We start from the raw sequence: 288,358 nt of genomic DNA, 5'->3' as shown, positions 1-288,358 counted from the left end.
TCAGGCATAAAGCAGGTTCTTTTATACACGATGAGCCTGATTTACAAAAGGAGTTGTACAGCTGTATCTGTAATACTCCTTCATCCAGTTAAAGATGAATCGAGTCTTCGCTGTCCTCCCCCATTCACACACAGCGCCAGCAGGAGTATGTTGTAATACATCAGGAAACTTGCACTTGCCACAGCTTTCCAATATCATGTGACATTGTTGGTCATTGCTACTCCCCCAATGCGAATTTGTTGCATTGCACAGCTATGCAAAGGGGCAAGGCAGCCCCAATGTGCAAATCCACCTTGCTTGATTTTTTTGTGTATTCGCCATTTGCAAAACATTTTTCCCATGGAGAAACCCTTTGATTTGCACACCTGACATCTTTGTGGGTATTCCATCGCTCTTTCAACATTATGTAGCCTGTGCAACAGGTTGCATTCCAGGCAGGCTAGTACTTAGGCACTCATGATCAAGAAGGAAGGACAGCAAAATAAAAAAACCATAGCTCAAATCGTGGCCTCAAAGATCTTTAAGAATGGACAATATCAGCCTCCCCTATTGACATGACCCAGAAGAAGTTCAGGGAGGTTCGGATACTCTAGCAAGAAGAACATGAGACAAGGCAGAAAGAAAACAGAAAGAGAACCATAAGATTGTGGGGACTGTGGAGGTGAGTACATGGGAACCTGGGACGTAGAGACAGGGGGCGGGTCTTCCAGGTCAGGTAGAAAACGACAGCCAATAGGATCTGCAGTATGACTGCATCCCAGGTAATTTAAGCAGGCTGGTGGCAGAAGCAGGTTACCTGCTTAGTTGTATGGTTCCCTCCAGCTTAGTTCACTCACCGTTGTAGCTTTTCTCTGTAGCTTTGTTTTGTTGTATCCTTTTCCCCAGTGTTTCAATCTTGTTGTGACTTTGTAGGCCTCTGAAGACCAGCCTATGAAGCGACTTGCCCCTGCTGTGTGATATTTGACGCAACCACCACTTCTCAGTGTCTCCTGGTGCTCCTCAGATCAGTGAAGCTTGCGGGGTACGTCCTTGGTTCAATATTGGCATTTGCTTACAGAACATCATGTAAGAGCAGAAGCGATGGGACTTGTTATGTAACTGGTATGTTGGCACCATGGATATTCCTCACCATCCACCTTTGTCTTTATAGTCTGGCTTGCTGTACCCGGGGTCTGTGCAATTCACGTAAGACCTCCAAGGGAGAGACTACAAGCCCGAGCTGTAAAGCATCTAAACACATACGAGATCCAATATCTACTCCAGCGTGTTTTGTCTCTTTTCCCAATCCCCATGTTCCCCTATTACAAACTAGTAGGTCAGAGAATCCTATTCCTCCGCTCATTGTTCTTACTTATTGGAGAGAGGTAGAATAGCATCAGAATGCCCCCTGCTGCACAGCTGCAAATGGGGTTGTGACAACTATCGAGGACGTTTAAAATCTCTAAAGCCCATGCATCGTTGTGTTGATCTGGCAGTGAGACCTTCAAGATGGCATTTCTAATTCAGTGGACAACTAAATGTTACCCCCAATATTCACATTGCGACACCTGTTCCAAGTTGTTAACTTTTTTGCACCACGAGATTCTTACTCTGTCTCTATCAAAAGACAGAATGTTTGCTTTTGGGAACTCATTACCAACTATTCTTTTGCATTGAGCTCTACAGAATCAGGCCATCTATGTATGCCATGAGGGAGATAAGTATGGCCCTTAACATGGGTGGGAAATATGTATCATTCAGAAGGCATAATGGCATGAAATGTAATGTCAACTGTATTTATCAATTAAAATGGGTTGATGCTTATATTCACCCTGTTTTAGGACATTTAATATGTGAACAATTTAGGTTAGCGAGCTATTGTTGTTACATGAGACCTATACCCAGCTTTCCATATGTAATACTCTTAGTAGATGAAACCGGATTGTCCCTATGATGTGCTTTATGTTTTCTCCAAAGCGTGTGTCGGTACATCATGTAAATGCTCATTCTATAATCAAAGAAACAACAATATGACTTTTGTTTTGCCTTGACAGGGAGGGTTAATCAAAAATACAATTTGGTGTTAATACCCGGAAACTTTTCTATCTCCTTTTTTTAATGTAGTTTCACCGTTACACTCCCCTTAAAAAAACTGTGCATTTTCAGTGCTCAATCCACCATTGTAATGAGTTTAATCAACATTTTAGCCCAAACGATAGGGTTAATTTTCAAAAGAGTGATAGAAATGTCATTTGGGCCTGGTTCTTTTGATGTTTTTGCAGATGTTATAATCTTCCACGTAGTATATTGACAATTCCCTCCTCCACGCCCCCGGGTTTTAAGATATACTTACCCCCTCCTCATTTTCTGTTCCATGTTGACTCTGTTCATAGTTTTAACAACTTCAAAGAGTTCCTTGGTGCCCTTCATACCTCCATTCAATGCAAAGCATCTTCATCACTAATAACTCTCTTAAGACTAAATAGTTTCATTCACTCTGACAAAATGCGAGACAAATAAAAGACACACATTTTCATCTTTCACTCTCTTGCAATTGTAATAATATAGCTCCACTGCCCTTTCAATGAACTCCACCTCTGCAATAAACCTTTTAGAATGCCAGGGTGGCATTAACTTGGAGCTTCATTTAACATTTGTTTGAGTGTATTAAATGTTTTTCAGCTACACCATCCCCAAAAAAACCTTTCTTTATGTTTCCTTTCTTTAAGACACAGGTGATGCCAAAACAAATGTGCAAATCCAAGCAAATGTTGGGTTTCTTTGACATTGGTAGAAGAAGGTCATTCAAAGATAGATTATACTTTCTTTGGCTCCACAAAAAAACTAGATGCATTCAGTCCGAATCCAAGGTACTCAATATCCTCTTTCGCAGATTCACATTTATCAGGCTTACAAGTTAATTGATATTGATAGAGCCTTCATAAAACTAAACTCATATGTTTGAGATTCTCATTAACGATTTTAGGAAAAAACTAAGTATTATCCAGATAAAGCAGTACAAATGAATCAAAACATCAAAAAAATTGAGTCCATGAAAAGTTGAGAAATAGCTAGAGCATTGCACAACCCAAAACGCCCAAATTGGGTGCTGAAAGCTAATGTCCACTTGCTGGCCTCACAAAAGATGATAAGCACCTCCAAAATCAAGTTTGGTAAATTTGTGTGCTCCTTGTACTGATTCCGAAATATCTTTAATAAGAGGTAGAGAATACTGATCATTGGAATTTGATTTAACCCTGTATAATCAATGTATGTTATGTTATGTTAAAAGTATTTGTAGAGCGCACTTACACCAGGCGGTTTCATGGCGCTGTGAGCAGGAGGCGGCAGTAGTATAATGACAGAGGCTTACTCATGTGCCTGAGAAAACAGAAGGGTCTTAAGGAGTGTTCTGAATTGGGCGTAAGAAGTTACTGATCTGAATTCCGTGGGGAGGGAGTTCCATAATTGAGGGGCCAAGAGAGAGTATCTAAGGCCACCGTGTTTTTTCCGTTTAAAGGTGGGGATGGTGAGCAGGTTCAGGTGGGAGGATCGAAGTTCACAAGAGGGGGCATAGCGATGGATCCTGGACGAGATGAATGCAGGGCCGTGACCGGCAAGGGCTTTGAAGATGGTACAGCCAGTTTGAATGCACAGCGTTTGGCCACCGGAAGCCAGTGGAGGCTCTTCATCAAGGGGCGAACGTGTTGGTGTCTGGGTTGATGGAAGATGAGCCTGGATGCTTGGTTTTGTACCAGTTGCAGACGATGGAGTTGTTAGGCCGGGATGTCAACATAGAGTGAGTTGGCATAGTCAATGCGAGAAATGACCAAGGACAGAAGAACTAGGGTCAAGGCCTCTGTGGTAAGGAATCTGCAGATCTTCCGGATTCTTCGTAGGTGGAAGAAGCAGGTTGATACCACCGCGCCAATCTGAGATTTCATAGACAGATCGTTGCTTATTATGACCCCTAGGCTTTATACGGATTCTGCTGGACGAGGAGGATTGCCTAGGAGAGGGGGCCAGAAGTTGGAGTTCCAAGGGTTGGAGGTACCTCCGGTCAGGATCAGCTCAGTCTTGTCGGGGTTGAGCTTGAGTTGATTGGCATACATCCAGTCGTTAATGAAGCTCATGGTGGATTGAAAGTTGGAAACTGAGATGTTAGAAGAATCAACTTCAAGCACCAACTGGAGGTCGTCGGCATAGTTAAAAGCAGAAACTTTACTATTGCGTAAGGACCGGATCAAGGGTAACATATATAGATTAAATAGAAGGGGCGAAAGAGAGGACCCCTGTGGGACCCTGCAGGTCAGCCTGACTTTCTCAGCTGAGAAGTTGGCGAGACGGACTGCCTGGAATCGATTGTGTAGGAAGGAGGAGATCGAACTCAGAGCCAGTTCCTGGATGCCAGCATTTCTCACATGATCGATCAGAAGGTCATGATCGACCGTGTCAAAAAAGCGGCTGACAGATCCAGAAGTACCAGGGCCTGAGTGATGTTTTGATCGGCCCCCTTCCTAAGCTCGTCCATGACTGCTAGGATGACTACCTTCGTAGAGTGTGCTGGTCTGAATCCTGCTTGCTGGGGGTCAAGGAACTGAGAGCGTTCAATGAATGAGCTAAGGCAGTTTGCTACATGGGCCTCTAGGATCTTACTAAGGTAAGGGAGTAATGAAATAGGGCGAAAGTTGCTCAGGGTCAAGGGATCAGCGTTGGGTTTCTTTAGGATTGGGACAATTTCGGCATGTTTAAAGGAGTCCGGGACAGTACCTTGTCTGAGAGAGTTATTGAGGAGCGCGAGGGGGGGTCTGGGCAGGTACGGAAAGCTTCTTGTAAGATGGGAGGGGGCAGCAATCTGTAGGGGAGCATGATCCAACTTTTTTTAGTAAGACAAGAAACTCTTCCCTGGAGATCAGGGGTATTTGATCCAACACATGGGGATTTTTGCATGTGGTGGGGGAGGCTATTGAGAGTGTGAGAGTGGGGATGCTGCTTTTGATGGTGGCAATTTTCTCCATGAAATACGAGTTCAGGGAATCACATAGTGATTGTGAGGGGACAGGTTTAGCTATCACTCTGTCGGGTTGTGACAGCTCGTTAACTATAGAAAAGATGTCCTTGGTCTTAGTGGCTGAATTCGTAATTTTCAAGGAGAAGTAGGTTGCCTTAGTCTGGAGGATGGAGTTTTTATAGTCTTTTAGCAGGGTGGTGTAGGTGTTTTGTTTTTATCTGGGGCATAATCTCGTCTCCAGCTGCGCTCGGCTTGCCTGAGTGCTAGCTTCTTTATTTTCAGCTCATCGGAAAACCAGCGTTGAGCATCATGGGGGCGTTTGAGTTTGGTTCTCTTAAAAGGAGCGACGATGTCGCTGGCCGATTCAAGCCAATGCTTGATGCTTGTTGCCTGATTGCTAAGGGAGTCCTGTTCGCTAGGTGATTAGGCTTTTAGTAGGGTACAGAAATCGCCAATATTGGCCCGATTCCAGTTTCTAGCCAGGTGGTTACCCATCACTGAAGGTTTAGTAAGGGGGGTGCAGGCCATAGAAAATGTGATAATGGAGTGGTCTCACCATGGACATGGGGAGATTAGTGGTTGTGTGATTTCCAAGTTGGAGGTCCAGGCTTGGTCCAGGATGTCCCTTAATATGGGTGGCAACATGCACATGCTGAGTGCAGTTCAAACCAGATAGGAGATCCGTGAATTCTATGGAGCTAGTACTCTCCTGTGCATCAGTGGGCCAGTAGTTGAAGTCTCCTATAATAATAATCTTAGCATGGTTAATAACTAGTTGGGCAATCATTTCACCTAGCAGTTGGGGAAAAGAGGGCATGTGATGTGGAGGTCGGTAAAAGAGAGCACAGATAAAAGGGGATTGGGGCAATGTAAATTTCAAAATGAGGCTGTCGACTGATGGTATGCCAGCGATTCCTAGAGGGGTAAACCTGAGTTTATGGTGGATGATAGCTGCGACCCCGCCTCCAGGCTTCCCCGAGGGCCTATTGGCCTGAAGTATGTAGTAGCCTGTGGGCACTGCTGCAAGAATATCAGGTCCAGACTCGGTAGTGAGCCAGGTTTCAGACAAGAGACGTATGTCTGGTTTGTCGGAGTCAAGGAGCTGGAAGATTTCTAGTTGGTGCTTGACCATCGAACGGGTGTTTAAGTAGCTGATTACCAGGGTCCTTTTTTCCTGAGGCTCGGGGGTGGTAGGTTTGGGTGAGTCTTTTATGGTGGCGGGAGAGCCCTGCTCAGCCGGTAGGGCAGAGAGCTCAGGAAAGGAGTTCCTGAGGTTGAGAATCCCTGTATTGTAGATATGAGCCTTGGCACTAGTGTTGATGGCCATTTACCGTGTAGGTGTCTTAGTTCAGATGCTGTATAATTATGAAAAATGGCATAGTGTTTGGCCCCTGGTCCCGGCCGGCCACGGACGGGCGCAGACGGGCTTGCCTTTGGCACGCTGGCGGCGCGCCCGCTGCACGCGTCAGCTGCGCGAGAGGAAAGGCATGCAAGCTAAATGTAATGTCTAATATCTCAATCATTCTTTTGAGCAAAAAAACTGAAGTGCCCCAGCTGGACAGGAGGAACGTACAATCAATCCATTTTCCAAATTCTCAGGTTTCAAGTATCTGCTTTTCATTTTCAAACATAATGCACTCAAATTAAAATGATTTGTACCAGGTTTAATGTGTATGGAGCAATCACAGTTCTTATATGGGGCAGGTCTAATGCTTGTCAAAGACTGTAGAATATGTATAATAATGAGGTGGCATAGAAGACAGATTAGCCAAGATTGAAAATAAGCTTGCTTGATATTGTTTAAAATTGTTTTGAAATGTTCCCTCTCTTTGATTGGTGACCTAAAATCTCCTGAAGCATAACAAAGCTCTTGACAAAACTGATGATAATGATATTGTTCTAGTAGCCCAACTGGCAATCGGATTGTGCATCTTTAGCCACAGGATTCCAAAATTCACAGCATAATTAGGAGGGCAATTAAATCAAAAGAAAGAACTTTCATATGAAACTTGAAATGTAAAAAAGACCGCTTTTAAAGGCTTTTAATGTTATGGCATACAGTCAACAGTCTGGACTGTCTTAGGCACTTTTACAGTTCTCTTAGAATATTATTTTTAAGAGCCCAATCACGATTAATGAACATTCCACATGTTCTACAATCCAGCAGTGCTGGAACATTAATAGTCATGCCTTCTTCAATTTTCAAGACTATATTCCAGACGATTAAATGGGTATCTGAATCACTGATGGAAGATCTATTATAAGCAAGCCACTATACAACTTCTCTTGTCAATTCCTTAGATATTAGATTTTTACTCAAATTCCTTTGTGAGTATACAGGACATGTACAAACGTATGCCTAGAATCATAACAATGTAAACACAGACCAGCCTATCTTTGGAGCTCTTTTTCATCCTGTCAATGGACTCCTGGTAGTTCCCTTTCTTGCAATGAAATACCCACATGTTCCTAGGAAAGGCTGGGTTTGGTCAAAAAGGAAAACCCAGCTCAAGACTTCATTCTTATATTAGATATTTTCTGAAGTCTGCATTTGATTAATAAAGTGATCAAATATGTTCATAGAATTAATTAAACAAGAAGAATGAAACAACTCACCCTCTTTCTGTTTTTGAATCTATGATGAAATAATGTTATTTAGATTCTCCCAACCCACCCAGTCTCAATTGCCTGTTAGAGAAAAGGAGTCACATAGGTCAATAAATTCACCCCACCTTGCTGCATCTCATATAACACTTCTTCATCAGAATGTTACAAATCAGAACATTCAAACATCTTTTTAAAAATTAATTTTAAAAAATGCCATAACTATTCAGAAAATGATCTGAGGCAGTGACTAAATAATAATATAAATATTATTATAAATAATAATATCCCCCTTTTCACAGTATAGAGTAAACTGTTTAGGGCAGAAAGGAAAATGGACCATTGGAGAATCTACAAATTCCCCTAACTTCACTGGATCACCATTAGATACTATGGGGAGTCCTTACCAGGTGACAAGGCGTCCAGACTAGATGGCCTAATCCACTACATTTTACAAAGAATTTGCATCTCTATTGGCATCTCATCTATAGGCCATATTCCAGGACTCTCTTGAGGCTGACTGCCTGCCCCCTTCCCTCAGAAAGGCTGTTATTGTCACTTTGCCTAAACCAGACAAAAACAGCCACCCAGTGTGACTCTTACAAACCTCCCTCACTTATAAATGTAGGCAAGATTCTTACTAAAAACCTAGCAAATCGTCTCCTACCTTCTACCTGACATCGTGTGACCTGGTCAACAGATTCATAGTGGTCCTTCTGTTGTGGTCAGTTAGTGGTACAGACTGCATCTAATACGTTTCAAATGTTTACACCTCCTCTACCGCACCCCCCATGCAACTGTTCAGAATGGGCCTATTAGCTGATTCCAGATGTATACGGTGCGCTTCACCTCAAGCCACCTTCTTTCACCTGACATGGCTGTGCCCTAGGGTGGCGATGTTCTGAGAGGAGATTTTCTTAACAATATACACAATAACTGGCCAACAGGCACCCTGGGTCCACATGATTAGAATACTGGGCTATGTGACAGATGTATCTGCTGAGAATCGCAGGCCCACAGCTGTTCTTCTTCTTCTGGTTAAACGTAGGGTGGCATGAACTGGGGCAGAAGACTGGCTCCCACAGCAGACACATGGCTGCAAGACGCAGCATATTGTCAGGAGCCATTGACCAATTTTTGGGAACTGATGCCTCCGCAATCCCACCCAAAAGATATATGGGAACCAATGACATCTTATTTACTCAGCAAAAACTCGCCCATCTCATCTCAAACTGAAACACTCTCTGTTAACACCCAAAAGCCTCATTATGTTTGACGCGAGCCTACTCTGCTGCCTACATTGACTTTCCATATTGAAAAAACCTGTGGCTCTTAGTAGAACTATGTAGTGACACATGAATGGTGCGCACTGCTAATGTAGTTTATCTGCATTCATGGGAAGTGCAGACTGTGTGTTGTGCAACAAACTTGTATAGTCATGTAGTGATTTCACTTCTCCATTTCTTCACCCCCCCCCTTCCTTTTCTCCCCTCCTTTCCCCATTTGAGTGTCTAGATCCCGTGTCTCCCTCTATCAGCTGCCTTTATCGTTTCTTCATGTTTTTGGAATGTTGCACATTTATGTAATTGTCTTAAATGCCAATAAAATCAACTTTAAAAAACATGCTAAAGGGATTTCAGCAGACCTTAATGCTCACGTCTTTTTTAAGGCCACATTTTCAAGGTGACATTTTTGTAATTCTTGCACCAGGTCCATAGATGGATCCCTGGCACAGACAAGTATATGGTATATGTATCATCACAATGTGTCAAGGAAGGAGCACTGTCACTTTCATGATTTCTCAATTTTTGTTCTCGATTGTCTGAAAAAAAGAATGACTCGTTCAGTAGCCATGTTTCCTCCCTGCACCTAACATACATGTGAAAGGTGCCATGTGTCTCCTTAAGCAGCAGGCTCCTTTTTAACGCGGGCGGCATTGAGTGCAAAAATCGCTGTTGATGCCTCCTTTCATAATACATCCTTCTCCATGAATTCCCTCACTACCACGCTGCACCAGTGCCCCTCATCTCTCCATAGCCTCTCTCTCTGGTGCATTTAATTTGTTTTATAGTGCTACTCATAACAGTTTAGGGTGTCAGAGCACTTTATATCACGCGCACATTATATAGAGCCAATGAATCATACGTGTGTAAATCTGTCTATAGGAAATGTTACATAAGACAATGAGGATAACAAGGTATAGGAGTCTGTTAAAACAAGGAAAGATGCGCAGGCAATGTCTTGTAAGTAAAGGTAGTAGATTTATTCTTCAAGTTACATCACATGTTCTGAGATACAGGAAGATGTTTTGATCCATAAAAGTGCCCCACCAGGAGCAGCCTCCTCGCTGCTCAGCCCTTCCACACCAACTGATTATCCCTTCCAATACAAACACACTCCACATTCTATATGACCTCGTCATAGGCTGAGCAGCAAGGCAGAGAACCACTGTAGGGAGAGTGCATTGGGTAATTAGTGCATCACATCACATCTCCCCCCTTATAATGATCGAAAACATTCAAAAGGACTGAAGGTGATAAGATACACATGTCAGCAAAGGAGGATGCATTAACAACAAAATATTACAACACATCCGTCCCCCTGATAACGATCATATACATTCAAAAGGACTGAAGGTGATACAACACACGTCAGCAAAGGAGGATGCATTAACAACAAAACATATAACACATCCTTCCCCCTGATAATGATCATAGACAACAAAGAATGCAAGATAAAGAGATACATTCTTAAAAACAGTGGATGCCATCCATCATAACCCACACTACAAACTGCGGGTACAATACCACCACACCACACGGAGTACCCTTTGCGACACAAACTAAAGCACAAGACAGCAGCAGAAGAGGGATCTACAACCCTCAACTGCACAAACAAATAGCAGGACAGGTCCACCTCAAAGAAGAGGAATAAGACTCCACCCATACCAAGACAGGGCAATTATAATCCCAAAACCCACTCTAGAAACAAATATGGGTATCTTTAAACCTAAAGTAAATCCAGGGTATAATTTAACCCATAGCAAATCCAGGGTATCTTTAAACCCAAAGTAAATCCAGGGTATCTTTAAGGCAAACAAATCCAGACTTTGTTTTAAACCCAAAGCAAATCCAGAGTTTCTTAAACCCAAAGCAAATCCAGGGTTTCTCAAACCCAAACAAATCCAGGGTATTCTTAACCCCAAAACACTCTCAAACACTCTATGTGTATTTTTAAACCCAAAACAAAGCAAATTCAGGGTAACCAAAAAAACTGTGAATTACAGCCAACACGCACAGGCCACAGCCTCCACACAACAGAGAACACACCTCCGAACAAACCTAAAACTGGGGCACTCACCACCCCACACCCTGCACTCACCACCCCACACCCTCCACATAGAAAGGACACAAGAACTCCCTAAAAACAAAAGTCACTACTCTGAATCCACCCCCACAAAACAGTATTACAGTACTAAAATGAACACAAAAAGAAAGTCTCTTACTCCGTTGAGCGATCACTCACCCGAAATTTCACAGTCATGAAGTCCTTGTTAATGGCACACCATCTGCTAGCAAAGTCCAGTGTCCAGGTTTTGCAGCAACGAAGACACAAACTCCCCACCATACGTTGAAATAGACCACTGCTGTGCTTACATGTAAAGTTTTGCAGCAAAAACTGTGAAGAGAGGAAACGATCATCCTGAGGCATCTTACGCGATCCACAAGTAGTCTGATGAACTTTATTGACAAATGCAGAGCGAGGCTTCCCTGGACGTTCAGGAACACCATATGGCTGCATCTTCCAACACTAAGATGAGGAAACGTCATGATCATTACCAAAGTCAAAGGAATTCTTCCCATAGAGCTAAAATGGCCGCCAGTGCATCGTTTAGCGTCACTTCCAAAGGAGATAGACCTTGAATCCAATGTGACGTCACTTTCAGTTTGCACAGATCGTCACGCGCTAAGAATGCACAGATGATCCCGCGTAAGAAATGAGAAGAAGAGCATCTTTCAAACACGGTAAGGCTCACGCACATTAACGCAACTGTGTATTTTCAACTGCGCAACACATCGGAAATGCACAGAAAAAAAATAATTACTCACAGTCAGTGACAAATATATTGCCAGCACTGTAGTTTTCTCTGAAGTCATCTCCAGTCACAACACAGGGTGAGACTGGCACCGAGACACAACTTTTCACCATTGTCTCCACCGCCTCAAATTACCAGTGTAGTCCAACAGCCACAGCTGTGAAAATGCTGCCAAATACTCCTCCGGGCTCGACTCACACCCCCGACTGCGAATGCATCCAGACAAGTTCTCGTACTGTTAACACTACAGTAAAAGTCCACAATGTTCATGCATGGCTAGCTTTGAAAACACACGCTGCCAGTTCACTGCATTTCCAAGGTTGTAGATTGATTTTAAAATCAATATTGACCAAACATTTACTTGCTTCCAGTTGCTGACACACTAACATTGCTGGTTTACTCCATGTGATAAGCAAGCTGCAATACGATCTATAGCGTGCCTCCCTTCAATATTTCCAGATGACTTCAGATAGTTGTCAGATAGCTTAAACACGCAAAGCTCAATTCTTTGTTGGTAGGCAGATTTCAAACATCAGTTGAAAGTATAAATCTTCTGGTGTTCAAGCATGTGGGATCACCTTAGTCAAGCGGATTACAAACTTCATAAGGTCCAACGGAAACTGGCAGGCCCAGGTTAGGGCTGAACGTTCACAGGACACCATCAAGAAGTCGTAGGAATGTCAGGAACTTCTGTTAGTCTAGTTACGCATCTGGGGAACACTCACCCAAGTTCAGCAGACACTGGCACGTCCACGATGGGGCCGACCGGTCTTTTGGTCACTGGTGGGGCTTCTGGACTGCCAGCTTGCTTCTTTTAAATGCGCCTCTTCAGTTTCTTAGGTATACAAGTCCATTAAAGGTAGCTCACGTAGGTTCTTTCGAGTCGTCGCCAGTGTTAAAACAGGAAAGATGCGCAGGCAAGACTTGCAGGGGAAAGGTAGTAGATTTATTCTTCAAGTTACATCACAGGTTCTGAGATACAGGAAGATGTTCTGATCCATAAAAGTGCCCCACCAGGAGCAGCCTCCTCGCTGCTCAGCCCTTCCACACCAACTGATTCTCCCTTCCAATACAAACACACTCCACATTCTATATGACCTCGTCATAGGCTGAGCAGCAAGGCAGAGAACCACTGTAGGGAGAGTGCATTAGGTAATTAGTACATCACAACACAGTCATATATCATTCATACTAGTAGGCAGTATACTTTGAGTGTCTGGTCTGTAGGAGAACAAATTCAGGATTTAAAAAGTACCACAGTGGTTGACTTTATAAATAATAATGTATTTCAACCCAAATAAATCCCTAACAACATTAGGATAACGGCTGGGGAAAAGCATAACGTTCTAGTCAATACCATTAATTTTGCATGCAGCTCTCTGATGACAGTTCATTGCTCCCTGTGCTAAATCAAGGTTGAAACTTATGAACCACAAGAAACAAAAGGATATTTGAGACAAAAGTAGTAGCCAACTGAGCTATCCACATAAAAAATAGTTTAGTGATTTGCGTAATAAGCAGATATAGTAACTCTCTGTCCTACTTTATCATGAGTGGAAACTACCTCTAGAGAAAACTCTGATATCTCTCTAGCAGAAACATTAATTACCAGAATTATCTTGACATTTTTATTGTTCCCTGAGAACTGCTGGACACACCACAAACTCTGCAGCAGGGGCTTTTTACACCTGGGTAATTTCTAAACAGGGTGCCCCCAGAGATCAGCGCCAGGTGCGGCTGCACCAACAGCACTGTCCTAGAGCTGGCCCTGTTAAGAAGATCCCATTTAAGAGGACAAAATCACAAAGGCAAAAAACCTACATAGCAATACTGGTGATTCTTGATTGTAGATGATACAAGGGTTGATAAGCAACACGCCCAAACCACCATGAGTTAGGACAAAAAGAACAGTATAGGTCCTCTGAACTAGCGAATCTAATAGCAATCCAGTTACAGAAAAAAAGAGCACAAATTCAGGTACAAAAAGGCAGAAAAAGACAAAACATTCTACAGGAAAATTGGGTTTTCCAGGGTTGACAGTGAGTCCTTGCTTGACATCCTTTCCTTTTTTCATGCTCCTGTACTCTGTCTGATGCCCTTCCATGGCGGTACTCCACACAGCCCAAAAAACAGAGTCCAACTAGCAATGGCTGCAGAGATGGCAACACTAACAGAACAGCGCAGGAGAAGACGCTGATCTTCAACCTATTGAGTTAAGTGTGGTCAAAAGTGAACACAGAACATTTTTGGTCCAATTAGTCAAACCTTCTGCTCACTATACCTCTGGTCAAAATCCTCTTTTCATCCTCTGCCTTGTTCCTACAAGCCCCCTCAGGTCCCAGCGTTGTGGGATAGTCCACCAATGGAGATGCCAGTTACTTTATATAAAGTTGGTGGAAGGTATCATTTGTGTCAACAAGCTTTATGACTATATTAGCTTGTTGTTGTGAGAAGTTGGCCTGGCATATGCTGTCCACTGGTAATAGTGGGCACCTTGCACCAGTCCAAACAGCCCTTATTGGTGATAGGTTTAAAGACAACCTTTATTGAATGCTATCCTATTGGTAGCTATGGAGAGCAGCCTTCAGGCTAAGACTTGAAGGAGTGTAAAGCAGCTTGGTTTACCAGATTATAACCTCTTGAATTACTAAATGAAAGGTGAACCACACAAGGTATATATAAAATATATGTAGTTATTTCTAAACACTCACTACTAATCTCTTTATGAGATTAGAGTCCAAGATACACAATAATACAGTTCTAAAACGACAGTAAATGGCACAATATACATTGGGCCCTAGGGGCGGACCAAACCATATATTAAGAAAGTGGTATAAGAACCACAACTTGACTAGACACAGTGCCTAGAGCATGTACAATCGCTGGGGCCCCAAGGAACCACCCAAGGTAGTGACACAGGAGACCCACGGGGGACATTTGCAGTGTGAGAATACTGCCGCGAGCCCCGTACTATTCTATGGGAAAGTAGCGGTTGGAATTTTAGAAGTTAAGGACACTTAGGAGAGGACTTTGAGCAAACCCCTTTAGACTTAGGGAGTTCTAGGGCCAGCACCCACTGGAGCACCGGAGTACTCGAGTTACCTCACCCAGGGAAGCCGGGTGCATAGGTGTCAAATGGTGTTGGTAATCGTCGTTGATTTCAATGGCGGTCTGCTGCAAAGTGCTGCTGCCGGGAAGGAGAAAAGTGTCTGGTGTGATTCAAGCCTGGATCAAAGATCAGAAGAACCGAAAGCAGAGGGGACAGAGTCTGGGTCACTTGCCAGTGACCAGGGGCACAATAGACGAATGCCCACCGATGTCGGGTGTTTCAGGTGCGTAGAGGTGAAGCTTGACTCTGCAGCCACGAGGACCAGGAGGCATCGAGGACAACCAGGAGCTGGATTCGAGCCATCCCACAAAGGATGTCGAGTGCTGCAGTGTCAGTGCCCGGATTGGACCCAACAAATCTAGGCACCAGCAGCCCACACAGGAAGAGAAAAGATGCTTCGGTGCGGACCAGCAAGGTCCTGGGGACTCCCCAAGTGATGGAGAGTCAGGGCATGTCTGGAGCAACCAGGTAAGCCCGATTAGAAGTAAAGTTGCCTTTACAGGGACCCACCAGTCGACGGACTAGGGATCGCGAAGAGACAGCAAGAGAAAACACAAAGGGACAGCTCACGGAACACTTGTGGAGTGTAGGCAGGCAATCTTTGGTGCAAATGCTGCTCGGGGTCAGGGCTACAAGTAAGCCAAAGCTCAGCTGCAGGAGTCGCTGGAAAGCTGATGCTTCTGCAAATGGTCGCGGTGTCCAGGGGTTCGGGTTGAACAGTCTTCCACGAGGGATACAGGCCTCAGAATTGCGGAGTGCACAGATCGACCTCTAAGACCATGGAAACCCACCTCCTGTGTTGCAAAATTCTTCGGAGTCCGGCGGGAGCTTCGGAGATGCAAACCGGTCAGATGCCTCTTTTGTGCCTGCCTTGCAGGGGAGTAACTCCTTTACTCCAAGGGAGATTCTTCAGTCAACTAGTTCAATGTAGATTGTCGAAGTTCCAGGATTCAGTATCAGAGTTTCGTCCAGGTGTAATCTAAAGTCCTGTAGCCAGGGGTTCCTTTCTTATACCCAAGGAAGGGGTTGGACAAACTCTAGGGACCCACCTATGAGAGGGTCAAGAAAGAGGGGTGGCTACACCCATTTTCTTTGTCCAGTTTCATGCCAGAGCAGGGGCTGGTAGCCCCTGCAACTGGTTTGAGCTGGACTATGCACAGGAACACCAAATATGCCCCCCGTGCAGACTTCAAAGCACTCTTGGAGTGCACCCACCCAGCCCCAATACACTAAAACCTGTCTGGGAAGTGGTGACACCTCCCTGTGACAGGAAACCTATTGTCCAGGCCTCCCCTGCCGGAGTATCGTCCAGTAGCAGGAGGGCAGACTCGTGTCTGTGGCTGGCAGCATCCATTTTGTGATGGCAGGGCTCTATTAGCTGGTGCCGGGTATACCGGTGCTGTCATGTCTCTCGCTCTAGAAGGGTGAATCATACTCCCACACCAGTTACTGGGGTGGGGGTATGATTTCAAGGTGTTTGACACAAACACAACATGTTTCCGTGCAGCCATCCCAAAGTTAGAATTTACCGTTTGGTTATAATGCACTTAAGAGTATATGGTTTGGCTGCCTCACAAACAACCCCGGAATAAAGGTTCCGAAGGCTGCAGAGGGGCTCTGCTCATGCATGGGCACCCTCTCACATAAAACCCAGCACCCTGCCTTCAGGATTAGTAAGGCCTGCCATAGGGGTGACTGATAGGTTTATATGTGCAGTGATATTGAGAGGTATAGTGAACCTATATCTCAGTAAGGGGTGCATGCACCACCTTACCCAGGCTGCAGTAGCAGTCCTGTGGTGTCATTTTGGAAGGCTTCTCAGCGGTGGCATAATACATGCTGCAGCCCCTGGTAGGCTTCTGGGATACCTATGCCCTGGGTACATATTATACCATATACTAAGGACTTATAAGGGTACCCCAGAATCCAATCTGGAGTGTACCTAAAGTACTGGTAATCAATTTAAGGGAGAAAGCAGATAGGCTGGGGTCCTGAATAGCAGGATCCCAGCAAGACTACGTCCAAAACCAGCAACACACCAGGAAAAAAGTAGGGGCAACCATGCAGTCAAATTCCACCTTCCTACAGTTGTTGAAAAGTATTCTAGTATGCTTCTTCTTAATTCCTGTAGGGGTTGGGAAAATCCTCTGTTTAATAATTCATACTCTACATAAGGGTATGACTTCAACAGCTTTTTTTAATGTCCCCCTGGAACATCACCTCATACTTTCTTGGAGTAATCTGGAGAGTGATAATGACGTTTATGTAATCTCTACACAGTACGAATAAATAAAGTGCCCCTTGGAATGTGTTTACCTCTTGTAGTTTGGGAATATTTTGCAGTTGGGACACTGAATTTGTGAGATAAAGTTTTATACCTATGCCATGTTGCCGACATCCTGGGATATTTTCACACCCCTTAATGAGTTCCAGACTGCCAAATAGGCAATGTGGGCACCGGCCTATGGGCCCCACTCCTTTAAGTGACTACATGACAAGGGGTCAAAATAATATTGATTTGATCTTGAAAGAAAATTACAATCACACTTTCTTAAATATTGTTTCCAAAAGATAGAAAAAAAGTTAATCAATTCAAAGAAACGGAAACTTTACATTAAAGACTCTATAGAGAAAATACTGTATTAATGGAATGTACCCATCAACAACTTGAAGTACATAAACCAGAGACATCAGATTCACATAACAGTTTGTTTCCTAAAGGCTCATCCTCTGGCAGCTGTCAGTTTGTAAAAATAGTCTAGTGCATTGGGTATTAGGAGATCATTTGTGAGGGGGGCCCGGTATTGCGACTGCCTAGGGACCCCACAAGGGTTTAGCCTGGCACTGCCCTTAATGTAGATCAGGTGTTCAAAGGCTCAAAAGACAGTTGGAAACACAGTCTATGCAGAGGTTTCCAGCTGTGTTCCTTCCCACTGTGTGATATTGTGAAGTGAACCAATATTGTGGTAGACATGGTGGCAATGTGTGAGTTGGCATGCCTGCAAATTTGAGCACAACTCAGAATATGAAATGAGGCGCAAAAAAGTGATTTCAGAATTACAGCAGGACTCAGAATGAGATTGCTAGAAAGGTGCATGCTGAATCAGCCTTTTACCGGTGGAAGAATGAGATAAAAGAAGCACTGACAAAGCGAATAGGTCTGCTGTGGGACCTGTGAGGGGAAAGAACACAGACTGGAGGGAGGCTGGGTGGAATAACAGAGGGCTGGGAAATCAACAGGAGGAGGGCTGAGTGAAGCAATTCAGGGGCGTGTGTAGGGGGAAGCAACACACAGGGCATAGTGGAGTGGACGCAACACACAGAGGGCGCAGATGGGAGAATGGAACATGGAGGGCACAGGTAGGGGGAAGCAAATGGAGAGAGAGGAACGTGGGGGCAAACAGATTAAAGAAAGTGCAGTGAGGAGCAGGGGAGAAGGTGACAGGTGAAAAAGAAACTTGGGGGATAAGCACATGACAGTATCACGAAAGAGTGCAGCGAAGATGCACACAGACATCAAACGAGCAACATAAGAAAGCGTGGGAGAGAAGTATACAAGGTGGACAGGTGTAACACACAAGCAATCTCGTAGAGTGCTTAAACAAAAGAAAAAAATAGCTCCTGTTAAGTGAGCCTTAGAAGGACACAAGTAATGTAACCATGATTCAGGGGAGGGACAAACAATAAGAGAAAGGAAAGCTCGCACATGCCAACGAATAAGAAGCAAACAATTGAGAGTGACAATGAAGCCAACCATTGGTAAACATCCAGGCCCAAAGCCACTAAGGCACTGTAAGCTAACAATAGTCTAGCAACGGGCACTACAAACTCTGTCTAGTAAATGAGACCTAGAAATACAGGATAGAAAGTGTCCAACTATCCAGATAGCCAGTGTCCAGTTATGTTACACAGTTTTGGAATTGCACTCCATTTGCCAAGTTCCGGGTACTTTTCTTACTTGGGCGGACTGCTCGGTGAGACTGAAGGTTTAGCTGACGGAGAACCTCTTTGAGTGGGACGGTAGAATGAGCTGTGTAAATGAGATAAAGTAGTTTACAGGACGAGCTGTCTCAATGGGGGTGCCCCCTTGGGTTGGTCATCTCCCGACGTGCAGTGTCGTGGGTTGTCTCTGCATGTGGAGCAGTGTTTTGTTCCTGCAACTCTTCGCCTAGCATGAAACAGTTATGGCACAGATTACTCGCTCTCTTAGTTCCAAATAACTGCTGAGTGTGCTCTTGAGTGCGCGTCATTCCTGGCAGGGTGCGGTTCCTGGCACAGATTGGTTGTGTGGGGAACAGTGTTGCCCCAATGTCCGCTGTTCACTTGTCAGTGCAGCAGATCTGTCATCTCTGTGGTCTATTTCTCCCGAATATTAGTCTCTCTTCCTTGTGTCTTCCACCTGGCATTTGTTAGCCTTCCATGAGTGGAACTCTATCAGAATCTCCCTAGCCCCGCAGTGTGGTCCCTCTCCTCGTGCACGTGTGTGCTCTCAGCACTCTAATGAGAGGGTTCAGGGGCTGGCCCTTCCTGGACCCGACCGCTGAGACACGCATGGACCTCTGAGTCCGGCCCTGGAGAAAGAACTGTGTGGAGTGCGGAGAAGGGACTGTTGGTTCATCATTCACGGAACTCGTTGCTTTTTAGGTCTCGACCTTGCTATCGCGTAAGCGATCGCAAAGCGAGACTATTGTAAGGGGGTAAAAAAGTGCTCCCAAAAAGCGGATTGCATGGCTAGCACGCGCACAATCACGTGCATCGTGCCGCCATGCAATCTGCTTTTTAGGAGCCCTTCAAAGGGTCCGCTCCCCCGCCTGGAATGCGCTCCCCCGCCCCCGCCAAGCGCGCGCGCCACGCTCCGCCGGGCTTGTCTTGTTCTTTCCTTCGCCTGAACTGACGGTTTGCTTTTATCCTATTTACATGCCTTTATAATTTCTCTTTTCATCACCTTATCTTACCGGTTTGATAAACATATAGTAACTCTTCTTTGTCCCCTTCGTATGTCATCACTCTGATGATACCAGCCGCTTCTCACGTTAGATTAGAGATAATTTATTCAAGCCCGGCTCTGAGTCGGAACTCAGTTTGTCCCGGGACTGCAGAGACCACGTTGCTTAGACTACTGGAAGGATGGATAGAAGGAAGGAAGTAATTAGACCTTGCACGGCCCATTACTAGTTTTGCATGCCGCTCACTTGTCACCTTGAGCCTTAATGGACCTCTGAGTCCGGCCCTGGAGAAAGAACTGTGTGGAGTGCGGAGAAGGGACTGTTGGTTCATCATTCACGGAACTCGTTGCTTTTTGAAAGATGGAAACATCAGAGTTCACCGCAGAAGCCTTTGCCTGCGAGACTGGTGGCAATCCTTAACACTCGGAGGAAGTTTACCTATTTATAACGCAAGGGGGCGCAGCAACCAAAGTTGCTTCGCTGCCCGTGAAGGAAAGATAGCAGGGCTTCTGCTGTCCTCTCCTGCTCTGGCACACTTTAAGCAGCTTTGCACGACAGACGCACCTGTGCACCATAGTGCTAATGTGTGTGCATGATATCTAGTGTAGGTTTTAGACAAAATACTATGCTTAGATTCACTTTAAAACATTCCTGATACTGGATGTGAGCTGGTCAGTGCAGCCAGTGCCGGTGGGGCCTACTGGCACCCATTTCTGGTTAACGCCACATATTTTTCCTCATCAGACTTGGACCCAGACTAATGAGAGAAAGGGGGAAAGAAGGAAGAGAAAGACGGAAAAACAGTGCCAAACGACGGAAGCCGAAATGATCTTTAGGGCCTAATTTGTCAGAGCTGCAGGACTGGCTCTAAACTTCTGTGGTGTCTGATGCAGGAAGGTCCCAGCTGCCTAAATCGACCCGGATCTTGGTCCGGCCAGAGTCTGTGGCCACGTTGAGAGCACATTAGGGACTAGGTCTATGGTGGGAAGCACTGAACCCTACCAGTTCCAGTTTAGGATTATCTGGAAGTCAGATCAAAAGGCTGTGCTAGGTAGCAACCTACCAGTTCCGTCGCCTAGGACCTCTCACATGAATTTGTGAACGAGGATCAACTATTGTGAGGAAACACAAAATGAACAAAATAAAATGAATAAAAGTGAAAATGAAGACTTTTTATTTTCAAAGATAATGAAAAAAATCATTTAATTGGCAGAAACATATTATTTTTTTCGTAAACGCTTTCAGCCTTGTAGAGTTATGGTTAGGATTATGGTTAGAGCTGTTTCATAAGGTTAGCATTAGAGGTGTGTTATGGCTAAGTTTAAAGTTGCAGTTATGCCAATAGTTAAAAATGGGGTTTGGTTTGTTCTTAACTAGGGGTTAGCATAACTTGCGTAATTCAATGTAGCGTAATCACGAAGAATTACTTTAGAATGCTGCGAGATTACCCATAACTATGCAAGAGGAGTAATTCTGCATTTAGCCCTATTTCTTAGCGGAAAATGGGCCAGAGAATGCAGTTTGCACTAAGAAATAGCACTAAATGTGCTCTTGGGGTGGGATTTTCCCCCAATTTACTCCCGGTATTTAGTGCTTTTTTTTAGCCCAAAATGCACACTTTCATCCAAAATGGATATGAGGATGCATTTTGCGCTAAGAAATTGTGTACAGTGCAGCAGAACACGTATAGCAAGTTTGCTAAATGTGCTCTCACTGTAGGATTGTTTTCCCCAAAATTACTCTTAATTATATGATCAGGAGTAATAGTTTTATTATTGGTAATTCTGCATCAAAGAGTAATGTGGAATTCCCAGAATTACTCCGATTACTCAGGCGTAATTGAAATTCTGCCCGGGCCTATTCTTAAGATGGTTGGGTGTTGGATAGGTTTCTGGTTGCTGTGAGGGTATGGGATGTGTTTATTGTTTGAGATATTTTTGGGGGAAGTGTAGATATTTGGTTTAGGCTTGCTGCCAGTGATTGTGTTTTTTATGATGCTTTCTTCATAAATGTCAAATTTATTTTTCTTTATAATGTTTTTTTCATATCCACATTTTCATAAATGCAGTCTTTCAAATATGTACTTTGCACTGAGACAAAGATACCCAACATGTGGAAACAAAACACTTACCTTGTGTTAGGACATTTCCCAGTGATGAGGTTCTTGGTACTTTAGCACAATGGGCCTCCGCCTGTCCTGCGAATAAAAGGAACACGATTTGGAGAGGTAAGCGAATGTGATAGATGTAGGGACACATAGGAGGAAGGTGTCATTTCCTGTGCGAAAGAGGAAGGAAGAGGGGAGTCTCAGACTCAGATGAATGGAAGATTGACATTGCAAGAAGGAATATGGTTAAAGGTGAAGGGGAGAAGAAGGGCAGAGACCATGTAATGAAATGAGTGACAGCAAGGGGTGAAGGGAGGCAAAAGGACAATGAGTGAAAAGATGAGATGATGAGAACAGACCCTGTAAAGAATGGAAGAACCAAGTAAAGAGACCAAAAACAGAGCCTATGATCAAAATAGGGTGAGACGACTAGAAAGATGATTTGCCTATTTTGTGACGAGGGACAGAAAGAGGTTCTCTGCTCTCCATGCCACTGGAGTCAAGCTAGCCTGGCTGATGAGGGGTGAAACCCCAAACCATTCTCAGGATTCTTTTTTCTGGTCCAGAAAGGACCTGGCCTGGCAGCTCAGGCTGGATTGTTCCCACGGGGAGCAGGGTCAAGGCTGATCTGCATATGGCTGGGATTCTGGGAACAAACTAGAATGGCATGGGGAGCAAAAAAATATGTATTTAGGGCCTGATCTCTGTACTGGGGGTGACATTATTTTTGACATTATTCAGAATTCTGTCCATTTGTAAGCAGGTGAGCAGGCACTAGAAACCCCGCCTACTGCGGGGAGCTCCTGAACCATCAGTCGCTGACTGAGGACCCACCATCCTCACCTGCTCTCTGAGGGAGCGTCCTGGTGTTGATGGTAGCAAAGGACAAGGCTTCTGAAAACAGTACAAAGAGCAGGGGTGGAATCCAAGATGGTGGGCTTTCTTTTACTAGTTATCTTCCCTTGTTTGCGAGCCTTGATTTCTTTCTGACAGATGATAGGCTTGGATATTGGGGAAGCAGAAGGGCCTTGACTTCCAAGGTCTTGCAGGCGTGAGTAGTGGCAAGCTAAATAGAAATTCTGTTCCACGTCGCCGGAGTCAGGTGCTTAAAGGGGGTCGTTTCCTAGAATTCCTGCCCTACGGGGTCTCCCTGCGGAGCTGTTCACATTTCTGTCACTGAGACAACGGGAGCCGGGAAACAGAAACGAGGCAATCCGTTAATTTCACAGTTCAATAGAAAGATATTAAAAAAAATAGATATGGTAATTGGGGCTAGTTTAATTAATAAAATACATTACATGAAAAATCACTGCTGAAGACCTGAGCCTGATAAGAGATGACAGGGTTTTATTGCAGATTAGTCATTTGTGGCAGGAACAAAGGCTGCTCTAAACGATGCAGCTAGCGGGGATTTCTTCTGCAGTCCCAGGGCTGGTCCATATCCCAGACTACTACAGGATTCAGAGAGAAGAGCCTTAACACAGGATACATCCAATCCTATGGGATTCAAAGAGTAGGGCCGCACCACAGACCACTATATGATTCACAGAGCAGGGCCAAACCATAGGCCACCGTAGGACTGCAAGGAGAGGTCTGTACCACAGAGTACATCGAATCCTATAGGATGCAAAGAGCTGGCCCTTACCACAGATCCATATACGATGCACAGAGCAGGGCCAAACATTAGACTACATTAACACCTAAACGATTTAGGGACTAGGGCTATACCTATACTAACCAGACTTTTATTGGATTCAAAGACCCTTTGAACCTCCAAAGTACATGGTCTCCTATTGGATTCACAAAGCATGATTGCACAGACTCTTCTTACAGGATTCGGAGAGCAGGAATTTACGGCTGACTACAAATACTCTTAGAGCTGACCGTGCACTACACAAGCTCCTTTTAAGATTCATTGAGGAGCCCCAAGCCCAAAGTCTCAGACTACAGACTCCTGTGGAATTCACCGGGCAGCGCCATATCCCAGGGACAGGGAGGTGCCTTCAAACTACACCGACTCCTGAAGAATTCACAGAGAATGGCCTTTCCTCAGACTACCAAGATCTCTATAGGATTCGTATAGCACGCCCATATCACAGACTAATCAGCCTCTCACAGGATTCATGGAGCAGCAATATATCCAGACTGAATAACATTCTACTGGATTCACAGAGCAAAGCCATGGCCAGACTATTTGAAAAGTTATAGGATCCAGAGATCAGGGCCATACACCAGAGATGACACAAGGCCCGTAGGATTCAGAGAGCACAGTCATACTCTAGGCTACTGTGGCCAGATTATGAGTTGCGTGAATCTGATGGGTTGTAATCTTTGCACCAGCAATTGCCAGCACTGTGTGGTAGCACCCTGCCAGTACCGTGCAATTACAAGTTAGACCCCTTGGATGGGGAAACAGCTTTGTGAGCACAGAATGACCATTCACAATTCCACACGGTGCTCTCTATTCTGAGGGTTCTGATGCTCTCATTCACAGCTCTGAGCAGGTGGTTGTAGTGAGCCACTCGGGCTCACCGTCACTGGCTGTGACGTATTGTATTGTATTGTAATTGCATTTATATAGTGCTTACTACCCCTGACGAGGCGCCGAAGCGCTTTTTCGGCGAGTAGTACGCTTCTCCGGAACCCATAAAGGATTAGTGTTAAATTAGTATAGTGAAATATGAAAGTATTTTGAGTGGTGGATAGGTTAGTCAGTTATTTGGATTGAGAAGGATAGCAGAGGGATAGAAGAGGGAAAAAAGGTTTGCATCTTTTTTGGCGAGTAGCACACTGCTCCATAACCCATATAGGATTAGTGTAGAATTAGTATAGTGAAATATGCAAGTAATTTGAGTGGTGGATGGGTTAGTCAGTTATTTGGATTCAGAAGGATAGCGGAAGGGTAGAAGAAGGAAAAAGGTTTTCATTTATATAGCGCTTGCTACCCCTAATGGGGTGTTGAGGCGCTTTTTTGGCGAGTAGCACGCTACTTCGGAACCCATAAAGGATTAGTGGTGAATAAGTATAGTGAAATATGAAAGCAATTTGAGTGGTGGATGTTAGATAGTTATTTGGATTGAGAAGGATAGCGAACGGATAAAAGAGGGAAAAAAGATTTGCATTTATATAGCGCTTGTTGCCCCTGATGGGGTGTTGAAGCGCTTTTTTGCTGAGTAGCACGCTACTGTGCAACTCATAAAGGATTAATGTTGAATTAGTATAGGAGATATGAAAGTAATTTGAGTGGTGGATAGATTAGTCAAGTATTTGGATTCAGAAGGATAGCGGAGGGGTAGAAGAGGGAATAAAGGTTTGTATTTATATAGTGCTTGTTGCCCCTGATGCAGGGCTGAAGCGATTTTTTGGCAAGTAGCACGCTACTCTGGAACCCATAAAGGATTAGTGTTGAATTAGTATGGTGAAATATGAAAGTAATTTGAATGATGGATATGTTAGTCAGTGTTTTTGATTGAGAAGGGTAGCGGAGGGATAGAAGAGGGGAAAGGTCTGCATTTATATAGTGCTTGTTACCCCTGATGGGGTGTTGAGGTGTTTTTCTGGTGAGTAGCACACTACTCGGGAACCCATAAAGGATTAGTGGTGAATTAGTATAATGAGATATGAAAGTAATATGAGTGGTGGATATTAGTCAGTTATTTGGATTGAGAAGGGTAGCGGATAGATAAAAGAGGGGAAAAGGTTTGCATTTATAAGCACTTTTTAGCGAGTAGCACGCTACTCCGGAACCCATAAAAGATTAGTGGTGAATTAGTATAGTGAAAATGAAAGTAATTTAAGTGGTGGATATGTTAGTCAGTTATTTAGATTGAGAAGGGTAGTGGAGGGATAGGAGAGGGAAAAAGTTATGCATTTATATAGTGCTTGTTACCCCTGATGAGGTGTTGAAGGGCTTTTTTGGCGCATAGCACGCTACCCTGGGGCCAATAGAGGATTAGTGGTGAATTAGTATAGTGAAATATGAAATTTGAGAATGGGACATGTTAGTCTGTTATTTTGATTGAAAGGATATTGGAGGGATAGAAGAGTGAAGGATTTAGATTATTTTTAGGTTTTTTTGGGAGGTCGTAGCAGTAGGAGGTGGTTTGGGATGAGTAAAACAGGATGTGGAGGGGAAGAGTCAGAAGGAAGAGTTTAGAAAGGCTTCTTTTGGGGAATTGGTATATTAAAGTGGTGTCCGATGATGCAAGGAGGGTTAGAGTAGGTTAGAGTCTAGAAAGAGTTATTTTGGGGATCATATGGGGTTTGGGATGAATGAGAGAGTGGATGTAGAGGATATATTGATAGAAGTATAGGGTTAGAAATAGGGTAGTGCATTGGAAAGAGTAGTAGAAAGAGGTTCGAGATGAGTCAGAGAGTTGAGGTAGAAGATATATTGAGAGAGGTATAGGGTGAGAATAGGGCAATGCATAGGATATGCTGAATTGGAATAAAGTAATAAATATATAGATCCATAAGTACATGGAAAGTAAATAGACGCATAAAGGAAGTAAGTATATGTAGATTAAAGATATTGATAGAGGTATAGGGTGAGAAAAAGGGTAGTGCATCGGAAAGAGTAGTAGGTATAGGTTTGAGATGAGTCAGAGGGTTGAGGTAGAGGATATATTGAGAGAGGTATAGTGTGAGAAATAGGGTATTGTATTGTATAATTTTTTTAGGAGAAAAGTAACAAATATATAGATCCAAAAACATGGAAGGTATATAGATGCATAAAGTAGGTAAGTGTATGTAGATTAAAGATGCATTAGATAAACTCTGGTTTTCAAGTGTTGTTGTACTTAACAAATTATTTATGTATTATTTTTTTAACATAATTATTCTACATGTTTATACAAAACAATACACATATATAGGTACATATCTATAATACAAATACATGCTTATATACAGAGTGATATTCTTTTTGCGTATGGTGCTTATGTGGGGAAGAGCCAATTCTTGAGTAGTTTTCTGAAGATAAGATGGTTGTCCATGGATCTTATGTTGGGGGGTAAATAGTTCCATAGTTTGACTGCTTGAACAGAGAAGGATGTGCCACCCATGGTTTTTTTCTTGTATCATGGGGTTTTGAGGCAAGGTATCACTCTAGAGCAGAGGTTCTTTTGTTGAATGTGTTTGGTGATTTTATTCCTGATTGAGAGTGGTCCCATTCCATGTATCACTTTGTGGGTGATACAAAGCAGCTTGAACATGGATCTTCAATGCAGGGCTTTCAAGGCAGGGGAGATGTGGTCTCACGGTTTGATATGCAAGAGTAGTCTGGCAGCCGAGTTCTGAATCCTTTGTCGTCTTTTCATGGTCGTTAAAGGTGATCCGTGGTAGAGGCTATTGGCGTAATCGAGTTTGGACAGAACAAGGGAGATGGTAGCTTGGACCTTGTGTGGAAATCCCAAATGGGGAAAGATTTGTCGCAGAGTTTTATAGTAACAAAGCTTGATCTTGCTAGTTTTTGCAGTTGGTCATTAATCGATAGCTTGGAGTCCATGGTCATTCCGAGGTTTCTTACTTCCTTCGATACTTTAGGCGGTGATCCCAGTTCATCAGACCAGGCGGCAAGTGGGTCATAATTTTTCCAATCGCCACACGTGAGTATCTCTGTTTTGGAAGCATTCAATTTGAGATGGCTCCAAGTCATCCATTGATACACAGCTCTGAGACAACTGATAATTGGTGAGTTTCCAGTTTCTTTGGGGCATTCCAGTTGAAGGAGTATTTGCATGTCATCTGCATAGTTATAGCACTTGAGGTGAAACTGATTGATCAGTACCGGTAATGACTTCATGTAGATGTTGAAAAGCATGGATGAGATGATAGAGCTTTGAGGGACCCCTGCTTTTGTGGAGTACGGTTTGGATGAGAAAGGTGAGGTATGGATGCCATTAGTTCTGTTTTGAAGGTAGGACGTGATCCAGCCTAGAGCAGTCCCCTCGATTCCGGCTTCGTAGAGTCTTTGTATCCGAGTGTCATGGTCAACCATGTCAAAGGTAGCCCAGAGGTCCAAAAGGAGCAGCGCAGCAACCCCGTTGCGGTCAACTGTGTTCTTCAGGTCATCCCAGATGGCAAGGAGGGCAGATTCTGTGCCTCTTCCTGGACAGAATCCTGTTTGGAAGTCTGAAAGTATGGCATTCTCTTCTATGAATTGTGGCATCTGGGTGAATGCTCCTCTTTCTATCAGTTTACCCAGGAAAGGTCCATTTGTAATGGGTATGTAGTTGTCAGGGTTCAGCGGCTCCAAGTTTGTTTTCTTCAGTAAAGGGCATATGTATGACTTTTTGAGTTCTTCTGGAAATATTCCAGTAGTTAAGGAATCATTAATGATTCTTCTTACTGGAGTGGCAGCAGAGGTTGTTAAAAGAATTGTCTTGAAAGTTTGCTGTGGACATGGGTCAAAAGGGATGCCGGCAGACCTGCTTGCTTTGACCAGGCCCATAATTTATTTGTGGGAAATGTGTTGGAAGGAACGGAGATGCTGGGTTAGAGTATTCTTGGATTGTTGTTTTGTAAAAGGGTTTGTGCTGGTACTTTGTCTCTGTTTTAAGTATGAGTCCAACATGTCTGCTTTGTCTGTGTAATAATTTGTCAGTTTGTCTATGAAATCTTGAGTAACAGGATGAGCTCCTTCTAGGTAATTTGGTTATTTGCACATTTAGCATTTTGAATTCTGTCTGAATAGTACCTTTTCTTTGCTTTTTTGATAGCTGACTTGTATAGTCTGTTACATTTCTGTAGGCGAAGTTTGTATCGTTTGGCGTTTGTTTTGAGCCAGGCACGTTGCAGTTTTCTAATTTGTTGTTTTATGGCTTTTATCTCAGTATTTCTCCAACCTTCTTGTTTTCTTTTGTTCTGTTGTGTGGTTTTGAGTGGTATCAGGATATCAAAAGCTTCCTCTAGCCACTCATATAGTTTTTGAACACAATTTATTGTTTCCAGATCTGTACTGGATGTTAGTTGTGTTTCTAAGTGTTCCAAATTAAGTTAGTTCCACGGTCGATAAGTGGATGCATGTAAGGTGGTTTTAGGTGAGTCGCTTAGTATTGTTTTATGTTGGATAGCAAGCAAGTGGTGGTCTGACCATGTGACTGGAGTTCTATTTTGAAAGGTAACTAGTTCGGTACTAGCAAAAATGACATCTAGGATGTGCCCAGCGATGTGCGTGGGTTTGTGGACGATCTGATGCAGGCTCAGTGCATCAAGGTCAGTGATTATTGTTTTCGGATGGGGCATATTGGGTTTGTCAAACCAAATGTTGAGGTCACCCAGAACACATAGGTTGGAGTTTATTGTTATGAGGTTTGAAGCTGTTTCTAAAAGTGTGTCTGGGAATGTCGCCTTGCTAGGATGTCAGTAAAGGAGCAGGAAGTTACAGGGGGAAGACGGCATAGGATTGCATCTGGTGAGAAGAGCCTCACAATTCTATATGGAGATGTCGTCAACCTTAGTGATATGTAATGTTTGCCTGAACACAATAGCTAGGCCACCTCCTTTTTTGCCTATACGATCTTGGGTGATCATTTGATAGCCTAGAGGAACGGCTTCATGCAGGACTGGAGCCGTATCATCTCCCAACCATGATTCAGTTATGAATAGTATGTCTGGTTTTGTGTCAGTGAGAAGGTCATATCTGTGATGTTTGTTTTTAGAGAGCGATCGAGCATTTATGAGTAGACAGTTTAGAGAATGTGCTTTGGTGACAGTGAGACTTTGTTTTGTAGAAGACTGATCATTATTGTGTGGGTTTGAAGCAGGTGAATTTTAGTGCTGGTGTTAGGTGTATTAGGATAGGAATTATGTAGCTGTTCTGTAAAGTGGTCCTCGTCCAGCAGGCTAAAAAGGCATTTTGATGGGTCTGCCTGCGTAGGTGGTGGAGACGGTGTTTGAGAGTGAGTTGGTGTGCTATGTTGTTTTTGTGGTGTAACTTTGTTGCGCAGTAGACATGGAGAAGCAAAGTTGTGATGTGTGACACGTTACTTATATTGTTGGCGTGTGTTTAGGGCAGAAGGTGTATGAGTTAGGGTGGTGGTGCAGCATGTGGGTCATGTAGTAAGGTTCTAAAGTAGGCACCCAACTGAACAGACAAATAAAAGGGTGGAGAGCCGCTCGTAGTTCAGTTCCGAGACCCAGAACGGTGGTAATTTATTGCAGCTGCTGGCGTTAGGCCTTTTCCCCATTACACCCTTCCACACCCTCGGTGCACTGTCCACATTACAGTGGTGAATGGGAGCAGGCTGGGGCTTCAGTATTCGGAGATCGAGTCCTGAGGCTGACAGCCGGATGTGCACATCTCAGCCTCTAGGGCTCTCGGAATCAGGTGTGTTTCCCTCCAATAGGCACGTGTCAGGAAACCTGCCCAGCCTTCATTTATTGGAAGAAGATAAATGCTGTAAGAATACTTGAAAAGCAGCTGGGTGCCATTAGTCATCATATAAAACCTCTTACAGGCTGACAATGGTTATTTATTTCTGCTGCCCAACTGAGTATTATAAATGTACAATTTTATTTAATAATGTTATTACCAGCGGTAGTTGTTTTGGTGTGGGCAGTAGTGATGTTTTACAATTCAAATGTCATGATCTGATTTTGTTTTAAAATAAATTAGGTCATATTAGTGGTAGTACTTAATTATTACGATGAAGAAAGAACAAAATGTTCACAACTACCAGACAGGGAAAGGGGTCAGAAGAGGGGTTGATTTAAGAATATGAGAGAGATTGACATAAGAGATTGGCTGGCGAATGCACCCTTTTCTCAATGTTCCATCTAAATTGCAGGCCTTTGTGTTTCCCGCAGAGATTGCCAAATTTTGAGTAAACAATATATGTTCTGATCTACTAATATCCCAGCTCAAAAAAGGGGGTTGGTCATTTTATTTCCAATCCTTCCTTGTTATACTCGTTGTTTTAGCTCTTTCCACAAAGATATTAATTCTTATACTGTCTGCGTGTGGAGCTCTTTCCACAAAGATTTTGGGGCATATGTATCAAGAAAGCGTTTTGCGAGTCCTTAATAGCGAATTTTAGTGATTCTTTAAGGCAATGTATGTATGATGTATGTAGGATTCGCAATATTAATTGCGATTCCTAAGTATTCCTTTATTGCTAATCGCAAATTGCGATTCGCAATTAAGGAATACCTTCCCGTTCATTCCTTTGGGCCTAGAGGCCCATAGGAATCAATGGGAAGACATTCGCAATTTGCTAATTACCATTAGGTACTCGCAAATTGCTAATGCAATTTCAAGGGTGAAAGGGTGTCAAAGAGACACCCTGTTGCACCCCTGAAATATGAATGAGTGCCCTAAGGGCATGTATGTGTGCCACATGGCACTTTGAAAAATGCTAAAAAGTGAATTTTTCTAGGAAATCGTAAATTACCACCAGCTTGAAGTTGGTGGTAATTTGAAATTTCTTAAGGCAAATTCGCACAACGTGGGTGCTTCCAGGATTGCATTTAAGGAATCGCAATTTGCGATGCCTTAAATGCATTCGCAAAATAGGGAATCACAAAATGTACCATTCCCTATTTTGCAATGGCCTTTTGGGATGATAAATCCCAAAAGGCTTTTTCCCGTTCGCAAACGGGCCAATTCTGAGAATTGGCCCATTTGCGAACGGGAAAAGGGCTTGATACATATGCCCCATTAATTCTTATAATGTCTGCCTGTGGAGCTCTTAGGTACTAAATATCTGTTTTACAAAGGGAGGCATTTGTTTTCAAATAGAACCACGTTTTTCCTCTGCCCTGATCAGAAGACATTCATTATGAGCTCACCTAGTAAAGAAAGCCTTTAAATGCGTACAGTTCGTACGCCACTGTCCGAAGCAGCACTAAGCAAGACGACTAGGCACTGTATTATAAGAGCGCGACTCCTGGTACCACTGATCTATGAGTTTTGCTCCGATTGGGCATATACTAGGGGTGGGGGGAATTTGCGTAGTCGCGCTACGCAAAGCTCTGCGAAACGGTAAAAAATCTCCTCGAGCACGCAAAAGTTCAGCGAAAATGCGGAATTGCTTGTTCCGCCCGTTTGCGATGCTTTTTTTTTGTCCGCGAACGCTGTTTGCTTCCTCGGGGAGAAATATATTGCGAACCCGCATTTTGAAAGAGCAAGCAAGCAATTGGTTAATATAATTTTTACTGCCATTAGGCTGCAACGGCTCTAAATATTTTAGTGTGACCACACCAGCAGGTTAGCCATTTTACCTTCTAACCATTTTCATTTTAGTATCGCTCACTCCGGAGTTGTTTTACATCGTCTTGTACTACTTCAGTGCTTTCTTGTTTGATATGTATTTATTGGGATTTTATTCTGATGCTATGTTTCACTGTGATTACCTTTGTACCAATTTTAAATAATTGACACAAATAAGCACAAACATTCATTGATCAATTCATAGGTGTTGAGGTCAATGGCCCTAATCAGTGTTTTTTTGGCCAATTAATAGGTGCTGAGCAGAGGTCAATGACCCATTCTTCTGCCACTGACCAATTTGTAGGTGCTTAGGTCAATGACCCTAGTTTGTAAACAGTTGACAAATTCCTACCTGTCAAGGTCAACGACCCTAGTTTTTAAGCCATTGACCAATTCATAGGTGCTGGGGTCAATGGCTTAACAACGAGGGTCAAGTGACAGCTGTGCTTAATTTGCAAAAATATTAGTGCAAGACCCCTTGTGAGGAGGCACCTGCAGCTTGCACCACCCATTGCCCCTGCCAGTGCTGCCAAATGACAGGATCAACACTACTAAACGAGAGGATGTGGCGCAGCCGCCAGAACGGCCGACTCAGAAGCTGGGGTTTCGGTTTCAAACATTGGCTTTGGCGCAATCTCCTGTGATTCTGGGCAAATCACTTACCCTCCTTGTGCCCATGGGCAGCGCCTGGATACTCTCATGGGTGATAATCTGTGCTATATAATATCTACAAATAAAACCATCACACTCTTACAAGCGTGACAATCCAAATTATTCCAGGCCCCTACAGCTATATTAATGGCTTTGGCGACATGTCTTAGGCATTTTTAATGTATATTGAATTATTGAATGTAGGAAAGTGCTCCTTTTTGAAATGGTCACCCCCACTTTTGCCTGCTAAATGATGCAATTTTGACAGGAGTGCACTGGGTTTCTGCTATCCAGGTCCCTAGTGCCAGATCTCTTTTCCTACAACTGTACAATTGTTCCCCCAATTGGCAATACCTTTAGCACCCCTGTAAATCCTTAGTAAATGGTACCCCTGGTACCTAGGGCATGGATTCTAAACAGGATCCCTAAAGGCTGCAGTATGTATTGTACCACCTTAAGGGACACCTCACCACACTCGTGCAAACTGATACTGCAAACTGCGTGACATGGTGCAGACAAAAGTGAAAACACAACATGGCACACCATATGAATGCAAGTCACCCTTACAGCTGGCCTTACAACCCTAAGGCAGGGTGCATTATATTACATGGGAGGACATATCTGTGTGAGCCGATATGCTCCTGTGATGTCCAAGAGGATTCTTGGACACTGCCAGTGAACAGGGAAGCCATCTTGAGTATGTTTAACAAGAGCAAAAGGTGCACCACTAAGAAATAAGCAATTACACAGCAAGTGATCAGATCCGTGTCCAAAGTTGTTTCTTCAAATCTTCATTTATTCAAAATATTAAATAGACAAAGTTGAAATGAACAGCTGTGAGAAGTTGGCCTGGCATATGCTGGTCACTAGTTATAGTGGCCACCTTGCACCAGTCCAATTCGACTCTTATGGTAGATAGGTTTACGACAACATTTTAAAGAAAGCTATCCTAGTGGTAGCTGTGGAGAGCAGCCTTCAGGCTAAGTCTCTGAGGAATGTAAAGCAGCTTGTTTTACCTTATAATCTCTTGAATTACCAAATGAAAAGGACACCACACAGGTATATATATCAAATATATATGTATTTATTCTTAGATACACTATACTAATCTCTTTATGAGATTAGAATCCAGATACACATTCAAATGTCAACACTTCTCAATAAATTAAGCACAAATATGGCTGTAGCCCAAGGGGCGTACCAGACCATATACTAAGAAAATGGTTTAACAAACTCGACTTGCAAAATGAAGAGGCCTAGAGCCTTGGCAATTGCTTGGGCTTCACTTCTGCAGTGTTAGCAGGTAAGTAATCAGCCCACGGGAGACGCGTGCAGTGTCTAAACACAGCCGCGGGTTTCCTATTAGTTTCAATGGCACAAGTCGCGGTTTGTAATTTAAAGTTTTAGGGCACTTCGGAGAAGTCAACAAGCAAGCCACTTACAGGGTAAGTATTTCGAGGGCCAACACACACTTGGGCACTGGAGTGCACGAGTTACCTCACCCACGGAAGCCGGGTGCATAGGTGTCTTTTGGTGTCGGGTCGCGATGCTGTTTTCAATGGAGATCACTGAAGACTTGCTGCTTGTGGCGACTGGAGAGGTGTCCGCTGGAATCCGAAGAGGGATTAACGTTGAAGAGGACCTGAAAATTGAGGGGACAGAGTTCAAAGTCACTTGCCAGTGACCGGTGGCCAGCGGGATGGATGACCACTGATTTCGCGTCGCTTCAGGTCGTCGATGGTGATTTGTCTCTTCGCTCACAAGGTCCAGGAGAGATCGACGATGACCAGCAGCTGGATTCGGAGGGTCCCACAACGTCTGCAGCTGATGACGGTGTCGGCAACTGGATTGGAGCCAACAAACCTTGGCAACTGCAAGTCTCGTGTGGAGTGAAGATTGAAGATGGTGCAGACCAGCAAGGTCTGATGGACTTACCCAGCGAGGGTAAGTGAGGGCAGGCCCGGAGCAACCAGGAGAGCCCTTGAAGTTGATGAGAAAGTCTTCGGGTGAGTCACTAGCCAACGGGCAAGCAACCGCGAAGACGCCTTTGCAGGAAACGTTCCACAGGAGCCCACGGTCACTCGGGATGGGGTAGGCAGCTGATTTTCGGTACCAGACCTGCTAGGGACTTGGACTACAGATGGTCCAAACCACAAGTTTGTAGAATGTCGTTTAGGGTCTGCACTCGAAATCAGAGCATGGTTCCTTGGTATTGCTGTTCCTAGTCACTCGTGGGGTCCAGATGCCACAGCTTCGCTGGGGACTCAAAATGGCCGTCGAGAGGTCAGGAAATCCGCTTCAGGGGACGCAGGAAGGAATGGAGATGCTGGGTTAGAGCATTCTTGGATTGTTGTTTTGTAAAAGGGTTAGTGCTGGTACTTTGTCTCTGTTTTAAGTATGAGTCCAACGTGTCTGCTTTGTCTGTGTAATGATTTGTCAGTTTGTCTATGAAATCTTGAGTAACAGGATGAGCTCCCTCTAGGTAATTTGGTTTACAAAATTCATAGAGTATTTTCTAGAATTCTTTATTTGCACATTTAGCATTTTGAATTCTGTCTGAATAGTACCTTTTCTTTGCTTTTTTGATAGCTGACTTGTATAGTCTGTTACATTTCTGTAGGCGAAGTTTGTATTGTTTGGCGTTTGTTTTGAGCCAGGCACGTTGCAGTTTTCTAATTTGTTGTTTTATGGCTTTTATCTCAGTATTTCTCCAAGCTGATTGTTTTCTTTTGTTCTGTTGTGTGGTTTTGAGTGGTATCAGGATATCAAAAGCCTCCTCTAGCCACTCATATAGTTTTTTAACACAATTTATTGTTTCAAGATCTTTACTGGATGTTAGTTGTGCTTCTAAGTGTTCCAAATTAATCTCGTTCCACGGTCGATAAGTGGATGCATGTAAGGTGGTTTTAGGTGAGTCGCTTAGTGTTGTTTTATGTGGGAAAGCAAGCAAGTGGTGGTCTGACCATGTGACTGGAGTTCTATTTTGAAAGGTAACTAGTTCGGTACTAGGAAAAATGACATCTAGGATGTGCCCAGCGATGTGCGTGGGTTTGTGGACGATCTGATGCAGGCTCAGTGCATCAAGGTCAGTGATTATTGTTTTCGGATGGGGCATATTGGGTTTGTCAAACCAAATGTTGAGGTCACCCAGAACACATAGGTTGGAGTGTATTGTTATGAGGTTTGAAACTGTTTCTAAAAGTGTGTCTGGGAATGTCGCCTTGCTAGGATGTCAGTAAAGGAGCAGGAAGTTACAGGGGGAAGACGGCATAGGATTGCATCTGGTGAGAAGAGCCTCACAAATCTGTATGGAGATGTCGTCAACTTTAGTGATATGTAATGTTTGCCTGAACACAATAGCTAGGCCACCTCCTTTTTTGCCTATACGATCTTGGGTGATCATTTGATAGCCTAGAGGAACTGCTTCATGCAGGACTGGAGCCGGATCATCTCCCAACCACGATTCAGTTATGAATAGTATGTCTGGTTTTGTGTCAGTGAGAAGGTCATATTTGTGATGTTTGATTTTAGAGAGCGATCGAGCATTTATGAGTAGACAGTTTAGAGAATGTGCTTTGGTGACAGTGAGACTTTGTTTTGTAGAAGACTGATCATTATTGTGTGGGTTTGTAGCAGGTGAATTTTAGTGCTGGTGTTAGCTGTATTAGGATAGGAATTATGTAGCTGTTCTGTAAAGTGGTCCTCGTCCAGCAGGCTAAAAAGGCATTTTGATGGGTCTGCCTGCGTAGGTGGTGGAGACGGTGTTTGAGAGTAAGTTGGTGTGCTATGTTGTTTTTGTGGTGTAACTTTGTTGCGCAGTAAACATGGAGAAGCAAAGTTGTGATGTGTGGGTAACAGGTTACTTATATTGTTGGCATGTGTTTAGGGCAGAAGGTGTATGAGTTAGGGTGGTGGTGCAGCATGTGGGTCATGTAGTAAGGTTCTAAAGTAGGCACCCAACTGAACAGACAAATAAAAGGGTGGAGAGCCGCTCGTAGTTCAGTCCCGAGACCCAGAACTGTGGTAATTTATTGCAGCTGCTGGCGTTAGGCCTTTTCCCCATTACACCCTTCCACACCCTCGGTGCACTGTCCACATTACAGTGGTGAATGGGAGCAGGCTGGGGCTTCAGTATTCGGAGATCGAGTCCTGAGGCTGACAGCCGGATGTGCACATCTCAGCCTCTAGGGCTCTCGGAATCAGGTGTGTTTCCCTCCAATAGGCACGTGTCAGGAAACCTGCCCAGCCTTCATTTATTGGAAGAAGATAAATGCTGTAAGAATACTTGAAAAGCAGCTGGGTGCCATTAGTCATCATATAAAACCTCTTACAGGCTGACAATGGTTATTTATTTCTGCTGCCCAACTGAGTATTATAAATGTACAATTTTATTTAATAATGTTATTACCAGCGGTAGTTGTTTTGGTGTGGGCAGTAGTGATGTTTTACAATTCAAATGTCATGATCTGATTTTGTTTTAAAATAAATTAGGTCATATTAGTGGTAGTACTTAATTATTACGATGAAGAAAGAACAAAATGTTCACAACTACCAGACAGGGAAAGGGGTCAGAAGAGGGGTTGATTTAAGAATATGAGAGAGATTGACATAAGAGATTGGCTGGCGAATGCACCCATTTCTCAATGTTCGATCTAAATTGCAGGCCTTTGTGTTTCCCGCAGAGATTGCCAAATTTTGAGTAAACAATATATGTTCTGATCTACTAATATCCCAGCTCAAAAAAGGGGGTTGGTAATTTTATTTCCAATCCTTCCTTGTTATACTCGTTGTTTTAGCTCTTTCCACAAAGATATTAATTCTTATACTGTCTGCGTGTGGAGCTCTTTCCACAAAGATTTTGGGGCATATGTATCAAGAAAGCGTTTTGCGAGTCCTTAATAGCGAATTTTAGTGATTCTCTAAGGCAATGTATGTATGATGTATGTAGGATTCGCAATATTAATTGCGATTCCTAAGTATTCCTTTATTGCTAATCGCAAATTGCGATTCGCAATTAAGGAATACCTTCCCGTTCATTCCTTTGGGCCTAGAGGCCCATAGGAATCAATGGGAAGACATTCGCAATTTGCTAATTACCATTAGGTACTCGCAAATTGCTAATGCAATTTCAAGGGTGAAAGGGTGTCAAAGAGACACCCTGTTGCACCCCTGAAATATGAATGAGTGCCCTAAGGGCATGTATGTGTGCCACATGGCACTTTGAAAAATGCTAAAAAGTGAATTTTTCTAGGAAATCGTAAATTACCACCAGCTTGAAGTTGGTGGTAATTTGAAATTTCTTAAGGCAAATTCGCACAACGTGGGTGCTTCCAGGATTGCATTTAAGGAATCGCAATTTGCGATGCCTTAAATGCATTCGCAAAATAGGGAATCACAAAATGTACCATTCCCTATTTTGCAATGGCCTTTTGGGATGATAAATCCCAAAAGGCTTTTTCCCGTTCGCAAACGGGCCAATTCTGAGAATTGGCCCATTTGCGAACGGGAAAAGGGCTTGATACATATGCCCCATTAATTCTTATAATGTCTGCCTGTGGAGCTCTTAGGTACTAAATATCTGTTTTACAAAGGGAGGCATTTGTTTTCAAATAGAACCACGTTTTTCCTCTGCCCTGATCAGAAGACATTCATTATGAGCTCACCTAGTAAAGAAAGCCTTTAAATGCGTACAGTTCGTACGCCACTGTCCGAAGCAGCACTAAGCAAGACGACTAGGCACTGTATTATAAGAGCGCGACTCCTGGTACCACTGATCTATGAGTTTTGCTCCGATTGGGCATATACTAGGGGTGGGGGGAATTTGCGTAGTCGCGCTACGCAAAGCTCTGCGAAACGGTAAAAAATCTCCTCGAGCACGCAAAAGTTCAGCGAAAATGCGGAATTGCTTGTTCCGCCCGTTCGCGATGCTTTTTTTTTGTCCGCGAACGCTGTTTGCTTCCTCGGGGAGAAATATATTGCGAACCCGCATTTTGAAAGAGCAAGCAAGCAATTGGTTAATATAATTTTTACTGCCATTAGGCTGCAACGGCTCTAAATATTTTAGTGTGACCACACCAGCAGGTTAGCCATTTTACCTTCTAACCATTTTCATTTTAGTATCGCTCACTCCGGAGTTGTTTTACATCGTCTTGTACTACTTCAGTGCATTCTTGTTTGTGTGTATTTATTGGGATTTTATTCTGATACTAGGTTTCACTGTGATTACCTTTGTACCAATTTTAAATAATTGACACAAATAAGCACAAACATTCATTGATCAATTCATAGGTGTTGAGGTCAATGGCCCTAATCAGTGTTTTTTTGGCCAATTAATAGGTGCTGAGCAGAGGTCAATGACCCATTCTTCTGCCACTGACCAATTTGTAGGTGCTTAGGTCAATGACCCTAGTTTGTAAACAGTTGACAAATTCCTACCTGTCAAGGTCAACGACCCTAGTTTTTAAGCCATTGACCAATTCATAGGTGCTGGGGTCAATGGCTTAACAACGAGGGTCAAGTGACAGCTGTGCTTAATTTGCAAAAATATTAGAGCAAGACCCCTTGTGAGGAGGCACCTGCAGCTTGCACCACCCATTGCCCCTGCCAGTGCTGCCAAATGACAGGATCAACACTACTAAACGAGAGGATGTGGCGCAGCCGCCAGAACGGCCGACTCAGAAGCTGGGGTTTCGGTTTCAAACATTGGCTTTGGCGCAATCTCCTGTGATTCTGGGCAAATCACTTACCCTCCTTGTGCCCATGGGCAGCGCCTGGATACTCTCATGGGTGATAATCTGTGCTATATAATATCTACAAATAAAACCATCACACTCTTACAAGTGTGACAATCCAAATTATTCCAGGCCCCTACAGCTATATTAATGGTTTAGGCGACATGTCTTAGGCATTTTTAATGTATATTGAATTATTGAATGTAGGAAAGTGCTCCTTTTTGAACTAGTCACCCCCACTTTTGCATGCTAAATGATGCAATTTTGACAGGAGTGCACTGGGTTTCTGCTATCCAGGTCCCTAGTGCCAGATCTCTTTTCCTACAACTGTACAATTGTTCCCCCAATTGGCAATACCTTTAGCACCCCTGTAAATCCTTAGTAAATGGTACCCCTGGTACCTAGGGCATGGATTCTAAACAGGGTCCCTAAAGGCTGCAGTATGTATTGTACCACCTTAAGGGACACCTCACCACACTCGTGCAAACTGATACTGCAGACTGCGTGACATGGTGCAGACAAAAGTGAAAACACAACATGGCACACCATATAAATACAAGTCACCCTTACAGCTGGCCTTACAACCCTAAGGCAGGGTGCATTATATTACATGGGAGGACATATCTGTGTGAGCCGATATGCTCCTGTGATGTCCAAGAGGATTCTTGGACACTGCCAGTGAACAGGGAAGCCATCTTGAGTATGTTTAACAAGAGCAAAAGGTGCACCACTAAGAAATAAGCAATTACACAGCAAGTGATCAGATCCGTGTCCAAAGTTGTTTCTTCAAATCTTCATTTATTCAAAATATATTGATCCTGCACGAGATCCTCAGTCTGCGCTATGAGATCGTGTTTGTGAATGAGAGCGGCAACCGATCGTGTGACTCCGAGGTTTCTGGCTGCCGTACCGCCGGAGAAATCTGCAGTTGAACTTTGCGGCCCGTGCAGCCCCGGAGCCGGGACCTCGAGTGGACGCCTTGGCCGGGTGGCAGTTTAACAACAGCGGCCTGTGGTGACTGGGTGGAGTCGGTCCACCGGAGCGGTACTGCCCTCGGCCTGCATTTTGATGTAGGCGCTCCCACTGCTAAGCGTAGCGGACCGAGGACATGCCCGGGGGTGCAACTCTCAGATTCTTCGGTGCTTGCCCCTGCCTTTGACGGTGAGCTGCCCGGACGCCGCCCCTAGCTCGCCCTGATCCTGGCGGGCTGCTCCCGGCTTTTCGCGGGAGCTGGTCCGTGGCGGGGACGACTGTTGCCCGTGACCACGCAACGGCTGAATTTGTGCCTGCCCCCGGCCCCCTGTCTTCAGCGACGTGGACCTCGAGGTGCTTGTCCCTGGGTCCCGGCTCCAATACGAGTCGGGCCTTCCCGGCGGCCATCTTGTTGCTATGCAGCCTACTATCCTGTCCACAGGGTCGCAGCAGGACTGGGAGTGTGTGACTTTTGGGAGTGTGGCGGAGCGATCGCAGAGAGCTGTGCTGGGGTATGGCGACCTCCTAGAGGCCCTTGGTGCCCTTCATTTCTCCTTGGCTCGTGGCGCCGGGGTCTTGGGGAGTAAGCTCGATGGTGTGGCATCAGCGTTGGGACAGTGGCGGCATGCTGGTCCACAGGTACACAGGGGCTTCCCACACTGCACACAGGAGGATAATGTCGCGGCCACCCCTGCGATTTGTGCACAGCCGGACACTCCGGACAGTATGCTACCGTGTGATCGGCTAACTGAGGGTTTGATCTGTTCCGGAGGTATTGGACCTGAGTGGAAGGTGGTGGCCTTGTCCCGTGCACGGCCTCCGGCGACCCAGGGACAACTCCAGCAACGTTTGCCTACTTTGGCTGATTCACCCTTCCTGGACCTTGTGTGCAGTGCGGATCCTGGGGCAGCACTGGGAAAGGCGTCCCTCCATGATGCGGACTGTGTTGGTACTCAGGGACTTCCACCCCACCTGTGTGCGTCGCTTCCCGGTTGTTTTTGGACACTCCTTTACCCTGGAACATCGGACATGGTGCTGGGTCGAGGGGTAGGCATGGGCAGAATTGCAAAGAGTGGTCAAGGATGAGGCTGATCCTTCGGGGGTGGTCATCCAGTAGACGGGCGGACTCATGGTTGCGTACTCTCACGGTTATTAGCATAGTTGGTGCATTATGCTCCTCATTCCCCCCCCCTTTTTTTTTTTTTTTGATATGGTCGATTTGGTGCTGCTTATTGTTTGCTGTGGGGAGACTTCACCGTGCGGGAGGGAGAAGCCGGGGGTATGTTTTGAAGGCCCTCCTCCAGTTTATTATACTTTCTCCACCCCCCCGTCTGGTGGGGTCCTTTCTCACTCCTTTTTCCCTGTTTCTTCTATATTTCGGGTCTAGTTCCAGGGCGACAGGCACACTGCTGGGGGGGGGGGGGCATACTCATTTGCAGAGGTGCAGGGTGGGGGTTTGGGGGAGGGGACTCTTTAGTCTTTATCTCTTTTTCCATGGCCTCCTTTTTCTTCTCCGCTTCTTCTTGTTTTTTCTTTTCTGGGATCAGCGCGGTACACCTCCTTTGTTGTGAATCGTCGCCTCTTCATGTGTGCCACAGTTTCCGGGGTGTTCTCTGGGCGTTAGGTACCGGGGCCTGCAGGCGCAACTGTTTTTGATATTCTTCCCCATCCGTAATTTCCCGTGTCTGCGCCATTGATCCAATAGATTGCTGCTTATTGCTTACGTCTATTATTCTTGCCCCTTATCGTTGTTGGGAAATTGTTTGGCACCTGATCCTACTGTCTTGTTTCATTATAAAATGAAAAACCCTTTTTCTCCTGGTGTCCTACCTGCGTGGCTCACTGGCCGGACTATATTGGAATGAAGATTCTGCTCTCCGAGGTGCCGCCTGTGTTTACATTGGCTCTTATTGCTTTGATTGCTTAGCGGCCGGCCCCGGGGGGTTGTAGGCCCATACTTGTTAATGATTGAAATGTCAATAAAGGTTTTTCAACAAAAAAAAAAAAAAAAAAAAAATTTATTCAAAATATTAAATAGACAAAGTTGAAATGAACAGCTGTGAGAAGTTGGCCTGGCATTTGCTGGTCACTAGTTATAGTGGCCACCTTGCACCAGTCCAATTCGACTCTTATGGTAGATAGGTTTAAGACAACCTTTTAAAGAAAGCTATCCTAGTGGTAGCTGTGGAGAGCAGCCTTCAGGCTAAGTCTCTGAGGAATGTAAAGCAGCTGGTTTTACCTTATAATCTCTTGAATTACCAAATGAAAAGGAAACCACACAGGTATATATATCAAATATATATGTATTTATTCTTAGATACACTCTACTAATCTCTTTATGAGATTAGAACCCAGATACATTCAAATGTCAACACCTCTCAATAAATTAAGCACAAATATGGCTGTAGCCCAAGGGGCGTACCAGACCATATACTACGAAAATGGTTTAACAAACTCGACTTGCAAAATGAAGAGGCCTAGGGCCTTGGGAATCGCTGGGGCTTCACTTCTGCAGTGTTAGCAGGTAAGTAATCAGCCCACGGGAGACGCGTGCAGTGTCTAAACACAGCCGCGGGTTTCCTATTGGTTTCAATGGCACAAGTCGCGGTTTGTAATTTAAAGTTTTAGGGCACTTCGGAGAAGTCAACAAGCAAGCCACTTACAGGGTAAGTATTTCGAGGGCCAACACACACTTGGGCACCGGAGTGCACGAGTTACCTCACCCACGGAACACGGGTGCATAGGTGTCTTTTGGTGTCGGGTCGCGATGCTGTTTTCAATGGAGATCACTGAAGACTTGCTGCTTGTGGTGACTGGAGAGGTGTCCGATGGAATCCGAAGAGGGATTGACGTTGAAGAGGACCTGAAAATTGAGGGGACAGAGTTCAAAGTCACTTGCCAGTGAGCGGTGGCCAGCAGGATGGATGACCACTGATTTCGCGTCGCTTCAGGTCGTCGATGGTGATTTGTCTCTTCGCTCACGAGGTCCAGGAGAGATCGACGATGACCAGCAGCTGGATTCGGAGGGTCCCACAACGTCTGCAGCTGATGACGGTGTCGGCAACCGGATTGGAGCCAACAAACCTTGGCAACTGCAAGTCTCGTGTGGAGTGAAGATTGAAGATGGTGCAGACCAGCAAGGTCTGATGGACTTACCCAGCGAGGGTAAGTGAGGGCAGGCCCGGAGCAACCAGGAGAGCCCTTGAAGTTGATGAGAAAGTCTTCGGGTGAGTCACTAGCCAACGGGCAAGCAACCGCGAAGACGCCTTTGCAGGAAAAGTTCCACAGGAGCCCACGGTCACTCGGGATGGGGTAGGCTGCTGATTTTCGGTACCAGACCTGCTAGGGACTTGTACTACAGATGGTCCAAACCACAAGTTCGTAGAACGTTGTTTAGGGTTTGCATTTGAAATCAGTGCATGGTTCCCTGGTATTGCTGTTCCTAGTCACTCATGGGGTCCAGATGCCACAGCTTCGCTGGGGACTCAAAATGGCCGTCGAGAGGTCAGGAAATCTGCTTCATGGGACGCAGGGACATCGGACTCCGGCGGGAGCAGTGAAGTTTGCAACCGTTGATCAAGTTACTGGTGCCTGCCAGGCAGGGGAGTCACTCCTTGACTCCAAGGGAGATTCTTCAGTCTTCCAGAGATAGTGGAACGTCGAAGGGCCAGGATTCTTCTTTGTAGAGCGTCGTCCAGGTGTAATCTGAATTGCATTAGCAATGCTTGGTATCTTATAGTGAAGATAGGGGAGGGACTAGCTCTATGACCACTCCTCTAGGAGGGTCAGGGTAGTGGGTGGTTACACCCACTTCCCTTTGTCCAGTCTCGTGCCAGAGCAGGGGCAGGTAGCCTCTGAACCGGTTTGAGCTGGCATATGCACAGAGGAGTCTACTGCTCCCCCAGTGCAGGACTTCAAAGGCACTCTAAGAGTGCACCCACCCAGCTCCAATACACTAAATCCTGTCTGGGAGGTGGTAACACCTCCCTGTGACAGGATACCCTTTGTTGGACTTCCTCCACTGCGAGTTTCGGTCAGCAGCAGGAGGGCAGCCCGGTGTCTGTGCTGGTGGCATCCATTTTGTGATGCCAGGGCTCTAGAAGATTTCTACCGTTTAGTTCAGTGGGTACATGTCGTCCCCTCTAGAAGGGTGGGATCATACTCCCACACCAGTTACTGGTGTGGGTGTATGATTCCAAGTTGTTTGACACCAAACACGACATGTTTTGATGCAGTCATTCCAAAGTTAGCATTTACCGCGAGGTTATAATGCACTTAAGAGTATATGGTTTAACCGCATCCACAAACAGCAGTAGAGAATAGACTCTGCTAGCTGCAGAGGGGTCCTGCTCAGGCAGAAGCACCCCCTCACATAGTAAACCGAGCACCCTGCCCTCAGGATTGTTAGAAAGAGGTCAACATATCAACCTGTTCGACAGACAAACGCATGTCAAAATCATCATTTTCAATTAATAAGGGTGTAAGTAAGGTGAAAAGTGCAACATAAATAGGGATAAGTGCAGACAATGTGAAGGGGAAGGTCGTGTGTTTAAGAACATCCAAAATCAATTTGAAGACCTAACCTGCCACTTGAATGGCAATGTACACAAATGCAATAACATGATTTTGACATGCGTTTGTCTGTCGAACAGGTTGATATGTTGACCTCTTTCTATGTTCAAACGATTAAATGCAGTCATTTGTGTATCTCAATAAGGTGTTGTCATAATTCTATTTAAGTTTACATTATAAACTTGTGTTCTAATTGAGCCAAATTGTTCCACTGTGACTGTCTTTTCATATACCAATATATACACCCGAGTCCAGTGGTCTATCGGGTTACCCCATTGATACATAACTCTCAGGATTGTTAGGGCCTGCTAGAGGGGTGACTGATAGGTCTATATGTGTGTGTATGGTGAGATATACGAACCTATACCTCAGTGAGGAGTGCTAACACTACCTCACACAGGCTGCAGTAGCAGGCCTGTGGTGTCAGATTGTGAATGCTTCCCAGGAGTGGCATAATACATGCTGCAGCCCCTGGTAGGCCTGTGAAGTACCAAGGCCCTAGGTACCTAAGGTACCATATACTAGGGGCTCATAAGGTACCACAGTATCCAATCACTAGTGCATCTAATATGCACACCAAGTTGTTTTAGAGAGATCAGTGAGACTGGGGCCCTGATTAGGAGGGACCCAGCCAGACTATAGTCAGAAACCAGTGTATACATCAGAAAAAAAGTGGGGGCAACATAAGTGCAGATCCTACTCTCCTACACAACCCCCCTCCCCCCAAACGTAGGGACATTAAACTAACCTTGACCAGTTGAGTCTTCATGTTCTATGTGGAAATACCTTGAGAGTCCATCTGCATTGGCATGTTGGGTCCCAGGTCTATGTTCCACTGTATAGTCCATCCCCTGTAGGGAAATGGACCACCTGAGCAGTTTAGGATTTTCACCTTTCACCTGTTTGAGCCATAGGAGGGGCTTATGGTCAGTCTGAACTATGAAGTGAGTGCCAAACAAGTATGGCCTCAGCTTCTTCAGGGCCCACACCACAGTAAAGGCCTCCCTCTCAATAGCTGACCAACGTTTCTCTCTAGGGGTCAGCCTTCTGCTTATGAAAGCTACTGGCTGGTCTTGACCTTCATCATTAAGTTGAGACAGTACAGCTCCCACACCCAGCTCTGAAGCATCTGTTTGAACAATGAACTTCTTTTTGTAATCTGGACTCTGTGAGATGGGGGCAGTGCACATTGCCTGCTTGAGGTCATCAAATGCCTTTTGACAGCTAGCTGTCCACTGAACCTTTTTTGGCATTTTCTTGGAGGTCAGATCATTTAAGGGGGTCACTATAGATCCATATCCCTTAACAAACCTCCTGTAATACCCAGTCAGGCCCAAGAAGGCTCTCACCTGTGTCTGGGTGGTTGGAGCTACCCAGTCCATTATGGTCTGGATCTTACTCTGCAATGGTTGAACCTAACCCCCACCTACAAGGTGGCCCAGGTACACAACCTGACTCTGCCCTATCTGGCACTTAGTGGCCTTGATAGTGAGGCCTGCTTTCTGCAGGGCCTCCAGTACATTCCTGAGGTGGACCAGGCGATCCTGCCAGGTGAAACTAAAGACAGCAATATCATCAAGATAAGCTGAGCAATAGGTTTCCATACCAGTCAGAACTTTATTCACTAGCCTCTGAAATGTGGCAGGTGCATTCTTCAAACCAAAGGGCATTACCACAAAGTGATAGGGCCCACCAGGGGTCGAAAATGCTGTTTTAGCCTTGGCATCATCAGCTAACTTGATTTGCCAATAGCCTGCTGTAAGGTCAAATGTACTGAGATACTTGGCTGAGGCCAAAGTGTCTATTAGTTCATCTGCCCTTGGTATTGGGTAGGCATCAGTCCTGGTGACTGCATTGAGGCCCCTGTAGTCAACACGAAACCTCATCTCTTTCTTACCACCCTGGGTGTGAGGTTTTGGGACAAGGACTACTGGGCTAGCCCAAGGGCTATCTGAGGGCTCAAAAACACCTAGCTCCAACATTTTCTGGACTTCAGTCCTGATACAGTCCCTGACATTGTCAGGTTGCCTGTAGATTTTACTCTTTACAGGCAGACTGTCTCCAGTGTCCACCTCATGGGTGCACCAGGAAGTCTGACTTGGGGTCAGGCTAAACATATGTCTAAACTGATGTAGCACTTGTCTACATTCAGTTTGTTGATGTTCAGTGAGGCTGCTTGCCAAAGCAACACCATCAACTGACCCATCATCAGGGTTCTGTGAGAGCAGGTCAGGGAGAGGGTCACTCTCCTCCTCCTGGTCCTCATCAGTTGCCATGAGCAAGCTCATGTCAGCCCTGTCCACATATTCCTTAAGTCTGTTGACATGGAGCACCCTAAGGGGGCTCCTTGGAGTGCCAAGATCTACCAAGTAGGTGACCTCTCCCTTCTTTTCAACAATTGTATGGGTTCCACTCCATTTGTCCTGGAGAGCTGCTGGGGCCACAGGCTCCAACACCCACACTTTCTGGCCTGGTTGGTAAACAGTCAGGACAGCCTTTTGGTCATGCCAAGCTTTTTGGAGTTCTTGGCTTGCCTCAATGTTTTTAGTGGCCTTCTTCATATACTCTGCCATCCTGGAGCGGAGACCAAGTACATAGTCCACTACATTTTGTTTGGGAGGTTTGAGAGGTAACTCCCATCCCTCCTTCACCAGACATAATGGTCCTCTAACATGGTGCCCAAACAGAAGTTCAAAAGGGCTGTAGCCAACCCCCTTCTGAGGAACCTCCCTGTATGCAAACAGAAGGCAGGGAAGTAAAAGGTCCCATTTTCGCCTAAGCTTCTCTGGGAGTCCTTTAATCATTCCCTTTAGGGTTTTGTTGAATCTCTCAACTAACCCATTGCATTGTGGGTGATAGGGAGTAGTGAATTTGTAGTTTACACCACACTCCTTCCACATTGCAGTTAGATATCCTGACATAAAGTTAGAACCTCTGTCAGAGATGACCTCCTTAGGGAAACCCACTCTGGAGAAGACTCCAATGAGGGCTCTTGCTACCACAGGAGCTGTGGTAGTCCTTAGGGGTATAGCTTCTGGATACCTGGTGGCATGATCCACTACCACCAGTATAAATCTGTGCCCAGATGCTGTTGGTGGGTCAAGGGGACCAACAATGTCAATCCCTACCCTTTCAAAGGGGACCCCACCACAGGTAGTGGTATCAGGGGGGCCTTTGTGGTGCCACCTGTCTTGCCACTAGCTTGACAAGTAACACAGGAGCGACAAAACTCCTTTGTGTCTTCAGACATGTGTGGCCAATGAAAATGTTGTACAAGCCTGTCCCAGGTCTTGTTTTGGCCCAAGTGTCCTGCCAATGGGATATCATGTGCTAGGGTCAAGAGGAACCCCCTAAACTTCTGAGGAATTACCAACCTCCTGGTGGCTCCAAGGGTAGGATCTCTAGCCTCAGAATATAGGAGCCCCTCATCCCAATAAACCTTATGGGACCCACTAGCACTCCCAGCAGCCTCAGCAGCAGCCAGCTGTCTGAGGGGTTCAAGAGTGGGGCAGCACTGTTGCTCTTTGCTCAGATCTTCCATGGAAGGTCCCCCTGCCCCCAAGAACTCAACCTGACCAGGCTCAAGTTCCTCTGGGGCAGTTCCTTCTCCAGGCTCTGCTTCTCCTCCCTCAGGAGGGGAATCTGAGATCTGAGACAGAGGGGAAGGCCCAGCCCTAACCCTACTGCTCCTCCTCTTGGGTAGCACCTGGTCCATAGTTTCAGGATCCAGAGCTGGTTCAGCTTTATGCATTTTGGCTTGTGACCTGGTCACAGCTAATACCTCTGCAGGTATGCCCAACATCTCAGCATGAGTCCATAATTCTACTTCAGACCAGGCTGAAGTCTCCAGATCATTGCCCAACAAACATTCGACAGGGAGGTCTGCACTGACTACTACCATTTTGAGGCCAGTTACCCCTCCCCAGGAGAAATTCACAACTGCCAGGCTATGGTTGGTCCTGGTGTTGCTTGCATTGGTTACCTGGTACATTTCACCCAGGATGATCTGTGTAGGGTCCACTAGGTCCTCTGCCACCATGGTGACACTAGCACCTGTGTCCCTAAATGCCAAAGCCTGTTTGCCATTTATGATAGGCTGCTATTTGTATTTGCCCAGATTACTGGGGCCCACTAGGAAGGACATATCAAGGTCTCCCTCACAAACTAGCAATGCCTGTGTTGGTACTCTGACTAGGCCAGAGTCCACATCAGAACCCAGGGTGAACCCTACTACACCCTTATTCTGAGTTTTACCTCCACCAATGACTGCACTAGGGGAAACAGTTGCCTTGGGGGCTGGAGTGGTGGTGGTTTGGTCTTTGGACTTTGTACAGTCTGAAGTCCAGTGCCCTTTCTGTTTACAGAATTTGCACCAGGGCTTCTTTTGGCATTTTCCCTTTGCAGATTGTGACTCCCCACCAGTTGCAGATTTTTGGGGCCCTTGTGAAGACTTCTGATCTTTAGATTTATCCCCACCTTTCTCTGAGCCTTTAGGATCTTGCTTCTTAGTGTCACCACCCTGGTTCTGGTTTTTCTGCCTCACCATGGTTCTGCCCCTTTGTCTGCCTTCTTTCCCAATTCTTGGGGAGAGGTCAGATCAGAGTCCACCAGGTACTGATGCAACAACTGGTTCTGGAAATTATTAAGGATCTGTTCTCTCATTATAAGATTATACAATCCCTTAAAGTCAGTTACTCTACTACCAACCAGCCAACCTTCTAGAGCCTTGGTTGCACAATCAACAAAGTCAGTCCAATCCTGAGTCTGTGCTTTCTGGGTGTCTCTGAACTTCAACCTGTACTGTTCAGTGGTTAAGCCAAACCCATCTATCAAAGCACTCTTCATGGCTTCATAATCATTAGCATCCTCTTCTCTAACAGTGAGAAGCTTGTCTCTACCTTTATCTGAAAAGGAGAGCCACAAGATTGCTGCCCACTGTGTCTGGGGGACCTGTTGATCTTTACAGGCCCTCTCCAATGCAGTTATCCATTTGTGGATATCATCCCCACTCTGGTAGGGAGGAACAACCTTGGACAGGTTCCTATGGTCTGGAATGTAATCTCTGCCTCTAGGGACACTGTTGCTGCCACCAGGGGTATCTAACCCCTCCTTCTTAGAAGCTCTTTGGAGCTCGAATGCTTCCCTATCTAAGGCCAATTGCTTGGTTCTGAGGGCAAGCCTAGCTTCCTCATACTGGAGCATCTTGAACCTTCTTTCAGAGGAGGACTCCCTGGGATAGGTGGAGTTCCTCTGGTGAACAGATTCTCTTCCAGAGTGGTATGAATGGTCAGAGTCCCTTGAGAGGGACCTAGGCCTTTCTCCCACTTTGTCAGTTCTCTTAGGGAGAATTCCTCTGTTCTTTTCAGACCCTTCTGAGCCTGGCTCTTCAATCACAGACTCCAGGTCATCTTGATTTTCATCATCAAACCCAGAGCCTATGGCTGACCCACTTCCTGATGCAGACCCACTTGCTCCTAGAGCTTGTTTCAGGTCATCTGCTACTGACAGATCTATCAGGTGTTGTGATGAGGGACTCCTGCCCACCCTCAGTTGTCTTTCAAAGCATAAGGCCTTCAGTTCAGTGTAGGCTATATCTTTGTACTGAGATAAGGTGGACCCACTGGCTCCACCTTGGTGAGACATACTAGTGTTGTGCAGTGTTGTACTACCTACACTAGTTGAGGCCTACTGGACCTAGCTTGAGCTGTAGCAAGGGTGTGCTTATCCCTTCACAAACAGCTCTAAGTTCAGTAGAACTTATTGATACTAGCTTGACTTTATATGTAGCTTGAGTACCTTTAGTGGTTTTCAGTTAGTAATTCAAATAGAGATTTTCTGGTAAAACAATGGCAAGCTGGAATCCCACACGCTGCCCACCAATGTGAGAAGTTGGCCTGGCATATGCTGGTCACTAGTTATAGTGGCCACCTTGCACCAGTCCAATTCGACTCTTATGGTAGATAGGTTTAAGACAACCTTTTAAAGAAAGCTATCCTAGTGGTAGCTGTGGAGAGCAGCCTTCAGGCTAAGTCTCTGAGGAATGTAAAGTAGCTTGTTTTACCTTATAATCTCTTGAATTACCAAATGAAAAGGACACCACACAGGTATATATATCAAATATATATGTATTTATTCTTAGATACACTCTACTAATCTCTTTATGAGATTAGAACCCAGATACACATTCAAATGTCAACACTTCTCAATAAATTAAGCACAAATATGGCTGTAGCCCTAGGGGCGTTCCAGACCATATACTAAGAAAATGGTTTAACAAACTCGACTTGCAAAATGAAGAGGCCTAGGGCCTTGGGAATCGCTGGGGCTTCACTTCTGCAGTGTTAGCAGGTAAGTAATCAGCCCACGGGAGAAGCGTGCAGTGTCTAAACACAGCCGCGGGTTTCCTATTGGTTTCAATGGCACAAGTCGCGGTTTGTAATTTAAAGTTTTAGGGCACTTTGGAGAAGTCAACAAGCAAGCCACTTACAGGGTAAGTATTTCGAGGGCCAACACACACTTGGGCACCGGAGTGCACGAGTTACCTCACCCAGGGAAGCCGGGTGCATAGGTGTCTTTTGGTGTCGGGTCGCGATGCTGTTTTCAATGGAGATCACTGAAGACTTGCTGCTTGTGACGACTGGAGAGGTGTCCGCTGGAATCCGAAGATGGATTGACGTTGAAGAGGACCTGAAAATTGAGGGGACATAGTTCAAAGTCACTTGCTAGTGACCGGTGGCCAGCAGGATGGATGACCACTGATGTCGCGTCGCTTCAGGTCGTCGATGGTGATTTGTCTCTTCACTCACAAGGTCCAGGAGAGATTGACGATGACCAGCAGCTGGATTCGGAGGGTCCCACGACGTCTGCAGCTGATGACGGTGTCGGCAACCGGATTGGAGCCAACAAACCTTGGCAACTGCAAGTCTTGTGTGGAGTGAAGAATGAAGATGGTGCAGACCAGCAAGGTCTGATGGACTTACCCAACGAGGGTAAGTGAGGGCAGGCCCGAAGCAACCAGGAGAGACCTTGAAGTCGATGAGAAAGTCTTTGGTGAGTCACTAGCCAACGGGCAAGCAACCGCGAAGACGCCTTTGCAGGAAACGTTCCACAGGAGCTCACGGTCACTCGGGACAAGGTAGGCTGCTGATTTTCGGTACCAGACCTGCTAGGGACATGGACTACAAATGGTCCAAAGCACAAGCTCGTAGAATGTTGTTTAGGGTTTGCACTCGAAATCAGTGCACGGGTTCCTGGTATTGCTGTTCCTCGTCACTCGTGGGGTCCAGATGCCACAGCTTCGCTGGAGACTCAAAAAGGCCGTCGAGAGGTCAGGAAATCTGCTTCAGGGGATGCAGGGACTTCAGACTCCGGCGGGAGCGGTGAAGTTTGCAACCGTTGATCAAGTTACTGGTGCCTGTCAAGCAGGGGAGTCACTCCTTGACTCCAAGGGAGATTCTTCAGTCTTCCAGAGATAGTGGAACGTCGAAGGGCCAGGATTCTTCTTTGTAGAGCGTCGTCCTGGTGTAATCGGAATTGCATTGGCAATGCTTGGTATCTTATAGTGAAGATAGGGGAGGGACTAGCTCTATGACCACTCCTCTAGGAGGGTCAGCGTAGTGGATGGTTACACCCACTTCCCTTTGTCCAGTTTCGCGCCAGAGCAGGGGCAGGTAGCCCCTGAACCGGTTTGAGCTGGCATATGCACAGAGGAGCCTACTGCTCCCCCAGTGCAGGACTTCAAAGGCACTCTAAGAGTGCACCCACCTAGCTCCAATACACTAAATCCTGTCTGGGAGGAGGTAACACCTCCCTGTGACAGGATACCCTTTGTTGGACTTCCTCCACTGCGAGTTTCGGTCAGCAGCAGGAGGGCAGCCCGGTGTCTGTGCTGGTGGCATCCATTTTGTGATGCCAGGGCTCTAGAAGATTTCTACCGTTTAGTACAGTGGGTACATGTCGTCCCCTCTAGAAGGGTGGGATCATACTCCCACACCAGTTACTGGTGTGGGTGTATGATTCCAAGTTGTTTGACACCAAACACGACATGTTTTGATGCAGTCATTCCAAAGTTAGCATTTACCGCGAGGTTATAATGCACTTATGAGTATATGGTTTAACCGCATCCACAAACAGCAGTAGAGAATAGACTCTGCTAGCTGCAGAGGGGTCCTGCTCAGGCAGAAGCACCCCCTCACATAGTAAACCAAGCACCCTGCCCTCAGGATTGTTAGGGCCTGCTAGAGGGGTGACTGATAGGTTTATATGTGTGTGTATGGTGAGATATAGGAACCTATGCCTCAGTGAGGAGTGCTAACACTACCTCACACAGGCTGCAGTAGCAGGCCTGTGGTGTCAGATTGTGAATGCTTCCCAGGGGTGGCATAATACATGCTGCAGCCCCTGGTAGGCCTGTGAAGTACCAAGGCCCTAGGTACCTAAGGTACCATATACTAGGGGCTCATAAGGTACCACAGTATCCAATCACTAGTGCATCTAATATGCACACCAAGTTGTTTTAGAGAGATCAGTGAGACTGGGGCCCTGATTAGCAGGGACCCAGCCAGACTATAGGCAGAAACCAGTGTATATATCAGAAAAAAAGTGGGGGCAACATAAGTGCAGATCCTACTCTCCTACAACAGCCGATGCATTTCGTCCAAACGGATGGACTTCTACAGGGCATCTGTGAGGCACTCCTAACATATAATGTCAGGGTGTCCGTGATGGATAAAAACAGCAGAAGGAAGTTGGCAAATCCCATCCACTCTATTTTATATAAGAGTAAAATATGCTTCACTTTAGTGAAAAAAACAGAGCCAAAGTTAGTTCAGGTAACAAAGGTCATTCAGTCACACACATGTGAGGTAGACCAAACAATGGGGGCAAACACAGGTTCCAAACCGTAATACGCTCGGAACCTGCGGCCCAGTCCTGCCTCCTTCCAAAGCCATCTTGAGTATATGTACTGGCCACTGATGATTACAAGTTTCCCAGCTACATGATGGCTTCACTGAAACCAAAGATCTTTGGTATCAAACATCTCATATTAATGAACACACACTGATTCCAGTGATTGATTTATTAATACATGCACCGAGAGGGTCCCTTAGAGGTACCCCCTGAAACCTATTAGTCCACTAGTGTGCTGGCTGACTGGTCCAGTCCAGCCCGCCCCCACAGATGTGTTTATGGCTCCCTAGGAAGTGGGAGCCCCGCTCTCAGAGGCCTGTGACAATGCCTGCTTTGACAGGAGGTGTTTTACACCTCCTCCTAACAGGCAGGACAACAATTAGCATATCAAGGCCGGAAGCTTCAGAACCTTGCCGCCTTTAATATGCGAGCCAGGCATCCCCTAGACCTGGGAGATGCCATCCCTTGACCTGAGGCCTGTTGGCACCAGGACATGTGAGAAATTAGTATGCAAAGTAGACGTGGAGCACACCCAGGAAAATTACACTAAGGTGAGCTGCCTAAAGTGCCCCACTCTAGGAAAATTCTGCCATCTTGGTGATGGCAGAATTTAGGAGACTGGGACAGGGTTATACCCACGTCCCACAGAAAGTGGCAATGTAAGGGGCGTAGTGAATTGCCCAAGGTTAGGTAGCCCATTGGCTACTACTCTCAACTCCCCTAACGCCCCTAAATTTAGTATCTAGAACGACAGATTCCACTGACTGAAAAGAAGAAGGGCCGACCGTGCAAAAACTGAAGAATGCTGTAGACTTTTGGCACCAGACCCTGCCTGCCGCACAGAGACTAGACAATTGCAAAGACCAGACTCGTCTTGCAACTGTGTATCGTCTACAAACACCAGAGGGTTGCCAGCACTTCGTCTATCAGCCAGGATCTCCCGTGGAGTAGAGGAGCTACTCCAGTGCAATTGGCAGGCACCGAACGCAACGTCCAGTTTAAAGGAGCTGCTGTCCACCGGGTCCACTGAGCAGTAGCCGCCCAGGAGAAGGTCAGCACAGTCAAGGTGGTCACCTCCATCTTCCTGCCAAGCCTGAAGATACCAGGACCTCCACAAGCCCTCCTGCACCAATACCTGTTATTTTTCCAAATTGGTGTGGATCTCCTTTTTGAGTGTTTGCATCAATTATTGACTCTGTGTGTCCAACAAATGTCTAACACTCCTCTCTGATAAGCCTACGGTTGCTCTTGGTGCAATATCAGGGCTTATCAGGGCTTTGCCTTAACCTGGGAAAGTCTAAATTCTTCAAAATGGGGTTAGTCTGAGGAACAAGGAGGAGGATGAGTTGCCCATGGTGCGGATGACCTGGGTTAGAGACACCGTTCGCTATCTTGTCAAGCTGGCGCACACTCAGGAAACCTACCTAGAACGCTATATAGGGAAATGTGTGGAGGGTACTCGCAAATGGATCGAGTTCTGGCGAGATTTGCCCTTGTCCCTGATAACAAATGGTGATTCTTCTGCGCTGCTAATATATTATGCAGAAGTCCCTCTACCGTATTCCATAGGTGTTTTTTCACTTGCTGGACCATCTACTGGTTGATCTATTATGGGGGTCCAAAAGGAAAAGGGTGCATCTGGATACAGTACAGAGGACGTGGGAACGGGGAGGACTGGAGGTCCCTAGGTTGGGTTTTTACTATATGGCGACACAGCTTCAACATGCTGTACAGTGGCTAGATGAGAACGACAACTGGGAGAAGCGACTGTTAGAGCGTACTCATGGGGGAACCCCTCTTCTGGACCTCCTTAGGATGGGATCTCGGGTGCCCGATGAACTCCCATATATTATCAGACATGTGGCTGCAATCTGGGAATCCGCGATAAGAACTCCAGTACAAGCGCCCTATGCCCCAGGGGCCCCACTGTGGGCAGTGGTACCATTTAATCGAATAAGTCAAACCATGTCCATTAACAGATGGACGGAGGGAGGCTGTCGCATGATGGGGGATTTGTATTCGGGACAAAAGTTCCTCACTAGTGAAGAGGCAGAATCAATAGTTGAATTAGGTAAGGGGCAATACCTCCAATACGCAAAGATCTCAGCGGTTGCCCGGGAGGTATGGCCAGCATTTACGGAAGAGCCGCCTATTACTGGCTCTCATGACCTTGGCGGGGGGCCTTAGACAGGTATCTCATATTTATAGGGCATTGAGCGGGGACATTGTCACCCACCCGCTCCCGATTCAAGCTAAGTGGGACGCAGTTCTGGAAGAGCCCCTAACGGACTCAGAATGTCAAAGGGTACATGAAGGGGTTAAGCAAATAAGTTCTAATACCAATTTACACTTACCCATTTCAATATTGTCCATCAAACCTATCTGACACCAAGTGTACTTCACAAAATATACCCGGATCGCCCTGCAAGCTGTCCCAAATGTGGTAGTGCCGAGGCCCAGTTCTTGCACATGATATGGGATTGTCCAGAGCTGCGCCTCTTCTGGGGATCGATTCTGGAGAGTTTACAACGGGTGACGGGCTGGACGCTACCCCAATCCATTAGGGAGGTGCTATTGGGTCTTCTCCCTAGGCCTAGACGGAAAAAGGGTACACTTAGGTTTCTTCGGTTGGGACTGGGGTTGGCCAAAAGAAGGATTGCAATTGGTTGGATGGATTTGGTGCCACCTACAATGAAAAAAATGGGCAGTGTACTTGCGGGAATGGGCAGAGTTAATTTGAATGAGGCATGTTCGTAGGGATGAAAAGTTAGAAGAAGATGCGAGGGCCTGGTATACCATGATCTCGGAGATCCCAAAAGGAGAGGGCATTGCCTCACAATTAGCAGGAGAACAACACAATGAAAGTGACAAAGTAAGACGAGAAGGTACAACCTCAGGGCACCCACAGTCTGAGTATAGTGTAGAGACGCCTGTTCACATGTATCATTTGACATGTGCTGTATAATTTGTAAATGTGTTTTTTCCTTGTGTGACTCTGTGGCGGGGGGGGGGAGGTGGGAGGGATCAGTTCCGAGTTATTATGTTATGATTTCCTTTCATGGGAACATACCTGCTTACGTTCAGATACAGTACTAAGTGTATTAGGGCAAGATTTTGGTTGTGGACAAATTTATCCTTTGTTTGGCAGGATTGTATTATTTCTTTGAGTGGTTTGCTCCTACCCGCAATTGTTTGAGAAATGTACACTTGCTCAGAATGTACTGTACTATGATTTTGAGCGTTTACAAATTACAATAAAAAATGTTTATAAATTTGTTTTTTAAAAGCCTAGGGCTGCTCGACCATATACTACCCTAAATAGAGCTACACTCATAAGGGATAACTGTACTCTTTACACAGCATATCTCTTTTTGGTATACTATATAAAGAGCCAGCTTCCTACATGGTGGTGCAGCGGTGGAATACAAGACTTGACTTTGCTGTACCACTCTGTTAGTAAGTGATTCCAATAAGGAATCCAAAATTGTCGTAATAGCTAAGAAAATATTTTTCGAATTTGATTTTTTTCTAAATTGTTTAAAATACCTGTTAGGGTCTTGTGTTAATTCCCCCAGTCCAAACTATACAGAATTTAAAAATATACAGACAGTTTGGCCTAATAGTCTGTTAGAATTGTTTTTGAAGCTTCTAATAAGTTTACAACTGTTTTAAAAACATGTCTGATACAGAGGGTCCTAGCCAGGAACTCAACCTGGCCCCCTACAAGAACCTTCACTTAGGACAACTTAATAACCTCTGTAGAGCATGTGAAATTGCTATGGGACCTAAACCCACTAGGACTCAATTCCCACAGTTGCTTGCTATACATGATAGAGCCCTGGTTATGTCAGAAAACCTTTCAGGGATGGAGCTGTCAGTAAGGATGATGAGGAGTCCTCCAATTCCCCTACTGATAGTACCCCCACTGGGAGATCCTCCAACAGTACCCCAGATGAAGCAGAAGATGAAGACCCTGATCGTCAGAAACTAGCTGGAAGAATAGTTATAAAGGCCAAAACCTTGACCACTGAAAAATGAGGGGTTGAAATGGGCTTAGGTCCCATCTCTGGTGGCAGCAAGATTTCCCTCAATATGAAGAAGGTGATGATATCGCCCAGTGGTGCACAGCCTATGAGAGGGATAGTATGATGAGGAAACTCAGTCAGAAGAATTGAGGAGCTCTACTCTGGGAGCTGTTCTCAGGAAAGTGTAGGGATAAACTCCTGACACTTCATGGGGCAGATGCTGAGTCCTATGACCTCATGAAGGATACCCCGATTGAAGACTTAGGACCCACCACTAAGGAGTACATGATTAGGTTCAGGGAGACTCACAAAACCTTGAGTCAGTTAGATTTTGTTGACTTCTCAGTTAAATAACTAGGGGGCATATGTATCAACATCTCCATTTGCGATTCTCAAATAGCGATTTTTTGAGAATCGCTATTTGAGAATTGCAAAACGGGATGTATCTAAAAATTCGCACAAATTTTGCGAATTCTTAAAATTCCTTAATTGCGATTAGCAAATTGCGAAATCGCAATTAAGGAATACCTTCCCATTCATTCCTATGGGCCAGGAGGCCCATAGCAATGAATGGGAAGTCCTTCTCAACTTGCGAATCGCTATTTGCTAATCGCAAATTGAGAATATTTTCAAAGGTGCAAGGGTGTCATGATGACACCCTGATGCACCCCTGAAATCAGCATGTGTGCGCATATGGCGCACATACATGCCCTAAGGGCATGTATGTGCGCCACATGGCACTTTGAAAAATGCAAAAAAGTGCATTATCAAAGAAATCGCAAATTACCACCAACTTGAAGTTGGTGGTAATTTGCGATTTCTTAAGGAGAAATCGCACAACTTGGGTGCGTGTTACATAGCATTTAAGAAATCACAATTTGCGATTTCTTGAATGCTTACGCGAACTTAAGAAATCGCAAAATTACCGATTCCTTAAGAATGCGAGGCTGAAATGCCTCATACATCTCATTTTGCGCTTTTGTATTCGCAAACGCTGTTTTTTTGCGATTCGCAGCGTTTGCGAATACAAAATCGTTTGATACATATGCCCCCAAGTCGCTGGTTGAAAGGTGATCAGGTGCAAGACTATGATGGGCTTTATAATCTTATTATGAAAGAGCATCTGTTAAGTAACTATGTTTCTGAAAAATTGCATCAGTACTAGTCTCTCCCCAAGAAGACTGACCATTGGGTCAAGACTACAGTGTTTCATGGAGGGGATGACCAAGAGAAAAGGGTTGCAATCCTCCACCACCCCTGTGCCCCCAAGGAAAAGAGAGTGTGCAGCCTAAAGATAAAAACAAAGAGTCATCTATAGGCCCCCAAAAACCTGTTCGGGAGGGTGGGATCAGAGACAATACACAGTCCATAGGAGGGTACCAGAGAAAGAAATGGTATCCCAAGAAGGCTTGGTGACATAATTGTAAAGCCAATGAGTTTCGAACTGTCCCACAAAGGTTACCTCTAGTGAACCTGAAGTTCCTGCTGCATTGGTGAATCTCCAGATAGGATCCTTGGTGTGTCCTGACCATGTCAGAGAGCAGACTGAAGCCACTTTCGTTTTAGATGGTGGGGTGGATGTAGCTGCCCTGGCTGTCTGGCCCAGTAACATGGAAAAATACAGAAAACAGACACATATTAATGGGGTTAGAGTGGAAACCTTAAAAGATAATGGTGACTGAATAACAGAACAGTACTTGACTGGAGAGACCTATCCAGTCACCAATGCTGACAACCCAACTATGGTCCATCCCATGGCAATGGTATCCTTAGAATGGGGAGGGGTTAGTGGCCAAAAGAAGATGGTCGTAGCGTCTGCAATTCTGGTAGCCTGTCTACTAGGAAATGATGTAGAGTCCTCAGCTTGGGCTGAGGTAGAACTGAAGATCCATGCAGTCATGCTGGGTATTCCTGAATGGGTGTGTGTGAAAACCAGTGCTCAAAGCAAAGCCCACGTTGAAAAAGAATAGTTGGAGCCAGGAATAATGGCCTAATCCTCCAAGAGAGAAGGCAGGAAGTTTGGGAAACCAACTTCAAATCAGACAGAAGCTCAGGTTCCCTCTCTTTAGGAAGAAGACCTGTCAGCCCCGAAGGGAACTTAGCCCCAAGAACTTGTGCAGAGCTCCTAGGCCCAGGGGGACACTCTAGGGAAGATCTATGTCAAGGAAAGAGGACCTGTCATACTCTTGAGAGCCTCATACAGCAGGATGCTGACCAGGAAGAGGGAGATGTAATTGGCTCCCACCGAACCTATTGAGAGGAGGGACTCCTGTACACAGAGGCCAGAAACCCTAAAGCTGGTACTACTAGTGGTAGAGTGGTAGTTTCTCAGCAGTACAGAGAGTTCTTACTCTTTTTTTAGCTCTTGGCATCCACTTAGCTGGGCATCTTGGCCAGCCAAAACTTTGAGTAGGTTGGTCATCTACTTTGTATAGCCAGGCATGTCCCAGAAGGTGAAGGAGTTTTGAAACTCCTGTGTTAACTGTCAAGCCAATGGAAACTCAGGTAAACACCCAAAGGCTCACTTCCATTGGTTGGGGTTCCCTGTGAAAGGTTAGGGGTGGACATTGTTGGCCCCCCGCCTTGACTCTCCAACAGGATCAGGAAACAGATTTATACTGGTGGTAGTTGATCATACCACCAGGTACCCTGAAGCTATTCTACTTAGGACTGTCACTGCTCCTGTAGTTGTTTTAGGGCCCTATTGAGAATGTTTACAAACATGGGGTTGCCTAAAGAAGTGGGATCAGACAGTGGTAGTAACTTCATGTCTGGCTACTGAAAAGCCATGTGGAATGAGTGTGGTGTGACTTGCCTGTTCACTACAAAAGTTAGTCAGAAGGTGCACAGCTGTAGGGTTCAAGTTTTCAAAACAAAGTTCAATAGTTCGGGTGCTCCCTCAGGAGGCGTGTCCGTCCAAACACGTCATCAAATCATGAATTGGTTGTGCATACATAAAGTATGAATGCATCCCTGCATGGGGCACACCATTGGTTCATCCAACAAAAGAAGACTCCTTATAAGTGTTCTTTGAATGTTACTTAGGTTTATTTTTACAGTCTCTTGATATTATTATCATATCTGAGTAAAGCTTCAATTGCAATTAGCCGTATTCATCATCATATATGTATATACAATCTCCTTACTGCTCCGATGCATTTCGGGCTTGCTAGCCCTTTCTCTAGGAGCTCTAAAAAAACCAAAAGGATATAGCTATAAACATTGCTATAATGTACTGAACATATCATCAAATACACAGGTTTCATGGCTTAGTGAGCCGTGATGGTGTTAAACTGCATGCAAAACGGATCAAAACCGGTATGTGAGTGGTAGTTAAAGTGCTCAGTGTAAACGAAACGGTCGATAAACAAACAGAACGGACTACTTACAGGTCAGTGTAACTGATCTGATCAAGTTTCCATTGCTGTAAACGAAAATCAAAGTATCGTTAATGTCTAGGGATCACAAGCGTGGAATCACCTTACAAAATAACGAGGCGGTGGTATACCGACTTACAGCAAATCAGGAGTGAAGGCTTAAAGAAAATGCCGGGTGTCCGCAAACACTGCTATCTGCGTTTTGATGGCCGCGGTGCGGGGTCAGGTGACGTGTGGGGTTAAATAAGAATCATGACTGGTTAAGACAATCAGGTGGGCTAAATAAACATAGATGACAGACTAAAACGACGGCCATATTAAGGTGGAAAAAAGTAAGGTTAATGGTGTTGTGTATAACGTACTACCGATGGTAAATAACATATTCGCTTGCATAGGCCACATATAAAAGAGGATACAGCATCAGTAAGCCACTAGAAACGTGATTAGAATAGATTATAAAAAGCAGCTAAATTTAATTCTATCATTCAGCCCAAAGGGCTTCATTGACTGTAGTCGATAAATCCATGACATTTCTCGCTGCAGTAATTGCTTGTTATTGTCTCTTCCCTCTCGTTTTTGGATAATTTCAAGTACCATGTATTTTAATTGCGCAATATTATGTTTTTGTTCGATAAAATGCACAGCAATGTTGGACTTCTCGTTTCTGGTTCTTATGTTGGACTTGTGTTCATTTATCCGCACTTTTATTTTCCTTTCAGTCTTCCCTATGTAGATTTTTCCACATGGGCATTTTAATAAATATATCAGTTTTGTCGAATCACAAATTGCGTTAACCCTTAGTTTAATGTCATTCCCTTTCATAGGGTGGGTGATGGTGTTGCCTTTGATGACGCTATTACAATTGTTGCAGTTCATACAGGGGCGTGTGCCTCTCGCATCACTTATTTCAAAGGGTTCTTTTGCTGGTATCTCCTTGATATTGCTATTTCGGGTATATGCGAAAATAGGAGGATCTTTGAACATTTCATTGAAATCAGGCTGCAGTTTTAGGATTGGCCAATGTTTCAGTATAATTTTCTTGTATGTAGTACTGAGGGTGGAGAATTTAGATACTAGTACCATCCTAGTGTCTTTTGGTTTGGTAATTTTCTTAAGTGCTTCTTCTCTACTAATCGAAGCCACTCGGGTTTCAGCCTCTTCTATGATAGCATCAGGATAACCCCTTTCATCAAAGGGGTTTAAAGTAAGTGGCTCGTTGGGAAATGTGGAGTACAAATTTTTTATGGCGCTTCTTAGTCTGTGATATGTACATTTAAAGAGCAACGTTTGATTGCTAATGTAATCCAGGTCCTCAATATTTATAAAGGTGCCGTCTTTATAAAGGTCTTCCATTTTATCTATTCCCACCCATTGTAATAACTCCATTCCAACTTTCCCTTGAGTGACTGACAAAGCTGGATGGTGTTGTAGTGGCAACGCTGGTGCATATAATGGTAGTCTATGTGCCAATTTTCCCATTCGTTGCCATGCCAAATTTGTGGTATGGAGTGTGTTAATTTCATGTTTGCTCACGTTTGCTTGGGTATGTGGTAGAATGTTGTGCAGCGGGTTTGGATAGGCGACCCCATCTTCAACCCCATCTTCAACCGTCATATGCAGCAAATATCGGATCGGGTGTTACCTGTAGCGCGCATATTGCGCTCGAGCACATAGATAATAAAGAAGAAAATCTGGCACTTTAAAGCTGCCTTTTGAATAGGGTACATTAGGGTACGTAATTCAATGCGTGCTTGTCTGCCGGCCCAGATAAGTCGGGTGACGTTAGACAGCAAGCTGCGGAACACCGCTGTCGGTGGTGTAATAGGGATGTTATTAAATAAGTAAAGAAATTTGGGTAATATGACCATTTTAATGATGGCCATTCTATCTGCTAGGGAGAGTGGTAATCTAATCCATCTCTCTACCTTCTCTTCTAATTTATTCACAGCGGTTCCATAATTAACTCGTATAACAGTTTCAGGGTCCCGGTGATACCAAATTTCAAGGTATTTAACCGGGTCGCTCTGCCATTCCAATGGGAATTCCACATGACATGGTTGGGTGGCGTCTGTTAACGGGATAATTGTGGACTTACTCCAATTTATTTGGAGTCCCGATTGACTTCCAAATTTAAAATATTCCCGTATTAGGGGGGATAGATTAGCACTGGGTTCATGTACATAGAGCACCATGTCATCTGCATATAGCGAAATATTTAAGGGACGTTGTGGGAATTGCAGGGCTGTGTTTTTGTGACATTGTCGTATTTTACATGCCAGCGGCTCCAGCGCAATGGCAAATAGAAGCGGCGAAAGGGGGCATCCCTGTCGCGTGCCTCGTGCAATTTGTATCGTATCTGAGACATATTGATTTACCCATATTCTTGCGACTGGTGCTTTATATATAATATTTTAATCCATTGCAGGAAGATTGGAGGGAGTCCCATTTTTTGTAAGACAGTGAACAAGTATGGCCATTCGACGGAGTCGAATGCTTTAGCTGCATCTAATAAGACAGCAGTCGCTTGCAGCTCCGGGTTTAATTGATGTGATAATGCAAATAGGGTTCTAATATTATGAGGGGTAGATCGTTGAGATATGAATCCCGACTGATCCAGCAATATAATATTAGTCATCAGTGGTTGTAATCGTTTGGCAACTAATTTGGCTAATATTTTAGTGTCCGTGTTTATTAGTGATAATGGTCTGTATGATTCACAGTATTCTGGATTTTTGTCCAGTTTCAAAAGTGCTATTATCATCACTTCTCCTAATGTGGGAGGTAATATCTGTCTGTCGCATTCGTTGCCATACATTTCTACCAAATGCGGGGCTATCAATCAACATACTCCTTATAAAATTCGCTAGTAAAGCCGTCTGGTCCTGGAGCTTTACCATTGGGCAACGTTTTAATCACGTCTGTGATCTCTTCAACCGTGATGGCTTGTGAGAGACATTCCCGTTGGGTATCTGAAAGCCATGCTATTGCTATGTCCTCGAGGTATGTTAATATTTCTTTTGAGTTAGCAGTTTCACGTAATGCGTATAGATCTCCAATAGTGTTCATAAAGGCTTTTAGTATCCCTTTTGTGTCATAGTGTATAGCGGCATGGTGATCTGTAATTTTAAGAACGGTCTATGAGGTATGTCTATTACAGATTTTGTTTGCAAGCACTCGCCCTGGTCTACCTCCCTCTCCATAAGTTCGAGCTATACTACGCTTAGAGACGTATTTAAGTTAATCTTCCGCCAAATCTTGATATTCAGACATTATGTTTCTGATATCACCTAGTATGGCCGTATTTTGAGTGCGTTCATATTCCTGCTCCAGGGCTTTAATCTTGGTTTCGCGTTGGGTAAGCTAATGGTGAATGTCTTTCAGAATGCCTGCATTTGTGCTAATACAGACTCCACGGATGGTTGCCTTAAAGGCTTCCCATATTAGACTTGGATCATCCACCGAAGGCTGATTAAATGTAAAATATTGATCAATGGCCCGCCTGATGGAGGTGTTATATGTAGTTTCCAATAGCGCTTTAGCAGTAAATCTCCATACATTTGGTGGTGGGACATATTGAGGGGGTTCAATGACCAGGAGGATAGGCTTATGGTCTGATAATGTTTTTGGCAAGTGTGTGATGTGTTTCGTCCATGTGGCTACTTTCTCAGTCGCAAACCAGTAATCAATGCGCGACCAGCTAATATGTGTTTTGTAGAGTGATGGGTAGCTTCCATATGTTGTGGATTGCACAGTTGCCAGATGTCTAGCATTTTAAGGTCTAACATGCCATCTTTTACGACCTGGACTGCTCGCTTGTGTGGTTCTTTAGTAGTCCCTGATCTGTCCAATTCGTCATTTAATGTCAAGTTTAGGTCACCTCCCCATAGTAATTCTATGTCAGGAAAATCTCTAAGTTTCTGCCATGTATTCTGGAAAAATTCTGGATCGTCTATGTTTGGACCGTATACATTAATCAGTCCAATATTGTATCCTTGAACGTGACCTGTAATAATGATATATCTACCCATATTATCTGTATGGTTTGCTCAATATGGAATTGTACGCCTTTTTTCAGTAGTATAATGACCCCTCGAGAATAGTTAGAGTATGAGGATACTGTTACTGTCTCAGCCCATTTACTTCCAAACGGACATTTAGTTGTTTTTGCAAGGTGGGATTCCTGCAGTAGTGCTATGTCAATTCAGTGTCTGTCTTGGTATGCAAATACTTGCCATATTTTCTTGGGGTTATTTAAACCTCTTATATTCCAGGATAGCAATCTAAGTTGTGAGGTTTTTAATCTAGTTTCGATATTCTTATAGAAAAATATCTTGCTGAAAGCCCATTTTCTCATACATCCACAATGTGAAATGTACATCTTTACCATGATTACGCCAAGTAATCTATTCTTGACCTCACTGTTGGTTACATACTTTGTTCGTAAGTGTCGGTAGGAAACAATAAACTTACCCTTAATCCCCCCACCCACTTTAGCATCCCAATCATGCCAAAGCCATACCCTTTTAAACAACAGTACTATCGTACTAACAATTACGGGGATCACCCTCGGGGGGGGGGGGCTGCTGAGTGCTCGCATCTCCACCTGTATGACTGTATGAAAGGGGTGTGGTCGGTGCGTCTCAAAGGTTTGGTATAATATTTATAACAGGAAAAGAAAATTGTAGGCAACATTTTAGTATAGTAGGTTCCATATCTTGATAGGTCCTTGCTAACATAGAATTGTTACTTACTTAGTATTATATGTCTAATTATGCTATGTCCCTCATTGTATCTTATTACAGATCTAGCGTTCTACCTAAACCCATACATAATATCCAGTTGTGCATTGTCAAACACAGGATTGTCCAATCCTTAATGCTTCACATCAAGTAAACTTACTATGTATGGCAAATATTTCAACAGTTGTATTTGTGATATTCCCTACTCAACCCATGATATCCCTTCAGTACAGTCAAAAGGATAAAACAATACGATCATTACTAACTCTATATATACCAAGACACCATCGGATGCAGGCTCTAAATGAGGCCATGGTTACATATTGTACCATAGACTTTACCAACAGTTCAGTTTGATCAGTCGGAGTCAGGATCTGAGTTCCCGCGTCTCTGTGTTTTGCGCTTGGAGAGAGTTTTTGGGATGTATTCCTGCGCTGCCTTTGGCTTTGATAATATCTTTGAGCGTCCATCTTGGGTTACTAGCAGCCTTGCAGGGTACAGCATCGCGTATTCAATGCCCATGTCTCTCAGTTTCTTTTTCGCCGTGGTGAAGTCTTTGCGTGCTGTTTGCACTGCCATCGCTGAAGAGGGCCGAAACCCCGAAACCGGTCCAGGGAAGACATGGCTTGGCAGTTCGGGCTGGACTGTTCCCATGAGGCACAGGGTCAAGACTGATTTGCATATGGCCATGTCTGAACTGGGGTGGCGTGGTGAGCAAAATAACGATGGATTAAACCCAGATCTGTGACTGGGGGTGAATGTTTTGCCAATGTGCAACATTCCGACCATCATCTTGTGTGTTTTGCTGTTCGTCCTATGTGGGAAGGGTATGCCCAGACATTGGTCCCGTGCTCACTACGCCACTGGAGTCAAGCTATCCTGGCTGAAGAGGGGTGAAACCCCGAAACCGGTCCTAGGATGCTTGATTCCGGTCCAGGGAAGACATGGCTTGGCAGTTCGGGCTGGACTGTTCCCATGAGGCACAGGGTCAAGACTGATTTGCATATGGCCATGTCTGAACTGAGGTGGCGTGGTGAGCAAAATAACGATGGATTAAACCCAGATCTGTGACTGGGGGTGAATTTTTCGCCAATGTGCAACATTCCGTCCATCATCTTGTGTGTTTTACTGTTCGCCCTATGTGGAAAGGGTATGCCCAGACTTGGGTCCCGTGCTCACTACGTCACTGGAGTCAAGCTATCCTGGCTGAAGAGGGGTGAAACCCCAAAACCAGTCCTAGGATGCTTGATTCCGGTCCAGGGAAGACATGGCTTGGCAGTTCGGGCTGGACTGTTCCCATGAGGCACAGGGTCAAGACTGATTTGCATATGGCCATGTCTGAACTGGGGTGGCATGGTGAGCAAAATAACGATGGATTAAACCCAGATCTGTGACTGGGGGTGAATGTTTTGCCAATGTGCAACATTCCATCCATCATCTTGTGTGTTTTGCTGTTCGCCCTATGTGGAAAGGGTATGCCCAGACGTGGGTCCCGTGCTCACTACGCCACTGGAGTCAAGCTATCCTGGCTGAAGAGGGGTGAAGCCCCGAAACCGGTCCTAGGATGCTTGATTCCGGTCCAGGGAAGACATGGCTTGGCAGTTCGGGCTGGACTGTTCCAATGAGGCACAGGGTCAAGACTGATTTGCATATGGCCATGTCTGAACTGGGGTGGCGTGGTTAACAAAATAACGATGGATTAAACCCCGATCTGTGACTGGGGGTGAATGTTTTGCCAATGTGCAACATTCCGTCCATCATCTTGTGTGTTTTGCTGTCAGGATAAAAAGACACCTTATTACCTTGGTATATTATTTGCTGCTTCTCTCCTGCCATCCTTGAATTCCATCACGATCTCTGTAATTAAGAATACGAGAAATGATGGGTCTGGGCGGGGTTCCTGGTGGAGGCGAGGGTGCCAAATAGCGGTGCGCTTGTTCAACAATAAGCACATTAGAGAAGCTCTCCGTTCCAAAGACATCTCGCAGCATGTCTTCCACGTACGCCTCTAATTGTCCCCTGTTGGTGCTTTCCAGGATACCCATTATACGCATGTTATTACGGTGTGAACACGCTTCTAAGTCTTTGTTCTTCTGCTTGATGACTTCCAGTATTTTTCCAACCTCTGCACATTGCTACGTTGTCGTGCTGGACTCGTCTTCGACCGCTAAGATCCGTACTTCTGCTGCAGTTATGCATTCATCTTGCTTATCAAGCTTAGCGGCCATATTATCTACTCTTTGTGTAAGGGAATCAATCTTACCATCTACAGCTTGGAAACTTAGCTGTATGGCATGCAAGGTGGCGTCCATATTGGATTGTTTCCCTTGCTCCGCGTCCAATTCCGTATCCGAGTGGGCCGTTGTTGTTCTACGCGTGCGGCGGTTTTTGAAGGTGAGTTTGGGCTGCTGTTTATCTGGTTTGCCCATCGCAAAGGTGCTTTTTATGATAATATGCGATAGTGATTCCCACTTTTTAAAAACATTTTTGCTGGTGCACAGGTGGTGTAACCTCAACCACGTCGTCTGGCTGTTCGCTGCCGGGTTTTTGGGGTCACAACAGAGGCAGTATTTTGTATAGGTCAGTGGTTTGGTTGCGTTTTCTAAGTCCCCAATAGTCGATGGTTGCGCCGGCTTGTTCTCAGCCCATCCAGTGCAGGCACGATTCACAACTCACACCGTGCACAGCGCGCGCCCTGTATAATGATAGAGAGGTACTCACTATTTCTTTACGACGTTTGCGGTATGCAAGGGTCGCTAGGTAGGTTACGTAGCTCACACAGCGTAATCTCAATAGTTTACCATCATAATCCTCTTATGGGTCACTGCAGAGTCAGCAGTTTTATGACCGTAGTAGATGTAAGGAGTAGGTAGCTTTATGGCCTTTAATTCAGTTTTCACAGCATTGTTAGACAGCTTTCCAGTTTGTAGCGTCTATTCTGAACTTTAAAGATATTTGTATAGCCATATAAGGGTGGGGCGTTATCATGCGTACCGACTGACATGTGTATTTTCGTATTTACTGTCTCCCGCATTCATCCGGTGTCATCCACTATTCGACTGCACTGCCCGAGATCGGGTCGCGCATATTGGGATGTCTCAAATACCACCTAAGAAATGATTATTAGCACATGGGGGCAGTGCAACAAACGTTGTGAGCCAGGGCGCTATTTACATCCAAGTTTCAGTGTCGTCTCTTCCTCGCTGCGTGATGCCCCCGCGACTCGAGGCAAAGCCACCGGGAGCAGTGACGCAGCAAGGTACAGGGCCCACTCCACCTCCTGCGATGTTTTCTGTTGTTCGCTAGCATGCAAGCTCTCACCTCGCACTTCAGCAGGGCAGGAATGTCAGGCTCAGTCTCGAGTCGTCCCTCGGTGTTACGAGGCGGCTCTCAGATATTTCACAGTATCACCGGCAGCTTACGATTTTGGAGCAGCGCTCTAGTTTCGGTTTTGTCTACGCTGCGGCGTACGCCCCGCCATCTTGTTTTGATATGAAGGGCCAGGAGTCTAACCTTCCGAGCTGGATTTCTCTGCCCAGGCACATTATTTCTTACAATCAACGCCGGTATCTGGTGATGCAGCTATTCCGATTCACTTTCCAGCGCTTATTATGTTTTGAGGTTACCAAATATGCTGCTTTTTTCACAGGATCGTGTCCCCGACCGGCGGAGCAGCACTAGTGTGCAGCCATTCCGCAGCGCGCCCTCTAGCGCCCCCCCCAAAATGCATAGCTTCTTCATCATTAAATTTATTGAACTTACAGTGTTTAATTAATATAGCGAGTCTCTCCACAAATTCATTAATGGTGTCACTCACTTTTCGGCGTTCTTGACTGGAAATGTATCTTTTGTAATCAACGTTTGGTACCTGATTGAATTTGAGATTCAACGTTTCTTTAATCTGACAGTATGTGATTTCTTCATCAGTTCGCAGCATTTCTTTATAACTTCTTTCACATGATCACCAGGAAGAATTTTGAGATACTTCATAACCTTTCTGTTAGCACTCTCTTCAGGTGCATCAATGAAATCATCATATGTCGCTATCCATGCAGTCCATCTATTTTATATTATATTTATTTTGCTGCGTGGCGGTATTGAATGCTGGTGGTTTCAAGAACGCAGCAGTGCAGTAGACCAGTGTGGAACTTACTGACACCGCTGGTGGATCAATGTAACTTGGTTTAGTAAACTAAACGTTGAGACCATGCGACTTGCTGGCCTCTGAATCATCTTTAATGATAGCTGGAAACGTGACTTTCTTTGCTGCTATCTGAAAAATCTCACTATTCCGAGAATCGTTCTCAGCTCTTTATTAGTCGAAGACTTGTGAAGTTGTTCTGAGCCCCACTCTGCAACTTTGTGAATGAACCACTGTGAGAACGGACAGGTCTGTAAGTATAACCCCGAGCACTTCTCCTTGAGACAACTTCACCAAGAGCTGTGGTACCATAACTCTCTTTAGTGTATTCAGTAAGTCATTTAATTCTGCTCTGCTAAATGTCAATTTGCATTTTCTAACATCTGGTTAATCTCCGCTTTGCAGCGATTCTGTTGGCAACATTATTTTTACAAGTTATGGTTATCAGCAGCTGTGCTTCATAAATGGGGTTGAAACCACCTTCAGCGTTAACAATCCATATAATGTACAACTTTATCTTGTGTGGTAGAGTGGTACCTATATGTATGGCCTGACCAACAGGTTCTCAGCCATCGATGTGTAGAATCTTTGCAATGCTACCGTTGTCTTCGCCTGCTTTACAGCGTCTGGAGCTGGACTTCGACTCCACATACATGAAGTGTTGATTCCGTATTTCGACAGTGGCACACGCGGCATGCACAAGCAGTTTGCTTGGGCCACTTATCTCCTATCTTTTCATCAGTTTTTGCATCCTCCCCAGCCTGGGTAACCGCCAATGACAACACCACACACAGAGCTTAATATTACACGTTATTTATTCATCTGCATGTAACTGCAAACTCAAAATTCTAAAACAACCGAGAAAGTTGCATATCAAAGCCGAGGCTGTCCCAAGAAGTGGGGTAAAGTGTGGGAAATGTGGGAGAAATACAGAGGATATTAGCGGGGTCGCCCTGGATGTCTGGAGGGACCCCACCGCTCACTGGCACATTCTCACAAACAGACGTGGATGGGGTACTCCTCTGGTGGGATCAGCCTTTTGGAGCCCTGGTTTTCAAGGTCCAACAAATGATAGTGTGTCTAGAACTGTATTCAATGCGAAATTGGTGAATATGTGTATTGCACCTGAGCAAAATGTTGAATAAACAGAACGTTTAAAAAAACAACACATTCTTAAACAACCTTTTACTGCATTCCGCTCTGAGACCTATGTCACAGCTTTACAGAGTCCGTTAAAAGCCAAAAGGGTTCCGTCATAAAACTCGCAAGACAGTAAAACGACGGGACCGAAACTTACAAACAAGGTGGAGGAAACCCTGAACTCCTTCTCAGAAGACTGAGGGTCTGGGCAAAACACAAGAAGAATTACCTCCTGTTGCAGATGAAACATGAACTTCACCTTTGGGACAAACTCCAAACCCAACCGCAGGACAATCCTTTCATCAAACACCCGGAAAAAAGGAGGGAGACAAGAAAGAGAACCCAACTCCCCCAGGCAGCAAGCAGAAGTGATTGCCACCAAGAACACCTTCAGAGTCAGAAGATGAATTTCCACAGAGGACGGAGGTTCAAAAGGGGGATGTTTTAGGGCCTGAAGCACCAACTGCAAGTCCCAGAAATGACACACTACATGCGAGACAGGACGCAGATTCAAGAATCCCTTAATAAGTCTGGAAACCAGCCCTAGATCGTTTGCGCCCCCCCCTCGAGAGTACCGAAAAGCCTTAATGGCTATCCACTGAACACTAAGAGTGGTAGGACTGAGTCCAAACTAAAACCCATCCTGAAGGAACTCGAGAACTTGAGGAAGAGACACAGCGAGGGGGAGCAGTTGCTTCTAAGCGCACCACAATTGAAAAGTCTTCCTATGGCGGGCATACAAACCCCTTGGAAGCCTGTATAGAAGAAGATACCTATTCCGAAAGACCTTGAGAGATCAATACCCCCCGCTCAACCTCCAAGTCGCCAGCTTGATCTTCGCAAGAGACTTGACATGGAGAACAGGAAAACTCAGAGGGAAAGAGACAAGGAAAGCCGCCACTCCTAACCCACCCTCATCGCTACTAGAAGGGGAAACCAAATAGAGCAGGCTATGCCGGAGTCTCCAGAATGACCCTGTGCGCGGAATGCAATGAGCAAGGGAAGAAATTCCAGAAAGGATGTTTGGAGGGCAAGTGAAGGTGAGAATGGGGATATGGAGGAGGTCGCAGAGTGAAAGGGGAGAAGTGAAACAGGTGAGATGGTTTGAGATTGGCTGGAGAGAATGAGCTGTGTGGTTATGATAAAAGTTATATTTGCATTTATGTATTGGTAATAAAGTTTAACTGTTGCAACCTTGTCCTAATAAAATGGCCATTTACGCTTCAAGTAACAGCGTGGAGTGTAGTTATTGCGCTAGGCGAGAGGGATGAAGAGGTAACTCATGTATCAAAAAGTGTGCGCACGTTGATACCGCTGTGCATTATAAGGAGTGAGCACACTGTGCTTTAAATGGGCCGATACTCTCTAGTAATAAGGACCAGACCTTTTCAATTTTTTCCTTCTTCAAGGACTGTACTGGCATAGGAATACGACTGCAGTATAAGTGGCATAAGTGTGTGAAGGTGCCGCTCTAGGGCATGTATCAGTATTGCTCTAAGCTAAAGCTGAGCTGCTGATAAATAATTCACCACCAGCCCATTTTTGCTGTATTAAGGCTGCCCAGGGATTTAGACAGCTGCATCGTGCAGGATCCATTGACCCTGCACAGTTAATCACATTGTAGGTGTGTGATGTAGGACATAGTCCCATGCAAAACAAGGGACAAACAAAATCCAAGCTGTGTAAAGTAATTGTTTTTTTTTTAGCAGAGCTCAGTTGTTAAGCGCTGCAGTTGAGTTTAGAAGGCTAGAGGCAGTGTGAATAAAACACTTAAGTTCAGTGTGGACACAATTTTACACAGACAAATAATTAAGCTACATTACCCTCAGTGCCCTACCAGAAAGGGAGACAAAAAGAAAGGAGAAAGAAACAGGTGAGAGAGGAGAACGAGAAGAGAAACAAAAAGAAAGCGGCTAGAAAGAAAGTGGGGAGAGTGAAGAGAGGGAAAGCGAGCAAGAGACAAAGATATAAGTAAAACACATTGACTATGCAATCAAACAATAAATATCTGACCATCAACATGGGACCAGGACCAACTTGCCAAGCCAATCCGAGGCGTGTGCATCACTGCTGTCATTGAGTTTGCTGCAGCCCCCGCTATGTTCTCCTCCAACCAGCATCTGAGGACATTGAGTCCTCTTCCGCCCTGGTCTGCAGGCTTGCCCAGTTGAAGAAATGCAAGTTCCAGAAAAGTTTTTATGTCTAAATGTAGAAAGTGAAGGTTTCACTGGACCAAACCACCACCTGTATCTAATCGACATCAAGTACTGTTTGGGTGCGAAGCCAGAACATTTCCCTCTCTGGGCTTTCCCACCTTCATTGGCAGCTTCACTGAGACCTCGGACTTTGGCTCTCTGTCGTTGACAAGCCCAGCTTCAGCCACAACCTGCTACCTTGCCCCGTTGGAAGCTTTTTGCCAGAAAACAGTCTAAGTGCAAAGGTGACTCTTTGACCAGAATGAACCATATCCTTGTATCTGACCTGTAGCCTTGCGGTTGGCCTTAACCATACCCTTGTCCCGGTCAAATGCAACCAGATTACCACAGTGGACTCTTCGCAAGTTTTGGCACTATTTTGACCCTTCGACTATAAAAATTCATAATTCCTCCTTCAAGTCAGTGTATTTCTGACATTTTGGTGTTGTTTTATTTATTAAAAATGTACTCTCCGATTTTTCTTGTAAATTCTTTTGACTTTATTACTATTTGAGTATTTTATAAATTCTTTAAACACTGCCTCTATGTTAAACCTGCCTGCTCTCTGCCATATCTGGCAGGGGGTTGAGCTCAAGTTAATTTAGTGACCTTAGTTGTTCATCCTGACAAGCAATGTGGTTATTATTTGAGGTGAGTATTCACCCCCTCAACTAATTACCCAACTACTTACAATATATATTGGTAAGCCAACGGACTGTGCCAGGAAACATTGTTATAAATGTCCATTAAAAGGATGCACTGTAGAACTTAGTTGGTAACAGCCTTATGTTAACTAATTGCACACATCTAAAAACATTTCAGGCAGTTCTTCCTTAGTTTTCTGTCACTCCCTCTGCTTCACTACACAAAAGCTACCCTCCCTTCACTTCCGGACAGCGACATCTCAAAGTTGCAATTAACCTCTCAGGTATGGTCGTGTTTGTTTTTGTAACAGGTTGATTCCAAACGACAGCAGTGCTGCATTTGGATGCAGAGGATGGAGCCTGGGGAACCCTGGGGCCTCTGAGTGATGGTCTAGGAGAAAGAGGGGGTGCCAGATCCTTGGAAGTGTGAAAGAGAGGACACGATGCGGGGCCTCATTATGTGTTTGCAAATGGACAGACATCCTCAGCCTTGCGGAAGGGGAGAAATATATGGTGCTCTTTCTTTTCTTCAAAAAGGGCCATTACTGCCATTAGGGCAGCAGGTGCTGTGGCACTGGGGTGAGTGACCCCTGCACCCCAATTACGTCTGTTGTACTGCCAAAAAAGGAGAGGGGGACAATTTTACTTGCTAGTGTTAGGGCCCAGGTCACCCTTGCTGTGCACGGAACAGGACCCGAACAATAGGGACTGAGTTGTGGGACTTTTTTCCCCCCAAAGCCTGCTTTGTGCCTAAGGCCTAGGAGTGTTGGCCCAGTGGAGGAAGCAGAGCAGACAAGCTACTTTGCAGAATAGCGTAGAGTATCATTGAGTGTTGCAGGTGCAGTGGTACTGGTCCCAGCAGTATGAAGGGCTAACTAAACCTCAGTTATACTAGCACACACAGCAGCATAGGGTTCCGGTGGGCCCACTACATTACTAGTTGTACATGCCCTACTCTCAAAGAGATCTACATGTTTCGTGCCATGGTAGCCATAAAGGTGAGGGCACTTCCTCAGGATCAGTGTTAGAACTATCTACAATGTGTGGGTACGTGAAAAATCTACATAGCTAACAGGCTTCAGCAAGGTAACCTATACCGCTAACAAGGAGATCTTGCAGCAGTGACCGGCGGGCGTGTGAGGACTCCAATTAGGGTCCAGCGTGTAAGGACGCTATGGCTCATAAACCTACCCCTGCCGCCGGACCGGGGATGGTCATTTGAGAGTAGGGCATGTACAACTAGTGTCGTAACCTCTAGTTCTAATACCCACCTCAATTCATTTTTACTTAGGCTGTTTACCATCATAATAAAATCTTGCTTATGGACTAACAGTACCTATTTCATATTTCACACACTTATCACTCACGTCTACACACGCTAGGGCCCCTTACCCCCACTGCACCCATCGGCAGGAACAAAAGAGCCCCAATATTGGGTGCCCGTCAGGTATTGCAGCGCCGACCTGACGAGGGGCAGGCTCATATGATGAAGCATGACACCTAGCTTGCTGGGTGTGTGAGAGCCCTAGTTCCAACAAGGGACTCCCCCACCCTTTTTTGTTTTGACCTGCTCCACTGACAGCCAGGCCCATGTGATCCCCTTGACACATGACAATACATTGTTTCTCCCCCTTCTCTTTCGTGTCTTCGTTAGAGGAACTCTGTACCTTTTTTGCATTACTACTTGACGGGGTATGTACATTGGACCTCGTTAAACTTACCCCTATGTCCCCATTTTGTTGATATATCCATTTTGTGATGCCAGGGCTCTTTCAGATTTCTACTGTGTTACCACAGTAGGTACATGTCATCCCCTCTAGAAGGGTGGGATCATACACCCACACCAGTTACTGGTTTGGGGGTATGATTCCAAGATGTTTGACACCAAACACGACAGGTTTCGATGCAGTCATTCCAAAGTTAGCATTAACCGGGAGGTTATAATGCACTTAAGAGTATATGGTTTAACCGCATCCACAAACAGCCACAGGGAATAGACCCTGCCAGCTGCAGAGGGGCCCTGCTCAGGCAGAGGCACCCCCTCACATTGTAAACCAAGTCCCTGTCCTCAGGATTGATAGGGCCTGCCATAGGGGTGGCTGATAGGTTTATATGTGTGTGTATGGTGAGATATAGGAACCTATACCTCTGTTAGGAGTGCTAACACTACCTCACCCAGGCTGCAGTATATGCAGTACCATATACTAGGGGCTCATAAGGCACCACAGTAACCAATCACTAGTGTATCTAATATGCACTTCAAGTCGTTTAGAGAGAACAGAGAGACTGGGGCCCTGATTAGCAGGGACCCAGCCCGACTATAGCCAGAAACCAGTGTATACATCAGAAAAAAAAGTGGGGGGAACATAAGTGCAGATCCTACTCTCCTGCACTGCCCATCATCATTTATTGCAGGCAAAAGCATGGCACAAATACTTCACAAAATAGCACCACAAAAAAGCCTTAGAGTATCAAAGGATAATTAAGTGTAGTTATCCACTAATCATCTGACCATTCTTGAGCTTCACCCACATTTCACTAACAGGTTTGCAGGGCCATTTCTGAGCATGGGAAAATTAGGAAGTGCTGCACTACAATTAGAAATCCTTGCACAGTGGCAAATACATTATATATTTTGTGTGTCCAGAATCACGCCAGCCATCTCTGCCACTAAACTTCCACCTATACTAGTGGGTGGTTCTCCCAAACAGGAGGTTAAAGAGGTACTTAATTTCCATATCTTCAGTGAACACTTGCAGAATCTAATGACCTGGAAGAGGTACAGTGTATGAGAAAGGTATTGGGAACCAGCAGACTTTGTGCATGCCCATAGATTAGTGAAGAGGTTTGACAGGCATCTTCCATTGAAACCTTGGCCCAACACTGTTTCCTGAATGGGCGGGTCTTGTATATTCGGGAAGGTACTGTCAGGATTCAAGGGAAACAGCAGGAGCAACAAGTCTGAAGACGCTGAAAAACCGGTCAGTGGAGATTACGATGGGCGGTGAGATTATACCACTTGCATTGGTAGTTACTCACTTATTGGGTTCGGGCAGTGGCTGCAAACAAGATTAGTAAGTGGGGAGGCAAGCAAACACTCACTGAGAGACACCAGCAATGCCTTTAGGCTCAGGACAAAAGTTCTCATTCGCGGCTTGTTATAAACAGTGCTTATAACGAGCCTAAACCGAGATCTCTGGACTTGAGGATGAAGGCAGTGCAGGTTTCTCGCAGTTCCTCCACATGCTTTCCTAATGCTGCTGATAATGTTAGCAGCATGAGAACAGTGCCACGATTGGTTGAAGTGGGCTGGCTTGATGCACCTTTAGGCACTGGGGACCTGTGCCTTCTCTTCACCCAGCTGTCTAGGCTCAGGTTGGAGTGGTTTAAAGTGCACGTCAGGCTGATCTTCTCAAAACAGCCGGCCAAAGTGAAATGCACACTTTAAACTGATGTCACCACTTCTCTCTGCTGCCAATTTGTATCATTTGCCCCGCCCTGCCCTCATTGGGGGTCACTTCTGGGTGAAGAAAGCAGCTCTTAACAACTCTATCCTCTGCTAGAACTAGTAAGTTTAGTTCTCTCTGTGCAATACTGCTGGTTCAGGGCTGGACTTTTGCTCACCATCTTCCTTCTGCCTTCCAACCATTGAAGGTCTACCTTTTCTGTAAAATCGAGAGAGCACTGCGGTGCCTTGTGAAAAACTCACCTCGAAGGGGTGTGGACACCTGTATGGAATTCTCTCTCATTCTCTTCCCTGTTTCTCCAATTTCTTCATCTGGTAGCGAGTCTTTCTTCACTCACCAGCCCAGGTATTCAGGGGCGGCAGGGTCTTTCAATGGGTATACAATCTCAAGGTCTGACAGTCAGGCTCAGGGATTACCATTCAGAGGACTAGCAGGCTAACTGTCCTTCCAACCATCCTGTTAACCCCTTTTCAGAATATGGACCTTCGTGGGATTCAAGGGGCAGGCATTAAATAGACTGTACACACTCTTGTAGTACTATAAATACAGCTTACTGTTATACCTGGAACAGGTGCGAAGCGTGCTTGAGCGAACTGCATGGCTGGGGGCTGTCAGACACTGTTCACTTCTGCCTCTTGTTAATATGAAACTGGCCTGTTTCTGCATAGTGCTTCGTGCAGTAGCTCAGCAGCTGCTTCTCACCAGTCTTGGTTGGTGTGGAAAGAAGAACTTAGTCACAAACTACGCTCTGTGGATGATCAGTCCCAGACCACTGCCTCTCCATTTGGAGGACTGTACCCTACCAATTGGAGAACACTGCAACACTCGGCCAGGACACTGACCCGTTTCTCATCTACAAAACAAGCAAGAGCTCAGAAATGGATACAAGGAAGATGTACTGTTCTATGCAATAGTCAAAATAAATTAGTGAATATATTTTTTTGACTTCAAGGAAAGCATGAATACGTAATGCGTGTTGCCACCGGCATAAAGAATAGGAAAAAAATGTTTCAGTCCTTCGAAGATGGTGACCACATTATGTCATACACTGTAGTGCTGCATCGTCATGTTGGCAGCAATTTTGCAAGTAAAGAAAAAATATTTTCTATCATTTTTAGACGGCTGCCACATTGTGTTATCATATAGCGTCACAAAACATAGTGGCCATCTTGAAGGTATAGAAATCAATGGCTTCCATAATTTTCAGCTGACTCCCCGGCTTTCTCCAAGCTCAGAATGGCTATTCACAGATATTGTCTTAGCCAAAGCTAACACACTGATAAAGAATCCTGCATTGGCAAAAAAATTGCAGTGGCCATTAAGACGGGGGAGATGCCCGAAAGGGACAGGGAGTCCAGTAGGAGGAGCGAGGGTGCAATAGAGGAGTGGGAGGGGGCTTTGGTAACGGGGAGAAGTGCAAGAAACATGAAGAGCTAAGAGCAAGAAGAAACAATGAATGTGGAGGGGATAACAGTGCATTGGGAAGTGAGAAATAAAACACATACATTTGCATGCCAGAATAAAAAGTAGTCTAATGAATGCCAGCAACTTCAGCAGTGGGAGGATAAAAGTTAACCAATCAGATCAATTTGCGACAAAAATGCTCCTGCGCAATCCAAAAACATTATTAGGGAGGAAAGTCATTGAATCAAGCCGAGACAATTGAGATAGACAATAATACCACCCAATCATGAGCAAGAGATTGACCCAAAGCCCATTCTATGTATGTTTTGGAAACAATAGGTCAAGCCAATAGACAGCTAAAGCCAACTGTTCCACAGACATAACAACCACCTGTTGCCAAGATTTTAAGACAGAAGGTTTAATACACATTGGCATGTTATAGTTACTCCACATTTTATCTTAAAACAGAATGAGGTCATGGAATACAGGGGGGAAATGTGTACATTGGAGAAGAGTGTGCAAGCATAATCTGAGGTTGCTTTAAAACCCATCTGGGAAAGTAAGGTTTCGGGACAAGAGGTAAGATAGTAAAACTGGGCAGAATAATAATGTCTATTGTGTGCAATAACAGCTGTGAAGTGTCCCTGAGACAGCACTTGCCGGCTCAAGACAGCCAATGCAATGATATGGCTCAGTGATATTTTTTGCTTAGTAGTGCAATTCTCTCCATAGAATACAGAGGTTTTAGCATTGGATAGACAATAGGTCTGTTTAGAATGTGCTAATGCACGCAGAGTACATTTGTGTGTGTCTGTCTTTGCATACATTACCACACTGCAAAATTGTTCCTAGTGAATATCAGAAAGTTATACTTCTTCAGTAAAGATAGCAATGGCGGTATATTTAGACGACAGTGTAACGGAATCACGTGGACCCCAGCTGTCCCTGGCTAATGAAGCCCGAAGAGGTTACGATAGAATATTGGAAAGATGTATAATTATTCATTGGTTCTGAGTAGATAATTAAACTTAATTAATGGTGACATGACAGACAATGCCAGTGAGGGCAGCTGTAATAGGCAGGGGGGAGGGAAGCTGCAATGTGCCTTGTTATTAGACTCGGTGTTGGGGGTAATAATTGTATTCTGCATTCTGCTATGCTCTTAAGAAATGGGGAGCTTTTTGTGAGTCCGCTAACTTGTAGTGCAGAAGGCTCCTTTAATGTGCCTTTATGAATAAGCTAACTCCGGAGACTGGACCACACTCACTCAACAAGCATTGGCGCCTACGTGACAGCTACTGGCTTTGCCAATGACTTTTAGCCATGTTGTACAGCAGCATGGCCAAAAGTTAGTGGTGTGGAGGAGAGTGGCGTAGATCAGTGACACAGAGTGAAGTAGTGTCAAGGAGTGGAGAGGCGTAAAGTAGAGTGGGCTTAGAGATCAGTGACAGACTAGCTTGGAGTGGTGCAGAGTGGCATGGAATAGAATGACAGAGTGCAGTGGCATTGACTAGATTGGCAGAGTGGAGGGGCGTAGAGTGGTGCAGAGTAGAGTGGCGTAGAGTCTAGTTCACATATTCCTTAAACCCACTGTAGCTTACAGCACAGGATGGTGGGGTCAGCCCACTTTAGCCATTAGCTAACTTCAATGCGAGTGATGCCATTCTGTTCAGCGCACACCTTTATCAGTCTGACATGTAATCTCCCAGCCTTGTTATTGTCACTGTGTCTAATGGTGAGAAGTACCCTATAGCTACGGGAGCTTGTGCTATCCATGACTTGTCTGTGTTCCTGTAGGGACTGCACCAACCGCAGCCTCGTTGCAGGGTTTGTGATGGCAGCCAGTTCCAACTTCTTCAGGTCATTTGTCTAGTTTACCAATGCAACGTTCCAAGTCTCTTACAGACTGAAGTAAAAGTTGACATCATCCGTTATCTAAGCAAGCTGGGTGGTACATGCTCCAAAGCTTTGGCAGACCTGGATTATGTGGCCCCATATACTACTGGTGTGCTTTAAGGTGAATAGACCCTGCAATCTTGCAACTGAATTTACAATTCTGTTGCAAGGCCGTAGATTGAATGAGGATTTCAATTCTCTTATCTATCTCATCTGAATTTTTGTTTGTGGATCAAGAACGCTTGAGCATGCTACTGAGGGCTATTCGCCATGGTGGTAGACATTTTCGTTCCATGGATTTGTGGCATGTGTGGACTGGTTAAGCCACAAGTAGAGGAGGTGATGTAGATGCAGAGAAGCGTAAACAGTTTGGGCGCTACCCTGACTGGAGAATGGAATGCTACTACGCTCCCTAAATCAGCATGTGTTCTTCAAAGGGACCTGCTCTTTTTGTGTTTTTTTTTTCTACTTTACGTGAAGCAAAAGAGGTGCGTTTAGCAATATACACCTTAGACGCTAAACCCCAACTTAAGCTATACATTGCTGGACACCTTTAAAAAAAATACTGATCAGTGACTGTTGAGACATGCTGGTCTTTAATTGTTAGACATGTATGAAAGGAACTGAGAACTGTGTGTATCTGTGAAAACAATGCTCTCCGACAGTACCACCCACTCGTAAGCCAACAAGGGCTCATGCTCACAAAAACTTCCAATTGTGCATCCACCGTGCTCTCCTGTACCACATAGTTAATTTAAATCCAGCATGTACTGTAACATCATTGTTCAATTCTGCATAAACACACACCACTCTACACCAACAGGCACTGCTGCAACATTAGGCACTCCTGCCCAAATAGATTTTTTAACACAAGGCACTCCTCCACAACATATGCTTCAATGCCAAAATACTGCGACATGCACCCGTTTAGTCAACCAATGTACACTCTGGCACACATGCAATAACTGCCTCACGCTGGGGACTCCATTATCAATAATCTGAAGTGATCAAACAGCAACATTAAAACCAGGTAAACATTATTCAAATGGTCTATCAAGCAAATTGTGTATGCCTTTTTAATTACCATTCACACGTGAACGCATGCGTCAAGACATGTTTGCATGCAAGACAATTCCGATTAAAGAAAACGTATTGCAAGATGGTTGCCAACGCATATACAATGGGCACTGCACTAAAGCATGTGTCACGAAGCATGCCCACATGTGCCATGATGCAGAGAAACAAGATTGGTGTGTGCAAGGAAACACACTATTGCATGAAGTGCTGAATGAACATAAGAACCCCTTCAAGTTAGCAGTGTAAGGATAAAACCCATCCAATCAGAACACCGATACCAAAATGCTCCTTAGGGGAGAAACGTATCAATACAGACAGAAGATACTGATCATGGCCTGTTCAGTCAGGTTTCAGATGTGCCCAGCACTGAGACAACCCTCTTTCGGCAGGCTAACAACATACTTAACTTCGACTCCTCCTAGGATAGTGCATTTGGTAACAGTGCACCATTTCCTAGGGTCACATCCACCAAGCCAACCCTGATTTTTTCCCTCGCAAAAAGCCCTTGAATCATGCGTCCACATGTAGGAAGTGGAATGGTGGCACTTCCTACATGTAACGCCCCAATTCTAAGGGGTCCCATAGGGGATCATCTTCCAGTACCCCAGCATTACTACAACCAGATATTAATGATGCACCCTCCACTCTTATGAGGGAATGCAGGTTCAAAGACACTTCTTTCTAAACCGCTTCTAAACAGTATCCTTTACCAGGTGACCCGGTGTATTTTTCATAAAGATATTAAAGTACGGTGTGAGACACATCTTCTAAAGTCAAGTCACCCATGGTGTAAACGGATGATAGGCGATAGCTGGTCAGAGGTAAGCACCTGCAGCCTTCAGGAGTGCCAGTCCTAAATTGGAAGCATTAAGCAGTGGCCCTCCCATTAGTACCAGGGCCATGGTTTTGCTCAGAAAACCACAACCAGCGCTACTGAATGTTGGTGTGCCGAATACCAGGCCCCATAGTCCCCATTCCAGCTCATGACTCTTTAATCCACAAGACACTATGTCACTTTATCGCACTCTCTCTTGTAGGCTCCTAATTTTTACCAGTCACTTTTTTGCACCTTTATCTTCCTTCTTTCGCCCTTGTGTGTTTCCCTCTTGCTCTGGATCAAAGTATGATGAGGAAAAAAGTGCCGGTTGCCAAAAGTACCGATGGGACCCACCTTCAACCATTGGCTTAAAGTAAGCAAGCACTGGGTAGCTCATTTGCCGAGGACTGTACAGAACTTACAAAAAAAGTCACATTGCTACACCTAAGAATTATGTTGGTACCAAAATGCAAGTCTTAAAATCAATGTAGTGAAACTGAATATGAGGGCCCATTCTCCATACTGCGAGAGCAAAGCCATTGGTAACACTGGCCACTGAGGAGGGTGGGGCATATTCTTCTGTTGGAAACTGAGCCTCTCACTTCTTGGAAAAGCAATGCTGGGTGCTCTCCAGCAAGCCCCCACCCCTCTAAATTCAATCAGCTCTGCGGTATTAAATGCAGATGTGTTCTAAGCACACCGAGATAATCTACATTATCCGTGAATTACGGAGCCAGGAACAGCTCTAAGTGGCTGCATTCCATGAAATGAATTCCACAATACCCCTCAGCATCTCATATAAGGCTGTCTGGGGCGAGGCCGGGTTACAAAGAAGGCGGGAGGAGGACAGCAATGGGAGTGAAAAGGTGAGCGGAAGCTGGAGAGAGCATAGGACCCGGACACCCCCCATCTCGCCCCTGCTCCCCCTAAGTACCCACAAAGGAACCTCACTCCTGATGCGGGAAAAACAGGCCATGTTTAATACAATAATTATTCACAAACATGACAATCAAATAACATTTGACAATTTAAGGTTATGAACTTAACACCACATGTATTTCAACTTTGTGTTCATACTTCACAACCTAAATATTCATCTATACCAGAGTACCCTCCAGCACCAAGGGGGCCACCAGGCTCGCGTCCCCGCAGTTTGAGAACCACGCAAGGCGCAACCCACCTGCGTCCATGAGTGGTGAGCCCCCAAACCCTAGATCCTTGTCCGTGTATTACCGGGGGCCCACCCCTCGCCACCAGGCTGTTCAAGGAGGCTCGTGTGTCCTGTCGCCCTTGCCTCCCCAACAGCCGGTGTCCCCATTCTCCCTGCGGAGAGCTTACCATCTCTCCCCTCAATGCTGGGTTCAGGAGTATGCCAACAGGCCTCCCGTTGTCTTCAATTACAACCCTGTGAGCTCTATTCCGCAACCCCCTCACCACAACTAACCAGATGAAGCCCTAAATTTAAGGGACGGGTGGGTGGGAGATTCGGAGTCGTCGTCGTCTTCGCAGTAAGAGAGGATGAGTGGAGGCGAGAACCGGGCCTAAAATAGCCCCTACGCCCCACCTCCACCCATCCTGACCGGAAGCGTGCGCTCGCCCAACGTCGCTTTGCCCCGGAAGAACAACCGCTGCCCGGCAGCCAATCGGCTGCTGGCCGAGCCACCGAGAAGGGGGGTGTGTCGCACGGGCGGGGGGAGCCGGGTCCTAAGGGCGCGCTTCCGGATGGTCGCGCTTGGCAGAACAGGAGGGGAGAAAAGCGAAACGGAATAGTGAGGATGCAGAGAGATAGTGACCGGGACAGAAACTGGATGGGAATAGACAACGGCTAGAACAAGGTCAACAGGGTGCAACAGTAGACGGGGGCAAAAGGGAGCACCCCTGTTCACACGGGCAGAACTAGTATAAAAAGCAAAAGACCCGACCAGTTTGGAAAACAAGGATGAACCAGTGTTAGAAGTGGGGGGGGGGACGGACGGAAGGGCACGGCGTGCCCCTACTTTTAAAAATTATGGTAGTCCGTTCCCCTACTTCTTGATTTAAAAAAAGCGTCCCGGGACTGCCCTAATTCCCGGTTCTAGTAAGGGCTTGAAGGCAGGCGCGAAACGCCATGGGGCTCAAACTGCTTCAAAGCCCCCCCCCCCCCCACCTCCCCCGTCGTGTGTCACAGACAGTTTTTGAGATTATCGCAGCCGTACCTGAGTACTTCACAGGTCTTTAAAAGACCATTTACATGTTCGAGGCCTTGTTTATTTTTTCACCCCTTCATGGCGAAAGGCGACAAGTCCTTTCTTTGGCCGCGGTAACCTTTGCCGACTGTCCTGCTGCGTGGATATTCTTTTTCTATGCAGCGCAGGAGAAAAGAAGTTTGTTTATTTTGATTCACCTTTCCCAACCCCTGCAGCTGCATATCAGATCAGGCTGCGACACTAAGATTGACTAATGGAGTAGGTAGGAGAATGTGTCACTATTTGTTTTTCTTTTTAAATTCTGCACAGGCCCAGCAGGACATGTACTTTGTGTGCGCTTCATTTAATCAGTTTTTATCATTATCATGGCCGATGCAGGACAACAATGAGACGAAAAAAATGCCCAGATAACGCTGGCTATTAATGATCCTGCTGCAGAGCAATCATTTCTCTGTTAGTAGTTAAGTGCAGATGAACTGTATTTTATGTGGAAGCTCAGTGGGTTACTGTCATTGTGACAGAGATCCCTGTGTTACTTGCAGTTCAGAAGTTACAATCCTAACATAGGACAGTGACCAATGAACTGTCATCAAAGAGCTGTTTGCAAACCTGAATGGTATAGTTAGAACTTCGCGTTTTTTTGTTTTGTGATATAGTTAGAACTTCCCCAGTCTTTCATTATTCTAATGTAGAAAAAACAGTTTTTGAGAGTGATAATATTTAGAAAGAGATTTTGAAAAGAGTGCGATTTACTGGGACTTGTAAGACTTTCACTCATGCTCAGTTACATTCAGGCACTCAATCATTCACACCCACATTTACTTACTCGCACTCATTCTTCTTTGCAGGACACTTGAATACATATGTGCTATACTATGTTTGAGCAGCTAGCTGGCTGACATGAATAAGAATTATTTATTTATTTATCTCACTTGTAAAGCGCACTCTCACCTAACAGGCATCCTGGCGCTGACAATCAAGAGTGCACAATTTGTGGATAAGAAGGAGCCCTTGTGGGTTTCCGTGAGTCAGATCAGATTCTCTTGAAGAGTTCCTTTGTCTCTGAGCCCTGCTTAACACATGTGTACAGGAGGAGCCCTATATTCATGTCCTCAATGTTTGAGACAAAAAATACTCATTGATTTCTGAACGAGAGTAAAAGCGTTAAGGTAACATGTCGTTCCTGCTTATATTTTGCATGCTTTACATAATCCTGCATTCCCTATCAGTATTTGCTTTTCCCAGAATGTTGTTACTTTTTTTCAGGCACTGCATAATTTGAAATGAGTCACATCCAGGTGCTTATAATGGGGCAGAATTGGGTTGTAGGTGAAGACAGTGCGAGTTTCACTCAGTGGGGCAGAAGGGTGTTCGGATGTGGCATTATGGCCAGAGCTACCAAATTTGGAACTGGGGAACCTGGTTCAGCCTTCATGCCTTGTCCATCAGACCACTCCTGAGGGAGCACCCATGATAGACTTTAGAAGGCCCCACTAGACCTTAGAAGCCCTGGTCTCTTAGCACCAGCAGGTGAACCCTACCGGTGGCCAGTTGGGTAAACTTGAAACCCTGTCCACCACAATTCATACCCAGGTTCACCACCAGTCTTGCGGGAAGGTCTACAAAGCAGCACACCCTAGAGCAGCAGTGGCTTTGTCACACAGTAGTTTTCCTGCAATAATAAAAAGTCTCCCACACAACCCCCACGGTTTTTGACGCATTCATAGATTTACAAGGACTTGTAATCCTGGGAATGCGGCAAAATCTTGCGCTGACCCAGAGGAGGCATAACTAGGAGAAATATCTTTATTTCTCCTTGCTTTTTCCTCTTTCAAACTGTGCTTTATTCTGCAGCCCACATAGAAAGATGAAAAAGCCTCTCAAGATTGTTTTTGTACAGGAAGGTGCCCCTTCCTGCACAAAAACAATCCTGCATGCAAAGGAGGCACCCTTGCACCATGGGGCAAGTGTGCCTGCGTTGAAGCTAGGCTGTCGAAATGGCGCCAGTGCAGGGGGAAAAGACCGGAATGCACCATATTGGATAAATACGGCACATTCCCGCCCTTTCCCTGTGACGCAGGGCAGCGCAGCAAAGTAACTTGCTGTGCTGCCCTGCGCCACCATTCCCATAAATATGTCCCTAAGCTCACAAATAGTAAATTGACCACACTAATTATCTGTGTAAGAGCATGTATTGATAAACATAATGAGCCACTGACCTTTTTCTTGGACCTTGTTGAGTTGCCAAGCACAGCAGCAAATCTAATCTTAGATACCTTACTTGCATGCTTAGAGAGACACGGTTTTACTGATGAGTATTTAAAAAGTCATTTGGTTCAGCTTGTAACAGATGGTGCTTCCAATATGATAGGTAGGAAATCCGGTGTGGCAACTCTTCTGAAACTGAAATATCCAGTTGAGTGTATGGCACTGTGCTAACCACAAGCTGGAGCTTGTTGTGGGTGATGTTTGTAAAGAAGTCGCAGGCATTAATCAGCTAAAATTTATTTTTGATAAACTATATACCACCTACCATGCCTCTCCGAAAAATCAGAGAGAGCTTGGGGAATGTGCTCTGGAGGTAGAAGTAAGACTTCTGGCAATTGGAAAGGTGCTAGATGTACGTTGGGTGTCCTCAAGTGAAAGATCTGTGAGAGCTGTTTGGAATAACTACAAGGGACTTATTAAACATTTTAAGGAATCTTCCGAAGACTCAACGAGGAGTGACATTGAGCAGAGGAAATATGCTGGTTTAAACCGTTTATTAACCTCCCTGGTGTTTGTTGAAAATATGGGCATTTTATATGATGCTCTCACAGAATTGGGTGACCTATCCAGAAGGCTGCAGCGGCATGATATGACCATATATGAGGCCGATCGTTCAATACAGATGCAGATTTTAGTGTTTGAATTAATGGCTGATGCACCTGGGCCCTTTGTTTGCTACAACTGCATTAGATGCTGCTGAACGGATGCAGTTTGCTGGTGTAGGACTGCAACAGGACAAAGGCTGTGTTAGCATCAATAGGGCACAGTTCTTTAGGAGCTTATCAAATAACCTGCGAAAAAGGATGAAAATGTCTAATGCATCAAATGTTTCTAGATGCACAACCACAAACAATGATGAAATAGAATACAAAGAGTTAGTACATAGAATGAAACTCCTACAACCAGTTTATTGGCCAGATCCAGTAGACATCTTATACGGTGAGGGAGAATTACAAAACCTTTGTAGCAGGTTGCATGTATTTGATACCAGGCAGTACATCCTTGGTTTCAGAGAGTACAAACAAAATAAAAATTGCATCTCTGAAAGCCTGAAACCATTAATGCACATTATAAACACCTTTTGTACCTCAACTGCTGAATGTGAAAGGGGCTTTAGTGTAATGAATGATGTGCTCACACCACTGCGGAACAGAATATCAATCAATCGTCTGTCTTCTACAATGTTCATAAATATCGTGGGGCCACCTGTCATAGAATTTAAACCTGAATTTTATGTTCAGAAATGATTAGAAAAAGGGAGGAGAAGTGCAGATGAAAGAAACTGCATGGCTCGGAGACAAATGGCTTATGATTCCACTTATAAGCGTATTTGGAATATTCTGTGATTGGAAACATGTCCCACATTGTAAATGAATAAATATAAACAACTTATATATTAAACCTCAAATAAACATGTTTATTGATTCTTTGAATTAAATAACGTTATAAGCTGTAACTGGTCAGTGAAATGCCAAACGTTCAAAAATTGGTATGTTTTGCTATTTCTAGCCACACCTCTGACTCCGCCCACTAATCCAATCCTTGGGTTATTCCCGCCCCCTGAGTCTCCGCCCACAGTTCCCCTACTTTTTTTTCCCCACTTCGACCACTGGGATGAACACATTTATTATAATACACTAGTAAGAAAATGAACCAATGACGTGTATATTACATTTTGGGGGGCATGAACCAGTCTTGTATAGAGGCCGCAAGCGCAAATGATGGTATGCTGCCCTCGCGAGTCCGTAGCACTGAATTTAATAAACCAGAGTATCGTTTCTTAGCCGAAGTGCACCCACGGGCCGCCATTACTAATGAGCCAACATACAGTCAGATGAAGAGTGGCTCGTAAAGTGCCTAAGGCGAATCCTGCTCACCGGCCTACCGATAGCACGCACCGATTCCGGGGGTGAGAAGGCAATCCGCAGTAGGAGCACGCGTGTCTAAATTTGCAGTTAACCTCTCCTCTGGTACACCTGTCGTCGTTGTAGGCCCAGCATACGCCATTTCTCTTCCGTTTTACCCCACAGCCAGGAAGGCTCTCGTTTTCCGGCCGTCGGGCCCCAGTAAAGCAACGCAACCAGCAGTTAACATCCTTCTGGTCCCAGCGCACGTCGGGATCGCTTTCTTTCAACAGTCGAAACTCGGTGTCATACTCTAACCAAGCCCCAGGGACATAATTCTCGAATGCATGGATTATTGTGTGCTGGTAGCAAATCAACTGGGGGCCTAGTTCGACGAACTTTTCCAAAAGCACCGCGGAGTAAACTGCGAACCCTTTTGTCCAGTTTATCAAGGATCTCTCCTCCGCCGCCTCTCCATCACTGAACAACAACCGCTTTTTGATCAAGCCAAACATACTCACAAACTCTCCCTTCCATATCTGTTCCTTCACCTCCTGCGCCACATGGCGTGCCAACATCGAGGGCTGGCACAACATCGCCTCTCGGCCCGCATGCATGTACGATGTGTGTTCCTCACCAGCACATCCCGTTGAAGGGGGTGCGGCTGCTCCCTCCTGCACTCCAGACCTTGGATCTCCGTCCGACCGGCCGGAAGGAGCCGCAGAAAACGCGGGAAGAGTCGAGTAGGCGGCCTGCCCTCCCGTGCCCGCTGCCGAAGTACCTTCCGGGGACAGGCAGCTACCGGGACAGTCTGCGGCTGGTGGTGGCTGGGAGGGGGCACTGAAGAGAGCTCGAGGCGGAGGGACGCACGCAGCCGCGAGGGGCCTTGGAGCGGGCTCGACGCCAGCGGCGGCGCCCGAGGTGAGCACACTGCACATTTCTTGGCAACATTCGTAAATGGCCTGCAAGAAGGGTTGCAGAGAGCTCCAATTCATCTGGTCAGAAGTCCCTAAATCGGGCTGGTTTAAGACGGCTCCCTGAGGGGCCACCGCTGGGGTGGACTCGGCATGGGAGGGTGCATGCAGCTCCCCGGGATCCATCTCCTGCTCCTTCACCGCCCTCGGGGCCCCTGCTGCTCCCCTCGGTGCTCGCGCTGCCCTGGCCCGCTTCTTGGGTGGCATTCTTGGCCAAAATACGTACAGCTGGTGTTAAACGTCCAGTTCCGCTGCAGGCGGTGGCGGTAGGTCCACGATGCCCTCGGAAAGCGGCAGGCGGTTCTGTAGGAGGAACAGATCCCACGGGCGGGTCGCAGATCAGGTTCGGTACCGGTAGTGGAAGGCCTGGCATGCAGATGCCCCAGGTGGCTGAGGGCTCACCGTAAGCAGAATGCAAATAAGGGGGTATGGTGCCGACCGTTGGCTTTTATTTCAGACTAAGGGCCACCGCTTAACGCGAGATTCTCCGAGGTATCTCTTCCGGTCTTGTGAACACGCCCCATCACCCATCGTACCCCAGCACACACCTTAAATGAAAAATACATGTAATTTAAATGAAAAATACATGTAACTTTAATTTATCTTTGAGAACATTCATTTTTTGGGATAGGAAAGCTAGGTTGGTTAATATAATTACGTCAGCTGTCTGTGAGTGGAACCGAACGATCACTGATTAGAATCGTGATCGGTGCCCTGTGAAAATAGTGAATTTTTTGTGCTACGAGGTCTAAACCTGGGACAGAACGCACTCCCAATATGTGTCATTATTAAAAAAAAGTATAAATAGGCTGCCACAAAATGTGCAAAAATATTGTTTAGATGTTTGTAGTGCATTCAAGAGTTATGTTTTAGTAAGCTGCGAACTTTACGTATTGTAAACGTTTGTTTATAGGTTTCCATTCAAAATTCACCCAGTCACAGATCTGGGTTAAATTCCTCGTTTTTTTGCTAACGAGGTAATTCCAGTTTGGACCCAGCCATATGCAAATAAGCCTTGACCCTGCTCCCCATGTGACCAGTTCAGCCCAAATTGCCAGGCCACCTCCTCCCTGGACCGTAAACAAGGATCCTGGGACTGGTTTCGGGGTGGCTTGGTGAGCAAAAAAAACCAATGGATTAAACAAAGATCTGTGAATGTTTGATGTGTTCAGCCTTCCATCCATCTGTTCTTTTTGCTCTTGTTGTCCTAAGTGGGAAGGGTATGCTCAAACGTGGGTCACCTGCTCACTGTGCCACTAGATTCAAGCTAGACTGGCTTATATGGGGTGATACTCAAAAACCTGTCCCAGGATGCTTGTTTCTGGTCCAGGAAGGACCTGGCCTGGCAGTACGGGCTGGATTGTTCCCATGGGAGCAGGGTCAAGACTGATTTGCATATGACCGGGTTCAATCTGGGGTGGTGTGGAGAGCAAAAAAACGATGGATTAAACCCAGTGCTTTAAATGGGCTGGTACTCACCGGTACTGAGTACCAGCACTTCTCAGTTTTCTCCCCCTGAGTACCGGAACTTATTTTTGGGCAAGGTGAGTACTGGTACTCCCAGAAGCAGCAGGGCTCATGCCCTGAAGTACGGGTAGGTGCAATGCAAAAACTACAGAAAATGAACTTTTCAGATGGAGCGTGTTTATGTGCAGCTCTGGCAGCCAACAGCCAGTGTACCTGCGCTGGGTTGCTCCTGGAGTGTTAGGTTCTAATTGGCATCGCAACGAGAATGATGATGTGGTCTGAGCTGCCGACAGTGGACTTGTAGAACCAGGTTCGAATCCCGACGTCGGCTCATCATCCTGTGATTCTGGACAACTCCCTTAACCAGTGGTACTTAAAAAATGTAAGCTTTAATGCAAATATTCGGATTGTCATGTAAAGCGCTTAAATGCCAAACGCAAATTCGCCCAATATCAAACTGCCAACAATTAGGCCCTGCAGCTATGACATAGAAGCGGATGCTTACCATGTCTTCTATGTAAGGAGGCAGTTTGATATTGCGCGAATTTGGCCCATGGGTATTTAAGCGCTTTACATGAAAATCAGAACAATTGAATTAAAGCTTACTTATGTGGCTATTGTTAAATTCCTGGCTCACAGCCACACCCCCAGACACTCCCCTAACTGCCCTCCCTGTCTAATTAGTGAGTACCGGCACTTCTAATTTTCCAATTAAAGCACTGATTTAACCCAGATATGTGACTGGGGATAAATGTTCGATTTGTTCAGCATTCCATCCATCATCTGTCCTTTTTGCCTCTGGTGCTACAGCAGCATTGTGCCTTGCGCTTGCCATGATCTTGAACAATTCATACCCGTTTTTTTGGTATTCGTCTATTTTCTGAGTACAGTAAGTACTTTGACTCAGTCTCTTGGATGCGGTCAGCCCACTATCCACCGGCACTGACACGCGGGCTGCACTGTTCGCGTTCTCTCCTGTTCAGTGGTTATAGATTTATTCAAATTTGGTCCATTCTTCTAATTTTTTGGGTTGCTTCCCCGGGGCCTTTCTGTTTGTGAATAACTCTATTTTTGAGTGAGATCAGTTGTTCGGCACTCGTGCAGGTAGATTTTGAATTTCTGGTCCTCCATCTTTCTTCCCCTCCATCCTGCCACCCTTTTACAGATTTCCACTCTTGCTTCGCTTCTCTCCTGTCAGTCCTCACAAGTCAAAACGCCATCAGCACTTTAGGCTATCAGAACAATATCAACGGGTTGCAGTGGTGTCTTATTGTTAGGGCCCCACTCTTTGTGAAAACGTATATACATTTGAATGTACATTGCTGTATTGTCACCTTGTATCATACACACTGTACACAAGCTTTGGCCTTTCACAGTGTGGTCACTTGAGCACAAAGCACTGAGCACTTATTTATGGAAGCTGTACCTTTGTGTGAATTGAACACAAGTTTTGTATGCTGACCAGGTTTTGTTTCCTGCTTCTTTAATCATTCGTTGCTTTCTCAGTATTTGTTATTCTTCTATACAGACCAGTCTGGAACCCTTATATCCATTAATTATTCAGATGCCCCTGGTTGTAGGTGGGTATTAGGCTGCCCCTGTTTATGACTGCCATGGTCTTCCAGCATCATTGCACCATAGGCCTGGTTGTTCTTCCAACAGCAGTGCACCCTCTGCAATCTCTGCTGCTAGGTCATCTGCACACCATGTGGATGCCCCTGATGCCTCAAAGAGCAGATCCCACTTCAGAGAGGCAGGTCAATCTGTCAGTGTCCTGTTTAGAGAGACAACAACACACAGGAAGGGGGCGCCGACCCGGGGCTTTGATTCCATAAATATTGTAAGTAGGATTGCCATCATTTTAAGGAAAGAAATGTATCCTGGGACAGCCAAGAGTTGCTATTTGTGAAAAATGACATTATTCTTTTGTAACATCCTGGGCTAAATAATACAGCCTTGGCTGATAAAACAAGCATTTACAATGCAATGGTCTCGGCATTAGTAAAGTTAGAGCTATTGGCATTGCTCATGACATTTTTTTTGTTTATGTTTTTAAAACATTTAAAGAAACGGCATTGTTATTTACAATGTCAATAGCTTAATCACTCTCAAATGCGAGACCTATTGCATTTGCACCCACACACAGATTAAGCTATTGACATTGTAAATAACAATGCCGTTTCTTTACATGTTTTAAAAACATAAACAAAAATAATGTCATGAGCAATGCCAATAGCTCTAACTTTAACAATGCCGAGACCGTTGCATTGTAAATGCTTGTTCTTTCTTTCTAATAAACGACAGGAGTCCTTTCGGTTTTGTCCCACCCCACATTGGCAAGCAGGTTGAGGATATATAACGAGCCGGAGACTACTAACCTTGTTATATGTAAGCTTGATACGTTCCCGAACGCCCGAACCGGACCTTGAGTCTCCACCGCTGACACAGACTTGTTCTTCACACAGGCCTGCCCCCCCCCCCTTTTTTTTGCTAATTGGCCATGCATGATTGACTTTTAAAAATGTCAGTGTTTGTTTACCCCAAAAAACGCCCACCGCGCCGTTTTCGCACCTTCGTGAAATAAACTGTTTAACAAACACTAGAAAAAGGCACCACAGATAAATCGTAACACATATAAAACCCGCATTGGTGCCGAATATGATGAGCTTTCCAAATATTGCGACGGTGGCGTGCGTAAAGTGAAAGCTGATTCAGGGACACCCGGACGCCTGTAAAACATTAGAGTCCATAACTGCGGTTTTGTAAATTTCAGAAGTTCGTTTTGTAACGTGTTTGCTGCGCGCTGCTGGTAGTATTCATCATTTTTTGAGACGGTCTGTTAATTTGCCTACCCTTGGAACGCGCTTTTGTACGTGGGATAAATACAAAAAGACACATTTTTATTTTCCTTAAGATGCATTGTTTATTCGATAGGAAACCTATCGAATAGGCTGGGGGCGAGGTACCCCTGAGTGCGTGTATGTTTTGGGAACACGTTCGTCAGAGCTCCGGCCCCTCGCCAGGGCTTTCCATGCTGCCCGCACCAAGCACTATAACATAAATAACACAAGGGTTGGAACGGAGTCAGCCGCACCCAAAGCTTTGAAACAGCCGCTCCAACTTTTAACTGTACCTGCTACGCAGTTTTGCGGTATTGTAGTGTTATAAAGAGCCAGCTTTCTGGTGCTTAATTTCTGCCGGCGGTTGCAGGTGGTGGGCACCGGGAATGTTTTTTTGGAACCGAGACTTTTTTTGCATCGTCAGACTTTGCCTCGAAGCAAGAGAAAGAAACACAGCAATGGGAGGTGGAAGAGAACCACGGGAACGCGAAGACAAAGGAAGAGCATTATGATTGAGACGAGAGCCCCTGCAAGGATGAGCTAGAGGCCGGAAGTGTGAGGTGCCGGAAGAAAGAGACATGGGGTGGAATCAGGACTATGCACAAGGCACAGTCTTTCAGACAAAACCCGGGGCACTTATTTATTTCTAAACTGGTTCTCAATACAACTAAACGTCTTTGGAGTCAATGTATTTTATTGTTTTGTAAAGTGTTTTGTATGGTGCTTCGTAGTTTTAAAGGTGCGACCATGCAAGATTTGAAAAGGACAGGCGATGACTCTGGTTGCTCATTCCTTCATGAAGCCATTGGCAGTGCTCAGAGCGCCTCGAAGCTCCAACCCATGCTGTACACTTGTCTGTGGGCAGGAGTGAGGAAGGGGACAGTTTTGGAGGTTTTAAGAGTCAGTGAAAAGTTGTGAGATAGGTAGGACCCTCCCTGGGGAGAGCAGCGGACTGAGAGCTCGCAGACACAGCTGTTCCCAGTAGAGGCAGCCGCTGTGTTTTAAAGGCGCCGTTCTCTGCCGGCTTGCTGTTAAAGCAACAGTACTCCCAACAAGGCAGAGCAAAAGGCACACCACCGCCTTTCTCGCTACAGATTGGCACAGAGCGCACGGATATAACGTATTTACTCCTTCAATAAAATTGTAATCGCCCAGCCCCGGTTTACCGAACAAACTTCCCCTTGAACTTTTACCATGTTGGGCAAGAGCTTGAAGCTGGCCTCGAAAACGAAGGACCTTCCCTGGGTTTTCAGAGCAGCGGACTGAGAGCTCGCAGACACAGCTGTTCCCAGTAGAGGCAGCCGCTGTGTTTTAAAGGCGCCGTTCTCTGCCGGCTTGCTGTTAAAGCAACAGTACTCCCAACAAGGCAGAGCAAAAGGCACACCACCGCCTTTCTCCGAGGCCAAGAAGAAATGCCTCGGAGAAAGGCAGGGGCATTTTCGGATTCGGGGGCGTGTTTGTCTTTTCTCTCCTCCAGCCATTGGCTGGAGGAGAGAATGAGAAAAGTTGCAAAAAACACGCCCCCCGATCCGAAAAGGACGGGGCATGATTGGAGTGACGGGACCTCTTCTCCAATGGCTGGCCAGCATTTAAGAGGCCAGCCAATGGAGAACAGGAGAGAAGAGGGGCGGGTGCAAGCCCCTCTTCTCAAAGACATTAAATCTCCGGACTTCCGGTCTGCCGACCGGATGGTCCCGAGACCTAAAAAGGGTGATTTTAACCTCTTCAGCCAGCGCCCTCAACCGACGTGAGTTTGTGTTAGCTAATCACTTCCGGTCATGGCAAGTCATGGCAAATCATACTGTGATCTAACCACTTTAGCCACATTCACGCGCTCATTATTTACAGTTCTCTGCACTAGCTTTAACTTCACTTAAACTGGTATCAGTGTGTATCTTGCTGCTCAAGGAGCCCTCATGTGCCACTTCACTCTGTGCATTGGCAGCGCGCAGTACATCCACTCCCACTCTCATAGCTGCAGTGCTCCCAGACACCACTTGCAGCACAGTAGACAGTAAAAGCATAGTCCTGTCCATTCTTTTATCATTCCCTGTTCTAACCTAATTTCACTGACGCTTACATAAGTGCATATGTTGCAGCTCCTGCCTTTGCGGCAGTTGTGCATTGTTCCAGTCCTGGTCGTACACATTATGCCTGCCCAATAAATACCTCATCCACAGACAGGAAGGAAAATGGAAGAAAAACAGAACTCCTGATGTCCTCATTGTACTGAAGTCTCAACCGCACAACACACAGTCAGCTCATCACATCAGCCAAAGAAAATGACAACTCCAACACCATCAATGAAGCTACCAACAGAAGCAGAACACTTTTGAAGACATTGAAGCACACATCAGTCCCGTCTTACCCACCTTTCCCTTACTCCACAGACAAGTGCAATGCCACCACCTCTTTTTTCAGGGGAAAAAATAAAGCAGATCAGATAGCACGTTGACAACTCCAAGCTGCTTCTTCTCTTACTCTCACTCTTGCTTCTTGTAGATTCCTATAATTTAAAGCCTTGTCCCTCACATATTCTACTGACATACTCAACTCATTCAAAGCTACTTTCTGTGAAGATGATGTCTTATCCTTGTCCTTCATCAGAGCTCTTTCTGGGGAAGCTACCTCACTCTTCACCATTGCCAAAGCCTCCCTCATTTAATGCATCTTTCCAGAAGCTCTCAAGACAGGCCAGATCCTCCAACTTCTAACAAAACCTACAAAAGACTCCGATGACATCGCCTGCTACTGGCCCACCACTCACCTACTCTTCATTCACAAGATCATTGAAAAAGCAACGTATTCTCAACTCCAAGTTCACATCCATGCTAAGCACCCCTGCATGGCTACCCATGTGCCTTCAGATCACACTGCTGCACAGAGAATGCTACCTTGCACATCATAGACAGCATCTTGAACACAGATGAAGTTGACTCCTGCCTCCTGATATTGCTGGACCTCGTAGCTGCCTTCAACATAGTCAACCACCTGACCCTTATTCACACCCTTTCCAATCAACTCCAGTTTCTTCACATGGGCACTTGCAGGTTTCGAAAGATCTTCATCATTTGCCGAGTCAACCAGGATTCCATAATTACATACTGTTTCTTGTCACCTTCAACCTCTACATGGAGCCCCTTGGGGCTCTACTCACAGATAACCGCATCAAGATTCATCAGTATACCAACAACACATATCTACCTGAAAGATTACCCTGCTCCAGACATCAGATGCCTCAAGCACTGTCTTCACCTCATTCAGACCTCAATGCTCATCGCCTACATGAAGTTGAACCTAACCAAGACAGAATTCCTGTTATTTACCAAGAACAAGCAACTAATAGTCCAAACCTAGCCCAATGACCGAAACCTTGACAGTTTCGAGCCCCAACTTTGATGAATGACAAGTCACCTGGATATACCTTGGACACAAACCTCACCCTCAAGGAACAAATGGCTAAAAAGCAAATACAATGTGGTACCAGCGGCCCCTTCTACAGAAAATTGAACTTTTCTTGCCAGAAAACAACATCAGCCCTGCTGTGCAAGGCTTTGTGCTCTCACATCTGGATAGGGTAATGCCAGCTCCATGGCTGGCCAGACTCCACACTGGAACCCATTAAGGGCATCCTACATGCCACAGCATGTCTCATCCAGGGTCAGAAGAAATATGTAACAACAGTCACATCTGATGATACTGCAATGGTTCTCCTTGCTCGCCCACAAAACCAACTGCTTCATTTACAAAGCCACCATGAACACTACCTCTGTTTATCTTGCAAACAAGCAGACCATCTCTGGTAGTTCTCGGCATACCCGCAGCCAGGCCACCATCAGAACGAAGACATAGGGCCTGAATATGAGTGTAGGTGCTATTTATTCCACCTGATAAATAACAATTTCACTGGGTATGTTATTTATCGGTGCAATTAATAATACCTATTACGGGTTTGTGGGGAATAACATGCAGATTGTGGTGTTTAATGCACTAAAATCTGCATGGTACGGTAAATAATGTACATATATTCCCTGTTAATTTTGGCAGGTTTGACCTGCCAAAATGTAATGATGCTGGGGGTATTTAACGCATCTGCTAGCTATCAGATACATTAAATACCATTTACCTTGTAATTCCAACCCATACGTAAATAACTGGCGCACTCGTACTCAGCCAATAAGAAGTGTAAAAAAACAAAAAAAAATAAGGTAACATGCATTTTCCATCTGTCCAATGAGGATGTGGAAAAACAACCCCATATTCATAAAGAGAGCCCCAAAGCTGGACGAGGGCGCTGGAATTGTAGGAGCACGCCAGGTAAGGGTGAAGCTACGTTTACATCAGGAGGATGGAATGAGAGAATAGTACTTAAGCTGTGCGGTCTTCTGTTGTAGTCACTCTTCTAAAGTGATACGAGTACAAGTTTGGTTGTGGAGTGAGGAGCCTGTATTTTGGATCGTTTCACGGCTTTAATGAGATACCGGGTCAATCTAAAATGGTGACAAGAATCTCACCAGATATATTGAACATAGATATTTGAGATTAAGCGTTTTAAACATAACCTACGAAGATTTTACACATTTTTGTAGTTTTGCCTGTGGTGGAACTATTGGAGCAACTAGCTTTGTTTATTGGGTACGGGGGTAAAGGGCGAAGACCCCGTTTTCAGCTACGGACTTGAGTGTAGTCTTGAGCAATACGGTTTATACTACAGTTTTTCTTGATCTTGACACGTATATCTCTTCTCTTCATAGAGAAGTGTCGAACACGAACACCTCTCTGGCAGATTTGTGGAATCCCTCTTTCCCATCATTGAACATAGACCCCCATGTGGGCCGGAATTACAACCACATTTAAAGTAGGTCCTAGTCAAATTTTACCTTAAGACTTGGTTGCCAAACGTACGGTTCGAGGTCTTTCTGATACTAGTCTATTCTTATTTGTTTTCCTTATTTAAACAGAATTTTCCAAGAATACAAAGAGAGGTAAATATTCCACCTCAGCACTTTGGTGTAATTTATTCAGTCACGTTTGGTTAGCAATGGCATGACGCTTACTTCCCACGACGGCAATAATGTTATCATTATTTCACCAAATTAGAAGTTTCACTAAACAATCACGTCGTATCACAATCGGGCCTTTTCTCTCTCATTCGTTTGGTTTGCTTTCAAGACTTTTGTCATCATTCCCCTTTGGGTTCCTAATTTTCTTTTTTGAAATCAATCTTCCAGCACGCAATTATTCACTTTGTTAGTGCTTGCAATTCAAAACGTAATGTTGATTACTGTGGATTTCAATTACTGTATTGACCTTCACGGTATGAGTTGGCATTTATCTATTTGTTTGCACAGCCTTGAGGAAGTCGTGGGAGTACACTCCCATTGCGACGAAACACGTGTTGGCTGTGAATGGCTGTAACCCTGATACCTCACCTGAACCCGTCTTAATAAAGAAGACAAGAAGAAGACTGTATTCTGTCGTATGATTTGCCTTTTATGTATTCATATTCACATGTATGAAATTGACAACGAGAAATATATCATTTACGTGTGCTGAGGCTTCAGTAATAAGTGACGTTAAGCTTTGGCTTACATCTGTAGAGTGTGTGGTTTCTCTACACCTTTCAGCACCGTCATATTAGAGACTTGGAAATTTTGTGCACTTTCTCTGAAGCGCCATACACCTATGACACATACCACAGACCTGCCAAATAAGAGCCCCAAAGCTGCTCCAGTTTAGTAAAGAGTTGAAGACACACCTCTTTACAGAACACTGCGTCACAAAGCAGTTAACAGTCTAATACCTTACCTCTCCTATCACTTGATTATTGACTTACCTTTGAGTCTGTATAGCACTCTGCTGCCTTTCCGGCTCGGTTTGCCCTATACAAATACCACAAGCATACATACTACTGTTCTGACAGCAGCAGTGCTCCCAGGCACCTGCAGCACTCTACACACTGCTAGCACAGTTCTGCTTTTACAGCAGGAGTGCAGACTGCCAACCCTTCTCTTGTGGTAGCCCTGCACTCTGTACTAGTACAATCCTGTTCTTAAATCAGCAGTATTCTTGTGCCTACTCCGCCTCATGCCGCAGCAATGTATCACGTGCCAGTCCTACTTTTACAGCAGCAGTGCACTATCTGCTAGGCTTACCCTTACAACAGTAGGGCACCATATGCCACTCTTACAACAGCTGTGCACCTGTGCCTTCGGAGTGTCTTGCAGCAGCAGTGCACTCTGCCAGTCTTGCAGAAGTGCAATCCATGCCAGAACCACTCTTGGTGCACCATCTACCAGTCTTACTCTTAGAGCAGCAGTGCACCATGTGCTAGTCTTACTCTTGCAGCAGTAGTGTGCCAAGTACTAATCTTACTCTTGAAGCAGTGGTGAACCATGTGCCAGTCTTACACTTGCAGCAGAAGTGCATCATTTACCAATCTTACTATTGCAGCAGCAGTGCAGCATGTGCTAGTCTTACTCTTACAGCAGTAGTGCACCATGTGCTAGTCTTATTCTTGCAGCAGTAGTGCACCATGTGCTAGTCTTACTCTTGCAGCAGTAGTGCACCATTTAAACATCTTACTCTTGCAGCAGCAGTGTACCATGTGCTAGTCTTACACTTGCAGCAGCAGTGCACCATGTCCCAGTCTTACTCTTGCCGCAGTGGTGCACCATGTGCTAGTCTTACTCTTACAGCAGTAGTGCACCATGTGCGAGTCTTATTCTTGCAGCAGCAGTGTACCATGTGCTAGTCTTACTCTTGCCATTACAAAAATGGGGTTACCCTAATACGGTACTGGACCTGGGTATAGTGCAATACAAAAAACAGTGGTCCTAGACCTACTTTGAAAGAGCATAAGTCAATTCTCTTTTGGTTTCCAGCAATTAACAATTTTCATGAGCGTTCTCAAGTGCAGCCGCACCCACTCAGAGTATTAGATACATTATTCAGACGACATATGTAAACAATAAAAGTGCAATAACCAATGTTTACTCAACCATGCATTTAATTCTTCATGCCAATGGTATACAGTTCTAATATATTCGTTTTCAGAGAACAAAGCAATTTAATCATTAGTCATTAATTATAGAAGGTTGCTCCAGAAGGAACGTGCGTAAAGAAAGGTGCTCAAGTGAAGAAGAATTGTGAAAAGACTTCAAAGTAGTGGCATAAGAGAGATAGAGATTGATATTTTCTGAACAGAAGGACCGGTTGTAATTCACCGTCCTATCGGAACTGGCCACATGTATGGTAAATAATCCACAATTTTCAATTTGAATTAACACAGAAATACATTCTTGTGTTGCACGTTTAAAGAAGCGTGTGTGGTCCAGATCAAGTTATAGGGGCGTCGACGTTTCGATCCGTCTTGTGGCCACGAGGGTAATTTAGAGCCTCGGCCTTGCGGATCTTCCTCAGGACGGAAATGGGGCAACCAACTCCTATATTGATCTAGGTCATGAGCTTAAGGGGCGAATTAAAAGGGGATGAGTCAGGTATTGCACTGGGGATTATAAACAATTTAATTTAATTTAAAAGGGTAGAGAGGGCAAACGGGTTGAGGCTTACCCGTCAAGGTCAATGAGATACGGGTCCTAATGAATAGGGGTCCGTCGCATTTTAGGCCCGGCAATCGCTAGATAAATGTGCATCAGTGTAGAGGCCTACGATTAAAAGCGATAGATTAATTAAACAGTCCCCCAAGAGTGCGGGAGTTCAAAAACAATGCCCTCTAAAGTGGAAGGAGGTGAATATATGGTTACCTTGCTGATGTAGAAAGGTAAACAGTCTCTCAATGTAGTCGACCGTGTCGTGGGCATTAAAGGCCAAGTTCATCCCTGCAAGGAGCAGAAGAGTTAAAAAGGGGGGAGTTAATTAAATCAGGAGCGATGGTGGGGCAGAAGCCTCCAACACATCCCAGTGGGTGTAATTACCTTGTGTACGGGCGCGAACGATTTCCAAGAGGTGTGGCTAGAAGGGAGATAGCGGCCGCCACTCCGAGGTTTAAACCGTGCGCTACGTCATTCGCACGGAGATGACGCCGCCGGTATGGAACAGACAGAGATGAAAGACTGTCCCAACCGGGACATTGTTTGGCTTTACGTGCGAAGGGGAGGAATAGGTTCTAATTGCCCGAAGGGGATACATTAATTAACCGCGTGAAGGTGGTTCCTATAAATGCATCATTATACAAGACATGCGGGGTGTATGAAAATTTATAGGGGCTATGATCCCTAATTACGAACACCGCTGGCATTCTACAACCCAGGAGTGGTAATGCCAAAGTATTTGCATAGAATATACGCTAGTCAGAGAGACAATTTAAAAAGATGTTAACCATGTGACACATTAAATGAAAAAACAGCATATAATGTTACACATGTTTGCTTCAAAAGAAACGATAACAGTGATTCAATTATACAAAGATCCATTAGGTCACGTTGGAGGAAATGTAAACTCTTCTTAAAAACAATATATACAAAACACAATTAAGGGGTATTATGTACAGTGTATCTGCATATTAGGACCAGGGATGGATGCTAATATGGTCCATATAGTGTAGATTAGGAGGATCCCTAAGGTTCAAAAGGGGTTTCAATTCATACATTACCCAGTATTGAGACCTGTCTACCTATCTCCTCAAATTCATTCAAGCCTCGTGTGATCGTATCAAGTGAATGTATCCATCTACATTCACGTTTACTGAGAATGTTACCAAAATCTCCTCCTCTTGGATTGGGTTTCACCTTCTCAATGACCCACCATTTCAGACTTTCTGCTGTATGTTCAAACATCCTGAAGTGTTCTACTAAAGGTGCGCCTTGTACCTTACAGCGAATGCGACTGCAATGTTGTAGGATGCGGCATTTTACTTTCTGGATGGTCTGTCCTACATACATAAAACCACACGGGCACATGATCACATAAATTACCCCGGTGGTGTTACAGTTACTATGTTCCTGCAATGTATAGTTTTGGCCGTTGTGTGTGAATTCAGTAATTTCCTCAGTCATGGCACAGGCTTTACAATGGCCACATTTGCGGTGCCCTTTGATCGGTGGAATTCCCCACAGAGTAGTTTGGCCCTGTGGAAGTTGTGTCGGAAGTAATGATTTGACCACATAGTCCCTTACGTTTTTGCCCTTTCTGAAAGCGTGTAATGGAGGCGGCATATTGCCTAACTCATCCGCCACTAAATGCCAATGTTGGTTAATTGTTTTTTTGATGGCACTGCTTTTTGTATTGAAGGTAGTCACACAAACGATCCTATCTTCACTTGTATTGGCTTTAGGTTTCGGGACCAATAAAAACTCCCTATGATTGTGCCAAGCACGTTTGCGTGCTTTCTTAAGGAGTCTAATTGGGTAGCCACGTTCAATTAGTCTGGTAAGAAGGCCTGCTGACTCTGCAAAGAAATCCTCTTTCTTGGAACAATTCCTACGCACCCTCAGGAATTGGCCAAAAGGCAAATTGTCCCTGAGGTTGCGTGGATGGTGGCTGGTGTATTTCAGAAGTGTGTTCCGCTCACTACTCTTCCTATATAGGCTCGTGTGTAATTCGCCGGACTCTGCTTTTATTAGAATGTCAAGGAAATTAATTTGATCTCTACTGAGCTCAAGTGTAAATTGAATGTCCCTAGAACATGTGTTAAGCCAAAGATGAAAGGATGTAAGTTGTTCTTCCTCACCCTCCCAAATCATTAGAACATCGTCTATATAACGACGCCAAAAGACTATATGATTCCTGTAGAGGTTGTGTTCATTCATGATGAATTGTTGTTCGTATTCACTCATGTAGATGATTGCTAAATTTGGAGCAAAGCTTGCTCCCATCGCCACACCTTTGGTTTGCACATAGTATTGACCCTGGAAGTTGAAATAGTTCTTAGTCATTGCCACATCAAGAAGTTCAATAATGAATTCAGTTGGGACCTTAGATGGTGCAGGTCTTTTATTGAGTACTGACTCAATGCAAGAAAGGGCAGCTGCTTGGGGGATGTTGGTGTATAAAGAAGTAATGTCCATGGTGGCTAGTATATTAGCACTGCGATCATATGGACGCTCATCCACCAATTGAATGGTCTGCATGGTATCCCTAAGATAGGTAGGGGTGTTCTCCGCAATGGGTCGGAGAAACACATCGATATATTTACAAAGCGGTTCTAATATAGAGCCACATCCAGATATTATCGGTCTCCCTGGAGGGTCCTGCATACGCTTGTGTATTTTTGGCAAAGTGTATATAGTGGGCATCCTAGGGTATTTATTATTGAGATAATCATGTTCTAGTTTACTCAGATAGCCAACTGCTAGTGCCTTGCCAGTCAAACGTGCTATGATGTTACCAATCTCTTTTGTGGGATCACGATTCAATTTTTCATAATTACCTTCAACAGACAACTGTGTTAGAATTTCCTTTCTGTAGTCCTCCACGTTCTGTACCACAATGGCCCCGCCTTTATCGGCGGGTTTAATGACTATGTTGGTATTTGTTTTTAAGGTTTCAAGAGCTAGCCGCTCCTGTTTGCTCATGTTGTACTTCACGTACTGCCGTTTGGCCAGAATGTTGTCAATGTCCCTCATCACCACCTGCTCATACGCCAGAAGTTTGTGAGGCATTAGATGAGTGGGAGGATTAAATTTAGAGGGGGGTCTCAGTCCACTACCAGAGAAGGTAGGGTTCGGAGGGATTTTGAGAAAGTAGTGTTTCAACCTGATTTTGCGGAAGAATTGATGTAATTCTACTTTAAGATGGAAGTTGTTGGGCATCGAGGTAGGGACAAACGACAGACCTTTACTTAGTATTGCTTGTTCATTGGGTTCAAGTATGTAGTCCGACAGATTGACTACTGGATTAACAGGCGTGTACGTTACCATCTGTAGTGTTGTCGGCGTGTTTGAATATCTCCATGGGTTTCCTGTTGGAAATGTGTCTGTCTCCTCATTCTGCCTCTGCCCTGATTCCATGTTGGTGTTCTGGGTCCCCTGGGGCAGACCCAGGGGACCCAGAACACTGAGACCCCCCTCTAAATTCAATCCTCCCACTCATCTAATGCCTCACAAACTTCTGGCGTATGAGCAGGTGGTGATGAGGGACATTGACAACATTCTGGCCAAACGGCAGTACGTGAAGTACAACGTGAGCAAACAGGAGCGGCTAGCTCTTGAAACCTTAAAAACAAATACCAACATAGTCATTAAACCCGCCGATAAAGGCGGGGCCATTGTGGTACAGAACGTGGAGGACTACAGAAAGGAAATTCTAACACAGTTGTCTGTTGAAGGTAATTATGAAAAATTGAATCGTGATCCCACAAAAGAGATTGGTAACATCATAGCACGTTTGACTGGCAAGGCACTAGCAGTTGGCTATCTGAGTAAACTAGAACATGATTATCTCAATAATAAATACCCTAGGATGCCCACTATATACACTTTGCCAAAAATACACAAGCGTATGCAGGACCCTCCAGGGAGACCGATAATATCTGGATGTGGCTCTATATTAGAACCGCTTTGTAAATATATCGATGTGTTTCTCCGACCCATTGCGGAGAACACCCCTACCTATCTTAGGGATACCATGCAGACCATCCAATTGGTGGATGAGCGTCCATATGATCGCAGTGCTAATATACTAGCCACCATGGACATTACTTCTTTATACACCAACATCCCCCAAGCAGCTGCCCTTTCTTGCATTGAGTCAGTACTCAATAAAAGACCTGCACCATCTAAGGTCCCAACTGAATTCATTATTGAACTTCTTGATGTGGCAATGACTAAGAACTATTTCAACTTCCAGGGTCAATACTATGTGCAAACCAAAGGTGTGGCGATGGGAGCAAGCTTTGCTCCAAATTTAGCAATCCTCTACATGAGTGAATACGAACAACAATTCATCATGAATGAACACAACCTCTACAGGAATCATATAGTCTTGTGGCGTCGTTATATAGACGATGTTCTAATGATTTGGGAGGGTGAGGAAGAACAACTTACATCCTTTCATCTTTGGCTTAACACATGTTCTAGGGACATTCAATTTACACTTGAGCTCAGTAGAGATCAAATTAATTTCCTTGACATTCTAATAAAAGCAGAGTCCGGCGAATTACACACGAGCCTATATAGGAAGAGTAGTGAGCGGAACACACTTCTGAAATACACCAGCCACCATCCACGCAACCTCAGGGACAATTTGCCTTTTGGCCAATTCCTGAGGGTGCGTAGGAATTGTTCCAAGAAAGAGGATTTCTTTGCAGAGTCAGCAGGCCTTCTTACCAGACTAATTGAACTTGGCTACCCAATTAGATTCCTTAAGAAAGCACGCAAACGTGCTTGGCACAATCATAGGGAGTTTTTATTGGTCCCGAAACCTAAAGCCAATACAAGTGAAGATAGGATCGTTTGTGTGACTACCTTCAATACAAAAAGCAGTGCCATCAAAAAAACAATTAACCAACATTGGCATTTAGTGGCGGATGAGTTAGGCAATATGCCGCCTCCATTACACGCTTTCAGAAAGGGCAAAAACGTAAGGGACTATGTGGTCAAATCATTACTTCCGACGCAACTTCCACAGGGCCAAACTACTCCGTGGGGAATTCCACCGATCAAAGGGCACCGCAAATGTGGCCATTGTAAAGCCTGTGCCATGACTGAGGAAATTACTGAATTCACACACAACGGCCAAAACTATACATTGCAGGAACATAGTAACTGTAACACCACCGGGGTAATTTATGTGATCATGTGCCCGTGTGGTTTTATGTATGTAGGACAGACCATCCAGAAAGTAAAATGCCGCATCCTACAACATTGCAGTCGCATTCGCTGTAAGGTACAAGGCGCACCTTTAGTAGAACACTTCAGGATGTTTGAACATACAGCAGAAAGTCTGAAATGGTGGGTCATTGAGAAGGTGAAACCCAATCCAAGAGGAGGAGATTTTGGTAACATTCTCAGTAAACGTGAATGTAGATGGATACATTCACTTGATACGATCACACGAGGCTTGAATGAATTTGAGGAGATAGGTAGACAGGTCTCAATACTGGGTAATGTATGAATTGAAACCCCTTTTGAACCTTAGGGATCCTCCTAATCTACACTATATGGACCATATTAGCATCCATCCCTGGTCCTAATATGCAGATACACTGTACATAATACCCCTTAATTGTGTGTTGTATATATTGTTTTTAAGAAGAGTTTACATTTCCTCCAAAGTGACCTAATGGATCTTTGTATAATTGAATCACTGTTATCGTTTCTTTTGAAGCAAACATGTGTAACATTATATGCTGTTTTTTCATTTAATGTGTCACTTTGTTAACATCTTTTTAAATTGTCTCTCTGACTAGCGTATATTCTATGCAAATACTTTGGCATTACCACTCCTGGGTTGTAGAATGCCAGCGGTGTTCGTAATTAGGGATCATAGCCCCTATAAATTTTCATACACCCCGCATGTCTTGTATAATGATGCATTTATAGGAACCACCTTCACGCGGTTAATTAATGTATCCCCTTCGGGCAATTAGAACCTATTCCTCCCCTTCGCACGTAAAGCCAAACAATGTCCCGGTTGGGACAGTCTTTCATCTCTGTCTGTTCCATACCGGCGGCGTCATCTCCGTGCGAATGACGTAGCGCACGGTTTAAACCTCGGAGTGGCGGCCGCTATCTCCCTTCTAGCCACACCTCTTGGAAATCGTTCGCGCCCGTACACAAGGTAATTACACCCACTGGGATGTGTTGGAGGCTTCTGCCCCACCATCGCTCCTGATTTAATTAACTCCCCCCTTTTTAACTCTTCTGCTCCTTGCAGGGATGAACTTGGCCTTTAATGCCCACGACACGGTCGACTACATTGAGAGACTGTTTACCTTTCTACATCAGCAAGGTAACCATATATTCACCTCCTTCCACTTTAGAGGGCATTGTTTTTGAACTCCCGCACTCTTGGGGGACTGTTTAATTAATCTATCGCTTTTAATCATAGGCCTCTACACTGATGCACATTTATCTAGCGATTGCCGGGCCTAAAATGCGACGGACCCCTATTCATTAGGACCCGTATCTCATTGACCTTGACGGGTAAGCCTCAACCCGTTTGCCCTCTCTTCCCTTTTAAATTAAATTAAATTGTTTATAATCCCCAGTGCAATACCTGACTCATCCCCTTTTAATTCGCCCCTTAGGCTCATGACCTAGATCAATATAGGAGTTGGTTGCCCCATTTCCGTCCTGAGGAAGATCCGCAAGGCCGAGGCTCTAAATTACCCTCGTGGCCACAAGACGGATCGAAACGTCGACGCCCCTATAACTTGATCTGGACCACACACGCTTCTTTAAACGTGCAACACAAGAATGTATTTCTGTGTTAATTCAAATTGAAAATTGTGGATTATTTACCATACATGTGGCCAGTTCCGATAGGACGGTGAATTACAACCGGTCCTTCTGTTCAGAAAATATCAATCTCTATCTCTCTTATGCCACTACTTTGAAGTCTTTTCACAATTCTTCTTCACTTGAGCACCTTTCTTTACGAACGTTCCTTCTGGAGCAACCTTCTATAATTAATGACTAATGATTAAATTGCTTTGTTCTCTGAAAACGAATATATTAGAACTGTATACCATTGGCATGAAGAATTAAATGCATGGTTGAGTAAACATTGGTTATTGCACTTTTATTGTTTACATATGTTGTCTGAATAATGTATCTAATACTCTGAGCGGGTGCGGCTGCACTTGAGAACGCTCATGAAAATTGTTAATTGCTGGAAACCAAAAGAGAATTGACTTATGCTCTTTCAAAGTAGGTCTAGGACCACTGTTATTAGTCTTACTCTTGCAGCAGTAGTGCACCATTTACCAATCTTACTCTTGCAGCAGCAGTGCACCATGTGCTAGTCTTACACTTGCAGCAGCAGTGCTCCATGGACCAGTCCTACGCTTGCAGCTGTAGTGCACCATGTCCCAGTCTTACTCATGCAACAGTAGTGCACCATATGACAGGCTTACACCACGTGCCCCCACTGCACCGGGCATAGTCCTTTCCTCGATCCCATGAGCAATTTTCGTTCCGCGGCACTTTTTTACTTGGCATGAGTTACCAACCAGAATACACCCTCACTATTGGCTTCCTTCAGCCACAGAAGCATGATCCTGCGACTTTTGTTACTTCCCAATCGCCCTCACCTAACCATGTTTCTTTTTGTTTTTCCCTGTTCCTTTTTCCTGTTACTTCCCTCCTTCTTTCTTTGCCAACCAGGTACTCTCAGGCATCTAAAATACCCTTTGTCCTGATGATGATTCCCCCTACCTTTTTTAGGAGGGATCGAAACATCGTCGACACCCTCACCGTGACTCAGAATGTATGACAAATTATGTGGAGCACGAGTTGTCCTTTCTCACTGTGACTGCCTTGAAAATGTATTGCTGATGTCACTTTTATAAATGAATGCCTGAGTTCTGGAAATCTGCTGCTACCCACTAGATTGTTAATGTATTTGTTAATGTTCTTTTTTATGTTTGTTGAATAAACACAATTTCTTCCATTTGGATAAATCAACACAGCACTGATTGGTGGTTCTGTGCTCATGCCTCTTATACTCTTTGGTAGGGACCTATGTCTCTAGTAGTAGGCTTAAACCTACAGCAGCAGTACACCACGAGCTAGTCTTATTTTCACAGCAGTAGTGCACTATGTGCTAGTCTTACTCTTGCAGCAGTAGTGCACCATGTGCCAGACTTACTTTTACTTGCAGCAGCAGTGCACACCGTGCTCATCTTGCCACAACAGATGCATTGTCTACTGTGTCTGCCACTGCTCTTGCCGTGATACACACCGTGCTAGTCTTGCACTTACAGATGCAGCGCTGACTGTGCCTCCTTCTTCTCAGACTTCGACAGTGCAATTGTGCTGTTACAGATGCAGTGCAGCCTGTGCCACTTTTTGCTCTTGCATAAGCAGTGCACAGCTTTGCCTGTCTGGCTCTTACAGGTACAGTGCGACCTGGCCAGCTACTGCTCTGACAGCAGAGCAGCGGTGCACTCATTCTTCTTCAGATGCAGTACATACCATGCCTGCCATAACTCTTGTGGCAGCAGTGCACCCATGCCAGTCCTGCGCTTCCATCAGCAGTGTACTTCTGCCTTCCCCTGCTCTTGCAGCAGTGCACACTGCCAGGAATGTTCTCACAGATGCAGTGCAGCCTGTGCTTTCAGCTGATCGTGCAGCAGCAGTTAATTCGGCCAGTCTTGCATCCTACAGATACAGTGCAGCTTGCGCCTTCATTGCTCTCGCAGCAGCAATACATAACATGTCAGTCTTGCTCTCAGATAGAAGCAGTCATGTATGTGCGTCCTGGGCCTCCCTATGCTTTTGCAGAGCAGTGTACCCTTGCCAGACTCGGTCTGACACATACAGTGCAGCCTGCACCTCCCCAGGCTCTTGCAGCAGCTGTGTGCCCATGCCAGACTTGAAGGTACAGATGCAGTACAGCCTGCCCCTCCCCATGCTCTTGCAGCAGCAGTATACCCTTGCCAGACTCGGTGTGACAGATACAATGCAGCCTGTGCCTCCCCATGCTCTTGCAGCAACGTTGTGCCCATGCCAGACTTGGTGTGACAGATGCAGTGCAGCCTGCACCTCCCCATGCTCTTGCAGCAGCAGTGTGCCCTTGCCAGACTCGGTCTGACACATACAGTGCAGCCTCCCCAGGCTCTTGCAGCAGCAGTGTACCCTTGCCAGACTTGGTGTGACAGATACAATGCAGCCTGTGCCTCCCCAGGCTCTTGCAGCAGCAGTGTACCCTTGCCAGACTCGGTGTGACAGATACAATGCAGCCTGCACCTCCCGATGCTCTTGCAGAAGCAGTGTACCTCCTCCAAGACTTGGTGTGACAGATACAATGCAGTTTGTGCCTCCCCATGCTCTTGCAGCAGCAGTGTGCCCTTGCCAGCCTTGGTCTGACAGATACAGTGCAGCCTGTGCCTCCGCATGTACTTGCAGTAGCAGTGTGCCCTTGCCAGACTTGGTGTGATGGATACAGTGCAGCCTGCGACCCCCTATGCTCTTGCAGCAGCAGTGTACCCATGCCAGACTTGATGTGACAGATACAGTGCAGCCTGCGTCAGCTCCTGGTCTTGCAGCTGCAGTGTACCCTTTCCAGACTTGGTATGATAGATACAGTGCAGCCTGCATCTCCCCAGACTCTTGCAGCAGCAGTGTACCCTTGCCAGACTTGGTGTGATACATACAGTGCAGCCTGTTCCTCCCCATGCACGTGCAGCAGCAGTGTGCCCTTGCCAGTCTTGGTGTGACAGATATAGTGCAGCCTGGTTCTCCCCATGCTCTTGCAACTGAAGTGTGCCCTTGCCAGACGTGGTGGTAGATACAGTGCAGTTTGCCCCTCCCCATGCTCTTGCAGCAGCAGTGTACCCTTGCCAGGCTTGGTGTGACAGATGCAGTGTAGCCTGCGCTTCACCATGCTCTTACAGCTGAAGTGTACCCTTGCCACACTTGGTGTGACAGATACAGTGCAGCCTGCGCCTACCCATGCTCATGCAGCAGCAGTGTGCCCTTGCCAGACTTGGTGTGGCACACACACTGCAGCCTGAGCCTCCCCATGCTCTTGCAGCAGCAGTGTACCTGTGCCAGACTTGGTGTGACAGATACAGTGCAGCCTGTGCCTCTGCATGCTCTTGCAGTAGCAGTGTGCCCTTGCCCGACTTGATGTGACAGATACAGTGCAGCCTGCGTCTGCCCCTGGTCTTGCAGCTGCAGTGTACCCTTTCCAGACTTGGTATGACAGATACAGTGCAGCCTGCACCTCCCCAGACTCTTGCAGCAGCAGTGTACCTTTGCCAGGCTTGGTGTGACAGATGCAGTGTAGCCTGCGCTTCCCCATGCTCTTACAGCTGAAGTGTACCATTGCCACTGTGCAGCCTGCGCATCCCCATGCTCATGCAGAAGCAGTGTGCCCTTGCCAGACTTGCTGTGACACATACACTGCAGCCTGTGCCTCCCCATGCTCTTGCAGCAGCAGTGTACCCGTGCCAGACTTGGTGTGACAGATTCAGTGCAGCTAGTGCCTACCCATGCTCTTGCAGCAGCAGTGTACCCTTGCCAGACTTGGTGTGCCAGATACAATGCAGCCTGCACCTCCCGATGCTCTTGCAGAAGCAGTGTACCTCCTCCTAGACTTGGTGTGACAGATACAATGCAGCCTGTGCCTCCCATTGCTCTTGCAGCAGCAGTGTACCCATGCCAGACTCGGTGTGACAGATACACTGCAGCCTGTGCCTCCGCATGCACTTGCAGTAGCAATGTGCCCTTGCCAGACTTGGTGTGACGGATACAGTGCAGCCTGTTCCTCCCCATGCTCTTGCAGCTGAAGTGTGCTCTTGCCAGACATGGTGTGAGATACAATGCAGCTTGCCCCTCCCCATGCTCTTGCAGCAGCAGTGTGCCCTTGCTAGACTTGGTCTGACACATACAGTGCAGCCTGGGCCTCCCCATGCTCTTGCAGCAGCAGTGTACCGTTGCCAGGCTTGGTGTGACAGATGAAGTGTAGCCTGCGCTTCCCCATGCTCTTACAGCTGAAGTGTACCCTTGCCACACTTGGTGTGACAGATACAGTGTAGCCTGCGCCTCCCCATGCTCATGCAGCAGCAGTGTGCCCTTGCCAGACTTGGTGTGACACATACACTGCAGCCTGTGCCTCCCCATGCTCTTGCAGCAGCAGTGTACCCGTGCCAGACTTGGTGTGACAGATGCAGTGCAGCCTGCGCCTCCCGATGCTCTTGCAGCAGCAGTGTACCCGTGCCAGACTTGGTGTGACAGATGCAGTGCAGCCTGTGCCTACCCATGCTCTTGCAGCAGCAGTGTACCCTTTCCAGACTTGGTATGACAGATACAGTGCAGCCTGCACCTCCCCAGACTCTTGCAGCAGCAGTGTACCTTTGCCAGGCTTGGTGTGACAGATGCAGTGTAGCCTGCGCTTCCCCATGCTCTTACAGCTGAAGTGTACCATTGCCACCGTGCAGCCTGCACATCCCCATGCTCATGCAGCAGCAGTGTGCCCTTGCCAGACTTGCTGTGACACATACACTGCAGCCTGTGCCTCCCCATGCTCTTGCAGCAGCAGTGTACCCGTGCCAGACTTGGTGTGACAGATTCAGTGCAGCTAGTGCCTACCCATGCTCTTGCAGCAGCAGTGTACCCTTGCCAGACTTGGTGTGCCAGATACAATGCAGCCTGCACCTCCCGATGCTCTTGCAGAAGCAGTGTACCTCCTCCTAGACTTGGTGTGACAGATACAATGCAGCCTGTGCCTCCCATTGCTCTTGCAGCAGCAGTGTACACATGCCAGACTCGGTGTGACAGATACACTGCAGCCTGTGCCTCCGCATGCACTTGCAGTAGCAATGTGCCCTTGCCAGACTTGGTGTGACGGATACAGTGCAGCCTGTTCCTCCCCATGCTCTTGCAGCTGAAGTGTGCTCTTGCCAGACATGGTGTGAGATACAATGCAGCTTGCCCCTCCCCATGCTCTTGCAGCAGCAGTGTGCCCTTGCCAGACTTGGTCTGACACATACAGTGCAGCCTGGGCCTCCCCATGCTCTTGCAGCAGCAGTGTACCTTTGCCAGGCTTGGTGTGACAGATGAAGTGTAGCCTGCGCTTCCCCATGCTCTTACAGCTGAAGTGTACCCTTGCCACACTTGGTGTGACAGATACAGTGTAGCCTGCGCCTCCCCATGCTCATGCAGCAGCAGTGTGCCCTTGCCAGACTTGGTGTGACACATACACTGCAGCCTGTGCCTCCCCATGCTCTTGCAGCAGCAGTGTACCCGTGCCAGACTTGGTGTGACAGATGCAGTGCAGCCTGTGCCTACCCATGCTCTTGCAGCAGCAGTGTACCCGTGCCAGACTTGAAGGTACAGATGCAGTACAGCCTGCCCCTCCCCATGCTCTTGCAGCAGCAGTGTACCCTTGCCAGACTCGATGTGACAGATACAGTGCAGCTTGCCCCTCCTCATGCTCCTACAGCTGAAGTGTACCCTTGCCACACTTGGTCTGACAGATACAATGCAGCCTGTGTTTCCCCATGCTCTTGCAGCAGCAGTGTGCCCTTGCCAGACTCGGTGTGACAGATACAATGCACCCTGTGCCTCCCCATGCTCTTGCAGCAGCAGTGCACCCTTGCCAGACTTGGTGTGACAGATACAGTGCAGGCTGCGACTACCCATACTCTTGCAGCAGCAGTGTACCCTTGCCAGACTCAGTGTGACACATACAATGCAGCCAGTGCCTCCCCATGCTCTTGCAACAGCAGTGTAGCCTTGCCAGACTTGAAGGTACAGATGCAGTATAGCCTGCCCCTCCCCATGCTCTTGCAGAAGCAGTGTACCCTTGCCAGACTCGGTGTGACAGATACAATGCAGCCTGTGCCTCCCCATGCTCTTGCAGCAACGTTGTGCCCTTGCCAGACTTGGTGTGACAGATGCAGTGCAGCCTGTGCCTCCCCATACTCTTGCAGCAGCAGTGTACCCTTGCCAGACTCGGTGTGACAGATACACTGCAGCCAGTGCCTCCCCATGCTCTTGCAGCAGCAGTGTACCCTTGCCAGACTTGGTGTGACAGATACAGTGCAGCCAGTGCCTCCCCATGCTCTTGCAGCAGCAGTGTACCCTTGCCAGACTTGGTCTGACACATACAGTGCAGCCATTGCCTCCCCATGCTCTTGCAGCAGCAGTGTACCCTTGCCAGACTTGGTGTGACTCATACAGTGCAGCCAGTGCCTCCCCATACTCTTGCAGCAGCAGTGTACCCATGCCAGACTCGGTGTGACAGATACACTGCAGCCTGTGCCTCCCCATGCTCTTGCAACAGCAGTGTACCCGTGCCAGACTTTGGGTGACAGATACAATGCAGCCTGTGCCTCCCCATGCTCTTGCAGCAGCAGTGTGCACTTGCCAGACTTGGTGTGATACATACAGTGCAGCCTGTGCCTCCCCATGCTCTTACAGCTGAAGTGTACCCTTGCCACACTTGGTCTGACAGATACAATGCAGCCTGTGCCTCCCCATGCTCTTGCAGCAGCAGTGTACCCGTGCCAGACTTGGTGTGACAGATACAATGCAGCCTGTGCCTCCCCATGCTCTTGCAGCAGCAGTGTGCCCTTGCCAGACTCGGTCTGACACATACAGTGCAGCCTCCCCATGCTCTTGCAGCAGCAGTGTACCCGTGCCAGACTTGGTGTGACAGATGCAGTGCAGCCTGCCCCTCCCCATGCTCTTGCAGCAGCAGTGTACCCTTGCCAGACTTGGTCTGACAGATACAGTGCAGCCTGCCCCTCCCCATGCTCTTGCAGCAGCAGTGCACCCTTGCCACACTCGGTGTGACAGATACAATGCAGCCTGTGCCTCCCCATGCTCTTGCAGCAGCAGTGTACCCTTGCCAGACTTGGTGTGACAGATACAGTGCAGGCTGCGACTACCCATACTCTTGCAGCAGCAGTGTACCCTTGCCAGACTCGGTGTGACACATACAATGCAGCCAGTGCCTCCCCATGCTCTTGCAGCAGCAGTGTACCCTTGCCAGACTCGGTGTGACAGATACAATGCAGCCTGTGCCTCCCCATGCTCTTGCAGCAACGTTGTGCCCTTGCCAGACTTGGTGTGACAGATGCAGTGCAGCCTGTGCCTCCCCATACTCTTGCAGCAGCAGTGTACCCTTGCCAGACTTGGTGTGACAGATACAGTGCAGCCAGTGCCTCCCCATGCTCTTGCAGCAGCAGTGTACCCGTGCCAGACTTGGTCTGACACATACCGTGCAGCCAGTGCCTCCCCATGCTCTTGCAGCAGCAGTGTACCCTTGCCAGACTTGGTCTGACACATACAGTGCAGCCATTGCCTCCCCATGCTCTTGCAGCAGCAGTGTACCCTTGCCAGACTTGGTCTGACACATACAGTGCAGCCAGTGCCTCGCCATGCTCTTGCAGCAGCAGTGTACCCATGCCAGACTCGGTGTGGCAGATACACTGCAGCCTGTGCCTCCCCATGCTCTTGCAGCAGCAGTGTACCCTTGCCAGACTTGGTGTGACAGATACAGTGCAGCTGTGGTGGTCAACCTCCCCTCTTACATTAGGGATACAAACCATATTCTGAGTACTTTAGCTGATTTTACCTGGGAAGATGGGATGATCATGGTAACTTTAGATGTCACAGCGCTGTACACCAGCATCAGGAGAGAGGCAGGGATGATGGCGGTAAGAAGAATGCTATACAACAGATCAGCTACCACTTGGGAACACACTGAAATGCTTATGGAAATGCTTATGGAAATGGTGACATTATTGTTAGACAACAACGTTTTCCTATTTCAGGGTGACTGGTACAGACAGAAACAGGGTGTTGCTATGGGCTCCAGATTTTCACCTTCGTATGCCAATCTCTTCATGGGATGGTTCGAAGCGATGATGATCTGGGGCCCACTGGGCACTAGCTGGAATGACTCAATATTATACTGGGGAAGGTATATTGACGATTGTTTCATGATTTGGACGGGGTCTCAAACACGGCTCACCGAATTCATAGAACATCTTAATGCCAACGACCAAAATATTCACTTCACCTCTGAGCAGAGCATGAACAGAATTTCATTCCTAGATGTAGAATTTTATGTGGAGGGCGGATGCTTGCAAAGCAGGTTATTTAGGAAAGCAACATCATGCAATTCGGTACTCCATGCATCCAGTTCACATCCACCACACCAGATTCGGTCAATCCCTTATGGAGAACTCGTCAGGGTGAGACGCAACTGCAGCACCGACACAGATTTTGAAACATACAAAGGAGCACCCTCAAGAGATTTAAGAATCGGGGGTACACTCAGGAGGTTCTAAGGAGGGCCGAACGGAGAATTGACTCAGTCAATAGGGTGGATACTCTGAAAGACAAAACAGTACCTAACAAAAAAGATGATAAGATAAGACTAATTACCAACTACAATGACTGGTCTGGGATTCTGAGACGAAGCCTGGCAAAACATTGGCACTTACTTAAGGCGGATAGAGTACTTAATGACTATATCAGCAACAAACCAGACATAACTTTCAAAAGGGGGTTCTCACTTAGGAATATTTTGAGCCCGAGCTACCCCACACCCAGGAACACAGACAACTGGCTGACCACATACTCACGTGGTTTTTCCGGTTGTGGCAAATGCGCGGCCTGTAAATGGGCACATACTAGAATCACTGAATTTCGAGGCCCTGGTGGCAGAACTTACAAAATTATGACCAACATCACTTGCCTCACCAAATTCACGGTTTATGTTATTGTATGTAAATGTGAACGGAAATACATTGGTAGCACCATCAGACCACTGCGCGAAAGAATTGGAGAACACATGAGAGCAGTTAAGAATGGGGACATGAGATACCCCATAGCTGCCCACATGTCTATCTGCCCTAAGCAAACAATAACCAAACGCTTCGAGTACTATGGCATTGACCATATACCGAGACACCCCCGTGGTGGCAATCGGGAACTGACACTGAGACGTAAAGAGGCACTCTGGATTCTGAAATTGAGGAGTACTGAGCATGGGATGAACATTGACCATGAGCTCCATTACTTCCTGGGCAGATAGACTCAACTGATAAATCATACAGATTAGCTTAAACATGATACAGGAACATACTGCAAGTGTTCTATGTACATCAAACTTTGAGAGAGGGAAATGAATGTGGCGCAGGAGGTACCGCCTTAGAGAACATAGCTTAAAGCAAGATACATGAACACACTACTAATGTTGTTGCATATATTGAAGTTTTGAGAGATAAAAATGAATGTGGCACACAAGGTTACCGCTTTTCTTCACCCTAATGTTGAACAGTCACTTATATATGTATATCACGTAGAATTGAATGATGTGCTGTTTCTACTATTAGAATAAGTAGATCTGACCTATTTACGCAAAGGTTAGACCAACCATTACTAAACTAGGATTCCGAATGTTTATGTTCGCTGTGTTTGTGTATTTCCGAACACAGGTATTTGTTAATACCTACAGCGTATACTGTATTTATGTGTAAATTTGGAATCTGTTAGAACGTGTTAGAGCCTGGACTGCTCTTTAACTGAACAATTTGTTAACCGTATCTATGGAGAGATCGGAGGGCACCTAACTGAAGGCAACTCACAAATAGGCACAAAATCGGCCTACTCGTGCACACATCACGATTGTAACTGACCTAAGGATAAAACTACGATTCGAATTCCCGTTTAATTTTAGGCAACGATGGGCCTCACAGATTGTCAATCGAGATCTGTTGAGGTTTATTATTCACGAACATATTGAAGCTCCGATTGAGGGAGCATGATCTTTGAGACATCAACGGATCGGAATTTTACTTAATAAATAAAATTCCCCCAGCAGCCCATGTGTTAATCACATTAGTAATGTCCAACTGGATTGAAATATGTAACGTAAGGACTATTAGTAACCGGCTTGAGTCCCCATTCATGGGATGCAAGACGATTTATTTACTTGTAGTCTTTTTACTTTGTCAGTCTGTCTGACGAACGTGCTAAACACGTAAACCCGGATATATTCCCGGTTTAGCTTCCTGTCACATGACATTAACACACGGAGGACGGGTTGCCATACTCGGCGGACCTACGTCTCGCACTAAGAAGAAACGAGGGCACGATATTTGGGATAACGACAGGTAGGACGAATACGCTTACTGAGACCCGGGGACTGATTGAGGTTTTGGAAATGATACGAGGCTTCCACGAATTGTATTGATCACGTGCCGCTTTTGGGATATTGTGAGTGCTTTTCTTTAGCCACAATCAAGAACATATTTCACGATACTATAAAGGTATTGTTGCCGTTTTTACAGGCATACAGATAATATTTACAATGTTACCTGAATATACCTGGGGCAATGTGGTCCCAGCAATATATAGACCTTGGTTTGTATTTTGCTTATTTACAACAAATGTACGATGAGAAGCTAGGGATAGCCGGCACGGGTTGTCAAACAGAGACTTAGATTCTTATTGATGTAATGTGGTATCTTTGGATTGCCACAAACACGCTACAATAAACCTGGACCGTGATACTCTATTCTATTATATTATATCTTTTTCCTTAGAGAAGTGTTTGTACACGAACACCTCCTTGTTGTTGCTGTGTTACTCCTCGTTTCCACGTACCGAATACAGAACCCCTTGTGGGCCGGAATTATAACCACAATCAAAGTAGGTTCAACTTAGATTAAGCACGTGTATTTGCACAAAGAGACGACGGTTTGATCTTTATCTGATGTCTTTCATTATCTTTTAATCCCCGTGTTTAAACAGAGATTTCACGGATACCAAGAAAGGTAACCAACCCACTTCGGTACTTTGGGTGTTATTCATTTAGTCTCGGTTTTTCCTAACGATGACATGGCATTTTCATCTCACGACGGCGATATGGTTACCGATAATGAGCACATTAAGTAGTTCACGTAGTAACCACGTAATTTCACGATCGGGCCTTTTCTCTCTCCATATATTTGGTTGCTTCCAAGACTTTTTGCTCATCATTCCCCTTATGGGTTCCTATCTTTTGGAAAGACGACTTTCCTCCACGCAACTACTCACTATGTTTGGAATCACTATACCAAACTGTTTGTTGATTACTGTGGATTGCATTTACTGTATGTACTTTCACGGTATGAGGTGGTATATTTTCTTTGTTTATTTGTACAGCCTTGAGGAAGTCGCGGGTTCACATTCCCGATGCGACGAAACACGTGTTGGCTGTAATCTCGACACTTCACCTGGAATCGTCTCATTAAAGAAGACAAGAAAGAAATTGTACTCTGTTTTTTCAAAAATCAAAAAGAAAATATGTTTTATGTACTCATATTTCATATGTATATATACTTAAACATCTATATTTGTTACGTGTGCTGAGGCTTCAGCAAGAAGTTTTGTTAAGCTCCGGCTTACACTTGTAGAGTGTGTGGTGTCTCTACGCCTTTCAGCACCGTCCTATTAGAGAACGGATGAATTTTGTGCACTTTCTCTGTAGCGCCGGTTACCTATGACACATACCACGCACCTCTAAGCTTATATTATCAATAGGTGGCTGCACGGAGAACACCATGCCCAACAACATGGGAGATAGACCGAATAGGGATAAGGAAGCAGAGGAATTATTTAACAACATTGCTAGCAATACACCCCTGAGCACACTGTCTCAGGGTACTTCAACTACCAAGAAAGAAGGCCTAAGGGAGAAATTTGTTAGGCTAGAGAAATTAAAGAAGAATGAACTCTCACGGTGGTGGGATGCCGCCACCTTGAAACAATATATAAAACTCAAAAGGATCCCTAGGGGTCTGAGGTCACAAATCCTGCCTACCTATGAGGATTTGGAAGTAGACTTAATGAATGAATGGGAAAAGGAACTGTGTAACAACTCTAACAAACTGATGAACATATTGATAGAAAACTGTGAGAGGAAGGTCACACAACTGCAGAAAGACATAGACACGCTGGAGTCCGAAATTAAGGAGCTCAATATACCTGAGGGCACCTTTAAGAACTACGCTATACTCAATGACATCATAGAACGCCACGTAGCCGAAATAAAGATCCGTAAGGCTCGTAAACTAAGGAGAGACGAGCGGGACTATTGCGAGGGACGTATTTTCACCTTCGCCAAGAAATATGATCACCTTATACCCAGGGATATACAAAAAACTAGAACTGAGGGTGGCTCATTGGGATCTAGCTCCACCTCCCTCAACACGACACACACAAGTGGCAGTGAGGCAGAGGATCTGGGTAATATCACTAATACTGGGAGCAATTTTTTAGCGGAGGTAGCAAGAGTCAAGAGGGGGAACAAGGAATACAGACGGGCACCTCAAGGAGAAAAACCAGGAGGGGGAAGAGAGGAAGAAAGAAAGGAGGACACACCAGGAGTCAGGACCAGGTCCTGGAATCAGAGGAGGTAGACAATGTGAGTATTATCAACCTGAGTGACACACAACTCTCACAAGATGCTATATCAGTTCTGACCAGAGGCATGAATTTTTGTCCGAAAGTTACGGGTGATATTTGTGATGTAAAGATAGATCTGTTTAAATTTGTCAGACGCATTAAACTCAAGAAACATTTTGAATCTACGAGTATTGTTACTAAACGTGTGGATAAACATTTGGGCATGTCTACACTCAGTGAAAACTCTATACAAGACATCATAGACACCAGACTTCTCCTGTCATTAACAGAATGCGAGGACGAAGCTACAACTACAGATGCCATCTTGAGAGATCTAAACATCACTACAGATATCAACATCTCTAGTAATCTTAGAGAGAAGTCCAAATGGACTCCAACACTGACCGCTGGCAATAATGTCGACATATTCCACAGACTGGTATTAGCAGACTTAGATAAACACGAAGATAGAAAAACGGCCAATCGCCTGAAACAAGACAACTTAACGAGAGAGGAACGCAAGGCACTAAAAGACTTGAGCAATAACTGTGACTTAACTATTCGTGAGGCAGACAAAGGGGGTAACATGGTGGTTATGCGTAGCCTAGATTACAACAAAGAAATCAGATCTCAACTTGCTGATCCTTCATGCTATGAACCACTCAGTACGAATCCAATTTGGGGTCTTACAGACTACATAAACACGCAACTTAGACGTTGGCATGGGCTAGGTCTAATTGATGATGATGAACTGATATTCTTGAAAGTGGATAGACCAAGGTTCCCGTGCCTATACACCTTACCCAAAGTCCATAAGACTTGTTCATTTCCCCCTGGCAGACCTATTATATCGGGCATTGGAGGCCCGACAGAAAGAATCTCGGAATATGTCGACACATTTCTGAAACCCATGGTGGTCAACCTCCCCTCTTACATTAGGGATACAAAACATATTCTGAGTACTTTAGCTGATTTTACCTGGGAAGATGGGATGATCATGGTAACTTTAGATGTCACAGCGCTGTACACCAGCATCAGGAGAGAGGCAGGGATGATGGCGGTAAGAAGAATGCTATACAACAGATCAGCTACCACTTGGGAACACACTGAAATGCTTATGGAAATGGTGACATTATTGTTAGACAACAACGTTTTCCTATTTCAGGGTGACTGGTACAGACAGAAACAGGGTGTTGCTATGGGCTCCAGATTTTCACCTTCGTATGCCAATCTCTTCATGGGATGGTTCGAAGCGATGATGATCTGGGGCCCACTGGGCACTAGCTGGAATGACTCAATATTATACTGGGGAAGGTATATTGACGATTGTTTCATGATTTGGACGGGGTCTCAGACACGGCTCACCGAATTCATAGAACATCTTAATGCCAACGACCAAAATATTCACTTCACCTCTGAGCAGAGCATGAACAGAATTTCATTCCTAGATGTAGAATTTTATGTGGAGGGCGGATGCTTGCAAAGCAGGTTATTTAGGAAAGCAACATCATGCAATTCGGTACTCCATGCATCCAGTTCACATCCACCACACCAGATTCGGTCAATCCCTTATGGAGAACTCGTCAGGGTGAGACGCAACTGCAGCACCGACACAGATTTTGAAACATACAAAAGGAGCACCCTCAAGAGATTTAAGAATCGGGGGTACACTCAGGAGGTTCTAAGGAGGGCCGAACGGAGAATTGACTCAGTCAATAGGGTGGATACTCTGAAAGACAAAACAGTACCTAACAAAAAAGATGATAAGATAAGACTAATTACCAACTACAATGACTGGTCTGGGATTCTGAGACGAAGCCTGGCAAAACATTGGCACTTACTTAAGGCGGATAGAGTACTTAATGACTATATCAGCAACAAACCAGACATAACTTTCAAAAGGGGGTTCTCACTTAGGAATATTTTGAGCCCGAGCTACCCCACACCCAGGAACACAGACAACTGGCTGACCACATACTCACGTGGTTTTTCCGGTTTTGGCAAATGCGCGGCCTGTAAATGGGCACATACTAGAATCACTGAATTTCGAGGCCCTGGTGGCAGAACTTACAAAATTATGACCAACATCACTTGCCTCACCAAATTCACGGTTTATGTTATTGTATGTAAATGTGAACGGAAATACATTGGTAGCACCATCAGACCACTGCGCGAAAGAATTGGAGAACACATGAGAGCAGTTAAGAATGGGGACATGAGATACCCCATAGCTGCCCACATGTCTATCTGCCCTAAGCAAACAATAACCAAACGCTTCGAGTACTATGGCATTGACCATATACCGAGACACCCCCGTGGTGGCAATCGGGAACTGACACTGAGACGTAAAGAGGCACTCTGGATTCTGGAATTGAGGAGTACTGAGCATGGGATGAACATTGACCATGAGCTCCATTACTTCCTGGGCAGATAGACTCAACTGATAAATCATACAGATTAGCTTAAACATGATACAGGAACATACTGCAAGTGTTCTATGTACATCAAACTTTGAGAGAGGGAAATGAATGTGGCGCAGGAGGTACCGCCTTAGAGAACATAGCTTAAAGCAAGATACATGAACACACTACTAATGTTGTTGCATATATTGAAGTTTTGAGAGATAAAAATGAATGTGGCACACAAGGTTACCGCTTTTCTTCACCCTAATGTTGAACAGTCACTTATATATGTATATCACGTAGAATTGAGTGATGTGCTGTTTCTACTATTAGAATAAGTAGATCTGACCTATTTACGCAAAGGTTAGACCAACCATTACTAAACTAGGACTCCGAATGTTTATGTTCGCTGTGTTTGTGTATTTCCGAACACAGGTATTTGTTAATACCTACAGCGTATACTGTATTTATGTGTAAATTTGGAATCTGTTAGAACGTGTTAGAGCCTGGACTGCTCTTTAACTGAACAATTTGTTAACCGTATCTATGGAGAGATCGGAGGGCACCTAACTGAAGGCAACTCACAAATAGGCACAAAATCGGCCTACTCGTGCACACATCACGATTGTAATTGACCTAAGGATAAAACTACGATTCGAATTCCCGTTTAATTTTAGGCAACGATGGGCCTCACAGATTGTCAATCGAGATCTGTTGAGGTTTATTATTCACGAACATATTGAAGCTCCGATTGAGGGAGCATGATCTTTGAGACATCAACGGAACGGAATTTTACTTAATAAATAAAATTCCCCCAGCAGCCCATGTGTTAATCACATTAGTAATGTCCAACTGGATTGAAATATGTAACGTAAGGACTATTAGTAACCGGCTTGAGTCCCCATTCATGGGATGCAAGACGATTTATTTACTTGTAGTCTTTTTACTTTGTCAGTCTGTCTGACGAACGTGCTAAACACGTAAACCCGGATATATTCCCGGTTTAGCTTCCTGTCACATGACATTAACACACGGAGGACGGGTTGCCATACTCGGCGGACCTACGTCTCGCACTAAGAAGAAACGAGGGCACGATATTTGGGATAACGACAGGTAGGACGAATACGCTTACTGAGACCCGGGGACTGATTGAGGTTTTGGAAATGATACGAGGCTTCCACGAATTGTATTGATCACGTGCCGCTTTTGGGATATTGTGAGTGCTTTTCTTTAGCCACAATCAAGAACATATTTCACAATACTATAAAGGTATTGTTGCCGTTTTTACAGGCATACAGATAATATTTACAATGTTACCTGAATATACCTGGGGCAATGTGGTCCCAGCAATATATAGACCTTGGTTTGTATTTTGCTTATTTACAACAAATGTACGATGAGAAGCTAGGGATAGCCGGCACTGGTTGTCAAACAGAGACTTAGATTCTTATTGATGTAATGTGGTATCTTTGGATTGCCACAAACACGCTACAATAAACCTGGACCGTGATACTCTATTCTATTATATTATATCTTTTTCCTTAGAGAAGTGTTTGTACACGAACACCTCCTTGTTGTTGCTGTGTTACTCCTCGTTTCCACGTACCGAATACAGAACCCCTTGTGGGCCGGAATTATAACCACAATCAAAGTAGGTTCAACTTAGATTAAGCACGTGTATTTGCACAAAGAGACGACGGTTTGATCTTTATCTGATGTCTTTCATTATCTTTTAATCCCCGTGTTTAAACAGAGATTTCACGGATACCAAGAAAGGTAACCAACCCACTTCGGTACTTTGGGTGTTATTCATTTAGTCTCGGTTTTTCCTAACGATGACATGGCATTTTCATCTCACGACGGCGATATGGTTACCGATAATGAGCACATTAAGTAGTTCACGTAGTAACCACGTAATTTCACGATCGGGCCTTTTCTCTCTCCATATATTTGGTTGCTTCCAAGACTTTTTGCTCATCATTCCCCTTATGGGTTCCTATCTTTTGGAAAGACGACTTTCCTCCACGCAACTACTCACTATGTTTGGAATCACTATACCAAACTGTTTGTTGATTACTGTGGATTGCATTTACTGTATGTACTTTCACGTATGAGGTGGTATATTTTCTTTGTTTATTTGTACAGCCTTGAGGAAGTCGCGGGTTCACATTCCCGATGCGACGAAACACGTGTTGGCTGTAATCTCGACACTTCACCTGGAATCGTCTCATTAAAGAAGACAAGAAAGAAATTGTACTCTGTTTTTTCAAAAATCAAAAAGAAAATATGTTTTATGTACTCATATTTCATATGTATATATACTTAAACATCTATATTTGTTACGTGTGCTGAGGCTTCAGCAAGAAGATACAGTGCAGCCAGTGCCTCCCCATGCTCTTGCAGCAGCAGTGTACCCGTGCCAGACTTGGTCTGACACATACCGTGCAGCCAGTGCCTCCCCATGCTCTTGCAGCAGCAGTGTACCCTTGCCAGACTTGGTCTGACACATACAGTGCAGCCATTGCCTCCCCATGCTCTTGCAGCAGCAGTGTACCCTTGCCAGACTTGGTCTGACACATACAGTGCAGCCAGTGCCTCGCCATGCTCTTGCAGCAGCAGTGTACCCATGCCAGACTCGGTGTGGCAGATACACTGCAGCCTGTGCCTCCCCATGCTCTTGCAACAGCAGTGTACCCGTGCCAGACGTTGGGTGACAGATACAATGCAGCCTGTGCCTCCCCATGCTCTTGCAGCAGCAGTGTGCACTTGCCAGACTTGGTGTGATACATACAGTGCAGCCTGTGCCTCCCCATGCTCTTACAGCTGAAGTGTACCCTTGCCACACTTGGTCTGACAGATACAATGCAGCCTGTGCCTCCCCATGCTCTTGCAGCAGCAGTGTACCCGTGCCAGACTTGGTGTGACAGATACAATGCAGCTAGTGCCTCCCCATGCTCTTGCAGCAGCAGTGTACCCGTGCCAGACTTGGTGTGACAGATGCAGTGCAGCCTGCCCCTCCCCATGCTCTTGCAGCAGCAGTGTACCCTTGCCAGACTTGGTCTGACAGATACAGTGCAGCCTGCCCCTCCCCATGCTCTTGCAGCAGCAGTGCACCCTTGCCACACTCGGTGTGACAGATACAATGCAGCCAGTGCCTCCCCATGCTCTTGCAGCAGCAGTGTACCCTTGCCAGACTTGGTGTGACAGATACAGTGCAGGCTGCGACTACCCATACTCTTGCAGCAGCAGTGTACCCTTGCCAGACTCGGTGTGACACATACAATGCAGCCAGTGCCTCCCCATGCTCTTGCAGCAGCAGTGTACCCTTGCCAGACTCGGTGTGACAGATACAGTGCAGCCTGTGCCTCCCCATGCTCTTGCAGCAGCAGTGTGCCCTTGCCAGACTTGGTGTGACAGATACAGTGCAGCCTGTGCCTCCCCATGCTCTTGCAGCAGCAGTGTGCCCTTGCCAGACTTGGTGTGACAGATGCAGTGCAGCCTGTGCCTCCCCATACTCTTGCAGCAGCAGTGTACCCTTGCCAGACTTGGTGTGACAGATACAGTGCAGCCAGTGCCTCCCCATGCTCTTGCAGCAGCAGTGTACCCGTGCCAGACTTGGTCTGACACATACCGTGCAGCCAGTGCCTCCCCATGCTCTTGCAGCAGCAGTGTACCCTTGCCAGACTTGGTCTGACACATACAGTGCAGCCATTGCCTCCCCATGCTCTTGCAGCAGCAGTGTACCCTTGCCAGACTTGGTCTGACACATACAGTGCAGCCAGTGCCTCGCCATGCTCTTGCAGCAGCAGTGTACCCATGCCAGACTCGGTGTGGCAGATACACTGCAGCCTGTGCCTCCCCATGCTCTTGCAACAGCAGTGTACCCGTGCCAGACGTTGGGTGACAGATACAATGCAGCCTGTGCCTCCCCATGCTCTTGCAGCAGCAGTGTGCACTTGCCAGACTTGGTGTGATACATACAGTGCAGCCTGTGCCTCCCCATGCTCTTACAGCTGAAGTGTACCCTTGCCACACTTGGTCTGACAGATACAATGCAGCCTGTGCCTCCCCATGCTCTTGCAGCAGCAGTGTACCCGTGCCAGACTTGGTGTGACAGATACAATGCAGCCTGTGCCTCCCCATGCTCTTGCAGCAGCAGTGTGCCCTTGCCAGACTCGGTCTGACACATACAGTGCAGCCTCCCCATGCTCTTGCAGCAGCAGTGTACCCGTGCCAGACTTGGTGTGACAGATACAATGCAGCTAGTGCCTCCCCATGCTCTTGCAGCAGCAGTGTACCCGTGCCAGACTTGGTGTGACAGATGCAGTGCAGCCTGCCCCTCCCCATGCTCTTGCAGCAGCAGTGTACCCTTGCCAGACTTGGTCTGACAGATACAATGTAGCCAGTGCCTCCCCATGCTCTTGCAGCAGCAGTGTGCCCTTGCCAGACTTGGTATGACAGATGCAATGCAGCCTGCGCCTACCCATGCTCTTGCAGCAGCAGTGTGCCCTTGCCAGACTTGGTGTTACAGATACAATGCAGCCAGTGCCTCCCCATGGTCTTGCAGCAGCAGTGTACCCTTGCCAGACACGGTGTGACAGATACAATGGAGCCAGTGCCTCCCCATGCTCTTGCAGCAGCAGTGTACCCTTGCCAGACTTGGTGTGACAGATACAATGCAGCCTGTGCCTCCCCATGCTCTTGCAGCAGCAGTGTACCCTTGCCAGACTCGGTGTGACAGATGCTGTGCAGCCTGCGCCTCTCCATGCTCTTGCAGCAGCAGTGTGCCCTTGCCAGACTCGGTGTGACCGGTACAGTGCAGCCTGTGCCTCCCCATGCTCTTGCAGCAGCAGTGTGCCCTTACCAGACTTGGTGTGACAGATACAGTGCAGCCTGTGCCTCCCCATGCTCTTGCAGCAGCAGTGTGCCCTTGCCAGACTTGGTATGACAGATACAATGCAGCCTGTGCCTCCCCATGCTCTTGCAGCAGCAGTGTGCCTTTGCCAGACTTGGTGTGACAGATACAGTGCAGCCAGTGCCTCCCCATACTCTTGCAGCAGCAGTGTACCCTTGCCAGACTTGGTGTGACAGATACAGTGCAGCCAGTGCCTCCCCATGCTCTTGCAGCAGCAGGGTACCCTTGCCAGACTTGCTGTGACAGATACAATGCAGCCTGTGCCTCCCCATGCTCTTGCAGCAGCAGTGTACCCGTGCCAGACTCGGTGTGACCGTACAGTGCAGCCTGTGCCTCCCCATGCTCTTGCAGCAGCAGTGTACCCTTGACAGACTCGGTGTGACAGATGCAGTGCAGCCTGCGCCTCTCCATGCTCTTACAGCAGCAGTGTGGCCTTGCCAGACTCGGTGTGACCGGTACAGTGCAGCCTGTGCCTCCCCATGCTCTTGCAGCAGCAGTGTGCCCTTACCAGACTTGGTGTGACAGATACAGTGCAGCCTGTGCCTCCCCATGCTCTTGCAGCAGCAGTGTACCCTTGCCAGACTTGGTGTGACAGATACAATGCAGCCAGTGCCTCCCCATGCTCTTGCAGCATCAGTGTACCCGAGCCAAACTCGGTGTGACCGTACAGTGCAGCCTGTGCCCCCCCATGCTCTTGCAGCAGCAGTGTGCCTGTGACCATCTTCTTGCTCTTATAAGTCCAGTCCAGCTGTCCCTGCCCGTTCCCCTTGTCTCCTTGCTTTGCTCTCCTTCACACCTCTCCCTCTTCTATCTGCAGTGCACTGGTATTGATGCTCTCAGTGTAATGAAGAGATAATGCTGTAATGGCTGTATACGTTATGCTCGGTTGAAGCTTAATCCCTTATAATAATCACCAGTCACTTTGTGAGCTGTCGGCAGTTGTCCTGATCTGGGCAGCTGCTACTGCAGCCACAAGAACACGAGTGACTCTAAAATAGCACAGCATGGATGGGGAATACAATAGAATGTGAGACCTGGGACCAGGCCTCTGGGATGGTTACTATCTGGGCCACCAAAACTTAAAACGATAAGCCGACTTCCCATCTAGCACCCTTGCTTTTCCAAAACCCCCGATATGAGCTTGCCTTGTCAAAGCTCTGTAGTCTCATTGTTTTAGGTCTGTGCAAAAATCGTACTTGTCATAGAGGCCTAGTCCACCGCTGGGCTCACGGCCTAGTTCACGGTTCTCTTTGCCTCAATGGAAGAGTTAGGGCCTCTCTGATTCCATCAAAGTTTTAACACCCATATACAGAAGTCAGTATTTGCAAAGGGCCGCCCACTGCACGACAACACGTGTAACAATATTTTAAGTAACTTTTGATCTGTTTGAGATAGAATTTTTGTTTTTGTTCAAGTCTTCAATTTATGCAGCAGAAGATTGCTTATTTTGCAATGAATCCACATCCTGCCTTTCACCTTCTACTCTAGCTCGGGTGGCACCTCTAGTCTTCCACAGCAAGTATCTACAGGTAGCTCTCTCTTTCCATCCAATGAAGCCTAGAACTAGCCTCCCAACTTCCACCCAAAAGTATCGCTCAGTTTCAAACAATGGCGCCCCTGACTGTCCCTCACCACTGCAAAGTGTTCTGCATCAACATTTTAACGATGGAGGGTCAGCCCAGAAGGAACTTTCAACGCCAATTACTACGGTTAAGAAGGTGCTATCTTCACGGACTCGCAGTAGGATGGGGGGTGACACGGGGGTGGGGAGGGGGTGTGGGAAGGAAGATCTTGTTGACAGTAACTACTTGATGTCATTGATACCTTATGTGCTATTATTGTCGGACTCTGCTATGCTTGTACTGAAAACAGAAATGAGATGTTTTGAATACCTGATGTGGTTTTGTAATGTACTTAAGAAAATGCAAATAAATACATCCCCCCCCCCCCCAAAAAAATGTGCTATCTTGGTCGCTGGCATGAGACTTGATTGCGTGTGCTGAGCACTGCAGCTCACGCCCCCCTTGGGAAAGAGGAACATTTGACTCCTTTTGTTGATCCATTAACTGTGACTGTGGAACTACTGATTACTATGAGGGTGTTCCCATTGTCTGGGCCAGTCTCCCTGATTCAGGGAAGTATAATCCCATTTTACTGACCCTAACCATTAAGAGATTTCACAGCAAGGTGTTGTCCATCAGTATTTTAAGATTAAATAGCCAACCCAGTCATGCGACTGATAACTTCATAGAAAAATACACAGGACTTATGTCCAGTATTGGAACCAGAGTACAGCGTAGAACGATACACGGGCTCCGAGGGTCTCATTCACATATCTCCATGAAGTGATCCTGCAATAAATTCTTTCTCACTATGAACAATCCCGTTGTATATTTATTCTACAAATAGGTGCTTTTAACACAAACATTGTTTTCAGGGCTGCAGACGGCGCAGTGCTGACTGGTGCAGTGATGTGAAAAGGTTGAATATGATACATTCATACAAAGGGGATGTCACCAACTTTAAGCAGATACATAGTACAGTTTGTATGCTGATCACTGTATTCAACATATGGACATTAGACAATCCTTGTTTTTCAGTGTTGAAGTTTCAACCAACTCTCAATTTTCATGCGTCTTATCAGGACAAACACAGGCCGTCTGGCAAAACACCTATAGGGTAAAATGGAGAGAGAGGCTATTCACATCAAGGGTCAGACCCAAATGTCTGATGTTGACAATTATGAAAACATAGTAAGGTACCTCCAAGCTGTGCTTGTTCTTCACATGCTGGGTTGTATCTAGTCATGATGCACCGAAGTCGGATTCCTCAGTGTTTGCAAACAACTTAGGCGGGTAAATGCTTGTGAAACACAAGTCACAACATTGGCACTCTATTTTATTTATAGTGTTTTATAAAGCACGAACATGACCATCACGGTTTCAGAGTGCTGTACAAAGAGAGCTTATGCAGTGGTCGAAGTGGGGGAAAAAAGTAGGGGAACTGTGGGCAGAGAAGTAGAGGGCGGGAATAACCCATGGATTGGGTCAGTGGGCAGAGTCATAGGTGTGGCCAGAAAGAGCCAATCATTCTAATTTTAGTATTTGTTTGGCATTTCACTACCCAGTTAGAGCTTATTAAGCTATTTAATTCAACCAATGGATACAATATATATATATAATATGAGTTATTGACATTCAGAAAGTGGGATATGTTTCCAATCACAAAATGCCCCAAATACGCTTAAAAGTGGAATCACAAGCCATTTGCCTCCAAGCCATGCAGTTTCTGTCTTCTGCACTTCTCCCTTTTTCTACAAGAGCAGTTCAAACATGAATGGCAAAATATCCTGGTTTGCAAATGTTTACTATCAAATTACAGCTATGCAATATTTGCCACATAATGCATTCATCTGCTGCATAATTTGACGACTTTAACCATTAAATTATTTGTAGCTCAAACGGATCAAAAGTTACTAAAAGGTGTGACTTGTGTTTCTGAGAAGTGGAGGGTCCTTTGCAAAGGTTGACTGGTCACCTTTCTCCCTGCTCACATCTTCGCAGAGACTGTTAGCATGTGTAAAAATGTCAAAATAATAAATTATCTCAAAATATACTGCATTATGCTGTAGCCTTTCTTTTGCTGCATAATTTAGTCAACACTGTAGCATAATTTTTCCCCCCATTGCTGTATAATTCCAGTTCCCCAAAGCAGGCAGCACATGTTATAAATGCTTGTGAATGAAGCAGAGAGACCATGAAGTTTGTGAACTTAGTTTGGTGTGCGTGCACATCCTGCATTGACCATCCCTGGTGAGTTGCAGCTACTGCTGAAACAAGGCCAATGGAAGTACCAGTGGGTGAGGCGTACTGGCCTAAAGGGCAGGGCCGACTTTATTACTGGTGGAGCCCTGTGCAACAATGTTTGTGGGTGCCCCGCAATGACTCCTTTCGCCACAGATTCCCTCACTACCACCCTTTAACTGTGCTCCTCAAGTCTCCATAACCACACTCTCTCTCTCAGATGCATTTAATTTGATCTACAGCGCCACTGAAACCAGTGTAGGTTGTCAGAACACTTTACATCACATACATTACACAGAGACAATCAATCATACATGTGTAAATCACTGTATAGGAAATATTACATAAGACAAAGGACTACAAGGTGTCGGAGTCACATAACATTCATACTAGTAGTAGGCAGTATAATTTAATAGTGATTGGTCTGGAGAAATACAAACTCTGAATTTAGAACGTAATACCATGGTTGGGGTTTCTCTTTAATAACCAGAATTGATTTTTATCCAAATGAACCCTTTTTGCAACATTAGGATAATCAAAGACTGGGGAAAAGAACATAACGCTCTCATTTATACCTTGCAGTTCGCATGCAGCTCTTAAATGACAGTTAATAGCTCACTGTTCTATGTTAGGATTTTAACTTATAAACTGCAAGTACCAAAAGGATCTCTCTGACAAAAGCAGTAACCCACTGCACTATTTATATTATGTGCAGTTTATGATCTGCATGGTACATGTTCTCTGCAGCAGGCACATTAACCCTCTATGCTACCTTTCCACGAGTCAAAACTTCCACTTGGCAAAAATCCATCTCTCTCTACGAAGAACATTATTCACCAGAATTATCATGGCATTTTTACTGTAGCCGAAAATTTCTGGAGGCCAGGAAGGAGGCAGCACGTGCTTTTAGAAACATAATATATTTGCAAACATTACGCCCCCAACCGAAGACAGCGCACGGTGCGATCACACCGGTTGCACCACCCTAGAGCTGCCCTGATCAAGGGTCCTGTGACCTGAGTGACAGAGTCACAGTCGCTCTATGGTGTGCTGCTTCAAAGGCCTGATTGCAAGACTGGAGGTGAACTTCAGCATGGATTTTGGTGGACAGATCTTCAAGGTTAACCCACACCTGCCCCCACTAGTGTCCACCTGCTGGTGCTAAGAAACCAGGGCTTCTAAGGTCCTGCGGAGCCTTCTAAGGTCTAGCATGGGAATGTGCTCCCTCAGGAGAGTGGTCTGGTGGACTGGTCAAGAAGGCTGAACCTGGTTCCCCAATTCCATTTTCAGCAGTTCTGACCATAGTGCCACATCCTCCCCCCCACTGAATACCATACTGCGCCACTGAGAGAAACTTGCACTGCCTTCAACTACAACCCAGTTGTGCCCAGCTATAAACACCTGGATGAGACTCAATTCAAATTACGCACTAGACAAGAGCAACATGCTGCCTAAAAAAAAGTAACAACATCCTGGAAAAAGCAAACACTCAAGGGAATGCAAGATTAAGTAAAGCATGTGAAATGTAAGCTGGAACATGGTTACCTTCACGCTTTTACATTCATTATTCAGAAATCAATGAGTGTTTATGCATGAAAAGTTAAGGACATGACTTTGGGGCCTGGAAGGGAACGTTTTCAATGTCCATTGCTTATATCCTTACAACACATAAGCAGTGTGGTTTAAAAAGACTACATCTGTGAACACAGAGCCTGTACACAATTTGTTTTCCACTCCACCCATCAACCATGCATTGCTGTACCTCCATGACTGGTGCACTTCCCCACCAGGGGAACACAATGTTGTTCAAAGAAAGACGAGAAAACAAAAGTAGCGCTTCAGTGACAAACACTGTAAAGTGGCGCTAATGTGTTTGGATGTGAATAAAATCAATCTAGCCACTTTGCGGCCAATGGCTACCTTAATACCATATTTGTTCTACAAATGATAAATAGCCTTTCCAAACCTGATCCCAGCAACTCCTTGCTGAAGCAATGCAGTTCCCTTTGAGTGCTAATCCAAATGGATGACTCCTTATGGAAATAGAAGAAAGATGCACGGAGCCCATAATCCTGTGAGTTTGCAATCCTGTAGATGCCCCCTTGTGAAAATAAAAAAATACAAGTCTTTATCCTTAAACAAGTTTTATATGGGAATACTTCTCTGATTTCAGATATGTATTTTGATGACTTCTCAGACTAACCGGCTACAAGAATTCTAAATTCCAAACATCTGCACGGCTGCAGCAACTATGGATCACAATTGCCTCAGCAAGGATGCTATGGACCACAAGGAACGTACTCCAGGGGTTTACAGTGGCGGCCCCCCTTTAAAGTCTTGGGAGAGTCTTGTGACTTCTTAGGGCTTGTAATCCTTGTTTTCATTCAGCTGTTTAGTGTAGCGCCTCACTCTGAGATGTGAGGCTTGTCTTCAAGTGGTGCCCACACACTGAGCACCCCCCATCTTCTTCCAATCCTGAAAGCATGCATGTTTGGGAGATCAGGTGTTGCACGGCGCACAGAGGTGAGAGCGTCATACGCAATGTCCCAACAATAATCCTATGTATTTCATCAGCACACTTTAGGGTCACACTTGGATTTTTTTGTTATAGTCATAATCATTATTGTAATTATTGCTGCTATTGTTATTTTTTTTTTATTTTTATCTCTGACTAAGCCAGTGTTTCACCTGTTTACGTTAGGGGTCTCGCTGAGAACTTCATTAACAGAGAGTAGCAACTGTAACGCAAGGAGAAAGTGGAAAGGAGCTGGCCTATGTAACTCCCGACCCCGTCAAGAGGTGAACTGAGTCCTAACCGTTGCCAGAAGTCACTCAGAGCTCTCCCTGCAGCAGTGGTGCACCGACCAGGCTCCAAGTCTAGCTTTCTGGCCAGTGCTTCATTTTCCATTTTGGTTCTCTTAGGGGGAGGGTCTAAAAAAAGTATTGCAACGCAGCGCAAACGTTCCCCTCCCCCCTCCCCGTGGCTGCGCCGTGTTGCACGACAGTGAGGGAGCAGGAGAGCGCCATATCTTCAGAGATATGGCTCTCCCCTTTCCCTTGCGCCGGCACTGATTTCAGCTGCCATGCGCCATGCACACACCGTAGCGCCGCAGTGCTAGGGTGTGTGCATGAGTGTAGCATAGGTTTTGAACAGGAAGGGTAGCCTTTCTGTACAAAACACAATGCAAGGCGTGATGCAAAGCTGTTCCCACTTTGCATACGTATTGCAGAGTGCAGCCCGCATGGAAAGTCGGAAAAGCATGGAGAAAGGAAAGCATTTCTCCTGCTAGCGCCTCCTTTGAAGGGGCGTTAACTTTTGGCACAAAACGATGTTTACAAATCTTTGTAAATATGGCTTTGCGTCAAAAGGCATGGGTGGTTGCATGGGAACGCCCATGTACCACCCATGTCACACCCCCTCGGCGCAAAGTAACGCAAAGCAGTGCTTGGCGCTGCTGTGCGCTACTTACAGGGAACTTTGCAGCACAAAACAAGTTTTGCGCTGGAAAGAAAATAGCAAAACACAAATTTGCGCTGGTTAGCGTCACAAAAGCTGCACTTTTGTGACCCTAAACCAGCGCAAAAGTTTTGAAAATCTGCCCTTCAGTCTCTTAGATCTCTTTGAAGCGTCTATAAAATAAAGCAATATTTTTTTCTTTACTTTTTCACATTTTGAACCATTTATTTCTCTACGTCCCAAGGCTGCACTTTGGAATAGAAAATGTCCGAAAAATACATTTCCAGCTAAAGTGTTTTTCTTCTTTGGATCCATTTCACGGAGGAACGAATAAACCAAAGGGTGAGAAACCGCTTCTTGAAGTCACGGTTTCCAGTAAGTGAGGTGAAGCAAGACAGAAAGAGAGGGAGGATGAGTGAGAAAGAGGAGGGGGGGCGTAGGGAGGTGGGGTTGAGCAGGAGAAGTGGACACTGTCCTTGTCTTCCCTGAGGAGGAAGGAAGAGACGTTACCGTTCCTTCTCTGCCCGCCCCACCCTTCCCTGGACGTGTGTTTAAAATATTAAAGTGGGGGAACGGAATTTATCAAATTTAAGAAGTAGGGGCACGCCGTGCCCTGCCGATCCCTCCCACTGAGCTTATGAGAGTTGCAGTACAGTAATGACACCTGACACTAAGATACGCTGTACATAGATTTCGAAGAGCAAGGTATAAAACAATCATATACAATATCGAATAGGTTGAATCACAGTTTCAAAAGTGTTTTCATATGTACAATTCAAAGAGCAAGGCAAAAAAAATAGAATCCAATGTCGAATAAGGTGCAAGGCAGATTAAAAATACATGTTTTTCTAGAAGTAATGACTTAACTTTGTTCTTAAAAATAGTCTGAAGGTGGTAATTTCTCTCGTTGAAGGTGGTAGAGAGTTCTATGTTTTTGGGGCAGATCCAGTCAAAGTGTGGCCCTGTATTTTGCCTTTTTTTAATCTGGCTGGTTCTAGTGTGAGGGATTTAGCACTGCTAGAAACCCTTCCACCTCCTGGTAGCTTGATCCTGTTCGCCATATATTTAGGACCAGAATTGTGTAGAGCTTTGTGAGTTATGCATGCAACCTTCAGTTGAATCCTAGCTTCACCTGGGAGCCAGTTGAGGGCTCTGAGTGATGGGGAAATGTGATCAAAATGATGTGTGCCTGTTATACATCTTGCTGCTGCATTTATTGTCGCTTTCAATGGGGCTAGACTGGCTTTCGAAAGACCTATGAGTGTGATGTTCCCATAGTCCAGTCTTGAGAGCACTAGAGCTTGCACTGCTGTTTTGAGGTCTCCTAGTGGTATGAAGGTTTTAGTTTTCTTAGAATATGCAGCTGTAGGTTGGCGCTTCTGGATGCTGCTTGTATGTGCGCTCTCATGTTAAGCTTTGGGTCTAGTGTGATACCTGGAGATGTAGTCGCAAATGGTTGGGATGCAATTTAGACAGTTGAGGTTCTGAGGCCCTAGTTGAGGTTGTTGGGACCTGCGGGGTGGGGAGAAAAGAATACATTTCTTTTTCTGCAGATTTAATTTCAGATGGTTGTGCTAGCCAGTCTTGCGCTTTCCTCAGGGTATCATCTAGTCTCTGGATGTCCTCTTGATAAGATAGTCTGATGTAGATTTACATATTATCCACATACATGTGGTACGAGATTTCTGATTGTTTTAGGATTTCAATGAGTAGTTCCATGTATACATTGAAGAGCAATGGTGAAATTGTAGGTCCATGTGGGACGCTCCTGTCAATGTCTGCTACATCTGATAGGTTATTGGTGATTTTGACTGTTGCGCTAGGAAGTTTGTGTTGGCACTCAATGGATGGTATAAAATGAGTGTTTTTGCTATCTTCTTATCAAGCTTGATTTCAGCTCCCAAGAGTTAAAACAATGATGTATACTCTAGAAAGGTTAAGTTTAATGTTAGGAAGTTTCTGTAGATTCTAGCGAGCTCTCCCCATGCTTCAAAGTGCGGTCTAGACATAAGCTGGAAAAATCCGGGCGGAGGAGAAGGTCCATTATTAGAGCTGACATTGGGTTGAGCTAGGTTTCTGTTCGGAAGAGAATGTCCAGTTCTTGCCATAAGATCACATCTGCTATATCCGTTGCATTTTTAGCTGCTGATCTACTGTTGTGCAGCATGCATTTAAGGTCTGTTATTGTTTTATTGGTTACTGTGAAGAGCATTGAGTTTGTTGCTATCAGGATCAGGTTGTTGTGATTGTCTTGTAGAGGTTTGACTCTCCTGTTTTTGTGGTTGGATATCTTGACGATTGGTATGTTGGATGTTTTGTCAGTATAGTAGGTTAGCAGAGCGGTTACCTGTTCCTCTGAGAGGTGATTATTAGTGCTTCTCGGCCAGTGAAGCTTGTTGTCTCTGGGAGTAGTGTTTGTGCCATTGTAGATAAGTGTTCTGCTGCCAGTGGAGTCATATCACTTGGTAGTGGGCGTATACAGCTTCTCCAGGGTGAGTAGATTTGTGATTACTTTTTTTCATTACCTACTCTATGTCCTCACTAAGTAATTGCAGTTTGGCATTAGTTTAGTTTACGAGAGGTTTGTGTGTTGGGCAGTGACAGATTGCATCATTGATCGGTGCAAATGTTCCAGAGTTTTCGTGATCTGTCTTCCTTTTTGTATCAAGGCAAATACAAGGAGATGATGTTCGGAGCGCTGAAACTTTTCAGACACCCCCAGTCACAGATTTAGGTTGACTCCATCATCATTCTTTATCTCACTTCACCCCCCAGTTCAGCAAAGTTTCGGCGCTCCGTCCATCATCTCCTTGTGTTTGCTTTGTTCGCCCTAAGTTGGCAGGGTATGCCCAGACTTGGGTCCTTTGCTCACTTTGCCACTGGATTCAAGCTGCCTGGCTGATGAGGGGTGAAACCCCAAAACCGGTCTTAGGATGCTTGTTTCCGGTCCAGGGAAGTCCTGGCTTGGCACTTCGGGCTGGACTGTTCCGGAGAGGAACAGGGTCAAGACTGATTTGCATATAGCTGGGTCTGAACTGGGGTGGCGAAATGAGCTAAAGAATGATGATGGATTAAACCCAGATCTGGGACTGGGGTGAGCTTCTGAAAAGTTTCAGTGTTCCATCCATCATATCCTTCTGTTTGCTTTGCATTTTTGTATCAGTTACCAGCTCTTTGTCAATGGGGTGTGTCTAGGGTGCTGACCCACTTCCTATTGTTGAGTAGTTGCATCTCGGGCTGCGAGGGCTGTTTGTAGTAGGGTGTAGATGGAGACAAATTGCATTATCGGTCAGTGCTAATGTTTGCTGGTTTTCTTGAGCTGACTGTTTTTTTATCAGTCTACGGCTCTATGTCTATGGGGTCTTTCTTGGGCGCTGACCCACTTACTATTGTTGAGTTGTTGCATCTTGGGCTGAGAGGGCTGGTTGTAGGAGGGTCTAGTTGGAGACTGTGAGTTTGTGTAAACTTCTGGGCTACGCTTACTAATGGGTGTGGTTCTTTGGATGGCGGAAGTGGGTTTAGTATTAAGTATAGCGTTTGGAGTATGAGACGGGTAGGTAGGAGGTTCAGTTGTGGTTGCTACTTGCCTTTTCAGGTCACTAAAAAGTGAGATGAATGATTGTAGGTCATTGTCCGCTGCTTGGACAAGGGTGTTGCCATGTTTTAAAATTGAGATGGTAGCTTTCGCTTTGAGGGAGGAGGAGGGTGCAATTAATAAGTTTAAGACGATGGGGGATGTTCTCTGTGGAGTTGACTGCCTTGATGGAGTAAAATGCTTTCCGCCATTTAGCTGTGCGTCTCATGTGGAAGGTCAGATCGTTCTTAATGTCTTCTTTTGATAATCAAAAATAGGAGTCAGATATGAGAGTTTTGGGGTTGCTCCTTAGGATATTGTGTTTGAATTTCTTCCCCCCATATGTGGATAAATCAGGTGGGTAGTTGATTCTGAGAGATTTAATTCCTGAAAGAGACAAGATGAGAGCATTTGCATTGTTGTATCCACCCATCTTTCTATGGTTAGTGGGGCTAATATTAGTTCCACTCTGTTAGGAGACAGGACCAGACCTTTGCCGTTACTAAGCGGTAAACAGGAACGAGGGCAGTGGTGCTACTATCCTAGGAAGGTTTTTATCTTTTCTTTTTTTTTTCTTCCTCTTGTCTGCAGATAACTGTTTGTAGAGTTCTTTTACTTCCTGAAGGTTGTGTTTATTTTTTACCAGAAGGCTCCGACTTCCTCTCAAACGGTTAATATAACAGTCCATGAAACCAGCAGGTTTGTTAGTTTTCCTCTTGCAATATGGCCCCCATCGGTTAGCAGAACTGACTTGGTAGGATGAGAGAGCCTAGTTCTCTCTAAGTTTTTTTGCTGCTGGGGGCAAGCCAGGGAACACCACTCAAATATGGTCGCCCCATTTGTGTGTGTTCTTTCAGTCCTCTTTGGCCACTTTGGAAGCCAGGGCTAAATGCTTGTGTGCAGGACAGAAGGAGAGCCTCGAAGATGGCCCCTGAATCTCTCACCTTTAATATCTTGTGCTGGGGGTGGGTCAACTTTCCTTCGTCGTACTGGAGCAGGAATCCTCCACCGCAATTTAGAGTCGTTCACTCTTTTTCCTCAGCTCCCGCTGCACATGGGAGTCTCCTGAGCCCTTCCGGGCTCTCCTCAGCCATGATCGGGCAAGGAAACTTTTCCCTTCAATTAACAATTGCGACCGCACTGAGAACATTGTTTAGGGTGCCTTGCACTACCGTCCTCTCCACCTTCCCCGACCATCAGGGGTGTTCCCAGCTCATCGGCACTCTCCTGCTCCATGCCGGCATCTGATACTCGAGCATGTTGATCTCCGGTAAGCCTCGATCTGATTTGGGAAGACGATGTCCCGGGCTATTTTTGGACATACCAGGCTCTCTTTTGCGAGTACACCGAGTCCCTGGAGCACTCAGTGACTTGCGTCCCATGTTTCTATTTGAGCCTTCCCTAATTGTCTTCACTCTCCATGAGCCGTTGTTAGGGAGACTTTACTCGTTGCTTCATTTTGTTGATTGTCGTTGATGTAGTGTTACAGCCTTGAAGATTTGTTAATGGATGAGGACTACTCTGGTATTTCCACAAAAATTGCAATCCCTGGCCCTGGAGCTTTAAGAGGAGCTCCTGCTCGTCGGCCATCTTGCAACCGGCATGTTAGGTACTGCTCAAGTCACCCAAATTTCAGGCCACTGTGCCACCCCAACGTGTAGATCACTGGCCCAAATCCATGTTTCATTCACGCGTCTGATGAGCGTAACACTGCCTGAAGTACCCAAGATCTCCACTGCGCTTCACAGAGCAATGCTAGAGGGGTCTCAAATTGTTTTCAACAAGAACATTTCTAGACTGTCCATGTACCCAGAATAAATAGCTTTATTAATACTCCAGTGTCCAGTGTCTGCTGTATCCAAGAACCGTAAGTGTTTGTGAAAAGTTCTAGTAATCCTTGACTCAAACCAAGCATATCTCTCTGTAAACCAGGGTTTTATGTATATCAATAACAACAACCATAACAGTCTCGTGCACCACTGGTCCATCTCTTAAAACCTCTGTTGTCCCCACATCAAAAATACTTAAAATGGAGAACTACCATTAAACAGATTCTCTCATCTTTATAGAGAAGCCTTCATGAACAAATTCAGTTATGCCAAGGCAGCACAGTACACAATCTTGTCTACACATCTGTGTCAGCGATGGAGACTGCGTGAGGAACAGCTATGCTCTTATCTCCTATGTTCTAACACGAAAACTAGACTGCTTAACACGACGGCCATCTTGGGTGTAATTCATCCCAGTAAAGCCCAAATTAACACAGCCTGGGCTGGAGAGTAGAAAGTTCTGGTGTAAAAAGGAGGGAAAAAGGGAACCAGGGGGCTGCAAGGGGAGGGAAGGAGGGACTGAAGGAAACAAATGTCTGTTCAGGATTGAGTTCTGGGAGCAGTGAGAACTCTGGGAGTTGGCACATTACCTATAGATAGAGTGGAACTTTTGCCTGTGCACTCCAAGTAATCACTACTGCCACTCTTGTGAAAACCACTCCTGCAAGTATTAATATTATTGTGGAAAACACTTCGAGACCCTTCTAGCATTGCTCTGTGAAGGACAGTAGAGACTCGCAGTGAGTTTCGCTCAACTGACCCACGCATGAAAGATGAGTTTGGGGCTGTGACCTATCCGTTGGGGGTGCCACTATGGCCTTTTGATAGCCTGAAAGCTGAGTGACTTGAGAATTGTTGAAGATAGAGTGCCAGTGTTGGAACTTGTGCTTCACAAGAATTTACCTGCCTATAGTTAGGAATACGTTGTTTGCTTACACCGTGGAATCAGTATCAGTAAGCTGTACTTGCATTGATAAACTATGTCTGTTCTCCTCATTTGAGCTTGAGAATCCAACTTTTGAAGCATCATGATTAGATACACCCCAGCATGTGAAGAACAAACACACCTTGGAGGTATGGTACTATGTTTTCATAATTGTCAAAATCAGACTGTTGGGTCTGATCCATGAAGCAAATAGCCTCTTCTTAGACCTGCCAGCATTATAGTGGTCTTTCCCCAAACTTCTTGCTTACCTCCTCCATTTTTACTGACCTCGTTTTCGCTGGCCTTAGCACTTTGTGCACTTTACCACTGCTAACCAATGCTACAATGCATGTGCCCACTCCTTAAAACAGGGTAAATTGGCATTTACTTATAAGTCCCCAGTAAATTGGTACTACATGTACCCAGGGCCTGTAAATGCTGCAACACTTATTGTGCTACACACTTAAGTAGCCCCATAAAAATATCTCCGGTATGCCATTGCAGCCTTTGTGTGTAGTTTTAAACTGCTGTTTCGTCCTGGAAAAATAAACCTTTTCCCAGGCCCAAGTCTTCCTTTTTAATACCTTTAAGTCACCCCTAATGTATGCACTGGACAGCCCAGAGGGCAGGGTGAGGTATAAAAAATCTTAAATACATTTTTCATTAATGCATGACCTGCCTGTCTCATAGGATAACATTGGATTTGCCTTATTACATTTACTAAACTGTAACTCCCAAATGGAAATAGGTAACCAGTTCATGTTTGGTGTCTCTGGAATTGTAATGAAAAATCCTCTTTTATGGTGAAGTCAGATTTTTTATTACAATTTTGAAAATGCCACTTATAAAAAGTTGGTATTTTCCTAGCTTAGCCATTGAGTGCCTGCAACCTGTCTCTGGGTCACATGACTGAGTGTCACTGACAGTTGGGCTTTGTGTGTTCCTCCTAGACAGACACACACAATAGATAGCTCAGGTGTGCCGGATGGGTCACCACTGGCAGGGTGGGAGGGTGGAGCTGGTCACTGTCCTACTTACACTTGAATAGGCTGTGTCCTGCCTCCACATAAAAGGCTGCATACCCGCAGCGCAAGGGAGGCAGGAAAACTGTATACTTTAAAGGGAGCTGTGGAAGATTCTGCCAGGAAGAAGGAAAGAAGGAATGCTGTGCTGTTGAAAGCACTGCTGCCTCCTGTGCTGAGCTGCTACCCTCTTGCCTGGATGACAAGGACTGGACCTGCATCCTGTACGCAGGACCACAAGAGGACTCCTAGGGCTAGTCTCTCGTAACCAGACCTGGACTCTGCAACTGTGAGTTCTACCCTGTCAAGTGGTGCCATCATAGGTGGGCATGAAGGTGCTCTGCCAGCCCATTTGTGGATCCAGCTGAACTGACACATCACCTCTGCTGATCAACGCAAACTCGAACAGAACACTTCTGTGAGGATCCCTCCAGTGCAAGGACTCTGCATTGACCTTGGAGTCCACCGCTGCAGCCGAACCACCACTGTGTAACTCATACCCAATACAGACCCTCACATTGCAGACCTTTCGGCGACAACAGCCTCGACGAGGCTGGACCTCCCCTTGCAAGTCCCGTAGTCTCTTTGGATCCAACCAGTGTGCAATGCATCCTTTCACACAGAATTTCACATCGCAAGCTTCCCTCATTGAGTGCCTCTTGATGATGACTCAGGACCTTGCATCGTAGCCTTGCAGCTCCCCGAACCCAAAGCATTGCCTCAGGTGCGCAACACATCCTCGACCCGGGACCTGGGACCACTCCATCACCAGGATTTAAGGTTGCCGGCCCGTGCTCCATCATGGTCGGCTTGAACTTGTGACTTTGTCCCTGTGTGGCACGACCAGATACCCACAGGTGGTGCTTTGTGCTTTTTTACTTAAATCTTTAAACTTGCATATCTCTGGTTCTACTGATTGGATTTTTGTTGTTTTGGTCTTATTTTACCTATTAAAAATCACACTATTTTTTTATGTGGGTTTGTATCTTTTGTGTGGTGTGATTTTACTGTATTACTGTTTGAAGTGTTGCACAAATACTTGACACATTGCGTCTGAGTTAAGCTTGACTGCTCTGTGCGAAGATACTCAAGGGTTGAACACAGGCTAATGTAAGATTTGCTTGTGACTTCACCTTGACAAGGATTGTGGTTCCTGCTTGAGTAGGACTCTTACATTAGTGATAGACCATCTGCATAGACTCGGGGCCAGTACTGATTTAACTATTCTTAACTCCACTTCTTACATACCTTGACTATATATATATATATATATATATATATATATATATATATATATATATATATATATATATATATATATATATATATATATATATATATTACCTACTGGCGGTCGCCAGTAGGTAGTTATAGTTAGGACCCTGTTTCCATAGGAAAACCGCAACATTCTATTTTGAATACCTTTGGCGCCGGTCGACGAATCCTCGCGAAATTTTCAAAACTAATGGGGCGCTACGCTCCGCTCCTACCCTGAAAGTCTCGGGGGGATTCGTCAAGCGGGGGCTGAGATAAAAGGGGGGTCCCAAAACGCGTTTTTCCCATGCATTTTTCCATAGGACCTTTAGACACAGCTACAGCCCGAACGGCTGAACAGAGTTCCTTGAAATTTGGCAGAGAGGTAGTCTACAGGTCAAGGAAGTGCCTTTTGTAGGTTTGGTGTAAATCTGTTCAGTAGATTCTGAGAAAATAGCCTTTAAATCAATATATATATCTGAGCCAGCTTACGGTGCGCTTACGGTAAGCTTACCGTACGCGTACGGTGACGTGCGCGAGCGCGATTCTGATTGGCTGTTAGATCTTAGTAAACATTCGAATCGTTCGAAACCAGGAAGCGGCGACCGCCATTTTCTCTCTCGCACTCTTAAGGGATGAGGAAAAACAAAGGCAAAAAACATGTAATGGGACTGTTTAGACAGCTCCTTACCACCTAGCCTTGATTAATGGGTCCCCACAATTCCCCCATTGGCAAAAATCCATTTTTTTTTCTCGAAAAATCGCCGATTATGCTTACCGTACGCGTACGAAAAAAAAAAATATATATATTATCCCTACTCTCCCCACCCCGTGTCCAAATTGTTGTAGAAAATGTAAAAGCTTACCTTTCACAGCGAAGCGCATAATATGTCCTCCATGTGCGCACGGTGCGCGAAGCGCATCGTGCGTACATGGCCCATCCACGGCACTAACTGCGTAAAGTGGGCTTCCTTGAACTTCCCTGCTGGGTCTCTGCTCTTTCGCAAGGATGAGATTCGTTTGATATATATATATATATATATATATATATATATATATATATATAACGACCACTGCCTTCTTTCAGGTAAGGTAAAGGCTTGACACACTCCGGGGTCTTTCAAAAGGCTTTATTTAAAAATTACACTTGCGTGCTTCTGGCAGTCCCTGAAACGCTTAGGCAGACGCGTTTCAGCCATTCTTGGCTTTCCTCAGTGCCGGTCTCACGGACTCCATTGTCTCTCTGGGGTTCAGGCAGAATGCAGTTGACCACTCCCAGTCAGGTGGTATTCGACCCCTCCTCCAATTAAAGGTGTACCTGCATCACGCGAACATCCTCCCAGGCAGATGCATGCTGGGTAACGTAGTCCAGATGGATGTCTGCACAGTGGCAGGGTCCCTCCAAACACCATGTGATGCCCCAAACTCGTTGGACCTGAGCTACAGTCCAGCTTGAGTGCCCAGTTGGATGAAACAAAGCCTCCTGCCGTCCCCTTGTTCAGGCATTAGATGCTGCCTCCTCTCTCCCCATTGCAGCAAATGCGACCAAGTGGTGTTACCAGCTGCTGGGGGGGCTCCGCGTATTTGCATTCCAGTGTATAATATATATATATTATCTACTGGCGGTCGCCAGTAGATAGTTATAGTTAGGACTGTGTTTCCATAGGAAATCCGCAACATTCTATTTGGAATAACTTTGGCGCCGGTTGACGAATCCTCGCGAAATTTTCAAAATAGGTGGGGCGCTCCGCTCCGCTCCGCTCCGCTCCGCTCCTACCCTGAAAGTCTCGGGGGGATTCGTCAAGCGGGGGCTGAGAAAAAAGGGGGGTCCCAAAACGCGTTTTCCCCATGCAATTTTCCATGGGGACCTTTAGTCCAAGGTACAGCCCGAACGGCTGAACAGAATTACTTGAAATTTGGCAGAGAGGTAGTCCTCAGCTCAGGGAAGTGCCTTTTGCAGGTCTGGTGTCAATCTGTTCAGTAGTTCCTGAGAAAATCAAAAGTAAAATCATATATATATGTGGGCGGAGCCTAACCACACATCTCATCCTGAGATCTGATTGGCTGTCAGCACTTCATCCAAGAAGTGTTGGCAGCCATCTTGGGACCAATATACATGATAGCACCTCATTAAAAAGCATTGCAGTTAATAGAAGGTTTTAAGACTTTAGTTACATTATAAATCATTTGCTGATGGTACCATACTCATTTTAGGAATTGTGGTATGTTCTAAGGTGATTTCACCATGTGAAAAAGCCTTCTGCTGGGATATCATGATTGAGAGAAAAATATTTTCTCATGCTTTTCCCACAGAGGTTTGGAAGGTGATCTATAAGCTAAACTGAGAGCTTATTTTCTGTAAATTCACATTATCTTTCTCAGTCATGTGAGAATGAAGTCTGACATTCTCAGTAAAACATGTACATCCATCAAGGGCAGAGACTGTCAGTTGATTCCTTTGTGTTCTACTGCAGCTTCCCAGAGTGTTCCAAAGAACAACTAGAGCGCTAACAGTCCTACTTATGATAAACGTATGGCACACCTGAAGCCATCTTGCTTGGATTAAAGTGGTAACTCTTAAAACATTTAATTTAAAAAGGAACAAAATGAGGGGGTTCATTTTTCCATAACAAGTATGATTAGTGCTGCAGAAAGAAAAACTAGGGCACATTTTGACTTCTGAAATCCTCTTTTATTTCATTAAAAAATTCTGACATACAGACTGAAACATGCACTTTCAATACCAGCTGCAGTTTCCCCTGGTGAGCAGTAGCTTTACTACAGTGATCTAATGAGCAAAAAGAGTGCTAACATTCTGAATTTATGGCAAATGTGTGACACATCTGAATGCCTTCTTGATGAAATCAAAGTAAAAAACTGAAAGTATTTCCTCCTGAGGAGACTGCAGTAAATGAGGAAATTAGGAAACTTCATAACAAATAAGTCTCCCAAGATGGCCACCAGAGACAAAAGAGCCCAAATGTAGCCCAAATATCACCCAGATGTAGCCCAAGTATAGACCAATGACAGAATGTCCGAGAGTGTTCTTAAAAACAACTAGAGCGCTTACTGTCTTCATTATGACAAAAGTATGGCACACCTGAAGCCATCTTGATTGGAATAAACTGGTAACATTTAAAACATTTAATTTAGAAAGGAACACAATGAGGGGGTTCATTTTGCCATAGAAATTATGATTTATGCTGAAGAAAGAAAATGAGGGCACATTTTGAGTGACTTCTCAAATCCTCTTCTATTTCATTAAAAAATTCTGACATGCAGACTGAAACATGCACTTTTAATACCAGGAGCAGACTTCCATGGTGAACAGTAGTTTAATTACAGTGATCTAATGAGCAACTAGAGTGCTAACTTTCAGAATTTATGGCAAATGTGTGATATATCTGAATACCTTCATGGTGGAATCAAAGTAAAAAAACTGAAAGCATTTCCTACTGAGGAGACTGCAGTATACGAGGAAATTAGGAAACTTCATAACAAATAAATATCCCAAGATGGCCACCGGAGACAAAAGAGCCCAAATGTAGCCCAAAATCACCCAGATGTAGCCCAAATATAGCCCAATGACAGAAGTGTGCAAAACACTTATTATTTTGTGTTTTTGCAGTGTTATATAGTGCAGACTTGTCAGGTATTGGAGTGCTTTACATGAGCATTGGTTACATCACACAAGAACAAATTAATTTTGGTTGTAGACATGGGGAGACTAAGTGATTTGACCAGAATCACAGAATGTCGAGCTGAAGCAGAAACTCCAACCTGGTTCCCCAGTTGCAAAGTCTGCAGTTCTGGAAGTAACACCACATCCTCTCCCCTAAGTGCAACATTTAATCAAGTGGTCAACTGGATAAAAAAACATAAAGATAACAAATAATTTAAAAGTGCTTTGTCGCTATTTGAAAACTCAGAAAATATGTCCTTATTTTAGTCTTTTAGAGCACTAACCATAATTTTGATGCCAATAAGACCCTCTCATATATGTAATTTCTAAAGGAAATGCTCTAGGTATTACAGTTTTGATTACATCAAGATGACGTCAGGCGTTCCACACTTTTGTAATAAATATAGAATGTTAGCAATCTAGTTGTTCATTAGGATACTGTTGAGAGGCAGAGGCCAGGGGCACGGACTCTGAAAATTGAAGGCAGGTAGGAGGGTGCAAAGGCAACAATTTAACCACACTGAGCAGGCAGGAAGGGCCGTGGCAGCACAACAGACTATGGAGGGCAGTGGAAAGGGGGGCAGGGGCAACAAACCAACAATACAGGACTTGCAAGAGAGGCTGTGACAATGTAATAGACCATTGTGGGCAGAAGGAAGAGGCAATGGTAGTACAGCCATACATGCCAACAGACCCGATTCAGCCAGGAAACGTCCAATGTTTTTCAGCTCAAATGGGCTTTATTTGATCTGTCTCCTGTCTACAATCTCCTCTTTTTCAATGTAACTCAAAGGGGAAAATCTCCCTCTTACCAAGTTCAAAATGTTCGCAAGTAGGGTACATTGGATCATGGAAGGAAATGGGGTAGGGACATGGACTTGGATAACAGAGGACAGGAGGGACATGGAGAGGTGCACCAAACTGACCCTGCAGGGCAGGCATCAGGGTTTGCAGCAGCACAATACACCACACAGGGCATGCGGGACGGGAGTGCAGCACAACAATCCATAGAAAGCAAGACGGAGGGGACAGGACCATGCACATGGACAACAGAGAACAAAGGGGCAAGAGGCAATGGTAGCTAGCTGACCATAATGGACAGACAGGAGAGAAAGCTGCAGCATAACAGACCATAAAGGGCAGGAGGGACGGATCAGGGGCATTACAATGGAACAGACAAGCCAGGAGGGAGGGAGTAGGGGTCTGCACATGTAAACAGAGGGCTGGGGCCATGGGGGCAGGGCAGGAGCAGCAAGATAGCCATGGAGGTCAGGCAGGATGGGCACTAGAAGCAAGACACACCATGAAGAGCAACAGTGAGACTGTGATGGCATACACACAGACCATGGAGGGAAGGTGGGAGGGTGTCAGGGGCAGCTAACTGACCACACAGGGAAGGTGGGAGGGCCATGGCAGCACAGAAGACCATGCATGGCAAGTGGGAGGGTTAGTGGCAGCACAATGGCTATGATGGGCAAGAAGGAGGGTGCAGGGGCATGCACAAAGGACGATGGAGGATAGAAGGGAGGGTCAGGACCTGCGCACAGACAAGAAAGTTCAGGGGAAGGGGCCTCACAACAGACCGCACGGGGCAGGCAGGAGGAGCAGTTGCAGCACAACAGACCAGGGAGGGCAGAAGGGTGTGGCAGTACAATGGACCATGTAGGACAGGAGGAAGCGTATAGGGGCATGGCATGTGGACAGGCAGGGTGGAGGTGGCAGGGACAGGTTACAGTCATCTGACAATGCTAGGCAGGTGGGAGGGGAGTGGCAGCTCAACAGAACACTCAGAGTAGATAGGAGTGGCAGGTCCATGGAACATGGTGGGCAAAACGGATGGAGCAGGGGCATGCACAAAGACATCGGAGGGCAGGGGGAAGGAGAATAGGGGCAGCAAGCTAAGCACAGAGTTTAAGCAGGAGGTCAATGATGGGGCATAGAATTGGGCAATGGAGGGCAGGAGGAGGGGACTGGTACATCATACTAAATTGAGGGCAGTGGCAGCACATCAGACCATGCATGGCAGGAGGGAGGAGGCTAGTCTATGGATTCACACAACAGAGGATAGGGAGGAGGGGGATGGGGCAGCAAGCTAACTGTTCAGAGAAGGCGGGTATTGGGAACTTTATTGTTTTTAAAACGTGTGTCTGTGCAAACTACTTAAAATATGAACAAGTATGCAGCATAATCTCACTTTTATTCAGGAAGAAGAGGACGTTTGTGACTGTGACTCCGGGCTCACTTGGCAGAAACACCCCCTGACCCTCCACCCCCTATCGCAAAATGTAATGCCCGTGAAAAGGGTAGGTGAACACAGTGTTATATAGAACATAGTCCTGAGAGCACGATTGAAAATGAAAACTAGATATAGTGTATGGTATAAACTATGCACCAAAAAGTGTGATATAAGATGAACCGGGCGTGAAATATAATATGCAATACATTGTGCGCAATGACAGATTCATTGGAGAGCGCGAGATAGCACAGGCACTAGCGCGTGCTATCCGATGTGCACCTTGGAGTGTAATATGCACAGGGCAGTGTTGTGTAACCTAACTAGTCTCTAAAGTTGTAATATAAAATATGTGCTGGGGAGTGTAACGTTGCATATGCACTGTGACAAAGATATGGATCCCAGATTGTAATATGTATGGCATAGCACTGTGCGTTATAACTAGGGCTCCCGGTTTTATGGTATTTATTTTTTTGCCATTTCCGTCTGTATTTATCCATATTTATTTTTTGGGCTTTTTTTCTGTATTTATCCATATTTATTTTTGCCACAAGCAAAAGGCGACGCTACAGCTAGTATTTTTACACATTTATTTACACCATACTGCCCCACTGAGAGAAACTCGCACTGCCTTCAGCACAACTCAATTGTGCTGCGACTAAATTCAAATTATGCACTAGACAACAGTAAAATGCTGTCTGAAAAAAAATGAATAACACCCTGGAAAAAGCAAACACTCATAGGGAATGCAAGAATAAGCAAAGCATGTGAACTGTAATCAGAAAAAAACATGGTTACCTTAACGGTTTAAAACTAATTATTCAGAAATCAGTAAGTGATTTTGCCTGAAAAGTTCAAGACATGGCTACAGGACCAGGAAGGGACCCCTTTCAATGTCCATTGCTTATATCCTTTCAAAATGTATGCAGTTTGGTTTAAAAAAGACCACATCCCCAAACACAGAGCCGCATTTTATAAGCTAAAATAATTAAAAAGTTGAAAACGATCATATTAAACGTTTCCACTTTACCCATCAACCAGGTATTGCAGTCCCTTTAGGAATGGCGCACTTACCCACCCTGGGAAAACATTGTTGTTCAAAGAAAGAAGATAAAAAGAAAGTAGCGCTTTCACTGGCAAACTCTGTAAAGTGGCGCTAATGTGTGTGGGTGTAAATAACAGTCTGGCCTGTCTGCTGTCCACTCTGTATTGCTTTATTTAGGTATTTAACTATTTTTTCTCTCCATTCCGAGGTTTTTCTTTTCAATAGAAAACGGTCAGAAAATGAGGACATTTACAGCCAAAGTGTTCAGCCTTTTTTGGATCAATTTCACAGGGGAGCAATAAAGAAAAGGAGAGGCAAGAGAGAGTACCTTAAGAGCTGCCTCTTGAAATCGGCACGTAAGCAGGAGCGAGACAGAGACAGAAAGAGATGGAGGCATAAAGAGAGGAGGGCAGCCGCCAGAGGCAGATCAGGAGTAGTGGACACGGTCCTTGCCATGAAGGAAAAGAGACAGCGTTTATTTTTTCTCCGTTCTCTGCCCTTCCCAGAACGGCTGAGCCTTCCTGCAGCATAACAAAAGGCAGAGGGCGGGTGGCCTCTGACTCCAGGCAGGTCAAGTGCAGGGCCATTAGGTAGCGCTTTCGCGTGCTAATGGCCCGCCAAACTTCACTGTGTCGGAATAATGGAAATCCGAGCGCTGCGCTACTGGTGAGAAGCTCGAGGCGCTACAAAAAAAATCTGAAACTTCCACCCACCATTGAGCCCGGTTTATAGTGCCAGCAAATAAAACGGAACTGCGAAACGCTCTAGATGACGCTTTCAGACCCCAGGTGATTGCATTTGATTCTTATAAACAGGAAGTTTGAAAAACAATGTTTGTCTTCGCATGCCCCCGCGAGACCCGTGCCCCCCCACCGTAAAACAAGGGGCCTCTGTCAAATCAAAGGGCACACACACAGCCGCCCCCCCCCCCCAGCACTTCACAGGTCTTTAAAGGACCATTCGCTTGTTAATGGGGCTTTGTTGGTTGTTCGTTGTTCACCCCTTCTAGAGCCCCTGCATCGCCACTCCGACTATTGCTGGAAGAATTAGCACGTTACACAATACTGCCCTGTCAGCTGAAACCCAGAGGCATCGGGTTTTTGCTTGCAGGAATCGGGAGGCGGGAGACTAGCGCGGCAACATTTACTCGTATTTTACCGTTTATAAATATAAATACAGACAAAGGAAATATCGATTTCCGTCTGTATTTATATGTATAAATCCGTAAATACGGAAAACCGGGAGCCCTAGTTATAACATAGGCATCGAGGAAGGCACGTTAGATGGGGCAATATAACCCGTGCGAAGACAAGTGTGGCATGACATATTCACGGGGTGGTGTTACAGTGCACATGGGCTAGAGAGTGTCATAGCATATGCACTAGCTGGTGGAATACAACACAGAGGTGTGTGGCACTCGGCAGGCAATGGTGGGTGTAACACAGCATTGGGCTCTGCCAGGAGCGCGCTGTGACTCTCAAGTGATGTTCGTCCCCTTTCCAGAGAGTAAAATAAAAAGTATTACACATCCCGCAGTGGATGTGTGTTTTATTAACCGTGAGGGGGGTCTCTTACATAGTTTTGGTCGAATTTTTGTCGAATCCCCTTTGAATGGCTTGGTGTGAATGTGTATTAAATGTGCCCGTCAATAGCTACCCATGTTTGTATAAATAAACGACAAGGGTGTCTACCGGGATTAGGCACGGTAGGGCATCAGACATGTCAGAGCTTCACTAGTGGTGTACATACATTCCACGTGGATTCATTGTATGCATAGTCGCCTTTTAATGAATATCACTCAAATCGTCATGGTGATAGGTACGTACGGTTTGTCCAGCATGTCCTAGATGTGTCTATAAATATATATTTTTTTAAAATAATAAAAAACAGTGGCCGGCCCTGGGGATTGGGGTCAAAAAAATATAATTAGGAGACAGGCCCTGGGGGATGGGGTCATCAGGGCCAATAAATTAGAATAAGAAGAGGAACCACACAGCCCCCCTTCTTAAAAAATTAAAATAAATAAAAGACTGGCATCATGCCGGAGGCCACGCCCCCTCCTTGCAGCACTCTGCAAACGCGCCCCCTGGTGAGTTGTAAGTTGGGGAATTAATTCCTCTTCAATACTGAGGGTCCCTGAGGGCCAACTAGCCCAACAGGCATCTCCAGTATGCGCCAGGGAGCTGCGCTGCAGACAGGTGTTCTGAGGCCAAGCCCCTTTTTACACCTCTCTGCAACGCAGCTCTGTGGCGCTTACTGGAGGTACCTAGTGGTCTAGTTTGACCCTAGGGACCCTTAGGATTCAAGGGGACTTAATCTCTCAACTTAGGACAGCCACAGGGCGCGTTTACACAGTGGTGAAGGGAGGGGACGGGGCCTGAGGTGACGTGTGCAAACACGCATTATGGGACGTTTTAAATTGGGGATATAATTTCCCTTCAATACTGAGGGCCCCTGGGGGCTAACTAGCCCACCAAGTGCTTCCAGTAAGCGCCACTGAGCTGCATTGCAGAGAGGTGGTCCAGGCTGTGCCACTTTTTACACCTCTCTGCAACTAAGCTCTGTGGCACTTACTGGAGGTACCTAGTGGGCTAGTTGGACCCTAGGGACCCTCAGGATTCAAATGAACTTAATCTCCCAACTAAAAACGGACAGGGAGGGGACGGGGCCTGAGTTAACATGTGCAAAAACGCCCTGTGGCCTGTTTTAAGAGGTAGTTTTAATCCCCCTGCCCTATTATATACTAGGGGCTTACAGAGGAGGTCATGCTAATCACAGGGGGACCCCAACGCATAATGTTCCCTAGTGTATGTAGGTGTTTTCACTGTATTCTAAGTGTCTTTTAACATAGCACTGGCTCTAGGACTGGTTAGTCAGACTCAGTTACCACCAGTATCCGTCTGAAAAAGTTGAGGGTACAGGATGATTTTGCAACAAGGATTCTTTCTGCTCTTCTTTTTGTTCTTTCTGCACGTTATCCTTCTTCCTGCACTTTTCTTCGTCTTTGAGGACTTCTGTTGCTTCTTTCTGCACTTCTTTTTTTTCTTTCTGTGCATTTTTTCTTCTTTCTTCACATGTCCTATCTCTGTAGGCATAGTTAGAAATTAGCATTTAAAAAACCTTTGAAATTCACAGAAAAAAACATAGGTTTCAGGCACGTTATAGTTAGGAATTAGCATTTAAAAAACCTCAGAAATTCACTGAAAAAACCAAAAGTTTCAGGGGTGTTATAGTTAGCTGGACTTTTCACTTGTACAAAACCATTGAAATTCCCCCGTTATAGTTAGTTCAGCTAACTATAACTCGCACGCCCGCAATGCACTGCTGATGACGTCACATATTACATCACTCATGACATGGTCAGTGACATCACTCATGACATCACTGATGACATCTCAAATGACAGCACTGATTTTTTTCTGTGAATATATATATATATATATATACACACACACATTTTAGATAAAATATACACACATTATATATATAATATATATATATATCAAAGTAAACAATCCTGCTCCAAACCGAAGAGGCACGTACTCAAGGTATGTAGATATAAGACTTCTTTATTGTTAGCTCAGGTCTCCCACAGCCCCTGCATACAAAGAGACGCGTTTCGCCTGCCCAGCAGGCTTTGTCAATCTAATTGGCGCCATGAAAGTTTTTGAAATATATAGCCCTCCTCCCTCCATCAGGCTTACAATGGACATAGAGAGCAGACTGTGTGATCGGAAATGTGGCTAGTACAACATACTGGTTTTAACAAGTGCACAAAAGCAAAGTGTAAATGATTTCATTAACAAATATGAAAACTACATCCGGCGCAAATGTGCAAGTAATGTCAACTGTTAAACTTAATTAAATTCCTTATGTATACACAGCGCATGTATAATTATGTCTCATAGGTCTGAGTTTAAGCAAGTCATAATGGCGTGCCGAGGTGCTTTATGGAAATTTAAAAGAGTGGCGTCATTTGAGATGTCATCAGTGATGTCATGAGTGATGTCACTGACCATGTCATGAGTGATGTAATATATGACGTCATCAGCAGTGCATTGCGGGCGCGCGAGTTATAGTTAGCTGAACTAACTATAACGGGGGAATTTCAATGGTTTTGTACAAGTGAAAAGTCCAGCTAACTATAACACCCCTGAAACCTATGGTTTTTTCAGTGAATTTCTGAGGTTTTTTAAATGCTAATTCCTAACTATAACGTGCCTGAAACCTATGTTTTTTTCTGTGAATATATATATATATATATATTTTTTTTTTTTGTGATGGTACAAAGATTGGAAGTTAAGTAAAGTAAATCTATACTTACCTACTTACCTAGATAAACATACCTCATATTCTGGTAGCAGGGTATTCTGCAGTCGATATTAAGGTAGAATACTCCTGGTGGAAAGTAGCCCTTTGCACACTATGTTCATCCAAGAACTCTAACTTGGTGAAATCCTTGGGACTTCAGGGGAACAACCTAAACTACCCCGTACTACTTTGATGGGTGATCCCATTGTCTCAGGCTAGCATCCCCGGTCCCATACTGCTGATTCATACCATTACAAAAATATATTTTACATCAGCATATTAAGGTAAAAGGCTCTGCCCTGCTGATTAAGAATTTTAAACACCTTTACTGTTGACAGCAATGCCGATATATGCACTGGGATATGAGAATTTGTGCTGCTGAAACCTGCAATCGTATTTTATTAAAGCATTTGTATTTCACTTAATACCTTGATAAGGCAGCAAATCAAAGCAAATTGCAGCCTTATCAGGGGTATGATTTAATATACAAATGCTACTAGTGCTCTGATTTACATCTTCCAGGACACTGTTTCAGAGTCTATGTTTGTAGGGATATTACATGCAATGTGATCTATAAGGGAGATCCTGGGTGAGGCACATAAGATTGAAAGTGATGTTTCAAACTTGGTACAATGCACATTGCTTCACATAAGCACAAAGTGTTGCTTCGAGTCAGAATAAGTGCATTCATGCATACCTACGTTGCAGCTTGCATAAATCAACATCCGCATCTTGTAAATATTTGGCTGGGAAGAGACAGGTTTTTAGTGCTATGCCGATTTTTAGGTGTTTCACAATTATTTGTATTCGTGTTGGGAACAAGTTCCAAAGTTTTGCAGTCCAGGTGGAGAACTGACTTCTGCCATTTTGTGATTATTTAAAGGCGGGATAGTCTATAAACGTGCCATGCTGGGACACAGAGGGCTTGTTTTCGTGACAGATATGGAGTTGCTGTTGAAGAAAGAATGCTCCAAGCCGATGGATTGCGCAATGAGCAAAACGTAGGAAAATTTGGCAGCGGCATCTCATCATGTAGAAGTTTCATTTGGCGACTTAATTTCTTTGTGGTGCAAGGAAGAGACTGGCTCCCATAATCACCCCTCTCTTGAGCTGAGTGGGTTACAGGACACCAGATGGATGAAAGATGATAGTTGACCCATTTGGCCCTTGCTAATATCTCCATGATAAAATTACTTAGATTAAGGTGATTGGCTAATATCCAGCGGTCAATGGATTTTCAAGCATGAAAGGATGAAAGGTGATGTGTGTGTCAGTAGCTTTGTTAGTAGAGATTAAGGGCCATATGTAGGAAGCCTAATACCGGTCGGTAACGGACGATTTTCGGTAAATAACCCGTTACCGACCGGTATTTAGGCTTTTGGTATGTAGGGGGCACATTTCAGGATTCGGTAATTTACCAAATCGGTAAAATTGCCGATTCGGTAATTTTACCGATTCGGTAAATACCGAATCCTGAAATGAGATGTAGGGGGAGTGTGTCGTTGGTGTGGGGATTCGGTATTTACCACCAACTAAAAGTTGATGGTAAATGACGAATAGCTGTAAAAAAGCATTTTTGTGCACTTTGAAGTGTGCAATGTGGCAGACATACATGCCCTTAGGGCATGTATGTGCGCCACATGTGCACACATGCACGAATCAGGGGTGCAACAGGGTGTCAATGTGACACCCTGCCACCCATGATGATGCCTCCCCCATTACCGATTCGGTATTTACCGATTCGGTAATGGCAACTGGCTTCCCATTCATTCCTATACCGATTCTAAAATACCGACATTTACCGATTCGGTAATATTTTACCTACATTACATTTACCGATTCATAAATACCGAATCGGTAAAATTCGGTATTTAAGAATCGGTAAATGTAATTTACCTACATATGGCCTAGAGTGAGGAGATGAGCCTTAACTAAACTAAACTAAACAAAAGAGAATAAAGAAACAGTATAAAGCAGCGAGGCATAGCAACAATTCCGCACCTCCCTCTTTGTCCCACTATTCCTAGCAGATATATCTTGTCGCGTGCACAAACACATATATTTCCATTATATATTAGTGTGCCGTTGTGTCACATGTACACTGTTATTTACGTGGTAATTCTCTGTTCTATGCTTATGAAGCAGAAGAGGGATTGGAATGTAGAGGGAGAGATGGGACTGGTGCTGGAGCTGGTGTTGAGCCGCTGAAGACCAGTGTGGATAGGTTCTTCCAAATAGGACTTTGTTACCACTACATTTGCAGATTCGTCATTACAGAGCCTTAATGGAAGATGTTCCAATTGACATTTCTGGATGATCAAGTCTATTCAAATTGAATGAATGAGAAGTATGTATAGGGATGGCTTTACTGTTGGAAAATCTGCATGGTTAGTACCTCATGAAAGAGCTTCCTGGTGGCATGTGGTAGATTCCAACAGGGGTCCGCTTAGGGGTAAAATACAGTCTCGAACAAGGACGAGCTAGTATAATTTAGCCTTGTCAGCAATAAATCTTTTTGGGAGAAGGTTTGTTGGGGAAGGGATCTAAACATGGTGAGAAACTCATAGAAACCTAGAGGAGTAACAGGACCAATTACGCTTGAAGATTTATAAACACCCCCTGTGCCCCCACAGGCGGTCGCTCCCTCCACGCTGCTCTGGCCGCTCGCCTGCCTGCTGCCTTACCTGCTTCTTGACCGCTTCCTGACCGCGTCCTGACCGCGTCCTGACCGCTGCAGATCACCGCTCACCTCTTCTCCGCCGCTGCCCTCCGCATCTTCCTCAGGTCCGCCTTCCGCCCGCAGCCTGCCGCCTCTGCCCCGCTCCTCACCTGTTCACCGGCCCCGCTGCCCCGGTCACCTCCGTGCTTTCCCGCCGCCGCTGCCCCGTAGCCCCGCCTCCCCTCCTCACCCATTGGTCCTCCCGTCTCCCGCCTCCCGGCTGACCCTCCCTCCCGGCTCCTACTTATGACGCCCCCTGAGCGACCGCGCAGCGGACGCGCGCAGCGGGAGCGCCGATTGAGCGCCAAAGGTAGGCCCGTCTGCGCCCGTCCGCGCCTGGACCGCGCCCAGCGCCAGACCCCCTGGTCCCCGCGCCCTTCAGCCCCCCCACAGGACCTACGATGCCGCCACAATCATCGCACTCAACACCGCCCGAGCCCCCGGGTGCTACCGAGCATCCCCGCGATGCACCCATGGACCCTTCGCCTGCCGATCCTGCAACTTCTCCTGCCTCCGAACCGGCTCCGCGCCCACCAAGACGGACAACACCAACCACCTCAAGTGCATCATGCTCAACACCCGCTCCGTCCACCGACACGCCGTGGAACTCTGGAACCTCCTCGACACCGCATCTCCTGACGTTGCCTTCCTCACGGAAACCTGGATGAACGCCTCCTCAGCACCCGACATCGCCATAGCCATCCCAGACGGCTACAAGATCATCAGGAAGGATCGCGTCAACCAGACCGGAGGGGGCATCGCCATCGTTCACAAAAGCACCATCCGCATCTCGACTGACTCCATCGACACATTCAACGCCGCCGAATACCTGCACTTCCTGATTCACACCGACCCCAAGACTACCCTCAGAGGCACCCTCATCTACAGACCCCCTGGACCACGCACACAGTTCTGCGAAGACATCACAGACTTCATCAGCCCTCACGCCCTCCCCTCCGCCGACTACATCCTACTCGGGGACCTCAACTTCCACTTGGAGAACAACAACGACCACAACACCACTGCCCTGCTGGACAACCTCGCCAACCTCGGACTCCAGCAACTGGTCAACACCCCCACCCACTACGCCGGCCACACGCTCGACCCCCTCTTCTCATCCAGCAAGCACGTCACCTTCAGCCAGTCCACCGGACTTCACTGGACTGACCACAGCTGCGTCCACTTCAGCTTCAAAAAGAACACGATCCACCACCACCTGAAGCAGGTTCACCACAGAAACTGGAGCAAGATCACCGTCGACCAGCTCACCACCTCCCTCAGCCAGAACCCACCAGTCAGGACAACGGACCCTAACACAGCTGCCCTCAACCTCACGCAGTGGCTGACCTCCTGTGCCGACGACCTCGCCCCAATGAAGAACCCACTCACCAGACCCAGAAGCTAGAAGGCCCCCTGGTTCACCGACGAACTCAAGGACTCCAAGAAGGCCTGCCGCACCCTCGAGAAGGCCTGGCTCCTCGACAAGACCGCCGACAACATGACTGCCCTCAAACTCGCTACCCGCAAACACCACCAGCTCATCCGCACCACCAAGAAGAAATCCCTGAAGGAACGACTGGACAAGGACACCCATGACAGCAAGGAGCTCTTCAACATCGTCAAAGAGTTCTCCAACCCCAGCACCGGCTACAACAACATCACTCCCACGCAGGACCTCTGCGACTCCCTCGCCTCGTACTTCCAATGCAAGATCGCCGACATCCACAACAGCTTCGGCGTTCCACCCCCGCACCCATCGGTCGAACCTACACACCCCGCCGCCACTCTCCAGACATGGACCGAGGTGACCCCCGAAGACACGACACGCATGATGAACACCATCCACTCCGGATCTCCGACCGACCCGTGCCCCCACCATGTCTTCAACAAGGCCGCCTCTACCATCGCACCCCACCTCCGAGACATCATCAACACCTCCTTCGACACAGCCACCTTCCCGGAGAGCTGGAAGCACGCCGAGCTCAGCGCACTACTGAAGAAACCTACAGCTGACCCGACCGACCTCAAGAACTTCCGCCCCATCTCGCTCCTTCCCTTCCCTGCCAAGGTCATCGAGAAGATCGTCAACAAGCAACTGGCCGCCTTCCTCGAGACGAACGGATCCCTCGACCATTCGCAGTCCGGATTCAGAGCCAACCACAGCACCGAGACCGCCCTCATCGCAGCCACCGACGACATCCGAGCCCTGCTCGACAACGGCGAAACAGCGGCACTCATCCTCCTAGACCTCTCCGCAGCATTTGACACTGTCTGCCACCGCACCCTAGTCCAACGCCTCAACAACACAGGCATCCAAGGGAAGGCCCTGGAATGGATCATCTCCTACCTCTCCGGCAGAACACAGAGAGTACGCCTCCCTCCGTTCCGCTCTGAGGCCACCGAAGTCATCTGCGGCGTCCCGCAAGGATCATCGCTCAGCCCCACTCTCTTCAACATCTACATGAAACCCCTCGCTGCCATCGCACGCCAACACAACCTCAACATCATTTCCTACGCCGATGACACCCAGCTGATCCTCTCCCTCACCAGAGACCCCGACACCGCCAAAGCCAGCCTACACGAAGGGATGAAAGTCGTCGCCGAATGGATGAACATCAGCCGCCTGAAGTTGAACACGGACAAGACAGAAGTCCTCATCCTGGGACCGTCGCCCTCCGCATGGGACGACTCCTGGTGGCCCCCGGCACTAGGCACCGCACCCAAACCAACAGACCACGCACGCAACTTGGGCGTCATCCTGGACTCCTCCCTATCGATGACCAGACAAGTCAACGCCGTCTCCTCAGCTTGCTTCCACAACCTTCGCATGCTCCGCAAGATCTTCCGATGGATCCCGACCGAGACCAGGAAGACGGCCACCCAGGCCCTCGTCACCAGCAGACTTGACTACGGAAACACCCTCTACGCCGGTACAACAGCCAAGCTTCAGAAAAGACTTCAACGTATCCAGAACGTATCCAGAACGCCTCCGCCCGACTCATCCTGGACGTCCCCCGACGCAGCCACATCTCGAGCCACCTAAGAGACCTGCACTGGCTCCCTGTCAACAAGAGGATCACGTTCAGACTCCTCACCCACGCACACAAATCCCTCCACGACCTGGGCCCAAGATACCTCAACGACCGACTGACCTTCTACACGCCCACCCGCCAGCTACGATCCGCGAACCTCGCCCTCGCCGTCGTCCCCCGCATCCAGAGGACCACCGCCGGAGGAAGATCCTTCTCCTACCTGGCAGCTAAGACATGGAACTCCCTGCCCGTCCACCTGCGACTGACCCAGGACCACCTCGCCTTCAGGAGACAGCTCAAGACCTGGCTGTTCGAGCAGTAGCAGCCCCCCTCCCCCAAGCGCCTTGAGACCCTTCCGGGTGAGTAGTGCGCGATATAAATTTCATGATTGATTGATTGATTACATTCCAATAGTTATGGAGGTCTTCCATATGACATGGCCCCTCACCATGAGATGTGTTGACTGTTACTGCACTTTAACCATATGAAGCTGAGAATCAATACTTGTGACTTTATATTACCCTTGTATATTGTGAGACTGATATCTCAAAGTCAGAATCCATTTCTGTACCAACATGTTGTATTTTAAGTGATTTCTAATTATTTTGTTTTGTTAAGGTTCTCGGTATATCGTCATCAAAAGCAGCATGTTTTATATTTCTATTGTGCCCTGTTGGCACGTAACAAAAACATAAAGTCGCACCTCACAGTCAAATACTAGTTCACTCAAAACACATGGTTGACAGCACTTTGGAGCGTTGGAACCTCATACAGAACTTACTATCACAAAAAGTGAAACGTATATTGTGTGTCACGTACGGTGAGTCATCGAACAAATCCATGGCATGTGCACTTTGAAGTTAGGTTCTTCTTAAAACTATTTATATTCAGTTAGTCAATTTCAGAGCACCTTCTTCCAGCCCTCGAAATGTATCCATGCTTTCAGATTGTAAATAACACCTAAAATCTAAATCCCATATTTGTAAAGCGCGACTCATCACCCCTAAGGGTATCCGGGCGCCGTCGGGGAGATTAAGTGAGCTTTTGTCCCGAGTCACATGATGCTGAGCTGCCGCCGACTCCGGGGATCGAACGGTGAGCCCCACGATCCAGAGTCAGCCACTCTGGCCGCTGCGCCACAGCTCTCCCATATTCCATGCTGCATTCCACCAGAGGAACCGGTCACGAAAGTTGGGGATGTCTCCAGCAATTTCTTAGCTCTATGACTGAAGTACACTCTTCACTGTCTCATAAAAAGAGACTTAAACCAAATTATTGACAGATGCAAAGATTGTTTCTTGGGAAGTGCCAAAGGCATATACTGCTACTCCAGACCATGCTACTGCCATTGTACCTTCCATTTTTAAAGTGGCCACTCCCCATCATCCTGCAACGGAGATTGGACGAATGGGTGAAACAAAGTACTTAAAAACATGAGGCCCATGGCTGTGACAAAGGTTGTTGGCAACCCCCAGCCAGTACACCCAGATAGGACATAAACTACTAAGACTGTGAGGTTAATCTTCTGGGAGACAGTGTCTTGGGGGTTGGGGGGGCAGGAGTGTTGCGTATTGATTGGTGCCATCATGGTCCCCTGATCTAGTCGAAAAGGATGGAGCTTTGTGGGTGACAGGCCTGCGCAACAATATATAGCTGAAAGAATGGGTTCAATACCAGTCTGATCCCAACTAGATTCAATGCCACTCTCTCTCGATGGGACAGTCACAGCTGGAATATTGGTAGAGAAACATACAAACATGAGGTTTGTTACAATAGTAACAAGCATTTACAATGCAATGGTCTCGGCATTGTTAAAGTTAGAGCTATTGGCATTGCTCATGACATTATTTTTGTTTATGTTTTTAAAACATTTAAAGAAACGGCATTGTTATTTACAATGTCAATAGCTTAATCACTCTCAAATGTGAGACCTATTGCATTTGCACCCACACACAGAGCCACACACCCAAAGCCACCCACTCACACAGAGCCACCCACACAGAGCCACTCACATAGAGCAACCAACACACAAATAGAGCCACCCATAGAGCCACCCACAGAGCCACCTACACACACACAGTTACCCACACCGCGATTGGCCTTTGCGTGAGTCTTTTCATTGAAGACTGCATGCAATTGGCCAAAGGCGGGCGCATTGCTCTGCCCATGGCCTATTGGGGTCTATAACGCGCTTGGTGCACGTAATAGACACCAATAGGCCATGTGGTTTCAATTATCGTGCCCAGACACGGGCATGATAATTGAAACCACGTGTGTGGCTGTGGCAGGCGCGCCACTTGTTTGAGCTGTTTTTGTACCTGCAGAGGGAGTTACAGGTATAAGATCTGCAAAAAAATTTCCAAAATCTACTCAAAATGGAGACATCTGCATTTCTGCAGGTACATCTTGCTGCGTATTTAGATTGTCTCTGTGAGTGTGGTTCCCTAGAGAGGAAGGTATCTGGTTTGCCCTCTTTCCGATGTAAACGTGGAGCCCCTGAGCCCTGGCTGGGCCCCCTCAGACAGGCTTGTGGCCCGCGCACCGCTGGGACTTGTAGGTCTTCACATTTGAAAGTTGTAAATGTTTGATGCCCAACGTGACAAACGCCGCTGCTTCCGGTGCCAGGCCGCGATAAAGGCGCCCTGTTGGCAGGGGGCCTGCTGGAAGCTCACATCCAGCTCTGCCCCCTCGAGCTGTACATTCCTTTCTGTAGAACACGCATACCTCGTGGCATTGAACATTACAAGGTGCTCTCCCGCAGAGGGGCGCCAGGCCTCTCAAGGCGGCTTCTTAGAGTAAGAGAGGGTGGAGCTCCATGTAGTGGGTGTGTTATTCAGCGACCCCTTCAGAGCGCAGGAGTGGGACCAATGCCGGTTTCACAAACTCAGCCGTCCTTGGATCTCCTCCACCCCGCTCTCACAACCCGAAAACGAAGAGTTGTGCGGTTGTGTGCACAAGGTGCGAAGGATGGGGGAGTGGGGTGATATGGGAGATACCTGGAAGAGTCCAGACATCCCAGGATGGGAAAGGAGCTTGAATGGAGGTAAAACAGGAAGAGGGTGTGGCCTAACGGCTAGTGCGGCCGCCCTCGTAGCTGGAGAACCTGACTCGAGTCCCGGCAACTACGCTCAACATCCTGCGGCTGTGACTCTGGGCAAATCACTTCACCTACTCGTGCCTAATAAAAATGAACGTGTCCGTCTGCAATGCAACTGTTCATGTAAAGCGCGCAGATTCCTTCGGGTGGTCGATTTCTACTAGTGCTTTAAATAGACAGGTACACAGTAACTGCGCTTCTTTTATTTGGAAGGGGTAGTACCGGCACTGCTCCAGTGCTTTTAATGGAAGAATAGAACTTAGCAGCAGACGGATGCTCTGGGATAAGGAGTACCTGCACTTACATATTTCCACGTCAAGTACGGGCACCGATGCATCTATTAAGGATATTTATTAAATGCAAACTAAGAACGCTACAGAATGTTTAGAAATAGTGTTTAGATCACCTTCCATAAACTCTTAGATCGCCCAAAGTTTACACTCAAACACAGGCGATTGGGAGTAAAGGGAGCCGATTATACAGAGGCGTTTTGCCCCCTCATAAACAGCGGAGGTCTGCCCGGCCATCCCCGTCCCAGCATTCGGAGGCGGAGGGAGCGACAATCAAAACATTCTTTTATTTTTTTTTTGCAGGCTGCGTCGCCTGGAGCGCAGTTTTTACTTTAACATGGTTTACGTGAAGACGAAGGTGTGTAACAAAGTCAAGCGACTTCGATGGTTATCATATGAAACAGTCCGAACTGCTTTAAATGTAAGGCTTCCGTGTCGAAGTGCAAAGATTACTGTGTGACATGCGAGCCGTTGGAAATATACCACACAACTCCACTGGCAACTAGTAGCTATTGCGCGGGCAAAGTAGTTCAGTGGGTTAAGCACCTGCTGCAAGGTCCATGCTGAACTTGCTTCCAGGGGGAGAGGACGCCATTAACACCACCGCCTTTCTCCGAGGTCAAGCAGAAATGCCTCGGAGAAACGCAGTGGCGTTTTCGGATACGAGGGCGTGTTTTTCTTTCTCTCCTCTTGCCATTGGCTGGAATGTTTACATTCCAAAGGAGAGAAAGAATTGAAAAAACACGCCCCGAATCCGAAAAGGACGGGGCTTGTTTGGAGAGACAAACCTCTTCTCCAATGGCTGACCAGCATTTAAGAAGCCAGCCAATGGAGAAGAGGTAAAAAAAAGGGGCGGGTTAAAGCCCCACTCCTAAACATTAAATCTCGGAGCGAGACTGCGCAAGCGCAGCCTTCGAGCCGAGACCTAAAAATGTGGCGTTGATGAGGGGGTGCAGCAGGGGTCGCTGTGTCGGGCATGCATCCCTTGACCCAAGAGGGCAGGAGTGCCCATTCAAAGCGTGTTTATTTATTTTTTTGTTGCATATTTATATAGCGCGAACTCGACCCTAAGGTATTGGAGCGCTTTACATGAGCACCGTATTTACATTACACATTCAGGCACGGGGAGATTACGTGATTTGCCCAGAATCACAGGATGTGGACGCGACCCCGAGGCTCGAACCCTGGTTTCCAGCACCAAAGTCGGCAGTCTAGCCAACGGACCACATCCTTAGAGATTTGTGCTGCTCAGGGGCAAGATTGTAAAGCAGCTCAGTGGGTTGTGCGCCTCAGCCGCCGTAGACTCGTGTGTACCCTGCCTTTCCGCCTCCTCTGGGAGTAGCAGAAGAGATGGGGGTGCATTACTTAGGGGCGAGCAGGTCATTTCTGGGTCATTGTGCTTGTGTGTTACTTTCAACACTAACATAGCACCTTCTGGCTGCTTCTTGGCGCTTTGACTGCTAACGTCAGCAGCCACGGATTTGAATCTTGATCGTGCCAACTAGGTCGCTACACCGAGTGTCATTAAATAGGGTGCTAGTTACACCTATTCTTAACAGCGCTGTAGAATGGCACACAGGGAGTAGGCGCTATACTCCGAGACTCATTACTATCAAGACAATGCTGAGGTTTAGTGGACACCCCACGAGTGACACAGCAGAGAGGGGGGCGCGTCATTGGAGAAACCCGGGACCGAGAATAAAATATATGAAGCTGAGAATCAATACTTGTGACTTTCTATTATCATTATATATTGTGAGACCGATTTCTCAGAGTCAGAATCTATTTTTGTATCCACATGTGTTTTAAGTGATTGCTAATTATTATTTATTTTTTTTATGGGTCACGATTCTATATCTTCGCCATGCTACTAGTTTCTACTGTGATTTGAGACAAAATCAAAAAAAGTCTTCATGGTGCTAACGTGAAAACGAGAGAAAAATATACAATTGCATTCAAAAATGTTGTTTGGGCTGTATCCACTTTTATGTGCATTTGTCAAATTAATCTATATGTGTACGTAAGCATTCTATATGTATTTCCCATCATATTATGATGTTCCAATACGTACACCACGAGTGGTAAGTCAGAATGCCAAACCACAGATGTTTGCTAGTCCTAAGAAAAGTTAAAAACTACTTGTTTGGTCTTTGGAAAGAAAATGGGACCTCTGTGTTAGGATTCACTGTTCTGGGCTGAAACGTTTGCAACTATTTATTTTTTAGTGTATTTCAGTGTGAAAGAGGGGACATCAAACTGCGCGGATTTTGGTACCATCAAGCCTTACTATGATCACCCATAAAAGACGTTCTAGACTCCTCTCTCTTCCATCCCTCCATGATCCTTTTCAATCCAACTAACAGACTCCCATGTCCACCACTCAAATGTACTCATAATTTCCTATACTAATGCAACACTATCCTTTTTGGGTTCCAAATAGTGTGCTACTTGCCGAAAAGCACTTCAATGCCTCGTATGGGGTAGTAAGCACTATATGAATACAAATAGAATTTAGAACCTGGTGGAAGTGCGGCAAGCCCCTTCTGCTACAAAACGCAGCCACCATCAATCTCCCCATCGAAAGGGTCCAAGGTACTTGTCAACCTAGATGGCAGTTCTGGTGCTGACTACCAGCAAAAAAAGAGTTTAAAGCTGCATCTAGATTCTACCAACTTAGTGCAAACCATTATATGCCTGACCCATGGCGCCACTTTCAGTAGCACTTACGAGCGGGGTGAAATCGTCCCAAAACACAAGTGCCAGCGTGTAGCATAGTTCTGTGAATCCCCAGGATGTGCACCGTCGGCCTGATGCTCTTTCTGAGTATTGGCAGCATTCGTCGCACTTGGGGGCTCTTGATAACTGACTGATCTCAAGCCACTCTCACCTGGCAAGATCTTAACACGCTCAAGGCCCCATGGTGACACTGGCAAGTTTAAAGACAAGATCTGCGCCAAGATTGTCTACCCTTTTATTTTAAACAGTTCGGAAACTGCCTTGGTGTGTTTTTTATTCTCGATGGATGCTTTGTGGTTCTGTTGTGGATAGTTATTTGGTGGTAACTCGCTTGTAGCGAAACATACTGAAGGGTTGTGACGCCTCCAAAGGCTGGATTTCCTTGCATTATGATTGTATGATTGTTCTGGAACTTATTAGGGATTCCAATCCTCACAGTTTTAATGCCCAACACATTGCTCCTTTAAACTCCCTCCCAGGATGCCGCCGCCAAAGAAAGGACCAATCGGCTAAAGGAGGACATTTGTGCTTCTTGTATTAGGCCCTTGAGGACATTAACCCCAGCACCAAGCCCCTCCTTGTAGCCCACCATTTACATGTCGCCCAGAGGCAGCTAGGATCTAAGGCACTGGGGGCTCTGGATTTTGGAAGAGCAGGGATCTGGGGCATCTCCTGCCTATGGTCTTTCTTTGTGTTCACACCTGCTTATCACCCGAGTGCACTATTTCACTGCTGCATGAATGGGGCGAGGAACATGTAACACCACAATACCTCATTGATTGGCACCTACACAGAGGACCAAAGACACCCAACAGGAACTTAGGGCCTCCTGAATGAGGGATGTATTAGGTAAAAGGGTTGTGTAATTTGTGCTTCGATTTTTACCAAATGCGTTGTTATTTTGAGAAGCAATCTTTGTATTAATAGGTAGATTCACAAAATACAGAATCCTAGTGACTCATACTTCGATCTTCCTCATAAATATTGAGGAAGGGCGCAAATTGCGACCCACTACAAATGGCTACAATCACACGCATGGTGGCCTGCTTGGGTCCGCGGACCACCGTGTCCGTGCTTTCTTTTAAATAAAGCAATCTTTTTTTAAATGCAGCCCGTTTTCCTATAAGGAAAACAGGATGTGTTTAAAAAAGGAAAATGTTTACAAAGTTTTTTTTACGATTAGGCAATGTTCCATGCAACCATTGCCTACTCTTAAAACATTTTTCTTACCAATCAAAGCAAGAAACAAGGGACGGAGATTAGAGGTCGCAGACACTACATGAGCCGCAGACAGGCATGAGCACACCAATATGAGGCAGGAGAACACACACACAGGGAAGGGAGAGAAAAAGACACTGGAAGGGGAGGTAAAGACGGAGAACTGAAAGCCCATGGGCTGGATAATTGAACACAGACATGTTAGCAGCAGAACGTAGACACGGCACAATGTATCTAGACACAGGGAACTACCCATGCAACAGGAGTGGTCAAGTATCAGAACAGGAGGGCGTAGGTATAGGGACAGCAGACCAAGGAACAATAGGACATGCACACTCCCAGTAAACAGCCACAGAGGGGAAGGGGGCATAAAGGGAACCGTAACAAGCATTGGCATAGCCAATAGGTCTCGCCTTTGGGACCTTATAAGTGTTTAGCCATGCAACAGTTGCACAGCTAAATACTTATAACGTCCCAAAAGCGAGACCTATTGGCTATGCAAAGCGGCCCTGCGGCCGCGAAAGTGAAAGTAATCGCAGTAAAGCGCGGCACGCGCACCCGTGCACATGCACTGTAGCTCTAGGCTGGTCTGGTAGCACTTTTTGGAGCCCTCTCAATAAATCTCGCCAGACCAGCGCATGCGCTGGGTCAGGCGAGACCTAAAAAGGGACACAAACGCATGCATTTTTTTACATATAGCTCCACAAACACAAAGACTGAGGTCTCTTAAAAACAAGAAAGGAAATCACACTGAATTACACCATACCACAGTATACAATACCACGAAAATGACACAACCTTCAACAGTGAACTGAACCTACGTGGAGAGCAACAAATGCTGCACATTAATGGAAAGAGGTGTTGGCAGACAATACAAGGTCGCCTATTTGAGGTGGCAATTCACACATATTGAATTTTACAGTTACATTACTCTTCACTTTACTTTTCACATGCTTACAAAGCTTATTCCAATGGTCTGATGGAGTGCTTGCTACCAGCGTAAGGCCACATACAAATCAAAGCAAGGGGTCCCCTATGAGTCCAGTCCATCTGTGCACCACCGGCATGGGACTTTTAGGTTGCACTTACCGATATTTCAAGGGATCCTTGCAGTAAATAGTTAAAAGACTGCCTGAGGCATACCTGCAATAAATGTTATTATCAGAATATTTGCCTTTGCAGTGATAAAAACAAATGCGGATACTGTGTGATGTCTAATTACCCACATATCCTTCTTTGCGGTCTATATGTTTCAAACTTCCTAGAAGATACCGAGGCTTTCGTCAAGACCAGTATTTTAAGGATCCCTTTGGATTGCCTAATCCTTTCTAGGTCAAACAAGTGGGAATACCCCTACCCGCACATCATACTTCCATTCATACAGTGCATAGACTTCATGCTTGCGTCCCGACCGGCTAAATCATTGGTGGGTATCTGTAGAGAGATAAGAAAAATCAACACACCATTGTATGCTATTTAACTTAGTATATTATAATTCACTATATCTATGTCATCTGACATATTTTATACCAGCCTCTGAATAACCCACTCTCTGTGGTGACTAACAACTCTATGACTCCCTAGCGCCTCCAGGGATTAGAAATATTTTTAAATAAATGCACAGCAGAATTTGAACCGTAATGTGCGTTCTTAGACCTATAACTACCTTCAGCAAGTTAGAAAGCAAGCACGTGATTTGAATAGTTGTTATTACACTTAGTTCATATTCTGTAACATAGGGCGTTCTCAGTACTGTTAGGCTTTTACACCTGGAAATATGCCTTAGCTTCTCCGCCACTGGCAATACCTTAATACATATACATGTGTCAAGATATAAACTAAGTCTGTACACACAGAGGATTCACTAGATCCCCTCACCCAGCTGCCATTGCCTGGGGGGACTGCTTCCTCCTGGCCAGTGACCATAGAAGATGAGGGCGTTGTCCAGGAATGAAGGTTATTTCCTGGCTTCCCTCCAATGGGATAAAGACTTTTATGATGCAGCAGATACCTCGATCTCTAGGGTGGTGGAGGAGGTTATGACCCCCTTGGAGCAGCGCATGGTGCAGCAAATTGCACATGAATGCGCAAAGATGTCTAGGTCCCAGGGGCAGGTTGCCCGGTTTCCCCACCACCTCCAGCCCAGCCATCGGATACCGACCCAGTCGTGGCCAAATGTCCCCATGAAGCAGGGGTTGATTAGAACGCCTTTGCACACCTTGGGCTGGCGTTCCTAGCCCAAGCTGAGTCTTCTGCACCCATGGACTCACCTGACCCGACAAAAGGGTCTCCAGACCCGGCCTTGTCTATCCTCCCCAGATGATGATGCCCATAGGGACACTGATGATGATGCCGGCCTTTCCAGGCCTTGGCGCCCCTCTCCCACACCGCCTGCCACTTGCCCCAATGCTCCTGATGATGTGTCACACATGCTTGTCCTAGAGGAACTCCTCCATCTCTGTTCGTCTAAGCTGGCCCCCTTCATGAAGGTGGAAAACTACATGGCGGGCCAGATCAGAGCCTCGTTGGGGAAGGACGCCCATAATTTATTTATTTATTTATTTATTTATTTAAGCTTGTACCGCGCACAGCTACCCACAATGGGTTTCCCGGCGCCAGGGATAGACTGTAGAAGAAAAGAGAATGTCACCTTGACTTAAGGCCTCTGCCGACTATTGGTCACGCTTAGTAAAGAGCAGGGTCTTCAAAGCCTTACGGAAGCGGAGTAAGTTGGTCTCAGATTTTAATGCCAATGGGAGGGAGTTCCAGTATTTAGGACCAAGAGTGGAAAAGGAGCGGCCTCCCATTTTTGCCAGCTTCCATCTTGGTACTGTGAAATTGCCAGTGTCCGATGACCTTAATGAGCGCAGGGGTCTATAGGGTTTTACCAGCCCCTGAACATATACTGGGGCGCTACCCTGCTTAGCCTTGAACATATAGCAGAGTGCCTTGAATTTAACGCGTTCTGGGATGCTCAACCAATGGAGGTCACGCAAAGCGGCAGTAGCTGAGATGCGTCTGGGGACATTCTTTAGCAGGCGCGCGGCCGCATTTTGCACCACCTGCAGCACATGTATAGTAGCTTTATCTGCGCCCAAGTAGAGAATGTTGCCATAGTCCAGGCGTGATGTTACAAGTGCCTGGACTACAGTTCTGCGAGAGGAGAGGGGGAGCATCCACAAAATCTTGTGAAGCCATCGCAAGGTTGAAAAGCAGATGGCTGAGACCTTAGTAGCCTGTTGTCTCATAGTTAGCCTGTCGTCAATAATGACGCCCAGGTTGCGAACTGCAGTAGATGGTGTAGGCGCATTTCCCAGTTCGATGGGCCAATGGCGAGGACCCCAAAGATGTTTGTTCTGTCCCAGAATTACCACCTCGGTCTTCTCCCCATTCAGCTTGAGACAATTTCTCCGCATAAAGTCGGCCACAAGAGTGAGGCCCGACTTGAGTGCGGAGATGTTGTTTACGTCTCTCCCTGACAAGGAGAAGACAATCTGGGTGTCATCTGCGTAGGAAAACAGGGTTAGCCCAGCTTGTTCGACTATGGTTGCCAAGGGTTTAACATAAATATTAAATAATAAAGGGCTAAGAATTGAGCCCTGGGGGACGCCGCGGGTGGATGGACAAATGGCGGAGGCAGCTTTAGAAGAAAACACTTGGAAGCTTCGGTCACTAAGGAAAGACGCCAGCCAGGCCAAGGCCTGGCCTGCCACACCTAGAGATTTCAGAGAGTCAATGAGGATGGAATGTGACACGGTGTCGAAAGCTGCGCTCAAATCCAGCAGGATGAGCGCCATGGTGTTTCCCTGATCGACACCGTGCCTAAGACTCTCTGTCACCCCCAGGAGGGCTGTCTCGGTTGAGTGCCTAGGCCGAAAGCCCGACTGAGAAGGATGGAGAAATCCAGTGTTTTCAACCAGTTTGGAGAGCTGAGAATTTATATGTCTCTCCAATATCTTTGAGAAAATTGGCAGCAAAGATATAGGGCGAAAGTTAGCAGGATTTGAAGGATCTGCACCCTGTTTTTTTAATAACGGTACAACCATGGCGTGTTTCCAAGGTTGTGGGACATGGGCCTCGCTCAGAGAAGCGTTGAGTAATTTAATGATGGGGGGATGAGTGAGGGGGTCTAATTGTTTTAATATTTTGGCCGGGAGAGCGTCCTGTGGGGAGCCCGATCTCACACTATTTAAACAGGAGAGGAAAGAAATGGCGTCTAAGGGCTGCCAAGTAGTGACTACTGCATCAGTGTCATTGTTTTCCAATTTTTGGACTATGTCAAGGGCAGTGTACATAGTACCTAGAGGTGTAGTGAAATTTTCATAGATAAGGTCAACTTTATCTATGAAGTAATCCGCTAAGGACTGACACTGAGTGCCATCAAGTGCCGGGGGAGGAGGGATCGAGTTAGCACCAGTCAATTTTTTGACAACAGAAAATAGCACCTTTGGGCAGTTTTGTGCATCAGTCACAGTTTTCCTTGTGTAGTCTGCTTTAGCAGTTTTACAACTGTAGTGGTATTTTTTTAAGGCTTCTTTATATGTGGCTTTACGTGAAGGAGAATAGCCTTGTCTCCATTTACGCTCCAAGGTCTTACAATGTGAGCGGAGGCTTTTAAGTTGTTCCGAATACCATGGAGCAGGAGGGTGGTGTGAAAATGCGGGCTTTGATGTCATTGGAAGCGCTGTATTGACTGCAGTGGTTAGCCAGAGTTCAGTGGCGCAATTGAGAGCGGCAGTTGGTAGTTCAACACATGGAAGTGTTTTGATCAGTAGTTTATTGAGTTCTGGCAAGTTAATCTTCCCCCAATTCCGAACTGGCCGCGTAGTTTCCACCTCAGGTCTTATTACTGTATCAGCCATGTCATAAGAGAAGGGGACAGCTAAGTGGTCGGACCAGGTGATTTGTAGGGCTTCACGAGAACAATCTAGGGACAGGTTAGATAGGATCGGGTCCAGTAAGTGACCGGCACAATGAGTGGGACCTGTGTTTAGAAGTTGAAGGTTAAAAGCTTCCAGAATAGGGAGAAGCTGATTCCTATTAGGGCACTCATGGTCGTCTAAATGTATGTTTAGGTCCCCTAAGATTGTGAAATTAGGCGCTTTAAGCAGTACTGGGGCTAGGAAGTCCGGTAACGATGTTATCCAAGGGCTCGCTGTCCCAGGGGGACGGTATACCAGTAGCCCTGACAGCGTAAATTGGGGGGTAATGGATAATTTAAAAAGGGCTGATTCACAATCTTTTTGAGTGGTGTCTACCAATTTACAAGTGTATACATTTTTGTAAATAATTGCAATTCCTCCACCCCTACCGGAAACTCTATCCTGACGAAGAATGGCGTAGTTAGAGGGAATGGCGTCTGCCACATCCGGGCCCGAGCAGTCTCTGAGCCACGTCTCGGTCAGGAATATAGCATCAGGTTGATTTTGATCTAGAAAATACCTTAAGGCTGAGTGCCCTCACCCCTCGTTGGAAGGGAAGGTAGCCCTTATTCCAGAGTTGGACCCCAGAATGGCCACTTTCTTGGCCAAGTTCATAAAAGAACACAAAAAGGGCATAGTCAGGTCCTGGCGGACATGCCAGGATAAGCTCCTGGATGCCCTTGGCTTCTTAATTAAGTTCCTTGACGTGGCAGAGAATGCCAAGGCTTCGGGACACCGTATCTCCACAGAGGTCTTATCTGGATGGGCACAGCATGCAGTCATCTTCATGGGAAATGCTAATTGTGTACTCTCCACCGAATGTAGATTCTCCTAAACTTGGAGACCTCGCTGACCCCAAGGGGGGAGCTGTGGCACAAGGGGGGCTTTTCAGTGAGCCTTTTATTAAGGAACTTGGAAAGTTTGTGAATACCTTCACTGCAATGGTCAAAGCCCAGTCCTCTATTAAAAGATTTTTTTTCTCCTGGGTTTTCTGTGGGGCTGGTCAAGGCAGGGGCTGTTCGGCCAGCCAGTCCATCTCCCAGTACCCTCCTAGAGGACAAGGCTCCAGGCGCGGGCAATATCAAGACCAAGCACACTTTGAAAACTTCTACCCGACAAGAGGACGGCACTTCAGAGGCAGAGGACACAAGGGATTCAACGCTACCTTAACTTCCAGGGAGTGTTCACCCTTCTTCCCTCATAAGAGTAGGAGGCCTTCTGGTGAATGTTTCCCATGTTTGGCAGTCAATCACAAGCGATGCGTGGGTCCTGCACACTGTTCAAGAGTTTCACATGGGTTTGTGTGTCCCTGTGTCAGGTTACAAGCCCCAGACCGCTGCTCCAGTTGTCACGAAAGGAGGTAGAATTAGTCGACGCAGAAGTTACCTCACTCCTCGAAAAAGGGGCTATTTGCCCTACCACCCCCGTGGTTTCATAGGAAACCTGTTCCTAGTGGACAAAGCCGACGGGGTTCAGAGACCAGTAATAAACGTATGTGAGTTCAACGAGTGGCTGGTGTACCGCCGTTTCAAAATGGAGGGGATCCGCCTCCTTCAGGACGTTTTGCGTCCTGCTGACTGGATGGTCCGCCTGGACCTCAAAGATGCCTATTTGGTCATACTGATTTCCCTCCTCACAGGAGGTTCCTTCAGTTCATCTGGCGACGACACACACTTCAATTTACAACCCTACTTTTCTGTCTCTCCTGCGCCCCTTGCTGCTTCACGAAGATCCTCAAACCAGTCATGGAATACCTCTGGGCGCAGCGGATTCACTTCATTATTTACCTAAACTATATGCTCCTCCCGGCACAGGACCCCCAGCAGTTGTCGGCCCAATTGCAGATAGCAGTCAACCTAATCGAAAGGTTCGGCTTTGTGATAAACAAAAAGAAATCCCTCCTGATCCCTTCTCAAAAGGTGGTTTTTCTGGGGTTCGTCATAGACTCCATCGAGGCTACCCTAAGTCTTCCTTCTCGGAAAGTTCCAAGATCCGACACGAGCTTCAGAGAACATTAGCCTGACACAGAGTGTCCTTGAGACAGATTGCTTGCCTGGTGGATCTCTTGTTGTCATCCATCCAGGCCATATTTCAGGGACCCCTGCACTATCTGGCCCTTCAGTGTCAAAAGATGGCATTCCTACGAAGGGGCCTCACTTACTCCCAGTCGGTCACTCTCTTGGACGAACCACGGAAGGAGATTCTTTGGTTGCTTTCATCACATAGAAGCAAAGAACGGGAGAGCAATTTTCGGCTCTGCTCCGGACCTCATCATAGAGTCAGAGGCCAGCAGGTCAGGCTAGGGCGTTGGTGGGAATACTTCTCCACAGGAAGGTTGTAGTCTCCTCAAGAACAGAGATTACACATCAACTGTTTGGAACTTTTTTGCTGGGTCCTTTGCGGACCGGTGTTAGACCAGATACAAGATCCAGTCCTGTGCCCTGCTAAAAATGGACAACATTTCGGCCATCAGGAATATTAATAACCTGGGAGGCATTCAATTTAAGGTACTCTCAGATCTGGTGACCAAATTCTGGCAGTTCCGCCTGGATTATCAGATCTCAGTCACTGCAAAATTTCTTCCTAGTCAGGAGAACTGGGTAGCAGACTGGCAGTCCCTTCACTTCCGGGATGCCAGCCTTTGTAACCTTTATCCGAAAGTCTTTGCCAGTATACAGAACCGGTGGGGTCCATTTTTGGTGGACTTGTTTGCGTCCAGACCGGATCAGCTGCCTTGTTTCTTCAGTTGGAAACTGGATCTTCTGGTTGCGGACACTGATGTGTCTCTACAGAACTGAGAGCTGGAGACATGGTATGCATTTCCCCCCATTCGGATTGATTACAAGAGCATCAGCCCAGATCAGATGCCAGCTGGCAGTAGTAGCGCTGGTCACCCCGATTTGTAAATCTCTAGTCTGGTTTCCGGTTCTTCTGGAACTCTATTGGGATTTTCCAATCCGTCTTCTCCTGTTTCTTACTCTTCTTCGCAATCTGGATTGGATTCTGCACCAGATGGTGCTGGAGGGGTCCCTCTGCTTAATGGCGTGTGAAAGGCCTGGTCTGATAGCACCATCAAGTGATACCAGTCTGCCTTGACGAGATGGTGTTGTTGGTGTGTGCATCTGGGTTGTGATCCTGTGGGCGCTGACATAGTCTCAGTATTGAATTTCCTAGTCAGTTTAGCACAGAAGGGTATGGCATACCCCTTGATAAACACCTTCCGCTCAGTTATCTCTGCAGGACATGTACCTTTCGAAGGGTCCCCATTGGGGGAACATCCCTTTCTATTTCGCCTTTTACGTTGCATCCGGTTATCACTTCCCCCAGAACCACGTTATTCGGCTCTGTGAGATGTTAACAAGCTGCTTAACCTTGTCCTATCCTGGCACCCCAATAGGTTCCCATTGAGGAAGGAGCTCTCTGAAAAGCTGGTAATGTTGCTCTGCATGGTATCATGCAGAAGGGTCTCCGATGTTTGGGCAATAGACATTACCAGAAGGACTTTTCCCCCCTCAGGGGTGTCTTACGCTTAGCAGGTGCACCAAATCCAATACTAGGGTCACAGAATACCCAACCTTTTTTGATTATGTGTAGTTCAGTGCCTTAAGGCCTATGAGTAGATGTCTGCGGACTTCAGGCCCCTGGGTGACAGACCACTCTAACTCGCCCTTAGAATGCCGCACAAGGCAGTGTCCTCCCCAACCATAGCTCGCTCGTTGGGTATGATGGGTTATGCAGGAGGCTGGAGTGGATCTAAAAATCTATTGTACAAATTCCACTTGAGGAGCCATGGCCTCCAAGGCATTCAGTCTGGGTGCCCGCCTGGAAGATAGTATGAGCGTGGCCGATAGTCCTCTGATTTTTCTACCTTTAAAAGGTTCTATTTTAAGCAGTGCTGGATATGGCTCATTTAGTGGTGAGTAAGCTTTAAACTAGCACAATCCTTGCCTCCGGCCCAGACATAGAATTAAAGATTTCCTAGCTATCACAATGGAAAGTTTCAATTCTATTAAGGACTTGGAGGCAAGGATCATGCCACCCATGGATTGCTGATCCAGGAGACCCTTCCCATGACTGGTAAGCATTGAGTTATTTTCTCATTGTCATGACTGTTGTAAGTTTATGCGGATTGATGGAAATTGGTAATTTTATCTCTTTTTCCAGGAACGGAAAATGGGAAGCAAGATTCGGGAAAAAAGGGCTATGGCATGACTCGCATGACGCAAGAGGAGCTAAGAACAGTGACAATGGACTATGGGGCAGACGCTGTCACCTGATTGGACACTGATGAACTGTTGGACCTGTCCGTTGTTTGTTTTTACCAATTCCCAGTGTTTAATGGGAAATGTGGTTTCTGCTTAAAATGCATTAAATTGACTGCTGATAAAGTGAAGAAAGCGAAAGCATAATCCTCCCCTCTGAGTCCTTATTAGAATTGAAACTTTCCATTACGATAGCTAGGACATTTTTCATTATTCAGACTTGTCTATCACTGAACTTAGCACAGAATAGGAGGCTGTGAGTGAAGAATGTTGGACACCATTACTGATTGCACCCAACTGGGCTCTAAAACTCTGTACCAGTCTTCAAGCTGCATTTTATTTTCTCGCTGTCATCACTCAGAAGTAATCAAAAGGCGACATGTAACACTTTACAAAACTCCTAAACAAATAAATGCCACATTACTTGCCTGGCTTGCAAACTTCAGCAACATCATTGAAATTGTGTTTCACTACATAATAACATCACTTCTTGATTTCCACCCAGCCACAATTCAAAATGCCTTTCTTCTACCCAAAGATACCCAAATCTCTCATCTCACATCCAACCAAACATGGAGTCCCATCTAACAAGATACAGAACAACCGCTTGCCTTACACCCACCACCCAGAGATGGCACTCTTCCACCCAACCCTGCCAAGAGCCACTGCTAGTCTTTCTCACAGCGATGCTTGGCTCTGCGTCTCACCTTCTACCCAATAGTGCCCATTGGCTGTCTTTGGACTTCCATCCACTGATACCCTGGGTCACCTCTCATGCTTCAGTCCTGTGCATCTTCCACTCAACCACAATCGGAGTAGGTCTTCACCTGCCACGCAGTGATGACTAGCGTCACCCCTCAGCATCCACCAGACAATGGGGCATATATACAAGCACCTATCGCCACCACAACGCTAGTTTTACGGACGTTGTGGTCGTGATTGGGGCTGCGCCTTATGTACAAGGCAGCGTTAAGCCACTTAACGTGGCTTAACGCTGCCTTGTACATAAGGCCCCCTTTCACGCTATGGTTAGCGTGAAAGGGGCGTGCAGTGGGTGTTGTGGAGGGCATTCCACCGCAACACCCATTGTATTTGACGTTGCCCCTTATGTACAAGAGTGGCGTACATAGGAGGCAGGGCCAAAATTAAGACCAGCAAAATCCTGGTCTTAAGTTGGCCAAACGAGGAGAAATGCTTTGTGTCTACTCGTTTTTGCTTTTTCCATGTGTGCTGCCTTGTGCAGCACACATGGAAAAAGCAAAATGCCATGGTTTGTTTATGTACAGGAAGGTGTCCCTTCCTGTACATAATCAAACCTTTAAAAAAATCATTTTGTAACTTTCATGTGTGCTGCATGAAGCAGCACACATGAAAGTTACAAAATGGCATTTTAGGATTGTTTATGTGCAGGAAGGGACACGTTCCTACACATAACCAATCCTCCCCTGCACACAGACACCCTACTTAGCCCCATCAAAGGGGAAAATGCAAGGCTGCACTACAGTCTTGTAAATATGGTGCAGCATTGCGTTTCAGAAGTGGCGGAGCGTGCTGTTAAGTGATGGAGGCTAACGCCAGGCTTCACCATTTCCTAGTACATATCCCCCAATGTTCGGAGCCACAGCGCGCCTTCCTTTACTGTGAACTCTTTCTAAAGTAATTCACTTGTTCAATTGTCTCGTCGTTTCCTGTTACAATATATGTTGAATTCCAATTTTCTCTCTTTCATGTTTTTGTCCTTGAATTCCCTTATGGTGTACGGGGGAGGGAGGAAAGCGAAGAGATTGGAATCTACAAAGAGACCCTTTAATGGCGGTAGAGAAAGCTTTGTGATGCACTCACGCGCACACACACAGGCACAGACACACACCATGGGACACGATGAAATAACCCTTTTCTGTGGCATTTTGAGCGCGTATTAGTCCACCCCCGCTGCTGCATTACCCCGTCCATTCAACTTTCTCTGTAAAGCGACCTATTGTGTACAGGCGTCGTCCGCATCTATTCAGCTCAGAAGCAGAATGAAGGCGGCAAGGACGTTCGCCGGCGCGGGGTACTTCCGTGCTACGGGGCACGGCTGGACTGTAGAGTCACAAGAAAAAAGGAAAAAAATATGAAATAAAAAACGACCGGATAGAAGTCACAGAAAGGACAAGGTGGCCACGCACCTCAGAGGGAATCTGACGTTGCCCCGAAGCCGGACTTAGACAGTGTCAGGGGCATGTTATAATGAGACCTCCAAGGAGGGCGTACCCATGGAGAAGACATGAGACAGGTGCTAATGAGGCTTGCTAGGTGGTACTTGCATAGAGACAGCTCACATCACCCGAGAGTGCCAAGCGATAGCGAGACCTCCAATGGTCGCTCGCACTTATAGACCACCTGAGAACCCAGGCATCAGGTGATAACGAGACCTTCCGGAATTGCAAGTTTTTAGAAACCACTGTCCCCACCCAAGAGTGCTAAGCTCAGGCAATAACAAGACTTTCAAGGATGAGGCACACGTGGAAACCACTTGGGAGCACCATCATCAGGTGATAAGGAGGCCTTCAAGGAAGACAAAATTCCAGAAACCAAAATCGTCATCTGAGAGCGCTAGGGTCAGTAAAAAACAAGACCTTCAAGGATTAGGCACACTTGGATTCCACCCATGAGTACCAACATCCGATTGTGACGAGGCTTCCAAAGATGGTGCACCCATTGAGACCACTCTCAACACCTGATACTACTGGGGCCAGGTGTTAACACAACTTCCTAGGATGGCAAGCATTTGGAAACCACTGCCACCAGTTGAGGGCACCATGCTCAAGGTAGAACAAGACCCCCAAGCTGTTGTGCAGTTGGAGACCACAAGCTAGAGCTAGCATCTGGAGGCCTTCAGGGAAGGGGCACTCTTACAGACTACACTTACTACTTGATAGTGACATGGTCAGGTGATATTTGTATTTTCTAATAGTATTTTATAGTGCTTCCTTGAGGCATGCCCCCTGAATATCAAAACAGCAATGTCGATGGGACTTTTCACACGCACAAGAGACAGGAGAGGGGAGCTGAGGTCACGGAAAGCGGGCAATGACGAGAACATTGATTCTACAGTTGTACCGTGCCTGAATTCCGGGGTAACTGTGATGGTCTAGGTGCATGTTATGACAGGTTGTTGTTAATATATATGCTGTTATGTATAAAACAATAAAAAATATTTAAAAAATAAAACAATGTTGATGGTACACAATATCGAGGACAGAATATTAAAAATAAAATATCAACAGGTAAGAGTAAGTCTAGATTTTCTATACCTAACCCTACATATGAGTACCTACACAATACATATATCCTCAAAGTTCATAGATGTGGAGTAAGGAATAGTAAATCTATAGTTCCCTACACGCGCTTTCCGTTCAATATTTTTCCTTTGATATTTAGTCGTCAATATTAGTATGCCACAACATTGTTGGTGTTGATATTCAGCAGTACAATCCCTTCTTAACACTAAAGAGGGTCCACAACACGTTGTACATGATCGAGTAAGTGGCTACTCCATTTGCTGTGCTTAATTCAAAGAGTTTTGGATAAGGTGCTCTCCCGTCATGTCTTTACGCACGTGCAGCAGCACCTTTTGCTTGAGTTGTGTAAAATGTAGTGTCTGAGATAAGATCACAATTTACATATACCTTCCATACCTAGCTGAATAATTTTTCTTTAGTCTTGTATTGCTTTTTTAAAATCTGGGTGATTGATGACTTAGTGGGAGTGTGTTTTATAGCTGGCATGTCTGTAGAGAGAAAGAGCTCACACCAATGCAGTTTTTTAATTAAGGGAATGATCAAGGGATGCTTGTGTCTCTTAGCCTTCGGAGTAGTAGTTGGTGGTCTACAATGTAAAGGCTGATGAGAGATCAAGAAGGATGAGGATGGCGACTCTATTTAAGTCAATGATGTTCTAGAGATTCTCACAGATAATAAAAAGCAGATTCCGCCATGGAGCTGAAGTGCGCTCTCTGTGTGCGCTGCAAGCCACCTAGTGGTTGGGGGATCACACTGCATCAGCCGCTCCCATCCTCGTGATGCCACACTGCGGTGCAAGGAGCATGAGAGTGTTCCCGGGCTAAAGCGGAAATCCTGAAAAGGAATAATAAACAGCACAAAATGCTACAGACTAAAGAAAAATCATGCCACATATGATGGCAAATATTAAAAATACACAGTACAAATGTCTCTATAGCAAGAGAAGGGAGAAACACTTAGCTGCAGCTGCTGAGCAGTAAAGAAAAGAGGCAGTGGGGAAATTGAAGATGGCCTTAATTGGGACTGCCTTGATATGATTGGCTGTCAAGCCCACAGCGGCTGGTAAACTTCGCTGCGTCTCTCCCCTCGGCAACTGCATGGGAGAGTACGGCCCGGGCCTCCTCCGGGCACTGAGGCAGCACCTGCGCCACCGTATCCACCGAGTGAGTGTAATGGCCCAACAGACATGCGGTGTTTACCGACCGCAGTCCCAAGCTGGCGAAAGAAAACATTTTCTTCCCAAGGTGGTCCAGCTTTTTGGATTCCGTATCCGGTGGTGCAGTAGGGAAGGCGCCTTGAGAAGTGGAGGCTTCAACCACCAATCTCTCAGGGGTGGGGTGTTGGCAGAGGAAAGTGGGGTCACCTGGGCCGGGCGATGGCGTTGGGCAATCATCCTGTCCACAGGAGCCCCTGTGTTGGGCCTGGACCACGTGCCCAAACGATGTCCGTGAGGGCTTCATTAAACGGCAGCAGGGGCTCTGAAGAGCTCGCTGCCGGTTGAAGGACCTCTGTCAGGAGGTTAGTCCTGACTGCCACCGTAGGTAGCTCGAGGTGGAGAGCCTCGGCCGCGCTACTCAACACCATTGCGTATGACGCTCCCTCCTCCTTAGCCACGGTAGGAGGAGACAACATGCCATGGTCTGGTGAGGTATCCAGACCACTGGCTTCCCCCATTTCCTCTCGCCAGTCCTGTTCGTACACCAACTGGTCAGTTAAAGGGTCCCCAGATCCCTCCCAGTCCTCCTCACCCTCCTCTGGCCGCCAATCTGGTCTCACACAGATGCCGGTGGCGGACGCGGAGCCAGTGGAATCGGTGCTGATCTGGATCCAGGCCTGGATCCAAGGGGACCCTGCGGCGCTGAGGCCGAAGCCGCCGACGCCAAAGGCCCAGGGTCCCCAGCCGAGTCCGTGGGGACCGAAGGCGCACCGTGGGAGTCGGGTTGCCCAAAGGTGGCGTGCATCACTTCGTAGAACTGACATGGTTGGGCAGGGTTCACTCCCGGGAAGGAGCCGACCCTAAGGGCTTCGCACGCGGAGCCGTGGGAGGGGCACCACCCGCATCCCTCACTGCATCAGCCGACGGACGGGGAGAAGTCGAAGAGCGACAATGCTTCTTTGACTTCTTTTTGTGCTTTGACTTACCTGACCCCGAGTGCGAAGACTTAGAGATAGAATGGTGTTGGCTCTTCGACCGGTCCCTTGAACTCCTCCGGGACCTCGAACAACACAGAGCCGACTGCCGGGCCTCGAGTAGCTTTCGGGACCGCTCCCGCAAAGACTTCGGTGCCATGGTCCGGCAGTCGGAGCACGACTTGGGGTCGTGGTTCCGCTCCAGGCAGTAGAGGCACACATGGTGCGGATCCGTCACCATCAGTCGGTTACAGGAACTGCAAGCCTTAAAGCCAGACAAAGGGGCCATCTGCATGGCTGCACCACACCCCAATTGATTCATCAGCAGCCTTTTCCTGGTCGACAAGCGCAATGGGCAGTCAAAGACCAGTAATAAACCTCAAAGAGCTCAACAAATGGCTGGTTTACCGCCATTTCAAGATGGAAGGGATTCATCTTCTATGGGATGTACTCCAGCCATTCAATTGGATAGTGCATCTGTATCTGAACTACGCTTACTTGACCGTTCCGATTTTCCCTCCACATTGGTGGTTTCTTCAGTTGCTCTGGGGAGACTAGGCATTTGAGTTCCCCACTCACCCCTTCGGTCTGTCTTCACCGCCTTGGTACTTCATGAAGGTTCTCAGACCCATGGTGGAGCATCTGCACACGCAGGGAATGAAGATTATCATTTATCTGGATAACATGCTCATCATGAGCCCATGCCACAAGAAATTGTCCCTGCAACTGCAGGTGACAGTGACCCTCTAAGAAAGCCTAGGCTTTGTGATCAACAAGAGTAATTCTCTCTTAATACCCCCTCATTGATAGACTCAACCACGACCACCTTGAGTCTTCTTTCCAGAAAGGTGTTAAAGATTCGGCTCGAACTGCGCCAGGCGCTCTCTAGGCAGTACACCTCTGTCCGGCAACTACCACGTCTAGTGGGACTGCTGTCGTCCTCCATTCAGCCGATTTTCCGAGGGCCATTTCACTAATGAGCTCTGCTATTTCTCCACCCCACCAGGGACTTACATATTCTCAGATGATGCTCATGTCAGAGGGGGCCAAGATGGAGATTCAATGGTGGCCAACCCACATGGAGGCCTGGAACGGCAGGGCGGTCTTCAGGACTAGCCCAGATCTAGTTATATAATCTGATGCCAGCAGATCAGGCTGGGGTGCCTGTTGTGTGGAACTCTCCACTGGGGGATGCTGGTCACAAGACAAACAACAATTGCACATCAACTGCTTGGAGCTCCTGCGGGACCTTTGTGGTCCAGTGCTAGACCAAGGACAGAATCCCGTATTGCATCCTCCCCAAGATGGACAGCATGTCAGCAATAGGGTGCAACAACCATCTGGGGGAGACGAGATCGTAAACGTTGTTGAACATGGCAAAAGACTTCTGGCAATATTGCCTGGATAATTACACTTAGGCCATGGCCGAATAGTTTTCCGGTCCGGCAAATCAAGTGGCAGATTGGCACTCCCGCCATCTCCACAATACAAGCCTTTGGAAACTGGACCTGGTTCTCTTCTCCTTGATACGGACATGTGGGCCCCCTTCTCAGTGGACCTGTTCACCTCATATATGGACCATCAGGTGGACCAGTTCTTCAGTTGGAGGCTGGACCCACTGGCAGTGGCGACCAACACGTACCTTCAGGATTGCACACAGGAGCCTTTTGCCCATTTTCGATGATCACGAGGGCTTTGGCCCAAGTGCGGAGGCAACAGGCAAAATCGGTCTGGGTGACTCCGGTTTGGAAGTCACAAGTTTGGTTCTCACTTCTGATGGAACTTTCTTGGGATTCGCCAATCCTTCTCTCCCTCTTTTAGTCTCTCCGCCTCGATCCAAATCACTTGGCTCATAACAGAATGGTCCCTCCGCCTCATAGTATGGCGGATTACAGGCAATGGTGAAAAATCATATGATTTTCGAACCATGCTGAGGTCCTCTTTTCCAAGGCCTAGGTGGACAGCACGACCTAACGGTGTCGATCGACCTGGACAAGATGGATGTGTTGATGTGTACGACGGGGCTTGGATACCGTGGATCCAAATTGTCATCTGAAGATTTGGCCTATCACTCCATTAATGCCTTTTGCTCCTTCATTTCTGCAGGTCATGTTCCTATAGACGGGTCCCCTGTGGGTGAACATCCATTTGTGCAGAGGTTGCTATGGGGTGTACGTCACTCCTTGCCTCCAGAACCTCTTTAGTAGGACGTGAATCAAGTTCTCAATCTTTTTCTCTCCTGGCAGTCTAATAGGTTCTTGTCTTGGAAGGAGATTTTCGCCAAGTTGGCTATGTTACTGTGTCTGGTGTCATGTAGACGGGTCTCAGAGGTTCAAGCCCTCTACATTACAGGTGGAGTTTTATCCCCGAATGGGGTTTCTTTTACAGTCAGCAACCTACTAAATCTAACACTCCCATCATTTCAGATTTGCAGATTCCTCAAAGTTGTGTGTAGTGCTATGCATGAAAGCATATCAAGAAATGACTGAGGAACTGAGTACACTCTGCGAGGGGGGCGATGGCCTCCAAAGCATTCTATTTAGGTGCCTTTTTGAAGGATATAAATGCGGCTTACTGGTCCTCCAACTCCACCTTTAAGAGGTTTTACTTCAAGCCGGTGATGGATGTGGCACAGCTTGTGATCAGCAAGCATTGAGCTAGCATAATCCTCTCCTCCGGTCCTGACAGAGAACGAACATTTTTCTAGCAGACGTGAAGGAAAGTTTCAATTCTATTAATGACTCGGAGGCGAGGATTATCCCACCCAACGAGAAGATCTTGAGCTGTTCCCTCCCCATTATCAGTAAGTAACTGAATATTTTGAAGTGCCTTCTGATTGACTGTGCGGGTTACTGCTCATAAATAATTAACTACTTGGAAATTTATTTGAATGATCGTGTTATTATTACCCATAACAGTTGTGTTTTTTTCCACAAGTGTGTTGTCTAGTTGATTTCAATCAACATACCTTTGGTTCTTGCCTTCATAGGACATGATGTGTCCAAACAGGATTTGTGAGCAATGGATGATAGTGTGATTCGCATGAAAAAAAGAGGCAGCATGGAAATTGAAGATGGACTTTATTGGGATTGCCTTGATATGATTGGTTGTCATGTTGTGATATCCCAAGGACTTTTGAGAATGTTAGTTTTTTTGTACAAAACTAATGGTAAAATGGCTGCTGTTCAATTTTATAATCAGCGAAGTAAAGATTATAAAGCATCATCCTTGCCTCCGAGTCATTAATAGAATTTTTACTTTCCTGTACATCTACTAGGAAAATTTTCATTCATGGTTGTTAGCTTTCTTAATTAAATGTTCTACAGTGGAGTTGCAGAGCTCTTGAGTGTGGCTCATAATTGTTGAGTTACAGTCTGGATTTATCTCTTCCTTTTTAAGGCTTCTACTTTCTATTTTTCTGACTGTATATTTGAATTGAACCAGGTGGCCTTGTAGTGATGCTCTTGGCAGTGTGAGTCTGAGAGCAACAACGTTGTCATAGGCCTCAGACAGCCAAAGGTGGAATTGACTCTTACTTATCACTGTGTCCAAAGGCAGAATAACTGAGTTCTGAATCAAAGGAGTCTAGATTGAAATTGTTGCATGTTATAATAAGCGTACTTGCGTTGGAGGCAACTGGTGAGTTTGGCGCAGTGGGGAGTTAGCAATTGAAATTGAAAGCGTGACAACTCCATGTATGGGTATTTTCTCATTTAACATACAAATTTCCTCTTAGACAAAGAATGCAACAAGATTGTGACCAGTGGAGTGCTTAGTCATAGAAATAATTGGATTGAACTCAAATGCTTAAAGCTGGTGAAGCTCAGACTTGTTGAGCTAGATGCAGAGGTCTCAAATGTAATATCCAATATTGTGTTCAGAAATGCATCTTGGAAGGCTGAGTTATGTGGGATGGTCAATAAATGAGGATAAATGAGGAAGCAAATGTTGGGGAGGATGAGCAATAATCTAGTAAGTGTCTACAATCCAAAGGCCAAAATCACAAAGGTAAATTTGCATGTGCAGATTTACTCGTGTGTAAATCTAATCCTTCACTTAGGTGTAAGTCTACACCTTGTTTTGCTATTCACCATTTGCGAGTGTTGATCTCCATCCCCTCAAGTCAGGGGCTGGGCTGTCTGCAAGAGGCTTTACAAATGTAAAGTTACTACTAATAACTTTTGACAAGTAGGTGGAGATCTGTTGGGAAGATCTCCCTAAAGGAAAATAAAGGGAAAATGTTAAAGTTTATTATTGTCAAAAGTTAACAAAATATTCTAATATATAATACAAAAGGAAATATTTTTTTTAAATGTATTATTAACCTAGTTCTGTCACTGCCCTGTGCAGGTAGGTGTTTGAGGCCCTCCTCAACCCACAGGCTCCTGCCTGCACCTCATCCCTGTTGGGACTTACTCTTCTGCTAGTCCGCTGCTGTCTGTCTTGTGTCTGTGCCCGTTTTCTATCTTTTGTCTGTCTTTTTCCTGTAATTTTGTGTCTATGTTTATTTTGCCTGTTTGTATTTTGCCTGTTTTTTGTGCCCTTGTCTGTGTCCTCTGTGCCTGATGTTTTCGCCGTCCTCTTACCCGCTGCTGCTGCCCCCGTGGCAACTCCCCCTGCCGATTCCCGCCTCCCTGCTGCGCTTCCCTCTCCCCTTCCCTATTTTATGGCGAATGCACACCAAAGGCAAGCCCGTCTGTGCCCAACCGTGACCTGACAGCGACCAGCTCCAGGGACCCTGGTTCTCCTACCACCCACTGCTACAACTCTGCTGCCCTCCTTGCACTCAACCCCAGAAGGAACAACAACTGCCAGCTGCCTACACCAGCCACCACCCATGGCCAGTTCTGCTGCCGACACTCCTGACAAACCTTCACCACCCTCCGCACCGTCACGGCCGACGTCCTCACGCCAGACGCCAGCATCCCTGAAGCCCTGAGATGCATCCTCCTGAACTTTTGCTCCCTGCACAGACATGCAGTAGAGATCTGGGACATCCTCGGCAGCGTCTCGCCAGATGTCACCTTCTTCACGGAAACATGGACCAACCCCACCTCCGCCCGACATCGCAACCGCTATCCCCGACGGATTCAAGATCCAGAGGAAGGACCGCCCCAACCGCCCAGGAAGAGGACTCGTCATCGCACACAAGAGCTCCCTCTGACTCACCACCTCCAGCACAAGCGACTCCCCATCCACCACCGAACACCTCCATTTCCAGATCCAGACCAACCCCCAGAACGACCTTATGAGGCATCCTCGCCTACAGACCTCCCGGACCTCGAGCCGCGTTCCTACCATCGCCGACCTCATTGCACCCCACACCATCGCCTCCATGGACTACATACTCATCGGAGACCTCAACTTCCACCTCGATAACTTCAGCCACCCCAACTCCGCCACCCTCCTGGCCAACCACGCCAACCTCGGACTGAAACAACTTGTCACCACCCCTACTGACAATGCAGGACACACCCTCTACCCCATCTTCGCAGGAGGTGACAACATCCACTTCAGCCACACTGCACAACTCATCTGGATGGCCAACTATTGCATTCACTTTGCGTCAAAAAACCTACCGCACCCAAACCGACACCCCACTCACTGCAAAGGAACTGGGGCAAGATCACCGAGGAGCACCGCAACGCCACCCTCAGTCGCGAAGCCCCCCTCCATGACCGATGCCAACTCTGCAGCCAAAGAACTTCACAGATGGACCTCCACCAGCGCATACGAGCTCGGCCCCCTCTGCAACCCCCACAGACAGCGACCCAGGAAGGCCTCCTGTTTCACCACTGACCTCCGAGAAGCCAGACACACCTGCAAACATCTCGAAAAGAACTGGAGAAATAGCAAAACTTCGGAAGACCACTCCACTTACAAGAACGCCATGACAGAATACCACAAACTCATTAGATTCACAAAGAGTACCTTCATCCGTAATGAAATCCACGCCAAGACCAGCAACTCCAAGGAACACTTCAACATCATCCATGAATTTACAACAAAAGACAGAAGGTCAAGGCACTCTAGACCTGCACCAGTCAGTCTAGTATATGGAAGTTAGAGCAAGGTTGTGGTGCAAAGAGCCGGGAACGTGACCCTCCTACATCCCTACTTATAGGGGTAACCAAAATCACAAGAAACAGGCTGGCTCAGCACACTAATATAATCAAGTATGGATTCAAAAGTATACAATGATACATAAGAGTCAATAATTGAACATCAACACAGCGTCTCCCAATTGAATCAAATAGGACTTCAGTTTACTAAAAACATATCCTTCCTTTATTCTTTTGTTCAAAGTTCGTTTAAAAACACAACATAGAATTCATAGCCGACAAGGCTATAAAAATACATACAGCACAAACATTAATATTAACAGTTAGAAATACAATATTTACATAACACAAAGTTTGAACTCAACTGACAGTCTAGTCATCAGAAAAATAGTAAACCGACAAACACAGGTATCAAAACGTATACAACTTTTTCATAGGGAGACATTTCTAAATAAGTTTGGCATAGGGAGAAACTTGCTAAACAGAGGAATAGGTCACAATAATTTATTATGAGATGTACATAGCACCATTATGCTATGGTGTGGGTGATAACGTGTGTCAATATTAAAGAGAGGTGAAACCTATACACCCAATAACATCGTCATCATTATGATATAAAAGCAGATGCATCATATATGATCTTATTATCTTGTTGTAACTATCATTTCATTCCAATAAGTGCATATCATCCAATTTGTGATTATTCTATAGCACAGAGTGGCCTATATTTTAACCCCTTGCGTGCTCATGACCGTCATAACTGCGGCCGTTGCGGCCGCTCCGCCCACGCGGCACTGATTCCCCGCCTGTGCGGGCGAACAATGCAAGTGGGCGGAGTCGTGACGGAACCACGCCGTCATGAGCACAGCTCGCCCGTGACTCATGATGGCGTGGTTCCGTCATGAGCATGGCGGCGCTGCGCTCACCCCGCACCCCCCCAGCGCTGCGGCGGAATTCGCTCCGCAGCGAAGGGGTTAAAGAAAGCAATTCTATTGTTGTCTACAGAAATTGTAAAAGGTCTAGCATACCTGTAATGTTTTTAAGTGGTCTGCACAAGGGGTGCACAATAAAATTTCATGTCAAAACGAGGTACCTTAGTGAAGAATATCTGTAAAAGAGTTTATTTAGGTGTTTTAAATAAAGAAGCAAATTTGATATTCTGAAATCAATTCAACGCATAACCGAGTGATATTATTTCCAAAAACTAACAAAGTTTATCAAGAAGTGTCTGGCATACCTTAATGTTAGAGGAGAAGAAAGGGCACTCATGACTAATATTTGTCGTGGTTACTGAAGTACATGAGGGTATTTAGTAACCCAAAATCTGTAACAAAGATAAAAATTGATTAACTCCTAGTCTTTACTATTTGTATATACATATCACATAAACATCCCTAAAGACGTATGCCATTTTGTACATATTGACACACACTATTGTTACTCTTATTCTAAATAATGTCATCAAGGTGGAGAGTATTCTAAGACGGCATATATTTAGGCCTTCCTGTAGAAGCCTATGCTCAGCCCACAATAATCAACATCTCCTTGAAGGGGAACCCAAACCCCATCCAACTTTTTGTTGTGTTGGCAAAGTTAAGTTAAATTAGGAAAAAACGAGAAAAGAAAATAGTAAAGGAAATTAGTAAGCCGCAAGATTATTCATCCATTGTTTTATAGGGCTGCATCTTAATACTAGAATGTGTCACTATCATTTGCAAAAAAGCCGATCACAGAAACCCGAAGTTTCGATTTCGATAATGATTCGAGTCGCATTATGTTGTACAAACGGACACCATTTTGAAAAGTGCATCCTGATATATTGGACTAAGTGTTATCTGACCTTAAAATTATTTTAGATGTTATTCATGTCATGTTATATTGTACAAACGGACATCATTTTGAAAAGTGCATCCTAATATATTGGACCCACCGTTTCCTAATTTTAAAATTATTTTAAATGTTATGACCAACACAAAAATCAGGAAAATAGAATCAGAGAACAATAAAATGCAGCAAAGTTATGCATACATTAGGGCTACACAAAAAGGAATATAACACGGGCGCATCATTAATCTATAGCAACTTACACGTAAGGTGTCGCTTAGCGGCGTGGACCGAGGTCAGGATATGGAAGGTTTTGTCAGAACCGAGCCCCAAATGAAGCTTGTATATATACTAAAGTTAAAGCACATGCACCTGTGTGATAACAATGTGCTACCAACAGCGACAAGGGTGAATATCGAGCCTCCCAATCAAAGACTACTGATAAAAAGTCAGCGATTTTGTAGTGTGTTCATAGTCCCGATGATAATCATAGTCAGGATCATCCAGGAATTCACTAAGCCGCCCAGTGAAGCCACGAACGTCACACCCTCCCAGAACATTTGCAACAAACTCAGCTCTTAGTTCCACCTGAAAATAAGATCCCTCTACGACAACTTCGACAAACAGACACAGGACACCAAACCCACTCTGCCCTCCAGCAACAAAAGCCAGCCTTCAATCTCTTCCTGGACCCCAGTCACCACCGAAGACAACGCATCGACCACGAAAGGCATTCACTCAGGAGCCCCCATGGACCCCTGCCCTCCGCACATCTTCCACAGAGCTGCTGCCTCCATCGCACTGGAGCTACGAAGCACCATCAATGCCTCCCTCGAAGCCGGCACATTCCCAGACGACTGGAAAAGTGCAGAAATCAAGCCCCTCCTCAAGAAGCCCTCAGCAGATCCAACAGACCTCAAGAACTACTGACCCATCTCCCTCCTCCCCTTTCCTGCCAAAGACACAGAAAAGATCGTCAACGTCCAACTAACGAAATTCATAGAAGAGAACTCCATCCTCGACCCATTCCCAATCTGGATTCCGCAGCAACCACAGCACTGAGACCGCCCTACTTGCTGTCACAGACCACATCAGCATGCTCCTTGACCAAGGACACACCAAGGCCCTGATCCTGCTCGACCTCTCTGCAGCCTTCGACACCATCTCCCACCGCACTCTCACCAGCAGACTCCACGACACTGGCATATAGGAAACTGCCCTCGACTGGCTCCGCTCCTTCCTCACCGGCAGAACCCAAAGAGTCAGACTTCCCCCCTTTCTCTCCAAACCCACAGAGATCAGCTGTGGAGTACCCCAGGGATCATTGCTCAGCCCCACGCTCTTCAACAGCTACATGGACCCCCCCCCCCCGCCGACCATCGGCAGATAGCATGGACTCAGTATAATATCCTACGTCGACAACACCCAACTCATCCTCTCCCTCACCAAGGGGCCCCCTCACCTCCAGACTCAGCTTGCAGGAAGGAATGAAGGATGTCGCAACTTGGAAGAGCAGCAGCTGCCTGAAGCTCAACTCGTAGAAGGCAGAAGTCCTTGTCCTCGGATCCTCCCCTTCTGCATGGGAAAACACCTGGTGGCCTACCACCCTTGGCAGCCCTCCCACACACACGGACCACGCCCGGAACCTCAGCATCATACTCAACTCCTCCCTCTCCATGACCCAACAGATCAACGCTGTTACTTTCACCTGCTTTAACATTCTCCACATCCTCCACAAGACCTTCAAATGGATTCCCCCAAATCAAGAAAGGCTGTCACCCACATACTCATAACCAGCAGATTAGACTACGGAAACACCCTCTACGCCCGGATCAACTAATCCCTGCTCTGCAAGCTCCAGACCATACAGAACACCGCAGCCAGACCGTTCCTCTGTGTTCCCCGACACAAACACATCACCCCACACCTGCGAGACGTCCACTGGCTCCCCGTAGAGAAGAGAGTAGCTTTCAAAATACTAACCCACACATACAAATGCCTCCACAACATTGGAACCCAATATCTCCACGAGAGAATCGTCTTCCCTGTACCCAAGAGAAACCTCAGAACTGCCGACCTCACCCTCGCCTAAATCCTGTGCATCTGCAGAGCCAGAACAGGTGGAAGAGCCTTCTCCTACGTCCCAGCAAAGACCAGGAACGAGCTCTCGATCAACATCAGACACGCACCCACTCTGCACATCTTCAGGAAGACCCTCAAGACCTGGTTCTTCGACTGACCGGAGCTGCTCCCCCCCCCCCCCCCCCCCAGCGCCTTGGGACCCTCACGGGTGAGTAGCGCACTTCACAATTCCCTGATTGATTGATTGAGTTCTAACAACATCAAATATTACAGCAAATTAACGCCTCCAATCAAATGTTTTTTGAATGATTAATTATTTTAAATATATTTGTATAATTTAGTGACAAATTAAAGAATGTGAACGCTCCGGGGATCCAACTGAGAGTGAAAGTAACCCAGTTAGGCTCTCTCCCTCTCTCCTGCTCTCTGATACAGAGAACAGGAGGGAGAGCAACCGATTGAACATCCTAAGGGGTCACTTAAGAGCGAAAAGAGATCAGCCCAATGAATGCTCTACAGGGTCCACCAAGGAACAAAAGGAGAGCAACCCAGTGGGTTTCTAGGGGAGTACATTCAGGTCTTAAAAAAAGAGAGTGAATACTCTGATGGGCTCACAAAGGAGCGAGGGGAGGAGTCTAGCAGGATGCCCATAAACCTATGGATTTGAGACTGTGGATTTAAGGCACTTAGGGTCCATCCTGGCATACAATGGCAGCCCATTGGTCCTGCTGGCGAGTTCCACTCTGTGGTGAACCCAGAATTAAGTTATCAGGTACTAGTATTTGCTGCACCCTTAGGCTGCTGAGATTGACATTAATTTGAGATTATGATTGTGAATTGGGCAGCAGGGGCTCGGGCTCTGGTAGACTCAGACCGGGAAGGTTCGATAGAAAGACATCATTAGCCTCTGCTCACTTTAGCTGGATGCCTGGGCTCGGCGCCCTGGGAGGGTAGGTTGCATACCCGAGTGTAGACAGTCCATGACCGATAGGGGTGAGCTGGCCTGTGCACGTTCCATAAGTCAGGTCAAGTCAAGTAGAAGCCCAGTCACAGGGATCAGGCAGGGGCCAGGAACTGAGAAGGAAACAAAAGGAGAAAAAGCCTCCAAAAGGCACAAAACAGGAAGGGCTAAATAGTAAAGAAAAGAAACTTCCCGGTCAGAACATAATCTAGCTATTATGTGTATAACATTTATTAACTATGGAACAGTCTCTATAGCATTTTAGGCAAGACCTCTGTGATGACTCAGATAATGCTGCTGGGGCACAAGATGTCATATTTAGGGCAGCCCATGTAGGGGACAATGGTCCAAAGGCATCACTCACCCGCTGGTGGTCGTGGGGAGAGAGAGGTCAGGACTAAGCAGGGTCCCAGGACAGATGACCCACTCTGCCCAATTGGAACAAGCCTACTCTCTAGGATCAGGTAGGCAGGCATGAGGGGGCGGGACCAAGGGTAGACAACATGGAAGAAACCTCCTTAGAGAAACGGAGGGTACAATTGGTTACCATTCTCACCACACAGGAATACCAGCATTAGGTGACATCGATACCTCCAAGAATGTAACACATTTGATGCCAGCTGAGAGCACCAGTGTCTAGTGATAGCAAGGTTTCTAGGACTGCAAGCTCTCAGAGATCTCTATCCCATCTGAGAACCTCTGGGACAAGTGACACAGACATCCAAGGAGGAAGAGTTCAAACAGACGACTGTCACCCCTCGAGAGCACCATGGGCAGGTGATAGCAAAGCCGCCAACGTGGTCACGTGATGCCAAGACTTCCATTCTGAAGAGATGATCCTCACTCTCCTCCAAGGATGGAGAATGGTACCAGACCACTCTCACCAGGAAAAAGTGCCAGGCTTGGGGATGATAAGTCCTCTAGGATGCCTATAGCTTCACATTGATTTCTTATTAACACGTTTATTTTTCCCTAAATATGAATAAAGATGAATTAGTATGTTGGTTTTCTCATTAGTAGCAGACGGCTGTCTGTAAGACACCAACATGCGTCCACTCACAACAGCACTAGGATTAGATGATAACAAAGCCTCCGACGACCTAAACTGACTAGAGACCTCCTGCATGATACCAAGAGATCCAATGATGTCCTAAAGATTACTGAACCCCACAGAGCATGTAAAGATCAGGGTAAAAGTGTGGTCCAAACATTGATATTATCCTTGCCTGTGAGCACCAGGAACAGCTGATCATAAGGTCTAAAAGAAGGAGTGTGTTTAGATCCTGCTGCCCCCACGCGCGGTGCACCGCTGCTGGGTGATAATGAGGCCTTCTTGCATGGAGACCTGTTATAGGCCTCCATTACCACGTGAATGTATCAGTTTCACGTAATTATGAGGTGTGCAAGGGTGGCAAGCTTTTAGGGACTGGCACGCCCTCCAAATCCCCCACTTGGAGGGTCAGGGTGAGGTGAAAATGAGAACTCCAAAGATGGCAAGGTTTTAGAGACTGACAGCACCACCACCTCTCAATACCCCTCAGCCCCCTCGACCCCCGATCTCCCCACTCCCACTGAGAGGGTTAGGATGAGGTGAGAATGAGTAGTGTAGGGATGGCAAGCTTTTAGAGACAGGCGCCCCCCCACCCTCCTCCATTCCCATGCAGCCCACTCCCCTTCATCTCCACCCATCCTCACCACCCCTAGCGAAAGGGCCAGGATGAGTGATAATGAGAACTCTAACGATGCTAAGTTTTTAGCGACTCCCGAACTTCCCCTCCCCGAGAGTACCAGGGTAAGGTGTTCAATAAGCCTCTGAGGCAGGGCCGGCCTTTGGCATGGGCCTGTTGGTCCCATGCCCAGGGTGCCAACCTTCAGAGTGGCCCACAATCTGTCCCCGTTAAGGTCATGCATGCAGGCTCACGTGTTATGCACTCCCTCACCCCATCCTTCTCTTCCCCATCCCCCTCTCACCCATAAACCTCCAAACACTTGGCACCAGCATGAAGCAGCTGGGCTGTGGGTAATTCAGGTGAGGTGGAGAAGGAGGAGTGGAGATGTTTGTTTTCAGAAGCCAGTCACTGTGACATAACCAGCCAGGGACTGACCTGTGAACCCAAAGAGGGCCCCAGTGGCCTTATTTTACACACCATCAGCATAGAGGACGTCAAATTGGTTCTGCCCAGGGCAGTCCCTGAGTGAAGGCCGGCCGTGCTCAGAGGATGCAGAGCCAGCGTCTTCCTCATAATAGTGCCAGAGTGACATGATGACAAGACTTCCAAGTAGCTGCAAACATTTAAGACCACCAATCCTACTGGTGAGTGCCAGGGGCAGGCAGTCACTGGCTCTCAAAGGGTGGATTGCTCTAAGAGACTACCATTCCTGCCTGCCTGCACAAGAGTGAATTGGTCACACTCCCTTCTAGGAGGGCAGTAGCCACAGGATGGTTGGGGGTTGGTGTGGATTTTAGGGCCGGGCCAGCCCATATGAATCTTTGGCCTCGCCCAAATGACCCAGGCAGCTGCCCCAACATTTGTCGAAAAATCGGTTTATCTAAAAGTGTATTCACATTTCAATGAACTAAATGTAAATCGAAAAAAATACATAGGTAATGGAAGTAGAGGTGCGATGGGTGGGTGGGGGCTGGAGCATCTCCAAAAATAACCATGCTGGAGTTCAGAAGGTGAATGAGCAATAAAAGGCCTTTAAAGTGTGTGCTTCTCATGTCACATTTACTCTGTGTTCAAAGACAAAGGTCAAATGTCAGGGTGTTCAAAGACAAAGGTCAAATGTCAGGGTATGTCTTCTGAGAAATTGCTGCTTATTTTTGTAACATGGAGATTGGTGTTTACTCTCCTTTCTCTGACTGCAAAGTTAAAGAATTTTGTAAAGTGAACTATTTGACAATCTCACTAGAGTTCAGGGAATGCAAAAAAGTAAGACTGTAGGATGTCAGTTTTTTCAAATACACAACAAAATGTAAATACCTATAAATGAACTGCACAAATATTGCAAAGTTTATCAGCAACTATGAAAAAGTGCAAATGAAGTACATTTTTTTCTTGTAATTCTGAAGTGTGATGGAGACAAAGATTTTAATAGGCTCAGATCAAAGCTTGATGCACAATTTATAAAGCTTGTATTATCCCTAAGTCGGGCACTGAAGAACTTACGTTCATGGGCTGCAAGCTATGCCATATAGGATGTGTGGTTGGAAGGGTGTTGTCTTTGTTTTGTGGTCCTATGTGGGAAGTGTTTCCCTATTGCGTGGGACGACCACAGGGGTGCGGTTATTGTGTTATGGGACACAGCGCGTAGCAGTGTGGTGGATGATGAGGTGTAAGATACACAGATGCTCAGTATATGTTTTTTCATTACACTGGCAGCTTTGAACAGCTCTGCACATCCCTGGTATTTCTTATTTAGTCTGCCTAGCTGGTACTATGTTATCCAATCAGACATTTTGAGGCCCATTAGGATGTAGGGCGGATCGCCACCGCCCGCATGGCGGAGGCGATCCGCCCTACATCCTTCCCCACCCGCCACCCATTTACCCCCCACCATACTGGTATGGCGGGGGGTACCGCGGCGGACAGGAAGACCGTCCGCCGCTTTTCCGCCCGGTCGACAAGTCGACCGGGCGGGAAAGGGTTTAATATGGTGGCGGTGTCTGCTAGACACCGCCATCCATATTAGCATGGGGGCGGAAACATGCCTTTCCGTGGTGGCAACGAAGGCATGTGGAATTCTCTTCTGGGAGCCCGTTGCGGGCCCCCAGGGTATTGGGGGGATAGGTACCCCCCTGCATTGTCATGGACATGGTGGCAGGCACCTTGCGGTGCCTGTCACCTTTTGCATGACAATGCACGCAGTGCATTCCCAGCATTGTGGCGGGCGGTGCTGTGAGCACCACCCGCCGCAATGCTGGGAATGGAGGTTGCCACCGCCACGGTGGTGGTGGCATCCTAATCACCGGTGTGGGACCGCCGCACCACTGGCGGCCGGTCCCAGCACTGCTAGGGTGGCGGGCGGACAGAAGTCCGCCCGCCATCTTAATGGGCCTCTAAGTGTGTAGTTGTGGGCCTGAGCTGGCATAGTTGTAGATAGAGGGAAGTGGGGCGATCTGCTGGGTTGGGCATTCTTACTGTCATCCCATATTTGAATGTCATTGTACGATGAAAAGAAGCATCCATGGTGTATTGATATTTAGGACATGCAGTGGAGGACTAGATTAAAGTCCTCTGATAGACCTGCAGTGTGTGTAAGATCTCCTCAAATATGCCTGTTCCTTTGGTGAAGACTGGTTTATTGGATGCAGAGCACTGGTGATGCAGAAACCCATGCACCAGATGCATCTAAAGTGATTGTAAGGTGTGTAATCTACAGTTGGCTGCCAACCACAGACTGCCATTGTATAAGTGTTAGTATGGACCATAAATGATATATTTGTAGTTACATAACTATATAATAAATAGGATTCTGTAATCCTTGTATAAACGGCTGTCTCTAATTTATAATCAGTGACTTGTGGGGAACCCAGTCATGATTATTAAGAAAATACGTCACATTTGAATATTCTACGTTATTACAGTTGAGATCTGACATCACAAGGCCTAGTGTCAGAGCCAGCAGTTGAGGTAAAAGGTAGGGCAGGTCACGGAACATAATTGAACCAGCTGTTTAAAACAATGCTAACAGAACATTGCCTTCCTTTCTTTTGTTCTATTTTAATAGCTTACAATGACAAGCAGGGAGAATATGTTTATTTTTTGCACTCCTTAGATAGAGAAGTATTTCTGCATCTTTCCACACACTCCAAGATACTGCAGATTTTTGTTTAACTGACTTATATTGACCTGCTTCTAATATCTGTTAGCAACAAATATCTAACAGGTTTTTGATATCTTTAATTTTGCAATCGAGGTTTTATTTTTATTCTTCATGTTTGCAAGCATGCCCACTCTTTTATATGAAAGAGCTATGCACCAATGATTTAAGTGGTCTATGGGGAAAGGTGATGGTGTCACCATGTATTATATGGGATAAAATACTCCCCGACATTCAAGATAAGGATATTCCACTATATGGTTAGGGAACTCCTCTGTGACTTGCAAGATCCTTATAATGCACGGCAAGGGGTACTTTATCTCTTATATAATACCCCAGCAAACCATAGATCACTCCTCCTTAACTGACCTGTCTATCGAAAGCAGTTGCTGGTTGAGTTGTTTCCCATCTGTGGATTGTAAGCTGAAGATTGAGGCTGAGGGTTCTGTTGCTGGGATTTGGGATGGTGTAGTTGTCTAAGAAACAGCAACGTTGTCAACTGTCTTCTGAAGTGTTTATGCTCCTGGGTGCTTCACATGCTGGCTGGTAGTGAGTTCTATACCTTTTCGGCTTGTACTAAGAAAACAGTGCTTCCTACAGATTTCATATCGTAAGGTGGTATAGTGATAAGTGGTGCTACGATAATGCTATGACACAGCGGATATGCTTTTCTAAACTTATGACTCCAACCTACCCGACAAATCATGTGTTCATTGGATATTATTTTTAATAATATATACTGCTGATTCATGAACTGTATATTGGCTTTGAAGAATTATTTTTTGCAAATCTAATTTGAATTATTGGATCAATGACTGTAGTCAAAGAATTATCTTCAATCAATTTTTATCTAAAGATGTATGATGATTAATTTACTTCCTTTCAGGTTCATTACCATGTATAAGAAATAAATATTTTGTATTTTTCTATATATTAGTGTCACTATTTTTTACTTGTGTATTGATCAGCAATTACTGAGCTTATTGTTATTTTGTTTGAAGTTGCCCTAGCCCATTTACAGTATGTATTTCCCTGTCTAGGTGAACTTCACTATAGTTTTACAGGGGGCCCCTTGTCTTTGCATTCTCCAACCTAGATGGGAACATTGGATTGTGACTTAAGTCAAGTTTAAGCGGTCTTTTTTGTTTGCCCGTTTAGTCATATATACTTGTACTTTACATTATACGGGGTGCTACCGGGTGATTTTAGCACTTCGGGCCGTTTTTTCCCTTGTTTTGACCAATCTTTGTGCCTGTTTCGCTGTATTCCGTTTCCCCGTGTTTTGCCTCCTTCCCTGGTTGCCCGCCGCCCTCCGCCCTCCCTTCCCGCCAAACGCCGCTTTTCCCCGCCCTTTCTTGTATTCTGTACCCTCCCCGCTCCCGCCTCCCAGCTGCTCCGCCCACCCGCGCACTTGGCCTCAAAAGGCGACCGTGCGACGCAGGTGAGTGTGACCCACTTGTGGGACACCCCCGCGCCGCACGGCCACCTGCTGCTGCGTGTGCCCCTTGCTTCCTTGTGCCTCGCTGCTGCCTCGTTCCGGACTGCCGCCGCTGCGGTTGTTTTGACCTTTGTTTAACGCGAATTTGTGCCTGATTGTCTTTAACCCGTTTTTTCCCTTGTTTTGACCAATCTTTGTGCCTGTTTCGCTGTATTCCGTTTCCCCGTGTTTTGCCTCCTTCCCTGGTTGCCCGCCGCCCTCCGCCCTCCCTTCCCGCCAAACGCCGCTTTTCCCCGCCCTTTCTTGTATTCTGTACCCTCCCCGCTCCCGCCTCCCAGCTGCTCCGCCCACCCGCGCACTTGGCCTCAAAAGGCGACCGTGCGACGCAGGTGAGTGTGACCCACTTGTGGGACACCCCCGCGCCGCACGGCCACCTGCTGCTGCGTGTGCCCCTTGCTTCCTTGTGCCTCGCTGCTGCCTCGTTCCGGACTGCCGCCGCTGCGGTTGTTTTGACCTTTGTTTAACGCGAATTTGTGCCTGATTGTCTTTAACCCGTTTTTTCCCTTGTTTTGACCAATCTTTGTGCCTGTTTCGCTGTATTCCGTTTCCCCGTGTTTTGCCTCCTTCCCTGGTTGCCCGCCGCCCTCCGCCCTCCCTTCCCGCCAAACGCCGCTTTTCCCCGCCCTTTCTTGTATTCTGTACCCTCCCCGCTCCCGCCTCCCAGCTGCTCCGCCCACCCGCGCACTTCGCCTCAAATGGCGACCGTGCGAACGCGCAGCGGTCACGCGCAGCGGGCGCGCCGATTGTGCGCCGAAGGCGCGCCAAAGGTAAGCCCGTCTGCGCCCGTCCGCGACCGGATCGCGACCAGCGCCAGGACCCCTGGCCCACGAGGACCCCGACCGACCCGCCTGACGTACTCCGCCGCCACCCTCACCGCACTCAACACCGGCCGACTCCCTGATTGCCACCAAGCCACTCCAGAACGCACCCACGGACCCTTCAGCTGCCACGCCTGCAAGTTCTCCAGCACCCGGACCAGCCCCGTACCAGCACCCGCCAAGTCGAATACCAGCAGCACCCACCTCAAGTGCATCCTGCTCAACACCCGCTCCGTCCACAGACACGCCATCGAACTCTGGAACCTCCTAGACGCCACAGCCCCTGACGTTGCCTTCCTCACGGAGACCTGGATGAACGCCTCTTCAGCTCCCGACATCGCCATCGCTATCCCAGAGGGCTACAAGATCGTCCGGAGGGACCGAAACGCCAACCAGATGGGAGGAGGCATCGCCATCATCCACAGGAACACCATCCGTCTCACGACCAGCACCGACAACACCCTGACCACCGCCGAACACCTGCATTTCCAGATCCACACCGACCCGAAGACCACCCTCAGAGGCACCCTGATCTACCGACCCCCTGGACCACGCACGCAATTCAGCGAGGACATCGCCGACTTCGTCAGCCCGCATGCCCTCCCCTCCGCTGACTACATCCTCCTGGGAGACCTCAACTTCCATCTGGAGAACAACAACGACCACAACACCAGCGCCCTGCTCGACAACCTCGCCAACCTGGGACTCAAGCAACTGGTGTCCACCCCCACCCACCTCGCCGGACACACACTCGACGCCGTCTTCTCATCCAGCACAGACATCGACTTCAGCCACGCCACAGAGCTTCATTGGACGGACCACAGCTGCGTCCACTTCACCTTCAAGAGAACGACGACCCACCAACACCAGCAACACACCGCCCGCAGAAGCTGGAACAAGATCACAGCAGACCAGCTCGCAACCTCCCTGAGCCAACACCCTCCGGCCAGCTCAGCGAACCCCAGCCAGGCCGCCGATAACATCACGAAGTGGATCAGCAACTGCGCGGACGAGCTCGCCCCGCTGAGGACCCCGCCCAACAGACCCGGCAGCAAGAAGGCCCCATGGTTCACCGACGAACTCAAGAGCTCCAAGAAGAACTGCCGAGCCCTCGAGAAAGTCTGGAAAAGGGACCCGACACCGGACAACAGGACCTCCTACAAACTGGCCACCCGGAAACACCACCAGCTGATCCGCGCCGCCAAAAGAACAGCATTCAAGGACCGGCTGGACAACAACGCACACAACAGCAAGGAACTCTTCAACATCGTGAAAGAGCTCTCCAACCCCAACGCAGGAAACAACGACATCACCCCATCACAAGACCTCTGCAACTCCCTCGCCTCATACTTCCACAACAAGATCACGGACATACACAGCAGTTTCAACAACCAACCAACGCACACCACGGCCGACCAGCCACCCCCCCCCACCACCACCCTCCACGCCTGGACCCCGATCAGCACAGAAGACACCATCCGCACGATGAACTCCATCCACTCCGGATCACCAACCGACCCCTGCCCTCACCACGTCTTCAACAAGGCCGACGCTGTCATCGCACCCCACCTGAGAGACATCATCAACACATCCTTCGACACCGCCATCTTCCCTGAAAGCTGGAAACACGCCGAACTCAGCGCTCTACTCAAGAAACCAACAGCGGACCCCACCGACCTCAAGAACTACCGCCCCATCTCGCTTCTCCCGTTTCCAGCCAAAGTCATCGAGAAGACCGTCAACAAGCAGATGGCCGCCTTCCTCGAGACGAACGGATCCCTCGACCCCTCACAGTCCGGCTTCCGAGCCAAACACAGCACCGAGACCGCCCTCATCGCCGCCACAGATGACATCCGAGCCCTGATGGACAACGGAGAAACAGCGGCCCTCATCCTCCTAGACCTCTCCGCGGCATTCGACACGGTCTGCCACCGCACCCTAATACGGCGCCTCAGCAACATCGGAATCCAGGACAAGGCGCTGGAATGGATCATCTCCTTCCTCAACGGAAGAACACAGCGAGTCCGCCTACCACCGTACAAGTCAGAGGCCTCCGAAGTCATCTGCGGCGTCCCCCAAGGATCATCCCTGAGCCCCACCCTCTTCAACGTCTACATGAGCCCCCTCGCGGCCATCGTACGCAAACACCACCTCAGCATCATCTCCTACGCCGACGACACACAGCTGATCCTCTCCCTGACCAACGACCCCGCCGCCGCCAGAGCCAACCTGCACGAAGGGATGAAAGAGGTAGCCGAGTGGATGACGACCAGCCGCCTGAAACTGAACTCGGACAAGACGGAAGTCCTCATCCTGGGCCCTTCACCCTCCGCCTGGGACGACTCCTGGTGGCCCCCCGCCCTGGGCACCGCACCCAAACCAACTGACCATGCACGAAACCTGGGCTTCATCCTGGACTCCTCCCTCTCCATGACCAGACAAGTCAACAGCGTCTCCTCGGCGTGCTTCAACATCCTACGCATGCTACGGAAGATCTTCTGGTGGATCCCCACAGAGACCAGGAAGACCGTCACCCAGGCCCTCGTCACCAGCCGACTGGACTACGGCAACGCCCTCTACGCCGGGACCACCGCCAAGCTCCAGAAGAGACTCCAGCGGATCCAAAACGCCTCAGCCAGACTCATCCTCGACATCCCACGATCCAGCCACATCTCCGGACATCTGAGAGGCCTTCACTGGCTCCCCGTCAACAAGAGAATCACATTCCGCCTCCTCACCCACGCACACAAAGCCCTACACGACCAAGGCCCGAGCTACCTCAACAGCCGAGTCAACTTCTACGCTCCCAAACGCCACCTCCGATCAGCCAACCACGCCCTCGCCGCTGTCCCCCGCATCCGAAGAGCGACTACAGGAGGAAGATCCTTCTCCTACCTGGCCGCCAAGACCTGGAACTCCCTCCCGTCCGACCTGCGCCTGACCCAAGACCACCTCTCCTTCAGGAAGAAGCTGAAGACCTGGCTGTTCGAGCAGTAGCGGCACCACCCCTCCCCAGCGCCTTGAGACCCTACGGGTATGTAGCGCGCTCTATAAGTGTCACTGATTGATTGATTGATTGAGAGTATATACATAAGTCAATCTGGAGAATTCCACCATTGAAAGCACTCCAGTGTGTCTAGTCACATTTGTGATCCATTATTTGGGGTCTTCGGGGCGGATACGCGACAGTAACAGCTCTTAATGAAGTGAAATTGTTTTTAATGAAACATGAATGTAAATGAGTGGGGAGTCATCGTTGATAGAATGATGGAAAAGAGTAATACTATACAGACTGTGGTTTCTTTGGTTTTTTTTCCCCCCCCACGTTTCTGAAACAGAGTGTGACTACAAGACTACAAGACCACGTTCCTCCAAAGGTCCCGGGTTCAGAGCAGTACTTGTGAACTTTTGTAAGTTTGATTGATATATTCTTAAAGACTACAATATATAGCTTGGATCCCGGAGATAGTATCAGACTGGGGTTTTGGGAGTCGGAATTTTAAACTGTGAAATGTATTCAGACTCTGTTGATCACCATAGGAGCACTATAGAATCCCTTTTTCACCCCCACTGGTTTGTGATGGTGTGTGAGGTTGTATCACTTGGTGTGGACATTACTATCATGACACGATAGAGGGGCTAAGAATGATTGAAACACTGCATATGAATCTGTTGCAGTGTTATAGAGGGCAATGATTTAGGGTAAAATGAGAGGAACAAATAAGGTATTGGTAGCACCAGAATCAAATGTTTTGCCTTTTTTCACAGAGAAAGGATTCCTCTCGAAAATTACCGGAGTGCGAGAAAATTGGAAATTTCCATGGTTATTAAGTGAGGTAAACACCCGAGTAGGGGTGAAGACCAAGAAACTAGGGATCCATACCCTGACGAATGCCAGAGTGACCCGGCTGGGCATGCAGCACTGGCAGAAAAGTGTTGGTATCTGCAGTAGGGATATAGGGGCCTTTACCTCCCCTGAATATCCCACCTTTCAGGTTTTAATCTTACCAAGGGGTTACATGAATAAAGGGAAACGGTTGTTTCCCCTTAGGTAGTTTTAATTTTATGTATCTGCACTATTTGGTCCCTTCTTGAAGGAATATTATTTCCTCTATATATTTTGTGTTTTCTCTTGTTTGTTTTATTCCTTCACGTTTCTCTACCCTCACCACTAGTCTTCATATATACAAAAAATTGCGCTCCGTCCAGTGTGTTGGTCTGCACCTGGACGTCTGATGCGGCCCTATGATGAAGCATGACACTGCAAAGTGTGTGAGGGCACTATTTAGACAAGCAATGTCTTTCCCGTCCCTTTGTTGCCCCCTTTTTGTTTAATTGTATAGCCTATCCATTGGAGGGTTAGTGAAATATAGTCCTTCCTGGTCCTTCTATCGGGTCAAGCAGTTTGTCAATTGTAGCACTTCTCTGTTGAGTGAGTTATCAATAAGTGGTGCAAGCCTGGTGCGGTGTCCTGTTTTGTTTGTATTGCTTGAATTTAACTTGTTGGTATAGTGGACCTTTTCATTGGAGGGTTTGTAGATAATGCAAAGTGCCTTCAACACTGACCTTCTAGCGATAGGTAACCAGTGGACTGATTGCAAGACTGGAGTCCTGTGTTCTCTTGGGTGAAGTCTAGCAGCAGCATTTTAGTTGAGTTGTATTTTGTGTTTGACGAATGCAGGTGTGCCACGGTATACGCTGTTGACATGGACTTGGTCAAGTTTGGAGATTATGAGTGTGAAGATGTCTTAGAGTTTCTGTTGGTATTCAAGGTTTGGGAAGATGCAATACAGTGTTTTCATTGTGTAAAAGACACTCTGTGTGAGGTTGTTAGGATGTGGTATCAAGTATAGGTCTGAATCATTGATAAGTGTAAGATCCAAAAATCACCTTGCATTATGTTTGAAGTCTAACCATTGCTACTTGCTCCATGATGATCTTTACAAATTGGCTAACAATGGCACCCCCTTATTATTAGTTACCTTAAGCTTTTGGTGAGAAGTGCTTATGCCTTCCTTTTTAATCCATATCAGCCTTGCCTACATTTGATGGTATAGATGCTGGAAAGTAAAACCTACTTGCTAAGAAGTTCAGGTTTAATTATGCAGATAATTTTGCTTTCTATTGCACATTTAAATATGGCAGTCTCTTACCTGTTTCATGCATGAAACTTGACTTTTATCTCCACTTGTAGTAATACCGAACAATCCCTCTGCAAGTAAATATTTTCCATTTCTAGTACACGTGGCAAGCTTCCATGCGTTCTACATTCGCCGCTGAGAAAAATTCATGCTCGTCCTAGCAATTTGAGGCACAAAGAGGGTGCCATCTTGAGGATTCTATGCAAGAAGTCTACTGCATGTGACAGATAGGAGAATGTCCATAGTTAGTGAAGTGGGGGACTCTGTAACATTCACATAGGTGGTACCATGCAAGCAGCCTCAAAGAGAAATGTTATCGCCGTGCATGATCCTGGCATCAAACCGTGAAACCACCACTCAGGGCCTTAGAGGCAGAACTGCTGCCTGCTGATCAACAGCTCCTCTAACTGGAAATGGAACAGGTGTCATCATCCATGTCACAGGCCTCAAATGGACCCATCCCTGGCTCACACAATCACCCATCCTCCTACTTGCCTACCGTAGTTGTTGGTCAATGTCTGACAAAGGTCTCCTTTTGTACAGCATCTTTGGCACAACCTGCCTGTAATTGTGATGGGTGTACGCGAGTGTCAAAACCTGCTTCAAGTTCATTCAGTTTTGACTGGTGTATTGATCAAATGTATTTGAGCTATCCATCTTTGGTCACAGGCTAATAGTGACATTCATTGTGGGACCTTCACAACTTCCCCAGTAAAGTCATATTTAAATTCTATTTAATTGTCACCATTGTTGCAGCCCTAAAAATTTTAAAAGCACTTTTTACCATTGTTTCCCCAACATCTATTTGATGGACATGCTCCAAACTTGCTGTAAAGTTATTTTAAATTAGTGGCAAAATTAAAAGTTCTGTTCCAAAGTGGGTGGAATTAGAAAACTCCACACTTCCTGAAGGCAATTGAGGGCCTCATTTAGATTTCGGCAGACAGGTTACTCCGTCACAACGGTGACAGATATCCCGTCCGCCGAAATATAAATCCCATAATATCCTATGGGAATTATATTTTTGCAGACAGGATATCCCTCACTAAATCAGGCCCTAAGTTTCCTAACTTTGCTTGTGGTAAGGTTTATCGCTTTGGGCCTTCCATGTCTGAATATTTTGTGATGTAGAATCCCCAGGTAGGAGGACATCCTCCACCAAAACAAAATCTTGTGTTTGGAGGGCAGACATCTGCCAACTCAGGGAGGAGGTGTAGGAGGAAGGGCTCTGAGCTGAAACTAGCTTATTTTTATTTTTTTTAAAGAACCTCATAAGCTTTGCATTTCAGAAAGCTTCACAGTTTAGAAAATACACATAGCAGTAAGTCAGCAGACTTTACATCTCTACCACCCTCTACTTTAAATACTATCTACCCAATAGGATTTAAAGTTGGATTGTGGAAAGGGGATTGAGTGTGTTTTAATATGTACCTTAAAAAATCAATGTATGCCTTAGCATAGAATCACACAGTATGCATCTGAATATTGAAACCAGAATATTGATTGCACAGAATATTCTAGACAGAATACAGACTCCAAACTAAATAAGGTAGCTAAGAATACATTTTCTACACCTTACTCCACATATATGTACCTATTCTCGATAGATAGATAGATAGATAGATAGATAGATAGATAGATAGATAGATAGATAGATAGATAGATAGATAGATAGATAGATAGATAGATAGATTTCTTCAAGATACGTAGCTGTGGAATTAGGAATAGTAAACCTATACTTTCCTATATGCACTTATCTACTTATCTTTCTAAATTATTTCTTCAATATTCTTGTACCAAGATATTTTAAGGGTTAATAATACATCTAATAATAAAAAAACACCAAAAGTATTATGTGCTTTATAACCTTGCAAACTGTAACTTTTTCTCTAGACTTATTTGAGAAAGAATTTGCCTATTGTGCACAGCTTTAATGTTTGGTCATAGCTGAGGGCCAGGCTCCTCTAAAAAACTATGGGGCTGTGTTCACTGACAGAAAGTTCTCAGTACAACTCTGCCCACCCAGGAGCGCCACAAGAAAGAGAACATCAAAAGGCTGCGGTTTCTAAGAGTGTCACCTGCTTGCTTCAAGCAGGACATGTTTTCAGGTTGTTCTTGCTTATACTGTAACAATTATTCAATTTGTTGTTCAACAGGCACATGCATCAAAAGAAAAAACGGTTGCAAACTGGCAGATTCTCAGAATCTGCCCCTTTGCGACCAGTATTTTTGCATTTGGGATGCATCATCCCAAATCCAAAAATCGCAATTTAAGTAATCTCTAAATTGCCAGTAGGCCCATAGGAATGAATGGGAAGCTATTCCTTATTTGCGACTCGCAATTTGCAAGTCGCAAATAAGGAATATGTAGAAATCGCTATTATTATAGCGATTCCTACATGCATAGGATTTTGCGAGTCCTTAATTGCGAATCCTTAATATTCGCAATTAAGGACTCGCAAAATCCTAGCTTGATGCATGTGCCAGCAAGTTTACAGTTTTTTATGTTACTAACAGAACATGATCCACATTTACTCCTTAGAAATAAAGCTTAACACGGAGCTGCATTTTTCTTGTTAATACATTCAGCTCTTTTTATTACATAATTACACAGTTCGATTTCATCGTGTGAAATTTCATTACATTACATGTTCGTATTGTTTTCTTATTAACACATTTTTTCCTGAATATGTATAACGTTGATTTAACATTTGCCTTTTCTCATTAGATGCACACTTTCTTTCAGCCTACCTATTTCTTTTCCTTTAATGTCCACTTTTTTCTTAATAATAACAAAATGTGAGCCTCAGATAATAACTCAATTAATCTTAAAGCGAGGCAGCCGTTATATGATGCACTGAAATGAGTTATTGCTTCTTAGTAAACAACTGCTACCTCATTATTACTTTTGACCCAATTTTATGTTAAATATTCAAATTGCTTTCTTTTTTCCTCAAGTTTTATAAAGATAATGGGGCTTATTTGGAGTTTGGCAGACATAGAACTCAACAGCCGCGGCCGCTGCAGGTAAGAGCGGTGGGGCCCGGTGAGGGGGAATTTCAAGAGACGACCACGAGGGAAAATTAAATCAATAATTAATTTCCGCTCTTGGTCGTCTCTCAAAATCCCCCCTCACACACTGCCCCACCGCTCTTACCTGCAGCGGTCGCGCCTGGAACTCCACCACAAACGGACGGAGTGCCCTGTTTGCCAAATTTGCAGCTACCTATATTTAGAGTCGGAGTAACTGCCATGTTTCTGCCGGTGGAGCCTCTGCTGGCTCCGCCCTCAAGCTTTTGACCAACTGGCATTGGGACTGAGTCAATGGAAGTCAGACCGCCCGCCCTATCAAGGTCAGAAATCTCAACAGTCCCAAAGAAGAAATAAGATGAATGACCACCACATGCTGGAAAAAAGCACTCCCAGCACTTCTGGGCTATTAATGTTTTAGAGAAACAAAAAACTTTGCATTGTGGGTGCATAGAACTTAGCACCCGCACTGCAAACTTTGGTGTCTTCTAGGGAGCCGCCTTGGTGACTCAAAGTCACAGAAATCTCTGCCTGCCTGGTGGAGAACTATAAATATGGTGGAGTCTACTCTCCCAGGGCAGCGGGGTACATCCCTCTGCTTCCCTGGCAGAAGAGAGCACAGCCCGCCAGTCTCTAAATGGGGGCCTTTCTTTTTTAGTATTCACCTTTTTTTTATTCATAATTTTCAGCCTTGATGTTACTTTTAAATGAAAATTAGACATACTGATATTTTTAAACAATAGTTATAGCTATTTTTAAACAATAGTTATAGCTATTTACCCAAGGTCCGTTACAGCTGTGAAATGAGTAGTTTTGAGGCAAATGGTTTTACAGGCACTGAATATGTCATTTTAAGACAAACCAGGTAAAAAGGAATATGACACGTTACAACGCATGATTTTACAACGCATGCCATCACAACACATTCTTAGAAACTACACTTACAGTAGTGTAAGTGTTGGATAGTGTAGGGGTACAAATTACTATTCCCACTCCAGTGAGTGCAACAGTAGGGTAGGTGGTGGGTAGTGTAGGGGTAAAAATTACTATTCGCACTCCAGTGAGTGCAACAGTAGGTTAAGTGTTGGATAGTGTAAGGGTAAAAATTACTATTCACACTCCAGTGAGTGCAACAGTAGGGTAAGTGTTGGATAGTGTAGGGGTAAAAATTACTATTTCCCATTACTTACCTTATAATGCGTTGTAAAGGCATGCGTTGTAGTGGCATGCGTTGTAGTGGCATGTGTTGTAATGGCATGCGTTGTAGTGACGTGTTGTAATGGCTGTGTTGTAATGGCATGCGATGTAAGGGACATTGCGTTGTAATGACTGCGTTGTAAAGGTAGTGCATTGTAATGACTGCGTTGTAATGGTGGTTTCCCGGTAAGAAGGTTTGGTCTGCAAGAAAAGGATATATATGAAAGCATAGAGCCCACAAGAGAGTGTAAATACCAGATGATAAGGAGACCTCCTGGTACAAAAATGAGACTGTTTTCCCACTGTGGACGACGATAACAGGACGGCCAAGAAACGCAAGCGCCATTAAGACTGCTGTCCCTACACGGACCCCTTAATAACGAAGTGTCCAAGAATGGGGAGCTCTTATGGACCTTCTCTGCAGCAGGTATCCCTGTATTCAGGTGATTACGAGGTATCTAAGGAAGGCAACATCTTAGAGACCTCCCTCCCCGCTTGAGATTGCCAGGGTAAGGACAAAACAAGGCGTCTAAGAAATGTTATCTCTACAAGACCCCTGTCCCACCCAATTGCCCTAAGAGCAGGTGATCATGAGACTTATAAATATTGAAAGCTCAGAGAAAGACTGAGAGTGCTAGGGTCATTTGATAATTGGAAAGGAAGGCAATATCTAAAAGAGCATCTTCATCTGACTCCAACTGCAATTAGGAGGCTTCTATGGGGGAAACTCCTAGAGACCTCGGTCGCTCATGTGATAGATGCAGTTGATGGCAAAGCTTCCAGACTCAGAACGCTCTCAGCGACAGCCTCCCTAAGAGTGACAGGGTGATGTTAAAACAGGACTTAAAGAAAGGCATGTTCTACCCAGTTTGCTCTGAGAGCACTTCCTTGACATTGGCTTTCTCTTGCACTTTGGTCCTGATCCCAGCATCATAGACCCACATCCTACAGAAACTGCCTTCAACAATAGCCAGCCCTGTGGGTTAGTCTTTTCTCAGGAGCTCAATAGGCATATCTTTTTTGTTTTATATAGTGCTGGCTACACGCAAAGGAATCCAAGCGTTTTACATGTTATGTGCATAAGTTTACTAATGGTGCATGTGAGGATTTGAAAATTTGACCAGGTCACAAACAGTCAGAGAGTCACAAAAAGTTTATAACAATACAGCATTAAGGTAATGCCATTGGTTACAGAATACAGACTGAGAGAGTCAGGTTATCATCTCGAAGGATCTTGTAGATGTGGATTGGATCCTTAAGAAATGCATTTCAGACTGTGTGCAAGTTGAAGTATTTGTTAAGCATAAGAGATTTGAGGTCCTTTTTGAAGCAAGAAAGAGAGGGGTTGCAGCAGAAGTCCTTAGGGAGTGATTTCTAGATTGTGAGGGCATTTCCTGACAATGCACGTACGTGGAATGATTCCTTCTTCAGGTTAGGAGGTATGAGAAGAAGAGAGTTGGAGATTCTCCGTGCCCAGACTCCTTCTCTTGATAGTTTGTTTTCTAGGTATTTGTGTGCTTTTGTTTGAATTGCTTTGCGGGTAATACAAGTGGGCTTGAAGATTCATCTTCCTTCAAAGCGAAGCCACTTGAGTCTATTGAGGGCAAGTGAGATATGATCAAACCATTTAATTCTTGTGAGGTGCCTGGCAGCCGCATTGTGAGTTGCTCTTAGGGGCGCAAGGTGACCTTTCGGAGTTCCAGTTAGGGTGGTGTTGCCTTAATCAAGTTTCTAGAGAACTAGTAATTACACTGCCATCTTAAGATCACCATGGGGAATAAATAGTTTGATTTTCTTGAGATATTTTAGTGCACAGAGCGCTACTTTGGCTGAGTTGTTGATGTGCTCCTTCATTGACATGTTTTTGTCCAGGGTGATACACAAGGACTTTGCAGAGTTAGCAAGTCAAATAGAGCAGTTTAGAGCATTCAAATTCTTGAGCCAAACTTGGATAGGTAAAGGATTATTTTTTGGGGAGAGGAGTTGTAGTTCAGTCTTGATGGGGTACAGCTTAAGGTGGTTGGCGTTAAGCCAAGTTTGTATCTTAATTAGTGTGGCATTTAGTAGAGGTGGGCGCGCTACGCAAATTCCGCAAAACGGTAAAAAATCTCAGCGAGCACGCAGAGTTCTGCGAACACGTGGAATTGCTTGTTCCGCCCATTCGCGATGCTTTTTTCCTGTTCGCGAATGCTGTTTGTGTGCTCGGGGGGAAATGTCTCACGAACACGCATTTTGAAACGTGAAAAAATCCGCAGATTGCGGAATTTTTGGCAAGTCCGCGTTACGCGAAATGACCCAAATTCCGCAAATTCCGCGAGCTGAACGGAATTTACCGCCCAGGCCTAGCATTTAGGTGCAGGATGTCACTGGGTGATTTTATTTTGTAGTATAGCTGTGTATCATTGGCATATAGGTGTTATTTGACCCCTGCTTGGTTCAAAATAACTAGGAGGGGTTCCATGAAGAGATTAAATAGGGATGGGTAGAGGATTGAGCCTTGGGGTACACTTGTGGGACTGGTGCAGGCTTCAAGAGAAAATTGTTGAGTTTTATTTGTTTAGAGTGATGTTGCAGATAGGATGTGAACCATGTCAGGACTGTGCCATTGATGCCGGTGCTGCTCTTGAGTGCCTCGATGATTTACTATATTAAATGCCACTGATGAGTCAAGTAGTATTAGGAGGCAGGAGTCATCTTCATCTAAGGATTTGAGGATGTCATCTGATATACTGAGTGCAGCAGTTTCTGTGGTACAGCTTTCACTGAATCCTGATTGGAATGTGTTGTGGGGGTTGAATTCCTCCATGTTCTGGTTAATTTGTAGTAGGACACATTTCTCCATTGTTTTTACTAGGAAAGGGAGGTTGGTTATAGGCCTGAGGTTATTGAGGTCATTAGGGTCAGCTCCTGGTTTTTTGAGAATGGGTGTGACTTGTCCTAGTTGGGTGGAGTCAGGAACACAGCCTGAGAGAGAGGCGTTGATGATTTTAGTCCAAAACGGGTAGATGGTATAGTTGAGATTCTGTACTAGGGTGGTGAGGAGGGGGATCCGCAGTGTGTTATGTGGGCTTCACGTTTGCAATTTTTCTGAAGACTTAACCTTCTGTCATAGGTTTGAAATCTGTCCACTTATCATTGTTTTTCAGTTGTAGGGGATCGTTATTGTCTTGGGGAGTAGTTTCCGTGTAGATCTGTGTGTCTGAGGAGCCGGTGTCAGATTTGTGTCAAGGAAGAGAGATCGTTCAATTTTTGCAACTTTGTCACTGAGGAAGTTGGCTATTTCTTCACAGCATTGGTTGGCGGCAGTTGTTTCATGCTGGGAGGTAAGGATAATGTGCTATGGAATTATGTTGAAGAGCTCCCTTAGTCTGTTCTTCGCACAGTGTAGTTGGTTGCAAAAGAAAGTGGCTTTTTCCCTAAGTATGTGAGCTGTTCGGATCTTAGGACCTAAACAGTGTAGATATCCATAACCCTGTCTCACTTTGCTATTTTTAATCTTTCCAATAGGAAGTAGAAATTAAAGACTGGTTATTTCTACTGAGGGAGTTTTAATTCCTGCACAATGTTTTCTTGTTTTTCGCACTCTGCCCCTCACTAACACTCCTTGAGGTCATTAAAATAACGTGCTTGTTTTGAGAACACTCCCGCTCCTTCCCGGCTGAGAAGTCGTAGCCCACATTGGGTACCTTGCGGTCCCTTTGTGTTGGAGGAACCCTATGATGAAGCATGTCAACCTCGGGTGAGTGAGGGTTTACGTCCATATAATGGTCATGCCCACCTATCTTTTCATTTTCTCCACACTTAGTTATGCTGTCCTACACATAGTGTGAGTTATATTAGTTGGAAGAGTGTAGGTTAGCCTAAATACCTGTTATGGTATTTATAGACTTTCTTGTTGACCCTCTTTGTGTGATACACGGATCTTAGGAGTGAAAGGTGTTCCGGTGATGGTTTCTGTCTCCATAGTCTTTCAGACTGTCTTAGTTGCCTCCTCTTTTTGTTAAGGTCTAAGTGAACCAGGATCTATATTGGATTTTTCTTGAGCGCTTTAGCTTAAGCAGAGCCACTTGGTCGAGAATATCAGTCATTGCTGAGCTAAAGTGGTCGGTGAGATCATCTACTGTGTGAAGGAGAGGTTGCAAATGTAATTGGGGGCGGATCCTAGATTCCAGCTCCGTTAGTGGGATTTGTTTGATGTTCCTTGCCCAATGCGTGGTTTTGTAGGAAGAGGCGGGTAGGATATTTGGTGAGCCTTGAGATTGAACAGTAATAGATGGTGGTTGGAGCAGGTGATGGGCATGATGGATTGAAGGGAGACAAGCGCACTTCTAGTAATTATTGCATCTAGAGTAGAGCCTTTACTGTGTGTCTGCTTGTTACAGAGTTGTTGAGGTCGTTGATTTCAAACAGGTTTATTAGGTTACAGACTGTAGTGTCTTCTGTGTCATTTCAGTGCAGGTTGAAGTTGCCGAGGAACAGGTTGTTGCCTCTGCAGTGAACACCGCTCCGTTCGTGGAGTTTGTGGCGTTTTCTGCACTATGTGCTCCGCGCAGCATGCGGAGTTCCCTAAAACTTGAAGCTGAGTTTTTATACTCGCTCGCGCTTGTCAACATCAAGTTGGCGTGCACGAGAGAGGAAAATCCACCTCCCAGCGAGATTTTTCTGCGCTTGTCAAGGTCTAGTTGGCGAGCAAGGAAAATCAACCTCCTGGTGAGATTTCTCAATGCGGGTGGTCGTATTTCTCAATGCGAGTGGTCGCGGCAGGTCGTGACCACTCGCATTGAGAAACCTTCCATTCGCGTTGAGAAAGATGACGCTCGAGTAGAGAATTACCCGGTGCTCAAAATCACTGCAAACGGCATAACCCTAACGCACTCCACTGCTTGCGGAACTCCGCATAGCCCAGCGTAGTTTTTTTGTCACTTTGTGGAGTTCCCCATAGCGTAACTCCCCAAACTCCGCCCAGTTAGTACTTGGTGTCAGTTAGGGAGAACTGTGTAATTCGGTTGGTTAGTTCTTTGATGAAGAGTGTTCAATCCCAAGGGGGGTGATAGATGGTGTGGAGTTTGGTAGGAGTGGAGCCTTTAGTTGTGAGTTTGACACCAAGGTATTTAAAGGTCGGGTAGTTCGAGGTCTCTAGGGTAGTAAATTGGATTTCTTTTTTGCGGATGATCGCCATCCTTCCCCCTATTCGCAGTGGTCTATCCCGCCTAATCATGGCATAGCCAGGTGGTGTGAGCATCTCTAGAATAGGGGTTGAGCATTCGTTGATCCAGGTTCCCGTTAGAAATGCAATGTTGACTACGTCCTTGAGTATAGTTTTGTCTATTTCTGTGGTGTGCTTCATTGCTGATCTGTAGTTAAGGAGCATGCAGAATAGGAGGCTAGGACTATTTGTCGTCATGTGTAGTGTCTGGATAGTGGTGTATTGAGAGGGTGCTCTGGGGAATATGTCACTTGAGTTATTCGATCAGTGAGCAAGATTACTGGGATTCTGGAGGGAGGCTTGGGGTTTACTTGCGGGGTTTTTTATCTGTATGAATTGCAGAGGGAATCGAGAAGTGTTGGTCAAATGTGGTGAGGGTATGGTCAGCTGCTTGAATTAGAATGTTCCCCGTCCTGAAGATAGATATGAAGATTTCCCCACTAAAGCTTGTGGATGGTGCAGTGGTGAGTTTCGTTCCATAGGGAATTTTGAGTGTTTTTGAAATTTGTAGGTGTAGGAGGAAGATGTTTCTCCATTTTGCAGGGTGTAAGGAGTAGAAAATGAGGTCAGTTTTTATGTTGCCCCTACTTGTGCTGTAGTAGGTATCAGCTAATAATTTTTCGAGAATTTGTTTGGAGTAGGTTGTGTTCATAATATTTGTTCACATTATTTGAGAGATTTTGTGGATATATGTTGCTTCATGGGTTGGGGCCAGATCTCAAGAGTGTAGTGTCAAGGGGTCAAGGGAAGGGGTAGGACATTGTGACTGTTACCTTGCAATCGAGTCACTGACCAGATGAGGGTGCTGTGTATTATATGCAAATTGAACGGGGTTATAGGGTCGGTGTTTTGTAGGGCCAGGTAAGTGGTGTAGGAGTAAAAACCAGTGGCATGGTGATCCAGGTGGAAGAATAATGTCTGAGGATGCCTCTGGGTCTGCAGTATCCAGACTAGGTTGTGTCTGGCGCAGGGCAGGGGCACAGTTGTGTAATTGAAGCTACTTGTGGAAGGTTGTGTTCTGGTGAAAGGGGTAGCTTGCCAGATATCATGAGTTTAAATCTACCTGGGGAGAGCATGCAGCTGTCCCTTGTAGTCCTAAGTTGTTTTCTATATTAATTATGTATATAGGGAACCTTCATAAAAGGTGGTTAGGTTTAATGTTAGTCCTTTCTTTTTTACACTAGTCCTAGCTGTCAGAGTCTTCCGAAAGTACATCTTCTATTTTGATCGTGATCAAGTCCCCATGTTTCATCATGTCCCCAGAACAGGCTCCTGGAGCCTATCTCTGCACTACAACAAAAAAATAGTCACTAATGCTACACTGTAAACCAAAAACACAGAGACTGAACTAGCCCATCAGTGCATAAAACGAAAAAAGGAGCACTGTATGTCCGGTCTACCCTCTCACCCCACCTCCTTCAGGGAGGGGGTCTGGAGCCGACTGCGTGTGGTGCCAACAAGATGCGCACTTCTGTGCACCGGGCAGGGCTCCCTCCATTTTGCAGTTGGCAAACCTCTCTCTCATTGGTGAACCAAACATTCACATTTTTGGTTTAACTCTTATTCTTAGTAAAAAAAATGCTACAAGCCTAAATAGTAGCTCAAGGCCTATGGATGCCTAGTTAACTGCAGAGTGAGCACTGTGGGTGCTAAGGGCACTGGTACTGGGCGAAGTGCATGGCCAAAGGCTGTGGCCTTTGTGAATACTCCTCTCTTAGTTTCCCCTTTCTGTGTGTTCTTTTGTCATCTCTCCCATCCCGTTTCCTTGTTCAATACCATTTTCTAAGTATTTGTCCTATTCTCTTGTTGTTTCAGCCTTTTTCCGCCCCTTAGCTTCACTCTCTTGTTCAGTCGCTGCCCATCTCCATTTATATACATTACGGCCACTGTCCCACTATCTTCTAGTTCCTTCTTTTTTTCATGCCCTATTTCTGTCCACCAGTCACTCCCTCAAGTTCACAACCCATAGCACACTTCATGTTCCTTCACCCTAGCTCATAACGTTGCTTGCTCATCCCTCTCAATAGGGCTTGTTTTGCTTTCATTTATTTATTTATTTTTCAAACACATCGCCAGCTTCTCCATTGCTCCCCACTGACACCCCATTTTCGATTTCACCTATCACAGCATTGACTTGCACCCCACCCATCCCGCTCCTCTGTTGTTCGCCTGCTCCTCTCTGATATGTTCTTTATTTGAAAATATATATCTTGATATATACTTACATATAGTCAATTCTCTACCTCAAATTGATTTGGTATAATCCTGTAAGATCTTATTATGTACTTAGACACAGTCACTCCTCCATCTCAACAATGGACACAGTTATGTGTAAAGATGTCTCATTTATTTAAAAATCTTTTCTGATACAAAATGTTATTACTGTAATCCTTGAAAACACAAGGAGATGATGGACCAAGTGCTGAAACTTTTCAGACAATCACCCCCCCCGGTCATAGATCTGTGTTGAATCCATCATCGTTCTTTAGCTCACTTCGGCACCTCAGTTCAGACCCAGCTATATGCAAATCAGTCTTGACCCTGTACCTCATGGGAACAGTCAAGCCCGAACTGCCAAGCCAGGTCTTCCCTGAAATGGAAACAAGCATCCTGGGACCAGTTTAGGGGTAACACCCCTCATCAGCCAGGCGAGCTTGAATCCAAAGGCAAAGTGAGCAAGGGACCCACGTCTGGGCATACCCTGCCAACTTAGGGCAATCAAAGAAAACACAAGGAGATGATGGACAGAGTGCTGAATCTCTGCAGACACTCACCCCCAATCACAGATCTGGGTTGAATCCACCATCGTTCTTTAGCTCACTGCACCACCCAGTTCAGACCCAGCTATATGCAAATCAGTCTTGACCCTGTGCCTCATTTGAACAGTCCAACCCGAACTGCCAAGCCAGGACGTCCCTGAACAGGAAACAAGCATCCTGGGACCGGTTGCGGTGTAACACCCCTCATCAGCCAGGCTAGCTTGAATCCAGAGGCAAAGTGAGCAAGGGACCCACATCTGGCCATACCATGCCAACTTAGGGCAAACAAAAATAACACAAGTGGATGATGGACAGAGTGCTGAAACTCGTCAGACACTCACCCTCAATCACAGATCTGGGTTGAATCCACCATAGTTCTTTAGCTCACTTCGCCACCCAGTTCAGACCCAGCTATATGCAAACCAGTCTTGACCTTGTGTCTCATGGGAACAGTCCAACCCGACCTGCCAAGCCAGGTCTTCCCTGAACTGGAAACAAGCATCCTGGGACCGGTTTCAGGGTAATACCCCTCATCAGCCAGGCTAGCTTGAATACAGTGGCAAAGTGAGCGAGGGACCCACTTTTGGGCATACCCCGCCAACTTAGGGCTAACAAAGAAAACACAAGGAGATAATGGATGGAGTGCTGAAACTTTTCAGACACTCACCCCTAGTCACAGATCTGGGGTGAATCCATCATCGTTCTTTAGCTCACTTAGCCACCTCAGTTCAGACCCAGCTATATGCAAATCAGTCTTGACCCTGTGCCTCATGAGAACAGTCCAGCCCAAAGTGTCAAAAAAAAAAGTAAAGTCTATGATTGCCTCTTAAGTATAACTGACATTGTACTTAGAGATGAAATGGAAGCACATAAAAAGGAGGATTTCACTATTCCCATGTGAATAAATCGTCCAGTATTTTTCATGGGGGTCGATTCACCAAAATGTAGGGGTATCAGGAGAGACATCACGTAATCACCCTTTACCTCAATGACATCATAGGACGTTACATCATATAATCTGACAGAAATTCTCCCAGAAAGTGATGTTACATGATCTTAATTCTAATGGCACCACAGTAAGTGACATTTCTGAAGTTAAGAGGCTCTTGGGCGCGCAACTGTATAATAATAGAACAGTTAACAATAAATGTTAATTTTATATTCCACCTACATTTTAAATAGGGTATTGGTAAATTACTTAAGGACATTCAAAAATATTTTACAATAGTGGTTTTGTCCACTTGTGTTACTTGATATACCCTATATACTGATGTGAACGATGATATTGACATAAAATGATGCTTTACCATTGTTCATCACTCGTTCAAAGCCCAGGGCTGAGGTTTTTGCCCAAACACAGCACAACACATTTATTGTGTTCACAATAATAGGACAACAAAATGTATTTAGGAGAATATACATTGTACTGCGATAGTTTTTACAGAACATAGAGCTTACTGTCTCAGGTCACAGTCCCAGTTGCAGAAAGCCAAAAGTGTACATCCCTGGCGACCCCTAAATGAATTCCCCGCTGTTATTACATTTACAGACAAAAATGAATGCCTAAGACTATTTTGCCAGCAGTGTAATGTGAACTGCTACTTTGACCTTTATTGCATGTGCCCCGAAATGCCTGCGTAATTTCAGCAGCTGAAGTCTCTGTGTGAATAACCAAAACTTGTAATTTTGACGGATCTGGTGACTCCAGTTACTAGAACCATCTGAATCTATTAACTACTTGTAATGAGGGCCTCAGTGCAAAAGCGAAGGGTGTTTGGAAGCAGAACCCACTATGGAATGCATTCGTGCAAGCCTAGCGGATTAGTCTGCTCGTATTTTGAGTGGTACTACTGGACCCGGTGGCTACTGACACTAACACGTGTGGTATTCAACAAGTGGACTGTTAAATCCCTAATCTGAGTTCCTCACCTGGAAATGAGAGGTAGTCTGCCTGGTAACTCACACTGCATGTTATTCCATATTATAAGAAGCAAAACTTGTGTGATATTTTCACTGTTAAAAAGCCTCTAGGTTTTACCCGGAAAAAATAGATATTTTCGCATATTTTGTAATTTACATTCGGGCACTACTTCCTGTAAACATCAGGAATACTGGCCTGACTAGAATGGTGCAATAACGCTAGTGAACCGCGCCTAGAACTGTCTCCTTTGTGTGCTGAGGACTTTGAGTCTAGGGGGTCTATTATAATGCCGGGCAGATCACCACTACCCGCCCCCCTCTCATTTCCCCCATGCCACATTATGATGGCGGGGGGTACCGCAGCAGACGGGAAGACTGTCTGCCGCTTTTCCGCCCGGGTGGAAAAGAGTTGAATATGGTGGCGGTGTCTGCTAGACAAAGCCATCCATATTACAATTGGAGCGGGAAGCAGCCTTTCCGTGGCAGAAAGGTATGCGGATTCCACAGTTGGGGGCCCGTTGCGGGCCCCCAGGATGTTGGGGGGGCACCATAGGTACCCCCCTGCATTTGCATGAACGACGTGGCAGGCACCGCGCGGTGCCTGCCACGTTGTGCATGCAAATGCGTGCCTGCCACGTTGTGCATGCAAATGCACACTGTGCAAGCACAGCATTGTGGCGGGCGTGGACCGCCCGCCACAATGATGTGGATGGGGGATACCATCGTCACCATGGCGGTGACATCCTAATTGCCGGTGTGGTACCGCCGCACCACTGATGGCCGGTCCCACCACCGCCATCGTAATAGGCCTTTAGGTGTGTGCCTACGTGTGAACATACGAGCACGTCTAGACGAGACGTTTATAAATTAGGAGTCCAAAGTTCACAGATCAATGCGTCGTCGAAGTTTTCCAACAGGGGAAGAAGAGGAGTACAAAGGGGTCGATGCCTGCGCTCGGTAGCTTCTTCGATCAATTCCGTTTATTATTCCGTTTATGAGAAGGAATGCTATTGATATAAACACCGGCGGGTGGGCCTCCAGTGCCCTCTGCTCTCCCCTTCTCCAGGAAGCGCGCGACGTCCCGGGCGTCCTGCGTCACTCGCGCCCAGTCACAAACTTTCCTCAGATTGGATTTCTGTTGGGGGCAGAGAGGCGCCGCTACCTGCCAGTCGATACACAGACGGATGCTCTGCCCGGATTCGCCAGCCTCTCCAATTTGCCAAGTCATTTCGTTTCCTGGCTGCTTTTGGATTGAAAGTCAGGATAAATGAGGCCGGGGTGCGGATGGTGCGGCGGAGATATTTCCAGCAGACATGATGATGCCCGTCCACAGCACACCGCCTTTCAGCTGGAAGATGCTCGTTCAAAGCCCCGAGCGCAGTGTCAGAGAGATTAATTCCACGGAAGAGTGTTTTTAAATCAAGCGCTGCCACTATTACCGCGCAGCAAAAAACTCGAAGTGTATCCATTTTCCTCTTCTTACTAGCCAATTTGACACCGTAGTTTTCGTTCTGGAGGCTTTAATAAACAGTGAATAATAAAGTATTTAAAACTGTTCCCACATAAGGATAGACTTCCAACCCTCTTCTTGAGAGGAAAGTAGCAATTCATTTAGACACATTTCTTAATCCTGCTTTGTTGAACAGAAAACCCAGACTTTCCATTTAGGTAAAGCAGCACTGGTTTAAGAAGCTAAATTAAGTGGGGTCTAAATTCAAGAAAACAATTAAAAGGTAATAATATAAAAAAACGAGGTAATCAGTTTCATAGTTTTCCTAGACTGCCAGGTCTTACAACTAGACGAGGGTGCCCCTAAAAATCAGATCTCATCGGTTTCACCACTTTTCCCTCATCTTCATGGCACAATTGTTCTCTGGGACTCTGTTCTTCAGTTTTGTCCATGCATTCTATATAAAAAGGTTCTTTCTGTTACTCATGATACTACAGAATACCTAGGTACAACATCAAGTTCTTCCCTGAGTATCTTGTGCACGTGAACCAAGCACCAGCACTGAGCTAAACATCCCATTTTTTGTACACGACTCGTTAATTTGAAAGGGTTTGTAAATGAGGAATGAGCGAAAATGTTTGGGGTGTATGTCTAAAAACATGGCCAGGTTACAAAAAGCATTAATACTGACCAGGTATTGGAACAGATTAAATTGAATTCAGCAATTCCTTTTTTGTGTGTGCCGTAGAGAGGCATGTTATGATAGAAGGCACGTAGAGGTGTGACATAACCAAATCTGTTTGGACAGTCACAATGTTACTCTCATTATTGTCATGGAAGGTCTCACTCTGGCTGTACCACTAAAACGTGCACTGTGCAGGGGCAACTGGGCAACAACTAGTTTTTACACTGATGTCCTAGTGTCTATCTACTATGGCTCTGAAAACTGAGCCAAGGACACCCAGTGGCGGCTGCACAGGATCCAAAGCAGTGGGCCGGAATGGGGCAGACAAAAATAAATAAATATATAAAACGTACCTGCCTCATTGCTCCTCCCCAGATCCTGATGCTGGTCCGGTCCTGGGCTGATCACACTGCGGAGGCTCCCAGATGCCAATTCCTGATGCTGCTCGCATGATGGGAATGCTATTGCCAGCATAAGAGAAGTGCTGGGATTGGTCTGAGCACCCTGGTTCGACGCGCAGACAGAGAACGAGAGCCTGTGGCCTTTCTCCACCCAGCTGTACAACTCAGCTGGGTGGAGAAATGGTAAGGGCACATGGCGGTTTGGCTGGCATAAGACAGCCGGCCACACCGCCATGCGCACTTAGTAGTGTCCATCACCCCTCCTCCCCACTGTCGTTACCCAGAGTGCATGGACCCACCCTATGACGCACTCGCTGCAAGCCGCAGGTAAGAAGAAAAATAAAATGATAATAAAATTGGTTTATTATCATTTTATTTTTCAAGTGTTTAACTCTGCATCCACCTAGTGTGGCAACACTCCTTCGCCATAACGGAAGAGCTGCCCCTAAGTACACCTTTCCGCACCTTGCACTCAGGGTGATTTGGTTGAGTAGTCAAAGGCTTCTCAGGAAGTAGTGTGGGGTGGGAAGAGGTCAGAATTCAACAAACTACTATCTAATCTGGTGCTTTTCTGAGTAAAAAAGAGTAGTACTTTAATAGCACAACAACACAAAATACCACTCACAGTAACAGGAATTCAGCTACTGGGTCACTAACCAATTCTTATCGTTTCCACACCAAGCACAGCGTCCTAGAGCAATTGATACCGTTCAAGCACAGTAGCTGAGGTTCCTTTGCTACTACAGTGAACAAGCAATAAAGGAAAACTCAAGGGTGAGAATCAGCCCAGGTGTGAGTTCACTAATTGGTTAATGCAAACAGTTGCTAAATGCAGGAACTTGTAGGTCACTCTGGTTCATATCTCACAAGAGTGTTCATACTTGCAATTGTTACTCCTTTGAATGTGCAGCTACTTCGATTTACAGCTAGGCATATTCTCTCAGTCTCTCAACATGGTCTCCTGTTTACCTGTACACTGATGTTGTTGCACTATGCCTTTCACAGTCACACCATGTACGTTATTTAGGAGTCGACAGGGGTCACAGTTGCAATCCCTAGTTTGCCCTTTGCTTCCGCTGGCACTGATTTTGAGACCCTTGGATTAGAGGTGATGAATTCAGAACAAAAACAGGACTCTCCACCTCGCTATGACATTTTTTCTTCCTCTGTGCACTCTTTAAAACTCCTCTACCAAATATACGCCTCTCCAACTTCCTAAATCAATCAATCAATCAACCAATCAATCAGGGGCTTGTAAAGTGCCCAGGCATGGGGGCTGCTGGTCCCTCTGGGTGTAGGATCATTCCAAGAGCCAGGTCTTGAGGTCCTTCTTGAATTGAGTCAGCGTTACAGATTGCCTGAGGTGGAGGGACAGGGTGTTCTAGGTCTTGGTGGCGAGATAGGAGAATGAACTTCAACCGGTTCTGGTCTTGTGGATCCAGGGGATGGAGGCTAGGACGAGTTGGGTGGAATGGAGCTGTCTGGTGGGTATGTGGTATGCGAGGCAATGGTTCAATTATGCTGGTCCTTTACTGTGGAGCATTTTGCAGGCATGTGTGAGGAGCTTGAAGGTGATTCTCTTGTTGACTGGGAGCCAGTGGGGTTGTCGAAGGTGTTGCGTGATGCGGCCGAGTATGTTGAGAACCAGTTTAGCTGTGGCGTTTTGGACGTTCTGTAGTTTCCTGAGCTATTTCTGGGTGACGCCAGCGTAGAGTACGTTACCGTAGTCGAGTCTGCTGGTGATGAGTGCATGGATAACCGCCTTTCTGGATTCTGTGGGGATCCATCTGAATGTCTTTTGAAGTAGGCAGAGCGTGTGGAAGCAGGCTGAAAAAACTGCATTAATTTGGTGGTTCATTGTGAGCGATGAGTCCAATATGATGCCAAGGTTGTGAGCGTGGTATGTGGGGGGGGGGGTCACAGAGCGGCTGGCCACCAACAGTCGTCCCAGGCTGAAGGTGAGGGTCCCAGGATGAGTACCCCGGACTTGTCTGAGTTGGGCATGAGCCAGCAGTCTTTCATCCAGGTGGCGACTGCCTTCATTCCGCTGTTGAAGTTGGTTCTGGCGGTTGTGGGTTCGTTGGTGAGGGAGAGGATCAGCTGGGTGTCATCGTTGTAGGAAAATGTTGAGTCCGTGGCTTCTGACGATTGCTGCAAGGGTGGCCATGTAGACGTTGAAGAGGGTGGGGCTCAGGTAGGAGCCCTGGGGCACACCGCTGCTGATCTCTGTGGGTTCTGAGAGGAATGGGGTTAGTCAAACTTGCTGAATCTGGCAGGTGAGGAAGGAGTGGATCCAGTCTAGTGCCTTGTCGCGGATGATGGCGTCGTGGAGTCTTGTGATTAGGGTGCGGTTGGAGACTGTGTCGAAAGGCAGCCGATAGGTCAAGTAGGATCAGAGCTGCGGTGTCACCCCGATCTAGGAGGGAGCGGATGTTGTCGGTGGTGGGGAGGAGTGTGGTCTCCGTGCTGTGGTTGCTTCGGAAGCCGAATTGGGAGGTGTCCAGAATGTGGCTCACTTCTATGAACGCAGAGAGTTGGGCGTTCATGGCCTTCTCAATGCCCTTGCCTGGGAAGGGGAGGGTTGTGCTTGTAGGCGGCTTCTTCAGCCCGGGGATGATCTCGGCATGCTTCCAGCCATCGGGGAAGGTGGCAATTTCGATGGAGCAGTTGATGGTGCGGCGAAGCTCGGGGGGTGGGGGCAATGGCGGCAGCTGCTCTGTGGAAGATGTGGTAAGTGCAAAGATCTGACGGGGCTTCTGAGTGAATGCTCTTCATGGTCTTGAGTGTATCCTCTGTTGCGAGAAGGGTCCAGCAGAGCACGGTCTGTTGGGGTGCGGCGTGGTTGCGTGCGGTGGTGGCGGATATAGTGGAAGGGTCTGGGGTGTCGAAGCTGTCATAGATCTGTCTGATCTTGGTGTGGATGAAGGTGCAGAGTTTGTTGCAGATGTCTTGGGAGGGAGGGACGTCTGTGTCTCGCTGTTTGGCCTGGTGAACTCCTTGATGATGGCAAAGCGTTCTTTGCTGTTGTGTGCATTGGCGCTTATTCTGTCTTGGAGGCCCATTTTCTTTGTGGTTTTGAGGAGGAGGTGGTGTGCGTTGACGGTGCATATGAAGGTGCCCTGGGTTTCCAGGGTTTTGTTGTTCCTCCATCTCTTCTAGAATGGTCTGCAGGTGTGTCTGGACTCATGATGGCGTCGGTGAAGGCGGTCGGGGTCTGGGGGGTCTGTAGACAAGGGTGCAGCGGAGGGTGGTGTTGGGGTTGGTCTGGAACTGGAAGTGGAGGTGTTCCATGGTTGTCGTCGGGTCGTTAGAGTGCGTGGTTAGTCATAGGGTATTCTTGTGGATGATGGCTGTGCCTCCTCCTGGGTGGTTGAGCGGTTCTTGCGGGTGATTTTGTAGCCGTCGGGAATGGCGATGTCCAGTCCGGAGCAGGGGTTAGTCCAAATTTCAGTAAGGACAGCGATGGTAGGGGAGGTGGCGTCGAGTAGGTCCCATATTCCTGTGGCGTGTTTGTGGATGGATCGCACGTTGAGGAGGATGCAGTTGAGCCGGTCGGGTTGTGCTGTTGGTCGGCTGGGTGAAGGCGCGGTTGCAGTTCCAACAGGTGAAGGGTCCATGGGTCTTCTTCCGTGATGCTAGATGGCAGGCGGCGTGGAGTCCAGGGTTGAGGGCAAGGAGGGCACTGGCATCGTATTGGTAGAAGGTTAGAGAAACAGGGTCCATCGTGCTGGGAGCTGTCCAGGCGCGGACTGGCACGGATGGGCACAGATGGGCGCAGACGTGCTTGCCTTTGTCATGCCAGTGGCACGCCCATTGCGCACAGCTGCAATTAAATAGTGCTGCGGGGGGTAGGACAGCTGCAAGGCAGGAAAATGCAGAAGTGGGAAGGGACACTGGAGGGGGCGGGCTGCGGGGAATCTCAGTAGCAGGGGCAATAAAGGGGAAAAATGGCAGGAAGTGGAAGAAGGAAAGGCCAAGGCAGAAGCTGAAAAATGGAAAAGGGAAGAGAAAAGCAGAAAGGGAGACAGCAGAAAAGCAGAAAGAGAAACAGCGAAAAAGCAGAAGGGCAGCCCTAGCATCAGAGCAGTGACGCTCTGCCACTACACCACCAGGGGTGAGCAAAACACACACAGATGATGGACGGAATGCAGAGCAAATCAAACATTCACTCACAGTCAGGAGATCTGGGTTAAATCCATCATTGTTGGACTTTTTGCAGACCAAACCTTTTCCTTCTTCCAACTATTTTTTCCTGACCTGTTGTTGTTGGTTTTAGGACTCTGAGCACTTTACCACTGCTAATCAGTGCTAAAGTGCATATGCTCTCTGTGTAAATTGTTATTATGATTGGAAAGTGCACTGGGTGTGCCGGGCTGATAAATCTAATACTACTAGTGGGCCTGCAGCACTGATTGTGCTACCCACATGAGTAGCCCTGAAAAGATATCTCAGGCCTGATACTGCAGTGCCTGTGCGCAGTTTGCTAACTGCCATGTCGACTTAGCAAGTGCACCCACTTGCCAGGCCCTAACCATCCCTTTTCTTACATCTAGGACACCCATATGGAAGGCCCAAGGTACCCCCCCTGGGCAGGGTGCAGTGTATGTGAAAGGTAGGACAAGTACTGATGTGTGTGACAAGTCCTGATAGTGAAATACTGCCAATTTCGTTTTTCACTATTGAAAGGCTATCTTGCTCTATAGGACAGAATGGGGAATGCTTTGTAACATTTTACCAGCATATCTTCCCATAGGGATAAGATAAAAAAATATGGTTAGGCTCGCTAAACTCTGATTTTAATAACACATCTTTTACTAAAGATGGTTTTTAAATTGTGTGTTTGAAAATGCCACTTTTAGAAAGTAGGCATTTTCTTGTTTAACCATTCTGTGTGCCTCTGCCTGTTTGTGTATTGACTGTCTGGTTTTGGAGTGACAGAGGCTGGGGAAGTGCATTCTCTCAGACAGCCTCCGGGGAGTTGATGTGTGTCCTGCCTTTCCTGAATGAGTCAGGCCTGGGCTGAATAGACCTGGGCACCATTCAGAGTAGGGGGAGGAGTTCTCACTAGCACCTGTATAGGTTCAGTCTGCATTTAGAGGGGTGGGAGGATATTTCCTTTGCACCTAAATAGGGCCTGTCTGCCTTACACAATGCTATCTCCACCTCCTGCTGGGCAGCTGAACACGAGAGGACAGAACTGGTTTTGACTGGGCTCAAAGACCCTTGCACAAAGAGAACAAAGACATTTTGGGGTATAAGTATTAGGCCTAAAACCCCTGAACTTTAGACAACTTCTGAAATCAAGGGGAACCTTCTCTGAGAAGAAGAGCTGGAGAAACTGAGGAGAAGTACTCCCCTCGCTGTGTGTCTGGGGTTGGCCTGCAGTTGCTGGTTCTGCCAAAGAAAGGAGAAGGACTTTGCTGTGTAACGTGACCCCTGCTTGAGGAAAGTCTCCAAGCACTTGAGTAGAGCTTGCCTCCTGTTTTGAAGTCACAGGAACACAAAGGCTTCACCCCCAGCTCCCCTGAACTTCCTTGCTGGGAGTTCTTACCTGCCAGGAGTGCCTGTGTGGGGCCTCTGGAGGTTGTTTCTGCCGCTGGGAGCTGGAAAGCAATGCAACAAACAAGGAAGTTGACGCATCGCTCATCTGGCGACAGTTTTCCGACGCAACGCCGTGGTGCGAGAAGAATCTCCCAGCACTGCCGGGCCGCTGCTGAAACCGATGCAGGGCCTGTCGCCGCTGCAAGAATCGACGCATCGAGGGATCGCGGCTGAAAAGGTCAACGCAGCACCACTTGCCACTTGTTCGCCGATGCATCCCGGATTTCCATGCATTGTCCCTGAGCTGCACGTTTTTCCCGACGCATCACCCGCGGAACGGAGTGGTCTCAGAACCGACGCATCGCTTCCCCCTACAGACCGGACCCGACGCATTGCTCCCCTGTGTACAGCGTAACTGTCGCATCGCATCCAAGAAGGTCTCAGGAACAAGGCATCTCTTTGTTTTTCGACGCTTCTCATCGCTGCGGCTGGTGAAATTTGTCGCAACAACAGGTACTTTGCAAGAAATCACGCATCCATAGTTTTCTATGGACTTATTTGCTCAAACCTTTTGAAAGTTATTTTTCTTAATACTTATATTTTGGTTTTTTGTCGTTTGGTCTTGTTAAGTTTAGATAGCGAAACTTTATTTTCTAAACCGGTGTGGTGTCCATTTGTGTTATCATTGTGTTACTGTGAGCGTTGGTACAAATACTTTACACATTGCCTTTGGGATAAGCCTGTATGCTTGCTCATGCCAACCTACCAAGTGGGTGAGCAGGGGTTATCTAAAGTGTGTATCCCCCTTACCCTGACTAGAAGCAAGGGTCCCTATTTGGACAAAGGTACCTACCTCTGCCAACTAGAGACCCCCATTTCAAACAATCATTCTTTTGCTCACCATGCTACCCCGATTAAGACCCAGCCATATGCTAATCAGTCTTGACCCTGTTCCTCATGGCAACAGTCCTGTCCGAACTGCCATGCCAAGTCCTCTTTGGACTGGAAACAAGCATCCTGGGACCGGTTTTGGGGCTTCTCCCCTCATCAGTCTGGCTGGATTGAATCTACTGACACAGTGAGCTCTGGACCCACATCCTGGCATACCGAGCGCACTGAGGGCGAGAAAGCAAAAGACACACAAATGATGGATGGAATGCAGAGCAAATCAAACATTCAAACCCAGTTAAGAAATTTGGGTTAATTCCATTGTTCTCTTGCTCACCATGCCTCCCCAGTTTGAACCCAGCCATATGCAAATCAGTGTTGACCCTGTTCCTCATGGAAACAGTCCAGCCCGAACTGCCAAGCCAGGTCCTCCCTGGACTAGAAACAAGCATCCTGGGGCAGGTTTCGTGGCATCACCCCTCATCAGCCAGGCTAGCTTGAATCCAGTGACACAGTGAGCCTGGGGCCCACGTCTGGGCATACCTGGTGCACTTAGAGCGAGAAAACAAAAGTCACACAGATGATGGATAGAATGCAGAGCAAATCAAACATTCACTACCAGTCAAGAGATCTGGTTTAAAAGCATTGTTCTTTTGCTCACCATCCTGAGAACAGTGTGAATATATGCTTTTGATAATTTAGCCAGAAGGGGTATTGTAACTTCCCCCAAAGGATATATCCATGAGACCTCTCTATTTGAGAGGACAGTCACACCCTAAGCAACTGAAAAAATGCAACTGAAAAAATACAATGCACCAATGAGTGAACATAAAGCAAACAGCTTCAAGACTAGAAGAACATATCAATCGTTCCTCAAAGGACTCTATATTATTGTTATTTATAAATGTTTTTATCCAGTTCGTAAAGCACATCAATATCACATAATATATAAACAAAACACAATATTAAAAACAACAATACAAATATATATATAAACATTCTGCACACAATTTAAAACAATGTGTCTACAATGCAATACTCCTAGACATATCAAATTACTAATTCCATTCATACATGGACCATCTCGTAAATTTTTTCATACACATGTCATAAGGATGAATGTCTACAATAACAGCGAGTTCGTACGGGACTGGCTGAATCATAAAGAGTGTTGACGCAGTGTTTCGTTGAAACCGACAATATTCATCACCTTCTTCAGGACAGATTATATTTATAACTTTATGCTAGGAAGAGAAACAATGATAAAAAGAAACATATACGTCACATGTTGCAGAGGTGGTCCAAATTTTAAAATGCGTGCATTACTACTCTATGTTCACTCATTTATGTCTATTATGCTAGGGAACATAAAGCTATACACCTTTCATGGGCTTATTGTGATTCTAAACATGAGAAGAAAGAAGGATGCTCAATTTCTTTCTACATTCTATTAATTGCAAAAACAAAGGCATTTTCTGCAAGAACAGTAGTGATGTTTATATTAGCAAGATAGTGATTTTGTCGAGTAGCAGATAATAAAAAATGGCTTTTCAGTTTACCTAAAACCTCTATTTAATTGAGGTATCCAGAAATTCTTAAATCTTCCAAGTCAACCGCCCAAGTAGTGAACTTAAGATGGGTCCGTATCCTTTAAGAATTTTTCTTAAGGAAATGTACCAAACGTGGTATAGTTGATCTATAAATGAATCACAACGTGCCATAAGTAAATTGTGAGATACATTCTAAGCGACTTCTAATGCTAATTTCAAATAGGTCTCCTACTTACTGTTAGATCAATATATCTGAAGGGTATTTGTATTACTTCGCTCCCGGGGCGTATCAATTGCCCGTTGATGAAACCAAATATTGTCTGTCCCCTCTGATTGTACAATACCCAAAATAATGTGGCCTGATAAAGAGATGGGAAAAGTTGGGGAAGTGGTATAAATAAGAATGTTCCTCAGTTCATTAATACATACCCCAAAGAGAGATATACATTTATCTTAAAGGAAATCACGAACTCACCACACTATTATTCATGTGAAGGATACAATCACTTCAGTGCCGGGTACCTGCGTATCACCAGCTATTGCAAGAATAGTTCTATGAGTAGCTCTGTACAAACAAAAAGGTTGTAAGCACTATGTGGGTTCCTTAGCATCAGGACACATTGAGGGGCTGATTGGAAGTACCACTAGGGTCTCGAACCAGCCTCATTAAATATCCCCAGGAAGTATTGTGAAAATAAAATAAAATAAAACCCAGGTTCAGTCTTCAAGCCATCTAATGACATGCGCCCCACACATAGCAGATAGATAATACATCTATGTCCGGATTTTGTGAGGGGATTGGGCTTCATGCAGCATTCCGATAATATGTCTCAGGGCGGAAAGTTCAAAATAAATACCTGCTCCTTAACATAATATAACAGGAGACAGTCTAGCTAAAATGCTCTCATAGCTACAGAGCAGATCTATTATGAGGTTCTAATAGGCCCAGCGAAGTCTGTAAAACCCATGGGGGAAGAAAAATATCTCGGTATACAAAAACAGCAATTCTATGTCAGGACCGGAGGCTTCTGATTATGCTTTCTCAATTTCTTTACTGAACTCAGCAGCCAATGAAAAATGAACTACATAAGTTAAAAACATCCCATCCCATGAGGCTTTGAACCATGCCTCCTCACAACAGCCAATGGCGATCAGTCAAAGTATACAAAGCAGAGAGACACTTCCTTGTCTTCCTCTTTCTTTGCTGCTCCGCAGTCAAGATAAGTGTCTCTCTCTTTTGTATACCTTGAATCTGAAACTCTATAATAACAAGTCTTTTTTGCTTATTGTTAAGGATTTATTGCCAGTGATTTAACCTACGTGGTCCCTCTATGCTTGGCGGTTGCTTTGTGTTCTCAGCGCGGTGCCCGTCTGCCGTCTTAGGCGCGCGCTGCGTCCTAGGCGCGTTAGTGGTACCGGTGTCTTTTCTTTTCCAGCGCGTGTTGCGCTGTGTGAAGTTTTGTCCTGTGTCTTGCCTCCATTGTTCCTGCGCTGTTGCCGGTGCCGCCGGCCGTCTTTGATCGCGGTCCGCGATCGGAGGGGTTTGCCCCCCCCCCCCCCCCCCCCCCTCCAGGGAGCGAGTCGCACGCCGAGGCCAGAGCGGCTTCCGGCCTGCGTCTCGGGAGCACGCACGCGAGCAGACGCGCGCGCGACTCCCAGTAATTGCCGGATCAGATGCCCTGCCCCGGGCTGAATTGGGGATTAACGCAGCAGACAAAACTTGAGCTGAGTACGGGCCGGTGATGCTAATTAAGCTAATTAGAGCAGCGCTTGGGGTTTTTGGCTGTTGTTGAGCAGTAACCCTTTCATTACAAGGCCTGGTGGCCTTAAACTAATTTTTGGGAACTCTTGCTCACCCAGGCTGGTGGGTGTATTTCCCCCCGTTATTCCTGAGTTGTGCAAGTTTCTATCGCAATCCCTGTGGGGATTTTATGTACTTTTTGTCCCGGCATTGCTCCCAGCTGACACCCTAGTTTGTTGAGGTTGGGGATGGATAATTGAGCTTCCCTCTGGGGATTAATTGATTGAATACAAGTTATTCACCTGAGTCATGTCAGACTGCGAGTTCTACCAGGAGGAGGTGGCTGCGTGTGAGGACCAGGGTGATGATGATTATTATTATGACGATTCCATGGAAGATTTAATCGATAGAAAATTGGATGCTAAGCTAGATAAGGCGCTCTCCTCCGCCTTATTACCTATTGCTCAAAAGTTAGATCGTCTGGTTACCCCGAACCCTTCTCCCGCTGGCACTGGTCCTGCTCAGACTCCCCTTCCTCCTACCGAGCCACTAGGTACCCCTTGGCCGCACGCACACTCTTACTCTAAACTTTATAAATCCAACAAACAGGCCCACGCAGACGCCCCAGCTCCCCCGCCCAAACCTTCCTCTTCTATTCCAGTGGTGGACACCACTTCAGGTCCTGATACTGACACAGACTCTTCTCTAGAGTCAAAACTTTGTAAACGCGCGAAGAAGCGCAAACACTCTTCGTCTCCTGTCCAACCCTCCCCTTTCCTGTTTGACCCTTCGGATATTGTCCATCTTCGCTCTGCAGACTGGGTCCCACCCATCAGTGGTGGCTGAGTACATGCAGACCCACTTACGAAAGAGCTTTGATAAGGACGTGAGAGGCCGCCTAAAGTCTGAATGCCCACGTCCCGACCTACCCCATAAAGTAGCCATTACTCCTGACATAGATTCCTCCATGACCACTTTCCTTAAAAAATACAAAAAGGATCCCAAGAAAGGGAATCGATCGCACCCTTCGGGCGTATCAAAATAAGGTTCTTGACCTTGCGGGCCCCTTAGCAAAAATTCTCAAGTTAGCCCTACAGGCGCAAGAAACAGGGCGGCCATTCACCCTGAGGTGTTGGCGGGATGGGCTCAACGAGCAATATGTATGCTGGGTAATGCCAACTGCGCCTTGGCTTCTGAGCGGCGCAAGTCTGTCCTTCTGAGGATTGATCCACAACTGGTGTAATTGGCCACGGCAGAACCGGGCCCACTGGCGGAAGGTCAGCTCTTTGGTGACAAATTCGTAAAGGACATTGCTAAATTTGTGAACACTTTTGCCTCACTCGACAAGTCTCAATCCTCCTTGAAGAGAGTTTTTCATCAGGTCTCTGGTAGGGCCGGGCGTGGCAGAGGACGCTTGACTGGCTGCTACTCCAACCCCAGTCCTCAAAGAGGTTTCGCGCCCAGACGCCGAGGTTATACCCAAGAACCAGAACAGGCTGGTTTCTATCCCTCCAGATCGCGTGGATACAGGGGCCGTTTCAACCGAGGTGTCAACCGAGGCTACAAAAACTTTGAGTCCCAGTCTTCTGGTAAGTCCTGTGTACCCTACGATTCCCCTGGGGGCAGATTGTTGCATTTTGTTGTAAATTGGACTCGCCTCACCACAGATGTTTGGATCTTGCAGACAGTTCAGGGCTATCAGATAGAACTTCTGGACCCCCCAGGTCAACTGATTCCTCCTCGACCTCTCCTTTTTTCCCTTCTAGAACAGAATTTTATAGACTCCGAACTTCAAGAGCTTTTGGACAAACAGGCTATTGCCGTAGGACCTTTCATTCCCGGAGGGTTTTGCAGCAACGTCTTTTTGGTGCAAAAGAAAGGAGGAGGTCAGAGACTTGTGTTGAACCTCAGAGAATTCAACCCCTTTGTCGTCTACAGGCACTTCAAGATGGAGGGCATCCATCTTCTAAGGGATCTACTGCTGGAAAAGGACTGGATGGTCCGGTTGGACTTGAAAGATGCCTACCTCACTGTCCCAATTTGTCCCTCTCATCAGAAATTCCTTCAATTTCAATGGAAAGGACAATGGTACCGGTATTGTACCCTTCCCTTTGGTCTATCATCAGCCCCATGGGTTTTCACAAAACTCCTGAAACCAGTGGTCTCCTGACTGCGAGAAATGGGGGTGCGCATGATTGTCTATCTCGACGACATGTTGCTCCTGGCCCAAGATCGGAATCTATTGCTCACTCACTTGGAGTGGACGATGCCCCTATTACAGGATCTGGGGTTCGTCGTCAACCTCAAAAAGTCAATGATGATTCCGAACCAACAGATAGAATTCTTGGGTTTCCAAATAAATTCAGTCTCTGCCCAACTTCTCCTCCCTCTGCCCAAGATCAGGTCTATCAAGCGGGAAATCAAATCCACCTTGTCCGAGCAGATGATTTCCTTGAGAGTATTGGCGAGGATCGTGGGCCTACTGGCCTCCTCCATTCAGGCCATCTTCCCGGGTCCCCTACATTATCGAGCCCTTCAGCAGCTCATAATACACTACATCCAGAAGAAGTTTCATTACAACCACCTCATTCCTTTATCTCCAGACGCTCGAGAGGTCCTTCTGTGGTGGCTGGAACACATGTCGGCCAGGAACGGAAGGGCGATTTTCGGCGCCTCTCCGGATGTAATTATCGAATCCGACGCCAGTCGCTGGGGCTGAGGCGCTCGATGTGGAGACTTTGCCACAGGCGGACGATGGTCTGCCGATGAGTTAAGGCTGCACATCAACTGCCTCGAGTTGTTAGCAGGGTCGTTTGCGATACGATCAATATCTCCCCTGAAGAGCAACTGTTGCATCCTTCTCCGGATGGACAATGTGTCGGCGGTGAGATATATCAATCGGTTAGGAGGGACGAGGTCCCAAATGTTGGTCAACATTGTGAAGGAGTTCTGGCATTTCTGTCTAAATCACAAAATCACAGTCATAGCGGAATATCTCCCGGGCAAGCTCAACCAAGTAGCGGATTGGAACTCCAGGTTCCTGAGAGATTGCTTCACCCCACGCTGTTCGCGGAGATCATGAATATGCGAGGCCCCTGCAGGATAGACCTTTTTGCCTCTCGCCTCAACGCTCAGATCCCTTTGTTCTTCAGTTGGAGACCGGACCCGATGGCGATGGGAACGGACGTGTTCCTTCAGCATTGGGGCCCACAGAGGAATTATGCCTTCCCTCCATTTGCCTGGATCCTGAGAGTGGCGGCCTTTGTCCGTCGTCAGACGGCTTCAGTAGTGTTGGTGACACCGTTGTAGAAGACTCAGTCGTGGTTTCCCACACTATTAGAGTTGTCTGTGGATCTTCCCTTTCAACTCCCGAATTTCCCTACGATTCTACTGGATCCAGTGGGAGGTTGCCACCCGCTGATCCTGCAGAACCAACTACCTCTCATGGTGTGGACGCTCTCAGGAGACACGAGAGCATTGAAGGCCTTTCACAGGCAGCTGCCTGTTTTATACGACAGGCTTGGGCTCCGTCCACCCGAAAACGATATTCAGCTTCATGGAAGCGATGGGTGGGTTGGTCCCTTCAGCGGCAGGTGGATCCCGTGGGATCAGATGTGACTGAGATTGTGAATTTCCTGTCGGAGTGTGCTGAATCAGGGCTTGCTTACAGGTCATTTAACAATTTTAGATCAGCTATCTCGGCGGGCCACGACTCTATTGATGGTAAACCAGTAGGGATGCATCCCCTCGTGTGCAAGTTGCTTAAAGGGGTCAGAGTGGCCAATCCCCCTCGACCCAGGTATTAGACCTTATGGGACGTTTCGAAGGTACTCTCTTTATTGGAGTCTTGGCAAGATAATCCTGAGCTTTCCTTAAAACAATTGTCAGCCAAACTCACTATGCTGTTATGTCTGATCTCCTGTCGTAGAGTCTCGGATGTGCGAGCTCTGGATCTGGCAGGTAGAATGTTTTCTCCACAGGGTGTCTCTTTTATCATCACAAGGCAGACAAACACAATGTCACGTTCGGTAGAGTATCCTGCTTTTCCTCACAATAATAAATTATGTGTTTTACATTGCCTGAAAAGTTATGAGGAACGCACACTTGTCCATAGGGCTGATCCTTTGGGGCAATTGTTGATTGGAATTCAAAAACCTTACAGACCAGTATCAGCTGCCACCTTGGCCAGGTGGGTTCGGTGGGTGATGTCAGAGGCGGGCATTGATGTCTCCATCTATGGTGCTCACTCCACTAGAGGTGCTATGGCCTCTAAAGCGTATATGTTGGGCTCTCGTTTAGAGGATATACTGAGAGCGGCTGACTGGTCTACGGATTCTATGTTCAAAATGTTTTATTATAAGCCGATATTGCATGTTTCTTCTGTTGTTATTGAGGAGCTTTGAACCAGCATAATCAGAAGCCTCCTGTCCTGACATAGAATACAAAGTTTTCCAGCTATCGCGACAAGAATTTTGGATTCTATTAAGGACACGGAGGCGAGGATTATCCCACCCGTTGGGACAGTGGTATCAACTGTTAAGTTGTATTATTGTTATATTTATAACAGATTATTGCCCACCCTTGAGGAATCAGGTTTGTGGGTTCCCCTTTTTTCAACCTTGTTTCTATTTTCAGGAAATGACTCTAACAAGAACTGAAGTAATGCTCCGGCTGGAGATGACTTTTCCCGTGTGAGAAGATGTTGATCTCAGGACTGAGAAAGGACTATAACAAGAGCTGAAGTACTACTCCGACTGGAGGTGGATCCCCCTTGTGAGAAGATGGTTTTCTTTGGACTGGGTGACTATATTCTCCGTTGAGAATTCTAAAGAAACTGTTTATCTCTCCGTTGAGAGTTGAAGTTGCTGTGATGTTTCGTTCGGACTTATAGACTGGTTTTCGCAAAGAAAGAGGAAGACAAGGAAGTGTCTCTCTGCTTTGTATATTTTGACTGATCGCCATTGGCTGTTGTGAGGAAGCATGGTTCAGAGCCTCATGGGATGTGATGTTTTTTACGTATGTAGTTCATTTTTCATTGGTTGCTGAGTTCAGTAAAGAAATTGAGAAAGCATAATCCTCGCCTCCGTGTCCTTAATAGATTCTAAAATTCTTGTCGCGATAACTGGAAAATTTTGTATTCTCTTTCTTACCCGTTGTTCATTTGCGTGCGGGTTGTAGAGGGGATCAGGCTGAAACCCAATGCGTTTTCCCGTATCTATTTATGACGCAACGGTAAAACATACTCACGTGGCTGTCATGACTAACAGCCAAACATTCTCTGAAAACCTAACCACCATCTTCAAGAGGTTGCCATAAGAAGAAACAAAGTTTGTTTTAAAGTCGATCGGTCTTCGTTTAAGGGTTAATATGTTAATGTACCTCAAAAACGATAGACTTGTGTGATGTTCCTATGGTCGTAGGTATCACAGTGTGTCTTATGGCGTCTATATATAACACGGTAGTCTTAAGCACTGACGTGACTGGAATATCAACGGTAATGTGGAAAACCGGGCGCCATCTTAAAACAATAGTTCTGATAATCTGATGTAACGAGACCAATGTTATTAAAAAGGGATCATATTTATTTTCAGGGATCATATTTATTTTCTCGTTGTGTAGGGATAAAGGCATTAACCTTAGAATGTTCCATGGAATCTCAAAGGTACTTTATAAAAAGTTATTTGACTCTAAGGGGACCGTTTTTAAGAAGCAATTATTGAGGATTTTTTTAGAAAAATTAATTAGGAAAATAGAAAATTTGAAAAATTAAGAACTCTCTCTAGATGTTTCACCTACATATGCTTTGTTGCACGGACACATAGGCCCCATTAGGATGGCGGGCGGACTTTAGTCCACCCACCACCCTAGCGGTGCTGGAACCGGCCGCCAGCTGTGCGACGGTCCAGCACTGCCAACTAGGATGCGACCGCCACCCTGTCATTCGCATTCCGCATCTTCAGCATTAAGGCGGGTGCTGCTGTAAGCAGCACCCGCCCCAATGCCAAAAAGGCATGCTGTGCATTGGCATCCACAAAGTGGCAGGCGCCGCACGGTGCCTGCCACCTTGTGAATGGCAATGAAGGGGGGTATCATAGTTACCCCCCAAGTGCAGCCCCCCACCTCCCCGGGGGCCAGCAACGGGCCCTCAAAGCAATTCCCGCAAGCATTCCCATGGCGGCATTGCCGCCATGGAAAGGCCTTTACCGACAGCCATCATAATATGGATGGCGGTGCCTTCCAGGCACCGCCACCATATTATGCCCGAGTTCCGCCCGGCCGTCAATCGTGACGATTGCTGACCGGCAGAAAAGCGTCGGACGGACTTTCAGTCCGCCGCGGTACCCCCTGCCATGGTAATATGGCGGGGGTAAATGTGGTTGTGATGACGGGCAGATCGCCACCGCCAGCCGGGCAGTGCCGATCCACCCACCATCATAATCACCCCCATAATCAGATAAATAAAAATTTTAGCGTGACAGTTGACCATTTTATTCAAGCGATGTATCTTGCCTCCATATTTCACAATATCTCCTTTAATGATGTTTATACAGTTAACGCATGAACCACACGGAAAGTTCCCTTTCAAATATGTGCCGTTTTCTATGCTGAGTTGTTTCTTTTCACGGTTTTCTTTATAGGTATGACCCAAGCAATTTCTAATAATTTTATTTCTTCTGTACAAGAAAATGGGCTTGTCTAGTGTGTTGTTATCAACATTTATTAGATGCCAATTTCTATTTATTAGGTTTTTAAGCTTGTTACTGATATTGCTGAAGTTCATTACTCACATAATTTTTGATTGTTTAGTGTCAAGATTTATTGGCTTTGCCTCAAAAAGACTGTCTCTATTAAAGTATTTAGCTCTTTTATAGGCCCTTTTGACGAGTTTCTTTGGGTAACCCCTGTCTGTAAATTTTTTCATCATGACTGTCGCATGTTTTTCAAAATCCCTAATGTTAATACAGTTTCGGCGAACCCGCAAGAGTTGAATGTCCTCTCGGATAGAAAGGTCTCATGGGTATATACTTTGGGGAAGTTACAATACCCCCTTCTAGCTAAATTATCAGAAGCATATAGTCACGTTTATAATTTTGTAACAACAAATCTTATTTGAATAAGGAAATGGAACACTCTCTGTTCTCGGTTTGCACACCCCGTCCCTTTTCTGTGTTAAAAGGGGTAACTCCCTTGAGATTGTTCCTTTTGCTCACCATGCCACCCCAGTTTGCCTGGGGGTGGAAAAGTGCCTCGAACTCCTGACCTCCGGGTCAGCAGAAGCGATGGGGTCAGCAACAGCTACCAGACGGAGCTACGCTGTGATAGGGAGAAGTCCACTAAAAGGATAGTGGACTGCTTCCTTATTTATTTATGTCATTATGTTGTCCTTGCTTTCTCCCAAGGCACACTCTGTTTGCATCCAGTGTCTCAAGCATGGCAGCCATTGCAAATATTTGTTTTGTTTTTGGAAAGACCATTGCACTGTTGCTGGCTATGCATGTGCCTGCTTCTTCACATATGCATTTCTATGCTCTTGACATAAACTAATGGCACAGCATTTTAGAGACGAGACATATTGGCTTAAGCAATTCTCATTCTTTGACTGTAATTTTGTGGCTTGAGTTATTTATCCTCATTTAAATGTCACAGATCTGCACACAAAGGTCATTAGAGAGTGTGATAAGGAAATCTTAGATGGAATTTGTGGTTTTGAGTGAGTCTGCGAAATGTGTTTGGAGTTTTCATTTGGGTGATCTAGTTGGCCTTCGTAGAAACTATTGTTTAGGATTAGCTGTCAGTAAAAACATTTTATTATAAAACATTTCTCCCTTCGACACCACAATCACACACAGGTGTATGGCAATTTAGTGTGCTAAAATGGTGACCTCTTTGTAAATACCAGGTTCAGTTTTGACAATTAGTTCACATATATTTAGGTGTGTTTTTTCTGCACTATTATTAGTGTTGTGATAGTGACCACATCAGATATAATTCCACTAGTAGCCACCAAATGCAAAATAATCACCTTAGTTCATCAAGAATGGCTGCCTACACGTGGGGGAGGAATTTGCACCAGATCCTCTCTACCGCCCGGTGGAGCAATCATGAGGTATAATATCAGGGATGATTTAGATGAGTAAACAATGGAGATGCAATAATATTACGATTGAGCACTGTGCACGGTTTTGTGACTAAATTGTGGAAATGAATGACTGCTATGTCACAATGACTATATCCTATTTGATTGTATTAAAAAAAAAATTGGTTGCCTACCGTAATCTAAAAAAAGCTTCGTCAATATGGAATACCTCTATGTGGATAATACATAAAAGCAATAGCTGCAATGCCCTTGGCACCAAGGGCATCTTATTAATAAATCTCTGCAATGCCGTATGATTTTTCACTCAAATGTCAGATTTAACTACATGATGTGCATTTTGTCTGTAGAAGAAATTAATAATAGTAAACCTGGAAAGGTTCAATGGCTCCATAGGTTTAGAAGTAGGTAAACCATGTCATGGAAAGGAAGTTGCTAGGAGAACTTGACCTGCATTTTAAAGCACTGTTATCTATGTTCCAAGACTTAGATTTAATTACATGGTACTCTTAGTTTAAAAAACAAATTATAAAGTGAACTTGTTTTGAACATTAAAGGCCCATCAACCTTCCCATTTTATAAGTTATCTAATATTGATAATGGCTGATTTCAAATTGACTAGTGTATTTTCCATTGTTTTACACTATTTGATAGGTTATTAATCAATGCTACATTATCTTAATTGTATATCTGAGGATACTGCCTGAAACAATGTATGCAGCTGCATTTTCAATAGGATTTGAAGTACTTCTTTTGTATCTATGGAGATTTACTAGACTCTATGTGTGATATAAGTAACCAACAGTTAGATGCATCTCTTCCTGTGATAGCACCAAGTTAAACGTCATGCAATGTCACTTCCTTTGATTTCATGGGGGTCCAAAGGGCGGGTGATGTCACTTCTTGTGATGTCACCAGGTCAAAGTTTGTTTGATGATGTCACTTCCTGTGACATCAGGCTGGGGTCATATGGCATGTGATGTAACTTCCACTACCCCTGGCATTTTAGTGAATCGATGTCCATGAGTCACATAGGCTGTGTCTATGTGAGGCAGTGTCTGGTCACAGTGGCAGCCCCCCTCTCAGATCTCTTTGGTGAAGCAAGCATCATTCGAGTATACAAAAGGTAATGGATGAAATGCTTTAACTAATCTCAGCCACTGGGAATAACTCATTGAGCAATTAGCAGTTATAGTTAGCTGGGCTAACTATAACGCACATCCCCGCAATGCACTGCTTATTACTTCACATATTACATCACTCATGACAAGGTCAGTGGCATCACTGATGACATCACTGATGACATCTCAAATGATATCACTACTGACATCCACAAAATCTGAAGCACCCACTTACAACCCAAAATAACCATTAATACACCCACTCCAACTTCCACACTACCATTGTCAAAACCACGCAGTCACCCATACAGCCACTCATACACCAAGTTACTCACTAATACAGCCACTGATTTATCCACTCATACACCCATACAACCACTCACATGCTCAGTCACTCATAGAGCAACTCACACACCTATAGAGTCAATCACACAGCCACTTACTAACCTATACAGTTATACACACACACTCACTTATTCATACAGATACTAACACATACTCACCTATACAGTCACTGACACAAGCACACACTTAACCATACAGCCGTTATCACAATCCTTCGCTCACACATACAGTCACTCATATACTCTAAAATAACTTATCTATCTTGCCATTCATATATGCAGTTACTCACCCATATACCACTGACACATACATTCACTCACCGACACAGCCATACACACACTCAGTCACATGTACAGCCCCTCACTTATGCATTCACTAACACATACAGCCACTGACTCACTCACCCACTCACTCATCCATGCCGGCAGTCACACACCCTCTCTTCCACACACACAGAAATACATACACCTATAGAGGTACTCAGACAACCAATCACCCATACAGCCACTCATGTACCCACTCACCGACCCATACAGCCACTTAGACACCAGCTGACAGACTGATACAAACATTCTCACAACCTAGTCACTCATCCATACATTCACTGACACACCTGGGGGCATATTATCAAGCCAGACGATAAAATTATCGCTGCTTTAGCGGCAGAAACCTGCCGCTAAAACGGCGATAATGGGCTTGATAATATGCTCTATGGAATTCCAATTGAAGCCCATGTTAGACGTCCTCCACATTTAACATGGGCTTCTATTGGAATTCCATAGAGCATATTATCAAGCCCATTATCGCCGTTTTAGCGGCAGTTTTCTGCCGCTAAAGCGGTGATAATTTTATCGCCTGGCTTGATAATATGCCCCTTGATCACTCACTTATACAGTCAGTCACGTACCCACTGAATCATTCATACAGGCACTCATACACCTACTGATTCATCAGTACACTATGGTATATATATTTAACACTCATAAACTTTTTTAAACACTCCCAGTCACTGGATGATGTCATCAGGGATGTAATTTGAGATGTCATCAGTGATGTCACTGACCATGTAATGAGTGATGTAATATGTGAGGCCCTTTTTTCCGGGGGGGTTTAGGATGGGTGTGGGTTTTTGGGTGCCTTAGGTATTTTTAGGGTGGGTAAGATTTTTTGGATGGGAAGTGTAATTTTAGGGTGGGTGAGGGTTTTCGGGTGGCTTGAGTATTTTTAGCGTGGGTATAGTATTTAGGGTGGGAAGGGTAATTTTAGGACGGGTGTAGGTCTTTGGGTGGGGATGTATGACGTTACAACGCATACATTTACATCGCGGTACATTACATCGCGGTTTTGACAACGCAAGTCGTTACAACGACTTGCGTTGGAGGGCGCTGGACTTAGGAGTAGTATAATTTACTATTCCAACTCCAGTCTACGTACAGTAGGGAAGGTGTTGGATAGTAAATTATACTATTTCTTGTCCTAGAGCGCCATCTAGCGCAAGTCATTGTAACGACTTGCGTTGTAAAAACCGCGATGTAATGGCATCGCGATGTAATCCCCGCGTTGAAAACAATGTTTCCCCTTTGGGTGGTGAAGGAAATTTTATGGTTTAGAGTGGGTGTGGATTTTTGGGTGACAGGTATTTTTGGGGTTTAGGGTGGGTGTGGGTTTTTGGGTGGCAAGGGTATTTTTAGGGTTTAGAGTGGGTTTGGGATTTTGGGTGGCAAGGGTGATTTCAGGGTTTAGTGTGGGTGTGGGTTTTTGGGTGGTAAGGGTAATTTTAGTGTTCAGAGTGTGTATGGGTTTTTGGGTGGTGATTGTAATTTTAGGGTATAGGGTGGGAGTGGGTTTTTGGGTGTGTCAGCGTCTCATAAGGAGGGGGATCACACCAAGAAGGAAATGACAGGCCTTTCTCTTTTGTTGAGGTTTACACTCCTTTATTTATATTTTATGTTATCGGTACTGTCCCCTTTTCTTCGTAGTGGTCGGGTTGGAATGATTCTTCCTCTAAACCTCTTCTACCGGGATTACTTCAGTCTCTGCGTCAGAATCCTCTCGAGTGGAAAATAAAGAAAACACGGGTGACCGTTTGGAAATAGGTAACGGGGAATAGGGTAGGGGCCCGTGTAGGAGGTAACACCTTTCAGCCAAAAGAAAACAGTGCAATGTGATCGCCTTCGTGCTCTCCGGCTCTATCACCAGTTCCGGTTATAGGTGACCTCCCTCTTATTTCTTTTCTCTGCCCACCCAGTGACCCGCAGTCGGAACCATACCTGGGGGCATATCATCAACGGCTAATTATCGCTGGCCGCTCTTAGCGTTAAAATGTTTAACGTCGGCTATCGCAGATAATTATCGCCATGCTAGCGCTGTATTAACAACGCTCAGCGCAATGGCGATAATTATCCTAGCAATTGCGATGTTTTCCATGGAACATCGCTGGTTTTCCAGCGATGTTCCATGGAAAACAGAGATACCCTTGATAATAGGGGCCTGTGGTCTTAGCCACACAATCCACCCCCCATGTTAAGTATGCCTTAGTCAGGAATTTAACAGATGTTAAATTCCTGCGTTAAGGCATACATAGCGCGATTTAATAATCGCTTCCCCGCATTGTAAATATCGCGAAGCTGCCTTCGTGATATTTAACCATGTTGTTTCCACAGAAACGCCTGCTTTGCATCTCATTAGCGATGCAAAGTTAGACGTGCTGGAAACGGGAGCAAAATCAGCAAAACACGCGATAGCGTGTCTTTGCTGATAAGGCGATAAAATTATCTCCGCTTTTCGGCTGAAAACGGCCGCAAAAGCAGCGATAATTTGTTATCGCCTCGTTGTAACTATGCCCCTTGGTTCTGCCACGTTCCTCCAGGAGCATGGCAGGGCAAAGCGTGTTGTCGTTGGCCTCCTGGCTTCTCCTTGTCTACGTCTGGCATTGTTGGTGCTTTTTCGATTCCCTCCTGCGTTCGCTTCCTCTCGTCCTCTTCTTCGATTCCTCCGGCTTCTACTCTCCACTCTGCGTCCTCGCTCCGTTTCTCTTCTGCTCTCGTCGTTTCAGCCTTTACTCCCGATTGGCTCCTCTCTTGAGACATCATCGGAATGGTTGAACTGCCCTCTTCCTGGAATCCAAGCTCCGTGTTCTTAAAGCGATAGTCATTATACGGGGCCTGTGTATGAATGAAGAGGACCTGGACCACATGAGTCGCAGGGGAGAAAGATGCCTCGTTCCCCATGTCGTCATCGGCCCCGTGACACATCCCACCCCTAAGATTTTCCCGATTGGGGGAAATTGGTAAGCATGAGAGAAATTCGGCATTACCATGATCCTTGCCCTTCCTATGACGGACCTCGCAACAGTAGGGCTGCAGGGCCAAATGCCTTCTGAGGATTCTGTCATTGTTCCCTTTGTTCCTTTAGAGTAAGTGTATGAATGAAAAGGACCTGATTCACATGAGTCGCAGGGGAGAACGATGCCTCGTTCCCCATGTCGTCATCGGCCCTGTGACAAGGTGGCAAGGGTATTTTTAGGGTTTAGAGTGGGTATGGGATTTGGGTGGCAATGGTATTTTGGAGGTTTTGGGTGGATATAGGTTTTTGGGTGGCAAGGGTAATTTTAGGGTTTAGGGTAGGTATGGAATTTTGGGCGGCAAGGGTAATTTTAGGGTTAAGGTGGGTGTGGGTTTTTGGGTGGCAAGGGTATTTTTAGGGTTTAGAGTGGGGGTATGTTTTTTGGGTGGCAAGGGTAATTTTAGTGTTTCGATTGGGTGTTTGTGTGGTAAGGGTTTATGTGTGTACACACACGCACATACACACACACATATATATATAGATATATATAGATATATGGGTTATTCTTACCTGTTGTTAAATGGTTACCACGCATGCCTTTACAACTAAATGTTTCTTTGTAAAGGCATGCATGGTAAGGCATATGCGCGGTAAAAGCATCCATGGTAAAGACGTATGCGTTGTAATGACGGCGTGGTCATGGCATATGTTGGGTTCCATCATTCAACCTTATTTTGCACACCATGCCACCTCATTTGGGACCCAGTCTCATGCAAATCAGTCTTGACCCTGCTCTAATAGGAGCAGCCACTAGTATCCAATGGGGGCCACATGCGCTCCTATTTGGGGACGAGCACTTATTTTTTTGCGTCAGACACTTATTGAGATACGAGAAGGGAAAACACACAAAGCAGAATGACGGAGGAAGAGAAAGACAGAAAAGTTGTCACAAAGAGAGAAAGCAGAAAACTGCATGTGAAAGATCAATGGGCAGGGAGTGTCTGGTAGTGAATTAAAAAGCATGAACTTGATTTTATGACTGTGCAGCCTTGGTATTCCGCATGGCAGCGTGTTTTGCACTGGTTTCAGGTATCTGAGCCTAGTTTTGGGAACTGACACTCATTCTTGTACACATTAAGCACTGAATATGAGTAGTCCTTTTTGAACTGCCAGGCCAGGTATTTTGAACTGGACAAGTATGCTAAGACTTGTTTTACCTGGTTAGGACTCTTCATTCAGGTGTAGCTTGGTTTCAGTGTCACAGTGGGCACAGGGCCCACTTGTGGGGCTACCTGTTGCAGTTAGGGCATCACATTGTAGTATACAAAAAAGCAAGCAGCATTGCTGGTCTTGGCAGAGTTCCAAGACTTTGACAATTGGGACCTCCAGGTCATTGGGGGCTTCTCTACTTCAGCATTTCAGAAGTCCTTGTCCACAGCATCTCAGGCTTACTGCAAAAGAGGCCTCTTAGGTACTGCAAGGATGCCAGACAGCACGTCACTCAAGAAGTTATTGTTCCTTTGAGCAGTTCACCACAAGGACCAAGCAGAGAGGCTTGACAACAGCCCTGGATCACATATCTTCTTTGGTCAAGAAGAGCTTGGAAATGGGAACAAAGTGGGATGGTTTGAGTTTCCCTTAATAATCATTTTCAAGTTGGGAGATGTTGGTCCACTCTGTAACGTCCAGAAATCAGTTTCTCTGGTTTCTTTATTTTCTGATTGCAGTGCAGACACAGCCTTTGTACAAGGTGATGGTTCTTATAGCAGGTAGTGAATATGCTGCCTCCTAACAAGGAATTTCCCAAACATTAATTTATTGAAGTTTGAAGGCTCTGCGTCTAGCTGTCATCAGCCGTTGTGAAGTAGCAATCAAGATAGAACTAAAGCACAGACCAGAATTAGAAACGTCTTTAGCCTTAACAGCAGAAACTGCTGGCTCACTCTCATTTCCATACCATCCTCCAAATGGCAGGGCTCAGGAAGGACAAATCAACAAATCAGCAAAACTCTACTAAAAAGTCCTCATAGAATTTCAAAAGGCAGCCTTGTCTCCATCCTCCCACACTTCACTTTTTGGGGTTCCTCCTTTAAACTCCACAAATGCAGGCAATACACTTTCACTCTCTGGGTAAGCTGTATCCCACCCTGCATCATGTGCCCTGTCAAAGCTAGAACAATCTAAAATGGATCCCACTGGTGCCAGCAACCGTGCACCTACCACAGCAAAGAGGAATGCCAACATCCATTCCTCACTCCAGTGCTCAACATGCAGATGGCACATCAGTGCAAGGATCTGTGTGATACTTTCCAGCAGTGGCTTTACATGAGCGGAGCCAGAAGGCATCTCACTCCACCTGAACCAGAAAAAGGTCTGTTCAGTAATATTAATCCACAACAATAGGTATGCTGCCACCAACACTTCATGCCAACAACTCAGGACCCGGATAGTTATCTGATGTCAAATGGCATGCTTGGTGTGATAGAGATCAGGGTGTATATAATATCCCTACTTCCACGGATAGAGTAATCTCACAGTTACACGCACATACATTCTTCATACACTAGGGCCCATTTCACTAACATACGCTCAAATACTCTACCAGTAATAACCTGTGGAAAGAAAAACTCCTAAACACCCTGCATCTATATCGGGGTCGTTAAGATCTAGTTATTGAGACTGCCCTTAAACATAATCTAAACAATCTATACAATAATAATCAAAATAGGATACTCAATAATTGACAAGAAATAATAACCATCACCATATTCAAAATTATATTGCTTTATCTAAAATTAGTCAAGGAAATCAATCAGAATAAATCATTTTTCTCATAGTTACCTATTCTAGCTAAATGTCAGACCGGGTCAGGACAAGTCTCTCGGTAAAGTCTCTCAAGACGAAGTCCTCTCAGCAACGATCTTCACAAACGCAGATTCAGAACGCGGCAAAAGGCAAATGGCAAGTGGCAAATAGCAAGTGGCAAATAGCAAGTGGCAAAAACCCTCTCTAGGCTAACAATTCTTATAGTAAGTCGAACAAAGGAAAATATAATTTGTATTAACTTCTTCCGTCAAACCTCTGAGCAAAGCGAGAAGGAAAGGATGTAGCATCGCTACATTTGAAAATCTCCGCTCAGGAAAAATCACAAAATAAACATAACGGAACAGGAACCAAAAAAATACATTTGTATCTTGTAGTTTCCACGTCTCCTCGGCAATGAGATCATAGTTCAGAGTCTTTCTTTAAAGCTCCTTTGTTTCCCAAAGCTGCCAAGGACGCTTCATTCATTTGGAGATCGCCCAAAACTGCTGCGGTCCTCACGGAAAGTTTTCAACCAGGCAAAGCAAGGACTGTGGTCAGCTGACTTCAGGACCATATTCAGCAAGGCTCTCTCTCGTCACAGATTTCTACTCGAGGCCAGGTTTTACATATCGGCCATCTTTGTTTAGGCCACAATAGGCCACAATAGACCATCTTAATTAAAAGAAACAAAAACAACGTTACCACAGCATAGTGATTGAACAGTGTTAACCCCACTAATACCCTTATGTGTATGCAATTATCTAGCTCTTGCAACATAGAAAAGCATTAATTCGAAAAGCGTTTTGTGCTTTAAAAATAAACAGCACTCAGCAACGTTTAAACATGAAAACACGCACATTATTATTAAACAGCACACTTATGCATTCCCACGTGTAATTCTCTCTTGTTAAAACAAACGAGTTGATTAGTATAAACACTTACACAAGACAAATAATTAATAATTAATAATTAATAAATTAATATAACAAATAGACATGCCAGAGCTTCAAAACCCAGTTAATTTTCAAACTGAAAACTCTGCTCTAGCAATCCCCCCTTTGGTGATTTTATCACCAAATAAACCCAACAAAAAAAAATTAGTGAAAATGTAGTCCCATTTTTAGGAGAAATCGGAAATGTCTTTTTCTCCTTACACAACACTACACACCAGTCACTCTTTCATCATCCCTCTTTGTTTCCAAATAAACACTCTCCCTCAATTCCTCTAATTCAATTTCCTGTGGTTCTCTTTTCAACCTTTTGTTTTTCTTCTCTTTATTCAATTTCTTCTTCCCTCCCCTGTTTTTACAACACACACACACTAATCTCAGTATCAATAAAGCAATAATTATGCAAGTTAAAGGAAACAATATTCTACCTATAATAGTACTACCTATTTTTGCAATAAAATCTTTAACAGCTATCACCTTATTAGCTATTTTAGTCCATAAACTCTCAGCTTCAAGTGGTACTAATTCTTCATGCAAATCAGTAATATTTTTGATATAGACCTTCAGGTCTTTACTTTCGTCTGGAATGTAAGTGCAACAATGTTGAACTTTCAGCATTCCACAAACTCCACCCTCCTTAGCCAATAAAATATCAAGGGCAAGTCGATTTTGCATTGACATGGCACGTACGGCACTTAATTCCGTATTCACTAAAAGAAACCCTCCAGCGGTATTTGTCGATAAGCGATCCACCACTGTTGACAGTTTCCGAATTCCATAAGCATTTAAAGAAATTCCCACTGCTGGAATTAAAACCCCAAAAATATCACCCACTATTTCAGACCAGGTTTCTTTCTTGAAACGCATTAGTAAATTAATATGTTCTACATCTCTTATTTTATCTATATGAAAAATCTTTGGAAAGACCAGACCCACATAACACGTGCCATACCAATGGTCAGGCAACTTGTAATAAGCCTTGTTCCCACAAACATAATACACTCCTGGGAAAACTGTATCTTCTCCACCTCTGAAACCCCAACCTGTTGCAATGAAGTATGTATCATGGCACTCACTAGTCCCAACAAAATATGTATCATATTGGGATTTCCTTCTTGTAATGCATAGCTTACCCTTCTGTGGTACATCTAGAGCTAAAGTTGGACTAGCCCCATTTCTCAATTCTTTCCCCATCTCAATGTCCCAAATTGTCTCACTCACTTTATATTTCCCTGCTTTCTCATGCATGTTCAATCTCCTTTCCTCTACCATATCCAGGAAAGCTTTCTCCTCTTCTTTCAGATTGCAAGTTAAATTATTCTTAAAAATGTAATCTAATGTTAATCCTTTCTCTTCAATAAAAATTTCACCAAAAGTGTTAGCTTCTTTAGCTGGATTCAGCTCTTTGTTCATTGGCAAATGCCCAAAAATACTATCTCTGTTAGACATCTTATAATCTATTTTCCCTAACAAATAGAAAACACTACTTAATATACTACATGAAATACCATATGTAGCTGGCAAATGATGATAAGTAACACCCTCTGAAACGGATGCAGGTAATTGCATACAAACGTAGCAATCCCTAACTTCCATTGTTTTCACATATTCATACAACAACTTCGAAAAAACATTACTAGAAAAATTATTAATTGACCTATCTTTGTGTATTTAAGTATTACTAATTCTATTCAAAACTACTTTTTGCGAATTCTTTTCTATATCTGTCATATTTTCTGTATGCATCTCAAATGTAACTTTAAAAGTAACTAATAAAACTAAAACTCCCCACAGTAGCATTAATAATCCAGTACAGCAGCAGCACATTCTACACCATCTTTTAAAGAAGGCACATCTACTTTGATTATCCTCTATGTTAGCCATTTTACTACTTTGACCTTGTCTTTTTACTTAGCCTCTACTACTCCACTACTATTATACTTCGGATTACTTCAGACAACTGAATTTCAGACTTTCTCTTTTCACTTTTCCTCCAAGTGATTTTTCAGTTCACTCAATTTGGATATTCATCAGTTTTCACTCCTTCTTCTTCAGTAACATCAAATTGTATCAGATCATCAACAACATCTTGTGCATCTGACTCTTCTCCAATGTCAGTCAGGATAACTTTTAAGATTCCTTCTTTTTCCTCAACCACTTTTCTCAAGATCCCCTCCGGATTATCTCGAGTCACTGTTTCTTCTTCTCCTTCTTCAGACAGTGCCACATAAGACCATTCCGGTGATCTGTACTTTTGGTTGGGTCTTTTTATTCTTTTTATTTCCTCAGGTTCTCTTGATTCTTCTTGCTCCTTTCTTTTTACTTCATTTTGACTCGATACTTCATTCACTTGTTCAGCTTTTGATGTATTTGTTCTTATTACTCTGTATCTCAATCTCTTTACTCTGTTGTTAGGCCAACGATCTCCTTTTATCACCTTTTTCGGCCTAATTTCTTTATTATTTCTTTCTCCAATCCAAGTTCTCTTTCTTAGAACTCGACCCTCTGTTTGTTCATTCTCACTCTCATCCAATTCTGTTTCAAGTGCCTTCTGTTTTCTTTTTCTAGCAGTTTTCTTTTCCTCCACAGTTTCTTTCACCACTATTTGAGACTTCCCTACTCCTGTCCCTCCTCGGGTCTCCGACACGCAATCTTCTTGCTGTCTACTTGTCCCTTCACCTAGCTTGTCAAGAATGTTCCCTACACCTCCTCGGGGGTCTTCCGCAATCTGTCCCTCTCTATCTTTTTCTGACCCTGTTTCTTCAGGTATAATCTCAAGTGGTTCTTCAGTCTCCTCCTCTTCCGATTCAGGAGTAATCTCTGTGGAATTGCTCTTTTCTCTTCTTTTTTCTTCACTGCTTTTTGAAATTTTAGGCTCTCTTACAGAATCTGATCTCCTTTCTGAGACTCCCAATGGTTCTCTTTGAGTTTTTTCTGCTTCTTTTCTCACTGGTTCTGGGTCTTCATCATCACTGGAATCTGATTCTTCAAAATACTCTTTACCAGTTCCCTCTTTTGGGTTTGGAACTCTCAGAGTATGACTCGCATGCACCCAGTTTTTCACACCAGCACACTTCACTGCAGTTGTCGTTGTTAGAATGACTTGTCTCGGCCTTCCCCACCTTGGAATTAAGCAATTTCTTCTTCTGTGCACCTTAATCCTCACCCAGTCTCCTGGACTCAGATCATGAGCTTGCTTCTTCTCAAGTGTGGTAGCTTCTTCTCCAACCTGGTGAAACACAGAATGAACTGCGTCAGCCAGGCCTTTACAGTAATCCAAAATCATGTCATCAGTTATTGTCATCAACTTATTGACAGGTACAAATGCATGGCGCATTGCACGTCCCATGATTATCTCGTGCGGACTTAAACCAGTAGTTCTATCTGGAGTAGATCTAATAGTCATTAGCACTAGAGGCAAGACGTCCGGCCATTTCATACCAGTGGCTAAGCACATTTTACCAATCCTGTTTTTGATTGTGCCATTTATCTGCTCAACCACACCAGAAGCCTCTGGTCTGTATGCACAATGTAGCTTCTGCTGTATGCTTAATGCTTCACAAATCAAACTCATGAGTTCATTATAGAAGTGTCCACCTCTATCAGACTCAATCGTCACTGGAAACCCGTACCTAGGAATCAACTCCCTTAACAGTAATTTTGCCACTGTCACTCCATCATTTCTCCTAGTCGGATAAGCTTCAACCCATCTTGAAAACAAACAGACTACCACTAGAACATACCTCAGTCTATTCACTTGGGGCATTTCAATGAAATCAATCTGCATTCTTGTAAAAGGACCTCCTTCTCTGCCTATTGTTCCCAGACTCACCACTGTCTTTTTCCCAGAGTTAAATTGCTGACAAATCAAACACCTTTGACAGATGCTCTCTGCAATTGTCCTGAACTTTGCATTGTACCAGGTCTGCTTGAACGACCTAATCATCGCATCCCTCCCCAAATGTCCCTGGCCATGATACATCCTTGCCATTGACGACAAAATGGAGTTGGGCATTACTGGTCTGCCATCCCTATAGACCCAAACATGGTCTGTTTCTCTTGGGGCACATCCTGCCTTAATCCAATCTTTTTTCTCTTCCTCTCCTGCCTCATCCTGCAACTGCTTCACTTCATCCCATGTCTCTAAGGCATTAGTAAACATCACAGAGCAAAAAGACATTTCCCCCTCTCGTTCCCTATTAATTGACTGATTCGATTTTGCACAGTATTGAGCAATGTCATTTGCATAACGGTTTCCAACCGTGATAAAATCCTCCCCTTGTCCATGGGCAGCACACTTTACAACTGCTAACTCCTTAGGCAGCTGTATCGCCTCAAGTAATTTCCCAATCACTTCAGCATTCTTTATTGGAGTTCCACTCGATGTCAAGAAACCTCTTTGTAGCCAAAGCTGGCCAAAATCATGCACCACTCCAAATCCATACTGACTATCAGTCATCACAGTCGTCCTCAAATCTTTCCCAATTTCACAAGCTTTTGTCAATGCCACCAATTCAGCAACCTGTGCAGATTTCACTCCTTTCAATGGTGATGCTTCCATAACCTCTGAAACTTTGCACACCGCATATGCTGCACATAGCACACCATCATCATTTCTCAGGCATGAACCATCCACAAACAACACATGATCACTCTCATGTAAGGGAAGATCCCTTATGTCTTGTCTCGGTTTTGTACAGTAATCAAGCGCATCCAAACAATCATGATCATCTTCCATTTTCACACCCACATTTTCAATATCCGGCAAAAGTGTCGCTGGATTCACATTTACACATCTCTCAAGAGTCACATTCGATGCTCCTAGAATCACTTTCTCATATTTAGTCAACCGACTATGTGACATGTACTGAGTTCTGCTTCTTGTCAAAAGAATTGCCACATTGTGAGGTACGAATACCCTTACAGGATATCCCATTATGATTCCCTCACTCTGTTCCAAACTCCTGCATGTTGCAGCCACAGATTTTAGACAACCTGGTAAACCCACAGCTACAGGGTCAAGTGTCGATGAGAAGTACGCAATAGGCCTTCTCAGTAATCCATGCTTCTGAATTAACACTGAAAGTGCACATCCATTTCTCTCACTGCAGTACAATTCAAACTCCTTTTCGTAGTCAGGCATACCCAAAGCTGGAGCCTCACACATTCTATTTTTAAGCTCTTCAAATGCTGCCATTTGTTCTCCATCTAGTTCCAATGGGTCTGTCATCTCACTTTTTGTCAGTTTAATCAGTGGCTTTGCTATCAGCGAAAAATTAATTATCCACTGACGACAATAACCCACCATCCCCAGAAACATCCTCACTTCTCTCTGGGTCTTTGGAGCTTTCATTTCCCTGATGATTCTGATTCTGTCATCAGTCACTTTTCTCAGACCTTTTTCAATATTGTGTCCAAGATAATGCACCTCTTTCTTGCAAAATTGCAATTTGGCTGGAGATACCTTTAACCCTCCATCTGCCAGATGATTCAGTAAAGCTATGGTATCTACTTCACAAGCTTCTCGTGTCTTTGATGCCACAAATAGGTCATCAATATATTGTACTAGTACTGAATTTTCAGGCATGATCAAACTCTCCAACGATTTTTTCAACAACTGATTAAATATCGAAGGACTCTCTGTATACCCCTGTGGGATTCGACACCATGCTAAAATACGTTGGCCAAACCTAAATGCAAAAATCGGCTGGCTGTCATGATGCAATGGAATTGAAAAGAACGCATGACACAAATCAATCACTGTATACCACTCAGCATCATGTGGAATCTGATCCAGGATCACTGATTGATTTGGCACAATAGGACAACATGCCACCACAATTTGATTAACCTTTCTCAGATCCTGTACGATCCTGAATTTCCCATTAGGCTTCTTTAGCCCCATTATCGGTGAATTACACGGACTACTCAGTAGTTCTCTCAGGACTCCCTGCTGAATCATTTTCTCAATTATAGGAGTTATTCCCTCAATTATTTCTGGTGTCATTTTGTACTGAGGAATGTTAGGATAAGTAATTCCCTCTTTCACTGCAATTTTCACTGGATCTACATTATTCATCAATCCCACATCCTCTCCAGTAAAATCCCAAACTGTCCTTTTCACTGTGTCCCTCAGCTCTCGAGGCAAATCCTCTGGATCAAACACAGCAAATGCACCAATTAACTCACTTTCCCTATTTTCTAGAGTCACTCGGTACAAAACATCCTCATCTGGTGTTTCAAAAGCTATTCCATCCGGTGTACAGAAAATTGTGCAGTTCATCTTGCATAACAGATCCCTACCTAACAGGTTCACTGGACTCGTGTCACAGACACTAAATCTGTGCATGTCTGAAAATTTCCCTATCTGTACTCTTACTGGTTCCGTAAGACGTGTTCTGATTTGTGTATTGGCTACACCAACTACTTGGATTGCTTCATCCGAGAGAGGAAGATTTCTAACATCTGTTGACCTGACAGTTGATCTTGTCGCACCTGTGTCTACTAAAAAAGTAACACTCTCTTCATTTATTTTCCCATCCACAAATGGTCCTGCCTGGTCTATTTCTAGAGTTGCACCAAGTATGCACTCTTCCTCCTCTCTTCGGCACCGTCAATAATCACCCTCAGATTCACTCCCTTCATTCTTTAACAAGTACTGTTGTACCTGATTAGAACGCCTTGGTTTGTTTACCTGCTCATCGTTGTAGAATCCCGAATCCTGATTATACTTTTGTGCTCCTCTATTCTGCGGCAAGGGCGGTTTTGGCTCTTGACTCTGCTGTCTCACAACTTTCTGCTGTTGCTGCTGTTGATTATTCCCCTCGTTCTGCACCTGTTGATTTAAGGTTTTACCCTCATTATTCACTAATGGTGGATTCGTACAATCATTCCTCCAATGTCCCAGTTGGCCACAGTTGTGACATGGGAACTTCTTTTTTGCTTCCTCAAGATTCCCCTTTCCTTTCCCTGCATATCTAGGTCTATTCCCTGCATTATTTCCTGGATTATTCGCCTGTTCCATCAACTGTGCGTCCTGTCTTTCTGCAACTTTCACTTGTGCCCACATTGCTTTCTCTTTCAGCTTTCTTTGTTTTGCTTCAATTTCATCACTGAAGTATTTAGCATGTCTTAGAATCTCATCTATTTTCTTACTCTGCCAATCCACTGTGTGCTCACGAATTCTCTCACCAATTTCAGGTCTCAGGCCATATACAAATCTGTATACAAAATGACTCAAATCTTTGTCACCCAGGTGTTCATCTCCACTGAATTGTTTAAACGCCAGTATCAGCCTCTCGTAAAAAGCATGAACTGATTCTTTTGCTTCCTGTTGTGTTCTATCTATTTTTACCCAATCTGTCTCTTTTGCAGGTACTTTACTCTTCAGGTATACCATCACCTGATCGTACTTTCTCATTACCTCTGGATCTGGTGCTCCTGTTCTTGGATCTCTTGGATATTCCTCAGTAGGCCAACTCACAACTATTTTACACTCAGTCCACAAATCTGCTGGAACAATTATATCAGACAGACTATTCAGGTCAATCCACAGCACTTTTGACAATTTCACAAACCTATCTACCTGCCTATACCACTCGACGGGCTTTTCTCTCAATCGAGGGAAATCATTCGTAAATGATAAAATATCCTGTCTGGTCCATGGAACATGTACATATCCTCCTCCAGGTATTTCTCTCATAGGATAATTATCCACTGGTTTCTCTTTTTCTCTCACTGGAAAAGCTGAATAAGTTGTTCTATCTTCAGATTCCTCTCTTTTCTTATACCACCTATCCTTCAATTTTTCTACATCTCCCCATCTCCCCATCTTCGCAATAATGCAACCATCTCTTTAATCTGTCCTGTTCTACCAGTTGCATTCAAATTTTCAATATCCTTTTCTGAAAAATCCATCCTGTAGGTTTTTTGCAAAGCTTTAACCTTATCAATGTCAACTCCCTGCTCATTCGCTATTGCTCTTAACCTGTCATGTGTATTTCTCGCTCTCCAGGTAATGTTTTTACACATGAACATTAATTCACCATCATGATGACTTTTAAGAATTTCTGTTGGAACTGTCCCTGTAACAAGCTCTTCTAATTCTACCCGTAACCTAGCCACATCAATTGCTTGTGAATCTTTATCCTTTTTCTGAAGAACTTTCATCCAATCATTCAAATCTTCAGCTGTTATTGCAGTAGTTTTTCTCACTGGAACCACTCTCGGTTCTAAAATTGGCATCCCTGAACAACTAGCTTCACTAGCATTTAATATTTCACTACATGTGTCATGTCTGGATTGTCTCAGGTCACTACTTTCTGTCCTTTTCCCTAAATCTCCTGAAGGACCAACTGAACTTATCAAATTATTCCCAACATATGGAATCACCAAACCATTTTCACCTATTCTCTGCTTGTCAAACACAGGCATAACCGGACCTATTTTTACAGGCACCGTAACAGCTTCCAGATTCTTCGTTAACTCCCTAATCTTTTCAGTCAGCTCTGTTGTAGTTCTAGCTAACTCTCTTGCATTTTCGTCACCACTTCGATTCACTTTCTCCCTGAAAGAATTACCACTTCTTGATTCAGATGTCACATTTTCTGTCTCAATGATACAAACTGTATCTCTTATTGGAGAAACAACTGGTGTACTCTCATCTGGTTCTGGTCTATATGGAGGTGGTCTTTTGTAAATCATGTCATTCAAGACTTCATTCTCATATTCATTAACTCCATATCTTCTCATTTCTGACTCAGGAACCCTCTCTGCTCCTTCTTCAACTGTTCTCATTGGATATAATCCCTCTGACATACTAGCATCTCGCCACCTTTTCATTCGATCATGATGAGTCTCACAATCATGTCTCCTCCCAAACATGTACCTGTACTGTCCTCTAGATCTCTGTTTTTCTCGCTCATGTACTTCCTCTTCCCATTCCACTAAAGCCTCAAACTGTGTAGGTCTTGGTTTCGGGTCAAGACATAACATCTTTTCCCGTAAATTTCTCAACACGGCCAAATTAAATGAACCATGTTCTGGAAATGCTAGAACACCATCCTCTTTGGTATACCTAACCCAATTCTCCAACCATATACAGGTATGATACCCATATCTTGCAGCCATGTAGGATGCAGGTGTTTTCGGTGGAGGTAACAATTCACCCTCTCTCGTCTTAACATCTTTATCCTTGTTAAACCACTTTTTAATTTTTCCAAAGAATGTTTTCTTCTTTTTCTCTTCTTGGTAATACATTTTAGTTTTTACCAAAACTTCTACTCTTTTCCCGTATTATAAATATACAATACAGATTTTCAACCAATAACAGCGCGACTCACACTAACGCACCAATCCTGGAGCGTCTACGTCACTAGAATAGCTCTTCCAATCCTTGCGCGGCTCACACCAACGCACCAATACCAGCGCGAGCACTATTCTGATCTATTATCCAATCAGAGCGCGGTCTTCCTGACGTCAGCAGTCGCTGCAGTCGCTTGTCTCCTGTCTCCTGTCACTCGTCTACCCCTCCTTTACAAAATCTTTTCAGTAGACTTCGTGTCAAAATTTCTACAAAATCTATTAGTTACAACATATAAACATCTCCATTGTCTGCTTCGCTAACCACAGAATAGTAAAAGAAATCTATTTCACAAGAACCTCTCGTTGACACAGTAGCACATCCCTCTACTCTGCCCTTCTAACATACATTCATTAACTGTTTCCTCTAGGACTTGTCCAAAGAGTCTTACAATCAACTAAATGTATATACGTTCACGCACATTCATACAAGAAAATATAGTACATACACACAGAATCCTGCTTCCCGAGAACAGCAAACAATATGCTCCACTTACAGAATTATAATACACATTAAACCAAGCAGTTTACCCTGCCCAGTTCCTCAAACAAGCTCAGAGAATATCTATTACTCCTCCTGCGATAAGCTTTAACGGTAAACCTTACGGATCCCTGGGACTTAAGACCAGAGTTTCACAGATAACCTTCACTACCATACACACTCCTTATATACCAGAAATATATTCTAATAGTAACATACAATAATGTCACTGATTCCGAACTCAGACAATGTGAATTTTCCTGCATACATACAGGACCAACAATCCCGTCTTTCCCGAGAGCAGCATATACTTCCCTCTGCCCTACTACGGAACTGCTACCAGCTTCCAAATTCCAGAAGCACTACATATAACTCAACATGACAACTCCAACATATAGTATTAGTACATATACCAACATCAATAATCAATAATCAATATGTAATCTAATCAGATCAAGACAATCATCAATAACCATCCTCTGCTACCAGGAAATTGATAGAGATCAGGGTGTATATAATATCCCTACTTCCACGGATAGAGTAATCTCACAGTTACACGCACATACATTCTTCATACACTAGGGCCCATTTCACTAACATACGCTCAAATACTCTACCAGTAATAACCTGTGGAAAGAAAAACTCCTAAACACCCTGCATCTATATCGGGGTCGATAAGATCTAGTTATTGAGACTGCCCTTAAACATAATCTAAACAATCTATACAATAATAATCAAAATAGGATACTCAATAATTGACAAGAAATAATAACCAACACCATATTCAAAATTATATTGCTTTATCTAAAATTAGTCAAGGAAATCAATCAGAATAAATCATTTTTCTCATAGTTACCTATTCTAGCTAAATGTCAGAACGGGTCAGGACAAGTCTCTCGGTAAAGTCTCTCAAGACGAAGTCCTCTCAGCAACGATCTTCACCAACGCAGATTCAGAACGCGGCAAAAGGCAAATGGCAAGTGGCAAATAGCAAGTGGCAAATAGCAAGTGGCAAAAACCCTCTCTAGGCTAACAATTCTTATAGTAAGTCGAACAAAGGAAAATATAATTTGTATTAACTTCTTCCGTCAAACCTCTGAGCAAAGCGAGAAGGAAAGGATGTAGCATCGCTACATTTGAAAATCTCCGCTCAGGAAAAATCACAAAATAAACATAACGGAACAGGAACCAAAAAAATACATTTGTATCTTGTAGTTTCCACGTCTCCTCGGCAATGAGATCATAGTTCAGAGTCTTTCTTTAAAGCTCCTTTGTTTCCCAAAGCTGCCAAGGACGCTTCATTCATTTGGAGATCGCCCAAAACTGCTGCTGTCCTCACGGAAAGTTTTCAACCAGGCAAAGCAAGGACTGTGGTCAGCTGACTTCAGGACCATATTCAGCAAGGCTCTCTCTCGTCACAGATTTCTACTCGAGGCCAGGTTTTACATATCGGCCATCTTTGTTTAGGCCACAATAGGCCACAATAGACCATCTTAATTAAAAGAAACAAAAACAACGTTACCACAGCATAGTGATTGAACAGTGTTAACCCCACTAATACCCTTATGTGTATGCAATTATCTAGCTCTTGCAACATAGAAAAGCATTAATTCGAAAAGCGTTTTGTGCTTTAAAAATAAACAGCACTCAGCAACGTTTAAACATGAAAACACGCACATTATTATTAAACAGCACACTTATGCATTCCCACGTGTAATTCTCTCTTGTTAAAACAAACGAGTTGATTAGTATAAACATTTACACAAGACAAATAATTAATAATTAATATTAATAAATTAATATAACAAATAGACATGCCAGAGCTTCAAAACCCAGTTAATTTTCAAACTGAAAACTCTGCTCTAGCAGGTGCTCCTTGCCAGGTCTCGCAAAAAGTTCTGGAACTCCGAATTACCATTGACATGTCTATGTCTCAGCATACATTCTAGACGAGTGTGTCAGTTTTGCCAACCAAATATCAGGTTTCTAGTTTCACACACAGTTGGGTGACTTGGGTAGTGGTACACATCAGCTTACCATTTAAGGGACATTCCCTTTCCAACAGCCCACTTATAAGGGGATAATTGTATATTAGAAGGCAAATGTTGTGCATCCAAGTTGTATTTACTAAACAAGTAAAAACATTTGTTTGTCATTATGGTAACTCTGAATATTCATCCATTAGGAGCCGAAACATCATTGATTTAGGTTGCGTGCCAATTATGAAAAATGGATCATGAGTACCATAATTTATATAATTGTCTATGGTGAAGTTTTTGATTGGATGACCAGTTGGGTTTTGATGTGTTTGTTATTTGTAACAACGCTGTCTGGCCTCGATGAACCTTCTTTATAATTATCTCTCTTAGATAAGGTTTATTTATTTTCCAGTTAATTTTTACTAACCTCTGAGACAAAATGATTCATTTTCTACCAAGTTTGCTTCTATTATTAGATAGAGATATCAACTTAATGGGCAACACAATAACATACTGCTAAACACTTTCTTTGGCTAGAACACAACCACAAAGTGTCTCCGAGCGCCTGTGTACCAAGGTACTACAACTTAAATCGCATGGTTATCTGTGGCAATGTTCACCTATAGGAAAGGTCCATAATCTTGACTCCTTCCCATGATCTTGGATTTTGGTATTTTTCCTGTGGCTTTGTTTACAGTTCCCAGTCAATAAACAGCTGTATAATTTCCTGTGCCTCATACATTTTAAATACCTGCATGGATTATACCACTCTACTGTCATGCTGCACAAAATGGGCCTCATTCGGAGCGACAGATGTCTGCGATGCTCTGCTCCCGCTGCCGAGTTTTCCCACCTAGCCTGGCTCTGCCCAAAGGTCTTTGCCTACTGGTGCGATGTGTGCGCTGCTATCACTGAGATCACTTCCACGCCTGTCACACCAGACCCACTGCTCTGCCTCTTAGACTTTGTGAAATACTGCCCAGATGCCTCCCGCAAGCTGACCGCCATGCTGCTCGTTCTTGCATGGCGTAGGGTCTCAATGCATTGGGGACGATGGTCTGCGCCCAAAGTCAGCGCGTGGCTCGAAGACGCTTTTGTCCGAATTCTGTGACCTGGTGCCAGCAACCAGCCATTCGATTGACATTTTGGGTCCCCTCGTTTCTTACCTCCACCTCCAGAGTGCCTTGCCCTCTGCGGCCTCTCCCGTGCCCTCCGCTAGCACTCCGCTGGCAGCGGGCGCCAGGGATGGCTCATGATAAGCAGCCCCTCCGTTCACACGCCCTACCGATTCCTTGCTATCATTTTCATCAGCACTTGGCCTCTCCCAGGCGTTACCCTGTCCTTCCTGCTTCGTTCCACGCAGCTTTTCTCCACGTTGTGTACGGGGCTGCTTATGCATGGTTGTCCCTACAATGTATGTAACAGATGTGGTCTTCTTCATTGATTGTGGACCTTCCGCCTGCATATATTGTAACATGTGGTGCAACTTTCTCAATAAAGGTTTTTTTTTAAAACTAAAAAATAAAATAAATAAACAGCTGTATCAGACACAGTGCTCAAGGGGTTCAGGCATGCTGACACATCTGACCTTTGTCCTCGTCTCTCAGTGGCCCTCGGTCCATGGGTGTGACATCTCTTTGTGCAAAGGTAGACAACACAGTGGGTGTGAGCCCAGGGAAATAAGATGTTAAAAAATGTCAGAAAGCACAAATATAATTTAAACACCCAAATCCTTCACCCAAAAGTGACATTGAATTCTAGAATTCTCAAAGAGAGAAACGTTATGTTTTTATGGTGCAGATCTGCTCATGAAATGTAAATACCTTATTAGATTATTGAGTGTACCCTATTAATGTAGTCAGTTGCTTCCTAGCTGTGTAGAGTGTAGATTGCAATGTGAACTGCTGGATTGTAAGACAGCTCTGGCGAGGCTTTAGAATGTGTCTGTCTTCAGTTGAAGAATAACCCACAAATTCAATGTGTAATAAGGTACTTTATTTCCCTGAAATAAATATGTCTGGTAATTTCATTACTAGACATAGTAATGTATAAAATAAGTTTATTGAGACACCATGGTGTGTATATATAAACAATACACAGCAAATAATTAAGACATAACCAGATAATATCTTACACCATTCAAAAACAGAGCAACAGATATTGGCACCTTCTTTCTGCTCTGTGGTATTGCAATTGTGGAAAATTACGCAGAGGTGGAAGAGTAATACGGGTCACCGACTGGTAACCTATAATATCGCAGTAATGGCTGTAGTGATGCTATTACCACCACCACCACTAACTCTGTGTTTACTAGCCATTTCATGAACAGTACCTTAAATCCCAAGTAACTCTGTTTTTTTAAAGTATTGTATGTCATTTTACACATATTTATATGAAAAAGTGCCTTGTTTCTTATTGTGACTTCCCAAACCATTCGTCCAGCCTGAGGTCTTGAATACAAAGTTAGACCAGGTTTAACAGGTTTATAGCAATGGGAAACAATGACCTACTCTCCTCACTTCCCTGCAAAATTCCCTTTGAGCCTTTTTTTATTTTTGTATTTCTTTTAATAGTTTTTTCAATAGTACGAACATGCGGGTATCAGAGCGCTTTACACATTTACAGAGAGCAGAGCAATAATAACAATAATTTCATATCAACTCTATCCCAATAGACTCCACACTAAACACCATCAAGACTTTAGGCACTGGGCATTTATAGAGATAACTTCAGATTCAGATCTACATGGTTATTCCACTTTTAATCAAACTGGGAGCAACCGGTGCTTGCACCCATGCTGACATGACATACGTGTTTTACTGGCACGCGGTTTTCCCTGCACAGATTCCTCCATACAATGCTGTAAGTAGGATGAACTAGGCAGGGCAGTCTCCAAGAGGAGTGCAGGCATAGAAGTCTGACACCAAATCCATTAGAAGAGGCGTGGCCTATGTAATTCTGGGTGTAGACTTAAAACATGAACTACAAGGGTGTGCTTGACACACTGCGCCATCTGACCTCTGTTTTGTGCTCTGTATCTAAATACACACACAACAAACACGTACACCTAAAACAAGTCACACATGTTGGCTTCATAATGCTTGCAAGCACTGATTCTATTCAATATCACATCTATGAGTAACAACTTCCATTCTTCCCTTCACATCACTTACCACTGGAATATTCCTTTGTGTGCTAGTTTGCCATTTTCCTCCACTCATCTCTCTGACTTCTCACACTTCCTCTCCATCATTGTCGTTCCACTGTCTCATTCTTCATGTACTTCCTTTCCTCTCATGCAATCGCCACCCCCGCCAACAAATGCTGCATTTCCTTTTCCTTTGGCACTCTCCATTGAATGCAGCGCTGTTTGCCTGTTCACACACTTCCAATAGAATCGTAAATACAGTTGGCATATACATAACCTTTGCCGTGTGCGCTCTGCAAAGAGGCCAAGGATTGCATGGGCTTGTTGCCTCAAAACATTATGGCAGAGTGACATGTGGTGTCAGAAAAACGCATCGCCTTCACCCTCACGTCCCGAGCTGTCAATTGTGCCCCATCATCAACATCCATCCACACCGTGAACTCACCTAGAGTTCCCAGTGCGCATTACCCAATGTTCCATGAAAAACAAAATTACGAAAATACAACAGATTTGAAAAGGAAATAGTCCTAGGAAATAGGGGCGCATATAGCAAGCAATATGAAATCAAACGTGTGGAATGTAACGGGAAGTGCTTCAGTGACTGACACGGTTCACACTGTTATGGAAGGAATCCAGTGTTAGACGTGCCCCTACTTTTAAAAATTATTTCAGTCCGTTCCCCTACTTCTTTGTTTTAAAAAAGCATCCCGGGACTGCAGGAATAGCCCTACTTTTAAAATTGCAACTTTATCTTTCATGATGATGAAGGCCGTCAATGCGTTATGCACAGCAAATAGGTGGGATTAGGAAGTTCAACAGAATTTGGAGTTGTTACTTTGAGTAAATGCTGATTTCGGCATTTCGTAAATTATTTTCTCCATGTTACTTTGTTTTTTTTAAATCTTCTGTTAGCCAACTTATGTTATTTGCAAATTGTAATTTTGATACAAGAATTTCAATAAAAAAATTTTTTTTAAAAAAAGATGATGAAGGCCGTGGATGGAATGGGCATTGATATTCTACTCATTCTCCGCTTTGAATGCAAGTTCCTCAGCAAATGGGCTCAGTTGAGTATTAAATGTACCAGCTCCCCAATGCAGGAATGAAAATCTGCATTACTCCAAGTCTTCCTTGTCCCAATCTTTGGATTCCATCCCTCTTGCTCAAGGACCAGTTTCAACCTTTCCCAGATTACATATTGCTTGGTAGTGAGTCATTACTGAAACAGGATGACACGGGCAACATTTTAAAAAACAACTGAGTTATTTTCTTTTTCTAAAGCTCACATCAATCAGTAATCCTTTGGACACTCCGATTCGCCACACCTAACAAAGTAATCTTAAACGGAAGTTCAAATTTGCCAGTAATCACGTGGGAAGCCCTCAAGAATGAGAGAGAGTATCGAGTGAGAATCAAATAGGACCAGGTGATAGAAACACAAACTACAAGATAGCCCAAGGCTAGCACCTGCTGTTCATGGTGACTGTTTCCCCCCCCCAGTTCTAAAAAAAAATTCCTCCACTTTACGGCCTTTGACTACTAGATGTGAATGGACGTACCAAGGAGAGGCCAATGACTGTATGGGTGCCAGCATTCTGCTCTGTTCTCTACTTCGAATTCTATTTCCTGTGCATAAAGTGTACTTGAAACCTACATCTATTCATCCATACAGCCTTCTGTCCATCTTAAAATCATCTCTCGAATACCCCTTGAGCTTTATCTGGTACTGTACGTATACTTGAATTCACTTCATATGAGACACTCCGGGTTGGACTGTACGCGCCTGCGCCTCTGTTCAGCTGTGTACATGGGTGACAAATGCTGGCGTTCTGCACGCAGGGTGCATGAAGGTTTCTGTGCAGAAATACATTAGGGTTTCGTGTTAGTCTGCGTAGGTCATAAGGGGGGTGTTGCTAAACATGAGGGGACACCTAAACTATTGCTAAACATAGAGGTCGGCGCCCCCTCCACCGGTCAGCGTCCAGTGCAGCCGCACCAGTCACACTGCCCTAAAGCCGGCCCTGCATACGAGTCATCTAAAGCAACGTCGGCGTCCTGCATAACTGTGGGAATGCACACGCTGTAAAACGACAACCTGCTTCGTGATTTCTCTAATATTCAACAGTTTTGTTCAGTGTTACTAGTTAGTTACAACGCACAGCCTCTCATCTTCCCAAGTAACGACCTATCATCACCTTCCGGCTGATTACTCCAAACCACCATGGTTAAGAAAACAAGCATCGATCTCTTGTCTTTATAGGGCCATGTGTTTCTATCTAGAAACACATGGCCCCATAAAGATAAGAAAGTGCTTTGCGACTGCAGCAAAGCAGGCGACCCAGTCCGAATCGGAGGCCAAAGGGCGTCAACAAAAAACCCTCATTTCCAATGGCAGGCCACAGTTCAGCATAAACGGTGACGCCAGCCAATTAAAATGAGGGGCGGGGCTTCAAGTCCCCTTCTCAAATCTACTCTCCTACAAAATCTCACGCCCATCGACAGCGCTTTGCGCTGCAATGCCAATATTGCTCTTGTTTTTTGTGAGTAGAAGAGTTGGCCAAGCAGGACAATTCTAAAGGTATCCTTTTCAGGACACTTGAATACATATGTACTATACTATGTTTGAGCAGCTAGCTAGCTGACATGAATATAAAGGAGCTCTTGTGGATTTCCGTGAGTCAGATCAGATTCTCTTGAAGAGGCCCTTTCTCTTCTGAGCCCTGCTTAACACATGTGTACAGGAGGAGCCCTGTATTCATGTCCTCAATGTTTGAGACAAAAAAAATACTCATTAATTTCTGAACAATGAGAGTAAAAGTGTTAAGGTAATATGTCGATCCTGATTATATTTCGGATGCTTCACATAATCCTGCATTCCCTATGAGTGTTTGCATTTTCACATTTGAGTCACATCCAGGTGTTTATAATGGGTCAGAATTGGGTTGCAGCTGAAGACAGTGCGAGTTTCACTCAGTGGGGCAGAAGGGTGTTCGGGGGGATAGGATGTGGCACTATGGCCAGAGCTACAGAATTTGGAACTGGGAAACCTGATTCAGCCTTCATGACTAGTCCATCAGACCACTCTCCTGAGGAAGCACATTCCCCTACTAGACCTTAGAAGGCCCTACTAGAACTTAGAAGCCCTGGTCTCTTAGCACCAGCAGGTGGACCTTACCGGTGGCCAGTGTTGGTTAACCTTGAAGCCCTGTTCACCACAATCCATACTGAAGGTCACCTCCAGTCTTGCGGGCAGGCCTACAAAGCAGAACACCCTAGAGCAGCAGTGACTTTGCCACTGAGCTCACAGGACCCTTGAGGCCATTCCGCCTCACCCATTGGTGCTTCCATTTGCCTTGTTCCGGCAGTACTAATGCAACTCACCAGGGATTGGCAATGCAGGATTTGCATGCACACCAGACTAAGAGGAATGTTTACAAGGGCCTTGCATCATGCTTGCGCTTTGCAACATGGTACATACACAATGCAAAGTTCCAGCTGGGTGACCTATCCAGAAGGCTGCTGCGGCGTGATATGACCATTATATGAGGTGGATCGTTCAATACAGATGTAGATTTTAGTGCTTGAATCAATGGCTGGTTCACCTGGGCCCTTTGCTACAACCGCATTAAATGCTGCTGAACGGATGCAGTTTTCTGGTGTAGGACTTCAACAGAACAAAGGCTGTCTTAGCATCAAAAGGGCACAGTTCTTTAGGAGCTTAGCAAATAACCTGCGAAAAATGATGACAATGACTAATGCATCAAATGTTTCTAGATGCACAACCACAAACAATGACGAAATGGAATACAAAGAGTCAGTGACGGCCCGTGTAGGGCGTTTTACCGGGGCGGTGACATGGCGCAGAGGAGGGGCAGGCTGGAGGGTTGCAAAATGCGGCAAACGGCCGATTTCAGGTAAGTTACGGAAAAAATTAATAAAACGAATTTCATTGCGCGCGCTGCATCGCATTTGGCGATGCAGCGCTGCGTAACGAAATTCGTTTTATTAAAAACATTTTTGTAACTTAACTGAAATCGGCCGTTTGCTGCATTTTGCAACCAGTTTATTGGCCAGATCCAGTAGACATCTTATACGGTGAGGCAGAATTACTAAACCGTTGTAGCAGGTTGCATGTATTTGATACTAGGCAGTACATCCTTGGTTTCAGAGAGTACAAACAAAATAAAAATTGCAATCCTGGAAGCATGAAACCATTAGTGCCCCATATAGACACCTTTTGCACCTCCACTGCTGAATGTGAACGGGCTTTAGTGTAATGAATGAGGTGCTCACACCACTGCGGAACAGAATATCAATCAATCGTCTGTCTTCTATAATGTTCAGAAAAATCGTGGGGTCTCCTGTCATAGATTTTAAACCTGAATTTTATGTTCAGAAATGGTTAGAAAAAGGGAGGAGAAGTGCCGATAAAAGAATCTGCATGGCTCGGACACAAATGTCTTATGATTCCACTTATAAGCGTATTTGGAACATTCTGTGATTGGAAACATGTCCCAGATTGTAAATGTATTAAATGTAAACAACTTATATATTAAACCTCAAATAAACTTGTTTATCCATTGTTTGAATTAAATAACATTATAAGCTGTAACTGGTCAGTGAAATGCCAAACGTACTAAAAATTTATATGTTTTGCTATTTCTAGCCACACCTCCGACTCCGCCCACTGTTCCAATCTTCGGTTTATTCCCGCCCTCTCATTCTCCGTCCACAGTTCCCCTACTTTTTTTCCCCCACTTCGACCACTGAAGGAATCAGTATCTTATTGCAAAATGAACCCTGGTTTGGACCCGTTTCTATCTCAGTGAACCCTATCTTCTGGAGCCCCAACCACCCAGGACTAGAGTTCGAACTGTTATGCATGCATTACACCCATTGGATTTCATAAAGGGAGCGCACCGCACTCAGCGCAAAAACATCTCCCATGGAGGCCAACACGCCATCAACCATTCACTCCAAAAAGAGCAACCAGGAACCGGGGGTCAGTGCTTTGTAGACTTGTTGGAGTTAAGAAGCGCTACATACATTCTACAATACAATATACTATTCACGGAGGGTTTTAGTAATAGAATTACCTTTTTATAGACGTAGTGATAAAAATGTATATCAAAAAGGAGAACAATAAAGAGGGAAGTTGTAACTTGAGATCTCCCCGTTGAAGGGTATTTGGAGATTTACTAGTTATGAGAGATAATAATGAAGAAATAGTGAGTCCTGGTACCAGAGCAGTATTAGTAGTATCAGTAGTACTAGACCTAGCAGTAGAACTTCTAATAGCAGAAACACTAGTAGTTCCCTGACTACATATAGCAATTTAGGTACTTGTAGTTGCATTGCTAGCAGTAGGACTGGTTATAGTAGTAGCACACCAGTATTAATAACAGTAGAAGTAGTCATAGTAGTAGTTCAATTATTAGTAATGTTACTACCAGCAGTATTAGAAGAGATACAGCTAGTACTGCAACCTTGAGTAGTAGTACCAGGTGTACTAATAACATTAATTATAGTAATAGGGTAGTGCTACTAGCAGGAGTATTGTTTGTAGCGGTCCTAGTAGTGGTAGATGCACAATGTGTGTTACTACTATTAATATTATTTAAGATGTACTACTACTAGTACAGATGAAAGTAGTGGAGGATTGTACTATGCAATATCAACCCCCCTAAATATCGTGGTACAAGATTATCAAGGATGGAATATCAAAAGGTAAATGCATATAGAGGAGTATAGATTGAGTATCTCTAACCACATCTACGTACCTTGAAGATATATGTACCGCTTAGCTATATATATGTGGAATTAGGTATAGAAAATCTAGTTTTACGTACCTGTTGATATTTTTTTTATCAATATTTTTCTTCAATATTGCGTCCCACCAATACTCTGGGTCGATATTCATGGTGTACACCATAGAAGATTTAATTGTAAAATTGTTACTGCCCATAGTGACGGTAAAGATGGCATTGGTAGTATTAGTGACAGAGGATTACTTTATGGTTAGAAAACATTCTTTCTTGGTGTTGAACAAAACGCTTGTGTTAGGTTCCTTTTTCATTTAAAACAAAATAGGTGAATCTGGACTGTATGACATTGACTCCTTATGATGGGCTTCCAGATGTTATGTAGTTTTCAGAAGTTGAAATGAGTTCGATGATTTGGTAGTAGGTGAAGCTGCTCTCTGTAAGGCAGCACAAGTTCGCCCTCTCAGCCAGCAGGACTGTGGAGTTATGGCAGTGCTTAATTTGAGCTGGTGGTTTCCGGTGCTACGCACCAGCACTTAATTGTCAACACTAATTGTCAACACCGGCACTTATGATAAGCTGCCACATGGTGGCCTGCTTGTATAATTTAGAGTCGAGCACAACAACAGTAGTTTGTTAATTCAATATACTGTAAAATGACTAATGCCTGCCACCCAAGCCATTGTTGTAGCTCTGTGGACATGGAATAGTCTGAACTGTCATACTTGTGAGGTGTGATGGTTATTACTTGTGTTGGTACTGTCATTTGGCAGCACTGGCAGGAGCAATGGGTGGTGCAAGCATTCAATCAATCAATCAGTATTTGTAAAGTGCTCTTATCACCACAGGGGTATCCAGGCGCTGCATGCAGGGAGCTATTTGAACATCCAGGTCTCAAGGCCGCTCCTGAATTCGAGGAAGAAGGAAGCGGTTCGGAGGTGGATAGGGAGGTCGTTCCAGGCCTTGGCAGCGAGGTGGGAGAAGGCGCGTCCGCCGACTGAGTATGATGGATTTGGGGGACGGTGGCGATGGCCAGGGAGCCAGATTGCAGGTGTCTGGTGGGGTGGTGGAAAGTCAGGCAGTTGTTCAGGTATTCGGGTCCTGTGTTGTGGAGGGCTTTGTAGGCGTGCATGAGCAGTTTAAAGGGGCATCTCTTCTTGATGGGGAGCCAGTGCAGGTTGCAGAGGTGGGGGTGATGTGGGCTCGCCTTGTCAGTTGATGGGGAATAGCACCTTACCAAGTGTAGCTGTGCAGACAGAAATGAACATATCCTGCCACACACAAGTTGCTGCCAGGCCTCTCACCGCCTTCACTCTCACATCTTTGAACAGCACCAGGTCTAAGGTTCCCATGTAAACTGACGTCCACAGAGGCACCCCTGCCTCCCACCTTCCCTCCCCAGATGCCCTGTCCCTCGGAGGGAGGGCCGGTGGTCTGGGACTCACCAGGCCGGAGCGCGGGTTCTTCTTGTGTTGGAAACAGATCCCGCGCGCCCCTCGCAGCCCAAGGAGACGTCCCAGGGCTGTGCTTATTTATGAAGGTTTGGTTGGGGTATAAATAATCCGAAGCTGTAAAGCGCTGTTTCCACGTGTGCTGAATATTCATGAGGCCCCCCCTCGGGCGGCAGCGGCGGCGAGCTGGAGATAATGAAGACCTCATTCATGTGAAGGTCAAGGTGAGGTGAGACTGAATGACCCTCCGAGGGCGCGTCATCCATCACAGGGGCCCCGGGGAGCGGCTCCGGCGGACACAGATGTCCCAGGAGGCCCCAGGCAGATAGAAGGGGCCTGGAACAGATACACCAAGTTCAAGGCTCACCTTCAGCACGAGAAACCTCCAGAGTGGAAGCGGCTGCGGCCAGAAGACGATCTAATCTCAGAGGAAAAGGAAAATACTGAAGGAAAATGAAAGGCTGACAAAATCTTCAGATGTCTGCAGAGCCGCAGGGAGGAAGGTCCCAGCATCCTCCCTCCCTGCCTTTTTATTTTTCCTAACAGTTACTCCATATGTTTTCACATTTCTGAGATGTCCTTGATCTAAGTAAAGACCCGCATCATTGCTACTCCATGGGTTCCCCACAGAGCCCTGGTGTTGAGCTGGGGAAAGGTGGACTCGCAAATGGTTCTCCTGCAATTGTTCTGAAGGGGGCAGTGACTTCTGTGATGCTTCTGTCTGGTGGCAGTAAATTCATCGTTTTTGGGATATATGTATCCCAGTGAGGTAAAGTCCATCAGCCCCCTCTAACGTGCTCCCTTTAACCTTCGCTGAAGATTTGTGGGAATTAGGCCTGAGCGGAATCCACGATACTCTGCAAAGTACCGCAAAACCTCTGCCGTGATGTGTGGAGTCCCGTTAGAGGCAGAGGTTGGTAGTCGCACTGCTCGCGCCAGGAGTTTGTCCCGTGCTGTAAAATCTGCGTGAATGGCACAGCTCAGGAGGGCGCAGCTTCATTCTGCCACTCAAGTAGATGTTTTACTCGAGCGGCAGCTTCCGAAACATTAGCGGCAGATTTCTTAACGCGAGCGGTCTCTACCGGTAGCGACCATACACTTTGAAAAATCTCACCGGGAGGAGCTCTAGCGTGTGATTTTTCTCGCTCGCACTCATCAACTTAACGTTGGCTTGCTGCGTGAGAGGAAAAACTCTGCATCCCTTCGCAGAGTTTTGCAGAACTTTGCCGGCGGACCGAAATTCTTCACCCAGCCCTAGTGGGAATACCATCAAGGCAGTTAATTAAAGTGTGCACTGTTGGACAGGATAGTGTGTCAAGATGGCAGATTTATAGACAACAGAGAATCATTTCCCCATTGTTCCCCACTCTTTCCATAAGGGCGCCCTTCCTCTTTGAGTTTATTTTGTGGAACAGGTTGCCTTTTGTAACCAAGCAAGTCCCTGAAACACAGAATCCAGAGCACACAGACCACGATCGAGAAGTCCATTGTCTGAATGCTGTCAATCAAGTGTGAACCCCAGATCTTGACCATGTCTCAGGAACAGCTTGGCCGCAGACTTGAGACTATCACTGCTCTTGGAAACAGGCACTTGGACTCTCTGGCCCAATATAGACATACTGCTGCGGTGCATATACCTTTATTGGACATGGCTCACATTCTCAGCTCATGGTATGATGTAGCAGCACTATCAGTGATAAAATGCACGATGACCCCGCCCTTAGAATCATCATAGCAGCCCTTCTGCTGGGCTCACTCACTAGGACCATCCTCACAGAATATGGTAAAACACGTCTGTTTTGATGGAGGAACTCTCTCTGTACTTGGGTTCTAGGTAACCAGCTTTCCACATTATGCAGCTGCTTGGTTAGGTACTGAAGTTGTACTCTGGCACTATAGACTTACAATTTTGCCTTAGCGTAACTGCTACAACCATCTTTCTGCTTATGCTAACCATGCCTTCAAGATGTGCCTGTCTTGGACGTGTAAGCCTCAGTTCCATGCTTGGCATTTGAAGTGTGAACTTTCTGATTAGCTTTCTGCATTGCCAGTTTACTTTTTTGTATAGGTTTCACAGTCTGCATACTTTTCCATGACGTCAGAATCATGTACCTTTGTTACTCCTTTGTTTAAGTTCCATCACATGGTCTCCATTGGAGCCTTGTATACAAAAACGTATAAGCTAATGTCTTGCCTCTGCAGCTCATACTCATTTGAGGTGCTTGAGGATCTTCTTGTCTCCTCTTTTTATGATTCACAGATATATTTTTCTATTGTCACTAGCTTTTTGAAACTTCAAACCGGTGTGCAGGCATTGTTTTCCAATAGATCTGATGCATTGGGCTGGTAGGTGTCTACACTTGGCCATAAGCGGGGTGTAGAACTGAATCTGACTCCACATGGTGACCCTAGGCACCAAAGGTAAGGGGACTTAAGTGGAAGAAAGTCTGCAATTGACTCACCATTCGACAGTGCTAGATTGCTTAAAAAATGTATGGAATGTGAAGTTTGGTTGTGAATTGCGATTCTCCTATTACCATGACTAGAGAATCTGGATTTCATTAAAGACACGGAGGTTAACATTATGCATATTTCTTTTAATGCAGTCCCAAGCAGCCGCATACATCATAAAGCAAGAAGGTTCCAGAATAGAACATTAACAGCAAATAAAAGGCATGAGCCCATAACAAACAGCCTCTTTTAAATGTGGTGTAGAACAGGATAAGTCCCAAAGAATTTCGAGTCCAAACAATTTCTTTAAACCATCACCAAACGAAGGAAAGGAAGAACGATGGATGAACCGAAGGTCAAAATCCTGAAGTTATGAGAGGTTATTTGAAAAGAAAAAAAAGATACAAGTAACTCCAGAATAAAAACGCTAAAACGATGTAATTAAACAAAGGTATAATAAAAAATAAGCAAGCATTTATAAATTGAAAAGACTTCAAGTAAAACAAGAAGGATACAATAACCACAAGTACATCAGATATGGTAGAGTAAATATATAGTAAATATGTATACTGTAGGCTTTAAATATCCAAAGGAAAGGGAGGGAGGGATAATGTTAGCCTCCGTGTCTTTAATGAAATCCAGATTCTCTAGTCATGGTAATAGGAGAATCGCAATTTCATTACAAGACCGGAGGCTACCATTATGCATGTTGGTAGCTTTGTAAGACTACATCAGACATATGAGCAATTGGATTACAATAATGCTGTGCGAAAGTCCTAGCATTAGACCAATCAGCAGCATTAAGAATATCATCCAACTTACCACTGGACCAGAAGGATTTACTGGCCATAGCACCTCTGATCGAATGGGGTTTGAAGATTTTTAAATTAATACCTGCTAAATTCATAACAATTTTAACCCACCTAGCAATAGAAGCAGAAGTAATGGCTTTGTGAGGTTTAACGATGGAAATAAGTAATTGATTCACACACAAAGGACGAAGGGCATTCATTCTGCAGTCGTACTCTTTCCTACAGTCAACCACACAAAGTTTTTTGCATAGATCAAAACGTGGATAAAAGATTGAATGAGACATAGTCTTGGTTCTTCTAAACAATTTAAAATTGACTCCAAACATGTTGTAGTATCTATTAGAGATTTCAAGAGCTTTAACTTCAGAGACCCTATGACAAAATATTAGGCATAGCAGAGTAGCAAGTTTGATGGACAGATTGTTTCTATTCAAATGAATATTATCAGGCCAGCTAGAGAAAAGATCAAGAATAAGCACAACATCCCAGAGACTAGGTTTAGGAGGTCTCCTGAGTCTAATACTTTTGAGGACTCTACAAATAATGGCGTTTTTACCTACCGTTTTACCATTGACAAGGGCATGTCCTGCAGAAGCAGCAGACCTATAACAATTAATAGATCTATAACTAAGACCCTTTTTGAATTGTTCCACAAGGAAATTAACTATGTCAACGATCGGTGCTTCCACAGAATCCAGATTCCTTTCCAAGCACCAACGTAGCCACAATTTCCATATATTGTTATACCAGTAGTGTGTACCAGGGGCCCAAGATTCTCCGAGGAGAGTTGAAGCTGTTGACAAAAGTCCTGAGAGATCATTGGATCTCCTGACACTCTCCAAGCAAGAAGGTTCAAATTCCCTGCTTGAACTAGGGGGTGACTTCGTCCGTCTACGTCTGTAATGACGTCCACTAGGGAAGAAATTAGGAAGGAAAGGTCGAAAGTCAGCTCCAGGGCAGTGGGAAACTAAGCCTGGGATGGCCAGAAGGGAGTGACTAGGACAATTGAGCAGCGTTGATTTCTCACTTTCTGAAGCACTCTCTGGATCATTGCAAAAGGAGGAAAAGCGTACACGTTGGTCCCCTTCCAGCACTGGAGAAAGGCGTTCACTGCTAGAGCACCCGGGTCTGGCATCCAGCTGTAATATTTCTCGAGTTGGAATGTCAACCTCCTCGCAAATTGATCTATTTCCAGAGGACCGCAAATATTGTTGAGAGAATTGAAGACAGAGACGTTGAGCTTCCAATCGCTGGGGTCCAAGATGAACCTCGAGTTCCAGTCCGCCGATATGTTTGTTTTCCCTGGAAGATATTCGGCTCTTAGGGAGAACTTGTGTTCCAGACAGAACATCCAAAGTTTTCTGGCTAGGTTCGAAAGGTCTGTAGACTTTGTCCCACCTAGGCGATTTATGTAGGCAACCGTGGACATATTGTCCATTTTTAGAATGACAGATCTGCCCTGAAGGGAGTGTTTGAAACTCATCAGATCTGAGAGACCGGCGGTCAATTCTAAGAGGTTTATGTGGTGAGAAGATTCTTCTTGAGACCAAACCATGCCAGTGTTCTGATCTAGAAAACAGGCTCCCCAACCATGAAGACTCACATCAGATTCTATGACAAACTCTGGTGCTGAACCAAAAATTGCTTTTCCGTTCTAAGCATCCAAATTCTCCAACCACCAGTTTAGCTCTAGTATTGCTTCCTGGTCCAGGGAAATCTGATCCCCGTACCAAAGGCCCGATCAGAGGGCCCTCGCTTTTACTCTCTGAAGAGCACGATAATTTAGGGCACCCGGAAAAATAGCTTGGATAGAAGAGGAAGGGAGTCCAAGTAACCTGGCTAGTTCCCTCAAGGATAAGTTCTGTTGTTTCAGAACTTGTCTTCTCTCTTTCCTGATTTGGGATATTTTCTTTGATGGGAGTAGAAGAAGACATTTCATGGTATCTATGGTAAATCCCAAGAATTCCAGGGTTCTGGAGGGAAATAGTATTGATTTCTCTCTGTTTATGATGAACCCCAGGTTTTCTAATAGGTCTATTACAGTCTTCAGGTCTTGAATGATTTGAGAATGGGATAGAATAAGGATGTTGTCTAGGTATACGATCATACAAATACCCTTTTCTCTTGGGGAAGAGGCTATTGATCTAATCACTTTGGTGAAACACCATGGTGCTGAGGAGAGGCCGAAAGGGAGAGCTTGGAATTGGAAGAGATGGTTTTTCCACAAAAATTGAAGGAAGGGTTGATGAGTCTTGGCCATAGGGATGGTAAAATAAGTGTCTTTTAGGTCTAGTTTGACTAGCCAGTCTCCCTCTAGTAATAAATCTCTCAGAAGATGAATGCCCTCCATCTTGAAGTGCCTGTAAACAAGATATTTGTTGAGTTGCCTTAAGTTACTGACGGGTCTCCAACCCTTGTCTTTTTTCTTGACCAGGGGAACTTCTATAATTGCACCCTTCTGAAGCATGGAGGATATCTCCTCCTCTATTATTTTTTCCTGATTTAAGGTGAGGGAGATGTCTCTGGGGAAAGAAGTTTGAGACGGAATTTCTATAAAGTCTATCATAAACCCTTTCACCGTATTCAGAACCCATGGGTCTTGAGTGATTAATTTCCAATTGTGATAAAAGAATTTGAGTCTGCCTCCCACTTTTGGGGAAAAAGAAGGGGAAGGAAAAGGAGATATCGTACTTACTTTGAGGATTGTTGTCGCTGGATGCTCCTCGTGATCTGAAGCTTCTGGAACGAAAGCCTCTTCATCTTTGTGGGGAAAACTGAGGAGTATTTTAGGGTTGGTAACCCCTTCCAGAGTATCCTCTGGATCTAGGGTAGGGCCTGCGGTTGAAGTGGCCGGAAGAGAGGCCCCTTCTTCTGGCCCTTTCAAAAAGGTTATTGGTGTTGAAAACCCTTTTGATGGGCTTTGTCTAAAGCTGTAAAGGTAGACACATATTTAGCAAGTGTCTTGATAAGATCCTCACCAAAAAGAAGTCCCTTGGGGTTGAGGGAGGGCTCTTTGTCAGCCAAATCGCTCAATTCCGGAGAGATTTTAGTAAGGACTACTCTTCTCCTTTCTGAATTGATGCTGGCATTGGCGTTACCCAGTAAGATTAAGGCTCTCTGGCTGAGACCTCTAATTACTTCAGTGTTCAGGGTCGTGCCGTTGATGTGGCTATCTTCGGCTGTATCGATGATCATGGCCAGAGGGCCCAGGATATCAAGGACCCAGTCTTGACACACTTTAAGGGATTTCTCCATCCCTTTTCTCATATGCTCGCGACCGCTTGCGATGAGAAATTACCAGTCCGCGTTGAGAAAGCTGCCGCTCGAGTAAAAATCTACTCGAGCGCCAGAAAACGACAGCTTGCACTGTGCAAGATGCTGTTTGCAATGACTGCACAGTGCGGACAAGCATCCGGCACTGTGCAATTATTGCGAACAGCATTTCCCTACTGCACTGCGCAGTTCGCGTAGTGCTACGCGTAGTTTGCGTAGTGCGAAGTGCACTTCGCGTAGCTACTTGTAGAGCTACTACGCGAACTACGCCCGGGGTTACTCCTTTAACATTTGTACAAAATTATGCAAATACCAACGTGCAAAATTGCTGTGTGCAAAAAAGCTATGTATAAACAGACTGTTGAAAAGATGCTGCATGCGAAAAGTATCTAGGATAAAATCCTTCAATTCATTGTTACAATATATCAAAATTAATACAGTGTGCACCAAAAGTAGAACCTGCTCTCAGCTGCCTACATTCGGTTCTGTAAGTACATGTGTATATTTTACCGACTGGTGGTCAGCAGTAGGGAGTTTTAGTTAGGATCATGTTTCTTAACTATAAAAGCATTTTTTGACTTGCGTATGTCTTTGGCGCCATTTGACAAATCTTCAAAAGAAATGTTTTTAAAAAGTGTGCCAGTGATTCTTTTTGTGCATGGAAAGTTGCGGGGCGATCGGTCAAGTGGGGGCTGAGAAAAAGGGGTGGTCAAAAAAAGTGTTTTTAGACAGGACTACAGCCTGAACTGCTGGACGCAATTGCACCATATTTGGCAGAAAGGTAACTCTCGGTCCAGAAAAAAAAAACTTTTTGTTATTTGGTGTAATTCCGTTCAGTAGTTTTTGAGATATTAACTGTAATTCAAAATTGTATATCTAGGGATGTGGATCCTCCTTGGAGGTAGAGGTACCCTAACCCCCTGGGAATAATGGAGGGGTCTGTGAGGGAGCGCTCATGGGCAAGAAATTGTCCAAAAACCTTTTTTTAAACCCCTAAAGGATACGTGGATCCTCCCAGATTCTGGTAGATTCAGGTGGATCCAGGGATCCAGTCCCCAATTAAAAAAAGCATACACTCACTTACAGATCCACATACCTTTTCACACACTCACACACCCATTCCCACTCACCCACAAACACACACCTACACACCCACTCACACACCCACTCAACGACCCACACACCTTTCACACACCCACTCACACACATTCATGCAGCCACTCACACACCCACTCACAGACCCATAGCACCATTCACACACCCACTCACAAAAAAACACAGGCACACACACAGCTACTCACACACCCACTCACAGACCCTTAGCACCATTCACAGACCCAATAACAGACCCACACAAGCACTCACACACCCACTGACAGATCCACTCATCTTTCACACACCCACTCAGTCCCATAGCACCACTCATACACCCATTCACAGATCCATAGCAACACTCACACACCCACTTGCATAAATAAATAAGCACTCACACATCTACTCACTGACCCACACAGCCCCTCACACACCCACTCACAGCACCACAGCACCACTCACAGACCCAGTCACAGGCACACACTCATCCACTCACAGAGCCAAACAGGCACTCACACACCACAGACCCATACAGACACTTACAAATCCACTCACCGACCCATACAGCAACTCACACACCCAGTCTCAAAGTTTACAGGTTACAGTTAGGAAATAACAATTGTTTTAAATGTAGAATTTCATTTAAAAAAATCAAACATTACTGGGACATTATAGTTAGAAAATACAATTTAAAAAAACCTTAGAAATTCACTGAAAAAAATCAAAGGTTACAGGGACTTTATAGTTAGGCCCAGATTTTAGTCACACAAAACCAGTGAAATTATTCAGTTATAGTTACTTGAGCAAACTATAACCTATAACCTGCCCCCCGCAATGTCAGCTTATGACCTCACGTATTACATCACTCATGACATGGTCAGTGACATCACTCATGAAATCATCCACAGAACCACTCATACCCTCATACAACCTTTCATACACACCCACTCACATACCCATACAAATACTCACAAAAACACTCTCTCCTCCATAGAGCTACTCACACACTCACTCGCTGACTCATACAGCCACTCACACAACCACTCACTCATCAATACAGCTACTCATACAACCAGTCACACACCTATAGAGCCACTCACACAGCCACACACTTTCCCAAGCTACCCACCCACTCACTCACCCACACAGCCTCTCAATGCAGATGCTCACTCACCCATTCAAGCAGTCACACACAGGAGCACAAATTCAAAAGTGAAACCGTGTAATTTGTCAAGAGGCCACTTTTTCGTGCCAGGCATCTCACTTCCATGGGAGTGAGATGCTCCTGTGAGACCCACGGGACTAAGCGCTCTGATTGGCTGGATGTTGGAGGTTTAGTAATTAAATGGGTGCCATTACTGTTAATTATGAAAAATTACGGGTGTTGTGCGAATGAAGTAACAAAGATATATAAGGGGGTAGAATTAAAACATCTTGGCCCCATAGCAATTAAGATGAAGTCTGTTAGCCATAAGTACTGCAATTGAAAAAAATTAAAATTATTCTCTTTGAAACATTTTGCAATTCCTTGAGACTCTCCTGGGATCATAACAAATTAGGGAGGGGTGGACAACATCTCTTTCCACTATACTATGGACATCTGTAGCCCTAGGGAGCAGTCTCACTGTAGAGGTACTTCATTAGTACACCCTACTACGCTCATGTTTCACTCCTTACAATTTTCTCAGCAGAAAGGCTGGGCCCTCCCCTTATTCTACATTAATGCTTGTCTTTTTGTGAAGGGATGTTAGTTCAGTCCCTCCCCACACCCTACTATGTTCACCCATTACCCTGAAGATAGCTATCAATGGAGGGGTCAGTCCTTCTCCATACCCTACTATGGACACAGGTTATCCCGGAGAGAGGTCTTAGTGGAGAACGTGCACCCATTATCTAGGAGAGCGATCTCAGAGGAGAAGCCAGTCTCTCCTCACATCCTACTATACATACCCATCATCCCAAGAGAGGTCTCAGCAAAGAGGCCAATCCCTCTCCATACCCTACTTTGTACACCCATCACTCTAAGGATAGCTGTCAATGGAGAGGTCAGTCCCTCTACACAGTCTAGGGCACACACCCATTATCAAGAGAGAGGTCTCAGCGGAGAGGCCAATACCTGTCCACACCCTTTTATGTACACCCTTCATCTCAGAGAGAGGTCTGTGGAGAGACCAGTCGCTCTCCATACCCAACTACGTATACCCATCATCCTGAGGATAGCTGTCAATGGAGAGGTCAGCCACTGTCCATACCCTACAATGCACACCTGTTATCCAAGAGAGAGGTCTCAGTGGAAAGGCCAGTCCCTTTCCACACCCTAGTATGTACACTCATCATCCCAGTGAGAAGTCTCAGTGGAGAGGCCGGTCCCTCTCTATGCTACGTAAACCTATCACCCTTAGAATCGCTGTCAACCGAGAGGTCAATCCCTGTCCATACCTTACTATGCACACATGTCAACCAAGAGAGAGGTCTCAGGGGAGAGGGCAGTTATTTTCTACACTGTACTATTCTCAGTTGTCATGCAAGAGGTATTAGTGGATAAGTCAGTCCTTCCTTACACTCTAGTACGCAGACCCATCATCCAAGAGAGAGGTCTTAGCAGAGAGGCTAGTCCCATTCCGCACCATACCAAGCACACCCTTCATTCCAGATAGAGGTCTCATCGCAGAGGCCAGTCCCTCTCTATATCCTCCTAGGTGCACACATCACCCTGAGAATAGCGATCAATGTAGCGGTCAGTCCCTCTACACAGTCTTGTATGCACACCCGTCATCCAAGAGAGAGGCCTCAGTGCAGAGGGAAGTCCCTTTGCATACCCTGCTACACACAACTGTTATCCAAGAGAGAATGTCAGTGAAGAGGCCAGTCCCACGCCTCACACTACTGCGTACACCTGACACTCTGAGGATAGCTGTCAATTGAGAGGTAAAAGGGTGGCAAGGGTCATGAAGTGATATTTTGGTTCAGCAGCTCTTGTGGGAGTCCTACTTCCACAAAAAAGTAAGTTGCAATAATAATCAGTAACATCAGAAAATGAGTATGTAGGGTAGATCTGTAGCTGCCTGGCACTACATTTTCAGATACTACTTAACACAGGCACTCTATGCGAGGCACCCTGAATTAACTCTTGCGGGGCATGTCTATTTAGGCTGCTGTAAAGGCGGGGGATTGTTGCTCTACTAAGTTACATTTTTAACGCTGGTGGGACTAGCAGAGTGCGGCCAATCGGATTTTTGTTTATATTCAGGCTCCCTTGAGCCGGTGGGGCTGACGAGCCCTTGGCTACGCACCTGCGCGCCTTGAGTGGTACTTTACCTGAGAATATTTTTTGGCAGCCTACGCAGCAACCCTACACACACACCTACTCCCTGCTGACGAGAGGCAACTACCTCGAAACACGTGTCCAGGGATGGCTAACGCGACACTCATTTTAATTTTAAACTTTTGGCATAGGCGTACCCGCCGACGCTACTTCATGGACCACAATTCTTTGGGGTGACACGCTGGTAGGACTAGCAGAGTGCGGCCAATCGGATTTTTGTTTATATTCAGGCTCCCTTGAGCCAGTGGGGCTGACGAGCCCTTGGCTACGCACCTGCGCGCCTTGAGTGATACTTTACCTGAGAATATTTTTTGGCAGCCTACGCAGCAACCCTACACACACACCTACTCCCTGCTGACGAGAGGCAACTACCTCGAAACACGTGTCCAGGGATGGCTAACGCGACACTCATTTTCATTTTAAACTTTTGGCATAGGCGTACCCGCCGACGCTACTTCATGGACCACAATTCTTTGGGGTGACACGCTGGTAGGACTAGCAGAGTGCGGCCAATCGGATTTTTTTTTTTACATTTTTAATTGTGCCATTACATCCCTTTTAATTGGTTGTGAACACTTTACTGAAAGGTACCGCACTAGCTGGTCTTGGGAGGCGGGCCAAAGTTGCATTTATGTGCTGGCGTGGGGCGCAGATGCAACCTGCTAGGCACCACATTTCCCAACAGTAATGAACACAGATGCACCATGCGAGGCATTCTGCATTGCAAACTTGATCACTAGCAGGGGCATTTCTTTTTAGGCTGCTTTATCTACGGAGGATTAATGTTCTACTCTCAAGTGAAACGTAAGTAAAATTTTGAATTGCTCTGTTACATTTCCTTTTAGTTGGTTGTGAACACTTTATTGAAAGGTACTGCACTAGCTGCTCTTGGGAGGCGGGGCCAAAGTTGCCTTTATGTGCAGGCCCTCGGCGTGAACGCACCCAGCGGGTGTGCCACTGGCGTGCAAAAGGCAAGCCTGGCTGCGTCAATTCCACGCGGCCAGTGCCAGTCGCTTTACCAGTTTTAAAACAGGTAAAGTCCTAGCCCCTGATTTTTTTTAAAGCGTTTTAGGTCAAATCCAAACAATAAATGTCATACTTGGAATCTAAATGGTTTAATGAGCCCAGTTGCTTGTATTGCATACATGCCAACATTTCAGAAGAGCAAAGTGGGAGATTTTTTTTAAAAAATCGGGAGAATGGTGTTGCGGGGGCCGCTTGCGCTGGTGTGGACCCCCCGGTGCTCGCGCCGCTGCTGCAGTAAGGGACACCACACTGTGTACGGGTGTCGGCACGTGACTGACTCTCAGGCCGCGCCCCTTTATTATTTATAACCAGGCGTACGCCACGAACGTGGCGTACGCGTTGCGTAATCACATTGCGCGCTCTAGCGTTAAACGCTAGAGCGCTAATTGTAACACCCCTCCCCAACTTGGACAACAAAATAAACTAATGTCCATAATAGTCACTCACTTGCGTGGCAGGCAAAGTCTTTAAGGCGGCTGCTGGGCGTAGGATTCGCTCTCAGACCATACCTGGCAGTGGCACGAGTGCCGGAGCTGGGTGGGTGGTTGTTCGGGGCTTCACCTTCCGTGGGGGCATGATGGCTCTGCTCTGGGGCGCTGCAGGCCCCACTGGACGTCAGTCCTGGTCCCAACTCTGGGGTTGAGATCTCTTCCTCCCCTCCGTCCAGCCCCCTCTGGTCGCGGTCGGTGGCCTCCGGAATGCGTTTGAACCACGAGATGTTCCTGGTGGTCGACTCCGCCCCTCTTTCTGCTGTGACCATTGTACCCCGCCTCTGTGCCACAGTCCAACTGCCTGGTTCATACCGGGGTCTGAATTTTCCTCCTGGCCTTCTGTCCTTCACGAGGACGTTGTCCCCTGGTCTGATGTCGCGGTCTTGACTGCCTCTGGCTCGGCTTACTTGTCGGTTGCGGTGTGCTCGTCTTTGGAAAACCTCCTCCGCCTCGAACGGTGGGGGCGCCCACCCTGGGACTGTGGGTAGCCCATCGCGGCGGGGCCCATTGAGCATGAGAGACCACGGGGCTTGTTTGGTGGAGCAGTGGGGCGTGCTCCGATATTCTCCCAGGAATCGCTGGATTTCCCTCTCGGGGTCTAGTTGCTCTACTCCGGCTATTCGAATTCCTTTATTCAGGGTCCTCATGAAACGCTCTACTTCTCCGTTGGCCTGTGGTCACTGAGGAGTGATTCGCCGATGTTGTACTCCCTGACGCTGAAGGAACTCCTGGAACTCATGACCATGGAAGGGTGGCCCATTGTCACTCTTCACCTCCGAGGGCCGCCCGAACATGGCAAATATTTTCTCCAGCGCTGGTCCCACGAACATGAAGGCTGTAGACGGCAGAGCTTCCACTATGGGATACTTCGAGAAGTTGTCCATGACCACCAGCGACACTTTTCCGTTTGGGAGGCTCCCGAAGTCTATACTAATCTTGTCCCACGGGTACCTTCCTGGTTCTTCTGTCACGATGGGGGCCGGAGGTTCCGGGCCGCTCGTCACCTGGCACGCGGCACAGCTTCTTACCACCTCATCCACCATGCCGTCTAGCCCCGGGAACCATATCTTCGCCCTCATCCGTGTCTTCATCTTCTCCGTCCCTTGGTGGCCCTCGTGAGCAATTGTCGTGGCCTGACGGCGTAGTGCGGTGGGCATGACGATCCTAGACCCTCGCAGGACGACACCATCACGGGTCATGCTTAGTTCATTCCGCACTCGCCACATCTGCTGCAAGTCCTTCTTGTCCTCATCTGCCCACGAGTTGGCGGTGTGCAGGAAATCAACCCAGGACCCTTTTTGAAGAGTTCCCCGTGTCCTTGCCAGCACGGCGTCGTCCTCCCCAGCACGTATGATCTCTTGGATTGTCAGTATCCGCGGGCACGTTAGAGCAGCTAAGAGGTCGATGTGTGCCTCGGTCTCCTCTTCTTCTTCCTTCCTGCCCGAAGATGTCACCCCCTTTTCCGGGTGTCGTGACAGAAAGTCTGCCGGGTTCTTCGCACCTGGCCGGTATGTCACCTCCATCTGGTATTGCTGTAGGCCGATGGCCCACCTCTCGATCCTCGGGGGGGGGTGGGGTGCTGTCCCTTTGAACAGGGGCACCAATGGCTGGTGGTCTGTCACCACAGTAAACGGGTGTCCGCAGACATATAGGTGGAAATGCCGGCAACCCCATCGGATAGCTAGTGCCTCGCGTTCAATCTGAGAATACCGCTGTTCAGTCGGGGTGAGCGCCTTGCTGGCGTATGCCAGGGTGGCCCATGTTCCTGGTTCTTGCTCTTGCTCTTGCGTAAGGACTGCGCCCAGTCCCACCGGGCTGGCGTCGACAAGCAGTTCTGTTTTCCTGGTCGGATCAAAGTATACCAGGGTGGCCTGGTCCAGGAGCGTGGTCTTGATCGCATTGAAGGCGTCTTCTTCCTCTTGCCCCCAGCGCCATAGGGCCTCTGCTTTCGTGAGGCGTCGGAGAGGTTCCGCCGTGGTGGCCAGGTTTGGGATGAACCGCCCACAGTACGTGGCCATCCCAAGAAAACTGCGGACTTCCGACGCCGAAGTTGGTGGTGGGGCGTTCTTGATGGCCTGGGATTTTCTTGGATCTACTTGAATGCCATGGTTGGTAAACGTGTATCCGAAGAACTCGATGCTTTGTTGAAAGAACTGGCACTTCTCCTTGTGCAACGTAACTCCAAACTCTCTCAGCCTCATCAATGTGGACCGGACTCGTCGGTAGTGTTCATCCACGGTTGTGGCGTGTATCAGTATGTCATCACTGACGTTTAGCACTCCCGGTAGCCCCTGCAAGATGTCTCTAATAGTGTTCTGAAATATTTCGGCCGCTGAAGAGATGCCAAAGTTGAGGCGTCGGTACCTGCGTAGCCCCAGGTGCGTGCTGAATGTAGTAATATACCTGCTCTCTTCGGCCAGCGTTAGTTGGTGGTACCCCGCGTTGAGGTCCAGTTTGGAGAACCACCGTGCTCCGTTAAGGTCTGCGATTATGTCATCCATCGTGGGTGTGATGTGCCTCTCCCTTTTGATGGCCTTGTTGGGCAGCCTCATGTCGATGCACACTCGAATCTTGCCTGGTTGCCGGGGCTTTTCCGCTATCACCATGGGTGATACCCAGGGGGTGGGTCCGGTTACTGTCTCTATGACACCTTGCTCTTCCAACCTCTTCAGCTCCTCCTCTACCAACGGGCGTAGGTGGAAGGGAATCCTCCTGTGTTTTAGCGCTGTGGGTGTGACCGACCGGTCAATGTGGAGCTTGACTGGTGGTCGTCGGATGTTCCCCAGACCAGTGAACAGCTCTGGAAACTGGTCCAGCAGGGTAGTCGTCTGGGATTCTTGCACCTTCCGGAGGAATGCGATCAACCCTAGGTCTTCGGCTGCGTGCCCGCTGAGGAGAGTGTCGGCCTCTTGATTGATCACATGTATGTCAATCGTTATCTCTGCGTCATCTGACTTCACCGGCACCGTCATCTTTCCTGCCAACGGCAGGGGTGTGTCACTCCCGTAGGCATAAATCTGGGCTTTTGACCGTCGGAGTTCCGGCTTGGGTCGGAGGCGATTGTATTGTTGCACTCCCATCACGGTGACTGACGCCCCTGTGTCGATCACTGCGTTTATCCGGGACCCGGCGACTAGGATGTCGCACCTCGGTTGTGGTCTCCTCGAACTCTTGAGGGCTCTGGTGAATGAAATCAGGTATGTCTCCCCTTCGTCATCATCGGACTCCGTTGCATTTTCCTGCAGGGCCTGTGCTTGCTTGCCCCTTGGGTTGGTGGGAGAGGACAACGACAGCTGGGATAGTTGTCTCACCATGGCCTTCTCCGGCCTCTTTCCTCTCCGGTCTCGTTGCGTGGCGCGTTTGCGACAAACGGACGCAAAGTGGTTCATCACGCCACAGTTGTCACACACCTTTCCTTTCGCGGGGCACGGTCTGCCTCCGTGCTCATCATACCCGCAGTACCCGCACGGGGCTGCAGGCTTCTTTGCCGCCGGCCGGCGGGAAGCTCCACGCGACTGTATTGCGTCGGCCCGCTCTGTCTTGACTGTTACTCCTGATCCGGCGCTTCTTGTGAGCGCCATCTCCATCTCCTCCGCGCGGGCGTCGGATAGATCATGGGACCGTGCCAGCACTAGAATGTCTGCCATCGGGATGTTCGGTTGGCGGAGAATGAGTGTCCGTAGCTTTTTGCTGCGTATGCCACATATTATCTGGGCCCTGATCTCCTCCTTGGCTCTATCACCCACGAGGTGCGTGTCTGCCAGCACCCTCAGTCGAGCGTGGAATGCATCCACCGACTCCCCTTCCTTTTGTCTCGCTTGGCGCAACTTGAAGTGTTCAAAGTCCGGGTTCAACTGGGGGTCGAAATGCGCATTGAGGGCTCTCACTGCCGCGTCATAGTCGTCCGCGTTCCCTGTGTTGGGGAGGTGCTTGAATAGGAGATAGACTTCTTCCC

General features: G+C 45.8%; 1 long non-coding RNA gene across 1 annotated transcript; it reads left to right on the top strand.

Annotated features, from left to right (window-relative positions):
* Positions 1–88,123: 88,123 nt before the first annotated feature.
* Positions 88,124–238,225, top strand: LOC146868378 (uncharacterized). Its single transcript, XR_014966207.1, has 2 exons — positions 88,124–90,039; positions 237,787–238,225. It is a non-coding gene; the product is annotated as an uncharacterized LOC146868378 (long non-coding RNA).
* Positions 238,226–288,358: the final 50,133 nt, after the last annotated feature.

The sequence above is a fragment of the Triturus cristatus genome, chromosome 1_2 (assembly GCF_964204655.1).
Source record: "Triturus cristatus chromosome 1_2, aTriCri1.1, whole genome shotgun sequence".
NCBI classification, from domain to species: domain Eukaryota; kingdom Metazoa; phylum Chordata; class Amphibia; order Caudata; family Salamandridae; genus Triturus; species Triturus cristatus.
The sequence above is the reverse complement of the archived record's forward strand: the minus strand, read 5'-3'. Positions and strand labels throughout refer to the sequence as shown.